The sequence below is a fragment of the Lemur catta genome, chromosome 11, assembly GCF_020740605.2.
Source record: "Lemur catta isolate mLemCat1 chromosome 11, mLemCat1.pri, whole genome shotgun sequence".
NCBI lineage: Eukaryota > Metazoa > Chordata > Mammalia > Primates > Lemuridae > Lemur > Lemur catta.
This window is the reverse complement of record NC_059138.1, coordinates 1,251,472-1,539,829: the sequence shown is the minus strand read 5'-3', so window position 1 is coordinate 1,539,829 and position 288,358 is coordinate 1,251,472. Positions and strand designations below refer to the sequence as shown.

Here is a 288,358-nt window from a genome sequence, read left to right as displayed (position 1 = left end):
CCACGGCTGTGGAGCGCAGGGCAGTAACTGGCACCGAGAATTAGTGGATTTCTTTCCTACCCTCTTGTTCATCCAAGGACCAGATTTTCCTGGAATTCCTTTTGAAAGTTATATAAAATACCTTTTAGGATCATTTAGGTCTCCACTCTCAATCAAGCTGACGGGTCTCCAGGCCGCGTGAGTGGAGGCGTTAATGGGTAATTAATGGTTCATAAATTGCAGGTCTTGCCCTTGGGTTACGTCACTGAGCCTTGTGCTGTGGCATGTTATTAATTAAAAGCATCAAATTATATGTTTAGTAAATTAATCTTTAAAGCAATATTATAATCACAAGAATGTCTAATCAAATAGATGGGCCACGTTAAACGCCCGTGAACTTGGAAACACGAGGTAACTGTGAGTGATGACGAACACATAAACTCCGGCGGGGAGTCGGCTTTCTGCAGAGCCAACAATCAACGATGACAGAACACGTGAGACAAACTGAAACCACCAGGTGCCCCAAGGTATAAAATGAAAATATATGAAAAAGACCAAATTTCTTAATAAAAAATAAAGTTGACCACCACACCAAAGTGGTAGATGATACTTTTTTAATTGATAATGCGGTTGATACTTAAAGAATTCCCAGAGAACATTCTGATATTTTTAATGCTTTCTGATACCATTACATTGGGAAATTTTAAAAAAAACAATCAGGAGAGTCTGGTAAGTAACAAGATAAATAAACTTGATTCAACGATGGCTACTGCTGTGAGTGACCCACGTACACACCACACGGATGCTTGTGCGCATGTTCTTCCTTGAGCCACTGTTGAAATTTGTTTAAAATGCTCTTTTGAATTGTCCTTCTGAAGTTCATTTGATTCGATAGTTTCGAAGATGTCAAACCTCTTTCCATGCAGGGTTTATTTTCATGTGGGACTGGCCAGAAACCCCACAGCAGCAGGTGGAGTGGATGCGGAGGCTTAAGAGCAAAGGGTGTGTTTCTAACCATCAACAGCCAGCGAAGGATAAGGCTGATGCCATTTCTATCAGTTACTTTGCTTACCTGTGCCCTCAAGTAACAGAAAACTCCTGCACATCGGCCTAAATGATAAGAAAATGTGTTGCCTCATCTAAGAGCAAGCCCAGAGTCGTCTGGGCCTCCATGGCTAATCTGGCAGCAGCAGCAGCACAAACCCACACCATGTCCTTACCTCCAGCGTCCAGGGTCTGTCCTTACCTTCACTCTATAGCTGCTCTTCTAAGGCTGCAAGAAGGGTCCCAACCATGACCTTGGCTCCACGCCTCTTCATGTCACAGAAGGAGGAGAAGTTTTCCACGCCTCTCTCTAAAAGGTGAGGAAGAGCTTGTCTTAAAGCCCCAGCAAACTTCTCCTAAGTTTCACTGGGCACAGTTGGGCCACATTCTCATTCTGAAGCCAATCAGTGGAAAGGCTTCTAGAACTACTCTTAGGTCAGATCCACACCCAGGTGTGCGTGCTCAGTGGGGTACGGCACTCACGGGCTCGCAGCTTTGAGCCACAGTGCAATGAGCCAAGACAGACGAGGCTCAAAGCACAGGAGTGTGGTCACCAGTCAGCGCCCACATCCGCAGGAGAGCGGGCACCAGCACCAAGTCCTACCTAGGGACGCTTCATTAGTGAGACGATCATAATTTCTTACCAGAATAACGCCTATGGATTTGAGGACTTATTTGCATACAGTTAGTTGCCCACTCACCTAGCAAGATTTGGCTCAACCATTTGATTCCATCAGGAACTATAACTAATTATTAAGTTATAGTTCAAGGTCACAGCCTCATCATCATGGGATAATTATCTTTGTTGTGTAAATCACATCATTTTGATGAAATATAAAAGTTACATGGCAAACAAACATGTAATTACATGACAAGTTCAATGTAATTATTATTAAGCAATCTATCAGATATAAAATCACTACTCAATGCGGTTATTATGATCAGCCTTGTTAGTGCCAAAAATTTCACTTCTTACGTCTTGTAAAATAAACACTTCTAAAAATAACACAGAGCATTAAAAAAAAAAAAAAAAGACTTTTCTGTTTGCTGTTTGCTTGCTTTTGTTTTTGTCTTTACCAAATGGAACCCAACCCTACTGTCTTTTCACGAGGGTTCTACTCTAAGCACTTCAGAACACCAAATAAATAAGTAAATAAATAGTAATACAGTGTAAGAAAAAAACAATGAAAGAACATGAAGCAAAAACAGAAATAAACAAAATCTTCCCAAATTTCACATGCTCTCAGACTTTTTTCAGAAGCCCGGCCTCCAGAAGGCTCTGTGATAACCGTGAGGGGTGAGGGGTGAGGGGTCCAGGGAAAGACCTGCCGCTCACACTGGCGAAGACTTTTCTGTTCCCGCCCAGGGGGGAACAGATTGTCACAAGATCGCCACCCTCCTCTTTTTATCAAAGTCATTTACAAAGGAAAGCTCAACGTTCACTATTGCTACGTTACAAGGAAGAAAACATATGTCCTTTTCACCGTGGATTTATTCTTCCATGAAGTAAGAATAAAACAGTTTCACAAAAAAATAACATATGACCAATTTGCAGATATTCATGCCCATGTGGACAAAAAAGAGCTAAAATCGATAAGTCTGTTCCGACTACCTGCCTGTAGATGCTCCCTTATGTTGTAAATACTTTTTTCTATTCCTCATCACTTTTTGCAAGTTACTTTCTCTTCTTATTTCTCTAACTCTACAAATACTATACATACTAGTTTTCACAGACTTTGGGTCTAGAAGTTTTCTATCTTTGCCACACATTTGAAAGCCTTTATTTATGATCTCTTCCATGAAAGGCGCCACTGTCCACAGAAGAGTTAGATTCGAACTGTAAGTCCACCAAGACCAAGAAAACAGGGGCGCTTGGGAGTCTGTCCAGAGTGAGGGGAGGAAGTGATGGGGGGCCGTCAGAGCCGGGGAGCCGGGGGTGATGTGAGCTGCCAGGAGAGAGGCAGCGCCGGCCACCCTCAGCCCTGCCACCCTCGGGCCCAGCCCTCGGGAGCAGGCCCAGCACCTGCCAGCCCCGGGGGTCCTGCCTCGGGCCCTCTGCCTTCCTCTGTCCCCGAGAGTGAACCTCTGACTCTACTTCCCCACTTCTCTCTGGAGAGGGCAAGCTCTGCCCCACGGAGGAGAGGAGACTGGCTGGCCCAGACACCCGGGGCTGTCGTGGGTCCCCCAATACCGAGCATCCAGATCTGCGTGGATCAGGCCGCGCCTACTCGCCTGCCATGTTCCTTCTCCTTGTCGCCCCATCTTTCCCTACATGCAAGGCCTGTTTCATCTGCAGGTCATCAGAGGCTCAGGTGGTGATGAAGGGCCCGTTCCCTCATTCCTGCTCTGCCACTGGCTTCCTGCCATGGCGCCCTGTGCCGTGGGAAGCTGGCCTCCTCCTGCAAGTGTGTCCCAGGCCCCTGCCTCCCCACACCAGCCACCACCTCCGCTCCCTTGGAAGTTCTCAGTTACCTTTTCCTTTCTGAGTCCAATCCCCACATCTCAGTCTTCACTCTGACACCCCTCCTTCCCAAACCTCCCTGCCTGTTTGCACACCCCTGCATCTTCCCACTCTGCCTCCTGCCACTCCCTGCTGACCCTAGCTCAGCTCAGGGGTGTCCAAACCACCGTCCCCCATCCCCCCAGACCTTCCCACCTCCCTCCGGGCCCAGGACCCCGGTGGCCTGCTCACCCCTCGGAAGCACGTGGGCTCCTCCCGTGTAGCCAGTTCCTGCCGGGGCTCTCCTGTCCTTCCGTCCCTCCCTCTCGGGGTCCCACGCCAGCCCCCACACGCAGACCTGCAGCCACTCCCTACCCACACATTCCACATATGCACAGTTATGGAACTCCAGCACTCAAGAAAACCCCCCCCCCCAAAAGTCCTCATTATCTAAGATTAAATTCATACACTTATGGCTATACACAATTTCTTCATCCGTTCACCCAACCTTCAATTTCCTCATCAATTCTTACCTTTTCCGTGAAACTTCCTCTGACCATGATGGTGCACGTGGACACCTCTGAAATCTGTTAAACGTACTGTTGCCTTCGTATATTTGGTATTTAATTAAGTATAAACTTGTATTGTGATAGAACTTTTTTAACTTTAAATTTAATTTGCTTTGTTTTAAAGTTAATTTAAATGTTTTGTTCTTTGTCTCTTCCAATGAAATGGTTAACTCCTTCAGGGAAAGCCCATGGCTAAGATGACTTTCGTTGAATAAGACCATCGTACTGCTGAACAGACAGCAGGTACTGAATAGTTATTTATTCACTCAGCAAGTACCCACAGAGACCGGCCAGGCTGCTGCGACTGTGGCAGGCTCTGCGGTGTGACGGCGGACGAGACACACGACTCCCGCCCTGAGCGGGGCAGTCCCAGGAGCGGTCGAGCACAGACAGCGCCTGGGCAAATGCTGGGCCAGGCGGAGCGCGCGTGCCAGCCTAGAGGAGGGAAAGCCTGGACGTGGGAAGACCAGAGGCAAACCTGCTAATCACACCCACGGCCTGATCTTTCTCACCACCCCTGGACCCACGAGCCCCCTGCCTCCCCACTGCGACTCCTCTCGCATCTGCGGCCTCCCGTCTCCATGGCCTTACTCTCGGGAGCTGTTGCTGTGGTCACGGTGAAGTTTCAAGTTTCAAAACATGCATGCAATAGTGTGTGGAACCACCTGCTTCTGTCCATGTACACTTTGTTTTCCTTAAAAGAACAGTAAATACATACTGTGTCACCCCTACAGGGGTATTACTCAGACTTTGACAATTAATTATCTGTAACGTTCAATCGCCATGAGCAAATCCCTTGGCTTCATTTTATTTTACCCCTCTCAGGATGACATCTTTGTCTCAATATCCTCTGTTCAGTCTTCATTATTGGCCCTCTCTCACTTAGTCCTTGAATTGACAAGGTCCAGGTTCAAGTTCGGCCACCCTAATTATTCTAGTGTAGACTTTCTGGGAGTAGTCCCCTGTGATTGTCAGGCACCCACCTGCAAAGAATGCCAGCATCCAACCCACTTCACAGAAGTGCTCACCTTCGTTATACCTTGCAGAATTGGCGTAAAAAGCAAAGTTAGATGACAATGCTTATAAAATGTTTATGAAGTATACAACATTGAGAATTGTCAGTTTTAAAGGTTAAGAGCTAGAAAGGACCTTGCAGACTGGCCACGCCTCGGAGGCCAAAGCAAGCGCTCTCACAGACGCCCGTGGGGCAAACCAGCACGTGCCTGAAAGAGCAAAGACCAGAAATTCCATTGCCAGCGTTTCCTAGTAGCAAACACGGTCGCTGGTGTACAAAACCCAAAAGGTTAATGGCCAAAACGTACAGAGGTAAAATTAACATTCATGCACTGATCCACAAACTTGAAAATAGTTAATATAATCAAGTAAAATGTCATGATTATCTCTTGCTTTTTCAAAGCCTCTAGATCCACATTATTTCAATCTGGAGTGTTTGCAGTAAAACACAAACCCCAACAAGAACAGGAGCAAACTGCGGCATCACAACCACGCTCGACAATGCCAAGGGCACGTCCCAGTGCTCTGCTTCTCAGGGATTACTTACTGGGAGGATATTTTTCTGGAAGGGTGAAATGGAACTCAACCACCCAACCCCTCATAACACTGACAGAAGCTACACTGCGCTGGCAGCACATTTCTGGTAGCGAACAAGACGACAATCAAATGTTCCGGCGATACCTCAGGGTACCCAGGGCGGGCGGGGACAGGGACCGAATGCCGGGTGGTGAGGAGAGAGGTTTGTCCCTGAAGGGTGTCGCCACGTGCTGGCCAGGTGAGCCAGCTGAGAGAGAGTAGAAAATCGTGCCCCACACAAGCAGACGCCTCCTCAGACAGTCGTCCTAGGTGAACGATGAACGCTGTGGTGGACTGTGTGTATCGTGAACATTGCAAACAGCACCTTCCTTCTCAGTGTCTGCCCCAGCTCTAATTAAAAGTGATTGTACAGTTTTCCAAGTGATGTCCGTCTCCTCTGCTGCGATCTAAGGCCCACGGAGGTGACGGCCATTTCTTCCTCATTCAGCCTTTTACTGCCCAGGGCCCAGCGCACAGATCTTTGCTGAGTGTGCCAAGTTCCACAGGGGCTGGGAGGACATCACAGACGTCTAACAGACACCCCCGTCTGACAGGCGGCAGCTCCCACACCCAGGTGGCTGGGGAGGACATCGCAGACAAGAGAAAACTGACTGAATAGATTAAGCATAAGATAAATGATGAATGATTTAGACAATAATTTCAACAGACATCCTATACACGTCACTACTATACACATCTTTGTGCATAAGGCCTTACTGTGTAGAATTGTGTTCTTAAATGATACTCCCAGAATTGGAATGATTTGATAGTATTTTATAGAAAAATAACATGAACATCCTTTTTTACAAAAAATTACTTTTAAAATGGTAACATCTGGGATAGCTACACAAAGTTCCTAAAGTATTATAAAATGTTTTTAAATTATTTAAACGTATGAAAAGCCAACAATGATGAGGAACTGATTATAAAACAAATCCTGACCACTTTGTACCTGCTATTACTCTATCGTGCAAAGAGCTAGAAGTTGTCCCTCCTGTCTTTACAACAAGAAAAACGCTGAACAAACTGAAAATCAAGGACCTTCCTCGGATCCGTGGAAGAACTGAGGTCACAGGGCAAGGCGCTGCCCTGGAAACTGTAGAGAGAAAGGCAACCAGGGCACCTGCAGCAGAGGGGCAGCAGCCACCAGCAGGAGAAAATCCCAGACGGTGATTTTGATGAACCGCGGGAGGCTGCATGTGGACTCACCTGAGTGTGAGAAATTCCTGGGGCCACAATCTTGGGGGCTACACTTTCATGGCTTTAGTTCCAGGAACCCCACCAGGTTCTCAATAAAGGGCCCAAAAAAATCCCCCTGTGTCTTGGGCAGGGAGAAGGGAAAAGTAACGATTTTAAAAGACACCCAAAGCATCTCCATCGCAAAGGCCAACCCTGCAGGGAAAGACTTCAGCAGGGCCCCCCAGCTCCACTCACAGGGAGGACAGCTGCCAGCCCCAGCCCCTCCGACCTCCTTCCTCACCTAAGGACAACGATGAAGGCAGAAGCGCTGATCTACCTAAAGAAATAGAGAGTATCAAAGAAAGAATAAATGAAGGCAAAATAAAATGTTTTTCTTATCCTTTTATTATCTTTAATCTTTTCTTACCCTTAACTGTTTTTTCAAAATAACCTTAGTAACAATGTATTGGGTGGTAAGTGAAATGAATGACAGCAAAATCATCAAGGATGTGCAGGAGAGACTGGGCATACTGTGTCATAAGGTACCTGTGAATTTAGCTTAGCTGTAAATGTATATTGTAGACTGTAGGGTACTCGCTAAGAAAAAATAAGAAATAAGTATAACTGATACGCTAAGAGAAGAGAGAAAATGGGTTCATAAACCAGAGAAGTCAGAAAAAGAGGGGAAGGAAAAGAACAAGTTCAACAAATATTCATAGAAAATAGTTACAAACGTGGTAGGTATTAATCTGGCTGTATCAATAATCACTTTAAATGTGAACAGTCTAAAAACACCAATTAAAGGACAGAGATCATCAGAGTGGATAAAAATATAAGACTCAAGTAAATGCTATCTACAAATACCTAGCATGCTCTCTGCTTTCCTCCCTGGCCACAGTACTCCTGCCAAACTTCAAGCTTTGCAAAGACGAAACCTAATTTGTTTCAGCATGTCTCAGTATAGGGGTAGCTTTTATTTTTATTTCATTTGTATTACTATAAAAATAATGGTAATAATAATATCCACTATCAATTAAGCATCTACTATATGTTAGGCATTGTGATCTCAGTATACAGGAGGTCCTTGATGATAATCTGATGAGTGGATGGATAATTTAATAAACCAACTAACTAATGAAAACTCCAAGCATGCTGAATTTTGTCTGCATGGAAATCTGTGCCCAGCTTTCTCAGTGAGTGCCTGCCACAGGCCAGATCTGAGTGGTATCAGCTATGAAGGGAGAGGAGCGAGCATAGTTTTTAATCTAACACTAAGTTCACCATGAAGAAATCATCTCTAGAATCTGTTAACTCTTCATCTTTTGCTGCCTTGACTTTCACCAATGCTTCTAAGAACTGGTCTCTCTGTTTTCCTGTCCTTGTCCATAGTGATAAAGACATGAAAAAAAATAGATAAAATTTAAAAGGCTGGAACCCCCCAAACACTCTCAGCCTTGAGAGACACGGGGCTGTGATCTGAGTCACATACAGTTACAACTTCTGTTTCTTAGATTCCAGATTAACTTGCTTTCTTATTTTTCTTGTTCTGTACAATGAGCAGGGAGAATTAAAGCCAGGGACAAAAATCTCCTGCCTTAATTAACGAACCTCATTATAGATTAATTTCCCCTTTGTTGTCCTTCTTTACTTAGACCAGATGACAGATAATCCACAACTACTGCACCCTCTGAAAAAGGTGTTAAATGATCCCATCCCCAAAAGAAACACTGCCTGTCACCAACCAAACTGCCGTAACTGCAGGGCCCTTGCATGAGAAACGCTGCGATCCTGCTAGAACTCCTCTGGCTCTGCCTCTCTGAGTGAACCTCAGCTTCTCCACTGCTGAACACCGGCTCCGTTCTCTGGAGTTGGTGTTTCCGGGTGGGCTCTCTTCAAACTCCACACTTGAATAAAGTCTCTTTAAATTAGATTCTGACCCTGCTGATTATTTTAGGCTGACAGAGAACAAGAAATGAATAGAAGCACACAGCCCAATCGCTTCAAAAGTTGGGTTATCACTCTCTGACAGGGAACTGTATGCCCCAGGAGTAGAAGTCCTAAAAGTGATAATCCTATCACCAGGGATCCAATCTTCCCTTCCCAAACTCATGACATACACAGCCTGGGCGACCGACACCCAGTCTGCAGACAGACCTGAATATCTGGAACCAGACCCACCTGTAAGCCCAGCACGTAACGGTCACCAGGCAAAGGCAGCGCCACAGGGACATTGGCCTGAATGCCAAGAAATCCAGGTCGCAGGTCCGAGCTACCACTGATTAGTGAGTAACTAGTGTGTGCAAGTCACTTCACGTCTCTGGCCTCGCGTCTATAACGTGAGCAGAGATACTCTAAATAATCTCTCATATCCTCTCCAAGTTCACAATTCTATAATTCTAAATGGATGAAAACAATATATTAAGTCTACATAAAACTACTGTGCAGTTCTGAACCATATGTGAGCATGTACACAGAGACATATAAATATATAAGACATATAATACAATAAAATATAGTAAGTTCCTGTTGCCTCCAACATCGTTTTATACTTCGAAAGCCAAATGGTAAGTATTTTTTATCAAATATAAACACAACGTACATAAAAACAGCCCCATTCTATACTTTGTTTATTACATCTCCTCACTCCTAAACTTAAAGTTTAATTAACACCATTGTTTCCTGACAACGAGCCAACGTTCAAACCTCTTCACTCATTTATCCTGAATTCCCAACTCTTGATTTTCTGTTTTAAAGCCAAGAATCCTCCCACATCACAATAATACTAATAGTAATAAACACCATTTATTGTCCATCGAATGCATGTTAGGCAGTACGCACGATGGTAAACGTGATTTCATTTCACCCTCATTACAGGTCTACAAAGTAGGTATTACCCATATTTAATCCATAAAGAAATCGAGTCTCAGAGTGGTTAGGTAACGACCCATGTCATAAGTCTAGAAAGTTTTATAACCAAAATTTAAACTCAAATCATTCTGAGGACATATCCATATTCTTGCCACTTTATCAGCTTTCAAACATCTGACAGCAGAACTTTTTTGAAGAAAAAAATGTACATGAAACCTCAATATACAAAATAAAAGTGAAGTATATAATGTATAAATACATTTATATCTTATTATAACATAAAGGAAACCAATGCAAATACTAATGAATTCTGATGAACACCTGGATTCAGGACTTACTAGTCACCTCTGCAACATTAGCCTCTGTGTCCAATCACTTCGGTATTTTGTTTCAGTTGCACGTCACCCAGCATAGTTGAAAACGGCAGTGGGTTTTTAACATTCCACCTTGCTGTCTCAGCCTACTCTTCAAGCAAATTGATCGAGATGTTTGAAAGAAAATGAGTAGGAAAGTATAAACATAAGAAAAGAAGTCCCAGACTCAACAGTATACAGTTACTTAAAAAAGAGGAGGACGACGCCAGATGCGCATCCACTTGTTACTATGCAAGCGACTGGTCGGCAGCCCCAGCGCAGTTGCCAAGGACACATTCCCGAGCCGCCGCAGTGAGCCAGTTACTGTTATAATGCTACATAAACAGATACATATAAACACATAGTTATACGTACATGCTCCGGTAGCACCCTCTTTTATAGCATTTGATGTGAGTGGGAATCACAAGCCTAAATTCCAAAAAAAAATTATTGAGCTAAAGTTTTTAAATTAATGATGGAGTTACAGTTATAAGAAGTTCAAATATGTGCCCCCAAATGGCAGGATCATCTTTGTTTTACAATCTTCCCAAAAGAAATTAATATAGAATCACAAATTAATGTCTTAATGGTTTGGTATTTTCCAGTGTGTTAAAATATAGACTATACTGCAACTTGAGAATGCTATCTTTACCAGTACTTTTACAAATAGTTTACATTCTATATGAATATATGCATTCATACATTCTGTACTAATGCACACTGCCGTGGTACTGCAGCGGTTAGTCCTGGGTTAGTCTCCTCTGCAGAGGAGAATTATCTAATACACAACGCCCAGAAGGACTATCAGAATGAAACAAGTTCTCCAAACGAAGCCAATAACCTTACTTTAGTGGTTGCCCTCCTTACGGGGAAGATACCACAGCAATACTGCATTGGATATTTTTTAAGTGCCCCATTTGAGATGCAGCATTAAATTGATGTTTTGTGGGCTAGCAACATTCTGCCAAGTGTCAAGAGTAAAACAGCAGACTGATTGGTTTCAAGAACTTTCTTAAATAATGTATTATTTTGGTGCTGAGTAGTTTATTAACAAAACTATTAATGCTTGAAATGTTTTTGTCAAGTTTTGCAAAAATGGCATAAATGTTTAAGATGCCATCCACACAGGGTAACTGCCAGGAAAAAGCAAACCCATTACCTAGGACTTTATGGAATATTTATAAGATCCAATTTAGAACAGATCCAGGCAGTCAGCCAAAGTGCAAGATAGATGCTCTGCTTTTATAATTTAAGTTTTTAATGAAATTCAACAAAACAAAAAGGAAATCAAATAATTTTAGATGCCCCAATATTTTTCTTGAGATTGTTCAATATACCCACAGATATATTTTTATGCAATTATCCATTTCTCCCCAGAGAATTCCTGAGATGTCTTCAAAATTTAGTTATGCTTCAAAAAAAAAAATTGGTCCTTAATGGTTTTTCAGGTTAATCGACTTATTAAAGAAAGCGGCAGGACTGCATGAAAGAGCAACAGACTGAAAAAGGGTCCCTGGACACTGGGGTTGGAACTGCTGGGCAGTTACAGCGGGCAAAACCCACAACCATGAAACCCCGACGGCCCCTGGCAGAGGAGATCTGCAGCAGCCTGGCGTTCCAGCCTCCCTCCTCAGGTGGGGCGGGTGCCCCGCGCGGGAGATGGTCCGTCCCTCAGCGGCAGCTCATGCTTCTAAGAGCAGAAAAGAAGGCTAATGCCAAGAATTTTGCCACAGTCCAACATTTCACTGGGAAAAAGCATAATTGAATGAATTGTATAAACTAATTTTTTTAATGTGCAGACTCACTCATTCCAGGCCAGTTAAAGGGGTGTCATTTACTTAATAAAACAAAAATTGTGCTCAAACATCGCCCTGGTGAGATGGAATATTGTGGCCTATTTCCAAGAATCTGGGGGCCCGGACTGATGCACACAGTGGCCTCTCCCACTATGGTCACATAGAAAAGCTAATTTAAAATAAACATTTAAAAAAAACACACAGCTACACTCAACAGAAAGAACAGAAAACCCCAGAGGCCAAGAGAGAAAGGAGAAGCAGCTGAGGCTGGGCGCACCGCGCACGCCCGAGGCAGGGAGCAGGCCTGAGCCTGTGGGTCAGGTTGGGGTTAGGATGCGAACCCAACGGCCTCTGTCAGCAGGCGGGCTGGGCCAAGAGGCTCACTGTCTCTCTCCGGCTTGCGGAGGCAGAGCCTCGCCAGTAAGGTCCAGAATCTCCGAGTCCACAGTACAAGAAGGGTACAGAGTCCACGCACGGCCTGAGGAGAGCAGGAACTCCCAGCAAAGAAATTACCCTGAAACTCAGACCGGACCACTAAAGCCTGCACAGGCCGAATGAGGCAAAAATGGGAGCACCCCAAGTGGAGAATTCCAAACCGAGACAGATGGAAACGTGGCTCACGTGCACACACCACAATACACACCTTATTTTTCCCATTTTGGAACTGAGGAAACTGAGTCACAGAGGAATTATGTAAGTTACCCACTGTCAAAGAGCTGATTAGTGACAGAGCTGGCGTTTCAGCCCAGGCAGTTGGCTACAGGGTCCAGTTTTTAAAATATGATGCTTAAATCCAACATTTCTTCCCTACATTGCTGCCCCCACACAGCTGAATGAGATACGGCCCTGCCAACTGATGTCACTTTGCAGGGAAATCACAGATTTAGACCATAGTGATAATGAAGGCACTATATATCAAAAATTTGGAGAAATAGCTCTCAGGGTACCAAAGGAGAAATATTTAGCTTTATATGCATGTTTGAGAAAAAAATTAAAAATGAATGCGCTAAGAGTACAATGCAAGTTTGCAGGTCCTAAGACAAGAAGGGGAAGGTGACCTGGACGGAAAGTTTGTGTGCCCCCAAACTCACATGTTGACCCCCGCCCCCGTGTGGATGTATTTGGAGATGGGGCCTCTATGGAAGTAATTAAGGTTAAATGAGGCCATAAGGGTATGGCCCTGATCCCACCGGAGTAGTGTCCTTCTAAAAAGAGACACCACTAAGGAGAGCCACATGTGGACATGGACGGGGACGTCTGCAACCGAAGGGACAGGGTGGGAGATGTCCCCAGAACCCGCTGTGCTGGCACCTAGATCTTGGACCTCCAGCCCCTAGAACCACAACAAAATGTTCTGCTGTTTAAGCCAGTGGGCAGCATTTTCTCATGGACACCCACGCTAATATAGACAGAAATAAGGACAGAGCAGGATAACAAGGAAAATAAGAGATGGGACGATGTGTTTTATGACACATGGGCTTCATAAACGTCTTTTAATAAAACAACCATTTTAATCTGTGATAACTTTGGGGGTTTACAAAATGGCTCATCCTCCAACTATTTTCTTCTTCAAAACTGCCTTTGCTAATCTTGGTCCTTTTTATTTTCACATAAATTTTAGAAGCAGTCTATTAATTTCCATAAAATATTGCTGGGATTTCGATTGGAATTGCATTGAATCTACAGGTGTCTTTGGAAATAATGACATTTTTACAATCATGTGTCTTCCGGTTCACAGGTACAGCAAGTCTGTCCGTATATCAAGCTCTTGTTTCATTTATTTCCACAATGTTTTGTAATTTTCAGTTCAGAGATCTCCTCATCTCTCACTACATTTATACCTGGGTATTTCATGTCCGCGATGCTAGTGGTAATTTATTAAAATTTTATTTTTAATTGTTTAGTGACTGCATATAGAAATGCAATTATTATTAACCTCATATCCTGCAACCTTTACCTATTAATGCTGATAGCTTATCTGCGATGCTTTTGGATTTTCTATGTAAACTATTCAGCCCAATACCTGAATACATTAAATCTAATATCTGAACTATTTTCTGTTTGCTGTCTGATCTCCTCAGTTGCATTTCTGACGCTATGTTTTAAAGGCATATATGGGAATTGTGCTTCCGGCAGACTTCACTTAGGTGACAGGACGCCAGAGTCTCTGTGCCCTGACTTTCAGCCCAGGCTGAGCTCCGACAGCACCGTGTGCCCCCATCTCTCTTTCTGACATGGTCTGTGTGTGAGACAAGGCCCACCCGCGTCAATTTACATCCCTAATGCCCGTTGGAAGATAATAAGCTCTCGATAAATATCTATAGAGCTGAAGAACTAAAGTACAGTAACAGCCAGGGCGTTCACTATGTGTTCTTATTCAGTCCTCATGAAAATCTATGGGGCAAGAAGAGCAGATATAATTCATAACTAGGTTACAGGACACTATAGGTCACAACGGTAATTAAGCAGGAACTGTCCACAGTATGAACCTGGCAGCAGATCTGGAGCCAGGAACTCACACTCTTCCCCTTGTGATGTGACTGAGACTCTGGGTCATTTTTCGTAAACTACTCACATAGAAAGAATATGCTTTGGTTGAGGTCATTATTGATTCATGTGTGTGTTCTGGCATCCAAGGCTTCAGGAATCCAAGAGCCATTGTGTTTTTGTAGCAAGAGTCTCCTGCCCTATTTAAAACTGATCCTAACTACATGGCTCAAATCTATAGATCATCATATTCAAGACGGGCTGTTCTGGACTGAATGGAGTTCCCCTCCCCCAAAATTCACATGTTGAAGTTCTAACCCCTAAATGTGGCTGTATTTGGAGAAGGGTCTTTAAAGAGGTGATTAAGGTAAAGTGAGGTCCCTGGGGTGGGCCTGATCCAATCTGACTGGCGTCCCCATAAGAGGAGACTGGGACACAGACACGCCCAGAGGGACAGCATGTGAGGATGCAGGGAAGCCTCCATCTACAAGCCAAGGAGACAGAGAGGCCTCAGGAGGTGCCGGCCCTGCCGACACCCTGATCTTGGGCTTCCAGTCTCCAGAGCTGTGAGAAAACGAGTTTCTATTCTTTAAGCCCCCAGCCTGTGGTATCTGTCACAGCAGCCCAAGCTGACTAAGACACAGACACTAAGCAAAGCTGTGAGGGCTCTCAGATGCATGTGCACCTCCAGGCTTGTCTCACACCTCCTCTCCGGCCCCCCACTCACCTCCAAGCACTCGGGGAAACTCCAGACAGTGCTGCCCGCTCACACTTGCCCTCCAGTGCCCTGTGTCAGCCCTTTCCCCACCCTTGGTCCCCAAATGAGTCACAGGTGGCCAGTCTGAAGTTCTTAGTCTGGGCCATGAGGGTTAAGAAGTGAGGACATGGAGATTCATAACCGGCCAAGTGTGGTTTGCCACTAAAAATCCAGGAGTTAGGCCAGGGCCGGGGCGAGAGCAAAAAGGCACAGCCCTCGAGCAAGTTTCTGACTTCTCCGATCATGCCAGAGGGAATGGGCTGTCTCCAACGAGCCCCACAAAGTCCTAGGCTGTAGGCTGTGTGTTGCACACTCACAACCAGCCTGAGAATGCGGTTCTGGCACGCTAACGTCAGCACTGAGGAACCTGAGGTTAGAAAGTCCCTGAATCCACAAAAGAACAAGACATAGTCCCTGTTTTCCAGGCCCTCACTCTAGTTAGGGAACGACATGTGTGAACTGAGCACACAAACTGGATGCCCGGGCGCCAAGGCCTGCAAACCTTCTGCGTCCACTCCCAGCACCCATGCCTCTGACTAGCACACGGCCTGAGGGGCCTCAGGGAAGCTGAGACCACAAGGTCGCCCTGCAGACTCCGTAGCTTTGACCTGGAGGCTCGGCGCCACTGCAACCCTGTCTTACCTGCTCAGTACCTCTGTGGGTCAAAGACCTCTGGGATTCTCCACCAGAATGTCTCACCAAGGGATGGCAGGCACCCCCTTTGGAGGACTCCTAAAAGAAATGTCAACACCACGTTTGAAAACTGTGCCCCAGGACACCCACCTCCTTATCAGCACATCCAACTTTCCCTGGGGAAACCCCAGCCTTGAACAACAAATACAAATCTAACTTCACTTAGTTACTGGAAGTAACTATTCCTTAAAAAACAAATGAGAAAACACCCCATTGAATGAAAAAGAAACCCAGAGCCCAGCCTTGAAGTTCAGTCCTGGCTCTTTCGCGTTCTCTGACATGTGCGGCTTAAACCCAATGCTCAGATTCTGCGGACTAAGACAACGGAAAGGATGAGGTGCCCACCTCCCCCAGGAGGGGCTGTCTAGCCTTCCTGGGGCTCCAGGCGGTTCTCCTCCCTTAGAATTCCTTTGGGCTTCGCATTCCCTTCGTAGAACCAAAAGATTCCCAACAAAGTCCCCTGAAAACCTACTATCCTTTCTTTCTTTTTCTAACGAGTGAAGGCCAGAGCTCCTGACTCGAGGACAGCCCGCCCACACCCCGCCACGAATGCTGCACCAGCGCGCTGGTCCGGCTGTGCTGACGGTGAGATCAATCGTCCTCCACGGGCTTGTTCATCACAAGAGCTAAGAACCTTGAAAGGAACACACTTGCCTGAGTATTTGTTCCTAGGCTAATTTGATTTTGGGAAAACCAGGTTTCCCTCCCAAGAAAGGCAAGTGAGAGAAAGAAGAGCAAGCTTCGACAAAATAAACAGAAGGAAGAATCTAATTTCATTTTTCCAACCTCACAGACCCTTTCCGATTTAATCTCTGCCTTTCCGTTAGGGAGTTAGGGGCTCTGCTCCTTCCGTGTTTGCCTCGGCACTGAAGACAAATCCACCTAGCAAGGACAAAGCACTTTCTTTGTCCTCGCCACCAGTTAATTTAAAGGGGACATGTTTACCAACAGCTTAATCTAGTTAGCGCAAATACTCTCTTACAATCCTTTCCCCCACCAAAAACAAAACCACAAAACCTTCCCAAAAATCACATGGAAATTCTAAAGTCGCAAGTTGGCCTGCGCAGCATCATGACAGCCTCACACGCTCAGCGGCACAGCCGTCCCTGTCAGTCCCTTAGTCCTCCCCGTGAACAAGAGGCCGTGGCAGTGACAACTCTGCCCCGCGCCAGCAGGAAAGCAGCAGCGAAGCTCTTTCACCCAGGGGAGAATCAGCTAAAAGCAAATCGACTTCTATGTGTCACCAAAAAATTGACAACAAACTTAATTAGACTTGGTTTTAATAAGCAAACAACTGCTCATCACCTCACAGACAGAATGAGCAGGTTCGCTTTTCTTCAGTTCCATGCAGTTACGTCACCAAACATTTGTTTCTACTAACATAATCACTTGCACGGAAGTTTTAACATCGGATTTGCCTGAGAAGTAGAGTATAATGTTCATACTGTACTTGCTTATATTTTATTTTAAATACAGAGTAATATTTTAAATTGAATTTAACTATAAAACTTCCATAAAATAAAAATGCATGATCTCATAAAATCAAATCAGTCTTTAATTGTAATAATAAAAATTACATTTAAGTAATGGTGTCTCTGAGTTAATAGTGCCGTAAAACAGCAGCTGAAAAGCCAATCTTTGCTACCTGAGTGACTATTTCTTCAGCATTCTGTAACTAAAGATGAGGTTCTGAGACAGACTCACAACGCACGGCGCTGGCAGTGCTCCTGTTAGGAGTGAATTTCCAGCAGGGTCACCAGTCAGTGGCGGATGGAATGTGACACACCTAAGAGCATCACTGGATCTCAGAGAGGTTATTGATACATTTTAACTATAAGCCACAGAAAAAGTGGCAACATTAAACCAGGAAATGTTTTAGAAAATTCTGCCATCATCATAGTTACCCATCTAGAGATGGAAATGATTTTTTGCTGTTTTTTTCACTGCACACCAGGAATAATATTTTCCCACTGTTATATGCCTCTACTGTTAACTTGTGGATTAAGGGATTTGAAAGTATAATGTCCATTTTTTTAGTGCATCTTGAAGTAGGCAGGAGAGAAGATTCTATTTTACAAATGCATTTTATTTCCAAGAGAGGCTTCTGTTCATTTACATCTTCTCCTAACACCCAAGCACAGCCTTTGTATGTTTCTGTGGATTCTATATGGTCAACCTCCCTGACGAGCTGCAAGCCCCCTCCAGACAGGACCTGCGTTTTTATTACCTATTTGCCAAGACTGAGTCTTCCACAGCCCAGAGGTGTGAGCCCCAGAGTTTAAATGCCATAGAACCTGGAGTTCTGATGTCCAAGAGCAGGAGAACAAGAGCTTCTGGCTCTGGGAGAGGACAAGAATCCACCCTTCCTCTGCCTGTTCCTTCCCCAGCTAACTGGATGGTGCCGCCCACCTTGGGGGTGGAACTTCCCCCACTCAGCCCACTGACTCCCAGGCCCACCCGCTCTGGAAACCCCTCACAGACACGACCAGGCAGCCCGGCATTCTAGTCAAATGCCAAATCACCTGGGCTTCCCTTTCAGCAGAAGCAGAACAGGCCCAGTGCCTGCTGAATCGTGAGAACACATACCTGGGCATCCCTTAATCTAGTCACGTTGCCACCCCACATCCACCATCACAAGTTCATCCCTTGGCCACGTGGCACCCACGTGCATCTCTTTAAGCTGCACTTACTCTCTAAGAAACCACAATAATGAGGTCATAGTTCTGCCCAGCACTACCAATGCATTGGTGTATTAAGAGGGGTCTGGGGCCGGGCGCGGTGGCTCACGCCTGTAATCCTAGCACTCTGGGAGGCCAAGGCAGGCGGATCCTTTGAGCTCAGGAGTTCGAGACCAGCCTGAGCAAGACTGAGACCCTGTCTCCACTAAAAAAATAGAAAGAAATTAGCTGGACAACTAAAAATATATAGAAAAAAATTAGCCGGGCATGGTGGCACATGCCTGTAGTCCCAGCTACTGGGGAGGCTGAGGCAGGAGGATCGCTTGATCCCAGGAGTTTGAGGATGCTGTGAGCTAGGCTGACGCCACAGCACTCTAGCCCCAGCAATAGAGTGAGACTGTGTCTCAAAAAAAAAAAAAAAAAAAGAGAGGTCTGTAAGAGGTGATTGCCAGGGGGGTCCTCCCTCATGGGTGGGGATCAGAGGCCTTTGTAAAGGAGCTTGATGGCGGGAGCTGGTCCCTCCTGCCCTCCCACCACGTGAGGAAGCAGCAGAAGGCCCTCACCAGGTGCCGGCAGCTTGACCTTGGACTTGCAGCCTCCAGAACTGTGAGAGAACAGGTTTCTGTTCTTTAGAAATGACCCATCTCAGGTACGCTGTTACAGCAGCACAAACAGACCAGGACCCCTGTAAAGAGAGTGTTGGAATGCAAGAACATTGCTGAGGCAAAATCTGTACCACTCAATGACAAGAAACATGGCGTACTGCTTACTTTGGCGAGCACCTGCTGGTTTTAATTCATCCATAGACTCCTCATATATGTGATTTGGATATATTTTTTAAAACTTCAGATTTCTTAATTCTACCTTTGCCCCATTTCTCCTCTTTTCCTTATTTGTCCCATGAAATGGATGCTGTCTGATCCACAAAGTCATAGCAGCTCCCCGACCCCAAGCTGAAGTGACAAATACTAGACCAGCCGCAGGGAGATCCTGAAGGCACACTGCGTGAGCACACATCTCATGTCCCAGTAGCATCCCCTCTGCCGTGTTGCATCCTCTCTCTCAGCCACCCCTGCGGCCTCAGGGAGAGAACCCATCTCCAGCTGACTGAGGAAGAAAAAGTTCAGGCCTGATTTATAGACAGTTGTACTCAATATGCTGGTACCACCCAAAAATGGGCAGCCAGGGCACTGCAGCCCCATGCACATGGCTCTGAAGGACAGTGGTTAGGGAGCTCTCCCTGTGGACAGAACTTCAAGCAAAGCACCTGGTTGTTCATCTTGCTTAGAAGAAAATACGGCTAAGATATCATGAGTAGCTATCAGTGTGGATGGATGGCCAGGGACTTGGAAGGAATCCAGCTTGGCAGGTAATGTGTGGATGGGATCCTACGGACACAGAGTGTGAATGTATTTGTGTGACATGGGAACGCTCACCAAAAGGCAACTTCAGCAGAGAAGGACCAGAAGATTGTCTGTGACTGTCAGACAGCCTCTCTCCCCAGCCACCGTGGCCTTGCCCAGCGCACTCTGAGACAGGGTGGCTACAAGGAGGGAGGCTCGACACCATGAATTTCCACTCCCTAAGGCCGATGTGGCCATGCCTGAGCCCCTGAACTGCCAACATCAGGAACCAACACTGAGCTCTCCGCGTGCTGCTGGTCCCAGGGAGACCAGACGCCCTGTGACGGCAGGCAGGCTGCGTCTCTGTCCTGGGAGAGGCAGAGTGGACAAGTTCTCTCACCATGGATTTGCTTTCCCTGAGCACAATGCCTTTGCCAAAATCACCATCCAGGGAATTACAAAATACTTTCTCCGTCATCAGATAGCCCACATAACCCTGCTCTGACCAGGGAGCTCATCTCACGGCAGGCCAAGTGTGGCGGCTGGCTCGCACCCATGCAAGCTCACGGGTCTCCACAGCCACCATCGCCCCAAAGCAGCCGGCTGCCAGAGTGGCAGAACAGCCTTCTCATGTCCAGCTACATCAGCAGGTATGTGGCAGTTCCTTGCGGGGTAGGGGGATGTCCTCCAGACGTGGTATATGCTCTGAATCAGTAATCAGTATGAGGTCAAAGTTCAGCTCAGGTACATATTCCAGCAAACCTCTCCTGACTTGACCTCCCCAAATGCACACACACTCAGCTCAGTTGGGGCCCTTGTTACCACATTATATACCATTATCATATCATTACTATACATCACTAAAATTACCTGCCTATATATTTTTTTCCCTCCTCTAAAATTTAAAATGCTCAGGGGCAAGGAACACGTTTAATTCATTTTTGTAAATCAAGAAGTTAGCATGGTGCCTGTCACACATACAACATTCAACAAATATTTGTTAAACTGATTGCATGTTCATAATGTTTATACCTTAACAAACTGACTTATAGGCAGCTGTGTAGCAGTCACAAACAGATTATAAACACCAAGAAAATACGTTAGCTTTAATACCTCACCTTGCTACCTCACTCAACCAAAACAGAGTAGTTGACAGGCTCTCGTCCTGGCCACTAAATTGCTCTGCATCAGAGCCATTTACTCCACCAAAGTGCTTACTGGCTGACAGGCCACAGGTTCCACCTCCCCTCCATCCTATGCTGATCATAGACAAAGACAGAAAATATTCACCTACAGAGATTTCAGCAGCATACAGGTAACGGTAGTAGTAAAAGAATCATAAAGTATCAAATCTGTAGAATTCAGCCAAAGCAACAATTAATGGAAAAATCTATAATTTCAAATGTACGCACAGTCATGCATCACTTAACGACAGGATACATGTGTCCGCAGGCAATTTCGTCATTGCTGTGGAGTGAACATCACAGGCTGCACTTGCACAGACCTAGACGGCAGAGCCTACCGCACACCTCAGCTGCGTGGTGCCGCCCGCGGCTCCAGGGCCACACACCTGCACAGCACGCTACTGTGCCAAATACTGTGGGCAACTGGAACATGATGCTAAGTGTCTGTGTATCTAAACATGTCTAAACATACAAAAAGTGCAGCAAAAGTACGGTATAAAGACAAAAAACGGTACATCTGCACAGGGCAGCTCTACCATAACACCACGGGACCGCCGTCGTATATGCGGTCTGCCACTGACCAGAAAGCCATTGTGCAGAGCACGGCTGCATTAGAAAAGAAAGCTGGAAATAAAGCAGCTAAGCATCCATCCCAAAAGGGAAGAAAAAAATTTTAAATAAACCAAAGAAAACAGAAGACAAAAATCATAAAGAGCAGAAATCAGTAAAACAAAAACAAACATTCAGTAATGAGGATCAAAGGCCAGAAGTTTGTTCTTTGAAGTGATTAATGACGTTGACACGTTTCTGATGCTAATCAAGAACTTAAAGAGAAGGCACCTACCACCAATGTTCCAAGTTAAAAGAGGGACATCACTGCAGACACTTCAGGAACCACAGAGATAATATTTACAAACAACTTTACACCTGGGAATTTAAAAATTTGAAACAAATCAAAAAAAATCCAGAAAAAATATAACTAATCAAACTGACTCAAAAAATAATACAAAGCCTAAAAGGACCTATAATTAAAGAAATTGAATCAGTAGTTTTTCCCATTTGGAAAAACATCATACCCAGGTGGCTTTATAAGTGACTTTCCTCACACACCCAGGGAACAGATCACTAATCCATTAACAAGGTAGACAAGAGGGCAATGCTTCACCTGATGAGGAATGTCTACCAAAATCCACCTCAGCTGTCACTTACGGTGACACACTAGAGGCATCCCCTCAACATTCCGAAACAAAACAATGACGCCCTCTCTCTTCTAGTCAACAATGGGCAGAAGGGACAGCTTGCAGGATAAGAAAAGAAAAAGAAAGTAAAAGCGTAAGAATTGGAAAGGAAAAAATGTTCATTATTTATAGATGACATAACTGTCCAGAAAACCCAAAAGAATATCCAGATGAATTATTAAAAATAATCAGAGTTTATCAAACTGGTTTCAATATCACTTCTTCATCAGTCACAGAAAAAAATCTTTTAAACACCATTCAAATAACAACAGACACATCAGATAACTGTGTAAGTCTGACGTAAGATGGGCAAAACCTGAATGGAGACATTTTATAAAGTTTTACTGAAAGATACCAAAGAACTGAAAAACAAATAGAGATACCATGTTTATGCACAAAAACACCATCTTCAATGAGTTTTCCCCCAGAGGATATAGATTCAATGTAATCACAAAATTCCAACAGGGCTTTTTATGGAACACAACAGGCTGATTTTAAAATTTATATAAAACAGCAAAGAGCCAATAATAGACAAGACACTCTTACCGAAGGTGACAATGGGGAGATGGGCCCTACCATACAGCGAGAAGCATCACACAGCTTGTTCTTAGGTATGCAGCCTAGGAACACTCCTGCATCTGCACACCAGGAAACAACTAGCCCTAAGTCTTCTACTAACTAAGGAAAACCACAATGTCCAAGACTGGAGAATCGATGAACAGATTAAGGCATAAGCTTCACAGAGCAGAAAATGATGTAGCAGTAAAAAATAAATGACCTATAACTCTAGGCAACAACATGATAAATCCTAAAAACATAACATTAAATGAAAAAAACGTCCTAAAAGATGATATTCACTGATACCATTTTGTATAATGCTGAAAGATACAGGGAAAATGCAAATATATTATTGAGGAATATTCAGAATGAAACTACATAAACAAAAGCAAAGAAATGACAAGCACCAAATTCAGAATGGTGGTTACTTCTGTAGGAGAAGCCCTGTTATGGAGCAGGAAGGAGCAGAGTGGACACGAGGTGCCGGTGATCTTCTAGTCCCCACCTGGGGATCGTAGGTTCAAGGACGGTTTTTTAAGCAAACTTTCACATATGCAATATATATGTATATTATTCTTTTCTTGTACTATATTTGTCTAGCTTTGGTATCAGGGTAAGGTAGGGGACAGTTCCTTATTATATATATGAGGAGAGAGAGAAAATATATTAAATATATAACATATATTACATATGTATAAGAGGAAAGAAGCCACACACCAATATGCCTCATGTACATAGATGCAAAAATCCTCAGCCAAATACTAACAAACTGACTCTAACAATACACAAAAAGAACACACCATTATCAGGGAGGGCTTATCCTGGGAACACAGGGCTGCTCCAACATTCAAAAATCAATCACTGTATTTATCGTATAAACAGACAAAAGAAGAAAACCGCAAGATCATATGAATTGGTGAATAAAAAGCACTTAAAATTCCACATCAACTCTTAATAAAATACACAACAAACGGGAATAAGAGGACACGTCCTCAATCTGATAAGGGCATCTGCAAAACCACCTGGAGCCAACCTTGCCCTTAATGACCAAAGACCAGACGCTTTCCCTTAAGACAAGGGAGCCACGCTCGCCACTCCTGCTGAACCTCATACTGGAGGTCCCAGCCAGTCTAATGTGGCAAGAAAGAAAGGAAAGTCACACAGAAATAAAACTTCCCCTGTTCTCAGATGTCACGATAACAGAAATTCCCAAAGAGCATACAAAATAAGCTTCTAAAACTAATAAGTGAATCTATCAAATTTGTAGGATAGGTCAACCCACAAAATAATTCAAAATAAAAAATTAAAAATAATACAATTTATGATAGCTCTAAAAATAAAGTATGTAGATATAAACATAACAAAATATTTTCTGAAAAATCTAAAACCCTGATGAAAGCAAACAAGGAACCTAACCAGATGGAGAGACATACAACAATCGTGGCTTTAAAGATTCTCCCCAAACCAACATACAGATTTCATGCAATTCTGATCAAAACCCTGGCAAAACTTTTGTATACACGTTCAAGCTGATTCCAAAATTAATATGGAAAGGCAATGGATCTAAAGTAGTCAAACAATTGTGAAAAAGAAGAGCAAAGTTGGAAAACTCCCACTATTCAATTTTAATAGTTTCCATACAGCTACAGCTGGCTGGTATTAGCAAAGAGACAGAAGAAACATGTATCAATGGAGCAGAATGGAGTTCAGAAATAGACTCACATAAAGATGGCCATTTGGTCTTTGACAAAGATGCAAAGGCAATTCAAGAAAAAAGGATGGTCTTTTCAGCAAATGCTGCTGGAATAATTGGATATCCATATGCAAAAAATTTAAACTCGATCAAAATCTCACACCTTATATAAAAATTTAATTCAAAATACACCATAAATCTAAATGTAAAATGTTAATCTATAAACCTTTCAGAAGAATCATGGGAGAAATCTTTGCGACCTAAAGTTAGGTAAGAATTTCTTGGATATGCCACTGAAAACATAATCCATAAAAACAAAAATTGATAAACTGGACTTCATCAAAATTAGAAATGTTTGCTCTGTAAAAGATACTGTTAAGGAAACAAAAGATATGCTACAGACTAGAGGAAAATATTTGCAAATCACTTATCCAACAAAGGATTTGTATCCAGAAAATATAATGAATTCAAACAACCCAATTAAAAAGGGGGGACAAACTTTAACAAGGAGAACACACGGATGGCAAAGCAGCACCTGAAAAGATGCTCAGGGTCATCTCCATTGGCGAGATTTGAACCACAGTGGGCAGCACCGCAGGCAGCACTAGGGTAGCTAGAAGTGGGGAGGGGGGCAGGGAAACTGGCAATACCACGTGCAGTGAGGATGAGGAGCCACTGGAACCCGCAGCCTCAGCTCCAGTCCAGCAGCAGGGTCTTAAACACACCGTATGACCCAACAATCCCAAATAGTCATCTGAGAAAAATGAAAACATGCTCACACAAAAACTAGTACATGAATGTTGACAGTTGGATGCTGACTTCATAGTTGTCCAAAACTGGAAACCACCCAAATATTCATCAACCAGTAAATGGCCAAACAAACCCAAGTACGTTCACCTAATGGAATATGCCTCAGTGTTCCGTAACAAAAAGGAACTATGATACATACAACAACATGAATGATTCTCAAATGCATCCTGCCAAGGGGAAAAGCCAGGTCCAAAAGGTTGTATGTGGTCTGGTTCTACATACATGACGTTCCAGAACAGGCAGAACCACAGGGCAGCAGACTGGCAGTTGCCGGGCGGGGGGAGGGCAGGGACTGACTACAAATGGACACAAGGAAAGTTTTTGTGATGGTGCATATGTTGTAAATCTTGATCCTGGTGGTGGTTACATGACCGTTTCCATTTGTCAAAATTCATAGAACTATAAAATTTAAAAGGTGTATGTATTTTTTACCTCAATATACTTGAACTTAAAAATATAGTAGGTATATGAATATAAATTGACAGGAGTGTTACAACTGCAAAACAGGAAACTAGGGAACGCTAATAAATAAGAGAATGCTTGAATAATTTGTTACAGCCATACCATGTATTATCTTTCAACTATTAAGCTTGTATATTTTTTATATTTAATATATTTTTTAACATACAAGCTTAAAATTCCTACTAATACACTCTATAAATAGATTGAACAGAATAACTAAGTTCCTTCTGCACACGACAACCTAGAGGAGTGCGGATTCAGGCATGCACCAGTGTTCTACATCCCAGACAGCCCTGTTTTCCCTTTTCATCGATCTGGGCCGTTGTTGTTAAAAACCAGAAAGGAAATGGAGGTACAAAAGCAATCCTAGGGAACAACTAATTTATCTCACAAAATAATCAACTGTAGTGTAATGAAAAGAATCTGAGACCAAATGTTCAGATTAAGATTATATGCTTTTGTTTTCCATCCAGTTTTTATGGTGTTTAAACAAGGATTTTTTTAAAGCCTTGACTTTTAAAAGGTCATATTGTGCAACATTTTTCTAAATCTTTGTCTGGTCTCACAACAAGGTGAATTTCCTTAATGCTGCCACAAATTGGGTAAAAGGCACGCCAAGGTGAAAGTTAAATAAAAAGCTATCTCAAATAGCATTTTTAAAAGGCAAACATCAACCTTGTAAGTATTAAAGCACGTTCTAAAACCCAGTCTGATGACAGTTTAAGAAAGCCCCTTTATGTGCGCAGAGCCCCAGCTCCGCAAGGTCTTTTAAAGGCGAGTGTTTACCTAAAACTGCAGGCAAGGACCAGAATCTGGCCTTGGAAAGGTGCCTTTTGACTGCACACAGTGAACCCGATCTTTAATAAATTGTCCCACACCTTTGTCTCTCCCGAGAAAGGCAGAGGTCTGCTCTCTCACAAGAACGTACAAGCCTCTTTAAAGTAAGATGGCTTTTCACTCCACCTCACTATACTTGTTGATTTAGAGTCTCTGTGAGTGACAATGCACATCACTGGGCTGTTTTTTCTTTTAAACTCTGTCATCTGTGCTACTGAGTGTACTTTGACTGAGATCAAAGTTGAAAGCTTCTAGAAAGATACACAAACCACTATGTGACAAATAGCATGCTGTGTTTGACACAGCAAACAATAAATTACTTTCATCAATCCAGATAAAGAATCCCATGTTTTCAATGCTAATTCTGATGTCTGAAATGATAGAACTTTACTACATTCTGAAAGAATGAGGAGCTTTAAATAGTAAGAAAAAGACATAAATAAAACTCACATGCCACAAGTTCTGAAATTCCCATTGTTCAAAAACTGTGGTTTCAGTTTGCTGTTGTCTGAAACTGATTGCGAAGTTTAAACTGAATAATATAGGTGCAAATAAAACATGTTAGTTTGCCTCTATTTTCTTAGTTTAAGAATAATTTGTGGTATATCAGTAACCAATCAGACTGTGTCAAAACAAGGCTCAATATGACCCAACAATATTACAACCTACTTCTTTCCTGTGTAAACTTTTACCACAAGGCACCCGTTAATAAGGAATGGCATTGAATAAAGTTGGAACAGAAACATTAATTTTGCCTCGGGTGTCTGTAACCACTGCTAACAGCAAAGACTGCTACCATTACTGAGCACTTGGTGTTCGCTGGGCACTAAGTGCTTTACATTTATCGTCTAACTTAATCCCTACAGAAATCCCATGAGGCAGATGTTATCACTCCCAATTTCCCAAGAGCACACATACCTAGTCAGTGACAGAGCCAAGATCTGAACCCAAGTGTTTTAACTTCTAAAACCCAAACATATTACCCTATGGTGAGAACATTTTATTCTAATTAATATGAGTTACTACAATGGCTTAAAAACTGGTGCATTGATCTTTTACTTTAGAATCTTTCCTCAAAGAGAAAAAAAAATCCTCCTATTTTAGGTCTTAAGGAGTAGGTAACTTTACTTCCACCACGGAGATTATGACCTGAACAAGTGCCCCTTGGGTGCCCAGATGCACCGGGCACTGTGCTCCATGCTGCGGATGAACAGTTAAGGAAACACGCCAAAGTTATTTTGGATTCTATGAGAATTGTGTTTTTAATTTATACAAAAATATGGGTTTTTTGATTCAGATATCCTGATAGCACCTAAAAGTTCAAAATGGAACTCAACAGTCAACATTCCATACTCACTAATCCTTATCCCCTGTACCATGGTAGCTTTCACAACCCAGAATAATTAGGAACCACATTTGCACAATTTGGACTGAAATTTATGATCATAGAACTAAAACAGGGAAATAGCAAACGTCGAGATCAAAGCCTCTGCTGCGTCCGTGGCTCACCACAAGCGAGAAAGGACCGGAGTGTGGCAGCCGCTAGTGACGGCGGTGGCAGTGACAGCAGAGCTAAATGCACTCAGCTGGACTTGCTTAGTGATGCGTACATTATATATATATATTTTATATAAGACATATGTTTAAAGGTTATTATTGAAATTCCTGCAAAAAAGCATTTTTATATTAGGAATATAAAACTCTTTTCTCCACCGGAACTATTTTTTTAATAAGAGTGTTGATCATTTGGGCAACCTGAGAACGCACGGGCTCCGTCCAACAGAACATCTTTCTTTCCAAGTCACCCTTGAAACCCTGAGGCCCTCCTTCCAGTGCACTCTGGGGGCCACACTGGTCCCCACCCAAAATCAGGCACACAGCACTTCCTAGCAGGGCCCCTGCGCCTGCCAAAGGTCGGTCTTCTGACAGCAGGCAGTGCCCAGGGTTCTCCCTGCGCTATCCGAGCACGCTCAGAGTTCCCAGTCCCCACCAGACACACTCGCAGAACTCTGCTCACCCGCAGCTGCCACCGCTCTTTGCAAACTTGCCCCCCCTTCTCCCACCCTGTTCCACGGTCCGACCTGTTCTCTTGAGGTCCGGGAACACACCCTCGACCTGCATACCTTTCCTACTCCTTCAAGAACCCGTTTTCTCCCCTTTTTCCATGTCCAGAACTTTTTTCTCTCATTGCCTTCCCTCCACCCAGCCTGCTCTGATTCTGCACCCTCACCTCCAGGCCAGACGTCATCTCTGTGCCCCCACCCTTCTCTGGGGAGGGCCAGCTCTTTCCACACCAATTTTACCTCTTCATACACTCACCTTTCTTTTCCTTCTAAATTATAATCTCGGTGAGGGCAGAGCTCTTAATTGATTTAACCTTTTTGTCTCTACAGTTTCTGGCATAGTGCTTTCACACAATGGGCATTGAATAAATCCTGGCCTAATGAATAAATGACACGTGCATTTAAGACATGACCACCAACTCTCCAAAACTGGTTATGCTGTGAATAACACAAAAATACCCATAAAAATACTCCAAAACCAAATGATGTAGAAGATTATAATAAAACAATCTTAGAAACAGAACTAATGTTTTTGTGTATTATTCTTTCAGTTTTTTGTATTTCTACATGCATAAACTACGACTTTTTCTATTAACGACATTTAAACTCACTAAAAAGGTTTTAACACTAACATTTGTTTATTCCCTATTTAAATGCTCTAAGAGTGTTAAAGCACCTCAGGACAATCACAATAGGGTGCTGTCACAGCCAGGGCAGCTGGACCCCTTCAGTATTCAACTGCATGTGTTACTGTGCACACAAAGTGTGATGATAATCTTTAAAAACTCACACACCTGCTGAACCTAAATACAGTCTCAACTCAATTTCTGTATGATTCCTTTTAAGGGTAATAAAGAGATAGTGACAGTTATTGTAACAGGATTTAATATGAATGGAAATATAATCTATCAGCAAAACTGTTACTATCTAAAGGCTTATAACTAAGAAACAGTCCAATCAAATGAAATGAATAAATATTTCACTGCAGGAACTCCTAAAGGATTTAAATGAATACTGTACAAATTAATGCAACTGTAACACCTAAAATTTCCACAAAAAAATTTACTTCCAAATTATCTTTGTGCTGCTGAAAAACAACTTATGTAATCGCCCCTCTCCTGATTAGTCCTTTTTTCTTTAAAAGCTCAAAATTCTCTTTTGTTCTCTAGAGCACCTCCCAAGGTAACTTGGAAGAGCTTCCCAGGCTGCAATCACTTAAATTGGGCTCAAATAAATTTTTGGTGTTTCGGCCATGCCTCGGTTTCTCTCCAGGTCCACAGCAGCCAGCTTCGGCATGTTTTGTCCTGCTTACAAACTAGGACCAATCAGAGAAAGCTAAGTATGTTCCCCAAATCACTCGCATCAGATGCCTACTTCCCTCCAGCTTCCTGTGCCAGCAACCAGAAGCTTCCCTTTCTCCACTCGAAAGCTTTCCCACTCCCCCAGCTGCCTCTGAGCCCTGCTTAATCCAAGTGAAGGAGCCGATTTCCTCGGTAGAGTGAGCTCTAAGTGAATGGCCTGTTTGTTCTCCTTCAGCTGATCTTTGTTTCCACAACGTGAAGGGAGTGGAGAATTGTGGACTTGACTACAAACTACGACCACCAACCAGGAGGCAAACGGTTGGATCATAGGATATGATTATGGTCAATATGAATGAATAGTGCCAGACAAAAAAAACTACATTGTAACTCTCATTACCTTCAACTTTGACTTCCATTTTATTGCAAATCATTCAAGAGAGTCTTCAATGCATTTCCAAGACCTTCCTTAATCCTTCAATATGTAAATCTTTTCTCTTTCGAAGCTCTTTCCCGGCCATCATCTGTGTCATTTTCTCTTTTAAAATTATTACCTGGTCTAATTCTGCCAGATCTTCAATAAGTAATGGCTTTTCCTATGAGCATACAACATCATTTTCATCAGCCACATTAAATCCTGAATCTTTCACAGGATTTGTAATTTTGGCTTTGCAATCTATTTGCCTTGTACCCTTAGATGTTCACAGTGACCTCAGTCTGTGGTGGCAATGTAAATTATTAGATTACTAAGTATGAAACGTCCAATTTCCTGAAGTACTAAGTTTGACAAGTTGCTATCTCTGACATTTCACTTTGAGACTTGTTTTATTTTTATTATGAAGGTACATCCTCCATCTTGCAAATGCAAATTTTGGCTTGTAATTATTTGTCAAATTTTTTAGAGTAATTTTTGTGAAACCACAGATAAATCAAAAAATTCATGTTATTTTCGAATATGAGTTCTGTCATGGCACCAATGCAGCACAGATAGCTAGAAATATCTATGAAGTGTTCACGAAGGATGTGGCTAGTGAATGTACAGTATGTCAGTGGTTTGAGAAGTTCTGTTCTGGTGATTTTAATCTTGAAAATGAGCCACATAGGTGACCTGAGACAAAGTTGGATAATGATGAGCTGAAAGCTGTAGTGGAAGCAAATCCATCTCAACCTATGCATGAATTATTAGGTCTGACGTTACTATTCCAAAAATATTGGACCACTTGAAACAAATGGGCAAGGTAAAGAAGCTGGATAGATGGGTTCCACATGAATTAAATGATCGTCAGAAGAGAAATCGTCTTGAAGCTTGCCTTTTTTTGCTGTCATAACATAAAGGTAAGCCATTTCTACATCATATTATCATGTGTGATGAAAAGTGGATTCTTTTTGATAACTGCAAGCATTGAGCACAATGGTTGGATAAAGGTGAAGTGCCGAAACGTGGTCCAAAACTGAATAGTCATCAAAAAATGCTAATGGTGTCTGTCTGGTGGTCCAGTGCTGGTATTATCCACTACGGCTTCATGAAACCTGGTCAATCAATTACAGCGGATGTCTACTGCAACCAATGGACAAAATGATAAGGATGCTTGCAATCAAGAAGCTGAGACTGGTCAACAGAGACAGGCTAATCCTCTTGCAAGCCAACACTCCACCACATCACACAAACAATGCTGCTCAAACTGCAGAGGCTGGACTTGCAAACTCTGTCATCCACCACATTCACCAGACCTTGCATCAAGTGACTACCACTTCTTCCAGGCTTTGGACCACTTCATGCAAAGAAAAATATTCCATTCTCAACAAGCTGTGAAAAACACCTCTCGAGATTTCATTGCCACTCACTCTCCAGGCTTCTTTGCTGCTGGCATACACAAGCTACGGTTAAGATGGCAAAACTGCGCCGATAGTTTAGGTGTACACTTTGATTGTATTGCTTCTTGTTTGAGACATTGTAAACTCCACTTTTGATTCAAAATTAGACATTTCGTATTTAATGACCTAACTAGTACAGCCATTATGACAAACAATATGGAGGTTTGTCAAAAAACTAAAAACACTATTACCAAATGATCCCGCTTGTGGACATAAACACCCCAAAAATAAATTAGTATGTTGAAGAGGTATCTGCACACTCGTGTTCATTTCAGCATTATTCACAATAGCCAACATGTTGAATCAACCTGTGTCCATCAACATATGAATAAAGAAAATGTGGTATATATACACAATGGAATACTATTCCACCTTTAAAAAGAAGCAAATCCTGCCATTTGCAACAACATGAATGAACCTGGAGGACATTATGTTAAATGAAGTAAGTCAGACACAGAAAGACAAATATCACTAATCTCACTGATATAGGGAATCTAAAAAAGTTGATCTTATGGAAATAGTAGAATGGTGGTTACTTATGGGCTGGGGGGCGGTTGGAGAGATGTTGATCAAAAGATGTAAAATTTCAGTTCATTAGGAGACATAAGTTCAAGAGATCTGTTGTGCAACTAGATAACTATAAAGCAATGTACTATACCCTTGACCATTGTTGATATTTAAATGTTCTTACCATAAAATAACATGAGGTAATGTATGAGCTCAATTACTATTCCACAACACATACATATTTCAAAACATGCACATGATAAATATATACAATTTTTGTCAATTAAAAATTTTTAAACAAAAGCTGTAAGGGAAAATACTTTTTATTTGTAAATAATAACATATATATTGTGATACCCCTTTTCTCAAATTGATTTACATAATCTATCCATCTATCTGAATACAGACAGTCCCTGACTTATGATGGTTCCACTTAACATTTTTTAGGATGATGCAAAAGTGATCCACTTTCAACAGAAATGCATTTAAGGTAAGCGAAGCTAAGCTATATTTGGTAGTTTAGGTAAATTAAACACATTTTCAACTTATGATATTTCCAACTTACAATGTGTTTACCAGGACATAACCTCATCATTATGCATCTGTATATGCATTAGAAATATGGCTAAACGTTCATCAAATGTTCCTAATTAATTCTTGGTGGTGGACTTTGAAATGTGCACACAAATGTATGTTTACTTTCTTTTTCAGAGTTCTATATTGTTAGAAATTTTATAATAAGACTATCATTTTATAAAAACAGTAATTTTTTTAAAAAGCTCAAGATGAAAATATACAATATCTAAATTAAATCATTCAATAACATTAAAAATTTATGAAAGTAAAAATAAAAGGGAACATTTTAGAAAACATATATAAACTAAATAAATAGTAGATGCTAGAGAGCAAAAGGAATTAGTAAAAAAATCCTAGGATCATTATAAAAGATAAAAAAACTAAAAGGAGAGATAATAAGAAATAAAATATATCCAAAGAATGGGAATAAAAAGAAATAATAAAACCAGAGAACAGTTAAAGACAAAAACAAAACAAAGCCAAAGAAACAAAGAGCCTATCTGGAGTCACAAATTCTGGTTTTTACCAGGGCATATGAAGAACTTGCAGTCATCACTCCTATCTCCTAACAAGAAAAACGCTGAAGAAACTGAAAATCAACAATACTTCTTAGAATGACCAGAGAACTGAGGTCACAAGGCAAACCTCCACCTGGAAGACTGTGGAAAGATGTGAACACAGAACTCAGAAAAGCACAGCTTCAGGAGCTGCAAGACAGCCACTGCTGGAGTCAGCAAACGTTAGGTACACTCACATGGCCATTAGCGAATTCCTGGATACCCAGTGTGGACCGGCTTGAGAGTTGAAAACCACTGGGGCCCACTCTTAAAGCACTCCCACACTTTCATGGATTTTATCTACAGAAGCCTTACCAGGTTCTCATGGTGAATATCACAGAAAAATCCCCTACTGTTTGTGGCAGGCAGTAAGAGGGGAAAGTCACCATTTTGAAATACACCAAGAGCTTTCTCTTTTTCATGGCAGGGACCTGCCCTCAGGGGCAACCGTCCTGTGAGAGCCTTGTCTGACCTGGAGAAAAACTGGATGTCCTCAGTTTCCCCTGGTCTTCCTGTCACACAGAGGGTGGGGGGCAGGAAGGCCAAGGAACTCTGCTGCAGGTCACAGCTAAGGGACTTTGGCCCACTAAAAAAGTGGAGATTTAATTATAAGATTATAGGATGTGGAGCAGCAGGAACTCTCAGTCTTTGCTAGTGGGGATTCAAAACAGTACAGCTATTTTGCAGCAGTTTGGCAGTGTCTTACGAAAGTAAACATACTCTCACCATATGATCCAGCAATTGTGCTGGATCTATCCAAATGAGTTGAAAATTTACGTCCACACAAAAACCTGCACACAAATGTTCACAGCAACTTTATTCATAATTACCCAACACTGGAAGCAACCCAGATGTCCCCCAGTAGGTGAGCGGGTAAATGCCACGGTACATCAGGTATCATTCAGCAACAAAGACAGGAGTGAGCACGGCACGAGGCACAGAGGAACCATAAATGTTTACTGCCACATGAAAGAAGCCAACCTGAAAGGCTACCTGCTGTAGGATCCCAACTATAGGACATTCTGGGAAAGGCAAAACCATGGAGACTGCAAAAATTAGTGGTTGCCAGGGGTCGGGGGAGGGAGGAATAAGAAAGTGGAGCTATTCCGAATGATAAGCTAATGGTGGGTATGTGACATTATTCATTGGTCAAAACCCTTAGAACTAAATGAAGAGTGATTCCTAACATAATCCTTATTGATACATAAGAATGTGTCCATATTGGTTCGTCGATTGTTTAACAAACAGATGTTAATAAGGGGAAACTTCTAAGGAGAGGGAGTATGTGGCAGCTCTACTATTTGCCCCACTTATCTGTAAAACTTATTAAATAAATAAAATCTATTAATTTAAAAAACTTACCTGGAATTAATCAGGAAACAGCCTCTCTCTGGATATCTTGAACATACCAGAGCATCAACTGATTCAATTTTTAGAGAAATTCCACTATAGCCGAAGTGGTTAGAAACCAGTATTGTTTATTTCCCACGTTACTTTACAGCTTGTACCAGTAACCTCACATGTATAATGCTTTTACACACCTGTCTAAACTTTCGATGGGGACAGAAAAATCACAAATGTCAGAACAGAGTCCATACTCCTTTGATACAATGAGTACACACAATCGCTTTTGGCAACATTTTGTAAATGCCTGGTACATGGTGATCAGTGTGGTGAGTGTGAGTATTGTCATCACATCAGATGGGAGGTCCCAGCAGGACACTGTTCCTTACCAAAGTGATAAAGTACTTCTAAATATATTGGATCCAACAAAGAACGAATTTTCCCCATTTTCTATTCAGAAAACAATTTTTTTTTTTTGAGACAGAGTCTCGCTTTGTCGCCCAGGCTAGAGTGAGTGCCGTGGCATCAGCCTAGCTCACAGCTACCTCAAACTCCTGGGCTTAAGCGATCCTACTGCCTCAGCCTCCCGAGTAGCTGGGACTACAGGCATGTGCCACCATGCCCGGCTAATTTTTTCTATATAGATTTTTAGCTGTCCAAATCATTTCTTTCTATTTTTGGTAGAGACGGGGTCTCACTCTTGCTCAGGCTGGTCTCGAACTCCTGACCTCGAGCGATCCACCCGCCTCGGCCTCCCAGAGTGCTAGGATTACAGGCGTGAGCCACCGCGCCTGGCCCAGAAAACAATTTTTTAAAGGAGCTCATTTGTTATACCCGTGACTGTGTGTTACAGACCAGAAACTGGACTGAGGCGATTCTGCCCTCCGCCCCAGTGCAGGAGTGTTTTCCTCAGTGTTACTCTACCACCGCTTCAATGTGACAGGAATAATGTCATCACAGTGTGTCTGTCGAGAAATAGGAAAAAAAACACACATTTTTCCAGAAGAGTTGAAACAAAATCATCCTGAGCCCTTCATTTATTAAATACAAAATTACAGGATAATCTCTAGGGAAGAAGACACTCGAGAGAGCCCCAGTGGTGCCCGTGAGTCCTTACTGCTGCGGACACTGGGAGAGGCTGGCAAACCTCCAGTGACTGCCGGGCCTCACACACTGCAAAGCATGGGAAAGGCCTTGGAGTTATCTGGAAAAAGAATCTGGGTGGAAGGAAGCAAGTTTAGGAATAGAAATTGACAATAAATATAAAAGTGTTAGTAGAAAGTTAAAGGTAACACTAAAGATTAAGAAAAGTTAAATTGAAGAAAAGCTAGTTTTGGTGAAGGTTAAAACTGAGAGCTAAATTAAAGATGGATCCGATGCCACTGACTTCTGCTCCTTGGGTTTGTTTCTATTGTCAAGGGCTGTGCTGAGAGGGGAGAGCAGAATACAAACTGAAGAGGACTGAGAACATTTAGTAGATAACAGGAGAGATGTGAGGGTATTAAGATATTAGATATGTGAGAAGGAGGATGCTGAACTAAGAAGAACGATTCTGACCTAGGCTTCCCCCAGGGCAGCATTCAGAGACCACGCACGTGGGCAAACTTGAATTCTATGGGTGGGATACATGAAGAATCCACACGATGCCAACACTTATCTCTAGTGTAGTAGTTTAAAAAACTTCATCCTTACCCAGGAGATAAACCCCAACTTCCAATTCTAGTATTTGAACACTTTCCCTGAATTGCCTTCTACACAGACAAGACACAGGGTAAGATTTTCCCCCCATAGCAATGTTTTCCACTTAAATGGCCAGCCCCTGCCATCCTGGGCCACCCCTCCATGGACATGCACAGGCAACATCACCCTTGTCCCAGTGTTGGTACAGCAGATCTTAAATACAGTACCACACACACAGCTTTCTTCTTCAGCACAGCGGAGCACAGAAGAGCTTCTCAATCATTCTAAAGCACATGTCCCTTCCTGTGACCAAGCACAGCAACCAAACATCTTATCTTCCACACATACCTTTAATATTCTCTTCCGTCTGTCTCCACCGTTCCTAGGACATCCAATTAATGTTTCTGATGGTCTAAAATAAATTAATCATGTGAGTGTTTAAACAAAGGGCACTGAACAGTACCATGGAGAATATACTCAACAGGGGTTTTCAGAAGATGCAAATGTGCTCTGCACACATGGAGTTTCTTAGATCTTTTTTTTTTATTTCAGCATATTATGGGGGTACAAATATTTAGGTTACGTATATTGCCTCCCCTTCCCCACCCAGTCAGTGCACATCGCACTCATGATGTATGTATACACCCATCCCCTCCTCCCCCCTGCCATCTGCCCGACACCCGATTAATGTTATTCCTAAATGTGCACTTAGGTGTTGATCAGTGAAACCAATTTGATGGTGAGTACATGTGGTGCTTGTTTTTCCATTCTTGGGATACTTCACTTAGTAGAATGGGTTCCAGCTCTATCCAGGAGAATACAAGAGGTGCCATATCACCATTGTTTCTTATAGCTGAATAGTACTCCATGGTGTACATATACTACATTTTATTAATCCACTCATGTATTGATGGGCACTTGGGTTGTTTCCACAGGTCTATCTTTTTTTAAAAAAAGCTAAAGGCATAAAGTTAAAATATAAGTCATTGACAACACGGTTTTGGGAGCAAGACAGGTGGGTTATATATGTTAATTAACCGTATCCAAAAATGTTGTATCTGAGCATCTAATGTAATTCAACAGAACACCCTATCTTGAAGAAGAATGAATAATGTGTTCCTCACATTATCTTCAATTATCAACCATGTCATCCCTGCTCTTGTCAAGAATTACAAAGTAATAATTATCAAAGTAAATTTTCAATCAAAAGCCTATATAGTTGACATTGATGGACTATACATTTCAAAATAGCTAGAAATAATTCAAATCTTCCTAGTGTAAATAAAAAATATTCAAGGTGATGCATATCCCAATCACCCTGATCTGATTATAATAAATGTATCAAATTATACGTACCCCCAAAATAGGTCCATCTAATACATATCAATAAAAATAAATAAATTCGCTGAGTATGGTGGCAGGCACCTGTAATCCCAGCTACCCAGCTTCTCGAGGGGTTGAGGCGGGAGGTTCACTTAAGCCCAGGAGTTCAAGACCAGCCTGGGCAACATAGTGAGACCTTGTCTCTTTTAAATAAAAATAAATAAAAATATTCTTTATGGCTAACTGAAGAATGATCAACTTATTTTAGTAGAAAACATGCAGATAGAGAAACTGTCGTGAAAATTTAAACACTTGAATGGAGGATAGGAATTTAAAAATGAAAAATTTTCTTAGAACTTTATGAAGTCCAAGAATCCTTAAAACTGATATAGACAACAGCAGTCACTGTACAAGCAGTGCACACACAATATCATGTTTTAAATGCACCAAAGCCTTAAGGCTATACTATATACTATACACTATACTAAAGTCATAGTATACCTATTTATCACTCAATTTCTTGCTATTGCAAGCAGCAGAAAACCAGCCCTGAACTGGCTGAAGCCAGCAAGTGAAAAGGATAAGAGTAGGGCTCAAACTCATCATCTGGACTCCACTCTGTCCCGCTCTCAGCACTGCCACTTCCTGTATAGTCCTCCTTCTCAAGTTCATGGGTGGCTCCCAACAGCTTCAGGCTCTCACCTTGTGATGATGAAGACAGCCCACAGATGCAACTGTTTGTCTGTTCTCGTTTGCACATTCAGCAGGGAGAGTTAAAGTTTTCCAATAGCTCCCACAAAAATACTGAGTCCCCTGGTTGGCCCACCTGGGACACAGGGCCACCCCTGATTAAGTCACTGTGTCCAGGGTCCTGGACTTTCTGACTAGCTGAGGCTGGTCATGTTCCATCCCAGGACTCCAGAGATGCCAGGGCTATGGCTGGAGAGTGGCTGCAGAGTACGGAGAGGAGAAGTATTGTAACAAGTTCCCCTTCACAAATAAGGAACCCATAGTTTGGGAAGATAAACTACCAAAAATCAAACCTTAGAAAGTAAATCTAGATTTGCAGTTGGGTCTACTATCTGAATCCAAATTATCCATTTACCACTAAGCTATACCAACACCCATGTCACAGAATGAATCTTCAGACTGTAAAAAAGGCCCCTTACCTGTCTTCTAGGCTCATCACCAATTGGAACATAAATCAAGGTTACCATATTTGTTGGAAAACTTTGAAATACTATGTGAAAAATTAATAACGCAAGATTAACTTCATTATGAATTTAATCTGGCTCACTCAAAAATTTTACCCTGTTTGTGGTCTGTTTCTACAAACTTCCAAACAGGAGTGGCCAGTTTAGAAAATTCATTTCCACTAAGGAAAACTTAGAATCTTAAGCGGAGTTTAAAATGATGTTTCACAGATGCATCCTTTATTCCAAATTTATGTTAATTTTTAGGTCCTTAACGATCCGTGATTGATTTGCGGTCACTCATTGGTAACTTTAGACCTTTCTTTCAGCTTGCCTTTGTATGTTTCCTTTGTACTTTCAACCTAGTTTATTCTAATAAAAGTACAACGTAAGTTTAATACACTAAGGGCATCGCCTTTTTCAAAAAAGAGGAAAAAAACCCTCTGACTTCCGGCCAGGATGGAGGCGGGACCAGACACAGGCTCTTACCTCAAAGAACTAAAACACTCAACCGATGGAAACAGCGGGTCCCGGCGGTACGGGATCCGCGGGCGACGGGGACACGCAGGGAGGCGTCCGGGCGCGACCCGCTCAGGCCCCGGTGCGCGCGGAGAACGCGGAGGGACGACAACGACCTCGACCTCGACCTCGCAGCGCGGGGGGGGGGGGCCTCCGGGCCGCGGCGGGCAGAGGTCGGGGCAGAGGTCACGGGCCGGCCGGCGGGCGAGGAGCCGCCAAGGCCGGCCGGAGCACCGGGCGCGGCCTGGAGACGGGCCACGTGGGAGTCACGAGCTCGGGCGCGCATCGACGACCACCAGGCCACGAAGCGAAAGCGCGAACGGCGACGGAAGACCCGCGCCTCGGCGGGGCCCGGCCAGGCGCGACCGGCGCGCAGCTGAGGCGCGAGGCCCGCACCCCGTCACGCCGCCCCTTTCGCGCCCGGCTCCCGCGCGGGCCTCGGCGGCGGCGCAGCAGCGTGGGGACGCGGCGCCGCGCGCGGCGGGCCGGTGAGCATGCGCGCTGTGGCCGAACGGCCGCCGGCGTCGGGGCGGGCCGGGGCCGAGGAGCATGCGCGCTGGGAGCGAGCGCGGAGGCGGGGGTTGCTACGGCAACGGTGAGAGGCGTCCGTAGCGGTGGAGACCGCAGCTGAGTGGGCGTTCGGACGTTAGGGGCAGAGCCGGGCCGGAGGGACCTTGTCCTGCCCGGGCGGGGAGGGGGCCGCGCGCAACGCCGTCTCTCAGCTGCGGGTCCCCGCTCTGCCACGGGAGACCGGTGTCTAGCCCGGCCCGTGTTTGAGTGAGCGGGGGCTCCCGTGGGAACCTGCCCCGGCGGGTCAGCGGGGGCTCCCGTGGGGATTCTGCTGCCTGGGGTCAGCGGGGGGCTCCCGTGGGAACCTGCCCCAGGGGCCAGTGGGGGAGTCCCGTGATAACCTGCTCCGTGGGGCTGGGGTCGTGGCACATGGGGAACCCGCCCCAGGGGGTCAGCGAGGGGCTCCCGTGGGGAACCTGCCTCGGGGGATTAGCGGGGAGCTCCCATGGGAACCTGCTCCGTGGGGCTGGGGTCGTGACACGTGAGAGGGTTCCGTGCATACCCAGTGAGGGCTCAGCATTGTCAAAGGTACTCCTGGTTAACTTGTGGCAGTTTCTTCTACATATGTGGTGCAAATTAATGATGGCCCAAAAACTCCCATTACAAGAAGGGGACCCAAGTCCAAAGATGGTTTAAGTTTTCAAGTGATTTCTAGCAATGTAACTTTTTGTATATTTGTGTGCTTCTGGCCATCACAGGTAGAACCTCATAAAAAGATGTTTAAAGAGAGAATTCAAAAGTTAGGCGATGATAAGGCACTACGTAGAATTGTATTTTTTAAATTGTATGTTTGTGTCTTATGCATTTTTATTTGGCAAGTTTATTAATTACCTTATGGTCATTCAGACAAATTGGTGACTGTTACCTTGGCACCACAATGGTGGTTTTTGCTACCAAGCCCTACCCTTTTGAACTAGTTTTTGATACTGAGATTTACAAAGATGGCATGTGTCACTATAAATTTTAGCTTTTAATACTGGACAAGGATTAAGTTTCTCACCCCACCATTGCTGCAGACAAATTATGTATTCTTGAAGGAGTCACCTAAGGTTTGGATATGTTTTCTCATTTATGAAATGGAGTTGGACTAGATATTTGAAAAGTTTCCAATACCTTTATCTCCTAAATTTTAAATTCTAAAATTTACTGAGACTGTAGAACTTTGGTTTTTAAAAGCTCTTACCTTGATATTAATCACAGCAGCCTACAGTGCAGAAATTTGAGATAAACTATAGAGTGTAGATGGCCAGATATGATTATATTACACGGTTTTTGGTGTGATGCAAACTATCTTCTGCCAGGATGTAAGCATTTTGGAAGTAGAAAAATCTGGTAGCGATCTTTCAGTATTTTTAATACCTTATACCATTTCCAACCTAAATTGTCTTGATGAAATATTGCATAAAAATGTCTTTCAAATATCTTTCAATGCCAGAATTGAAAGGGAACAGGAAAGGTTACAGTAGAAACTATCATCTAAGTTTCCAAAGGATTTTAGCACCTATTAATCTTTTTATTCCTAAACTCTGGATAGCTCATCAATTTGTTTCCACCGTCCATCCTTTTCTCTGTCTACACACACTCCTTAGTGAGTTTATTCTTTCAGTTGAACTAATTTAATACAGGCATTGGTCCTTAGAAATATATTTTTGGATTAATTCCTTTCTATTCTTACAGTTAGGCCCTCAGTACAGTAAGTCCTCACTTAAGCTCATTCCAGTTCCTGGAAACTGCAACTTTAATCAAAACAATGTATAGTGAAACCACTTTTATTGTAGGCTAATTGATATAAACAAGAGTTAAGTTCCTACAGCATATTTCTGGTCTTAAAAACATCACCAAATTTCTAAGTAAAGACCAAAACGCTTCTAATGTTAAACATTGAAATAAATGTGAGCTATACATACATCTAAGAAAGATCAAAACCCAACTTTACAGTGAGTGGCGGTGGTCTTCGTGTGGTGGGTTAAATCTGGGATAAACGTTTGCAAAGCAAAAATTCAGGAGCACCTGCTCCCACCACGCAGGTCCACAACAAAGTGCCCACTGAGCACTCTCGTACTGCATCGTTTATTGTGTATCTGTATGGTTATTGTACACTTACTGGATTATTTGACAATAATTTTGTATTCATTCATTCATTTTCCAACCTGCTTATTCCAGTTCAGGGTCACAGGTGGCCACAGCCCATCCTGGCAGCTCAGCACACGGCAGGAACTGACCCCGGACGTGATGGCCTCCCATCGCAGGGCACATTCAGACACCCGCTCACTCAGACAGGGACAGTCTAGACACGCCAGTGAACCTAGTGTGCACGGCTCTGGGGTGTGGGAGGAAACCCGAGTGCCCAGAGAGAACCCACGCAGACGTGGGGAGAATGTGCAGACCCCACTTGGACAGTGACCTCAGCTGCCAATGTACTTTTTTTTTTCCATCGATGTTATAACGAAACGATGTTGAAAGAAGCAATGTTATTTGAGGATCTGCTGTACTATTTCGCTAGACTACTTGAATAACTTTCTGTTTCTACCCTTTACAGTACATTTTGTACTTTTTTTGTCTTCACAAAATACACCCTTGTCCAAAAACAAAAAGGGCCAGTTCCAAATTCTTCACCAGCTGTGAAGGGAATTGGAATAACTGGAGTACCTTCTGGGTAGAAAGATCCCTGTTAGATACTTTACAAAGGTTGTCTTATTTAACCCCTACGGGAACCTTGCCGAGTCAGTGCCGTACTTGCTTTGCAGATGAGGAAACTGAGATGCCGCTGCGTTGAGTATCTTGCCCAGCAAAGTGGTGCAGCAAGATTAGAACCCAAGTTTGTCCCCTATGCTGTCCCTCTGTGTCTGGGCAGACTGCAGTTAGCAACTTCCTCTGCATTCCAGTTTCTTCATTGTTCCCTTTTTCCCCCAAGTAACAGGCAGGCATAGCATGCTGATATCCTAAGTGCCTTTGCTTTCCACGTAATGTAACATGTTCATTTCCCTCTGTCTACTCTTCAAGTTCCAGTTTAACTGTTACCTCTTTAGGAGATTTTTTTGTTTACAATCTCTGATCTTTTTAGTCTCCGATGTTAGTTTGAAATTTTGTTGTTAGCTTATGTGTAATGTTATATTTAGCAATGGATCATTCTCATTTATACTAACATGTTCTCTGTGAGTCGGTGGTGAGCTGTTTGAGGACAGGGCTGGAGCAAGCTGCAACTGGCTGGAATCCTGCTCCTCCCGAATCAGACTCATGGCTCAGTGCTGCGCTGCAGTGGGCATTTGCGTCGCTTCATCATCAGACTCTTAACACGTGTCTTCCGCGCAAACATCCTGAGAGTTTTATGTACGCTCTGACTTTGACTTTCTGTTGATTATGTTTTCACAGCGGAAGAACAAAGGACTGTGATACACTGTGATGATAGGGTTTGTGAGAGCCAAGCAACTTTTCCTGATTCAGCATGTTAAAAAATAAGGTACACCATCCTTTTTAAAAATGTACACATTATTTTACTTGTGAAATGTATTTTAATTTAGCCATTTGAGAGTATTAAAAATAGCTTGCAAATGTTGCTTCAACCAGGAACTGTCAGCAGGAATGGGAGATGCCCAGTGTGGTGCGGGGGCAGCGGACAGGCAGGTGAGAAAAGCAGTCTTCTGTAGTGCTCACTGCAGGCACCTCCAAGCTGTTTAGCAGTTTTTATTCTGCATAGGAAATGCATTACATTTTCACCAAAAAAGCATACGATGTGCTTAAATGCAAGATGATCCTCAGTATTTGCCTGGAGTCTTAATTATAGTGAAGCAGTGTGGATTTGTTTGGGCATACACAGGTATATAGGTCATAATGAGTTTATTCACATTATAATTAAAGCTTTAGTAATTCAGTGAATATATCTTCCTATGTTTTCAACATAAATGCAAGCGGGTTTGGGCCAACTTAAGTGACAACTGGTCAAGCATTCTAAGTGACAATTGGTCAAGCATTCATTACTAGGAGATTTAGTCTAATGTGCCATCAAGGTTGAGTATTAAAGCCTCAGTTCTCTTCTAAATGATATATTACATAATATTCCTATAAATATGACTTTTTTCCTACTTTTTAGAGTCATTCATCTAAAAAAGATAACTTAGCAGTCACCGCAGTTGCTTTACAAGATCACATTTTACATGATCTTCAACTTCAAAATCTTTCAGTAGCAGATCATTCTCAGACAAAAGTACAAAAGACAGAGAACAGATCCAAAGCTCTAAAAAGAGACGCAAAAGCAATAATAGACACAGGACTTAAGAAAACTACGCAGGGCCCCAGAGTGGAAGATCCAGAAAGAGAGTATGTTCTTGATCCAAAACCACCACCGTTAACTTTAGGTAAGCTAATCTGGTAATTCGACTTCTGGTTTATCACAGCTAATGAATCTGTTGAAATTAATAGTATAATTTTTTATGGTACAGAAATAATTTGTCTTAACTTATAATTATACAAAAAGGTATGTATACACTGAAGTTTAAAAATGATAGGGGACCATTTGAGCTAGAAAATGAAGATAGTAATGATAAGTTAGAACAAGTAAAAACAGAATGAAAGAACTGTCTGTTAATTCACACCAATAGATATAATTGAATAAAGAAATGATGGAAAAGAAAAAACCTTTTAGTAGAATGACAACTAATAAATATATTAGGGTAACAGAAAATCAGCATTTGGCAGACAGCACAGTAATATTCACAATTATTACTGAAGCTGGTCATGGAAAAAGTTGTGGCTTTTGAGGCAGAATATTGATGTGGTCTCACAGTCTCTGCCCACAGGTAGGCATCCTCTGCAGGTACAGTGGTAACACTTGGCAAACAGCACTTCAGCCAGTAGTCCAAGCTATGTCACCAATGATGGCACGTGCCAGCATCATACATCTCCTGGTAAAATGTCCTACATCACCTCTGTAGCATTGTTGCCAAAAACACATTCTGAATTTAATCATGCAGAAACCTCAGACAAACCTGAATGGAAAGACATTTTAGGCTGGGCGCCATGACTCACACCTGTAATCCCAGCACTCTGGGAGGCCGAAGCAGGAGGGTCGCTTGAGGTCAGAAGTTCTGGACCAGCCTCTGCAAGAGTGAGACCCCGTCTCTACTAAAAATAGAAAGAAATTAGCTGGGCATGGTGGTGCACGCCTGTAGTCACAGCTACTGGGGAGGCTGAGGCAGGAGGATCACTTGAGCCCAGAAGTTTGAGGTTGCTGTGAGCTAGGCTGACACCATGGCACTCTAGCCCAGGTGACAGAGTGAGACTCTGTCTCAAAAAAAAAGACATTTTACAGAATTCCTGACTAGTAATCTTCAAAAGTATCAAGTCAAGCAAATCAAAACCTAGAAAATGCCCCAGATTCTAATAGTCATGAGGACATAAGAAGTGTAGACTTAACTGAATGATGCTGGGCTAGATCTCAGTCTGGAAAGAAGGACGCACATGCACCAAAGAACCAAATTCGAATAAATTGTATAGATTGACTGACAGATTACATCAACATTAATTTCCTGGTTTTGATCTTTATACTAGAGTTATGAAAAATGTTAACATTTGGGGTTAAGGGTATATGAGAATTCTTTATACTGTTTTTACAACCTTTTGTACGTCTGAAATTATTTTAAACTGAGAAGTTAAAAATAAAGATTTTTAAATGATGATGGACATGGAGAACAGGTTTGGTGGGGGACGTGTCCTAGTGCCTTAAGTCACACAAGGCAGAGGGGACCTACTCCCACAGCAATGCCCAGGGGCGATGTTTTATATTATTTGCCTCTTAACTTCTGCTGACAACACTAGTTGTCTAGAAAGTGGCGTGGCTCGAGAACATGCTGAGGCTTGGAATAATGTTACACAGACACTTAGTGAGTATCTTCTATTGTGCATATATAGTTTATGTAGATGATCAAATAGCTTCATCATAATCAATCTTAAAAATTGTATCAGGAAAGATTTAAATTTGACATCAGGAAGAACATCCTAATTTGAAAAATAAGTGAGGTTATTAAGGAGAGTAAATGACCTCTTTATCAAAAAAATCTTTATAATGCATATTATTTACTAATGAGGTTGAACCATATACTCTTATCTATACATAATATTCCACTTGGATTTTCTGTCTTTTCTTGCTGATTTACTAGAGTTCTTTGTGTGTTATACATGTTAATCTTTTGTGGATTTAGCCACTGAAAATACCTTTTGTCCTGTCATCATCTTTTAACTTTTATCCGTCATTTTATATTGAATAAAATTTTCATTCTGATTAATGTTAAATCCATTGGTTTTTCACTTTATTGCTGTATTTTGGGAGATTGAAGAAATCTTTCACCAATCTGAGATTGCAAAGATTTTCCTACATTTTCTTTATTTACCTTTATACTCTACTTTTCACATTTAGATCTCACACAGTTTACTTTGCTTATGACATTGGGAAAATTGATGGGTACAGAAGTTGTTAGATTCTTCCTTTGGGGACTTCTGCTTCTATGTCAGTATCTCACTGTTTTACTTAGTATGGTTTTGTAGTGTGTCTTAACGGCTGGTAGGAAAAGACCCTTTTCTCCTTTTTTCCCCTAAAATTCCTTTACTTTCTACATAAAATTCTGATGGAAACTTTTTTAATTGTATTTATAGATTAGAGTAAATAACATTTGCAGTGTTAATCTGACCCACAGAAATGGTGGTATCTCATGCCATTCAGGTCTCCTCTTCTCCAACTCTTAGAGATTTTCTAAGTAAGTCATTCGCTCTCTGCAGTGATCATTACTGACTCTTCCCTTCCATTTTTATGTCCCTTCTTTTTTCCCCCTTTGTCTTTTCTGATCTCCTGAACTGTGGTGAATACAAGTAGTATCACCGGGCACTTCTGTCGTGGTATTGAGCCTAACACTTACCATTTCTCCAGTTATATGATGTTTGCTCTTTATTGTTCTGTTCTGTTTTGCTTGTTTGTTGGCCTTTACCTAATTACGGAATTTCCCATTTAACAAGTTTCCAGAGTTTTTTAAAATCCGAAATAGTACTAATTAGATGCTTTTTTTCCTTGCAGCTGTTGAGATGGTCGTGCTTGTGTTTCTCCTTGGCTTATCTGTGCAGTGAGTGACAGGGCAGCCTCTCTGACGCTGTAGCTTCCTCATACACCTTCAACAAACTGCCTCGATCATGGGGTTTTTCAAATCCATTGTTGGGTTTGACAACTAAACTTGCTCAGGACGTTACACCTTTAGCCACAGCTCTGGTCCGTGCTTGTGCTTCTACCGTCCTTGTCTGGTTTTATTACCAAGGTCATATGAGCTTCAGAAAATAATTCGGGCAGCTTTCCCCCTTTTTTCAATATTCTGGATAGCATAGAAAAAAGGCTAATATGTTCCTTAAAAGTCTAGGATAACGCACTTGTAAAATCCTCTGGGCCTGAGGCTCCTTTTTTGTTTTAAGTGAGGCGAGGAAAGGTGACCGGTGTAGCTGCGCTTGGCTGCGCATCGAGAGCAATCCACTTACGGTTAAGCGATGTAAACCTTAAAGACATGTGTTGTTTGTCACAGTTCTGCTTCAGCAGCTTGTCAGTGCTGCCAGGACCAGCCTCTCTGCAGCTCTGCTATCCTGAGGTGATGGCACCATGTGTGGAAACAGGAGGGCTGCGCAGTTCCAGGTTCAGGTCCCCAACGACAAGGGACAAACTGGAAAGGCAGGGGAGGAAGTTTTTACAGACGCTCCCCAACAGACTTTTCCTTACATTCCACCTGAAATGGGTCACATGCCCCTTGATAGTCTAAACATTGGCAAAGGATAACAGGATTGCCGTGAGTGACATCCTAGATCAGTCAGGATTCGTCCTCGGCCTGGGCCGCTTCTGCCCAGCACAGCGAGGAAGGAGGGCTGTGGCTCCCACCAGCGCTGGAGGGCAATTCAGGTTTTCTGTTTCTTCTTGTGACAGTTTCAATATTTGTATATTTTCTCAGAAGTATATTAATCTCATCTAGATTTCCAGATGTATTTTGAATGTATTCATAGTTATAAACATTGTATAATTTTAAATTTTTATTTATGATTATTTCTTTTTGTTCTATATTTTGTTTACATTTTCCTTTTTATCTTGACCAGTTTTGTCAAAAATGTCTCTTTTGAGAAAAACTAATGTTGGTGCCTATCTGGTGTTGGTTTTGGTTTCCTTTTTGCTTCTATTTTCTTGATATTTCTGCCCTGATCTTTGTTATTTCCTTTTTGTTTCTTTAGATTTGCTGTTTTTTCTCTTTTTCTAGTGTCTTGAGTTAAACACTTAGTTCATTTGTGTCTAGGCTTCCTTGTTTTCTGATAGCTGTGTCCAGAGCTGTACGTTGCCCACAAACTGCCGTCTCAGCTGTCCCACAGATTGGCCTTGACAGCCACTCAGCTCATGGTACCGTACTTCTTGGTTTTCTTTTTGGTTTTTTATTTAACCTAAGTTATTAAGCCATGATATTTTACTTTTCAGGGACAGGTTGTTGTTTGGGAGTTACTTTTAAAGTTTTGCTTTTGTTATTGCTATTTTAAAATACATTTTTTATCTTGAAATAATTTTAGATTTACAGAAAAGTTACAAAGGTAGTACAGAGTTCTTGTATACCATTTCCCATAATGTTCACATTTTACATCAGCGTGGTATTCTTTTCAAAATTAGAAACGAACATTGGTACATTACTGTTAACTCACTAGACTCCAGACGTCGTTTGGATTCCACTTTTCCCACTTACCGCCCTTCTATTCCAAAAGCCGATGCAGGGTAACGTTGCCCATGGCTGTCATCTTTCCTCTGGCCTGTGACAGTTTCTCAGTCCTTCCTTGTTTTCACAGCCTAGACCATTTTGAGGCACGCTGGCCAGGTATTCATAGACTGTCCTTCAGTTTGGGTTTGCCTGATGTCTTTGTCACGATGGGGCTGGGATCACGGGTTGATGGGAGGAGCGCCGTGCCCTGCCCATCCGCCTACCAGGGTGCATGAGGGCACCGCGTCTGTCGCTGCCGACGGCTTGGTTAAGGGCGTGTCTGCCAGCTTTCTCCACTGAAAAGTATAAATTTCCCTTTCCAGACTCTGTTCTTTGGAAGTGAGGCACTAAATCTAGCCCACATTCAGGCAATGGGGTGGGAGGATTGAGTTCCACCTCCGGGATGGGGGTTAATATCTACGTACATCACACACAGAATTATTCTATAAGGAAACTCTTCTCCCCATTTATCTAATGTATTCGATCATCTATATCAGCACAACTCATGTACGTTTATCTTATACTTTGGCGTATGGCTCGGTACTGCTGCTCCCCTTGTCACATCTTTGGCCACAGACTCTTTGAGGTTGGTCCTCGTCCTTTGCATTTTTTAGGACTTCCTTCCTTTGTGCTACCACAAGACACTGGACACTTATCCTGTGTCTTCCCTAACCCAGCCCCAGAATCAGCCATTTCTCCGAGGAGCCCTGTTCCTTTCACTGAAGACTAGGATTTGGAAACCAAGATCTGGGGCTAGGTGTGCTGTTGATTTTAAACACTGTTGCATGTGGTCGGAAGGCACAGCAGTTTGGTGAGACCTGTCGGTAGAATTATTTATCTCTTGTCCTTCCAGTTCTCGGGTCTCCATTACTTATAAACATGCTCCAGTCCGGGTGTGCATGACGGGAGGTGTGGATGCCTCAGACTGAAGCAGAGCCGGGCTGTGTTGCCAGCACCCAGGAAGCCACCCGAGTCTCGGGGCAGAGTGGCACCCGCCACCTCACTCCTGGCCAGGCTGGCTGCTCCCGCCCGCGCCTGCGCTGCCTCTGCAGCCTGTCTGCCCTCCACGTGCTCTGTCCCCCGGCCGCGGTCACACCTCGCCCTCCTCTTCCCCAGCTGATCTCTCCTCCCTTCAGGGCACATCTCACCTCTGACGCAGCCTTCCCTCAGGGGTCATCTCCTCACGACATTCCCCCAAGTGGTGACTGTTCCTGTCAGAGTGATGCACGTGCACAGTTTTAGAAGAGAAAGGGCTCTACGAGGACTGAACAAAAACACAGCGTGCCTGCCCCTTCCGTGTCATTGCTCTGAGGCAGCCATTTTCAGATCCTTTAGTTCTTTCTCTGGTACCATCCTTCATATTTCTAAATAACACGCTCGTGCCGTTGTTTTACTTTTCAGCTCTGGACATTATCTTTTTGGCTTCTCGCTGTGGAAGGTGAAGACTCAGCATTTGATATTTTCACCCACATACCATTTTCCCACCCCCACCCCCAAACGTTCCATCATCATCTTCATAACTTGTGGTTAGATTAATAATATTTGGTGTTTACGCCGTTATAAGTATGTGAATGTCATTCACAGCCAAGCAATGTGGTGTTCTATAGTACAGTTTCCTTCTCATAATTTTTTAAGTTTTCCCTGCAGTCGTCTTACTTGTGCGTGTGTGTGTTTTGTCATCCCTCGTCACTAACCCACCCGTGAGACCTCCAGGAGCACGTCCTCTCCACACGTTAAAATGCATTTGGTGTATTTTATCAGTGTCTTCCCGGGGACAGTCCTAGAGTCCTCCCTGCTCTGCTGCCCCGCAGGGCTGATGCAGCCCCTTCCAGCACCTCCCGGGTTCCCTCTGACCCTCCTTCCCTCCCTCCCGGCCCCCGGGGCACCTGCCTTCTCCGTTTACTCCCTCACCGTGGGAAGGTCCTCCTCCGGCGGCTTCCTGAGAGAGCGTGCACGGAGATCACCGCAGCTCATACACAGAAAGATATTCATATTCTATTCTCATATTTGATTGATAGCTAATAAGAAATTTCAATATGGAAATCTTTTTTTCCTCAGAATTCTGTAAGAATTATATTTTCGTGTCTGTATTGCTACAGATAAGTCTAATGCTGTTCTGATTCCTGGTCCTTTGTTGAGACCTGTGTTTTTAGGATCTGCCTTTTGCCTCTGAAATTTTCACAATGACGGGGCCTGGTGTGACTCTCATATTCTGGGGACTTGCTGGACCCTCTTAAACCAGAAACTCATGTCCTTTGCTTTGGGAGATGTTTTAGACTATTTTTAAAAAAATTTTTACTCACCATTTTCTTTCTCTGTTTTCTTTCTGGAATGCCTGTTTTTCAGATGTCATACTCCCTTACATTTTCTTATTTTCTGTCTCCTGCTATATCTGTTTTTTCTACTTTCTAAGAGATAATATAGTCATGAACCACATAGCCACGTTTTGGTCAACGATGGACCACATATACCACAGTGATCCTGTAAGATTGTAGTGGAGCTGAAAAATTCCTGTCACCTAGTGACATCTCAATGGTCTTGACCCTGTGCAGGCGTGGGCTGATCTGCGTGTGTCTTAGTGTTTTGTTTTATTTTTTGAGACAGGGTCTTACTCTGCCACCTGGGCTAGTGTGCAGTGGCATCATCATAGCTCTCTGCAACCTCAAACTCCTGGGCTCAGGCGATCCTCCTGCCTCAGCCTCCCGAGTAGCTGGGACTACAGGCAGGCACCACAATGCCCAGCTAATTTTTCGGGTTTTTGTAGAGATGGGGTCTCACTATTTTGCTCAGGCTCGTCTCAAACTCCTGGCTCAAGCAGTCTTCCCACCTCAGCCTCCCAAAGTGCTGGGATTACAGGCATGAGCCACTGTGCCCAGCCTGTGTCTTAGTTTTTAATTAAAAAAAAAAGTTTAAAAAGTAAAAGAAAAAAATGTTTTTAAATAGAAAAAAGCTTACAGAATAAGGACATAAAGAAAGAATATATTTTGTATAGCTGTATAACATGTTTGTGTCTTAAGCTAAGTGTTGTTACAAAGGAGTCAAAAAGTTTAAAAAAATTAAAAAGTTTACAAAGTCAGAAAGTTAAATAAGCTAAGGTTAATTTATTCTTGAAGAAAGAAAAAAACTTTTTGTAAATTTAGTGTAGTCTAAGTGTCCAATGTTTATAAACCGTGCAGTGGTGGACAGTGATGTCCTCCTAGTCCCTCACACTCACTCACCACCCACTGACTCACCCAGAGCAACTTCCCATCCTGTGAGCTCCATTCATGGTAAGCGCCTGCACAGGTATACCATTATTTATCTTTTATATTATCTTTTTACTGTACCTTGTCTGAGTTTAGATACACAAATACCACCGTGTTACTGTTGCCTGACAGTGTGGTAATACGGTGCGCAGGTCTGTAGCGGGGAGCTTTGGTGTGTAGTTGGCTAACCGCAGGTGTGTGAAGTGTGCTGTAGGACGTTCGCCCGACAACAGACACCCGTACATGCATTTCTCAGAACACGCCCTGTCACTAAGCAACACGTGACTATTTTAGCTTTCTCTTCCAGCCTTTCAGTTGACATCCACATTTCTGCTATAAAATTTTCTACTCCCAAGAGCCCTTTCTACTACACCATTTTATGTAAGGGACTTATGCATCTATGATTTCGGTATCTGAGAGGGGTCCTGGAGCCTATTCCTGGTAGATACCAAGGGACGACTTACATTATGAAATAAAGTGGGTGACATAAATGTATTGCTTTAATATTTGTTTGCAATAATGTCATTAAAATTATAGGTGGGCACCACATTCTAAAATACGTCCTAACCCACACTCTGCGTCGTCTTACCTTCAGCACAGAAGCTGGGCCTCTTTGAGCCTCCCCCATTGCCACTGTCCTCAGACGGGTGGGAGAAAGTGAAGCAGAGGTCCGTCCTGCAAGGAGATTCCATGCAGCCATGCCCGATATGTAAAGAAGAGTTTCGCCTCCGTCCCCAGGTGCGGAGCTGGAGGGTTGGAGAGAGCCCGGTGGGGCTGTTTCCTGGTAACGAGACAGTGGGTTGGAGCTTAAGATGCCAGGCTTCCTTTTTGCAGTTTCAGCCGCCTCTGTGAGCCTCAAATACTAACATTTTCTTTTCCATTAAATTAAGTATGTGTGTGAGAAGGAGCTAAACACTCTCATTAAACAGTTTTGTTTATTTACTGAATGATAGTAATTCTCAAGTGCTAATGCGTTTATACAGAGGAATGCTTCCATTCCACTGGTCCTGTGCAGCTGAAAGCCAGTGGATGGGAGGATGCTGTGCAGAAAGGATGAAAGCAAAAGGAATTTTTAAGTTGTTTTGTGAATTGAGTCATAAAAGAAAAGAAAAAACTGTGCTTGAATATCTCCAGAGAATTCGTGGGAGAATCTTTAAGAAAACTAAAATCTTTTAATCTTTATTCATGAAACTTTACCAGAGTAAGATTGATATTACCCTGGGTTTACAGATGATATGTAATCTATAGCATAGGTTTTCGCTGTGCATATTTTGTCTGCCTAACTAAACTGTTATCTCCTGGAAGTTCGGGACACTTATATTCCCAGAGTTTTGTGTGTGAGAGATAATGGTTCCCGACAGCGATCTCCCGTGATACATAGCACGATGCTTCCTACACAGTGGCACTCAGAGACGAGCTGAGAAAACACAGGAAATATAGTTAAACCCAGGCTTGAATTCATAGTTTAGGAACCCCGGCTTTCCTTCCTACCCTGGTACGTGAATTCTAAAACCCAATTTGTTTCAGTAAGTTTCATCATCAAAAAGTTCACAATATTTAAACTTTTGTTCTTTGCAGTTTGAATTCACAATTTATTTTAACACATTGACTGCCACACCAGAAAAAAAATATTTTTTCCGTGGGGCCACAGTGTTTTATTACGAAAATAGACTAAAAACTTTGAAAACAAAACAGTCCTTTCTAATTTAATGAAAAATTTGTTATTTTTTATTGTTTTCTGTGCATGAGTTATATACAACTTGAAAAATAGTTCACTCAGCTCCCAAGATGAAGAGACCTGTGAGTTACATATGCTTCACGAGGCCCAGGGCTCAAAACTAGTGTGAGTTAAATACAACTCATGTGGCAGTTAATGTGTTAATCATACTTGCTATATTCCAGTTCTGTATCAGGACCTGTCTTACATATGTGAAAGTTGGATATTTTGGAAAAGATTTTAGCCCTTAAACCATAGAATTACCACTTAGGATAATTTAGTACTTTGGTGTAGCAAAAGTATTAATAGAGCCACAAGGAATCTTTCTGGCCTCAGCAACCTATTTCTTAATTACACTTTACATATTTAGCCTGATGGTTTGTGTGAAGAATGAAAACTTGGAGTTGAATATCTTGGGCAATCAGGGTGCATCCTGCCCAGTATTTCTTTCATTCTGTTTTTTATAAATTTCTCACTAAATTCTATTATTTTTTGTTTTTTTATAGATATAGATACTATTCTATTTATTTTGCATTTCTAGTTATTTCCATAATTAGATTTTTCCTTAGTCATAAACAATAATAGGCATTTCCCCAGCATTTAATGATTTCAGAGGGCCTTCAGTTAATTTCACATCTCTGAGGCAGGATTATACCTATTTAACAGATGAGGAAATAAGCAAACATTCAAGTGATCCATAGTAGGTCAACTCAGAAATTATGGCAGAGTCTAGTTGGAATTAATCTGAACTTCTGTGACATTTTTAGTGTATTTACCACCACTTAATCATTTATTTTTGTTATATCAAGGAGTATTTGCCAATAAATATTTATGAACATTTAAAAGTAAAATATTTTAAATATACAGAAGTATAATGTGGTTCAATATAGACTGAATATCTGTAGATGAAACACTTTGAAAGATTATAAAGAGTAAATAATTAAGCACACAATGTTGCTGTTAGATTGAATGGTGATAACAGAAAAGGATCCATATTACTGAGTTTATCCAATTTAGATTTATTGTTGGCAAGTTTCAAGAAAAGGTTTTAGAACTGAGTCCTATTCCAATTATTTCTTCCTTTATTTCCATTTAAGAAGAAGAGTATAGACAGAATGAAGGCAGGTGAGTTGGTCACTCTAAAAACTGGAAAGTTTTCCCCAAATCAGGCAGCCTAGTGGTCTGTGATTGAAATCTCACTTAACTTCTCTTGCTGAGGAAAAGCCCTGCTGCTGCAAGCCCCCTTCAGTGGGGCGTGGGGCTCAGGGCGTGGTGGGACTCTGAGTGTCCAGCCCAGGGTGGGAGCCCTGGCCCCACCCCTTCCTGGCCTCCTGTTACCTGCCAGCCACCTGTTTCTGGCTTCAGTCTAAGCTGCTCTCCTTTGCTTCTGTCTTTTGTCATGGCCTGGGGAGTTTGGATCACAGAAAGGTGACATTTTCTTGTGCGGATACTTTCCTTGTATCTGGAAAAGAAAAAATGACTCATATCTCCATGATTTCTCACTGTCTAAATCTAAGACTGTCAAAATCATATCTCAATAAAGCTGTGATTTTAAAAAAATTAGGAGTGTCATTTAGTTGAACAAAGACCTTACAAAAACGGTATTTACTTAGCATTTCTCTGCTCCTTCTCCCACCAGCCCACACGGTACGGGACCGATCCTCCCCCTTGCTCACCCCCTGTGGCTTGCATGCTCTCTAAGATCTACTGGGAAATACAACTCTGTCATAATTATTTGACTTTTACATTCACACTCATTTTAATAGCTTAATATCAAACTTCATGTGTGTGTCTGATGTTTCAGATTGTTGTTAATTTTTCTTGTGCTATGCTAAACTTAAAGACTAAATAGTATAAATATCAAAGTTATTAAGTTGCTTTTTTAATTTTTCAAATAATACAGCTTACCTTTTAAGCATTCAGAATTTTTCTTTTAATTAATACATTTATGCTGCTTCTCTTTTATTAAACTTCAAACATCCTTCTGTTTACTTGTGAACAGGTGCTGCTTTCATGTTCCCATGTGTTTCACAGAGTGAGTAAATCCTGCCCCCTCCCATGATCAAGTGCGCAGTGTATCATTCTTGTAGCTCGGAGAAACCGTACTCATTTTAAAGTCTCCTAAAAAGAGCCATTTGTTTTATTCATAATCACCATTTATAGTTAGAAACATGACTGTAGGCTATAGTACAATTCATCCTGTTTTGAAAATCATGAATTTTATGTGACAAAAGAACCACAAATGTTTGTATAACAGATTGTTGTTAGTGCACATCAAAGGGAGTGATAGCTTAATTCATATGCGCTATCTTTGTGTTGGTCTTACACACAAGCATGACTTACCTTTACACTAGTTGATTTTCAAAAGTTTTTGATGTCTGTGCATGTATATTCTTGTAAAAAAATCATTTTTAGAACAGGTTTCATGAGGAAGGTGTTAACATCTGATGAAACTTCTTCACTTTATAATCTAAATTGGATTAAGTCTCAGAATTATGAGAGGAAAGAACACTATAATTACATTAGAAGTAAAAATGTTTAAAAGTAATTACTAGTAAAATTTTAAGTGAAATGTTTTTCCTCAGGCATGCCTTCAGGCCTTTGAAAAGTTCGCAAATAAGAAAACCTGTCCTCTCTGCAGGAAGAGCCAGTATCAGACCCGAGTGATACGCGACGGGGCCCACCTGTTCCGAATAAAGTGCGCAACGAGGTGCGAAGGGGCCCAGTCCCCCCGGGATGCCAGCGCCCGTGCCGCGTGAGGTGGACCTGTGGCCACCACGCCCGCTAACTAACTGGGGAAGATACAGGGATTCTCCCTTTTCTAGGCCACTGTCATCTCCCCGGGGCCTCAGACAGCACAGGGCTCACAGCATGTACAGAAATATTTGTCCACCTGGAGTCATCCAGAGTGAATCCTTGTCAAACCTGTGTTTCAGAATCCAAGCCCACTGGAGAGGGCACGTCGTTCGAAAGTGGTACAGAAACCTGAGGAAAACAGTACCTCCCAGCGATGCCAAACTACGGAAAAAATTCTATGAAAAAAAGGTAGGTGTAGAACATTAATTCTTCAGATACAGTCTCTACATGCAGGGGACTCATTTGGGGTCGACAGGGCTGACAGAGGCACTAAAACTTCAGAGTTTCACTTTGAAGACTTACTTCATTTTTAGGCCTTTTTTTTTAGTGGTTGAGATGCTGCTAAAAATCCTCTTCAGTTTAAACTGGTTTTCCAACCTAGATGGTAAAATACTTCTAGATTTTCTTCTCTAGTTAAATCACAAAATTTATAAAATTAGAATAGGTTAAATTCAAAGCAACTTTTGCTTGGCCATTTCATGCCAGTTGTTTAAATAAACCAATCTCTTCACATGAAACAACGGAAACAAGCTAAGTGTCCCACACCCCAGACCTGCACGTAAGCGAAGAGAGCAGGCGTGCCGCGTGGCGCTGGTGGAAGTGGAAGCAAACGGCAGAAACACAAGGCTGCCCCACACCGCGTTCCCCGGGCCTCGTGGGATCCTGCTGTAGAAACAAAGAACTTCCATTTGTGTGCTTTCCTTTAACCACTTTTTGTCTTCTATTTTTACTTTTTTGGGCTTATTTGACAGTTCTCCAGTCCTGTACCCCATAAAAAAAAGGACAGGCATGGTGGAGTGGGAGGAGCAGCCAGGCCAGGGTGGGTCCCAGTTCTGTCCCCACCAGCCTTGAGGCTGCAGGTAGATGGCAGGGGCCATTGCTCCGAGGCCTGTCCCCTCAGCATCATCCCTACCTTGCAGAGCCGGTCTAAGAATAGATGTAGCATTTATAAAGGCCTAGCACACAGTAGGCACTGGCAAATTTACATATATAGTAAATATTAATACATCGTTCCAGTTCATCTTTATGTAAATTGTTACAGACTTAGTGATACTCTGTGTTTTGTGTGTGTGTGTTTATAACAGCACTGTGGTGTCCTGACGCAATGTTAGCTTCAGATCACTAAGAGAAAACTCCTCAGTCACAGTGTCCTGTGACCATATTTTTAGAAGCATTATTTATGTAATTATTTAGATCTTTTCTAAACTTGGTTGTTTTAGCCTGCCCTCCCATTTGGAATAGTGAGTGAGAGAAAGTTACCCTTCACAGTGTAAAGTCAGCCCCACTCTGCTCTGTGGACGCAGGGTTCTGCTCACCACGGCCACGGGGCTGCCGCGGCGCCGATCTCTGCCCTCACGGGTGCCCACTCACCTTTGCCACCTGCACGCGCCTGGGGAGAGGAGACTTCTGTACAGTGTCCCAGAACTCCCCAGGAGCCCTAAAAGGAAATGGTTTGGGGCTTGACTATAAAGCAGTATGATTTTTTTTCCTAACAACCCTTCTTGTCCCAAGTAGTGTAGTTATAAGTATGTGCAAAAGAAACAACAGTGCTTACTGTGATGTCACTATGCCTCAGATTTAATCAAGAGAATATATTTGATTTGCTTCCAGAAGTAGGACAACTTTAACTGCAATATCAATATGTGAGCAAAGGACCTTTGTCTCAGAGACAAACAAGTTGAACCAGTGGGGTGGAGAGTACGAATTGCCGCTGTGGCTTGGGAAGCCAGCAGTGCTGTCCCTGCCCTGGCGTGGGAGTGGCACCCTCTGGTGGGGAGCAGGGGGAGGCTACAGGCCGGGGAGAGTTCTCTGCGTCACTCATGTTCCTTGGAATTGGGGAGCATAGGACAGTCAGGGAGAGGGGACAGAGCCGTGGCAGAAGACACCCTCCTGTTTCTGCGTACAGGTGGTCCTGTGGAAACCACCTCTCAGCGCTGCCCATTGATTCTTCTCCAAACACCCCCATATTAAAGAAGAAACAACAATCAGCTAAAAGTCCTGATAGTTTACTGGATAAAAAGAATATATGCCACCTTCCTTTTTCCTTGGACAGGACCCATTCCTCTTTTACCGTTTAGAGAGCAGTGTGCTGACTTCCTTTCCAGCTCTCTGCTCGCCGTGTTTGTTATCTAGTCCTTACTCCTGGGCAAGTAACAGCGTCAGCCTAGCTGGTCCTCACGCTCCCTCCAGTAAACACGCCGCTCCGCCAGGTTATCCTGTTCTAACAAAGTCAGAGATGGATAAGCGCTGGTGCTGTAGTTCCTTCTCATTTCAGTAAATGACTGTCGTCCACCATTGTTTTCATTCTCCTTTTATATTCTTTCCATGCTTTTTATGTTCAGTAGTGTAACATCAGTCTTACTCTCTGAGCTATTCTTAGTAACTTCTAATATTTAGTAATAGTGTATTGGCTCTCAAATCAGAAATCATTGTTTTCTCTTAAAATTTTTTAATGACAGATTTAATAGTCATTTCACCTCATGTGCATAAATATTTTTTTCATGAGCACACATCGTCTCATAATGCTATGCTTTGCTTTCACATAAAGCAGTCAGGAGACGCATTTGATTGCTTGGCTACACTATCATCTGCGATTCTGTGGCACACGAGAGGTTCTCTCACATACTGGTTTTCTACTCTGTAAAAGATCCAATATTGACAGGATTATTTTGAGAACCCAGAAATGTTACAGACTAGGAAGGTTTTGAGTCTGCAGGCAGCAGCTGAGAGCGCTGTGGTGTCTCGGGCTGTCCTGGGCCGGAGGTGCCATAAGTGGGGCTGCTCCAAGTCTCAGAATGGTTTTCAGTGAAGAACAGGGGCTGTAGCTTTACTTGCCAAGAGGTAACTGTGTAGTAATTCTCCCTAGAGCTTTATAACCTCTGCAAATAAATCCTCCCAACTAAGAATATATTTTCAGTTTCTTTAAGAAAGATAAAGAAAACCACACCCAGCTGGCAGGTGAGCAGTGGGGGCTCTCCTCCTCCCCATCCCTCTCACCCCTGCACTGGGAATGGCCTCATCACTGCCCCTGCACAGAGGGCTGGGGCCCCTGGGGAGTCCTCGTCACCCCTGGTGCTCCCAGGACTTGCCTTGCGAGTTGAATCTCTCCCACAACTTCACTTACCACTTCTGTGAGGAGGGTTATCACAGCGATAGCTCTGTTCCCATCCCATATCCAGCTCTGTAGCTCTGTTCCCATCCTGGACCAGCCTCTATTGAAATGTACCCACTTTTCAAACCCCAGCTTAAGCTTTCATTGGTTAAACCTCTGTTGTCTGTAGAAACAATACTACTCAAGAGATAGAGAAAGAATGGAAGTGTAAATTATATTTGAGCTTATATGCTACAAATTTGCTTTTTCCTTTGGGGCCTTTGAAGATGGTACCAGAAAATCTGGATAGCTAATTCACTTAAGCTGAATATCTAAGAAGAAATTGATAAGCAGATCAGAATTTTTTTTTGCAGGGGTGTTGGGGAAGGTGGGTATTGAGAACAAACTCTACAAGTTCTGTAGAGCAGTGGCCTTCAGACATTGCCTCAACCCACAATAAGAAATATGTTCTATACAATGACCCAGCATATACATACATTTCACAGAAATAAAACTTTCACAAAACAAAACTAACTCTTACCACGTGCACCACACTGTGATAATTTCTGTTCTATTTTATTTCCAAACTGCTTGACCCACTAAATTAATGTTACAAGTCATGATGGGTTGTATATATTAGCACCTCTTTACATATAAATAACTGCCACATTAAATACTAGTAACTTTCTTATCTGCCGAAGGTAATCTTGCCTCATTTAGTTTCATGTATGGGGGTGGGGAGAGGCAGGATATACATAAACTCAGATCATAGGTAATACTCATAATTTGTTACATAAATAGGCATCATACAATTTTCTCTGCTTTCAATTCTTATTAATTCTGAAATTCAAGAATTCCCAGATCTCTTCTAGTTTCCGAAATCTTCTCTGCAGTTCCTTCATACCTCACTCTTGCTCACTTATCCCATTTGGCCATAAACATTTGAAATCTATAAACTCAAACTTCATCTTAAATGAAGAGTGAGTTTCTTGCAAGATAGTGTATTAGCAGTAGGCATACTCTCCTCCTTGTCTGTATGGGCACACGCCTTACATGTGTATATGCTATGCTGTATTAAGACAACTCAAAGGCTGTCCTTTATGATACAGAACACACCTTAGTCATTTATCGAATGAGTCTTAAATTTGATAATTTTTTTCTACCTTTCCAACTTGATAAAACTCATTTTCTTAGCTATAGGAATGCTCTAGGAAATGTTATTCTATAATTTCAATCTACAGCTTTAAAATGCCAACGTGTTTAATAAATCTGAAAGACTATTGAACTAGGTTATTGAATTTAACATTACCTAGGTGGGATGGTTAATTTCTGTGTCAACTCGACTGGGCGAAGGAAGGGATGCTCAGATTATCTGGTTACACATGATTTCCGGGTATGTCTCTGGGGGGTGTTTCCAGATAAGATCAGTATTTGAATCAGCAGACTCAGCTCCCCAGTGTGGGTGGGCAAGATCCAACACTTTGAGAGCCTAGAAAGAATAAACAGGCTGAGGAAGGGGATTCACTCACTCTCTCCCTCCCTTTCTCTCTGCCTGCCTTGAGCTGTGACATTGGTCTTCTGCAGATATGCAGAAATGGAGGTGTTCCCATATAAATGGAACTCATTTTTAAATTATACAAGAATGTTATATACAACTTGATGCCATTAAATCTGAAAATATAATTAAAATTATTTCCTGTTAAAATAGCAAACATGGAAAGAAATTTAAAGTATAAAATGAGAAAAATTATATGAGTATCTTAATTTTTACTGAAAAGATATTAAATAAAATTTAATAGCAATTCCTAATAATGACAGTTGGCAAACTAGAACTAGACTGAAATATCCTTGTCATAATAAAGACTATGTATCAGAAACTAAAAACAGATGGTTTTAGAAAATGAAACCCTAAAAATGCAAAACTAGGCTACTCAACTGTCATCACACTTTGGCCAATCCTTGCCAATGCAATAACACAAGAAAACAAAATATATATAACACACAAAAATATATATTATATAAACCCATATGTTTTATATATGGATTTAAAGTGCATAAAATCATTTGAAAAATTATTAGAAGTAAACTATTAGAAGATGTTCAAATTTAAGATAAAAATGCAATAGTCACTTTCTGTATAGCAATAATAATCTGATATAAAATATGATGGGAAATGATCACTTTCATAATAGTTAATACCTAAAAGCAAATTTAACAAGGAATGTGCAAGATACTGATAAGAAAACATGTTTTTCTGATGAAATAAAAAACTTGAATAAAATAGTTGACATTTTATGTTGGATATGAGTAAAAAATATCCATTTTCCTCATATAAATTTAATGTAGTTTCGAATTCCCAAAGAACATGCATTTGGAGTTTTCAGGTTAATTCTAAAGTTTATTTAAAGAAGTATGAAGAGCTAATAATTTTTTTAAAAGGAAGGTCAACGAGGTAGAACAGCTTTGTTAGATATCAAAATATATAAATTTGTCAGCTAAGATGCTTGTGAAATAACAGACAAATGATTGATGAAACAGTAGCAATCACACATCTCGGCATATGGGAATTCTTAGCATACAGTCGGGGATATTTCCCATCAGCGGAGAAAAAATTATTTGAGGAAAATCAGTTAAATTGGGAAACTTAGTCCATTCACGTGGAGGGGGAATAAAGAGCATTACTTTATACCACATGGCCAAAAAAGTTCCCCATGGATTAAACATTTCAATATTTTTTAAGTGAAATGAAGAGAGTCAGGCCGACAACTTCCTGCCCGCACTCATGCAGGGGAGCCGCGGGGCAGCCTGGGAGCCCGGCTTCCTTCCCGTGGGACCCTGCGGGAGTGAGGCTGCAGTGGCTGTCACTCATTTCTAAAGGCCGGTCTGCAGAACTATGTGGCAAGAACACACTAGGTGGTCATTTGTGTTGTTAACAAGGCAAAGTGATCATCTTTATTTGAATTTCTGGTAAACGTGGAATATTTGCATATATGTAACACATATTAGCATTTAGGGGTTGCAGTCACTTTCCTGTGCCTTTTAAAAGATATAATCATGTAAGTAGAATAAAGGTTTTACAGTTCAAAACTAGAATAGGTTAATAACAAACAAACGTGAAACGTACAGCCACACACCCTGTGCTAGTAAAGAAAGTAGCCACGCCCCACGGAGTGCCTTCATACACGACTCTGTCATCTAGTTTAACAGTACTCACTGCTTTACAAAAATAACTAAATATCATTTTTTCTAACTATAGAAACAGAATTTATTATTTTAATCAAGAAACAAACACTTCAGTAAAAAAAAGTTTGAATTGTTTTTCTTTAAATACCTATAAAAATATTTTGTTTAACATAAGGTTGTAAGTAGAATGAGGCTATGTATGCCTCTAGAAGTCTATAAATCACAGATTAAGATATTTAAAATAAAAATGTAACTGTTGGTCTTGCATTCTCAACTCAGGCTTCAGTTTCTTATTATATTCATCCTTATTTTTTCATCTTTTTTTCTTTTTTTTTTTTTTTTTGAGACAGTCTCACTCTGTTGCCCCGGCTACAGTGAGTGCCGTGGCGTCAGCCTAGCTCACAGCAACCTCAAACTCCTGGACTTAAGCGATACTGCCTCAGCCTCCCGAGTAGCTGGGACTACAGGCATGCACCACCATGCCCGGCTAATTTTTTTCTATATATATTTTTAGTTGGCCAGATGATTTCTATTTTAGTAGAGACGGGGGTCTCACTATTGCTCAGGCTGGTCTCGAACTCCTGACCTCGAGCGATTCACCCACCTCAGCCTCCCAGAGTGCTAGGATTACAGGTGTGAGCCACCGCGCCCGGCCCTCATCTTTTTTTTATTTATTTACATTTTCTCATTCTTACTTTATACTTCTGAAAGTTCTTCAGAGCTAAAAATATGTACTAAAATAAAGACCAGCTTCAGATGAATCAATGTCTATAGGTTTCCTAGTAATATATCCATTAAAAATAAATAAATTCCAAAGCCAAAATGAACAATGACTTTATCAAGGCTCCTGTGAGTGAAAGACTAGCTTTGTAATATAGTCAGCAACATTCCAGAAATGCTAGGTTTTTCTACATAGTATGGGAAGCCACCTACGTGTATGTCCACACAGACCTCATCACCCGCCCCAGACTTAAATGTGCATGGAACTGTACATCAGTGAACTATTATCGAGCTCTAATGTTTGAATCTTAGAAACTGAAAATTTTTCAAAGCAAAATGTGTAATAATTAACAACATCCAATATGGTAAACTCATAATTGTCTATGGAACAACAATAGTTTTTAATTCTGGGAGTAACATACAAAATCTCCAGCTACATTTCTAAGCTGCATCTCCATACAGACTATTGGTAAATGTTAAATTAATGCAAATTCATTTTACTTTTAATCTAAAAAAATGAAATTGCAAATTACTAGGAGAAATAAGTCATGTGACATGCTCCTAAGTTAAAGACAGATCAATATTGGATCCACTACCTCCATTAGTCAATACAATCAAGAAGTTGTAACTGATTCTCCCTTCTCTCCCCAATAACCCATTTCAAATTCTGTGTTCACTGGGTTTCAGACTTTTCGAGTCTGCAGAACTGCAAGAGAAATCTGGGGCTCCAACAAAGTCATTGCCAACTTTTAAAACTTTTTATTTTACTAAGAGTTTGAGAAAACACCACTACCCTATACCATCAGAACCATTTCATAAAAGAAAGACTATTTTAGCACCAGGAAAGTAGAAAGTACCTGACCACACACTAAAGGATATCCCTTTACACTGCAGACATTTAGCTTTTCAAAATCTCACTCGGCTGACTTGACTTTCTTTTCCTTTGCTGGCAGATAAGTGAAAACTTCTTTGCCACACTTGGGAACCACTGGTTTAGGTCAAAGATAAGTTACCTCAGGGAAAAAAGAAGTCTAATCATTAGAAAGAAAGGCAGCGAGGGATCGCAGTCAATTTAATGTTTTTAGACATGATTTATTAGGAAGTGTTTGTTTCGTTTATGTTTTAAGATCTCACCAGGACGGATATGTTTTTAATACTCTAGATTAGCTCAGGCCATTCTATTTTTATAAATTAAGCTATTTTACTTATAAAGGAATTGTGGTCTTGTATTTTCACTCCTCTATTACAGGAGGAGTTCATGAAGTTTTTTCTTTAGTTTTCATGCATCCTATTGGGTGTTAATAAAATGCAGGGATCATCTTTCTACAAATAGGAATGCTTACATACACGGAGAATTTTTCACAAATTTTCCTTGCTTTAAAATATCATTGACACATTCCTAACAAAACTGGATCACAGCAGTGATGTAGTGCCACAATGTATGTTCTTTTAACTATATTGCAGTCTTCTGGTAAGAATTGAAAAGGTCAAATGTTGAGTTTTGTACCCTTAAGTAAGTGTTAGAGAATTAAAATTCGGTAAGAAATGCCTTTGTCAGAGAGGGTATTTGAGTTGTCTGGGGATAATACAGTAGTCCTCGTACACTTATTCATTCAAGTTTTGACAAACTCAGATCAAAGAGGCCTGGAAAGGTCACTAAAGCTGTTATGCTAATACCTACCACCAGTGTGTACCCAAAGCCCAAAGTGTTGCCCAGAATGCAGTGATTGGTCCTTGAATGCCTTTGATCCTTATCTAGAAATGCTGCTAGCATATGTCATATAATTGAGGTATGGTCTTTTATTGCTGCAATTAAAACTTTTCAAATGCATTATATTATCTCCACCCAGCTAAAAGTCCTAACCATTGTTTAAAAAGTGGGGTTAGTGATTTGTCAGATGCTGGGGTTGACTTTAGGGGCTGCCCGCTCCCACACCCTCCAGCAGGAGATTTCTCTGACTTTTTTCATTTACATCTCACCAAACAGCATAATGGTCTTAAAGTTTGTTTAGTCCTTTGACTTCCTTTATCACATAGAGATGGCAAACATTCTGTTGCTAACTTCAAGTGGCTCCAAGCAGCAAGACTGGAAGGATATTAAACCAGTAAAAGCTTATCAACTGATTCATTGATATGCTGTAAATTCCAGGCTTTTCATTTTGCTTTTGAGGGTGGCCATAAGTCAACACATTAGTAAGCAATTTGCTGACATCAAGATGGATCACTTAAAAAGGCCTCTTGGGTAGACAAAGTTCACCTGGGTACTTTTGTTGGTATATATTTTTTTAATGTTTAGCCAGTATGTTACTAGTAAATGACCAGTAATTGCCTTACATATCAATAACTTGAACTCTTAGTTACTTAATTTATCCAAGTTATCTATCAGAAATATGAGGCTGAAAAGGAAAAAATATTTTAAGACTTTTTTCCTAAAATTAAAGAATTTTATATATTTTGTCTGTTTCTGTAGAATTCATAATATTAACCATCCATTAGTTTAAAAGCTAGAACTCAGTTGTCAGTTTTTTTCTGCCAGTTTTCACCGTTTCAGTTGCTCAGGTCATCAGCCCACGTGACCAGTAAGGGAGTAAATAAGAGAAGAAAGACACTGAACAAATTCAACGTTTCAAAATATTTGATAGTAGCTGCACTTCGGATATTACTTTGAATTGACTACAATAGCTAGTCAATAAATGTTGATTTGACTTTTAAAAATATCACCTTGCTAACTTAGAATAAAAATAAGAAGTCATATCATTTCACTTTTAGAAATTTGCCCTAAGTGTATACTGAACAATTTTCAGTATATTTACTAATAAGCTAACGTCAATATTATGATTATAAGCTAAATGTTGATGTTTTATTGAATTTTGACACCAGAAGTAACTTCAAAATCATTCTAGACAGGCATTGTCCTTTTTGTTTTTTGTTTTCTTTTTCTTTTGTCTTTTTTTGTTTGTTTGTTTTTGATCGCCTCAAATAGATTTCTGTTGCACTCCTTTAGAATAGGTACATTTGGGACACGTATTTGTCCTCATTTCTAATCTATTGCAACCCTAAAGTCAAAACTTTTTATTGACGCTAAGGGCCTTACAAAGATGAATCAGTGCTTCCCTGAATCTAAGGAACTCATTCAGGAGATAAGAAATGCACACAGGAAAAAGATAACACTTGCCAGCCAGTGATACTTGTCAAATGAAGGAGGGCCAGAAGTGCACTATGAGAGTTCAGAGAAGAGAGGAATCACTTCCAGCCCAAGTACACGGGGATGCACGTGCAGAATTTCCAGCAGTCATTCATATGAATGAAGTCAAGGGATCAAAAAAATATAAGCATTGCTCATTGAGCTGAATAAACAAGTTTGGCCAGATCATAAAATTCATGTAGGAAAGCAGTGACAAGAAAGGGTGGTACCTATAGATAGTTGAGAGGCCATCGGAAGTTCGTGGTGAAGTGTCTGAGAGGGCACACACACCAACGCTGCTATGGTCCTCAGGGACATGTGTGCCACCCCCCTTGCCTGTGCACTCCTTTCTTCCCTGTGCACGCTCATCGCCTCTCCCACTCCTTCCTTCCCCAGGTCTCCCAACTCCCTGCCCCCTCTGCCCAGAGTCCCTTCCAGTGCAACTTCCTGAGAAGCCTGTCAAATTCCACCCCTTCCTTATTGCTCCCTTTGTCTCTTATAGTCCTCTGCTACAGCAGGCAGCATCTTAGATTGTCAACATTGTTTTTTCCTGCTTAATTGGGAGACAGATCCTTGTTAAAGGGACAAGTGTTTGTCATCTGTGATCCTCAGGCTAGCACAGTGCCCTTGAAATAGTAGCTAGGCAATTCCCAAACTATTTTAAAACACAGCCCCTTTGGAAATTTTCATCCTTTTTGTCATTCACTGTGCAAAACCTGTAAGTGGTAAATTAAAGTTAAAATTACTTAGTTTAGGCTGAGTACAGTGGCTTACACCTGTAATCCTAGCACCTTGGAGGCCAAGGCAGGAGGATCACTTGAGCCCAGGAGTTTGAGGTTGCAGTGAGCTATGATGATGTCACTGTACTCTAGCCTGGGTGACAGAGCAAGATTCTGTCTCAAAAAAAAATTTTTTTTTTAAATAAATTTAGTTTAGATGAATAAAATCTATTTTAACAGTCTTTTACCACCATTGCTTGTAAAGGGAATTGTTCTCATTCAAGAAATGCTTTTAATTTCTTTTAAATTAAGGAAGAAAAAAGTAGTAATTGCTAATAAGTGTGAAAATGATATTTTGTTAGGCAAATGAATATTGAAATATAACTTAGCCTTAACTGTGGGAAACAGCATTACGGGTCCATGTAAACTGCTCTCCTGGACTGGCACTTTGCAAAAAGTTTTTGTACTTTGCAAAACTTCATTTCCAGTAAGGCCTGACAAGGAGTTGAGCGGCTACTCACCAGCTCTTCTCCGCCGGCCTCGGCCGCCCTCGTTCACTCCAGGTTGCTGGTTCCTGCTGCCAGGGCACCCTGCCTTCGGGGGGCGGGGGCAATAAATAAAACATTTTGTTAAAACTTTCAAGAAGTAATTAAGTGCCAGGAAGAAAAATATGAAGAGAGGAAGGAGATAGAGAGTCAAGTGGAGAGTGAAGTGTTTTAAATCAGGTGGCGACTGCTGAGGAGGAGAAATCGGAACAGAAACCAAACCGGAGGGAGCGCGCCCGGCCCCGTAGGGCTGTCGGCTGCGGAGCGGGGATTGCGGGGCGGGCCGGGCTGGTGGGTACTTGGGAGCAAGACACCTGTGCCCTGCGGGGTCTGGTCCGCAGCCTCCGGGGCTCTTGCAGGGCAGCAGGCGGAGTGGGCCTGCGCCGGGAGCTGGGCAGGGGCAGAGCCAGCCGTGCACCCCCGAGGGCGCCGTGGAGGCGCGGTGTCCACCGGGGGTGTTTAGAAGCGACCCACAGCACTTGCCGATGAGTCACATCTGGGGTTTGCGGGACAGAGAGGGCCAAAGGTCGCCTGCCAAGATTTGGGCCTAAGCTAGCAAACCGGCCCTGGACCAGGAAGGGAGGACGGCAGCGAGGGGCAGTCCCGGGGCTGGCAGGGTCTGTCCAGGCGGGTCTGAAAGGTGCACACAGGGGGCAGGGGAGGTGTGCAGCCCCGCACGGGATTTCAGGGGTCCGGGTCTCAGCTGATGGGGTGTCCAGCCACGGGGGGTGTGAGGTCAGCGGAGAAAGGGAATAGAGGAGGAAGAGGGGGTTTGATGGAGGAGACCGAAGCTGGGGGGCAGGAGGGAGCATTTCCAGAGGCAGCGGCGGCAGTTTTGATAAAGGTGTGAGAAGTGGGGGCTGCAGGAACCCTGTGCCTCGGCACCCCCCACACAGGGCCCCTGCAGGGGACTCCCCACAGAGGGGGCGCCGGCTGGCTCTGCTGCAGGGGGAAGGTCTAGAACAGCTGCCAGCCGCTGAGCTGAGGGCAGCTGGCGCTGGGGCAGACCTAGGGGTCGACTGCCTTGTTCCGGGTGATGGGAAGGAAGAGCAACGCCCAGTGCCATGAAAATGAAAAAACAGACCATGCCTAAAAAAATAGGAAAAGTACCATTAAAGGTACTAAAACTATAAAACTGTCCTTTCTCCTGTGGCCTCTCTTTCCAGTTAGCATGTTATTTTTTATTTGCTATTTCATATTATTATAAGCAAAGAAAAAAATTATTAGCATGAATTTTACCATTCATCCTGATATACTATATGATACCTGTTTTAAGTGCAAATATAAGAGCATTTAATGCATACGTGGAATCACCAGAGTTACAGTTTGTGTTTCCTACTTCATGGCACGCACGCATTGCATTCTTACCGGAACAGCTGGAATGCGGAACAGGCCCTGCTGTTTCCCTTCACTTTTGTCACACGTTCTGCTGCGAGCCCAACCTGCAGCTCACTGATGAGAAAGGCCTCCAGGGAAGGAACTCTCGGCTGCCCTCTATTTCCCGTCCTTCTGGGCCATCGTTTTCAGCGTAGGTGGTTCTGTGAAGTGACATTCCTAAAAAAAGGACTTGGCAGGGTTCTGTGGAGTTGCTGGGATTCAGAGGGGAGCAGAACGTGTGGGACGGAGGCAATGGCTTAAAGCGGAGAGGCTCTGTGAACTCCATTGTGATTAAGATTAGGAAAGGACACTTCTCAGTGATCTTAGAAGCCGGAGAACAAGGATAGACGATGTCCAAGGAGCAACACTGGGACCAGGTGGATTTTGGGAGCAGCAGGAGCAGGGAGACCAGGAATGACCCCTCAGCATCCAGGAAGACACCCAGCCGTCAGCCTGGAACTCTGCGTGCCACATGAAACTGCGCTCAACAACAGAGGCGAAAGGACAATTTCATACAGACAAAAGGAGTTTGCCACTAGAATGTCTTCATTAAAGGAAATTCTAAAGGATGTATTTCATGCAGAAAGAAAATGGCCCCAGATGGGAAGTCTGAGGTGTAAGCGGTAAAAATGTGGGTATATCTAATAGACACTGAGTTTGCCAAACAAGAATAATAATGTCTCACAGGTTAAAAGAGCTTAAATACGTGACAAAGTAACACAAATCAGGAGAGGAAAATTGAAGTACCCTAAGATCCTTATATTGTTTCAGGGGATAAAAGTACAATTAATTTAGACTTTCATATGCATTTCTAGAATTATGACTAAAAGAATAAAAATACAGTTTTAACTTTCAAAGTAGTAAAGAGAAAAAATAGAAATTTTTAATTGAAAAGAAATAGAAAATTTTAATTGAAAAACAGAAATAAAACAAAAACCAAGGTAGGACAGATAGAAAACCCAAATAAGATGAATGCATAGTTTATACTGTGTCAGTAATTACACGAATTGGACTCCAGTAAAAAAATAAAATCAAATTATGTGTGTTACTTGGAACAAATGTATGAAAACATAAGAATTGTGTATATATAATATATATATAAACTCTCTACAGAAGAAATCTGCTGTATTGATATCAGACAAAATAGATTCTAAAGCAAAGGCATTATTAGAGATAATGACATAGAATACCACACCAGCAAGTGTAGTGCACATACTCTTTCCTAGTATATGCACTACATGCACTTTTATGTACTATAAAAATTGACCATAATGCAAATTTCATCATAGTTTATGAAACGTAAGACATGTAGACTATGACCATATTGCATTTAAGCTAGAAATAAAAATTAAAAAAAAAAAAAAACAAGACCAAGCACAGTGGCTCATGCCTGTAATCCCAGCACTTTGAGAGGCTGAGGCTGGAGGATCCCTTAATCCCAGGAGTTGGAGTTTACAGTGAGTTGTGATCGAGCCACTGCACTTCAGCTGGGGTGAGACAGACCTTGCCTCTAAAAGTTTTTTAAATAAAAAAACTAGAAATACCTCCCATGTTTGGCAACTAAGAAACAGTTCTAAATAACCTATTGGTCAAAGAAAAAATTATAATGGAAGTTAGAAAAATTTGTTTTGTATTGAGTTAATAGTAAAAATACATAACAAAACCTGTGCAATGTGACCAAAGGAATATCAGTCTGCTATACTAGGTTATCATTTACAGAATCAAAGTCTGAGTATAGAATCCTTATATAACATATCCTAAGCATTTGTTTGCTTTTTGGCTACATTACACCAATTACCATTAAGACTGGAGTATTAAGCACTGAGGTCTACCCTCCCCCAGCTTTATTTGGTATTTGTATTTGCAACACCAACAAGTCTATTTTCAACAACCACCTACCGCCCAAGCATGTACTAAGCTCTTGAGAGGATCTGAAGGTGCAATGTGATGACAGATAGGAAAACCCTTAAAAACAGAGTGTATTGTCAGTGTTAACAACAACACTCCTGGCCCCAGGAACCAACACACTAATGAAGGAAATAGAATGTGCATGCTACAGCGGCACTTTAAGGCAGAAGGAGGCACACCTGGGTAAGACAACGTTCAACACTGGCCCTCAGGGTCTTAGTCATCAATAGGGCCACTTGTGAGTCACCCAGCACAGTTGTTCAGAGCCTATCAGCTCTCCTCCATCTAAGGCATTTGATGGAGAAAGTACTTTAAACAGTCCTGTGTGATGCTGTCTTTGAAAGTTTTATCTCAAGCTGCAAGTGTTCATTCTTGTAACATCAGGACAGTTGGGATTCTTCTGTCATCCTGGGGATACATGTATATTGTACACACACACAGATACAGGGGGAAATATACATACATAAATTATTTGTGGCTTTTACATTGATTCTATTGCTCTCCAAATGACGAGTGAAAGCTTGCATTCCTGATAAGCCATCAGGAATGTGTGTTCCCCATTCACACATATCAATGTCTGTAAGTGTCTGATGGGCCTAATGCATTTCACTATTTTCCTTTTGTATCCAGACCAATTCCGTGAAACAGATTTAACCACTGAATCAGGATCCTTCTAACTCCTGAATCAAATAACCCCCAAATTTCAACGACTGCAAACAGGCGGGGCCTCTCCCATGGCAGTGCAGGTGCTCCCGCCTGCGAGCAGCGTGCTGACGTACGGGGCGTCTGCCCTGCCACCCACTGGGCCTCAGAGACCTGTGTGTCCACCCAGAAGACCCCAGCCATTTCCATTTGGACGAACTATTTCTCGTGGCCCCACCTAGACTCAAGGGGGAATGGGAAACGTAATTTCTGGGGGAGACACCAACTTCTGGAGCCAGCTCTGTGCTGAGGAAAGACAGCCAAGAGAGCAAGAAGGTCAGGTGATGATCATCACTGTCACAACCCAGTCATTCATTTTTTTTTTTAAGAAGCTATTGGTGTGGCTCTGAATGAGCTGCCTCTTCATGCCTCGGACACCATCAGTGGTCACTCTTTAATGACACAGACTGGCCGGGCACAATGGCTCACTCCTGTAATCCTAGCACCCTGGGAGGCTTAGGCAGGATGATCGCTTGGGGTCATGAGTTAGAGACCAGCCTGAGCAAGAGCAAGACCCTGTCTCTACTAAAATAGAAAAATTAGCCGGGCATGGTGGCGCATGCCTGTAGTCCCAGCTACTCGGGAGGCTGAGGCAGGAGGATCGCTTGAGCCCAGGAGTTTGAGGTTGCTGTGAGCTAGGCTGATGCCACGGCACTCTAGCCCGGGCAACGGAGTCAGACTCTGTCTCAAAAAAAATAAAAAATAAAAATAACGATACAGACCTTCACAGTGTGTGTCCTCCTGAGACATCAGAGCCCTGCTATCCACACAGGTCACCACAAGCCACAAGTCCTGGAAATGAAGCCAGTCCAAATTAAGAAGTGTTCTAAGTTCTAAGTATACAAAACACAATGGATTTCAAAGACTTAATAGGGGAAGAGGATATTAAATATCTCATTAATAGTTTATTCAGTTGATAAATGTTCAAATGACAATATTTTGGGTATTTGGTCAAATAAAATATTAAAATTCACCTTTTAAGAAACTTAATGTGACTACTAGAAATTTTAAAATCACATCTGTGGTTCACACTGTATTTTTCCTGGACTGTGCTGATCTAGAGTGTCCCCTAAGGCTTACCCTTTAGAAAATTCTCAAGACAATTTTATTATGCAAAAGTTTTTTAATAAGTATGTCATATACCCCTTTGAGAAGATCAGGAAGAGAAAAATAATAAAATCAAATATAGTCCTTATCCTAGAACTCTAGAATAAAAATTATTCACTCTGCTCCCACCCATGCTCTAAAGTTTTCAGTCTTTTCTCATATGAATTCTTTTCCTCCTAAATCTGATAAATCCAGATCTTTACAACTTAATTGAAACCCATGAAACTATTCATCCTTCTCAGCCTATCCAAAGAGAGTGACTTCTAGACTTTTAAAATTGTAACCATGATCTCAATTATCTATCTAAGCATTTCTGCTAATGTGTATGTTCCTAAAAAGTCATGCAAGACTTATGGGAAATTGGTTGGAGCAAACAATATAAAACCTGTACACTCTATAAGCAAAACATTAACAAAAACAATCACTATCTTAACAAACACCCTACTAAAGTTTAAGACACATTACATTTCTAATAAGTAATACAATAAATACAAGACTTTACCTTTTTAGGAAAGGGATGATGCCATCTTGAAGGAAGGGCTTATATATAGAAAGCTTGAACGTTCCTAATTACGGAGGTTAAAATTTTAAAATTCACAGAGATAAGAGTGAATCACATACTAAACATTTCCAAATTGTAGTCTGTGGCCAGACTTAGTCAAGAGGAAGAAAACAGGCTGAAGAGTATCATGTTATGCTACATTGCAGTTAGCAACTCTTACTTTTTAATGGCACAAAAATGAAGATAGTGGGGGGAAAAAATCTCTGTAATTTTTACATTACATAGGCACAGTCCATTTTACTAATCACATGTGAACTAAATCACACTACAGATACATGCATCGTGGCAGAAAAGTCTTCATTTTGCCTCATCCTAACAACTCCTGTTTATGCCATCAGGAGGCGATAGATAGCATGCCCTCCGACAACCAACCAGTGATCTTCCAGTTAGTTCATTTGTCATAAAATCATTGTGCTTTTCTCAATCTTTTTGTATCAAAAATATATTACTTTATAATAATCAACAGAGTAAACAGACAACCTACAGAAAAAGAACTCAAATCAGCAAGAAAAAAGGAACCACCTCATTAAAATGTGGGCAAAAGTTTTTCAAAAGAAGATAGATAAATGGTGAACAAACATTTACAAATGCTCAACATCACTAATCATCAAGAAAATGCAAATTAAAACCACGATGAGATATACCACCTTACCCCTGCCAGAATGGCCGTTAATGAAAAGTCAAAACAATAGATGCTGGTGTGGATGCAGAGAGAAAGGAACTCTTATACACTGTGGGTGGGATTGCAAATTAGTACAACCTCTGTGGAAAACAGTATGGAGATTCCTCAAAGAAATAAATGTAGACCCACCATTTGATCCCACAATCCCACTACCCAAAGGAAAAGAAGCCATTTTATCAAAAAGACACCTGTACTCAAATGTTTATCCCAACACAATTCACAATTGCAAAGATGTGGAATCAACCTAAGTGCCCATCAATTTATGATTAAGAAAATGTACCAGCCTGAGCAAGAGCGAGACCCCCGTCTCTACTAAAAAAAAAGAAAGAAATTATCTGGCCAACTAAAATATATATATAAAAAAAAATTAGCCGGGCATGGTGGCACATGCCTGTAGTCCCAGCTACTCGGGAGGCTGAGGCAGTAGGATTGCTTAAGCCCAGGAGTTTGAGGTTGCTGTGAGCTAGGCTGACGCCACGGCACTCACTCTAGCCCGGGCAACAAAGTGAGACTCTGTCTCAAAAAGAAATAAATAAAATGTGATATGTGCGCGTGTGTGTGTGTGTGTGTGTGTGTGTGTGTGTGTGTGTATAGACACACACACACACACACGTACACCATGGAGTACTACTCAGGCATAAAAAGGAATGAAATAATGTCTTTTGCAGCAACTTGGGTGGAACTGGAGACCATTATCCTAAGTGAAGTATCTCAGGAATGGAAAAGCAAATACTACATGTTCTCACTAATAATTGGGAGCTAAATGATGGTCACATACGGGCACAAAGAGACGTAAAGGACATTGGAAACCAAGAAGCAGGTGGTTGGGAGGGGTGAGGGGTAAAACCTTACCTATGATGTATAAGGAACACTATTCTGGTGATGGGCACACTAAAAGCCCCAACTTAAGCATTATACAAGGTATCTATATAACAAAAACATTTGTACCCCCCTGAATTAAAAAAATGTATATATACATATGTATAACTTTATAAAAAGAACTGAGTTTGGAGGAACATTAGAGACTATATTTAAAGACAATACTTTTAGAGCAAACTTTTCATATATTTGAGATAAAATGTAATATGCTGTCTCCGTATCTATGCTAGCTGTGAAATCAGAATTTTAAGATAAGTCTTAAAGATCTGTTCTGTACCTAGGGAACCTACAGCCATAAATTTATTGCATCTGCTTAAGTAAAGAGACTGGTAAGGTCCTCAGGCAATCGGGATCTTCAAATTATGATTTTAGAGCTCAGTGAGAAAAGCAGAGTGAGTGAGTTAAAAGCAATAATTCTCTGGAATTTTCCTTTTTTATGGTCATGCTATAATAATTCACAATCTGCAGCCACAGTAGGAAGGCACTAGCAAGCAAAAAGCTAGGAGCCAACTCTGGTTCCCAAACGCCTGGTGGTAGCACTGGGAGACTGTGGCGTATGCAACGACAGTTCTTCCTGAAAGTCAGAATAAACGGTGCCAGAGCAGGATGACAGTGTAGCTAATTTTGCAAAATTCTAATTCTTCTCTCCTCTCAGTTTTTAATTTCAAATGCATTCCCTGCTAACACTCAAGGCTTACATCCAAGTAAACCACAGGGAAGGAAAACGTATGTCTTTTTCCCCTACCCTTCTAAATTCTCAGCTGCAGCCCTGGGTATTATACTAATACAAAACAGATTAACAAGAAAAAAGTATACAAATTTATTTAATGTAAGTCTTGCGTGACACAAAGCCTTCATAAGGAAACGAAGACCTAAAGAAACAGTTAAAGCTGAGCATTATGTTATGCTAGGTTTGACGAGGACACCTTGGTCGAAGGCAGTGAGCTACAGGTAGTCAAAGGCCTGCTCGTTCAGATGCCCCTGGGCCCTTCCACCACCACCCCCACCCCGCCCGGTACAGGGAAGGCAGCCCCAGCTCGCACACAGGTCTCGTGGCCTGCCTCAGGGGAGGAGGGCCAGTGAGGGGAGCTCAGACCATCCTTCCTGCACCTGCCATGTCTCAGATCCCTTTAGGAAGGTACATTCCTTCCGTAAAATACTCAGTATGCCAGGGTGCCTTATTCTGAAGCCCCCCAGATAGGGGTTCTTTTGATAATCTGTCCTGGTAGATTATTCGGGTTTATAGTTTTAAGTAAAATAGCAATATGTTTATTTCCCTGATAAGTAATTACTGAAAGATGGAGACTTGAGGAAAGTTAGCGAAGTAGATGGTCAGGCTCAAGACAGTGCTTCCCTCCCACCTGCACCGAGAATCCCCAGCTCAGCATGTGAGCCTGACCCTCTGTCCTCTTCAGTTCACAGAAATCAGTCACCGCATACTGTGCTCCTACGACACCAACATAGAAGAGCTCTTTTCAGAAATCGATCGCTGCCTGGCCATAAATCGAAGTGTTCTTCAGCAGTTGGAAGAAAAGTGTGGCCGTGAGATCACAGAAGAGGACTGGCAGAAAATCCAAATGCAGGTAGGCTGTGGACTGGCTGCCTGGTCAGTAAATGGAACCAGCCACAGCCACCAGAGTGTGCGAGGGAGGGTGTGCGAGGGAGGGAGGGTAGCAGCTTCTCCAGGACTGGTTCGGGGGGAGCCTGCACCAGCGGGGGGGGGGGGCCCTGGGCCTTCGTTCTGAGCTCTGGGATGACTGCCAAGGTCCCTTCAGTTGGAAATTCTGGTTGGCCGATGCCACTCTGTGAACAGTGAAAACACCAAAGGGAAAGACTACCATGCACACCCCCTTCCCAGAAAGTGCTCCTGTAAGTTCCAGCCTGCCCTCTTGCATCTGTAGTAGCCAAGGAAGAAAAGAAGACTCTGAGATGACTGAAAAGCCAGGACAGAGGGAAAACTTACTTGAAAAGATCATGAAATTAGGAAAAATTTAAAAGTTTAGTAGTTACATAGAGTCAAGTATTTGAAAAGTGCTACTACTGATGGCTTAATTAAAAGAACATATATATCATGAATGTTCAGCATTAGAACGTATTTTTGTTTTAAAATTGCTTACCACAGGTGGATTAGTGTCCTTTCCACGTTTCACAAGAGTAACAGAGTATAGACTGCATGTGATTGATGTTATTTCAACATAGAATGAACCTCCTTCAGTTTTAGAAGACTCATGTCTCCTGGAACATAATTCTCATTTAATAGCTTTCTATCCTGGTGACACAATAACCACACGTCACAGTCACTTCTCTGTGTTGCAGGCTCTTCACCGGGAGACCTGCGAGTGTTCCATCTGCCTCACCCCTCTCTCCCTCGGCAGCGACGGTCAGCCTGCAGCCGTGGGGAGGCACCAGCGTCCCCGAGAGACGGTTCTCTTGTCCTGCTCACACATGTTCCACCACACGTGTCTTCTTGCTTTAGAGGAGTTCTCCTTGGGAGACAGTTCTCCTTTCCATACTTGTCCTCTCTGCCGCTCTAGTTACCAGAAAAAAATTCTTGAATGTTGACTTTATATTCAGGAAAAGTTATACAATTCTAAGAAAAAAAGTTTACCTTTATTTTGGATTAACTGCATGAGTTTTGGGTTAAATATTACAATGTAATCTGTTCTCCAGTGAAATAAACTCTTAGTAACTGTACATAGGAAATCTGTATTTTAAAAGCTGACAACCAACTAGCTTTAGTCTTTAGTTTATAAAAAGTAAATATCAAAAAAAAAGTAACTATCAAATTCATGAGTTTAATCACTCGATATAAATGAGGAATGGCAAAAGAATGAGCTTACTTAAATTACTTTAAAAAATTAAGGTTACTTAAAATATAGCTACTGTCTGACTCACAAGCTACTCTTTAAACACTCTTTAAATAAGTTCCAAATGTTTTCCATTAATACTTTAACTGTCTTAAACCTTCTGCTATTCCTAATACTTGTTTTGTAATAATTGCTGTTTCTATGTAATAAATTACTGTTGTAGTTGAGCACTTTTAATGTTGAATATGTAAACCAAAAATATAAAAATAAAATATTCAGTGGTATTCAACGTGAGAAAATGTTAAATCGAATTTTAATGACTTAGAGCAATCTAGACTGTTTTAGTTTATACATAAAGAAAACCATGAAAATTCTTTGATGAGAACTGTTTTTGTCACTGATTTACTATTATTGGGAGTGTGGTTATTTACAATAACCACTTACAGTTGTATCGGTTAGGATGCCCCTACTTGCTGTAACAGATAAAAAACCCAAATCTCAGTGGCTCACCCAAGAGGAATGTTATTAAGTCGACTGATCGTTGCCAGCAGCGGGGTGAGCTGGGGTGAGCCGTCTGCCCTACGTGGCCCGTCAAGCCCCCTGGCTCTTTCTGCCTTGTATCTCAATGTCTCCTTTGTCCCCAGAGTCCCCTAGTGAACGCTCTCATCTGCAAGTGGAAGAGCAGGAGATTGTTAGGGACCAGGCTGGAAGGGGTGCGCATGCCTCCAGCCACAGGTAATTACAGGGGGCAAGGACAGCGCAAGGCCTGGGTCCACGAGGACGAGGACAAGCACGTCATCAGGCAGGTGCACACGTGCCAAAGGTTCAGAATGATCCACCGTGTAATGTGGGAAGAAATATTAAAACTTATTTCTATTTATTTTGTATCTCATCATTTTAAAATAGTACTCTGGTATGTTTTACGGTTTATACAATGCATAGCTGTGTAGGTATATATAATTTATGATATGTTGGGGTGTGCTCAAACACTTCTTAAGGATGGAGTATGCCATTACAAAATCTGGAGACTAATTTGGAGAATGCTTTAAACAATGAGTAAACACTTTTATTGTAAGACAGCAGAGGGAAGCTGCATCGCAGAACCTCACTTTTCCATTCAGAAGGCCCGAGAGGCAGACACTTCTCTCCCCGAGCCCTGACAGGCAGAGCACAAGCATGTGTCCAAGGCCTGCGCAGTCTGATTCCACTACCCCAGCCTTTGACTCTGGAGGGAGAGTCCCAGAGACGCATGTTATTCCGCAAAGCCCACACCGGTGGCTGCATCCCAACACTGATCCTCCTGGGCTTTCTCACTGTGAGCCGTCGCTTACCCTTCCTGCAGACTCCTCTCCTGCTCAAGCTGGTACAGTCCACCACTGTTCTTTTCAACCAAGCACGGTACTTTACTATATAGGAATTAGTGGTTCGTTGTACTCAGGAAAATCGGTGGGAATGAGAGTCTGGGACTGGTCATCAAACTTCACTGAAGATGAAGGCAGTGAAAATCCCAAAAGTATTCAGGGATGTCTCAGGCAGCTTGTTAATAGCAAATCTAAATAATGGCTTGAGATTACTATGTCCAAGCCTTTCCCCAAAGCACAGAATGTAAGACCACTAGAAACCTGTAAGGCTCATAGCTGTGACAACTAAGTAGAATCATTATCTTCAAGAACTTTTTCAAAACCATTTTTCTTTCCTTCAAAGCAATCAAGCCACATTCTTAAAGTTCAAAAAAATCACAAATGTTCTCTAACTAGTTCACTGTCCTCATCAGGCACCACTTAAGACAGAGGTAATGATTTTAAAACAAGTTTTAGGTCTTTTGATACGTTTCTTTGATTCCCAAAGGAACTGAAGATATTTTGTTCTTAGACAGGGTTCTACCTCTATTCACACAGAGGGGCGCCTGTAGGAAAATAGGTGCTTTCTTCTTATAGGCTGAAATTAATAAGTAAAATAAACCTGAGAAGCAATATATTAATATGTAAAGTGGTTAAGGGCAGGGACTTGGAAGCCAGTTGGCATAGGTTCCTGAGCATGTTACTTAACCCTGCTGTGCTTTAGCTTCTTCATCTGCAAAGTGGGAATAACAGCACCCACTCCCCAGAGTTGTCATGAGGGTTCAGTAAGGTTAGCTACACACACACACACACACACACACACACACACACACACACACACACACACGCAATGCTCGGAACATGCCTGCACAGCACCGTTTAAGTGCTGGCTATTATTATTGCTGCAGTTGTTATTTGAAAGCATTCCCTTTTACAAGCCATATATGCAAAATTCATCTCATTTTAGAATCACATCTTAGGTATCTACTTATTTATCTGAATTAAATGTTTAGCTGCATTTAAACAAGAAAGATATAAGTTTACCTGAGTTTATAATAAGGCCTAGAGACAGGAAAGCTGGGGCTGTGCACACTTTCTCCAGCCCCATCAGCACAGAAGACAGCAGGAGGAGAAGTAGTGTTCAAGCACTTGATTATATTTTGCAATGAATGATTCGTTATTCGGTGTTGGAAAACTCTGACCAAGCCAGTGGGAGTTACTAAGAAACCAAAAACCTGAAACAAGGAAGAGGTGAGACTGGGCTGTGCTGGCCTGTGCTCACATGCAGTCTGTCCACTCACTAGCAGCACTACTCGGGCCAGCGTCTCCGGCTGCCTGAGTCCCATTCCTTACCTGCAAGACGGAGGTCTGTTATCTTCTCTGTCACAGGGCGGTCTGAGGGCTGACCACGTGTGAGGACAGCACTCCCTCCCTCTCCCTTCCCCTGTACCCCTCTCACCACCCGGCTTTGAGGTCTTTGATGAGATTCCATAGTGAGGACTAAGAGAAAGAAAAGGAAAAGTGGATCACTCTTCAGACTAAACTGAAACTAGCTACAGGAGGCAGCAAGGGGAAACTCCAAGCGGGGAGGGGGAGGCAGGGAGGCCCCTCTGGGCATCGGCAGGACTCTGTTCATCATTTAACTCTCTGGGTCTGCTGTGGAGTCCACACAGAAAAACTGGACAACGACAAGATGCTGAGAAAGAAAAAGTGCAGAGTCAATATAAACAGCTAGAGTAGTGTCAAATATCCTTGATGCTAAAGTGTCCCTGTTTGTACGTGGCACCATTCACTTAATAACATCACGAGAGTCACAAAATATTTTTAGTAACTGATAAGATTTTCATCCTCAGATCACAGCCTACGTTTCAATCTCCACCTCCTCGTGTTCAGACTCCAAACACCCTTCCGCATCACTCTGTCCCCAGCAGTCATTCCCAACGTCAGGTGCTGCCCTGCTTTCCATAATCCATACTCGTGAACTTGACTTCTTCGGTACCTTTAGAAGAGCATGACACCAAAGTCCTATCTGAGAATAACTGGGTTTTGTCTGAATTTCCTATTTGATTATATTAATAGCTAACCTTGAAAAAACTTTTTCCTAATTGAATGACATAGAATTGGAAAATTAAATAACTTCTCTTGAAAGGTTAGCTGTTCATTGCCTAATACTCCTTCAAGACATACCAGTCAATCACCTGGTTTTGAAATTTTATAACTCATATCTGTGAGTTTTAACAATTTCTACTGAATTTAGCTACATTTCCTGCAGTACAAGTAATTTGCATACACTATACTTTTGCTTTCAGTGGCAGCAATAAAAGTCAATAAAACCCCCCAAAAGGTCTCTGTATCAGTTCTTCTTTCAAACCAGATTCTAAAGTTAAATGTTTTTCAAACTGAAGCTTATCATCCATGAAGAGGTCGGAAAATAACTTAGTGGCCTATGTGTAGTATTTTAAAAAATAACAATAAAAAAATAGAAAATGTCAGCATATATCACACAAAGGAAAAGCAGGAACTGTCCTGTTAAATTTTCGCTTATATAAGACAGAGTGTTTGTGTGTGTGTGTGTGTGTGTGTGTGTGTGTTTACTGAGTTACAAAATAAAATGTATATCTCACTGTGGTCAAAACGTTTGAAAGCCACTGGTGTATAGGTTTCTGTCAGGGAATTAACCAGATGCTAATAGCACTTACTCTCCCAAGAACTCTGGACTAAGCTGCCCAGACCACAAGTAGGTGCTGCTCGGTCTTCCTATAGAAGAAATTAGAGAAATCAAACTAATGTAAATAACTCAAATAATTAAATTAGATAAAATACATGCTTCCAATTATTGATGCTACATTTTGAGTTGCAACAAACTGATCTACTCATAACTCCACAACAAAGAGAAAGAAAATACCCACTTCTTCCTTAATTCAACATTTCACCAGAATAATTATTGTCCTTTATAAAATTGACATGGAAGTAGCCTATAAATACTATTAAGTTTTAGCCAGGAGGACAATTTAAGGTTGAAAAAACAAAAACAAAAAAAAACCCCACATATAAGTGCTTATAAACCAAATATGAAATCACTTTTCATAAAACTTTAATATCTGAGACATTTTAAAAGTCACACTAAAAGTATCTCATAGAAACAAACGAGACCAACAGACAATATGTAAACAAAACAATCTGTAAACAAAAATAATTTACCAGTGTGTCCAAACGTTATTTTTAAAAGTAGCATTATACCAGTTTTCTAAAGTTTAAAATGTCAGTTATGCATTTATGTTCACATTTAAGAGAAAAACATAGTAATTCTGCCTTTATGCATTACATACTGTGCTAACAATAAGGCAAGCACATAAGGGCTTACAAACAATGGAAACCTGTGTCGCTGGCAGATTGATTCATTCCTGAAGCTGCAGGGACAGCCTAATGGCACCAGCAAAGTGAGGCAGAGGCTGTGCTGCTGAGAGCAGGTGCATGAACACCTGTATGCATCTGAGCGGCAAACCAGTGTGGAAGGCGTCATTACCTACTAACCAGCACCTCAGTGTAGCGATTTAAGGAGCTAACATTAGCATATGTGTGTTCAATTTTCATGTAACATCTCATATTTAGAGGTCGATTTTTACACAGAATGTATCATAAAGCTATGTAAATAGTAAATCTAAGAAACATCTTGGAAAATCGGTAAAAATGAATACAAATGTCATAATCTGAAAAATTTTGAGTTATGAAATAATTTAAATATTGTAGAACCAATTAACAACAATCTACTCAGTGTCCTCAAGAACCTCGGTAACTATAGTGCTCAATGCCCTTTTAAAATAGACTCAAGGTGAGAGAGAATAAAAGGACTGCTTGATTTAAGGCAGTCACTGGTGCACCGCCATCCATCAGAAATGAAATGGCAGCTCCAGAATTTAGCTGACTGTGAGCATTTGGAGCTGTCTCCCAGGTCTGTCTGCCTTTCACTAGCACACGACAGCTGCAGTAAAATGAAGATCCCTCAGCGTGACTGTCCTTACCAGTACTCAGAATGTTTGGCCTCAGTATTCGACCACCCATTTCTGTGATTTGTGTCTACAAAGCAGCCTCCAGCATACGTCAAACAGAAGCACCTGCATGTGGAGCAAATCTCTCACTCAGGAGGAAGATCCCTGCGCTTGGGGTCAGGAGTAGAACCTGCGGGTGGTCGTGCAGCAGACCGAGTACGGAACAACCTGCGTTTGTTATGAAGGCACCCGAGGCCCGGGGTGGGCAACTGTCCTTCCACAGAATGCTCACCTTCTGTTTCAACAGCAATGAAGGACCATCCAGCAAAGGTTTTAAAACTTTATAATTCACTTTACAAAGCTTACTGATCCAAACCCAGCTCAAGTCCTCAGAGGGAAAGAAACTTTCAAATGAACAAAAAGTTGAGAGACACTGGAAAGTTTAATATTTTGCTAAAAAACTTTCAGATGTTTTACAAATACCTAGAAACTCTTTCTTTGGATGTGCCCTGAAAATGGTGTAAGTTAAAAGTGGTATTAATATGCTTTATTTCTGTTCTCCCTGGACTTGGTCTGCTGAAAGTACAGATTCCAAGTTTCACTAAAAATAAAAACTTGCAATTGATGCTTACATAAGTATAATTAATAGTGAAATTATTAATAGAAAGCAGCTGACATATTGATTTTCTAGATATGGAGATTCTATGTTTAGAAATTCATTGATACTAGACTGGTAGTCACTGTTCACTGAGTGTTGCATAGAATCCCAAAATGAATGTTCTTTAAAACCAAGCCGCATTTTTAAAAGATGTAAAGCTCACAAGGAAATGCAGAGGTATAAATAAAGACAAAGTATACTCAGTGAAATTTATAAATATACAGGTCAAATTTTCTTATTATTTTGATTCTAAGTGAAAATTTTTTACGTCAAATAGATAGTCTGTTTTTCATAAATTTCTCAAAAAAAACTTTAAATTCAACAATTTGAGAGAATGTTGTCTACTTCTGTCTGAGCACAGACGATCTATTGCCTACACACAGTGCATGTGAACATGCACATTTACGCATATGAATTATGTGCAAATGGGCCCATCTTACATCTCTGCACACACAATTTTCAGTATTCTACCCTAGTGGGTGGTAACACAGAGTGGATGTTCATAGTTTTTATTCAGTGGACTTAAAGCCAAGAAACCATCCCAACAATTATTTACAATTTAACAACTGAATGATTATCAGATCATGTTACACTGCAAAACTATTCTTCCATCATGAATGATGATGCTGTGAGTTCTGAGGGTTAAACTGGTAACTTTTATAAGTCAGAGGGTTGAAATGGCATATACAAAAGTAACCAAAACCTAAAGAATATGAGGGAGGAAGAGTTTTCTACCTCTCACCACTAATATTTTTCATAAGCATCACAGAAGCACAGAGAATTAAGTGATCTTTGAAAAAAATGCTTTAGAAAAACTGAGCATACATATAGCCTATAAGGCAAAATCTAAGTTACAAGTGTATTCAACACTGGCAACCATGTTATGAGAGGTAATATGGAATTCTATATACATAAACTGTCCTTAAACTATGATTACATAATACTTCCTACCATAGCTTATTATACTGTACAATAGAAGATATTCCTGTGGTTTTCTACCAAGGCTCAAGGTTTAAAAGAATTTAGTGCATTTCCCTGGGCTCAAAGTCTAATCAATATCATTCTATAACATAAATCAGAAACTATGCTTTTGGTTTTTTTAAAAAAAAATAAAAAATATAATTTGCAACCATTAAGTTTCAATGCACCCACTGCAATAATAATGTCTACAAGCGGTTTCTACTGCATTTGAAAACTGCATTTTCTAGAAAACCTTCACATAGTACCAAGGATGCCTTTCAGGTAGGCTTCTACATTCGGAATAAAATATATAATGGGATTTAAGTGAATCTTTAGAAAGTCCTAAAGTTTGCCTTTTCTAACATTTTCATATCAGTTGAAAAAATTTTCATATGGATGGTTCTATTTACTGATGTGACTGAATGTGTCTACAAAGAATGTGCTGTTCTATACATCTCTAAGGAATCTGCATTAAACTGGAAACTACAGGATTGAACAGAAAGTTAAATTTTATAAAACAAGATCAGCACTAGCCAAGTTCTTAGTAGATTATGGAAAAAAATTAACACCGATAGGCCTAGGTCCTAAACATGAGCCAAGGTCAGTCTGAAAACGCTTCTACGTCTGACAGGAATGTCATGAGTTTGGAGTTCTCGGGTCTCTTGATTGCAGAATGTACCAGCTGTGTGTCTCACAGTGCTTTCTGATGCCCATTTACAGAAGGCTTGGTTGTTTCTGAATCCCTTGAAGTATTTGATAAGTGAAGTTTGTGAAGCCCTGCAGAAAAATCAAGAAAACGGTGAGAAATGACGTATTGTTGAGTGGCTGGGCAAAGGGCTGCCATAGCGGAAGAAGAGATTTACAAAGCAGAATGTAAAGTTGTATCGTAGAAGCTGCGATGTGCTACCCAGAGCCTCTTGACGAATGGAGGATCTCTTCCTCCCACTGGCAAGCTCCCTGGGGATGGCCTGAGTGGAAGACAGCTGCGCAGCAGAAATGCCCCCTTCCAGGACAGCCTGCCTCCGATGACAGACAGACATGTGCATGTGTCTAAAGGCCTGTTCCCTTCTCCTCAGTTCAGTGCAGCTCTGAAGGGTCATCTGTAGTCATAACATCCCAGAGGGCCGCTGGGGCTGCTGCTGTAAGTGCACCGAGTGCAATTCCTCCATCTGCACAGTCCTTCCTTTCCCCTTTCCCCACCCCCTCTAAATAAACCTCTGTTGGGCAAGCTTATTCCCATCTAAAGTACGCTTCCCAGGGAACCTAACCTGAGACAGATATGTTCCCATTTTTGTTTTAAAATACACACGTACATATGCACATGCAGGAAAATGTAGGAAAAGACACACTAAAATATTAATATATAATTAAAAAGAAAAAAAATGAAAAAATTACCAAAACAGAAAAAAATGACAAAAGAACAAATTGATCACAAATAATATTTCACTATTCAAAGGTATTTTGAAGTATCTTTTAAATTCACATTTCCCTCCGTATCATATAGCAACTATTTATGTAACATACCTGATATACAGAACAATATTGTACCCTCACAGGAAGAAAAGGTGGAAGAAAATTTAAGAGTTCATGCAGTACTAAAGCTTCAAGCATTTAATAAAAATGAAATACAACGACACGTCAGGATACAGTCATATTGAGGAACGATGGGGATACCTTCTGAGAAATTTGTCATTAGGCGATTTTGTCATGCAAACATGATACTGTACTTACACAAACCTGGATGGCATAGCCTACCATACCATACCATACTATACCATACGAGCCCAGAGTACCATACCAGGCTGGATGGTATAGCCCACTGCTCCTAGGCTACAACCCTGTACAGCATGCTGCGGTACCGAATACTACAGGCAGCCATAACACAGGGGTAAATATCTGGGTGTCTGAGCATATTAAACATAGAAAAGGTAATGCATTGCACTATGATGTCACAGTGGCTACAACGTCACTAAGCAACAGGAATTTTTCAGCTCTATTATAACCTCACAGGACCACTGCAGGTCACCATTGACAAAAGATTGTTATGTAGCACGTGACTGTACATAAGTAGCACATCTATAGGAAAGATTTTGAGAAAATAATTTTCATAAGGCTCGGACCTCCCTAACACCTCAAACACTTACTTTGAAAAGATTTTTCCCCTAAAATTCCAGGTGATAATCTACCTATTAGGCAGTTTTTATATCACTCTTAAGCCAACATAGCACTCTAAATTTTAACATTTCTGTCACCTGCATCTTAGTGAAATAAATGGCAAAATTGAGCCTCTTTACGATGTTTGAATGGGAAAGAAAAAATAAATCAATTCAACACGAAAGACGGTTCTGGTCCCAGGAATGACCAAACCGCTGAGTGACAACAGGAACCTACAGCTACTGGAGGTGGGAAGTGTGCTAAAACAAAGCTTGTCAGAAAGGGACTGAGGGAAGAGAGGATCAATGAGGAATTCATTGACTGAACCAGAATGGAATCACCCTTTTAAGATAGATGATTGGGTTCACTACTAAAACATAGGTATATTCTGAAAAATTACAATGTCTTTCTTCTGCAGACAACTCCAGAAACAATCACCTTCATTACCATCATAGCTAAATTTTGAGTGTTTATTAGGTGCCAGATATTCTCTGAGATGGATACTATTATTATCAATGGACATAGTAGCAAAGGGAAAAAAGCCTACAAAAAAGAAAAAAAAAAAGAAAGCAGATAGTTACATCTTATAATCAAATTATAACTCTCAGTGAAATCATACTTAAGATCTTAGCTCATTCAAACATTACATATACTCAATGAGAATCTTTTTCTAGGTAAAAATTGCTCCCTTAGCACATCCCAAAGAATAATAAAAAACATTTGGGGAAAAAAGTAAATCTATTAGAATCTAGTTTTATATAACTCTGGATAATTCCACTGTCTCTTATGGTCAAAGAACTGATACATTTAAGACATTTTACTTCCATTTAAGTTATTTTTTACTATTTAGCAAAATGATATCCAGAATACCTAACTCAAACAATAAACTTACCACAATTCATTTGCAACCATCTCATTTAAATGGGAATTTATCTGAGATTATGACTAACTAATTTTGCTCATATTACAACAGGCTTAAAAATTAAGTTTTGACTCTAGACAGTTGACTGAAAGGACTCTTTGACCCTCATTTCACCTGGCAGTTTTAAATTTAGCCAACTTTATGAAATCTAAGCATTCAAATCTACAGATTACCTGGTGCTCCAGCTGAAATGAGATGTAACTTTTTCCTTTCAGGACAATACTTCATCAGCTACCTCCTCACAGGGCATATTCAAAGTAAAATACACACGGATAGATGATCCGCAATCTTTCTTCCTACCAAAAGTCACCCTTTCCACATTGAGGTTGGAAAGCTTGGTGAGGTGAGGGGCTTTACGGCTGCTCACATAGTTTGTTATCTGAAAACTGCACCTTAACAAATCAATCAATACGTAGCCTTTTGCAATAACTAAATGCCACAAGGAATATGGCACATAGCACTCAAATGGTGTCAACTCAGGTAAACGAGCTAATGTCAGGATTTTCTACATATAATTTTCTACAATAAGTCACAGCCCTTCCCTTCTTGTATCATAAAATGATACACCCCCAAACCCAAGATAGTTTATACTGTCCTGGTTTCTCAAAGTATAAAACCTGAAATATGTTTAGCGCTAATGGGGAGATAAGCATAAAAAATACATTCATAGATTATATTAGTACTCTTTATATAAACCCGCCAGTTTTTTAACAGTGTTACAATGCATGTGACTCATGGAACACATGACAAAAAATGCTGTCTCTCCTATCAATGCCAAAAATGCTAACATTTTTTATCCTGAATTATTATTTGGCTTACTGAAAGGAATTACAGCCTGATACTTGTAAAATCTAAGCCTCAAAAGAGGCTTTAAGTAAATGGAATCATTACCAAAAAATAAGCCTTTAACACAGCATCACCATGACCACTACCACCGTAACAGTAAAGGAGCTAATGTAAATTGAGTTCTTATGACGTGCCAGGTACTATACTGAGGTGCTACAGAAATTATTACAGTTGATATTGATCATAATCATAAAAAGAAGAAGATATTGTCACTGTTTTACAGATGAGTGAGGAAGCTGAGGCTTAATGAAATGAAAATCAAAATCACTTAGTAGTGGATCAAGAATTTGACCTCAAAGGTTTTACACATTTGGAAAACTAAATAGCTTAAGATTTAAAATTAACTCAAATGTCAAAATTATTAATTAGTAGAAAGAGAAAAAAATACCCATGAAATTTAGGATTACCTAGGGCCTTGAAAAGTTCTTCTCGTACGGCAGAGGTGAATTTTCTGACCAGACACAATGTTGTCACAATAGCAAAAAGCAAATTGTAGGATAATACAATATAGAAATTTCCCAGCCAATTAAACCTTCCAAAGTCTCCAAGTAGATCAAATCTAGTGATTCCTGTTAAAAATAAATAAAACAGCCCTTAATAAAATCAGGTAAAATATTTTGCAAAATATTTTACAAAATAAAATACAAATCAGATCAAATTTCATGGACTTTCTCATTTCTGTTATGTGAGATGCTCTAATGAATGAATCCTAGTTTAAAATATAAAACTGTTACATAGTGGGACAACCTCAACCCAGCCCTAACCTACTTCCCACACATGCCACAGTCACTTGTAAGTGATGAGCAATGAGGTCAGAATGAAATGCCGCTTGTCAGTCGACGGAATTTGGGCTTACATTAGAAATGAACCTACTGCGCTGCTCACAGGGAAAGGATGGGCGAATGCATGCTCTGCTGAGACGGGATGGCTAGAACCAACAACAGGAAACAAGAGCCCTGATGAAAAAGACGTCTGAGCAAATCCTCACACCTCCCCACGGCTGCCCCTCTGGGGAACTGCCTCTCCTTTCCCTTTCTTCATTCAGGTCTCTGCTTAAACGTAACCTCCTTGGAGATGAAACCTCTGATTCTTCTACTTAGAACAGCTGGACCCTCCATGGTCCTCTATTCTAATTATGATTCTTCATAGTACATATTACCTGGCTTATTTATTGCCTGTTTTTCCCACGAGAACTTTGTTTCACTCCTATAATCCCAATGCCCAGAATAATGCCTTACACATACTTAATATTTGTTACATAAGTGAATAAATAAATAGGATAATTTCCTTCCATTAAAAAAAATGATAATTTGAATGTAATACTATAGGCTTGTAGAGTAAAAGGACAAAGCTGGAAATGCAGTGGGAGGATATTATCTATGCATTTAAGTTACTTAAATTCACCTACACACAATTTTTAAGGTCTTATTTAAAAAACAGCTTAAATAGTCATTCTATTTAATGAATATGTGTCCCAGGTCCAATACTTATTGGAAAAAACATATGAATGGTAGGGTTTTCTGACATTGAGAGATAAGTAAGTCACATCATTCAGGTGGTCAGTCAGGAGACAATGGGATCATCAACATTCTTCAGAGAAGAGACTGAAGGGCCACTTGAGGGTTATATAAAATTTAAACTACAAAGAGTTAGAAGAAATAATAACAACTGCCTATAGGACTGTATAAACAAAGTTCTGTAACTCGTTTTATGGGTGATTTAAGGATCTTATGGGTGATTTCAAGAATAACTCTTATTAAACTCAATTTCACATTATCAACTGACTTTTGAACTTAACTGTCATCCCCACTCCAAAGCAATTCCATCATCTACTACGGATGGCCTCTACAAGAACAGCTTATAGAGACAGCAGAAAAGTCTTCATACAGAAACAGTATAACAAAAACAGGGGATTTCTAAAGTAGCTCTTCTGTACTCACTTCTATCCAGGGCCAATGTGTTTGAATTTGAAAGACTACAATATACCAAAATATTTTTAAAAGACAGAAGATTAATGAAAACATACAATAAAACACCTTTGTAAAAAGGCTAAAACCCAGCTATCAGGAGATCACGCAGCACGTGCCATGCATTGCCATGAGGTGATGACAACAATCGGGACTGCAGTTCCTCAGTTAAAGTCTTACATAACTTCATTTTGTTAAAAGGAATACATATCTAATTACACATCTTATTTTTCAGAGAAGATGCTATTTAATTTAACCTAGAAAGTTATCTGTAAATAAGATATAGTCCTACCAAACCAAGCTTCAGTGGTTTCAGCCCAGAGATCCCAGAGAAGTAGTTTATTTGATTTTTGGGGCCAAAGACTCCTTTGAGAATCTGGTGAGAGCTATGGATCTTCTCACAAGAAACACACTCATATGTAAACACACACACAATCTTGCATACCACGAAGCTCATTTATGGAGGAACTGATAGATCCTCGAATAAAAATCTTTGCCCAAATGCTCCATAAGTCTTACCTGCTCCACAAATTTTTTGTTCATATACCACCATTAGTAGAAACAAAATTTGAGCACATATGTCCAATATACATGTATTTATTTATAAACTATATATGTACTATCTACTGATATATACATTATACACAGACAAAACAAAGATGTTAATGATTATAACAATAAATATAAACACAAATTCTAATATTTTCTTCACACAGTCTGATGATTTTGTGAATCCATGGGAGCACACAAATTCCACTTTGAAAACCACTGGTATATGGCATGTGGTGATTCATCCACCCCTGAACATGACCTAGATCCTGTGGTGTGACAGCACTACTACATGATGAGCATGAAGACAGGAGGCCAAATGCATTATCACAATAGAAACGGAAGGTATGTTACAAACAATGGGATAGTGTTTTCACTAGACCTTCTTAGTGCACTCAAATTGGTACCTTGAGAGTCAGGGTCAAGACCAAATATGAAACACCCAGACATGAGACAAAGAACAGCATCTATCATTACATGTTTTGGTTCCCAGGATATTTCAGGTTGACTTCATAAACAGCAATCCAGGATACTACTGCTACAGTGCACTGAGGAACTAGACAAAATATTAGCTCATAGGGACTAGTACTAAAGACATTGTTGTTTTAAATTTAATTTAGTATTTGTAAAAATCTAACTGACATTGACTGACTAAAGGATTACTCTTGCCAACATACAGTTCTTCAATTCTGAAAATATTCTATAAAGACTGGACAGCAAGAAACTTTAAACAATGACTTCGCTAAAATTCTGCCTGACAGGTTTTTGTCCTACTTTAGTTCCACCCCACCCAGATCTCTGAGAAGACTGACATAGCTGAGACATCTGGAGATAACTAGAAACAGGTAAGTGGTGGTACCACTGCAGTCACCAGCAGCCTGCTACAAGGAAGACCACAGCAGATTTTGCCTCTGAGGAAACCAACAGCCACTGTAGTCACTGCAAATGCTTTTGGCACCAACGGTCCCACAATTTTTGCCTATGTGGGCCCAGCTGACTAACGCACCACTGCCCCCCAAGGCTGGACCTGCTCCAACCATCACCAGTGAAGGCATTCCAGTGCCAAGACCTAGCATGACCAGTGTGCACGTTCAGAATTAGCCCTGGATCCCGCCAGAGGCCTTGACTCCCACTGCAGCACATCTGCTGCTGGCCAGCCCTAGCCCACAAAGCTAGCCTCCAGTGCTGCGTGTGAACATACCCATGGCTGGCTCTGAACCCCTTCCTACTCAACTGTGCTTGCTGCTGAACTCAGAGGTACCCTGAAGACCCCAACAGCCCTTATAGGCACAAAGGCCCCTCTTGCAGATTTCATCACTGAGAAACACAGCTGCCTAAGCCACCACACCACTGGTCCCAATCCCTGGACCCACATACCCTCACACTTGGCACTCTGCATGCCACTATACCTGGTGCAACATCATGCTCCCACAGGACCCCCAAGTCAGTAACCCATGCCCCCCAACCCTGCAGGTGAGGTCTTTCATTACTGAAGATAGTCCATAAAGTCTAGAAGAGAAGACTGCTTCTTGCTTTCTCAAATGAACAGATGCCAACAAAAGAATGCAAAAACCAGGAAAAATCAGGGATACATGACACCATGAAGGGAACATAATAAATTTCCAACAACCCCCCCACACACACCAAAGAAATAGAGACCCACATGCTGCCTGACAAATAATTCAAAATAATTACTTTAAAGAACTTCATCAAACTACAAGAAATCACACATAAACAATTTAACAAAATCTGGCAAACAACACAAGAACAAAATGAGAAGTGCAACGAAGAGATAAAAAATTTTAAAAGAATCGAAAGAAATTCTGGAGCTAAAGAATACAATGACTAAACTAAAAAATTCAACAGAGGGCTCCCACAGCAGACTTGATCAAGCAGAAGAAAGATTCCTTGAACTTGAAGATGGTCATTTGAAATTATGCAGTTGGAGAAGAAAAAAGAAAAAAAAAATGAAGAAGAGTAAAAAAAAAGCCTACATAACTGTATAGGACACCATCAGGCAAACGAATATACGCATTATAAGTGTCCCAAAAGGAGAAGAGAAAGAGATAGGGACAGAAAGCTTATTTAAATAAATAAATAAATGAAAATGTCCCAAATCTGGGGAGGAAAATAGACATACAGACTCAAGAAGCCCATAGATTCCCAAACAGTTGAAAATAAAAGAGGTCTACACTGAGACAAATTACAAATAAAATGTTAAAAATCAAAGATAAAGAGAGGACTTTGAAAATAGCAAGAAAAGAGTGATTCATCTCATACAAATGAACACCTATAAGACTATCAGTGGATTTCTCAGCAAAAACTTTGAAAACCAGGATAAAGTGGGATGATGTATTCAAAGTACTAAAAGAAAAAAAAAACTGATAATGAAGATACTATATACTCTGCAAAGCTATCCTTAAAAATGAAAAGGAGATAAATTCTTTCCCAGACAAACAAAAACCAAGTGAGTCTGTCACCATTAGACCAGTCTTATGAGAAATCTTTAAGGGAGTTCTTCATATGGAATCAAAAAGAGGCCAACCAGAAACATGAAAGCATATGAAAATATAAATCTCACTGGTAAAAATAAATATACAGTCAAATACAGAATAAGATGATGCTGTAATGGTGATGCTCAAATTACCTGTAACCATAATATAAAAATCAAAGAACAAAAGTACTAAGAATAACTGTAACCACAAAAACTTGCTACCTGAATCACAGTACAAAAAAGAAGTAAACTCTGACTTTAAGAACATGAAGTTGTGGGGAAGGAGTAAATGTGTATAGTTTTTCTATGTGATTGAATATAAGTTGTTATCAAATTAAAACAAACAGTTATAACTACAAGATATAAGTATCATGGTAAGCACAAATGCAATACGTATAGTAGATATAAAAAGACAAGGAGAAAAGAATCAAACCATACCACTACAAGAAATAATCATATAATAAAAGAAGACAGCAAGAGATAAAAAGAGGAACAAAAGAACTTCAAAACACAGAGAAAAACAACAAAATGGAAATAGTATGTCCTTACCTATTAATAATTACTTTAAATGTAAATGAATTAAACTCCTAATCAAAAGGCATAGAGGAGCTGAATAGATTAAAAACAAAAAAGATCCTGCAACGGGCAGTCTAAGAGACTCATTTTATATGTAAAAACATACATAGGTTGAAAGTAAAAGGATGGAAAAAGATATTTTATGCAAATGGTACCCAACAAAGAACAGGGCTAGCAATAGTTACATTAGACAAAACAGACAGTAAAAAAATGTCACAAGAGATAAAGAAGGTCATTATATAATGATTAAAAGTTCAAATCAAAAGGAAGATATAACAATTATAAATATATTTATACACCCAACATCAAAGTACTTAAATATGTAACACAAATATTAACAGATCTTAACGGAGAAATCGACAGCAATATAATAACATTAAGAGATATCAATACCCACTTTGAGAAATGGATAGAATATCCAGATAGAAAATCAATAAGGAAACTACTGACTTGAACACTGTAGAATAAATGGACTCAACAGATACATACAGAACTTTCCACACAACAGCAGCTGAATAAACATTCTTCTCAAGTGTACATAGAACATTCTGCAGAACAGATCACAGGCTGAGGCAGGAGGATCACTTGAGCCCAAGAGTTTGAGGTTGCAGTGAGCTAAGATGATGCCACTGCACTCTAGCCCAGGCAATAGGGTCAGAACCTGCCTCAAAACATGAAAATAAAAATAAAAAAACACAAAGGCTGGTAGGGAAGAAATGGAAGTATACTGCTGTAAGGTTCTCATACTAAGTGGTATAATATCCCTTCAAGGTAGACTGTGATAAACTATACTACAAACCTTACCATACTATAAACTCTTTTAGATAACACAGTAAAGAGTTACAGCAAAACACCTGCTTAGAATCTACTTCATGAACACTCTTCTCACAATAGAATATTAAAATAAAATCATATACTCAGTTCTCTGCTTTTGATGTTATATAAGTCTGACTCTTTTCACTTTTTTAAAAGGACAATGGGAAGGAAGAGGTAGATGTGAGATATATTAACAAGATGATACTGAGTACTGCTGCTAGGTATTGCTGCTAGAAGGCAAAGGCATCTACCGTAACTCTCAAGTTTCTGGTTTGGCCTGTTGGTTAGAAAGTGTCCCAAAGACTGAAAGGGAAACTAGAGAGAGAGAGAATATGAAAGGTTCTGTTTTAGAAACGCCCAGTGTGAGATGGCAGTAAGACACCCATAGGTAGCACAGAGCTAGATTTCTCCGTTTTTAGCTTAGGACGAGAGGTGGGCTAGAGGTTTGGATTTGGGGGCAAGTGAATGGGTGGTAGTTGAGAAGTAGTAAAAGAAACAGCTAAGGAATGGCCAGAGAAGGAGGAGAAAAAAAGAGAGAGCAGTGATTGATCAGAAATGAAAAAAGAAGAGATTTTTTTTGGCGGGGGGGATTACAAACAGTAAATGCCACAGAGCACTTAAGATAAAAACAGAGTCCATAGGATTAGGCAGCTAGGAGGGTCATTGATGACCTGTACACAAAGAGACAATTAAGAGTTTTCGTATGAAATTCATTTTGGAGGACTGAGTTCTGATAGAGGAAATGATTTCAAAACCTTTTCTTCTTTTAACTCTCGCTGGGCAGCACACCAAGTTAAGAGTCATCAGAAGGAACAAGAATGCTAACAAAAGAATTAGGAAAAAAGTAATATTCAGGTGAGAGTTTAAACATTTACTAGACTATACACAAACACAAACACACACACACATGTGCACAGAAAAAGATTTCAAAAGCTATAAACCAAAGAGGTTTCTGGAAACTTGGAAGAAGGGACTGGGATTAAAAATGGTGGTCACAAGCAACTTTAGCCTGATCTCTAATTTTAGTATTCCTTATAAGGACAATTTATTCATGTGCTTGCTTATATAATTAAAAATTAATTTAAAAACAATCCAACAAATGAGATAATCTGTTCATCTATCTCAGAGTTGATTGTACATGTATACTATTATATTAAAAACCCTCAGCTAGGTTAGGGGGCTTTATTCTTCTTAGTATAAAGTAGACCTTTATTATCACTGTCTAGTTTTAATTGTACCATTTTAATTATAACATTTAAAAAATTACCTCTTAAGGTTCTTTCCAGCCAAATGATCCTATAATTATAACAAAATAAATTTAAGGTATTTATATATCAACATATGGCTGAGTTTAAATATCTGTAAGCAATGTGACATTTTCTGAGATAGGGTCACATGCCCTGAAACAAGCGCAGCACCAGGAAAACACAGCAAGTACACACTGGGAATATGAGTTTTTAAAGTGTTATTATTAGTTGCTCTCTTAACTGTTTGGACAGTTTGACATAGAACACTTTCAAGAATTTTTATTCTTAAAAATCCTAAGTAGATATACAAATTTACTGTTCAGATATAAGAACATTAGTAATCAACCAAAAGTTAATTAGTACCACTCATTTATCGTTTTCTGTAATATCTTAACATAAGTCATATATAATTTTTTGGTGAGAAATTTTCAATATGAGGTTTGAAATTATATCGATGTCACAATTAAGGGCATATATTATAATTATACTTCTGTTTCACATTTGTCATTGCTAAGCATCTGTGAACGCATCTTTTATTTCTATTTCACAATGAAAAGTAAAGAGGGAAAGCCCAGGGCAAAGGTTAATTGTATATCTGCAAAACCCCAAATAAAGACCTCTCCAAAAAAGACCAGTTTTTAAACAAGGTCCCTTCATCAAGGAACAAAAGAGAATAACCTACTTTCTCTCCTGCAAGATGACAGACTATATGGGACCCAGATAAGAAATACATGAAAATATTGAAAATAAGTTCAAATTAATTTCAAAGGGCAAGTGTTTTTGTTTTAATCCCATAAGTATTTAATATATATACATATACATGTATATATTTTTTAAATCTGCATTTAGGCCTTACATAACTTGCAAGTTACAGAAAGAACTCCCAGGATGAAAAAATGGCTACAAAAAGAATTTTAAAATAGAAATTAGGAAAAGTATTCCAAAGACTGTTGTTTGCATTTGAGAAAAATTTTGCGTTTTGGTTAAAGGCAATTTCAAATTAAGAATAACACAAAAAATGTCAGCCTCTCAGTTGTTTCTTGACTAAGCATAATAAAGAGCATATCAGCAATCATACAAAAATCTACTTTTACAAAATTCATTGAAACATTTAAAATATTTTATGACAAAAAAGTTTAGGCATCTATAGATAGTTTGACCCTATTCTATTTTTTGTTTACAAATACCTCCTCTAATCCCTTTGAGAGTCTATTAAACTACATAGTAAATTGTTTACTAAAAATATGGACAACAAACTCCTAAAAAATTTTGGATTCTTTAAAACTGAAGTGTAAACAGGCAGCAAAAACAATGTTCTGAAAATTGTATCCCCTGGCATGGCACTATTTTTAAAGGGCTTCAAAGGGTTCTAATAAAAAATTTTAAGTACAGATTCTTAGTGTTTCCTATGGACAACAAAACTATCATCAATATTAATTACATTTGACTAAAAATACATGGTCGGTATTTTCCTCACAACTTAATTCTCTGCAGCAAGTGATATGCTTATAAAATTTACATAGTAGTGATTTCCCATTTAGTATGATATTTTCCATATTCCAATGTAACAAGCTATTTAAAAGGAATTCTTTAATAAATATCATACCATGCAATGCACTTAAACCTAAATCCTGGGATACATCAACAATAGGAGTTGGCAAATTTTAAAAAAGAAAAAAACCCATAGAACCCTTTCATTTTTGAAGCAAAATATAATCAAATTAATTATTTTATACTAGATTCAATGTATTTTCAATTTACAATTAAAATTATACTCTTCATTAAAAAGCTGTTGAAATAAGAGAAAAACTGCACATATGCAGGTAAATTATGATTTTCTTGTTACTGCATTTCTCATTTCACTGTAGGTGATGGGATGTTGTCAGGGGATCTCACAGGAGCAAATGAGACCGCACCAAGGTCAGGATTTCGTTGTGAGAGGCAATGAGAAAGAGTGAAAAATGTCACAGCTTGGAATTTGGTTCTTAAATACAACCTCTATTCTAGTCTTATAAGCTTTTCAGCTAGTAAATCAAAATCCTGTTATACACTAAGATAATATTCATGACAATTCTCTATATTTTATCTTCTTAAAATCAAAGACTCAATTCTAAAGGGTTAATAGAGGAATTACAAAGTAACTCTCTAGTTTGCATTTCCCATAATACTAAAATAAAGCTTTTTCTTTTAGTCTAGAAATTTGCTTTTTTAATACTGTGAAAAGCCTCTATGAATCTGTTTAACGTATTTATTTCTTTTCATCTATTCAGTGTCACTGGGCATAACATGTAATGCAGTGCGTGTTGATATTTTGCAAAGCACCACATGACTCACTGTACCCTAATGCACTCCATTAATCCTGTTTGGACAGCTGGGACCAGGAATTTGTTAGCTGCATTTTAATTGTTCCATCTTTCTTTTTTTTTCTTTTTATTTATCTCTATGGCAAACTACTCTGGAATTTAATTTGTAGGTCTTCAGAAAGTAAATTTTACCATTAATTTGTTTTCTTTGTATTAAAACCATACTCAGCATGTAATTTTCTTCTATAAAATCAGTATATATGAACAGTTATCAATTAATCTTAAATAACAGACATAGTAAATGAGTTTCATAAATGTTAAAATGGTAGAGTGGCTGTACTATCACAGAAATTATTTGATGGACAATCATAATACAAATGATAACATTTAGCTTCAAATCCTATTACTAAAGTACATATTATTGGCATTTTTAAGATTCACACATGATAAGCAGATGTCAGAACAGTAACAAGTCCTATAAAGCAAATGCAGAAGAAATAAGACTGTTAAATAAGTAAGTTTCATATTAGCCTGTGGAACAGTAGTCCCTGTTACATTTGCACTTTAATTTCACTTTCTATCAAAACATGAGATTCTCTGTAGGAATTATGAAGATAATTATAAAGTGTATATTTTCTTGGCACACCACCTGCATCCCTGATGTCTATGCATCTTGAATAAATAATGGAAACCATATGAGAGCTAAAGCAAAAGCAACTCAAAGTTACCAGCAATTTGTGTTATAAGCAAGCAGCTAAAGCTTAATCATTGAATTTTTCTAATCATTTGTGGACCCCTCAAATCAAAACCTAAATCTAGCGAATCCGACAGAACTGATTAATGGAAATGTTTGTCCAAAATAATATTTAGCCAAGAACTGAGAATACAGTCTACAATAGCATTTTATAAAAGACTGAAGGCCAAATGAAGACTTTGTCAACTATTTCAATGATTAAGTGGAAACCTGTCTTACTAGTAAAAGATGATCAAAGTTCTCTGCAAACTGAAAACTTAAGAGAACAACATGAATGAATGACAGGCAAGTAGAAGCTAAAGGACTAAAGAGTGTCCTTTGAATCAGCGTGCCCTCAGAGATCACACAGCTCTCAACGATTTGGTGGACACAAAGCAGCTTAAAATAAGTTTACAAATTTTCAGTTTTTTTAAACCACACTAAACTGTAAATTTAAGAAATATATATATAAGAAAAATTGGCTTAACATTTTCAGCATTAAATATTTTCATTTAAAAAAATTATAGTTTCCTCACTAGAGGACTCAAAAGCCTAACTTGTGAAAGTAAAAAAAAAAAAACAAAAACAAAACAAAAACCAGTCAGTTCATTGTTTGGAGAAGGAATGTTTTTAAGTGTTTAAAAAATAAGTGATCTTTATTTGATAAAAGTACTTGCCGTGGTATGGCCCTATACATAAATGAAGTATAAAAGTATAAAAGTAAAGGTATAATATGATGTGGGAAGAAACATTATAGTTCAAAGGTGATCTTTTTGAAAAAGTTTAGAAACTGAAAATTAATGAATGAGTTTAGTAAAGATATCTTTAAAAAAAATGGATTTTAAGTGAAAATTTCTCTTTCACGCTTACCCAGTGTTCTTGACATCACAGGCAGAGCAGAGCTCAAGACCAAGATTGACACACAATTCCCAATGATCTGTTACGAGAAATCAGGAAGAATATTGGGCAAACAGCAGGAGACAATAAAACCTAGTAACATTTTGGGAAATTACTGTACATTGTAGTTACCTATTGTACTCTGCTAACTTTTCAATGATATTTACTATTCAATATAGAATTTTAAAAGAATAATAAACTTTTTCTACAAATATTTAAAGTTATATCTGTAGGCTCTAGAAGATATTTACAGTACTTGGCACAAATATAAAGTTATAGAACACTTAACTTACTTTATACCTAGATAACACATTTTATATTATTGATTGTGGTTGCCAATTTCAAAAAGCTTTGCCTGTCAAGTAAAAAAGAAGTGACACATTTAATACTTCTGAATATATTTTTAAAGTCAGATTATTACTCAAGATCTCTTATATACTATCTACTTCTAATATCTTTAACTATTATGAGATTTAATTTAAAAAGTGTCAAATATCCAAAACATCTAGTAATTCATTTTCAATGTATTCTACACTCATTCTTTCATATCAAATAAGAGGAGTTGAAAATACTGTTAAAGTTTATGATCACTTAAACTAGATACTAAATATCTCAACTACTTACTGACTTTAAAGAAGTCATATCAATATATATATGTGTGTGTATATAAATATATATATGAAATAAATTTTCCCCTTTAAATAGGCTAAAGATATAGAATATATAATAAAAAGAAAACAAGCCAGCAGTTCTTATTAGTTATTCCTCTTTGTCAGCCTATGGGAATATTTTACAAAAGGTTCAGTCACTATATAAGGCAACAGCCTTTATTATTCTGAAGCCAATGACATATTGTAGAAAGTCAAATTAACCTCAGGCTACAAAATGTTTCTGAATAGAACTCTTCTGTCTTACTTTAATTATTCAAATTTTAAATACTTTGTCTCCACTACTTGTAGCAACTAAGTTCTTCAGATTTCAAACAAGCTCCTTGAAGTACAGTGAGCACAATCAAAGTTACTCATTAGCAACACGTTTTCTTTAGAGGAAAAAGAGTCCTTTCAGGAGCCCTTCTATAGCTGGTTAACAAGCTCTGCATTTCTATGCATTTACAAGTGAATGGACGACATCCAAATTAAACAGAACACATCCTTTTCCCACTCACTCAGCATTTGGAAAATCTACCAGTTTGTGTTTATGCAACTTACAAACAAATACCTATCACTGCAAAGGAACCATTCAGGGCAATTACTAAATAAAACAGTCCATTTGTCTTGGGAGGCAAAAGAGAGGCCATAGTCACCTAAGAATCTATCTTACCTTTGTCATAGTTGTATCATCCTTCTTGGGAGTAAAGTTTCCAAAAAATCGAAGACTATAGAAACCAACAACAGAGGACACCATCAGATAGCTGTGAGAATCAAGGAAAAAAACTCTCCAAAAGAATGCAAGTTTCCTTAAGTTCTCAGCAGTCTCCAGAAAGTCTTAAGGCCCACAGGAAAAACAATACAAAAAGCCACTTTAAGTGCTCAAGGAAGACTAACCTGTTGTTTTTTCTTCTAGACAAGTGTCTTAGTAAATTACCACTGTCCCAGAAAACTAGACAGAAAACTTTTTCACAGACAGACCGGTCCATTAAAGAAAGGATACAAAATCAAAATGATTTCAAGTGCAGCTCCCACAAAACCAAAAGTAGAAAGAGAGGCATTTCCTATTCCAGGGCCCTGGGGCGGGGGGGAAACACTTTTCAGAACTCAATGGCATCATTATATTTGTTTTCCCTAAAATTGTTGTTTCATAAATATAAGACAGTTGAAATTAGGAATGTTTAATACCTGGAAATAACATCAAGACTTTCAAAGCCCAACAAAATATGACATTAGACTGATTTCATCAACAAATTCAGCCACCATGTTAACAATTTTAACAAGCTAAAAAAAATCCAATTCATCTCAAATGTAATTTAAGTTACTTGTCATAATGATATAATTAATTAGTAATCTTTGAAAATATTGTTCCTACGTCAATAGGGAAGGATTTTTTGCCTATCTCACTATATTCATTATAAAAGTATTTCTTTCTTTGGTATTTTTTCTATTCTAGGTAAAGTTAGGTTTTGAGATAGGTATAATCATTACGCTTACTTTTATAAAAAATGGGACAATTTGCTACTTGAGAAAAAAATCCTGAATATTCTTGGAAGAGAATTTTTTTAAAATACAACAGTACAATAGGAATAGAGTTTATAACTATCTGAACACTGAGGCAACAATACAAAAATTATACAATTGAAGTGTGTTAAAATTAAGCTAAGCACAGAAAGAAGGTGAATAAGCATATCCTGTTTCTTCAGTTCAAAGTTTCCTCAAATCTTCCTTGGGAATTCAGAGTTATAAAAGACACACCTGTTAACACAGATTTTTTAAAAGTAATGCTACAAATTTTTTTCTAAACATTATACCTATCTCAAAACCTATCTTTACCTAGAATGTAAAAAATGCCAAAGAAAATAATAATTTTATAATGAATACAGTGAGATATGCAAAAAATCATTCCCTACTAAAGTGGGAACAATATTTTCAAAGATTACTAATTAAAAGAACTATCTGAATATGAGTTACTATTTTGTGGGTCAGCTTAAATTACATCTAATAGAAACTGCCATGTGAGTTGTATTTAACTCACACTAGTTTTGAGCCCAGGGCCTCATGAAGCATATATAATTCACATGTCTCTACCTTGGAAGCTGTGTGAACTATTTTTCAAGTTGCATATAACTTACACACAGAAAACAATAAAAATAACAAATTTTCATTAAATTAGAAAGGATTATTTTGTTTTTGAAGTTTGTATTCTATTTTTGTAATAAATCACTGTGGCCCCAAGGAAAAAAAATTTTTTGTGGCAGTCAGTGTGTTAAGAATGTATAGTCAGCCTAATAAAAAATAACTCTTTGTCAATATTTTGAAGAAGAAATGAACAACACTAATAGAAAGTGATAGGGTTCAGGACACACTACCATAAAATATGGCACTTTGGTGTTTCAGAAAACCTAGAAAGGTCACTCTCTGACCTCCTGCCTTTCTCCTCTGAAGTAGGTCATAAGACCCTCATTGGAGGAATGCCCTCCCTATACCTAGAGGAAAGAAATATCCTCATCTCTGAAGACACTGGGACATATAAAAGAATCTGAACAAAGAGGCCTTGTTAGGTTCTCCCTAGTTTATAACCATTAGATCATATCCCCTTTGTCCAATCATACTTCCCCATGACTGTTCACTGTTTATCAAACTTAAACATAAAAGCACACAGGTTTTCCTGGTTCTTTGGTCTTCATTTCTGAAGTTTCCTATGACATGTACAACTTATCTAAATAAATTTGTCTGCTTTTCTCTTGTTAATCTGTCTTTTGTTATAGGGGGCTCAGCCATGAACCTTGCAATGGGTGAGGAAAACATATTACTTTTTCTCCCCTACAAAAAGCTTATTGACCAAGATGGAAAATATTCTGGGAGTATTCCTTGTCTCAAGAGAAGGCCTATAGGCAGGAGTAAGATGATCTGATTTATTTGCACAGTCACAAAGGGAGCTCCTACAAAGTGAAAGTCATCCTCTACTATGCACTGAGGATGATGGTACAAAAATGCACCATAAGGTTTGGGACTTTCCTTGTTTTGCTGGTATATTAAAATGTGTTAAAAAGCAAATAAGAAGTCAATACAGTAAATGACTTACTGCTCTATCAGTGGGTTTGGGCGTAAACAAACAAACAAAAGGACAAAGTGGTAGATGGAGGAGGGCAGTTTATTATCACTTGTTTGTCTGTAGGAAGAGGCACCTGGGGCATGTTGGTAGGCCTACACTCATGGAGAAGAGGCTGTCCCCAAATGTGACAATGCCAATAACAGGTGGCACAAGGTCCTGCAAAGGCTGGGTGGGAGGATCCCAATCAAGAATGAGGTCAAAGGAATTATCTTTTGAAAAAAACAGGGTATCTTTGTCTCAGACTGGAGGGAAGGAATTAAGATAGATATTGACTTTTCTTCATGAGAGAGAAAGACATATCTGGTTCAGAGAGAAATCAGTGACATCAAAAGTCTGGAAGAGTTTCAAAGTCACTGCAATGGCGAACGGAAAAGCTGCTAAATGTGGAAAATATAATAAAATGTCAAAATTTAAATGCCACATTAAGTATCCAAAACTTTATAGGAACACCTAGAAAAACTATGTCAAATATGAACATTTAGTGGTAACTACCTTCCAAATGAAGAATATATTCAAATAGGTTAACTGACAAAAATGTCATAAAATCATCAATTTTTAAACAAGAGAACAGTTAAATCATGAAAAGGAATATACCTCTCTTCCAGTAATTGTACATTTTGATGCAGTTTCATAAACCATGTGACACTTTTGAACTCTTATACTTGAAAAAAGGCCCTGATAATCCAAAGTAAAAAATTAGAAACAAAAATCGTAGTTTATAAACAGTTTATAAAGGCTATTTGCATAGGAAAATTCACACAACTTGAAGTATACACATGCAGAAAGGTGAATGTTTTCATTTACTTATTGAAACTCAGGGTACATACACAGAATACTTTTGCAAAAGAAAGACACTGAAACCATTTTACTTTACCCTTGTTCCCTTTGGCATTGCTGTTTCATCAACCAGTAGACAAAGAATATTGCAAGCCACCAAGAGGACGGAGATGGACTACAATACAAAAGGTAGGCTGTCAGCTCTCAAGTTCAGAAATTTTTTGCCAATACACAAATATTAAAATCGTAGTAACCAAATGTATGTTTCAGAATAAAGGGAAAGCAGTCAAGACCAAAATTCTACATGTAACCACTAAAGCAATCAGACTACATACAAAACTCCTCAAGAAATCCTAAAGATCCTGCAAATTATTATAATTTTAGAGCTTGTGACACAAGCTAATAATATAGATCCTTTTACTAAGTGATCTCACCAGTTGGAAACACACAACTCTACAGACTTCAAAAGTGGTAAAATATTATCAAAACTAATTTCATAATGAAATTTTCATATTCTATCATAGAGTTTGAAGTAGGGTATCTGCAACAGCTTGTGTTTTCTTAATTTTCAAATAAACAAAATACTGAATTTGCTAATTTCATGAGGACACAATCTTGAGATGTTTTAAATTGCCATTAATTTCCATTTTGCTCTATTGCATTTTTACAAATAAAGGCATAGATGGATTTTAATCCTATTGATAGAAAACCAGCTTACTAGAAACCATTTAGCTGAGGGAGTCACCATACTCGAATGATGAAGTAAATAAAGTATAATTTGCTTTTACTTAGGCAAATAAATTCTTACTGTCTCAATAAGAAGGAGAACCATAACAGCAGGATATACCAAATTTCTTTCCCATGCTGAAGCCTTTTTTCTCCTCTCTATTAGAAGAAAAAATAAAACAATAGATTTCAGTAATTTCCAAAAATTCTCTTCAGATTCACATTTTCATTCCATATATGATAAGTATGCAGTACTTTTACATAAATAATTTCTTTTTTGAAAAATATAAATTACATTTAATTTTTCTTCACAAACTATAAAAATCAGAGTATTAAAACCCATTTGCTACAGTATTAACAGCTCAATCCTGTGATGTTTAAATTTCAGCTCTGGAAAGACATCTCAGTTGCTAAGGAAATATTAATATATTGTCAACATACAGCTTACTTTGAAGATATAGAAACATAGTAAGCCCTCCATATCCACGGTTCTGCAATGGCAGTTTTCAATCATCCATGGATTTTTCTATCTGCAGGAAGTTCTAGAACTGTCCCCCACGGATACAGAGGACCAACTGTATTGTATTTGATATAGACCTCCATATTGATATAAATATATGTGAATGAATAAAGTAACATGAATAAAAATCCCTTCTGTTCTCATATGCTAAAGACAAACATTTTCAGTTTTCTAAAGGCTGGAAGCAAACTTCCACTTATAGCTACAAAAGACTATCTTATATCACACTAATCCTCATGTTTAGAACTAGTGGAAGAGATGTATCAAACTTTACAAAAAAAGGAAATCTGTATGAACATATCAGAGACCTACTAAGACAATGAAAATTGAGGGGCCAATATTCTGTGAAGTAAATTGGGGTGAGTCCTCCAATTTGCACTACTGTTCCCTGCAAGGCAATTTCCAACATGTAATTGGCATGGCCCCTGGAGCTGAGAAATCAATGGGTAACAGGCAACAGCACTAAAGCAAAGCTTTCAGCAGTGTCCACAGAGCCAGGGAGAGAAACACTGGAGCTTGGGGCTATCAAGGTAGCCGGAATTAGAGAAGCTATGATCACAGAAAAAACGAAAGAGCAAAGAAGCGAGCCTGGCATGTGATGCCACATTCCCCTCAAGGCACCCATGGCTGAGAAGAACAACAAAAAGATGCAGCTAAAAGATGGGGAAGCAAAGCAAAGCTTCTGTCAGGCTCATGTTTCTTTCAAGGTTAACAACTATAGTTCATTAAGAAGATAGTGTCATAGTCAAAAACAAAACAACCAGGCTGTCAATTAAGATCAATAAAAAACTATACGCCAGGATAAACGCCAAGCTAGAAACAGACCAAGCCTTGTAAAGACCAAAATCCAGCCTTGAATGATCTCAAGCCCAGATGGATTAAATTGGTATGTCCCTATTCTATTTGTCTACCATAAGCAAAAGTAAATCCTCTCAAAAAAAAAAATATCATCCAGAGTTTTAATTTTGTACAGGAAATGTCTAACATTCAATTAAACATTACCAGGAGATACAAAGAGGGCAAAAAAGACAATGGAAACAGACCCTCAGTTAATCCACATATTGGATTTATCAGAAAGATGCCTTAAAATAAATGATTGATATGTTCAACAAAATAAGTGACAAAATGGCAAATTTCATAAGTAAATTTGAATCTATAAAAAATAATCAAATGGAAATTCTAGAACTGAAAAATACTGTAACTAAAATGAAGAATTCAATAGATAGTTTTCACAATAATTATAACATAGCTGAAAAGACAGTGAAATGAAAAACAGACCAGTAGAAAATATCACAGACTAGAAATATCACAGGCATGGAAATTAAAAAAGGAGGGAAATACAGAAAAGAATGTAAGAGTAAAAAAGTCTAGCATATCTGAGGAAATAAGAGTCAGCAGTCTGAGGAAATACAAGAGAATGAGGCAAAAGCAATATCTGATTAAGATAATGGCTAATAATTTTCCCAAATGGATGAAAGGCATCAAGTCACAGAGTCATGCAGTGACACAGATTTCAAGAAAGAAAAATACAAAGAAAACACATCTAAGCACATCAGAGTAAAACTGCTAAACAAAGACAAAAAGAAAATCTATAAAGCCTTTCAAAAGAGCAACAGTATGACTTTTAACCAGAAATCAGAAGACGATGGAATATCTTTTTACAGTTGAAAATTACCAAATAAGAATTTTAAATTTTGTTGAAAAGAACAAGCCCTACAAATGAGAAAACAAAGTAAATATGTTTTCAGACAAACAAAAATGGAGAGAATCTAGGGCCAGCAAACCTGCATTAAATGAAATACTAATGGGTGTTTCTCAAGCAGAAGCTAGATGAGCACTAGAAACAAAAATAGAACCACAAATCAGGAACATAAAATTAGAACACCAATGAAACACCATTTCACACCCACTAAATAGGTAAAAGATTTTAAAGTTCAACATTGTCAAGTGTTGGCAAGGCCCTGGAGCAAGACGGAATCGTGCTCATGTCTAGCAGAAAGCAAAATAATACAACTACCTGGGCAAACAGTCCAGCATTATCTACAAAAGTGGTACAGGCACAGATACAATGACCTTGTAATTCCATTTCTAGTATGTACCCTATAAAATGTATGCCAAGAGATATGTACAAGAATGTTCATAGTAACATTATTCATAATAGGAAAAAGCTGGAAACACATCTAATATCCACCAACGGCAGGATAACTGAAGTACCGTTATGCAATGTGATGCTACTAACAGAAATGAAAATGAATGAATGACATTTGACTTTCAAAAACAATACTGGACTTCCAGTTCTAAGGATGGAACAATAACAGGGACCAGATTTACCATCCAGCTTGAAACAATTAGGAAACCAAAAAATACATATATATGAAACAACAGTTTTCAAGACATTGGACGTTGGATCGTGGAGGAATAGTCATCTCCGAGAGACGGGGAACAGTGCCGTGTTCGGCACAGCTTACCACCTGGAGAAAATGTCTAGGCCTTGGTGCAAGGAGGAGAAACCCAAGCTGAGCCCAGCTCATTTCTTGAGTTCAGGACATGAAATGGGAGTCTGGGGAGACTAAGGCAGCTGGAGTTTGCAAAGCAAAGTAGCAGAGAGGAGACTGCAGCACAGAAAAAGAACTACGAGGATCTGCAGGGGTCACCCTAGAGTGCTCTGCAGAGTAATGGCTGGCTCAGGCGTGTGAGGAAACAATCCACTGGTGAAGAAAGAACCACCCAAAAACAGGAGAGCAAACAGTACTCGACAATCATAAAGGGCCAAGATAGTGCCTGCTCCCACGAGAGAGTACAAAACCTCATAAACCACAGGACGCTGGATAGAAGTCATAGAAGGGTCTGGCCTCATAAGTGGGGAATAATTGGCCATAGATGCAATGATGCTCTGATCGAGTCTCACAAGTCTTCAAAGCAAGACAAAAATAATCAAACTGTCTCCAAGTAACTTAACTGCATCCCAGAACAAAGTTCCTCACTTACAGGAATACTATAAGTGAGGCCCCCAACAAGGTAAAATCATACCCAACAAGGCAAAATTCACAAGGTCTGTTTACTAATCAAAAATTGCCAGTCATGCAAAGCAGCACAAAAATACAACTAATGATGAGGAAAAAAATCAGTCAATCAAAACTTACCAAGAACTAACACAAATGTTAGAATTAGCAGGCAAAAACATTAAAAGTGTTGTCATAGCTGTATTCCATATTTTCAAAAAGTGGAGGACACAGATTGAACATGTGAAAATTAGAGACATAAAAGATATAAAACAGGTCCAAAAAGACTTTCCAGAGATGAAAACTGCAGTGTCTGAGTGGGGGAAAAAAAAACCCACCAGGTAGAATTAAAGGTAGATTAGACATGCAGTCAAAGTGAAAATATAGCAATAGAAACTATACAGAATGAAGTACACAAAGAAAAAAGACTAAAAACTAAAAGAACATTCTCTAACTATGGCCTAACAGACATGTCCTGAAAAGGTAGGCACAGAGGGGAAAAGAAAAACTATTTGGAGAAGTAATGGTTGTAAAAAAAAAAAAAAAAATACTGATGCAAAATAGCAAAGCACAGCATAGTAAGCAGCATGTTAAAAGGATTATATACCAAAAGAAAAGGTTTCCAAATTAGATGAAAACTATAAATTCCTAGATCTAAGAGACTCAATGAACCAAAAGAACAAGAAACATGAAGAAAACTACTCAGGCATATCACAATCAAATTGCTCAAAATCAATGATAAAGGGGACATCTTAAAAGCAGATATAGAAAAAAGCACATAAAAAGATAAGTGTGACAGATTACTTGTCAGAAATAATGCAAGTAAAAAGACAGTGGAGCAACATCTTTAAGTATCAACATCTTTTAAAAGTCATTTTATATATATACAAAACAAAAAAAGACAAATAAATACATACTTATTCTTTCCCCAAACTAAAAGACAGTCTTTTTCAATGAGGTTAGACAGACTGAAAGCTTTTAACATAAATTAAAGATTTCCTAAATTTTCAGATATTTTAGACTGCAGTAAAGTCTTAATAAGAAACCAAGACCAATAGACAAGTCAACAAAAAAAAGTACAATACCTAATTTTGTCTTAAGAGTCTTTACATTTTCAAGCTCTTGTTCCAATTCCATTATGTTGTATTCCACTGATGAAGACAGCCCTATCCAAAACAAAAATATTCAGAAGTATAACAACAGAATCCCTAACACTATAGAACAGGTAGCCCTTTAATTAAAATATAAAATATCACATGGCAAACCCTGATAATTGGAAATAAAAACAAACATGGCTGTGATCCATAGAAAAGTACATCCATATCTGTACCACTTAAAACCACAACATTCTTGCTGATTAAATATTACATGTTTCCTAGATAATGTATTACCGCGGTAAAATTTTTATTTGATCAATTACTAATCTTCATCGCAAAAGCCTCATGTGCTTACCGTAGAAAGTGAAAAAATCAAGACCTTCTTTTCTCCCTCTCAACTCCTGAAGGTGACAGTTGTTAACAGCCTGGTTGATGCTTCCATACCTTTCTTCATATTCATAAACATTCATAGATACTTATCATATATACAGTTTTCATTATGTTTTTCATACAAATGGGGTCAAATCAGACACATTACTTTGCCATTTGCTTTCCTAGTCAATAATATGTTCCAGTTGATAGACAGTATCAACTCTCTAATAGCTGGATAAGACTACATATGGATGCACTACAGTTTTATTCAGAACTATTCCATTTATCAATATTCAGGTTTTCTTCAAATTTTTGCCAATGCAATGTTGCAATAAACATTCTCATATGTACATCCAGTACATTTTGATTCTAATTATTTCTATAAGACAGATTCCCAAAATTCAGATTACTGAGTCAAAGGGTATGATGAGCATTTATAGTTTGAAGATGTATTTAAAGGTTACTTCCTCAAAATATTGTAATAATTTACATTTCTATCAATGGCTTTGAAAGTACCTATTTTCCAATATCTTCTTCAGCAGTAGATATTATAACTCTTGAATTTTTGCCAATTTGATAGATTAAAAATATTTTCTTATTGTTACTTTAACATGCATGTCCCTAAATGTGGTTCAGCATATTTTCATGTCAATAAATGTGGATTTTCCCTATTCATATTTTCTGCTTCTTTCTCTAATGGATTGTATATTTCCATATTCTATTTTATCTGTTAAATTCTGCCACAGTTTGGATAATTGACCCTCCAAACCTCATGTTGAAATCTGATACCCAATGTTGGAGGTGGGACTGAGTAGGAAGTGTTTGGGTCATGGGGTGCACCCCTTATGAACGGCTTGGTTTTCCACTCTGTTAGTTCTAGTTATTAAAAAGAGCCTGCCATTTCCCTCCTCTCTCCTCCACTCTCACCACATGATCTCTGCACATCCTGGCCCCCCTTCCCCTTCTGTCATGAGTAGAAGTTCCCTGAAGCCCACACCAAAAGCAGATGCTGGTGCCATGCTTCCTGTACAGCCTGCAGAACTCTGAGCCAAATCAGAGTTCTTTATAAACTACTCAGCCTCGGGTGTTCCTTTATAGCAACACGAATGGACTAAGGCAAATTCTGAAACAGATAAATTAAAATCCCCTACCACAACTGCACTTTGATTAGGTTCTCTCAGCTTTTAAGATTTTTTTTTCACTATGCATTTGGGTTTGGCTGCTGAGTTTTGGGGGGAGGGTTTGTATTTTTTTGATCCTCATAAGGCTGTTACAGCTTCCTTATAAATCATATCTTTTATTATTTGATAATGACCCGGTTTGTCTTTAATGCTTTTTAACTTAAATTCTGTTCTGTGGCCTTTGTACGTTCTACTGTCTTTGTGTTCTTACCTGTCTTGCCTGCCTGCCTGCCTGCTTGCTTACACACATGTACACCCCTTTAATCCTAACCTTGCTTCTGCTCTTATCCAGCTGAAACTTATTTGAGGTTTAACCTATATCAGTTAGAGTTCATTGGTTATAAGCAACTGATATTGACTCACTAGTTAAAAGAGAAAAGGAATTCATGAGCTAGAACCAGTAGGAAAAGCTTCCAGTAAAGAAAGCAGAGGAAACAAGGCAGTCAGCAGCTCCAGGTGGCAGGAACAGACCCGTAGTCCTCCTCACATGGTACTAGCTGGGATGATTCAGTCCCAACTACTTTCAGTCTTTATGTCACCACGATCAAGAATAAAAGTCTAGGGAGTAAGTGTTCTAATGACATGGCTTAGAGTCACATGGCAGCTCCTTAGAAAGGCAGAGAACTTTGACAAGCAGTTCCATGGATCTTATCTAACAGCAAATCCAAGTCAGGTGCTTTACTAGAAGAAAGGGGAACAGGTGCTTGTAGCAAAAATGATAAATATGGGTTGAATAAGCCAACCCAATAGGCTCTGTTTTTTAACAGTCAAATGTAGTCCATTTATATTTAACAAAATATAGCACCTGCATTATTACATGTAATCTAGTATAACAGCTGATAACTTCATTTTCTACTTCTCATACTACTGACCTTAATTTTAGGTGATCTTTAAAAGTTTCATCTTTATCAACTTGAAGCATGCACAGAGCTCCAAGTGTCAAACACTTGCACAGATCTGTTTTCATGCCCTCCTCCCTCCTAGTTCCCCAAAGACAGTTGCTTAGCTTATTCTTTTGGCATTTGTCTTCCTTTCGCTATTTCTTTTTTTCCAGCGTTAGGCGTTCCCTGTTGCCTTCCCACTGTGGCAGATGAGAATACAAGTGTCTGACCTGCACACCTCTTTATTCCTCCCTTTCTACCAATATGACCATATCGGTAATTTTGGCTAGATCGATATTCAATGTCTACATTATAACAACAGAAACGGTATCCACTGCTTACCCACATAGTAAACTACGACCAGCTTTCTTTCCTTCCTTAATGTTCTTCCCACTCCCAAAATTAGCAAATTCTATTTTTTTTTTTTTTTTTTGAGACAGAGTCTTGCTCTGTCGCCCTGGCTAGCATCATCATAGCTCACAGCAACCTCAAACTCCTGGGCTCAAGTGATCCTCCTTCCTCAGCCTTCCCAGTAGTCAGGACTAAGGGTACAGGTGCCATGACACCCGGCTAATCTTTCTATTTTTAGTAGAGACAGGGTCTCACTCTTGCTCAGGCTGGTCTCGAACTCCCGAGCTGAAGCAATCCTCCCGCCTTAGCCTCCCAGAGTACTAGAATTACAGGCGTAAGCCACAGTGCTCGGCCATTTCTTTTTCATTTGCTTGATTTTCTATGTACTTAACATTAATTCAAAGCCAAACTTTCCTACCAAATGTCTTTATTTTCTCTTGGTTTCCATATTCCTCAGTTATGCTATGAATTTCACTTTCTTGAAGACATCTCTACTCCAGTCTTTACAGCTGCCCACTCTAGACTGGCTGCCCTCCGTGCACACTGTCACCCTGGGACCAGCCTCCCTTGTCTCCTATGGAGCGTCTCATAGTTCCTATGTAGCCTCTCTTCTTGATTTACTCCCTTGTTCAGGTGGTGCATACCCTCCAGTGGCCTGCTAAGAAAATATGAATGGGGGGTAAATTCTTGGAGACTATGCAAATCTGAGTATTTTATCTTTGCTCTTATAGTTTGGTTAAACATAAAAATCTAGGTCAAAACTAATTCTCCTTCAGAGAGAACCCTTCAGAATTCTGAAGTCGTTACTTTATTGTCTTCCAACTTCTAATGTTGCTTTTGAGAAATCTGCCACTATTCTTATACCTTTGAATGTCAATGGCTTTTCTTTTCCCTTTCAAACCATGTAGGGTCTTTGTCCCCAGGTTCTTGCTGTGAGTCCATTTTTATGTGTTGGGCACTAAGTAAGCCCTTTCAATCTCCAAATTCATGTCCTTTAGAGCTGAGAAATCTTGATTTTGTCATTTCCTCCACCACATTCTCTCTCCTCTGCTTGGAATTCCCATTAGCTGGATGTTGGATCTCCTGCACTGGTTCTCTAATATTCACTCTTCTCTCCTATTTTCCCCATTTTTGTCATTTTGACCTATTTTCTGGAAGAGTTCTTTATCTTCCAATCTTTTAGATACATTATTATTTCTAAATTTCAAGAATCCCTTTCTGCTCACTAGATATCCCATTTTTATGGAATCCTGGTCTTTCTCACGAATGCAGCCTCCGTCTTTCTCAGGATATTGATGGATTTATTTTCAGACTTTTTCTCCTGTGCATATTCTATCTCCCCCAAGTGATCCTATTTGTTTGTTTATTTCATACGGGAAGGTTTCCCAGATGTCTGGTGAGCCTCAGTTTGTTTGCTCATATTTAAGAATGAAGCATTAAAAATGCTGATTTGAAACCCAAGACTGTGTTGGTAGGACTTGACAACAGTGATATTTCCTGTAGACTAATCTAGCTGGGTTTTTCATTGAGGACACCTTATTGCTAAACCCTCTCATCCTCTCAGGCTGGATGAAGTCCCCAGCTAAGACCATTCTTACCTCTTTCTTGGAGAATTAAACCTAGCTATCCAAGTGAAGGAAGATGGAAACCTAGGCATTTAGTCAAACACTCGCTGAATCCTCTGCTTCTACCCGTACCTGTACCCAGGCCAGAGACTCTCTGTTTTACACTCTCTGGAGAATAACCCTCACTCTTCTGCTGGGGTGGGAAAGAGGCAGTTGCCTGGTACCTTGCATGGAGGGAAAAGACGTAGGGGTCAAATCATCTCATAAATAGGATTTTCAATCAATCCTGATGAAGTGGCTAACTCCACTTCATTTGATAGTGCCACTTTTGGAGACTCTGGGGGACTCTGGGGTATAAATCAAGCACAGATGGCATAGAATTCAGCTTTCTTGGGTGGCTAAATTGGTTACTTCCAAAATTTTTCCAGGTCTGCTAAATTCCAAAATTTTATTGTGGTATTCTCCTCTCAACTTCTCATCCTTTTAGGTTTATGCTTCTCTGAACCTCAGTGTTCTCAGCTGCAAAAGGAAGTGTATCTATTAGGATGCTTTCCACTGAATCAGGAACTCAACTCAAATTAGCTTAAAAACAAGTAAATAATTTCATATAATTTAGACACAGAGTGAACTTCAGAGTAGATTTTTCCAGTAGCTCAACAGTGACATCAAGGGACTAAATTCTGCCATCCATAAGTTGACTTAATAGGAAGACTTGTGCTCTTTTCCTTTCATGTAATTTTCTAACTTCTTGTTATTTTATTTTGCTCTTTATTTCTTCATTTTCTTCTCTACCCAGCTAGTGAAACTTTTGTTTATTCATTTCCCCATGTTAATCTGGCACTTCAGTGGTTACTTTCCCATTCTTAATATTCATATTTTTCATTATATTATCAACATACCACAGTCTTAATGCTGCAAGGATGTTTTTCTTGGTAATTTACCCTATGCCAAAATGAAACTCTCAGACACTTTCATTCTTTCATATTCTTTCACTGATTCCTACCCATCCCCTCAACTCCTGGATCTTGCTGAGATTGTTTTAAAAATATTTAGTTCAAGACTATTACTAAATTTTTCCTTCAGTATGGAAGTTAGTGCCTGGCACAAATCAGATACTCAACATACAGGCGTAAAATGAATGAACTGATGAACAAATGAATGGATGCCTTTTTCTTTCCCCTAATAGCTACATGACATCTTTGGGAACATATAAGTTTTGTTTTTGTTTTTGTTCTTAGAGACAGGGTCTCACTCTATTGCCTAGGCTACAGTGCAGTGGCATCATCATAGCTCACTGTAACCTCAGTCTCCTGGGCTCAAGTGATCCTCCTGCCTCAGCCTCCCGAGTAGCAGGGACTACTGGCATGCACCCCCACGCCCAGCTAATTTGCCATCTTTATTCTCTCTTTACAACTATAGATATTATTCTGTAATGCTGAGCATGGGAAACTTGATGTTGATCTCTTTCTTCTTTGTAAGGAATTTTTCTATGTGAAGACTTACAAGGTTTTTTTTCCCTGTGATTCTTGGAATTCAGGAATCTTATAAGATAAATCCAGATCTTTTAAATTTCCTGTTTAATAATCTTGCCTAGGACTCTGTGTTCTTTTAATCTACACTCAAGTCTCTTCAAATCCTTGAAATTTTCTTCTATTACTTACTTACCTACTTTTTCTATTTGTTCTTTTTTCTCCTTCTAGATGTCTATTATTTACATTAGGTATCTTAGCTCTCTAGTCCATCTCTATTATTTCTTTTTCCTTAATTTTATGATTATTATTCTTTATTTCAGAATATTATGGGGGTACAAACACTTTGATTACATACATTGCCTTTGCACTGTCCGAGTCAGAGCAACAAGCGTGCCCATCCTCCAAATAGTGCAGACCACATCCATTAGGTGTGAATTCACCCATCCCATCCTCTTCCCTCCCACCTGCCTAACACCCTATGAATGCTTCTTCCCATATGTGCACATTAATGTTTATTGATTAGTACCAATTTAATGGTGAGTACATGTGGTGTTTGTTTTTCCATTCTTGTGATACTTCACTTAGAAGAATGGGCTCCAGCTCCCTCCAGGATGACACAATAGGTAGTTCACCATTTTTTTATGGCTGAGTAGTACTCCATGGTATACATATACCACATTTTATCAATCCACTTATGTATTGATGGGCACTTGGGTTGTTTCCACATCTTTGCAATTGTGAATTGTGCTGCTATAAATATTTGAGTGCGGGTGTCTTTTTTATAGAAAGTCTTTTTTTCTTTTGGGTAAATATCCAGTAGTGGGATTGCTGGGTCAAATGGTAGGTCTACTTTTAGTTCTTTGAGGCATCTCCATACTACTTTCCATAGAGGTTGTGCTAGTTTGCAGTCCCACCAGCAGTGTATGAGCATTCCTGTCTTTCCGCATCCACCTCAACATCTGTTGTTTCAAGACTTTTTGATAAAAGCCATTCTCATTGGAGTTAAGTGATATCTCATTGTGGTTTTGATTTGCATTTCCTTCATGATAAGAGATGATGAGGATTTTTTCATGTTTCTTGGCCATAAGTCGATCTTCTTTTGAAAAGTTTCTGTTCATGTCCTTTGCCCACTTTTTAATGGGGTTGTTTTTTCTTGCTGATTTTCCTGAGTTCTATATAGATTCCAGTTATCAGCCCTTTATGAGATGTATAGCATGCAAATATTTTCTCCCATTCTGTAAGGTTGTCTATTCACTCTAGTGATAGTTTTCTTGACTGTGCAGAAGCTTTTTAATTTGATTGGGTCCCAATTATTTATTTTTGTTGTTGCTGTGATTGCTTTTGGGGTCTTCTTCATAAATTCTTTGCCTAGGCTAATGTCTATAAGTTTTCCCAACATTTCCTTCTAGAATTCTTATGGTTTCATGCCTTAGGTTTAAGTCTGTTATCCATCATGAGTTGATTTTTGTGAGAGGTGAGAGGTGTGGATCCTGTTTCAGTCTTCTACATGTGACTATCCAATTTTCCCAGTACCATTTATTGAATAGGGGTTCTTTTCCCCAGTGTATGTTTTTGCTTCCTTAGTCAAAGATCAGATGGCTATTCGAGAATGGTTTTATATCTGGGTTCTCAGTCCTGTACCATTGGTCTATATTTCTGTTCTTGTGCCAGTACAATGCTGTTTTGGTTACTATAGCCTTGTAGGATAGCTTGAAGTCTGACAGATTTATGCCTCCCAATTTGTTCTTTTTGTTTAAGATTGTTTTGGCTATATGGGGTCTTCTCTGGTTCCATACAAAGCGTAGAATTATTTTTCCTAGATCTGCAAAAAAAATGATATTGGTATTTTAATAGGGATTGCATTGAATCTGTAGGTCACTTTGGGTATTATAGACATTTTAATAATGTTGATTCTGCTGACCCATGAGCATGGTATGGTTTTCCATCTGTTTACATGCTCTGCTATTTCCTTCTTCAGTGTTTCATAGTTCTCCCTGTAGAGGTCTTTTACCTCCTTAGTTAAATATATTCCTAGGTATTTTATCTTCTTTGTTGCTATTGTGAAAGATATTCAGTCTTTCATTTGGTTCTCAGTTTGACTGTTGTTGATGTATATGAAAGCTACTGATTTGTGTACATTGATTTTGTAACCTGAGACTTTGCTGAATTTATTTATCAATCCCAGGAGTCTCTTGGCAGAATCTTTGGGATTTTCTAGATATAAGATCGTATCATCAGCAAAGAGTGATAGTTTGGCCTCTTCTGCCCCCATTTGGATGCCCTTGATTTCCTTCTCTTGTCTGATTGCTCTGGCTAGGATTGGCACTGTGTTGAATAGAAGTGATGATAGAGGGCAACCTTGTCTAGTTCCAGTTCTAAGCGGGAATGCTTTCAATTTTTCCCCTTTCAGTATGATGTTGGCTGTAAAAATATGGAACACTTCACAAATTTGGTGTCATCCTTGCGCAGGGGCCATGCTAATCTTCTCTGTATCATTCCAAATTTAGTATATGTGCTGCCAAATTGAGCACCATGTCTATTATTTCATTAATGATTTCCTTCTCTTTGTACTTTTGATCTGTGACATGAAATAGTTCTTCCATTTGATTCTAGCAGATGATTAATTAAATTTTCAGAAGGACTGTATTAATTTCCTATTGCGCTGTAACAAATTACCATGAGGTTTTTGGGTTAAAACAACACGTATTTATTATTTTACAGTTCTGAAAGTGAGAAGTGCTAAAATTCAGATGTCAGCAGGACTGTGTTTCTTCTGGAGACTCTCAGGGAGAAAGCATTTCCTTGTTTCATCCAGCTCTGAAAGGCCACCTGCACTCCTTGGCTCCTGGCCCCCTCCTCAAATCACTCCAACCTCTGCTTGCACTGTCATGTCTCCTTTTCTGACCCTCCTGACTCAATCTTTCACTTAGAACAACTCTCATGATGACACTGGGCCCACCAGATAACCCAGGATAATCTCAAGGCCTTTAACTTTATCACATCCGCAAAATCCCTTCTGCCATGCCAGGTAACATATTCGCAGGTTCTGGGCATCAGGACTTTGACATCTTGGAGGATCATTATTTTGTCAAACCATAAGGACTATCTCATCTTTTGTTTGCCTATTAAGCTTTCAATTTTTTTTTTTAAGTTCTAGGCAGTTTTTTTCTGTTCTAATTACATCTCCTTGAAAGTTCTTATTACTTTTGGGGTTTAAGTACAAATTTTTATTTGTCTCTCCAATTATTTGTTAACTTAAGTGGGAACCACTTGTTCTAGATATTACTCCTGGTCTTCTTCACTCAGCCTAAAACAAGTAGTAATTTTTCTCTATCTGCTGCTGTTGTTCCCTTCACACCTAATCTGGTCAGACAGTCCCTCAAACAATGACAAACCAGCGAGAAGGCTCAGCAAGTCCTGAGCCTTGCCTAGTTCTTGGGAACTAGGGACCAACTGGCCAGAAAAACTGATTCAGGAGAAAGAAGCCTCACTAGGTGCAACAGTGGTCCTTTCTCAAAGGAAGAGGCTGATAGGAGGATTCTGCTCAGTCAGCAGGGCCAGACCAACCCTCAGAGAAGGGGGCAAATGCAATCTCTCTAAGGAATTCAGAGGCCTCCAGTACTAAGCCCCCCTGCGGAATCACAACATCTCAGTCTTATCCCAGGCTTCCAGGAGAAGTAAATCCTGTCCTCTTTGTGTCTCCATGTTCACTTCTGCCCATTGCTGAAGAGCAAGCACCTAATACTCTTTCCTTAAAGAACCTGCACTGAAGTGTTATATAGCATTTCCAGAGCTCATCAGTTTGACCATTTTACTTGTTAATATGTAACTGACATACTTGTAAGAGAGTAAGGATAAAGACAGTACAGAAGTATTGAAGTACTGTGATGCAAAGCTACTTAACTTTTGACTATAAATTTAGTTTTTAGATTCTGGCAGCCAAAGCAATTAAGTTACAGAATTAATGAACATTTCCATATAATGAGGAGATTTACAATAAGATAGCATAGCTTTGTAAGATTTTTCAAGTGCCTTTGAATCAAAACTCAACCTATATAATAATCTCAGTAATGAGTATATTTTACCTTTTATCCTAACTCTTTATAAATTAAATGGTGTGTATCTGTAATTAAAGCTCATTTAACTTCTGTATCTCATTAATTAGAAATACAATTCCAAACTACATTTCATTCCCTATGCTTTTAAAGAAATATTATTTCAGTAATCAGTTTAAGACTAGAAAAAACAATCTGATGAGTATTCAGAATTTTGAAAGGGAATGGATATCAGAATAGACAGTATTCCTGCTGCCAATCTGAAATTAAGTGAAAAGACATAAATGCCTACTTTGTGGGAATGTCGACAAAGCTCAATACAAATGTCTAGACTAATCAATGTATGATTTTTCAAAGGAAAATAACTAAGGTGGCATTTCTGGAAATGCTGTGCTTTTCTCTTCAGGTGACACAATACTAGGCACGTAATAGGTAATTAATAAATACTGACTTGCATACACAATTCAAGAATACATTCTTATTGTCCTCAAAGAAATCACACTTTTATTAAGTGACTAGATTCATCTGGAATAACACAATATTCAAGGACATTACCATCCTTTATTATATGGTAACATATCCATGCCTACGTGGAAAAGTAAGCTTTTTTTGGCAGAATGTTTCACCAGAAGGAAAGGATGGCTATTGAAAGAAATTATGACACACTGCAAATGTGGATTTAAGTTGCATCAAAAAATTAAAATATCCTGAAGAACTGTATTATCACTACTTTATTTCAAAATGAATCTAAAATGTTTAATGTCAGCATTGTCTAGTCAATAAGTCAAATTGGTAGACAAAACCTGTTTGGACAAGTCATAAAAAATAAAAAGGGATTCTCCAAGAAAACCACAAAGCAGCTCATTTAAGGTCAATTTAACGGTATTATTCTGTTTTTCTTCCAGCCCTGACATAAGATTTCACTACCTCAAAGGAGACTGTAAGAGTATCTATTTGCATTCCCCTTAGGTGACTGGCAGTTCAACACCAATTAGTTCAAAATTACACTGTTACTAGCATGCAATAAAAACAACATCTTTCATCTTTCTTACATAGGTAAGAATACCTTCAGAGCCAATAACTTTGATCAAATAAGTATTTTGATCCTGCCCCACCCGTCTCTTCAGATTCAGGAAAACTAATAGCTGAAGGCAACTCTTCCCAGCTTTATTTTTAGGCTGAGAAACTAGTGTAGTATTGAAAATGTTTTGCTTCCAAGATAACAGAATTTCCCAAAGTCCAGCATTTCTTCAATAACTAAGCTGTTCTTGTACCTTTTCATAATACGTAGATATCCTTAACTTAATATATAAAATAGCCTTCATATATTAAAGAGGACATACTAATGATTTAATTTAAAATATATAATGTATTTCTAAAAATAAATATAAATTTCCAAATTAGGTATGTACACAATTCAAATGACTTGAAGTAATAAAATTATCTCCTTAGACAATTCAGCACCCTAAACAATTCAGTGTTCTAACCTTAGTATCACAATGAATATTATTTGGAAGTAGATAACTTTAGTATTAATATAAACAGATTATTTTTACATTTAACCTTTTCATTTAGAATATAACCCAAAAAAGCTTGATTAGAAAATCTTATTAGAATAACTCTTTAAAAATGTGATGGTACTTACTTTAAGTGTGACCAGCGTTCTCTATCACTAAGAATGTGAGGGCACTCTAATGCTGCTTATTATTTCTAATCACTTATGCAAGCAACTTTATTGTTAAAGCCCAAGACTCCTAATAATTCACAGAGCAAAGAGTTTCCATCTCCCTGAGTAAACAGCACTTACTGTACACCACAGAGCCAAAGCTGACAAGGCAGACTCTGGAAACCACGTGGAAACTGAGGCCTGGGCACTCAAGTCTCTGACGTGTCTGTTTCAACACTGTTGCTCTCTACAGAGAAGACAGCTCATACACTCAGAAACTCTCCTTCTATGTCTATTCCATTTGCAATGCTAGTGTTTATTAAAATAATAATTTCTGTTTACTTCTGACATCTCCACAAAAATATAGACCCAGTAATGTGAGACTTTTCATATTCAATACACTGAAAATGCAAATATACTTTATTAATGACTACAAACACGATAGAAAATTTTAAACAATCAGCTTTAGGCACATTATATAATAATATGTACAATTAAAATAAAGGTTTGGCTTTTTTCTACTTTAGATATAAGCTACCAGTAGATAAGATGCCAAGATCATGTTTTAACCTTCATATTTATACATGCTACTACTGGGAATACCATCTTCCACAAAAGTTGTAGTTGAAAAAGCAGCTCATATACCTTAAGTTCATCTTCTGTTCAACAAATCAAATCTGGATCATTTTTATAGAACGTCTCTCTCTAAATTTCATAGGATACATGATACTTAACTCATATTATTCTATCTAATTTATTATTCGAAAGCATTCCTCATCTACTGATAGCATGTAAGCTTATATCTCTTGCAGTCACCTCATTTCTCTTGCAAAAATAATTTGTTGGGGCCACACTTAATTGTTACGAATGTGACAAAAGGGCCAAGAAGCCGACAAGGCATCTCTGACTATTTCAGACCCTTGGACACAAATGTTTTTTGATCATTTTCAGGCTGTCGAAGTCCAGACATTTCTCAAAGTGGCCTAGAGTCTGATAAATTCAAGATATTCTCACTTCATTGACATAGCCAACAGCAAATAGTACCTTAGAATGGCCACTGGCAGAAGCTAGAAGAATGCCTGGAGAAAGCTGAGATGAAAGTAATTCAGAGGACAGAGGATAAAATCTGATGTGAGCTCCCTTGTACCATCAAATGTGTTACATGAAAGACATCAGATAAGTAATGACCAAATTAGGAAATCATCTTGCCAATGATAATGGGAAATGCCTCTAACAGGATGCTACTACTCTAAAGGAACCATAAATACCATCCTAAACCTTGGCACCTTCATAAAATTCCCTGGCAAACTCAACTTAGTTATAAATAGCAAGATTCAAGGACTGATGATGACACTAAGTGCTTTTGACAGGTCACTAAGTTCCATGAAAAGGTCATATAAGACATGTCTTGTGTTTTTCAATCCCTTTATTTTTCAGGATACAAAGGTACTGCAACCTGACACTCAGCAAAAATGAAACAACTACATCATCTGTGTTCTTAAGAAGAATTAATGCAAGCTTCAGTGGAAAGGACTTTTTAAAAAGATTACAATCAAGGAGGAAAGTATTAATAATTGCTACAAAAAGTGATACACTAATAACTTTTTATCACGAAGATGAAAATAGTATCTGACAAAATTGAATTGAATTATTAAGTTCAAAGGCTACAATATTTTCTTAATAAATTACATTAAAAGAACTGTGGAGGTTTTGAACTTAACAAAAAATAATTTTTATTCATTATGGTACTACTTCTAAAGTTACCCAGTACACCCATGGGCTATATACACGCACAAAAGCTAATTATTTCAATTAATGCTGTTGCATTACTTAAACATTTAAACATGTTAATGATATATGCATCTTCTTAATGCTGGGAAGAAATTACAAACAATTTTCTACCACAATTAATATAATGGGAATTTCTGTCAGGCTACTCTTCCGGGGTCTTACAGTAGAAACAGCTCTGACTGCTCGCATTGCACGGCCAGAACAGCAGGGGAAGCACCTTACTTCTGCTTCTTCACTGGCACTGCGCTGCACACGGTCCTCCTGCCCCCCAACCAGGGCATGTCCTCAGCAGTCCCCACTCTGGGCCTTCCTAAATACTCTCTCCAAGTGATTCTGTCTGATCCTGTCACCAAATTTTACTTTCCCTTCCTTCTTCACTTCTATGCCATGTGTGTTTTCCATCTATTCATTTACCCACGGGATAAATATTTACTACATACTCACCATGTGTCTAGCAGAATTATAGGATCAGGGTACAGACAGGACAAAAACTAACAAAATCCCTGCCCCTGTGGAGTTTATGTTCTAGTGTGAAGAGACAGGCAATATACAAAAAGCAAAAGAGTTAGTATGTCAGGGAGTGGAAAGTGCTATAGAAAAAAATAAAGCAGGAAAGGGAGTGGAGGTGGGGCATGGTGATATCAAACAGATACCCACAAGGCTCACTCCAGAGTGGGAAAGCCCGACACTTAGGGACAGACCCAAAGAGAAAAGGCAGAAGGGAGTACAGATGCCCTGAGGGGGAGGGGCCTCAGTGAGGGAACAGCAAGGAGACAGAAGGAGGTGGCCTCAGGGGGTTCAAGGGCAGGAGGCACCAGGCTCGTTCTTACTCAGAAGGAGAAAGGAAGGCATCTGAGGTCTTTGAGCAAATAAGTGAGAAGCTCTGACTTACATTTGCAAAGACTCTATCTGACTCACAAGGCCAAAGACAGATGCCTAGAGGCCAACTAGGAAGCTAACTGCAAAAATCTCTAAAAGGAGCAATCATTGCTCAAATCAGGCGGGTAGCAGAATAGGTGGTGAGACACAGTCAGATTCTGGAGCTATTTTGAAGCTAAAGACAACAGCTTTGCTGAAGGAATCCATGTGGGAATTAAGAGAAAGGACCCTAAGGATGCAAAGAATGATTTGCCACTTGCAGAGATGAGCTGACTATAACACAAGCAGAATTTAAGATAAGATCTTAAGTTAATCTTGGACATGATATATTTAAGATGTAGGCCAGGCACAGTGGCAAATGCCTGTAATCCTAATACTCTGGGAAGCCAAGGCAAGAGGATCACTTGAAGTCAGGAGTTTAAGACCAGCCTGAGCAAGAGCAAGACCCCATCTCTATAAAGAATAGAAAAATTAGCTGGGTGTGGTGGCGCATGCCTGTAGTCCAAGCTACTCGGGAGGCCAAAGCAGAAGGATCGCTTGAACCCCAAGTGTTTGAGGTTGTAGTGAGCTATAATGATGCCACTGAATGCCAGCCCAGGTAACAGAGCGAGACTGTGTCTCAAAAAGCAAACAAACAAAAAAATGCCTATTAGACATCCAAATGGAAATGTCTACCAGACAGTTGGATCTTTAGGTTCAAAGGTCAGAGAAGAGGTTAGCAGCTTACAGATGGTATTTAAAGCCATAAGATCAGATCAGATAACAAGGAAGTAAAACCACATAGAGAAGAGAAGTTTAAGGAATGAGGCCTAAGGCACTCCAGACAAAGAAGTTATGGACACAGAGAAAAACCAGCAAAGTAGATTAAGAAAATACAGCCCATTTAATAAAAGGAACAGAAAAATGTGATGAACTGAAAACCAAGTGGAATGAAAAATATTTCAAGCAGGAAAGAGAGTTAGAGGAGGACTGTGAAGTCACAGACCAACATGATGACAGCATCTCCTAGCATAGTAGAAGCAAGAGTGAGTTCACAACAAAGCATCAAGCACGGAACAGAAACCCATGAGCACACAACTCTAGTGAGCTTTGCCATAAAGAAGAGCAAAGCAATGAGGTGGTGAGCTAGTGGGGAGAGGAGGTCAACACAGATGCCTTCTCTCTCTCTCTCTCTCTCTCTTTCCTTCTGGAAAAATTACAGCATATCTCTAGGCTGATGGGAGGGATCCAGCTGAGGAAGAACTGATCACAAGGTGTGGAGGGAAGAATTGCTAGAGTGGTGTCCTTGAGTCAGAGTGAAGGGACAAAACCCAGGGCGGCAGAGAAGCTGGCCTTAGCCAGGAGCACAGACAATTCAGCCACGTCACCAGGAAAAGAGACCACGAATGTGAGAACTGCAGGAAGGTGAGCTGGTATGGAGGACAAGGCTTGTGAAAATCCTCTCAGGATTGCTTCTGTTTTCTCAAGAAAACAGAAAACAGGATCATCAGTTGAGACTCAGGATGGTGAAGAAGAAATGAGGAAAGACAAGACATAAAAAAGTCATCCAGGAGCATGTAAAGTAAATGTAAGATACTGGCCATGCATTTAAAGGAAGGCCAGGCATCTGGCTGGGCTGTCAGCTACCAGGAGTGAATGCAGACAGCAGGGACAGCTGAAGAGCCCTCGTGCAATACAGCGGGACAGGGAAAGGGAGCGGAGAGTGTGTACAACGGACTGGTTCTAACAATGGCCCAGGAATTTAAACCACATAAGGAAGTAGCTGTGTGGGGGAAATAGGGACTAGGGGCTAAGGAAAAGTTACCAGGATAAGTGGTATGTTAAGTCTCTATACCGAAGAATCATAGGCAATGGAGTACTAGATGTGAACTGGGAAAATAAGAGGTGGTAGCTCGAGAGAGGGATGCTTGACTGTGAGATTACGCAAGGAGTTGAGGTACTGCTGACGGCAGGGCATGGGTTACGCCCGGCCATGAGGGGCTGAGGCAGACGATCCGAAAGGAGAGAGCACTAGTTTGCAGGTGGGCAGGGAGGAGCGGTTGGGTATATTCACACCTAATGGGTGCGGTACGCACCATCTGGGGGATGGACATGCTTATAGCTCTGACTTGGGCAGGGCAAAGGTAATATATGTAACCTAAACATTTGTACCCTGTTAACATGCCAAAATAAAAAAAAAAAAAGGAGAGGGCAAGGAGTTTCCCAGAGTGTCAGAAAGGCCACGTGCCTGGACACTGAAATCACCATGAACAGGGCAGGCACAGAACACCCTATCACAGAGAATGATGAGGAACAAGGTGCTAACATCATCCAGGAAGGAGCAGGAATGGCCTGCGAGGTGAAGAGAGGACGAGAAGAGGTCACAGTCTGATGACACAAGGTTCAAAGTGTCGGAGAGCACCAAAGGAGAACAAGAGGGCACCTACCCAGACTATGGGGGTGTGGGGAAGAACAGAGCCACTAAGTGAGAGCATCGCAGGAGAAGCAACGTGTGCTGGGGAGAGCCAAGTTTCTTTGAACAAGAAGGTGAAGGTTCAAGACACAGGTGTTTTTTGATGGTTTAACTCTCCATTCCAAATGGTACAAGCAGAAAGTTTCAGGAGCTAGGGGAAAGTAGAAAATCAGGTCAGAAATGGGACGTAGAGAGACATGTGGGCAAAGAGTCCAGCATGCAAGGAACCTGGAAGTTCTGGGCCCCTTATACTGTTCATCATGAAGAGAGGCGAAGGGCACAATGGACCCACTAGTCCTGAGGGTCTCAAGGCACACAGTAGAAGAGGGGCTGTGTGCTGAGGGACAGGAAGGGTGGGTGTCCTGCCAAGGTCATGGTGAGTTATGTGGACATCTCTCTGCTCCTGCCATGATAATGGGGACATGGGAGAGGGGCTGTCTTAGCCAAATGACAGGAGCTCTGGGGTCCCTCCTGCTCTAGTAACACACAGAACTCCTTCCTTTCTTTCTTTTTTGCAAACTGTTTAAACACTAGATAAAAATCTATAAAGTCTTACCCTTTTGGTCCCCTTTTCTTCGGTTGACTAGCCTATAATCTTGGCACTTAGAGACGTAATTCACCTGCACCATGTCTGGTGCTTAGGACGTGCAATAAGCAAAGAGGGGAAGGAGGAGGAGTAGCGAGCAGACTGGACGGGACGGCTTCCTCAGGCTGCTGATCGACATTCTAATAGTGCACAGCTTTGCTTCATTTTGCTAACACATTTTATGAAATCATGACACTATAACAAGAATAAAACCTCCCAAAAGCATTAAACCTATAGCATCATCAAGCGTCAAATAAGAACAATGGAGAAGTCACAATCAGGCACTCCATCCTAAAGCTACACTGATTTGTTATTTTTTGAGACAAGGTCTCGCTCTGTCACCCAGGCTGGAGTGCAGCGGTGCAATCACAGCTCACTGTAGCTTCAAACTCCTGAACTCAAGAAATCCTCCCATCTCAGCCTTCCAAAATGCTGGGGTTTCATACTGGTATTTTATAAACTGGGCATGAAAATTCAACTCCAATAATATAATGACTACCGAAAGTAGTCAAGAAAAAAATGTACCTTCAAGAAAAAAACTGTTATTACTACCATAAGCACTTCTTGATATTGTTTAAGTAGCACGTTTGCTAAGATAACTGTAAAGCCGAGCTCCGAGTGAGCCGTGCAGATGTCCCAGCATCCTGTGATGCGCCTCACACAGCCAGCGCGGGCTAAGAAAAGCATACTCAGTGCACCATTGGAAAAACGCCACCATGAATTAAGGGATAAATCAATGCTGTCATCTGTATTTTTTGAAAGTCTTTGTACTCTCATTATTCTGCAGTCCTTTTTAATACTAAGAGTAAAAAAACTAAAACTTTACTTTTGTTTTATAATTTAAAATATAAAATAATTGTTACAACAAAACACATTTGACATAATATACTAGGTTAAATAAAATAAAAATAAGATTTAAAAACTTTAGCTTACTAACTTCCTATTTCTATACTTTCTTTAAAAATGGCTTTAATTTCTTCCCAGCTTTACTGGATTCAAATTTCTGACCTCCACAATTATGAGATAATAAATATATTTTATTTTAAAAGATCAAAAAAAAATGGCAAAGCATGATTTTTTTTATCTTGTCTTTTTCCTCTGCACATTTTGATAAATATACTCTACTGAAGCTCACAATTCTTAATCTGTATTAGTCAAAATGTCCATTTTGCCATAGAACTATCTATGGTATAAACATAAATCATTTAGCCTGTTATTTACCACCTGAAATAGTCCACAGTGGCTAACCAGAAGCAAACCACAAAATCATAATAATTATCCTAACATATCATTAATGAGTTTCACGGAAAATATTTTAGACAGCTTACCAAACAGTCATACACAGTGCACGGCCCACCAAAATGGTACGTAATAAAATTGTCCTTAGCATTGGCTATCACATCATTCCTCATCCTCTCCAAAACCAGTCCATCTCTTCTCTACAACATGTCTATGCTTGTTGGGGTGTTTTATTTATTTTGACTTGGCTTTACTTTATAATACATTTAGCCTTCTAGCAAGAATCTCCTTTTAAACTTCTTTGATATAACAAACTATTTTTGAATTTGAGGAGAAAAAAGATTTAGAGAGATTCTGGAAAGACCTTTTTTCCCCTGCTGTGGAAGAGGAAATTGAGAAAAGCCTGTATTTTTGTTTTGATCAGATTTAATTTAAATTCTTTAATTCACAGAGAAGTATATTTTACCTTTCCTGGATCTTAGCCCCCGATCTGTAAGATAAAAATAGCATATACCTGAGGCTGAAACATAATCCCACATTGCAGGAGGCAGTTTGACATGTATTCTTTACAACTCCGACACGTTTATTACATAGTAGCATGATTATCTAAATAAGACAAATTTATTACAATATTACTGGCTTTAATTAAATTTTATAAAGCTGATGTTGATTGAAGTTTATCATTTGGAAATTAAGTGGGCTTAAATGTTAAAGTAGCTTTAATGAATTTAGAAGAATAAAAGATATATATAGTTCCAGTCTAAAAGTTTATCTGTTTCAAGTTATATAACGTTACTGACAAGAACCCTCCAGATTAGACACAAACTGAAATTCTTGGATCTAAGAACAAAACTCTAAATATTATCAACAGTTTGGGGTTGATGATTTAAATTCACTGTTTATAACTGAAGAAAGTAGGTTTATTTCATCCTATCTCTCAATATTTCATATTTAAAGTAATCTTCCATTTTATACCCACCCTCAAATTATGATTCTGAAATATAGTTAGCTGTTAATAATCTCATCTTGGTAGAAGATGGGTGGTTTCAACATTTTTTAAATTTTTTTTACTTTAAGAGATTTAGAGGATACAAGTTGAATTCTGTTACATTTATATATTGTATAGTGGTGGAGCCTGGGCTTTCGGTGTACCCATCACCCATGCAGTGTATGTTGTACTTCATAGGTAATTACAACTTTTGTTTGAAAAGCCATGTAGGAGCAAAGAGTGCAGGGTGAAGATCACTTGAGTAAAAATAAAGAAAATTTACCTAACTATGTCATTTCTCTGTTAAACTATACAATTACTCCTTTCTTCATTAATTCATCTGAAGCCAAAAATGATCAGTAATTAAAAATTAAACTTTAAAATCTTGGACATGCCCACGTCATTAGCAGCTGATAATTAACACTATTCTCAAATAACAACAAAGTAAGTAAAACTTTGAGAGTCAAATTTGGTACCTTAGTATCAAAGAAACACACTACTTTTTATCTTAAAGATTTCAACGAAGGGGAAATGAAACGGGGATATTACAGTCACCAAAACAACATACAAATCTGCATTCCCTTAGCAACTGTAGGTCATATACTTAAAGCGTATGAGGAGTTGGTAGTAGAGGGATGCCTAGGTCCCCAGTGGCCAACGTGTCGGAATGCAACGGGCCTCACCAGCTCACAGCCAAGCCCTGCAGCAAACTTTCTTCACCAGAGAAGTTCCCTTATTACTCTTAAGCCTTCACCCCTCACAACAGCATAAAATACCGAGAGGTTTCCTTTTTTTCCCCCTTCAATTATCTGTCTTTTTTTAAGTAAACAGTTTTTTATTCTGGTCTAAATAAGTAATATATACATACCATTTAGACGTCTCTGGAGTGATTCTTCCTCTAAGGTAATAATATAAATTTGTTCATCCAGGTCTTCAAGAATCTAAATTTAAAGATAAAACTATTCAATAGTGCAACAAAAAACTAGTGTTTATGAAGACATTTAGGCTATTTTATCTATTATTTTGATAATGTATTCATTCAGATTACTAAGCACCCAAATTAAAAATGCTCAAACTATTTTATTTACAAATTAAGTATATTTTCATATATAACACATCAAACGTTGATTATCGCAAAACCTACATACATTTAAATTGGATATTTTTAAAGTTTGAAAGATTAAACTAAATAACTCTGCTGCTTTCTCAATGGCAAACAAATGTATGAATTTTAAACAGCCAAAAAGCTAAATACAGTAAATATCTCCTTATACCTGAGCCAATGTTTTAGAGCTAGATTTGTTTTTTCATTTATGATTACCTACATAATGTCTAAAACAAGGAATCCATAAGCTACATCAGTAACATGCAACACTTTCCATTTATGTCATCTTTATGTACTAAAAACATTCCATAAATACTGAAGATTGCTATTATCAAAATCATCCAGTAGAATCCTAGAGAAGTGGTATGTTTACACATAAACCACTCAACACCAAGCCAGACAATACTAATTCAAAAAAAAAAAAAACAACACTAATCAGTTACCAATTGTACGGGATATTATCTGCAAAGTCTTCAAAATTGATAAAACCTAAAATTGGTTTAATTCTAGTTTTGTTAACACAACCATCCTTCTATGAAAGGATCTTAACTATCTTCCCTAGCTCTGGGGAAAATCTGAAAGCCCAGAGCTGATATCAATGTTCCATATCATTCAAACCCAAGCTACTTATTCTCAGCAAAAAAATAAATTATGAGAAGTTTATGGACAAAACAACAGGATGGAAACTACATATATATATATGTTTTATATATACAAATAAAATATATATATGTATACACATACACATATATATGTGTGTGTGTATGTGTGTATATACATATATAAACCTTTCAGCTGCCCAGGTATTTTCAGAAAACAAATTCTCGAATCATGCAGTCCCTATCAGGTATCAAATTTATACAGTGTATGTGAAATTTATTTAAAGCGATTCAATAATTCTCAGTCTTTCAACAAATATCTATGGTCCTCTGTGGCCTGAGCTAATCACTGGATACACATACTCTCTACCCTTGGGAGCCTAAACTTGGGAGGGGAGAAAAAAATAAATAATAAAATAAGAATAATAATAAACAAACAAACATACAAATAATGACAAAGAAAGACCACTCGTGAGGGATAAAGGGGTGGGAAGGAAGGCGAAGGGGAGCCCTAAACAGGCCAGCCAGGGAGGCCTCTCCAAGGAGACGACACGTAAGCCGAGACGAGTAGCACATGCCAGGATGTGTGACAGTCCTGAGGGAGACAGCGTGGTACATTGAAAGGACCAGCTGGATGCAGTGAGCTGGGGGGAGTGACCCCAGATGGAACTGGGGTTTACATGAGTAGACAGGCACCATATATCTCTGGGGGCCATGACCCGAGGTTTCTTTCCCATCGGTGCTTCACCTCACTTTCTACTGTTTACATCAGAATTGACAATTTTACTTTTCTTAAGGTCTAACCAATAAAAGGATTTTTACCTTACTGTGCAAATTGTCCAATAATTACTCACCACCAGAGGTATGCCTTAGTATGACAATGAGTAGCACATGGATATTTCTGGTAAGTGCTACAAGCATTATCCCCTTGATTTCTGCAACCCCATGAGGAACAGACTGTCACCATTCCCTTGTTATCTTGTAAGAAACCAAGGTTGAGCAAAGAAAGTTGTGTGCCTGTGAAGCCTATCCTCATAACTACTATGAGATAATGGGCTTAAATATGAGTAAGACATAGTCCTTGACCTCAAACAGATTATATTCTAGTGTAGCAGAAGAGGTGAGATGAATTTTTTAAAATTATAAGATTAAAACAAATGTCATAACTGAAATTTAAATTAAATGTTACAAAACTTCAAAGAAGAAAGATTACTTCCAGTTGGGAAGAAAAGGTTTTGGCCACTGTTTGTTTATTTTTTTTCTATAAGAGATCAGGTCCACTATGTTGCCCAGGCTGATCTGAAACTCCTGGCCTCAAGAAATCCTCCTGCCTTAGCCCCCTGAGTAGCTGGGATTACAGGCATGAGCCACTGTACCTGGCTTGGGCAGTATTTTTGATGGTAGTAGCATCTTACCTGATAGCTTCATTACCAAAAGGAGGAAAGACATTTCAAACAGAGGAAACTATAAGCAAAACACAGAGGAGGCGAGGTACGAAGTCCACTCAGCAAGAAGGCAGTTCTGTTACTCTGGAGCTTATGGCAGAATAGAACAGTGGTCCAAAGCCTGTGCTCGAACCCTGCTCCATATCATAGATCTATGATCTTGTACAAACTACTTAATCTCCCTGCACTGACATTAATTCAGCCATAAAACAAGAATACCACTACTTATCTTATGGGTGTGTCATATGGATGACATAAAATTATGTGTGTAAAGCATAGTGCTTATCACTAGAATGTAGTATATACTCAATTACTCAATAAATAGCCTTTATTATTACATGCTAGGAACAAGAAAATAGGCAAAGATAACTAAGGCTTTGAGGATATTGTAATAAGAGACAAGTCTGGGAGAAAAATTAGTTTGGGAAGCAGAGTTTTCAGCTCTACGGGGCATTCAGTTGCAGCACTTACAAGGCAATGCAATTTGTTGCCATTGTCTGTTGCTCATTAGCACCAGGCATTTAGAAGTGCTGTGCAGAGAGATGGTCAGTCACTCAGAGCAGAGCACTAACAGAATTTCAGAGCAAGGACAGAAATTTAAACATTTGTCTATATTTACAGAGCGAGAAATAGAAATGGAGCAAGAGATCAAAAAACACCCCAGAGAAGTAAGAAGACACTAAATGAATGCAGTGTCATAAGACCTCTCTAAGAGGAAAGTGAACTTTAAGATTTGACAGCAAGGGTGTTGCACTTGAGTGTGTATACTTTTATATATTTTTCAAAAAATATATTTATGTATTTTTTATAAATTAAATTTTACTTTTAAAAGAAGATATGAAGTGATATGACTTTCAAAATTAAGCATTTACTAAAAGAATATCCACTCTAACATTTCCTCAGTGTTTTCCCTTAACGAATCATGACAGAGAAGACAAACACATGACCATAACGATTGAGTATTACTAGTGAGATACAAACAAAGGGGAATATGAGAAATGCAGAGGAAGGAGTTTAATTATTTTTACTTAAAGAAGTGAGGCAAGGTTCAAAGATACGTAGTGAGTAGAGCTGCTATTTGAGCTGGGCCTTCGGGAGGCCGCTGGGTGGCTGGAGTAGGTGAGAGGCGCTGGAGGGCAGAGACAAGCCTGGAGAAGGAGCCAGGGAGCCTGACCAGAGCAGCCCTGCCGGCTGGGGAGTGAGCAGGAGAGGAATGAGGGACACGAATCGCACAGGATGTAAGAGGCCTTGTAACATGTAAATAGTTTAGACTTGATGTTGTAGGCAATGAGGATCCATGAAAATAAATTAAGTGACAAATTCCCTAGGTACAGATAAGAAATTATTTTTATATTATTAAATATCTGATAGAAACCAAAGAATCTTAGCGATAAATCATTAGAATTGCTACCAGTAGAAAATCATTTTTAAGTGAATATGCAGTATTTCTGAGATTAAAGGCAAAGTATAATTCAATTAATCAAGATATATGCAGACAAATTTTCAGAAACATAACTGCTTTGTAAATCAAAGCATACATGTGCTAAATTTTGAAACATAATAAAGGTACTGTTTGATATAAGGCAACAAACATCTAAAATACCTACAAATATATGTGAAAATTTTGCTTTAAATTTTGCTAGAAAAATTTTTACCTGCGTGCCTATAGTTAGTATTTTAAAAGCAAAACCAAAATTGATTTCCAAAGACGAAAAAGATTTTAAAAAACCAATTTGAGTGATAAACCTATAAACATATTCTTGTTTCTAAATGCTAGTCACAATCTAAAAGATACTGAAATATAAATGCATTTATTTAATAAACAGAATTATTTATAATAGAATACTTACTGTTGGCTTCACCAGCAACTGACCCATCACTGTGAACATACGGGAAAGGCCAACTGGTGTACACACTGCAGAAATGAGATCACAACAGAGAGAAACTGCATTTCAGAGCTAGGACAGATAAACAATTAGCCCACAAAAAATAGAGCCAGGTCAAAGATTATTATTTTAAGAATGTTCTTGTCTCCAATTTAGATTCTCAGAGGATTGTCAGAGGATTATTCAGCTTCATCAATAAAAAGCTAGAGGGGCATTACTACAGCTAATGAAAGAGATAAGGCAGAAGAAGATTTAGGATATTCAGGATTCTAGCAGTTGAATAGTAATAAACACTTTTGCTTAAAAGAAGCTAAAGAAAACCAAGCAAAGAACAGATTAAATTTCAAGTATTAAGAACTGAGAACCAGACAAGAATATCTAAAAGCAACAACTATAGTCTTAAGTCTTTTGAACTACATTTACCTAAGACAGGCTGTGGTGCTACAAGTAAAACAAAACAAATTTCGAAGTAAAAACCACAACTTCATCATATAGAATTCTACCATTTCCATTTAAAAGCAGCATCTAGGCTGGGTACGATGGTTCATGATCATAATCCCAGCACTTTGGAAGGCCAAGGCAGGATGATCACTTGAGCCCAGGAGTTAGAGACCAGCCTGGGCAACATAGCAAGACCCTGTCTCTACAAAAAACAAGCAAACAAAAATTAGCCAGGTGTGGTAGAGCACACGTGTAGTCTCAGCTACTCAGGAGGCTGAGGTAGGAGGATCACTTGAGCCCAGGAATTTGAGGCTGCAGTGAGCTATGATTGTGCCACTGCATGCTAGCCTGGGCAACAGAGCAAGACTCTGTCTCTAATTAATTAATTGATTGATTAATGCAGAATCAAGCATTGTGATGGGGTGGGGGGAGGAGCAGGGCATGTGTGTGTGATGTGTGTCACTGTGTGTGTGTGTGTGTGTGAGAGTGTATGTGTCTCTCTATATATAATCCAGTGAATAAGGCCCTCCTTAGAGAACAACAAAAGTATCTTATTATTTCAAAGTTTCTGTTTATCAAAATTTATTTTGAACAAAATAAAAGTTAGGGCCCACTCAAAAAAATCTCCAAGTTGTTAAAGTATCTCATGATTAAACTTTATTTTTTTTTTTTTTTTTAGACAGTCTCACTCTGTTGCCCGGGCTAGAGTGAGTGCTGTGGCGTCTGCCTGGCTCACAGCAACCTCAAACTCCTGGGCTTAAGCAATCCTCCTGCCTCAGCCTCCCGAGTAGCTGGGACTACAGGCATGCACCACCATGCCTGGCTAATTTTTTCTATATATATTTTTAGTTGGCCAGATAATTTCTTTCTATTTTTTAGTAGAGACAGGGTCTCGCTCTTGCTCAGGCTAGTCTCGAACTCCTGACCTTGAGCGATCCACCTGCCTCGGCCTCCCAGAGTGCTAGGATTACAGGCGTGAGCCACCGCGCCCAGCTAAACTTTCCCTTAGATTTTCCAGAATACAGGACAATTCTACTTTCCTATCAATATTAAGTCAGAATAATACTTACAGAGAAGTAACAAACATCCCATCAATGATATACAGGAATATAAATAGGGTAGATAGAACTCCCAGAGATCTATAAAAAAAGTAAATATATTTTAATCAATCCAAAATACTGCACATTAAGATATAGTTAGTCTGTATTAAGATAAGACATAGGCTGACTATATCTTAATACATAGTAAATATCATAATTGTGTATTTGAGTCTACTAAACCATATAATTTCTAAATTGTATAATAAAAAGATCTAAAATAGAAGAACAGGAAATAACCCTTTTGTAAAACCTGTTTGGAGGGAGGAAAAAAAAAAGCCTCCATGGAATTTAAAAACAGAAACCAATTAACCAAAAAAAAAAAAATCTGAAAAGTTGCTTAATCATTGTGCATACATGAAATGAACATTCATTTCTTTTTGTAAACATATCGAAAAATGTCTTAATTCTGTAAACATGAAGAGTTAACTTAAACAGAGTCATTAAAATATTTTTTAAATTGAATGTGTAATTATATCCCAAACTATAGTTTTCATTATAGAAACTGGTTAAAATAAGTAAATTCATACCATATAAGGATTCCATACTGGCAGCATCATTGTCAATGAGCGCTGAGGCTACCCACACTATCCCAAGAATCAATAATGCAAGAAGAACCAGCATGACCAGAGTTTCTAAAATGCGGGCTCGGATTCCCTGAAAAATATAATAAGAGATACTATTTTAGCATGTTATTTCATCTCATGAACAATAAGCTTTTTGCCCATATGAAAGCATAAAATAATCCTTTGGAAAGGGGGAAAATTTGTATTTATTAACAGGAAAAAAACCACTAAATGCTTACAATTTATAATGTTTAGACTGACTTTTCTTTTCAAAATTACTATTAAGCTCGGAATAAAATACAAAAAAAAAAATCCTTCATAAAAACATGTGCAGAACCATTTTTAACGACTACTTTCCTAACACTTTCCACTAACAAAGTAGATTAATGAATTTCTATCTGTGATTCAAATCAAGAGAATATAAGGCTAATTATGGCATACAGCCAAACAGTTTAGTGAACATTAAACTTGGTGAAAGCACAATGTCCCAATTTACTGGAGAACGTCATTTTCCATTAGCATGAATTCCAAGTGGCTCCTCACAGCCTCCGGAGCCCCCTAGTGTGCCGCTGAAGAACTGTGGATTGTAATCCAGTATTGTAAACTATATAGGCATTATTTTTATCAATTACATGTAATTCCTTTCTTCACATCATATGGAATTTTCATTAATCCATGAGGCTAGAATATAATGAGGAATCACTATGCACAATTTTTCTTTAAATGTAAAACAAATTCTGCCTCAGGGACAAACTAAAGGCCAGAGTTAAATGTGAAAACTGTAGGAAGAGGCAAAAAAAAAAAAAAAACCTTCTTTATACTCCTGAAAAGTCACCAAATGACTGAATCTGTACCTAAAGTTAAAGATTCATATTGATATTTTGTATTGTAATGCACTAACCTACAATATCTAACGTAACAAAGTTATAAGTATACCCATGTTTCTATAAATTATGTAATCTTTCATTTCACATTAAAAACCGTTTAAAGATATGACTTATAAAGATCCAAAACACACTTGTTTCAGTTTTGTCCTAAATATTCTTTTCTAATTTCTGAGCTGCAGGAATAGATTGCACTTAAATCATAGCACCCCAGTTCCTCAAATTCAAGAAATAGGAAAGGAAAAGTCCCAAAACCACAGAGAAGTGTTCCAGACCTACATGACAACCTCAGAGTGGAAGTGGCTTTTCCCTCCGGGCCCTTCAGAAGCATCACAGACTTGCCACGGGGCATCCCGTTTGAAATACTTCCTCAGAACCCAGAGCCGGCTCACCCTCAGCGTTCACAGTCAGGGAGGGCAGCGAACCAGAATGAATTAGGCTTGTATTTGAACACGGGAGATCTCACGGCAAGTAGCTATGACTAGAGTGAGATGGAACAGGAACAGTCACAAAAGCCACTACTAAAAAATACACTATGACAAAACATACTACTACTTTACTGAAGTAATTACTTCTTAACAATTAAATCTGTTTTCTTCAAATATTAATATGTTCCTATGTGTTAACAGACAATGCTCCGTGGGTCTCTCACATTTCTGTGCATCTCATGAGCGAGGGCAGTGCTTGTTCCAGACTGTCTTCTCAAGGATACTTGTACAGCAGACAGCCTTGGAAGCTATAGACACTGTGTCTCTCTGAAGCAGAGGACAGGTTTGTTTACTGTCTAGTATGATAATGTTCACCTCCAAGCAAAGGTCAGACAGATTTGCTTGCCAATCGGTGGGTTTCCTAAGCTCAGAGTTCCTCAGCTGTGCCACAAGCCCACTGTGGGGGCTGCTCTGTGCCACCCTTGTGGGGCTCAAGGTCAAAGGGAACAGGCACCAAGAGGAAGCTTGTGCACTTGCTGTTCTACACATAACAAAGTCCTTGGTCTCTGACCCAGGAATCTCATGTCTACCACCAACCCTGAAACTGGCAGGCTAACTTGTTGGCTTGCAAGCAGGATAAAATCTCAGATCCTTCATAGTTCTTGACTGCCAACAGTTTTTGGCAACAAGGACAGGAGGCTAACAGACACCTGGCTTTCTAGAAAAGAAAAAACAAAGGCTCACACAGGTTGGGTTAAGGGATATGAGAAGACTCCCAGGATCTAGTAGGGAATGCTTTCACCCAAGTGGTAGGCAAGCGGAAAAGCAAGAATCCCAAACAGAACTACCTACTGTATGGCTGGAGGCCGAGATGCGTAGGGGTATGAGGCTGAACCCACTAAGGGCTTGGTTGTTGTCCCCTCTCCTTTAAGTGGAAGCAGGAAGGGATGTTACCATGGCAATGTAACAGCAAGCCCTGCAACACCAGCTAAAAGGTCCCAAGGGTACAGCTGCTGAATCAAGGAGTTCTGAAGCTGAATGCGTGGTGTCAGAAATGAGGATGGAGAGCTTTGCATAAATCAAAGACATTACAAGTTTGGTTGCACCATGAGTGGCCACTCAAAATGAAAGATGCCCTGCTTAATGGTGTGGGCCGTTCATTTTCTCCATGTTCCCTCACCCCTGCTTTCCCCACTCTGACCTCCAGATGCTCGAAGAGAAAAGATGACTGGGGTAGAGTTCTCCCTGTCCTCGGGAGGAATGAAAGCCACACATACCCATTTGAGTGTGCAGGAGGACTTCAGAGAAGAGAGAGACTCAAACTTTTATGGCTCTGTTGGGTACGAGAGCCAAGACCATCCTACCTAGTCTTTCTCAAAGGACTGTGGAATGACTCCACAGAACTGCTGGTAAACAATGACAATTTTTTTAAAAAATAGAGACAAATGTAAATAGTGACATATATGATTACAAACTAAAATACAATGCCAAAAAACATTTTTGAAAAAGAAGTCATTTAATGATAACAATTCTAGATTATTTTATGAAGAAACAGATATTTAGATGGAAGAAAAGAAAGAACTAAAGAAAAATTCATTTTGAATAGGAGTCATTTAAAATAATGTTTCCCCTTTTGATAGTAGAGAAATTAAAGTTAAATAATACTATTAAAAATTACAGGTTACCACTAATCTTACTAGCATCAAAGTAATAATACTAGTAACAGTAATAGTAACTAGTATCAAAAGTAATATTACTTTCATTAACAGTGTCATGCTAACATCCCTTCCACCTTCCACAAGAGGGGAGTGAATGACAGCCAAAAAGAGAAAAGAAAAAAAAAAAAGAAATAATACAGTAAAAGAAAACATGCTTAGCAAGATATTAACATAACAAAATATATAAAAATACAAACAGATAAAAAGATAAAACCAAATATATCTACAACCATATATGCAAATTAGGTCAAAAAACAAAATTCAACTATATGACATATCTAAAATAAAGTGATACTAAAAAATAAGAGTGAAATGAGATGATTAAAAGATTATTAAGTTAAATTTTTAAAAAAGGTAACAGGAGTATCTGATTTAATATAGAAAAATACCTTAAATGGGACATAGTAGGACATTTTATATTGATAAAATTTACTACACACTATAATACTATATACTGTTTCTTTAAATGGTGAGTACATGGCCCTTCATTTTTATTATTCTTTATATTATATTTAAACAAAATTTTTATTCTTTTTTTTTTACATATGTTTATGTATATGATATTAAGCAAAAATTCATTCAAAATTTTAAAAAATAAAAAATTCACAAATATAAGAGCCCATTTTTATGGGCAGCCACTGCTCAGTGGGTACGGTCAGCTTCTCATGCAGCTGAACACCAGGCGCCCAGCCGGACACGCGGGGACCTCTGGGCGTGAGGGCCTCCCTGGGTGGCGTGGGGGTCTTGGCTGCAGCAGTGGAGCTGGGGACAGAGTTTCCCCCAAGAGGTAATTGCTACTTTTTCACCTGAAACCTTGATGTCAGGCAGGCTGAGCTCTAGAATAGAACATTCCTATTTGGCCAGGAGCCCTGTGAAGGCCCTTCCATGTCACTGGTCATAGCATCTAAGTTGCTCCACCCCAAAGTAGGGACATCTGGCTAGATAGTCCCATGGCGTCCACAGGCTGGGCAATCCATTTCAAAAAGAGCTGAGTGGCGGGTTAACAGCTGCCCTTTCTTAGGAGTCTACTTACAGGCTGTGTCAGGCAGGAGTGTGTCTGCTACATTAGGAAACGGCCTGAGTACTTGGGAGTTACGAAGTCTCTCATTAAAGCTTCTCCTCTTAGGATCCAATATTGTTTTTGTTGGTCCAAAGGGAGGGGACAGTCCCTGTGGCCAAGCATGCACAAGCATGTAAAGCATCAATACCAGTTATATATTAGGCAGTGCAAGCCACACACTAGTATACTGAATCAGCCCAAAGGGCCCTACCCAAAAGTCACCTGAACTGTGAGTCCTGCCCATACCCTATCAGTTGAATTCAGTGTTTTTCCCACTCTGGGAACACTGACCAAGGAGTGCCACATGTGCCTGACTCAGGGTCTACAGCAACAGTTCAACAGTTGCCAGGGATATCTCTCACTGGGAGTGTGAGGAGCACAGCAGAAAGGGAGAACACTGGGGAGGGGCTGGCTGGGACAACAGATAGGTGCTTTTCCTCTTTGGTCCCCTACTCCAAGGTCGGCAGAGGAGCACCCAAGCTACTTCTTCTGCCACGTACCTGCTGGCGTCCAGTCAGCACCCTGGACTGCGGACCTGCTCTTTCTGCATATGCAGACTACCACTCTCTGCCCAGAAGTTCTGCTTCCCTCAGCCACTGCTCCACCCACGGCCTCATCCTCCTTGCCGTGCAGAGTGTGCACACACTGCTACTGCGCAAGGCTTTGCAGTCATTTTTGCTTTGAGGGCCACACACCAAGACTCACCAAATGAATGTCTCATGTTTGTGCTCCACTCCAATCTCTGCACTGCAGAGGAGGGCCCTCACTGCGGACACCGTTCAGGTTTGGGATTCCTTGCTTGACTCAGTAGCCACACCACAATGTCTTCGCACTGGGACTGGAAGCTTGCTGCCCCAGTGTCATGCCAACACCAGTCCCTCCTCTCACAGCAGGGGAATGAGCAACAGCCAAAGCACCATTCAGCCCCATTACACGTAGGACAGGGCACGCTTCCTCCCCCTACTCCCTCTCATCACTGAGTTGGGCACATTCACAATCAGATCTGAAGAGTCTTTTCTTTCTTTCCTTTTTTTTATTTTTTTGAGACAGGGTCTCACTCTGTCTCCTGGGGCTAGAATGCAGTGGCATCATCATAGCACACCACAACCTCAAACTCCTGGGCTCAAGCAATCCTCCTGCCTCGGCCTCATGAGTAACTAAGACTACAAGCACATGCCACCATGCCCAGCTAATTTTTCTTTTATTTTTACTTTTTAGAGACAGGGTCTTGCTCTTGCTCAGGCTTATCTCAAACTCTGGACCTCAAGTAATCCTCCCACCTCAGCCTCCCAGAGTGCTAGGATTACAAGCATAAGCCATCACGTCTGGCCTGAAGAGTCTTTTCATATCACCAAACCTGGCCTGCAGGGCCCCTGTCCTTCCTCCTCATCCAATTTCATTGCCAAAATTGTCAGGTCTGGGGTCTGGTTCTATATTTACAAGCTACTAAGGTAGCCTGTTATTGTTACATGGATGCAGGCAAAAGACACAAGACTCCCTTGAGAAATAAAGGACTTTATTACTCAAGCCACAGCAAGCAGCATGAGCATCAGAATGTCACTGCCCCTTGCTCCCAAGTCTCACGGGTGATGTCCTCAGCCCAGGTGGATGTTCCACACACAGTGGATTTGTGTAGCAGCTGAAGGACGGTCGTGAGGAATCCACTGCTTCTACAGCACATAGTAATAAGTAAGGCTGCTCTGTGGCCCAGAAGCAGCCATCGTTTCATCCCTCAAGGTTGCCCAGCACAAGCACAACCCTAACAAATGGCCCAGGCAAAGAGCAGTTGGGACCTCACAGTCTTGGCACACTCAGCAAGAACAGTTTTTTTGTTTTTGTTTTTGTTTTGCAACAGAGTCTCCTTCTGTTGCCCACCCTAGAGTGTAGTGGCGACATCATAGCTCATTGCAACCTCAAACTCCTGGGCTCAAGCGATCCTCCTGCCTCAGCCTCCCCAGTAGCTGGGACTAAAGGCATCCACCACCATGCCCAGCTAATTTTTTCTATTTTTAGTTGCCCGACTAATTTTTTTCTATTTTTAGTAGAGACAGGGTCTCGCTCTTGCTCAGGCTGGTCTTGAACTCCTGACCTCAGGCAATCCTCACGCCTCACCCTCCCAGAGTGCTAGGATATAGGCATTAGCGACTGTGCTTGGCCAAGAACAGTTATTAATATTAAGTGTCTTACTAAACCTGTGATATAGTTTCTCCTCCTGGGATCCGGTACTGTCTTTGTTGGGCCAAAGGGAAGGGACAGTCCCTGTGGTCAAGGATGTACAGTACAAGCATGTAAAGCATCAATACCAGTTATTTATTATGCAGTGCAAGCCACACAATAGTAAACTGAATCAGCCCAAAGGACCCTGCCCAAAAAAAAGGCAGGAAAGCTCAGGACCCAGGTAAAGTGTCTCTTCTAACACACCTCTCTATCAGTATGTGACTGGTCAAGAAGGGAAGAATATCAAAAAGGATATACAGAATCAGAAAAATAATTAACAAGGTTGGTTTAATAAATTTAATAAAGTAATCCCCTATAGAGAATATACTTCCATTTCAATTACTCAAGGAAAATTTACAAAATGAATTGGAAATTAAGCTATAAAAAATGTCAAATTCTAAAACATGAATTTCCTTATCTGAATATGTATTAATAATAAAGTTTAAATTAAAATATGCTAATGCAATTATAGACCTTCTAAAAAGTAACAAGAGTATCAAAACTTATAGGGTGCAGCAAAATCTGTATTCAGATACTCAAATGAGTTTTATTATTAAAGAAGTGATAAAAAATAAAGCACTCAACTCAAGAATTTGTAAAGTGAACAAGGCATAATAAAAGAGGAATTTAAGATAAATGCTATAATTAATGGGAAAAAAGAGCAAAAGAGTAGGAAAAAAAAACTAAATCCAAGAGGTGGTTCTTTGAAAAGAATTGAGATAAATGTCTGCCCAGAACAATCAAGAAAAATAAAAGAGCAAAAACACATGAGGAATAAGAAAGAGCATAATCAAGATGTGGAATACATTTGACAAAGAATACCAAGTACAACTCTCTGTCAATAAATTTAAGAACACAATGAATAGGGTAGGGCACATTTCTAGGAAAATATATTTTTCTAAAATTGACTAAAGCAGAAGACAGAAAATGAAAAGAAAAAAACCCTTTGAAGAAATTAAAAATATGGATAAGGAACTTCCCTCAGTGAAAGCCCTTGGGGGAGGGGCAAGATGGCAGAATAGAAACCTCCAGCAATCATCCGTCCCCACAAACACATTCAATAACAATCCACACAAACAAGCACCTTCAGAAGAACTAAAAATCAGGTGAGCAATCATACCACCTGGTTTTAATGTTGTATGAGGCAAGAGGCACTGAAGAGGGCAGGAAAGACAGTCTTGCACTGCCTACGCCACCCCTCCCCCCGCAGTGTGGGCTGGCACCAAGCAGAGAGAGAATCTGTGTGCCCAGGGAGGGAGGGTGAAGTGATTCTGGGACTTTGCATTGAAACCCAGGGCCGCCATGGCACAGGGCAGAATTCTGCTCACGCCCATGCAGGGCGCATTTAGGCCAGCCTGGTCAGAGGGAAGTCCTCTGCCCTGAAACTTGAGTTCCGGCACCCCACCACCAGCTGATACAAAGCAGCCTGGGGCCTGGACTAAATGCCTAAGGCAGGGGGGCACAAAGGCTGCAGTCCCTGGGCAATTCCTATGGCTGGGCTGGCTCAGAGCAAGTGAACTTGGGGTGCATGTGACCCAGTGAGACACCACCTGTGGCAGCCAAGCCAGTGCCTGTGTCAGCCCCTCCCCCAACTACAGGCGGTGCGGCTCAGGAAGAGTCTTCTTCCACTTGGGAAAGGAAAGGGAAGAGTTCAGAGGACTTTGCTTTGCAACTTGGGTACCAGCTCAGCCACGGTGAGATAAAGCACCAAGCAGATGCCTGAGGCCCCCGAGTCCAGGCCTTGGTTCCGGGACGGCATTTCTGGACCCACCCTGGGCCAGAAGGAATCACGCTGCCCTGAAAGAGAAGGAGCCGGTCCTGGCAGGATTTGTCACCTGCTGACTAAAGAGCCCCTGGGCTTTGAATAAACATCAGAGGTAGCCAGGTAGTGGTCACCACGCACTTTGGGTGAGACTGGGCTGGCTTCAGGTGTGACTGGCACAGTCCCAGCTGGTGGCCACAAGACACTGCCCACATCACCCCTCCCCCAACTCCAGCAGCCCAGCACAGAGTGAGGGGGGAGAGTGAGAGACTTTACCTGGTAATCCAGGGAATTCTCCTGTGTCTTACCCAAGGCAGCATCACCAGGAGTCTGCAAGAGTCACGGCACTACTGGGCTCGGGGCACTCCCAGTGCTGCTATGGATGCAGTGACCAGAGACTGAGATCACAGCACTTAGTTCCCTTTGAAGATCTGGAAAGCCTTCTCAAGAAAGACAGGTTCAAACACCCTGGACTGAGAAGATTAAAATAAATACCTAACTCTTCCATGCCCAGACCTAAGTGTCAAAAACATTCAAAAAGACATGACCTCACCAAATGAACTACATGCAGTACTGTGACCAATCCTGGAGTGATGGAGACAGGTGACCTGAAAGAGAAAGAATCCAAAAGAGCTGTCCTGAAGAAGCTCAGTGAACTTCAAGACAACACAGAAAAGGAATTCAGAAGTCTATCAGAGAAATTTACCAAAGAGACTGAAATAATTAAAAAAAAAAAATAAGTAGAAATTCTGGAGCTGAAGAATTCAATTGGCAAACTGAGAAATGCATCAGTCTCTCAACAGCAGAATTGACCGAACAGAAGAATGAATTAGTGAGCTTGAAGACAGGCTATTTGAAAACACATGGTCAGAAGAGAAAGAAGAAAAAAGAATTTTAAAAAATGAAGCACACCTACAAGATCTAGAAAATAGCCTCAAAAGGGCAAATCTAAGCATTATTAGCCTTAAAGAGGAGGTAGAGAGAGAGATTGAGGTAGAAAGTTTATTAAAAGAAATAATAACATAGAACTCTCTAAACCTGGAGAAAGATCTCAATATTCAGGTACAATAAGGTCATAGAACACCAAGCAGATTTAACCCCAACAAGACCACCTCAAGGCATTTAATAATCAAGCTCCCAAGGATCACGAATAAAGAAAAGTTCCTAAGGAAAGCAAAAAAAAAAGAAAAACAATAATGTACAAAGGACCTCCACTATGTCTGGCAGCAGACTGCTCAGTGCAAACCTTACAGGCCAGGGGACAGAGGCGTGACATATTCAAAGTGCTGAAGGAAAAAACCTTAACCCTAGAATATTATATCCTACAAAAATATCCTTCAAACATGAAGGAGAAATAAAAACTTTCCCAAACAAAAGCTGAGGGATTTCATCAACACCAGACCTGTCCTACAAGAAATGCTAAAAGGAGTTTTTCAGTCTGAAAGAAAATGATGTTAATAAACAATAAGAAATCATCTGAAGGTATACAACTCTCTGGTAATAGTAAGTACATAAACACAGAATACTCTATTGCTGTAATTGCAGTATATTGACAACTTATATCTTGAGTAGGAAGACTAAAAGACAAACCTATCAAAAATAACTACAACTACTTTTTGAGAGATAGATAATATAAAAAGATATGGAAGGGAATAACAAAAAGTTAAAAAGTAGTGGGGGGAAGGAGTTAAAGGTAGAATTTCTGTTAGATTTCCCTTTGCTTGTTTGTAAGCAGAGGTATCATATGTTTAAAATAATTGGTTATAAAATGTTTGTTGCAACCCTCATGTTAACATAACTACAAAAAGTAAAAAGCAAGAAATTAAAACACACTACCTGAGAAAATCACTTTTTTTTTCTTTTTTGAGACAGAGTCTCGCTCTGTCACCCCAGCTAGAGTACAGTGGCGTCATCATTGCTCACTGCAACTTCAAACTCCTGGGCTCAAGCATTCCTCCTGCCTCAGTCTCCTGAGTAGCTAGGACTACAGGCACGCACCACCACACCCAGCTAATTTTCTCTATTTTAAGTAGAGACAGGGTCTCACTCTTGCTCAGACTGGTAATGAAAGAAAATCACTTTTAACAAAGCAAGGAAGAGAGGAAGGCAAGGGGAGGGAAGGAAGGCCACAAAACAATCGGAAATCAAATAACAACATGGCAGGAATAAGTCCTTACCTATGAATAATAACACTGAATGTGAAGGGACTAAACTCTCCAATCAAAAAACATAGAGTAGCTAAATGTATAAAAAAAAAAAAAGAGCCAACTACATGTTGTCTGCAAGAAACCCACTTCCCCTATAAAGACACACATAGACTGAAAATAAAGGGATGGAAAAAGATATTCTATGCAAATGGAAACCAAAAAAGAGCAGGAGCAGCTATGCTTCTATCAAATAAAATAGATTTCAAGACAAAAACTGTAAAAAGAGACAAATCCCATTATATAATGATAAAGGGGTCAATTTAGTAAGAGGATATAACAATTCTAAATATATATGCACCCAACACTGAAGCACCCACATATATAAAACAAATATTATCAGAGCTAAAGAGAGAGATAGACCCCAATACAATAATTCCTCTAAGATCTGGAACAAGACAAGGATGCCACTTTCACCACTGTTATGCAACATAGTACTGGAAGTTCTAGCTAGAGCAATCGGGCAAGAGAAATAAATAAAGTGCATCCAAACTGGAAAGGAAGAAGTCTAATTACCCTTGTTTGCAGACGATATGATCTTGTATCTAGAGAAACTTAAAGACTCCACAAAAAACTATTAGAACCGATAAACAAATTCAGTTAAGTTTCAGGATACAAAATCAACATACAAAAATCAGTAGCATTTCTATATGCCAACAGCAAACAATCTCAAAAACAAATGAAGAAAGCAATCCTATTTACAATAGCTACAAATAAAATACCCAGAAATACATTTAACCAAAGAAGTGAAATATTTCTATAATTAAAACTATAAAACATTGATGAAAGAAATTCAAGAGGATACAAAAAAAGTAAAGATATTCCATGCTCATGGATTGGAAGAATCAATATTGTTAAAATGTCCATACTACCCAAAGCAATCTACAGATTCAATGCAATTCTCATCAAAATACCAATGAAATTCTTCACAGAAATAGAAAAAATAATCCTAAAAGTTACATAGAACCACAAAAGACACAAAATAGCCAAAAAAAAAAACCCTCTGTAGTCAAATCATATAAGCTTTTCAAAAATTTATTTCAAATTGGTCAATATTTCTTTTGAAAGACAATAAATAACTCACAAAGAGAAATCTGCTCATGTCCAGTTATCAATCTACATAAAAAAGAATTGTCAATATTGTACTTATAGAAAAAGCTGTACCAATATAGCCATCGAAATTATTTAATATGACTATGCCTGTCCTATGAAATACTGAAGATAATTGACACAGTCAGAAATAACTGTTATTCTGCCTTAATCCACTAGCAGGCTAGGACAGTTATGTTTTCCTTTTGTTAATTTGATTTTCTTTTTGTGAGTAAATGAGACAAAATCAGCCCAACTTGAAATCAATTAAATACCACATTCATGAGCTTTAGACAAAATGATAGAAAACGATAAATTCATTCACTAAATGCAATGCAGCAGATTTTTTACCTTCAAAAACTTTAGGCTAGGCCAGGTGCGGTGGCTCACGCCTGTAATCTTAGCCCTCTGGGAGGCCGAGGCGGGTGGATCGCCCAAGGTCAGGAGTTCGAGGCCAGCCTGAGCGAGACCCCATCTCTACTAAAAATAGAAATAAATTATCTGGACAACTAAAAATATATATAGAAAAAAAAAAAAATTAGCCGGGCATGGTGGCGCATGCCTGTAGTCCCAGCTACTTGGGAGGCTGAGGCAGGAGGATCGCTTAAGCCCAGGAGTTTGAGGTTGCTGTGAGCTAGGCTGACGCCATGGCACTCACTCTAGCCAGGGCAACAAAGTGAGACTCTGTCTCAAAAAAAAAAAAAAAAAACTTTAGGCTAGAGAGAAGAGTGGTGATGGGACTATATATAATCAGAGATTTCACCTGTTAAATTCAGCATCGGCTTGTTAATACAAGTACCAAAAATCTATAAACTGTTATCACTATCTTTCTTGAGATCATAAAAATATTACAAAGCCTAAAGAGTACAGGCTTTGTGGCATGTAATATGTAGATTTTTAGACTTTTGAGCGTGATTCTGTCTGCAAAGTAATAAAAAGCATTGTGAGCACTTTTATCTCTACCATTAATCACCAGCAGGACAGCATATAAGCAAAAAATATGCCTACTGCTCATTTTTCCATTAAGAGTCAGAATCAGGAGCTAGAAAGCCCCAAGGGGAAACTTCCTATCAACTTCATTCTTGCATATACTGAGCTAAAAGATGTACCAGATGTCAGAATAACTTATTAAAATACCCTTCAAACAACAAAGTGGCAAAACACTGTCAACAAGGAAGAAGGTCTCCATTGTTCCTCGTAAAAAAATGAGAAAAGTCTCCTGAATATAATATCAAGACTATAAGACTTCTATTTTATTATCAATAGTTGCACTTCCTTGAGATAATTTTGAACGCTTAGACTATATCATATAGTACTAGGATTGCATGAACTTCACAATATTTTTATTCCCAGTGTGAATAATTATCCTAATCTAACCCCCCCTCCAAATCTCATAAATTTGAATTATTTTAATGTAACTCTTTCCCTTTTATTAAAATCATAGTGTAATAAGCACTCAGTGTATTAGTTAAAAACATAATTGATGCCATCACATTGATGAGAGTAAAAAATTAAAAATAAAACATGACTGAAACAAACTACTTTCTGTCAATAAAACACCATATTGTTTTTAAGGAAAGCTACATAATTAATTATATTAATTTCATATCAGTATTATTTCTGAAACTACAACTACCTCAATGATATAATATTTTAAATTATATGAGATAGGCTCGTAAAGACTAAACACATGTAGATACATAGATTTCATTTAGATTTAAATAAGTACTGAATGGATGATCTAAAACACTAAAATGGTTATGATATAATTGCTTCTTGGAACTTTTGGGCTGGTCAGTAACACATTTAATTGCTCTGTACTGAACATCAATGAAGTGAAAATTACAATGTACTTTCAAAAGCTCTACCAAGGAGTTGATATGTTTCTATGGTGATGAACATTTAAACAAGGTTTTGCCTGGATATCTTGCCCCCCTGTAAGGGATGTAAACATTGCCTCATACACTATGTCTCCACCTATTAGGAAAGCCTGAGAAAACGTCTACAATCACGGAACTTTTAAAATAAACATCAAACCACTGTTTTCATTTAACAAAAAGGGTCTCTTAGTAACATTAATATAAGGTTTACTCGGCATAGCATCAAGACCCCACCAAACATACGTGCAGTCATGAGGGAAGACTCATAGAAGCACTAGTAAGAGAAAATAAAGGCAGGTATTAATTATTTTAAACCATAAAAAAATACAAACAAGCATCTCCAGAGAGTGTTAAACATTTCCCCCTTTGCTCTCAAAGTAATTATTAAGAGTATACACAAAAAGAACTTTAGTCCCACGTCAAAGAAAACAGCTTTGTGAAAAGCTTTATTAAGTTCTATAGTGAAATAGTTGAATGTTTATGAATATTAATATGCTATGCAGTCTATTTTACATACATATATAGTTATTTAATGTGGTCCATACAAGATGAAAAAATTGAAACTATAAGATGCTTAAGCTACTAAAACTCAGTAAAAAGAAACTATTTTAGATAAGTCAAAATAAAAACATTAACATTGCCAGTTCATTGAACTAAGATGTTCATTGTATTAAAATTTCTGGGCAGAAATTTCCCATGATATTAGACAAACAAAATTCCTCCAAATTATAAGTAAATAAATTAATACAATAAGTTTTCAACATATAAATGAAAGACTCAATTATAAAAAGGCTGCAGGAACTACATATCAAAAATTTTAAACATAATTCTAAATTTGGGAAAAAATATTTCTTAGTACACAACATTGCACTAAAATAATTTACTGGTTAGCCAGTTAAGCTCTTCTGTTCTAATGATTCTTCAGTTAGAAATTTCATGGAAAAGAAGAAATGGGAACTAATATTTGCAGAGCTCCTACTAGTTGCTTTATATGTGCTTACTGAATCTTCACAATATATTAGAAGGTAAATTTTATTATACATGAGGAAGTCACACTATAAGGCTAATTTGCCTATGGTCACAATGTTCAGTACATACCAGAACTCACTTTAAATTCAGGTCTGTCAGCCTTCAGGCTCTGTGCTTCCCATTTCCCCATGTGACAGAAATAAGACACAAAAGAAAAAATGACATGGAAACAGTGAAGTAGGGGGAACCGCTTAAAACATACTTAAGGACCTAAAGCAAAGTATATAAAAGCTTCTTTTACCAGAACATTAATTTTCAATTCTATAACAGTAAGCTCATACTGAGGTCCAATGCTCAGTCCTGTAAGAAACTTTTAATACAACAGAACATCTCAGCCAATATCTTACTATTCATTTTATAAAACACCCAGACACAAACTCCAATAAAGACAAAATAATAGAAAGATCATTAGGGTTATTATTTATTATAGTATTACAGTGAAACATAAAAGACATTAAGGTTTAGAATGTAATATAAAGCCATGCCACATGACAATTTAAATAATAATGTCATATTGCTTATGTAGCAAAGAATACATTTAAACAAAAAGCACTAGAAATTCCAAAATACCACAGAGCACCTCTCCTTCATGACATGAACAGAAAACACGCACTTAAAAGCTTAAGGCTGCCTGCTCTCGCTGTAGACAAGCCCTACCTTCTTTGGGCACATCCTCCTAGATTGCCACATTTCCTGCCTCTCTCAATGTACAACAGCTATGCGCACGCACACACGCGAGTATTTTATATTTTTCTATTGAAAATCAATAAATTGGCACTTGATTTTATGCTTCAGCCTCTGTTTAGTTAATGTGAGCCCATCACCAAGAAAAAAAAATCATCTTTTCTCCTATTTTTAAATAATAAAAGTTTAGTTTATATATCTATTAAATACCCATAGATATACTACTCACATTAAAATAACATTTCCAGGACCACTGCAGCACCCATGTGACCCTCCCAACCACATCAACATTCTGCACCAACCTGCCCAAAGGTAACCACAAAACACTGCCATGTTTATCATCTATTTACCTTTTAGATTGTGGTAAAATATACATAAAATTTACCATTTTAACCATTAAGGGCATAGATCCATCTCCAGAACTCGTTTCATCTTCACCAACTGAAACTCTGTACCCATTAAACAGTAACTCCCCAATCTCCCTGGTAACCACCATTCTACTTTCTGTTCCTATGAATTTGACCACTTTAGGTACCTCATATAAGTAGAATCACACAGAATTTGTCACTTTGTAACTGCTCTATTTCACTTAACATGTCTTGAAGGTTCATCCAAGTTGTAGCATGTGTCAGAATGTCCTTTCTTAAGGCTGATTAATATTCCATTTATGGATATACCACATGTTTATCTATTCATCCATCAATGGACATTTGGTGGCTTGCACCCTTTGGCTATTGTGAATAGTGCTGCTATTAACATGGATGTACACATATCTGTTGGAGTCCCTGCCTTCAATTCCTTTTGATATATCCCCAGAAGTGAAACTGCTGGGTCATATTGTAATTCTATTTTTTATTTTTTGAGGAACCACAATATTGAGCAGCTACAACATTTAACATTCCCATCCACAGTGCACAAGAATTCTAGTTTCTCCACATTCTTGCCAACACTTGTTATTTTCTTGGGTGTTTTGCTAGTACCCAATTTACTAGCTAGTGTGAAGTGGTATCTCACTGTAGTTTTGATCTGCATTTCTCTAGTGATCAGTGATGTTGAGTATCTTTTCATGTACTTATTGGCCATTTGTATCTTCTTTGGATGGACTTTGAATGTCTATTCAAGTTATTTGCTCATTTTTTAAATATTTGATCCATCAACTTATTCTTCAAAATTGCTTTGGCTATTCTTTGCTTTCTGCTCTTCCATTAAATTTTTACTATCTGTTTGTCACATTCCATAAGAAAACTTAGAAGTTTTATTATGATTGCAATGACACTAAAAATCATGAACATAGAGCATCTATTTATTTAGGTCTTCTTTTACATCTTTAAGTAAGACTTTTTGTTTCTATATCTTATTTCCATAAAAGCTTTAAGCATCATTCCTTAAATTTACTTCAATATACCTTAGGCTATCTTGCTATTATAAAAGGTATTTTTAATTAGAGTTTTCTGTTTGTTGCTGGTATTTATTGATTTTTTATATATTAATACTACATCTTCCTTGTTAAATTTCTTATTTAAGTTAACAATTTATCTTTAGATCCTATAGGAATTTCTCAATAGACAATATCATCTGTTAATGGTGGTTTCTTTTTTCTTTTTCTTTTAGATATTGTTCTATGTGCTTTACGTGTATTAACTCTTCTATTTTGGTGGTTCCTTTAAATTTTTCCTTTTCGTGTCTTAGTGTACTAGTAAAGAGCCCTAATAACAGTATTGATTATTAGAAATGAAAATATTTTAAATCGGCATCCCAATTTAAAAGTAAATACTTTTAGCATTTTACCATTAAGCACAATGTCAATTGTAGGCTTAGGGTAGATATCCACTTACAGGCTAAGAAAATTCTCCTTTGTTTCCTACTTTGCTTTTTAATCATGAATGAATATTGATATTATTGAACGTGTTTTGTCTCTTTCAAGGTGTTCACTTGATTTTTTTCTCATTTACTCTCCTCAGATGAATTATAGTCATAAGCTTTCTAATGTTAAATGATGTTCTTGTGTACCTGAAATATTTTTTTCATAATGACCTTTTGTGTATGTGGCTAGATTTAGCTTAATATTTTCTGATTCACAAGTATTCATGAATACGCCTGTAGTGTTCCTCTCTCATACTACACTTGTCTGCCTTCAGTATCAAGATTAACTAGTCCTGCTCTTTTTGCCCTTCCTTTTGCCTGCCCTGCTGCGACAATGGGTCCGGTCATCATCTGTGGCGTATGTATCATGCTCTGTAAACCTGTATCTTGCTCTTGTCCTATAATTCTATCTTTCTCTCTTCAATAAACCTCATTTTCGTGCTTGCCTAAAAAAAAAAAAAAAAAAAGATTAACTAATCCTTTAAAATAAAACTGTAAGTGTTCCATCTTTAAATCTCTAGACAAATTTATATAAAATCAGAGTTATCTGTTCTTTGAAATCTGGTAGAAATGTCTTGAAAATTGTGTAAAGTTGGTTTTTCACATTGTGGGAAAACTTTTAAATTCTGACTCAATGTCAATAACACTTGTAGACATATTCAGACTTTATACTTGAATCCATTTTGGTAAGTTATTCTAGAAATCTGTCCATTTTATCAAAATTTTCACCTGTGAATAAACTTGATTAGAATTTTAATCAAGCTAATATAATGTCCTTGGGTTAAAACCAATTAAGTAAATGAGTATCTTTTATTTAATGACAGTTTTTAAATCTTTCATAACTCAAATGTTTCAATTTATCTCAATCATTTTTAAAATGTGGTTAAAAAAACACAAAATTTGCCATCTTTTTTTTTTTGAGACAGAGTGTCACTTTGTTGCCCGGGCTAGAGTGAGTGCCGTGGCATCAGCCTAGCTCACAGCAACCTCAGACTCCTGGGCTTAAGCGATCCTACTGCCTCAGCCTCCCTGGTAGCTGGGACTACAGGCATGAGCCACCATGCCCGGCTAATTTTTTTGTATATATATTTTTTAGTTGGCCAGATAATTTCTTTCTATTTTTAGTAGAGACGGGGTCTCACTCTTGCTCAGGCTGGTCTCGAACTCCTGACCTCGAGCGATCCACCCGCCTCGGCCTCCCAGAGCTAGGATTACAGGCGTGAGCCACCGCGCCCGGCCAAAATTTGCCATCTTAACCATTTTTAAGTGTACAGTTCAGTAGTGTTAACTATAGTCACATCCTTGTGCAACAGATCTTGAAAACTTTTTCATCTTGTAAAACTGAAACTCTGTACCTACCGAACAACTCCCCATTTTCTCCTCCCTCCTACCTTATATAAGTAGAAGCATACAGTATTTTGTGACTGCATATTTTTCACAAGTATATTTCTAAACTTATGAAGGTATTTTTAACATTGACTTCACATAACACACACACACACACACACACACACACACACACACACACCAGACTTTCAATTAAGCTTTACTTTCCAGTTTTATTTACTAATATATAGTTTCATTAGAACACTTGCAGGTAGTACATGAAAATATTTCTATTCCCTCCAGACACCAGCTCTTACCCATGACAGGGAAGAGCAAAACCGGCTCCTTTGGGAAGGTCAATGGTCAGTGGTGTAAGATATCAGGCCATGGCAGAGCTCATCAACTTCATCATCAAAAACATGTTTATGTGTAGAATTAGCTTCAGGAATGAAAATCTTTTTCACCAAGTAATACCTTTGAAATTATTGCTCATTTTTTTTTATTTTGTTTACTTGCTATTATTTTGTTATTTTACAGTATCACACTGTAATACTTGTTTTGCTTCTGAAAGTGGTAACTTCAGTTCTGCATTATTTAAAACGACTCAGTAGGGCTTCCATTTCTGGCAATATTAAGGACTAGATATCCTTGAGTTCTCTGTCAAAAAACATCTCAAATGCTAGATAAAATATTAAAAGTCTCCTTGAAACCTTCTCTGTGTCTCCTTATTCCTTGGTGCCTTTATCATTGGCTTTTCTCAAATATTTTGGTCATCTTTTTGAGTCTCTTCTCATCTCTGTATTTAAGAATTCTCACCCTGCTAGTTGTCTCCCTCTTTTCCTGCTCCGATGCCAGTGGTTTAAGTGAGTGGATCTAGACAGTGGATGCAGACAGCAGGATCGGGTTCTGGTGGGATGTCTTGCACCCTGGTGGACGGTTGCAAGTACTGACCCGACTCACACCACCAGGACCCACATTCAGTACTGCAGCCCAAAGCAAGCATTACTGCGGCTTCCTGACTGCAAAGGCCCTCTGAGCACCCTGGTCCTGTCTGTTTCTTATATCACTCAGCAGCAGAGACACGTGGTTTTAATTTTTGTTAAAACCAGGTCAAGGAGAACCTGGGGAGCACAGATATATACACATAATCAGAAACGCTAAAAAATCAATTTGCAAAATTAGACAATATTCTACGGGATAATAAAATGAAATGTGTGGGGTTATCTTTAGATAGAGCAAAAATCAATTGTATCTCTACCAGACAAAATTTATTAGCTTTACTCTCCATTTCCTACAAGTGAGCTCTAACTTTACAGAGATTCAGAACACCCAGTCAGTAGAAAGTCAGCCAAAGGTGAAGACCCCTATGGGTCAAACAATCTCCAGGACCCACTACACATGCCCAGGACTCCACTGACAGGACATCTGGATCTCTTTTGCCCATTTCCAAGTCTCAGACAATTTTTCCTGGCACCAGAAAATATATGTACACAAAATGAATTATTAAAGCAACAAGGACAAAGAAATATATATCCACACTAATTACAATCACACAATAATCTAAGTACAAATGTTGAAAGGTATTTTGCAATGCTATAAAACACAATTTGGGATTAACTGGTGTTCTATAAATTAAAATTAAAATATTAATGAAAAACTGATAAAAGCCAAAATGCACAGGAGAATTAAGCAAAAGCATCAGTGTAGTAAGTATGCCCCATGCAGGCCAAATAAGACACAGGAAAAGTAAACATCAAGAATTCTGAAATACAGATGCATTCAGGAATGACTTGTAGATTTGTAGAAATCATCTTGAAACCCTGAGAAGGAATTTTTGAATATTAGCTTGGAAAAGATCTTCCTTAAACACAAGATTAAGGTCAGGAGATACCAAATAGCTACAAAGCTAAAGAGGAAAGGACAAAAGAAAAGACTGGGCCCCATACTTGTAGAAGAAATCTGAGCAGATGCAAGCAGAGACTGTGAATCTTCCCAGAGCTGGAAACAAAGCAGAGAATGTAAAAAGTTGACAAAGAACTGAATTGCTAGTATATTCCAGATAAAGGGCCAGTAAAGCTAAGAGGTAGAAAGAGGAGTCAGAGACATTGGTTTGAGATGATAGGTCACACACACACTTTTTACCACAAAAGACAGGAAAAATATATATAAGTAAATAACCAATCAATCTGTACTGTCCCTAGCATCAACAACAGTACCTTGCACATGATAAGCAGTCAATCTGCATGAAGTGAATATTTTAATTATACAAGAAGACAAGAGCACCACCAGCAGGCTAGTAATGTTGAGAAACCCCTAAAAGATAGAAAACAGATGGGATCAAATCTATGGAGAAATGTCCAGGGGAAATTATAGACTATAATTGTTTTTTAAAAATAAGAAAAATAAGAAAAGGGTTAGCAGTGATTCCAGGCACTACAAGCTTATAGTCACAAAGCCCAAAAATATGGCTCATTATAGATAAGAATTTAATACAATAGTAAGAGATAAGGATAATAGGTAAGGATCATATTGTTGTATAAATTATTTTAGAATAACTGAACAGAAATACCAAGAAAAATTATTTTAGATTTTCTCCTTTCAACCACCTCACAAAATTAGCTACAGATAGATTAAAACATTAGATCTTTGCAAAAACTCAAGGAAAAAGTAGTTAAAATAGAACAGACTATATTATTCATCTCAGCTCTAAAGGGATGATAACACTTTAAGAGATAAATCAACTATCAATTTACTAAGAGTTTAAGTGTAAAAATGGAGAAAAGCAGGAGAAAATGAAATCATGTTTTGTTTGAGCCTGCTTATATAATGCTTATTGTCAAGTCCTGCGTTTTTTCACACAATTAATTTAAAGGAAATTAAACAGTATTATCATAGTTAAATAGGACCAAATCAAATGTATATGTATTATATTATAAATCATAAATTATATTAAATCAGCTTTATAGAACTAGCCTTAGTTATACATTTATACAAACCATTGTTAATCAAAATTTACTTAAAAGTGTCATGTATTAGTTTAAAATGATAAAATGATAGACAATACCTTTAAACAACCTCTATGCTAATTTCTTGGCTTGGGGTTTTCCAACAATACAGGTACCATAGCAAAGACTGAGCCCTGGACCCTTGGGAGGTAAAAGCCTATGGACGAGCACAGGGAGACTTTCTTCTGCCCAGAGCTAAGGCTGACAGTTTCCTCTATCAGTGTGTGAGGTGTGTGTGTTTTATTTTAAAGTTTGGCTGAGTGCTTTCCACAGGGACTTCAGTTCTGACTCCTAGCCTCGGTGTGCCTACGGTGTCATTTTTTGAAAACTGAAGGTCCCACATTCCCTTGTAACGACCTCCCTGCCATGAGGAGGGAAACCACAGCATCACTTATTCACCTACTGTTCTGATTTTGTTGTTCTCTAAACCCTTAGAGATTTTTCTTGCTTTCTTGAGAGCTTATCTATGCACTTAATAATACAGGCTGCTTGCTTGTTATACAGTTAAATTTTTGATGTGGTCCTCTTTAACAATGGAACGTGCTATTTAAATTCCTTTAAACTAACTATGTAAAAACCTCGAGTTGACAACAAACATTGTATAATCAACCCCAAACAAAGCCTGATGTATAAAATAGAAAGACCAAAACTTCTCTTTGTATTATAACTTAAAATATTTTTGGAACTCTAACCTTTTGAACTTTTAAAAACCTAATTTACTTTTTATAATTTTCATATTTATTTCTACATGCTGAAATAAGAGAAGATTTCAGAGAGTTAACTGTAAATATTTCTCAGTAAATAATATTCGAGGGCCAAGTTAACTATTTTCAATAAATAAAGTCAAATTGCATATAATTAGTACTCTATTTTCTCTGTTTAGTCTTAATTTTGAAGGTCTAGAGCCAACCTGATGTGCTGTATAAAAGTTTTGACCAGCCGGATATAGGATAGTGATCTATGAAGATCAACTTGGGTGCATCTGCAGAATTATTATGTACACCATTACTAGTAGCATGGTCTTCTTCATTACCTTGTATTTAAACACCAGTGTACCTTATATTTTTGATATTTAACCAATCATCCATTACAGGTATTAGTTAAGCAATATATGACTAAAAATTTTTCAAAATAGAAAACACATAATGCTCAAAACCACTACTGTGGTTTGTGGGCTTCAACTGAGTAATCTCGTATTGGAATCATGAGATGCTTCCCTGACCTCTGCTAATACCTGGTATAATCACCAAATACACATTTACAGGCTCTCAATATATTGTGTTTTAACGGAAAAAATATGTTATATAATATTCACAAATATATATCATACTTATTGATTTTTTTTTTTTTTTTTTTTTTTTTTTTTTTGAGACAGAGTCTCACTTTGTTGCCTGGGCTAGAGTGAGTGCCGTGGTGTCAACCTAGCTCACAGCAACCTCAGACTCCTGGGCTTAAGCGATCCTACTGCCTCAGCCTCCCGAGTAGCTGGGACTACAGGCATGCGCCACCATGCCCAGCTAACTTTTTTATATATACATATATATATTTTTAGCTGTTCAGATAATTTATTTCTATTTTTAGTAGAGACGGGGTCTCACTCAGGCTGGTCTCGAACTCCTGACCTCGGGCAATCCACCCGCCTCAGCCTCCCAGAGGGCTAGGATTACAGGCGTGAGCCACCGCGCCTGGCCTGATTTTTTTTAAAAAGTAGAAATAGTATGAGGTATCTTTATAGAATTAAACTGCAGGAACTCTTCTGTAATTTCTAGGAGAGTTGAGAATATTTGGTGTAAATATTAACACAGAAAAAAAGACTCTTTGGGGTCTACTACTAGCTCTGCCACTGAGTTTGTACCCTGGAAGTTTCATGAGAAAACTGAAACTTCAAGACATTATCTACAAAATACGTACAATAAAACATGCCTTGGTTACCTCTCAGATATTTAAAATATCAAATAAAATAAAATACATGAAAATACTTCAGAAACAAAATAGTAAACAAACATAAGTCTTCAATAATACCTGGATGCAGGGGAAAAAAAAAGATGCTAGTCCCATTTTACATAAAAATTGGATTTGGAGTCGGGCTCGGTGGTTCACTTCCTGCCTCGAGGGCTGAGGCAGGAAGATCGCTTCAGCCCAGGAGTTTGAGGTTGCAGTGAGCTGTGATGACACCATTGCACTCTAGTCCAGGCAACAGAGTGAGATGCTACCTCAAAAAAAAAAAAAAATAGAAAAAAAAATCTTATATTTGGCATATAACCTAGTATGCCAAATCTTATATTTGGCATACTAGGTTAACAATATTAACAGTACTTTCAAAGTTTACTTTACCTTTTCACCAAATTATATAATAAAAACTACCAGCTAACATCATAGCTTAGAGGAACCCCAGCCCATGAGGCCTGCTAGACCTCAGTTAACAGACTAGTGGGGACAAAATGAAGCTGGAAAAATGAAGCGTCATCAACAGAAGAAACAGGCCCCTGAGGGAGTAGAAGAGGAAAACGGTAAGATAAAGGAAGGTAGTCAAAGACTAGCTAAGAAGGCTGCTGTCAGGCTGAGCTCCACCACAGCGAGGGAACTGGCGTTACCAGTCCCATCAACTGGGCAAAGGTGTTAGGAATCATGGGAAACAGCATGCCCAGTGACTCATTCCAGACACCTGAAATCCCAGAACTAAACAGCTAGCTGAAAAACCAGGGTTGGGGCTGGAGAGAGGTCTGGTCCTGTAAACAAAACTAAAGATGGTCAGAATTCTGTAAAGGTTCAGATCTAACAGCCTAGGCTGCACCAAAATACGTGAAGTCTTAGTGTCTTCTTCTGTGTTGAGGTTCTAAAGAAGTTCTAAAAATATCACATCCTGAAAGATACCAGTGCAGGAACCCATGCCGTACTGAAGCACTTTTAAATCCTCCCCTATGACAAGTCAGCAGGACCTAAGAGCACTTAAACTTAGCTTTCCTGCTTCACTTTCCCTGTGCACGACCTTGTCTGCAGCACGGTAAGTACAGTCATGCGTCACAGATGGTACAACCTACTATCCACCCAGGTTATATGGTACAGCCTATTGTTCTAGGCTACAAACCTGTACAGCCTCTTACTATACTAATTACTGCAGTGAATTTTAACATAGCAATAAGCATTTGTGTATCTAAACATAGCTAAACAAAGAAAAGGCACAGTAAAAATATGGTATTGTAATCTTATGGGACCACCATCGTAGCAGCCCATCACTGACCAAAACATTTTGTGGCACATGACTGTATACGTGTTTGGGAATACCAAGGTAAATAAGAGAAAAAGACATGTCAACAAACAATCATAATATAATTATAATCACTACTGTGGGAAGAAGCAGCAGGTTGCAATTAAAGAAGGCCCACTGGAGAGACAGTACGGATCACCCTAGAGATAACACTTAAGAACTGGATTTTGCCAGGCAGGGAGGGAAGGGGAAGATGCCTTGGCAGAGGGAGCAACATACATGAAGACGTGGAGCTGTGAGAGAACATGGGGTGTTCTGGGTAACAGTGAGGAGCTCAGTGGGGACACACAGCATGTAGCAAGTAGGGAAGACGATGGCTTAAAAGACAGATGGGGCCGGGCGCGGTGGCTCACGCCTGTAATCCTAGCACTCTGGGAGGCCGAGGCGGGCGGATCGTTTGAGCTCAGGAGTTCAAGACCAGCCTGAGCGAGACCCCGTCTCTACTAAAAATAGAAAGAAATTACCTGGCCAACTAAAATATATATAGAAAAAATTAGCCAGGCATGGTGGCACATGCCTGTAGTCCCAGCTACCCAGGAGGCTGAGGCAGTAGGATCGCTTAAGCCCCGGAGTTTGAGGTTGCTGTGAGCTAGGCTGACGCCACGGCACTCACTCTAGCCCGGGCAACAAAGTGAGACTCTGTCTCAAAAAAAAAAAAAAAAAGACAGTTGGGAGCCAAATTTTCAGAGGCTTTATTTTGTTGGCAATTAGAAGCCACCAAAGATTTTTATGGAGGTGAGTTACATAAATAACTGTATTTTTAAGAAAGCAATGCTGGAAGTCAGTATTGGAGATTACATGGTATGAGAATGAGATTAGAACCAGAAAAAACAGTCAGATAGTGGTTTAAATCATCCAAGTAAGAAATTATGAAGCCTGAACTAAGATACTGGCAGAAATGGAAATATTAATATTATTCTGAATACTAATCAAAATATTTTAAGCATCTAATGTAATAAGTTCTTATCACAACATAAGTCACTTTATTGAATCTTTTCTTTAAAAATTACATCAGAAGTATAACATAAGTCTAGGTATTTAAAAAAGATACAAAAGTCATTAAGAGACAGATAAGTCTTTCTATACCTCAAAAAAAGGTTTATTGTCAGCCCTTCACAAGTCTGTTTTAAAAACCAACTGCTTATAAAAACTAATGCTCATCAATTAATGTGTAAAGAAAACATTAAATATCAAATAATCCCAACTAAAATAATAAAGTATAAAAATATTTAAATCATTATAAAAAAACTTGAAATTTCTTCTTTGTCTTTGCTCCAAAAATAATAGGAAATGTCTCCTGTAAAACTGATCATTTCAATACATTTAATCCTAATTTTTTATACTGTTGTGTCCTCATTTTTTCAGTTTTTACCTAATAATCTTATTTTTAATCAATAACAGAATATAAATTTACATATTATTTTAACATTTCAGCTGCTTTAAAATTCATTCACTCCAGTACAATACCACCTTGCCTTTCTAGGTGAGAATTTCCTTTAACAGAAAGCATACAAACCAATAAATTTTTTAGTATCATGTTAGTAACTTAAGTTTTAAAGAAAAGTAGCTATATCATAACCTAAAGTATAACCTAACAGCAAACTATCAAACAATTATACTGCCTTTGATGTGTCTGAATACACAACTTCTATTTCTGGTATACCACTGACAAACGGACAAAGGGATTGTACTAATAAATTAATGTAGCAAGTTTCAGCTATACATTGGCAAACATTTCACAGATCAAAGATTAACATTGTGACATGCTGAATAAATGATTCTATAGACAAATAATATGAGCTTAAATGCCAAATAAACATAAGATTTTAATACTCCAAACTTTAGCTTCTTGGGGGAGCTCTTATCCTACAGGCCTGTGGTATCAGAATTGCTTAAGAAACTTGCTAGTAGCACTAAATCTGATATCTAATTTTACTTTCAAATAAAGTTCATTCCAACCAAAGGTGAGGAGTCTTCAATTCCCCAAAAAAACTTTTGGAAAAGATACTCTAATTAACAACGATTATTTCTACAAAACTGTTTTCACGACGAGTATTAGAAGTATTGGGGCCAGTTTAATTAAAAGTATAATTACTTTAAAATCTGTACCTGGTGACTTTTTATTTCCTCCCTACCAAAGCTTTTCTTCATTTAACACAGAAGCCTGAACTATGAAACATTATGAGACATTAGTTAGTAATTTAATCATCATATAAAATAAAGTTTGAAGTTTAGTTACCTATTAAACATAATACTTATTTTTTACAAGCTATACTGTTCTAAGACAAAACAGATCCTATTTCCAAAAATAAATACAGAAAAGCTGTGTCAGTGCCAGTGTAACTTCTTTTATCATTTTGCTATTTATAAAAAGTAATCCTACACCAATTTTCCTGATGTTTCATTATCAACTTTCACATAGTTGATACATTTAAATACCTAATAATAACTACTACTTATAATGTGTCTTGGGTACTTTACAAACACATTAAGTGAGACTGCTAAGTCCCTCTGCAACTCTAGTAGGTAGGTACTAGTAGACCCGTGTTATAAATGTGGACACGAAGAAACGTGCCAAAAGTTAGAGTTAGTATGGAGAAGAATCAAGATTTAAGTCTAGGCATTCTGAACACCAAAGCTCAGGTTTTTTGCCACTATTAATGTAAATAAAGAGACAATCTAGCCTTAAATGTAGAAATCTCTCATTTTTTGATAAACGGAAAGAAAGATGAAAGTGCTATATAATGGTCCAATTCAAAGTATCATACCATCACAATCTATACATGGAAACTGAGTGCTGTTTAAAAAAGTAAAACAGGCCTGGCGCGGTGGCTCACGCCTGTAATCCTAGCACTCTGGGAGGCCGAGGCGGGTGGATCGCTCAAGGTCAGGAGTTCGAGACCAGCCTGAACAAGAGCAAGACCCCATCTCTACTAAAAAAAAAAACACAGAAAGAAATTATCTGGCCAACTAAAATGTATATAGAAAAAATTAGCCGGGCATGGTGGCACATGCCTGTTGTCCCAGCTACTCGGGAGGCTGAGGCAGTAGGATCACTGAAGCCCAGGAGTTTGAGGATGCTGTGAGCTAGGCTGACGCCACGGCACTCACTCTAGCCCGGGCAACAAAGCGAGACTCTGTCTCAAAAAAAATAAAAATAAAAATAAAAAAATAAAACAGCTGCTATTTAACAATAACAGATACTGTAATTGAAGCTATAATTTAGTTTCCTCCCACATGCAATTGTACTAAGAACAGTGACAAAATTAATGTCATTTCCTGAGCTAAGTGATTTTTAATACAAAATCTTCATAACCTTAAATAATTTTTAAATGAAATAAATGTATTTATTCTCTCCCTCAAAATAGTAGTGTTGCATTTTTTTCTCTGAGATCACTGTACGACAAGATTTGATGTTTCAAATGCTCACATTACATTGTTATAATGCCTTTTACAGTAGAATAACAATTCCAAAAGGATGCTTAAGTGTTATAGCACTATCAGAATAGAATGTTTTAAAAATAATAATTCTTAACCATATTATTTCCAAGATAAAAACTAATGGTCCCTATTTGGGGGAGGGTAGCAGATTTCTATAAATAAATTACTCTATGATTTTTTTCTTGAAGGTGTTGGGAAAATCAAATTAACACATAACAATAGTTAGTGAGATATGACTTCATTTTCTGTAATAAACACCAAGATCAAAACATGACCCAAGTTAAATTTCCTTGCAAGGTTCCCAGCAGGGGCTTTCCTTTTGCCTGTGATTTCCTCTCACCCACCAGAACCATGCCAAATATGCGCATGTGCCACTAACACTAAGCAGCACTTCCTTAATCACTCATTTCCAACAATTTATGGATCATCAGTGGCAAAAAACGAGCAAAAATAATGAAAGAATGCAATGAAAGCTCACGGAGACAGAGGCTGGACTTCCTCCTCACTGTGTCTCCTTAAGATGGAGGCCTGACACAAATTAGCCACTGGGGGGAAAGTCATCTGGTCATAAAATACAGTACAAGGTCACTTTTATGTAAGTTTGCCAAAAGGGACATAAACCAGGACAATTTCAAACTGTGACACAGGATAGAAACATATTAAAAAAATCTTTGTTCCTCCTCTATTGTGCTGTCACGTTGCTCAGCTTTATAGACATTCCAAGCACCGGCACAGAGCTCTTCGCTTCCACCTGGGCAGTCTAATTAGTTAAGAAAGGAAGTTACCTCAAATTTTGTACTTTTTGCTTTTATTATCAAGCACTTTGTTTGAAGTTATAGGAATTAACCTCTTAATCCTACAGACCGTGTGCTATGTTCTGGACATTTCGGGATGTCTGGATGGTTTGGATAATTGGTCAGGATGTTGCTGTTACTTATGTTAAGTTTTATGCCATGACTTCAAATCAAAGATAGGCATTAAGTCAAGTATAATATAAATTTACTCCCAGAAAAATCTTGGGTATATGAATTAATCTGTCATTAAACTTATGTAACAATTATATGGAGAAAATTTTTTTCCCACTTTCACTAAGTCATTGGATTTTTTTCCTCATAATATCTCAATGCAAAATAAGATGTTAAGCTATAATATAAAACAAATATATTCCTAACTCCCATTTAAACAATGGCCGAAGCTTACACCTTCAGAGTTCACTATGCAATCAGAAAACATCTTCTGACATTAATCTGGATGATCTAGAGGCCTTTTCTGAGGCAGAGGAGGAAGAGAAAATTGTACAGCTGACCTGAGGTGTGGTAAGAACAGCCGTGATGTCTGCCCTAAGAGGCTCCCTGAGCCCCTGGATCCATACACTCTAGTAGACGACTGAGTGACCAAGATCAAAAACGGCAGAAAAAGCACATCTACCACAAAGCAGAACAAAAACCAACAGATACACCTTTTTCATCAGAGTTGAAAAATTAAGATGTAAACACACAATACAGTACATACAGATGACAGCAAAATAATCCAAATTTGATAAACATTTAACTGCTAACAGAAAGTTTAAATTCCAAGACAAAAGTTAGCTTCTCACTAAAAAAAGAAAAAAAATTTACTTTGCCAAAACCATGTATAGTCTTTTGCACTTGAGAATTATAAAGAAAGGGAATAGCAAGGAGATGGTCCTAATAAAACAGAAACACACGCCACAGTAAGAAGAAAGAAGAAAAGCTATTTAAGGCCCTTAAAAGGACATAGTCAACCCCCCAGGCCTAAAATGTCCTGTTTGAATTAACATAGTGGTTTAATTAAAAACTAAGTAGAAAATTCTGCTTAATTTGATTTTCAATTCAAGCTCTGCATCCGCCCATGGCCAGTGGCCAATTTCCGCCTCTTGGGGCAATATGCAAGGAGCTGTTTTAACCGCGACTGCCCAGGGGAATCCATGGGAGTACACTGGGGCCATATGCCATTTAGGGAATACACCAGACTTAGACATAGTAAAACAGCACCAGGAGGGTGGCCACAGGAAAAAAAAAGGAAACTTAACCGTATTATAAGTTTGTCATTACTCAAATTATTGTGCTGCATCTGCCAATTAGAAACGTTTCTAAGCTCTTTTCAGCATCACTTCAGAAACTAGATGTGTCAAATGTAACCAATGAGCAAATAGCTTTAAAGGAATATATATAAATATATATACTTGTTAGCCAAGTATGTTAAACATTTTAAGACCAGGGTCAATAATAACATTAAATTCAACAAAGTAACAAAGTTAATAATTCTAATATAATCTATAGTACTGTGTAAAGAACTAAATATCTTAAGAAATATTACTTAGAAACTACACAAGTAAATAACAAGTGATTCTATATTACAGAAAGACACAACATTGAAGGGCTAAAATGTATACTTCATACATTTAGACTTAACTATACAATGCTAATTACCCTTGCAACTTTCATGTAATTGATTTTGAAACTGAAAAATATGAATATTTTAAAATAACATGCCTTGATTAGCTCAATTTTAAAGCTTTCTGGGACATTTCTAGTAGGGTCTAAAAGGCACCTGGTCTTCAAACAGGTTTGTTTCAAAGTATGCTACCTTTAATGTTCAAACTGAGCATTACAAAATGGTACATGCCATTTCAAAATGGGAAAAGTAATTTGGAATTTTAAAACTGTCTGAGATAATAATATGTGAATAATTAAAAGCTGACTGTACTGTATTCAATTGCTCTCTGAATCCCACATAACACTGACATTTTCTACAATATAAGTATTAATCAAATGCATTTATAGACTACCTCCAGGCAGAGCAGGAAGAGAAAATTTAACAGCAGTTAACATTTACTGAGTGAAGTCCTGGACTATATCCTTTACATGAATAATCACTTCTCATTCAATCATCAGAATATTACAATAAGACAAATATCATTATTACATTCATTTTACAGAAAGAAAACCTGAGGTTTCTTTCTGAAGTAACCTGCCCAGACAGTATGATCTAAAGCCACCCTTTCTCACCTTTGTACCTTCAAACTCTCTTCCCTGGCCCCTTCTCCTCAGCATACCAGTACTGTCAGACTCTCCTACTTTAAAAGAATTTTACCTTCTCTACCTTCAAGCTACAACCCCTTCTCCCTCCTTCCTTTAATGGCATTAAAAACCAAATTCAAACCCTGGGCAACAGAGTGAAATCCTGTGTTTAAAAATAAATAATTAAAAAAAAATAAAAATAAATAATTTTTAAATAAAATAATCTATTTAACTAATAAGTAGATTTTTATAAAAAGTATAAACTAGGTAGATACCCCTGTAATACCAAATATGAAAATACATTTAACACAGCTTTACCAGTTGTTTTTTGTATTTGGTAATATTACAGAGGAGCCGTGTTAGAAAGAGGGAGGAATTTCGCATATTTAAAGCAAACATCAACCTGTCAATTTTAGCAACATATGCTGTAACATCCTGTTTAACAGAGCTAGGTGCATAGCTGACTCAGTATGGTGACATAGCTACAAAACAGTGTTTCTCATTACGTGGAGTATGTACTCCTTTCCTTATGACATGTGTAGAAACTCTACAACATGTTTATGTCTAAATATATTTAAATGAAATGGTAGATGCAAAAATTCTTTCCAGAAAATCCTTTGCTAGCTCCCTGTTGTCTACAGCACACAATACACACTCGTTGGCAGAGAGGACTCCAGGCCCCCTGGGTTTGACCCTGATGAGCCACGTGTGCACCCTCATCTCTCACCATTCTCCAGTATACTCCTAAACACCAGCCATCCCTCAGTTCTGTAGGAACTCCAGGCCTGTGCCCAAGCCTGGAAGGCCACACTCTCACAAAGACCTGCTCATCCTTCAAGTCCTAGCCCAAGTCTAGGCTGACTTCTTGTGATACCTGCCCAATTCCCAGGCAAATCAAGACGTCCATTCCTTTCAGTGTTTCCCACAGCACCTTATTACATAAAAGTGCATCAAAATCTATCTTATTTGTTTGCATCTCTCATTGCTCCCACTGTCTGTCCTTTGAAGGTAGGAGCCCCATCTTTTCATCTGTGTCCCCAGTAAGCTCCTATAATAGCATAATATTAATAACTATCACTAGGAATTACTTAATAAAACTCTGTTGAATGAATGACTGACTATCCATCAAAAGTTTTGGCTCCAAAATTCTACAGAAATCTTCTCAAGAGTCTCCCAATGACTTCTTTTCTTCTCACTGTTCGTTCTTGTCAGCCCCTCTTTAACTGTGAATATTTCACATTCCATTCTCCTAAAAATTCTCCATCCTTTGGCTTCCAGGAGATGGCTCTCCTTTTTCTTTTTTTCACACTATCTGACAACACCTGCTCAGAATTCCTCCCTGCTCCTTTCCTGTGCTAGCGTTCCACAGCCCTCTTGCCTTCTCCCTCCTCATTTTATCCCGAGCCATCTCTTCTTCCTTGCTGGCTTCAGTTGGGCTTTCCATAATGTTGATATGTGAAGGATACCAACACTTTGGAAGGTCAGAAGCAACTCTGAGTTTCGGTTCTAGTTCTGCTATTTTGCATGTGTGGTTCTTAGACAATTTAATACCACTTAATATCTTTGGACCTTAGTTTTCTCCTTATAAAAGGACAGTTTAAACTAATCCCTTTCAGCAATAGTACTTTCTATAATTTCTTCAATAAATTATAGTCAAATAGCTCCTTAAACTGAAACTATATAATTCTTTCACATTACATAGATGACTTAATTTTAATTGCCAGTCTTAAGAATACATCATGATAAAAAGCAATTCCAACATATAAAAGCCAGTTTTCTCAATGTCAGGTTTGACTGCCTAATATAATCACTCATTCTGACCTTGGTACACTTACTAACTATGAAACCAGCTGTTAGTGTTCAGCTGTAGACTGCTGCTGTACAGAATACCAGCTAGAAAATAGGAAGGTGAGCCCACAGAAACAACACTCAAACCATAATTTCTCAGTGACACTTTCACTGCACCCTTGAATATACAGATTTTAAATGTGTGACACCTAAGATTTAAAATCAGAAGAGCTGCTAAAGTGTTAAACACTTTCATTCCTAAGGTCCTATATAAAGTTATAGGAAATAAAAAGTAACAATAATTCATATACAGTTTATAACTTCCCAGGCCAAATTTATTTAACTGGCATCATAAGATTATTCAATCTTAAGATACATAGGTATTCCAAATATTTACAACACCAACAGAACTAAAAATTTAAAATGTGCAGTGTCTAATCTGTAACACTAGAACTCACTCTTTCAAGTTTAAGTCACTCAAAATGGATTAATTACTTAAGTCTTTGCATTATATTCCAAAATTTTATGGTAAAAATATGCATAGGCTATAAATGGAAACTTTGTTTCTTTAACTTTAAAATGCTATATTTAAAAATAGATTAAGTTATTACCAGTTGGAAGTCTTGGTTAATTTTGTAAATGCTCTTGCCAGGTCTCCCGGTGTGCCCACTTCTACACCTTCCACATTCACACAAGATCAGTTACTGTCAGTATCTTGGGAGTGTGACCATTTAATGTTTGATTTTTTAACATGCTAATAGCCTGAAAATATTGGCTATGAAATAACTTTTACATTAAGATACATTTTAAGATTTTTAGAATTTTATGCCATGCTTTAAACTAAGTGAGTTTAGTTTAGCAAAGAATAGAAAAGAATCCCAAGAAAAGAATAACAGCTATTATATCAGGTTTATCCATTCCACAAAAGAATACTCCACTAAGTTTACGCATACTATAAAATTATGCACAGGTACTAAAAGATGACTATTCCCCATGGACATGCAAAATAATTCAATGTGTGCTATTATTAATGTTATTGTATGTTAATATTATTACTTAACTGAACTTTTTATATTCCATTCAAATGATTTAACCTAACTTTTTCTAGTTCAACATGAATGATATTTAGTTCCTCATTTAACAAATTTAACTCCAAAAGTAGATTCACTCACCTTTTTCAAACCAGCAAAACCTTCTGATTCCAGAAAGAAAAAGGCAAAGGGCATCAACACAAATAAACAAAGGTTGGAAAAAAGAGAAGCAAGATTCCACAGACCTACAAAGAAGATAACAAGAAAAGAAGAAAACAGGTTAGATATTGACAGGCCTTTACAAAGTTCCCTAAACTGTGATATTAATCAAGATCTCTACTTTTTAATAGTAAAAATAAACACAAATTGAATAACAAATGACCTAAATTAGAAATCAGAAAATAATTACAGTATGCATTTATTTAACATTTTTTAAACTTTGTAACTTATACCTACTGGGAAAAGCTAACATAAAAACTAATAGTTTTTCCCTCATGCCCTAAAATAAATTCACTAAAGATATGATATGTGCAGAGATCCAAAGACACAGCTTGTTTAGATATAGAGGCACTGGAATATTTAAAGTAGAACCACTAGTATTGATTGAACACTTAATAAATGCCAGATACTCTACTAAACATTTTACATGCATAATCCCATTTAATTTAGGCCTCATAAAAACCCTAAAAATAATAATTAGCATTTATTGAGCCTTTATGTGCCAACCACTATTCTAAGTGATTTACAAATATTATATGAACCCATTTACTCACCATAGCAACTGCAAGAGGCAGGTAACATGATGGCCCCAGTATGACAGAGGCACAGGCTGTGTAATCTGCCAAGGTTCTGACTCTAATTCCCAGGATTTTATTAATAAAAAAACCACTACAACACAGAAGTTCTAGTAAACAATTCATAGTGGGAAAGAAAAAGTAACAGAGGCAGCCAGGCATGTTTACATGATCTTTTACCCATTTGGATCATTCTGCACACTTCTATAAAACCACAATAAATGGCAACTAAAATAATAAGAACAAATTTAGTTAAAAGTTAGAGCCCTTAAGGTATGTCATTGGGAGGGTATCCAGCCCAACATCTCTTTTTTTTTTTTTTTTTTTTGAGACAGAGTCTCACTCTGTTGCCCGGGCTAGAGTGCTGGGGCGTCAGCCTAACTCACAGCAACCTCAAATTCCTGGGCTCAAGCAATCCTACTGCCTCAGCCTCCCAAGTAGCTGGGACTAGAGGCATGTGCCACCATGCCCGGCTAATTTTTTCTATATATATTTTTTTGGCCAGATAATTTCTTTCTATTTTTTTAGTAAAGACGGGGTCTCACTCTTGCTCAGGCTGGTCTCGAACTCCTGACCTCGAGTGATCCTCCTGCCTCGGCCTCCCAGAGTGCTGGGATTATAGGCGTGAGCCACCGCACTTGGCCCGCTCATATTTTGTATGGGTAAAATACTAAAATTTGAAACTGAGTTTCAAAATGATAGCTATAATCTTTGCAAAAGTTTATAAAATTGAGAGTCAATGATAAAAATTATGCTAAGTATAAATTCAATGTACTGCATGCAATTATAATTCCATGTTTTTGAAAATGGGCAACTGATGTTTCAACACCTTTATTTGCAGTGTTAAAAGCACTGGAAATACATTAAGGCACAAACACAGCACCTTCGCCCTCATTGCACTCACGTTGCAAACATGTGAAGACCACCTGAAGAGAGTGAGCCAAGATAAGCTATTCTCCAACTACTTTGGTTGCAAATTAGCTTATATGTTATATGTTTCATAAGTGCCCTAATTCTCTTTGCAATAGCATGAAACAAAAAGAATTAATTCAGCACCTGTCCAGGTTAGCTAGAGAGCTTCATTTCCTTTAGTAGATAAGGTAATATAATTAATACATTCAGTTTCTTACTCAAAAATCTACATAGATTTAACAAATTTATCTTTGCAAGAAATAAAATGTTTCACAAAATTTTTTAGACAAAATGTCTTAGCATGTTTTTGTGGAAAAACTACAATTTGAACTATTTAAAATAAAAATTATTTTAAAATACTTTTATACTTTCTAGGCTTTATAAAAAGCTAAAGATTTTAACCCTTTTCTTTATTCAAAAAGATTATGATTAGAGTCAATTATTTCACTGTGCTAATAAGTGGAAGGGCACAAAGAATGATGGATAAATGCACACATTTTGAGTTTCAGACAAACCTGTGTTCATGTCCTGTGTGCACTTCCATGTGACAATCTTGCTAAGTCACAGGTTCCTCATCTATGAGGCTAATGATGTGTATATAGCTGTTAAGTACTAAATGAAATAATGCATATATAACAATTGGCACAATGCCTGTCATAAAATAAATATTTAATGATTTTTTGGTTTTATTAACAGTTACATCCACCAGAGGCTACACAGTGCTACCAGCTCCACACCAAGCCACCATCCTTTCTGAGACTCTAGGCTCACTTTCGAGTTTTCCCTTTCATCTCCCCATCTGCTAGGTCCATCAGCTCCTGTCTTTGGTTACTAGCAATTTGCATGTGTCCAGAAACTCTCTCTCCCTCCCCCAATAGGCTACGAGCACAGGAACCACATACACAACTTTTAAAGAATTGTATTAATATCTAGAGTAAGAATAACCAGGCCTGGATCAAAGCTGTGCCCTTCAGGTCCAGTTCACAAACCACAGTGCATGGTCTTTGGCCTCTATTTTGACTACTCAAAAGAATTTTATCTTTTTTATGGTCTCCAAGTAACTTACTTTGAGATATGTGAGGTATAACAATAATTAGTATTATGTAAGTTATTACATAATAAATTATTATTCTTTAGTAGACTAGAGAAACATGATTATTAATATGTTGCTTTGTTTAGGCATGGTAGAAAAAAGAGAAATGCCCGTTTTAAAATCATTTGTGTTATAAAAGATGAAAGTCAATGTGTCAAGGATTGTACTCAATTTACATAAGACAGTTTTAACCCAATTAAATATCTCACAGTCCTTTCACAAAACTATAAAAACGACTCCCTACTGCAGGCGCCTGCAGGGCTCCTTGTGCTTCGCCTCACTGTTGCTCCCCAGACGTTGCATTTCACAAATGGAAGGTCCGCGGCAACTCTGCCTCGAGCAGATCTATCATTTTTCCAACAGCATGTGCTCACCTCATGTCTCTGTGTCTTATACTGGTAATTTTCATAATATTTCAAACATTTTCATTATTATTATATCTGTTATGGTGATCCACGACGACTGGTTTTTGGTGTTACTATTGCAATTTCTTTGGGGCGCCACAAATCATGCCCGTAAAAAAAGCAAACTTGATAAATGCTGTGTGTGTTCTGCTGCACTGACCAGCTGTTGCCCCATCTTTCTCCATCTTGCTCCTCCTCCTTGGGCCTCTCTATTCCCTGAGACACAAGAATATTGAAATTAAGCCAATCGATAACCCTACAGTGGGCTCTCAGTATTCAACTGAAAGGAAGAGTGACATGTCTCTCACTTTAAATCAAAAGCTAGAAATGATAGAGCTTAGTGAGGAAGGCGTGTCAAAAGCTAGGCCTCTTGCACCAAAGTTAGCCAAGTTGAGAATGCGAAGAAAAAGTTCTCGAAGGAAATTAAAAGTGCTCCTCCAGTGAACACGCTAATGTTAAGAAGCAAAACAGCCTTATTGTCGATATGGAGTTGTTTTAGTGCTCTGGATAGATTAAATTAGCTACAACATTCCCTTCAGCCAGCAGTCTCCAACCTTTTTGGCACCAGCGACCAGTTTCAGGGAAGACAATTTTTCCACAGACATGAGGGGGCATGGTTTCAGGATGATGCAAGTGCATTACATTTATTGTGCAGTCAGACCTCTCTGCTAATGACAGTCTGTGTTTGCAGCTGCTCCCCAGCACTAGCATCACCACCTCAGCTCCACCTGAGATCATCAGGCATTGGATTCTCATAAATGCGCAACCTAAATCCCTCGCATGCGCAATTTACAGCAGGGTCCGCACTATGAGAATCTAATGCAACTGCTGATGTAACAGGAGGTGGAGCTCAGGCGATGATGCAAGCAATGGGGAGCAGCTGTAAATACAGATGAAGCTTCCCTCACTTGCCCCCCACTCACCTCCTGCTGTGTGGCCTGGTTCCTAACAGGCCACAGATCAGTACCCATCCTGGTCCGTGCATGGCCTGGGGGCTGGGGATCACAACCTTAAACCAAAGCCTAATCCACAGCAAACACCTAACTCCCTTCAATTCTATGAAGGCTGAGAGAGGTGAGGAAGCTGCATAAGAAAACTTGGAAGCTAACAGAGCTTGGGTCACAAGATTTAAGGAAAGAAGTCTTCATAACGGAAAAGTGCAAAGTGAAGCACCAAATGCTAATATACAAGCTGCAGCAAGTTACCTGGAAGATCTAACCAAGCTCATTGATGAAGGTGGCTACACTGAACAGATTTTCAATATAGACAAAATGGCCTTATCTTGAGAGAAGATGCCACCTAGGACTTTCATAGCTAGAGAGAAGTCAATGCCCAGCTTCAAAGCTTCAAAGACAAGCTGACTTGCTTATTAGGGGCTCATGCAGCTGGTGACTTTAAGTTGAAGCAAGATGCTCATTTACCATTCCAAAAATCCTAAAGCCCTTAAAAATTATACTAAATCTTCTCTTCCTGTGCTCATAAATGGAACAACAAAGCCTGGATGACAGCATTTGTTTACAGCATGGTTTACTGACTAGTTTAAGCCCACTGTTGAGACCTACTGCTCAGAAAAAAAGACTCCTTTCATGCTATCAAATAGCAGTGCATGCTACAGAGAACGTGGCAAACTTCACTGCTGTCTTATTTTAAGAAATTTCCACAGCCACCCCAGCCCTCAGCAACCACTACCCTGATCAGTTGGCAGCCATCAACATCAAGGCAATTTCCATATTCACTTTACCGAGGTGGTCTGGAACCAAACCTGCATCATTTCCAAGGTGTGCCTGTATTTGTTAAGTATCTAACGTAGCAGACATTGTTCTGGATACTTTAGGGTACTACCCTAATCCTTTATGACAAGGTAGGTCCTCCATATTACAGATGGCCTTCAAGTTCAGAAACATGCCCTTGTCTCAGAGCTAGACAATCCTAAGCCACTCTTTCTAATATACTGTTAATGATTTTAGGCAACACAAATCCCATCATATCCCAAACTTCTCATATTCTTTACAGATGCCTGCAATTTTATCATTATAAATCTCTAGATCTAAATTGCATGAAGCATGTATATGTTTCTCTTCCTCATTTTGATTCTCCAATGCCTGTTTCAGTGCTGAGGAATCACCAAATATGAACTGCATGAACCAATAATATTACATTCTATATAGCTAAGTGTTAACAAGGAAACATCCTCTCAGGAAAAGGTCACGGGCCAAACTAAAGAAGTAGTTTTAGAATTAATCCTCAATTGTCAGCACAAAATGAACAAAATCACAACATATACAAAAAATTTTAAATATTAATTTTTAAGTTTTACCAGGCTGTAACTGACATAAAATAAACTATACATAAGGTGTACAAGTTGGTGAGTTTTGACATGAAGCACCAGTGATACCATCACACTTGAGCTAATGAACATACATATCCATCACCCCGAGGTTTCTCGTACCCTTCCCTCCTGTCACTCCCACCTCAGCCCCAGCCTCAGCCCCCCACTGACTGCACTGAAGACAAGACTATGTTTTCTAGAACTCTGTATGAAGGGTCACATGGTACCTATCCTTGTTTTGGCTGGCTGTGGTTCTCTATCACAATTACCTGGGGATTTTCAACACTGTGATGTGTACCAGTAGCACAGATCAGACTGAATTGTTATTGGATTGTATCCATTCACCTGCAAACAAGTCTCTGTTCTGTTCCCAATTTGCAGCTACTAAAAATAAAGCTGTCATAAACACTCATGTACAAATCTCTGTATGGACATAAGCAATCATTTATTCTGGGTAAACATGTGGGCATGGAATGGCTGGGTCACATTGTAGGTATGTGTTTTAACATCTTAAGAAAATGCCCAAATGTTTACCATAGTCGTCGTATTTCACAATCCCGCCAGCAGAGTTCAAGTTCATCCATGTTCTCACCAAACATCATATGGGCAGTCTTTTTTTAGTTTTAGCCATTCTAACAGGTATGTAGTGGTGTCTTATTGCTGTTTTAAGTTGCATTTCCCTAATTATGATGTGAACATCTGCTCATGAGCTTATTTGCCGTCCATTTGTCTTTTTTAGAAAAGCGTCTCTTCAAATCTGTTGCTAAGTTTTTCATTGGGTTGTTTTTTTATTGTTATTACTGAGTTGGGCAAGTTTGTTTTTTTTTTTTAACTCCCCCTTGAGCTAGCTGAGATGGCAAGTTCTTTATATACTCCGAGTACAAGTCCTTTATCAAGTACGTAATTTGTAGATATTCTCTCCTAATCTGTGGCATCTCTTTTCATTCTCTTAATAGTACTTTTCAAAGAACAAAATGTCTTAAAGTCTAATTTATCAATGTTTTCTTTTACAGATTGTGCTTTTGATATCTTACCCAAAAAATTATGGCCTAGCTCAATGTCACAAAGATTTTCACCTGTGTTTTTTTCTGTAAGTTTTATACCTTTAGGATTTGCATTTAAGTCTATGATGCTTTGGGTGACTTTTTGATTATGGTGCCAAGTATGGACTGAAGTTCACTTTTTACCTATAATGAATTAATTGTTCCAGCACCAATTGTTGAAAGGAATATCCTTTCTCCACTAAATTCCCTTAGCTCCTTTGTCAAAAATCAATCCACAATATATGTATGAATCTATTCTACTGAGTTGGTATGTTTGTTTATCTCTTTGCTGATATCACACGGTCTTGATTACTGTACCCTTAAAATAACCGTTAAGTCAGATATACCTAAATCCTCCAACTTTGGTCTCTTTCAAAGTTGCTTAGGCTACACTAAGTCCATTACATTCTCATCTGAATTTTAGATGAGCTTGTCAATTTCTACCAAAAATAAAAAGCCTGCTGGGATTTTGACTGGCATTGTGTTGAATCCATAGATCAACTGGGGGAGAACTGACATTGTTGAATCCGTAGATCAACTGGGGGAGAACTGACATCGTAACAATATTGTTGTTACAATGATTTTGTGCCCCCCCCCCAAATTCATAAATTGAAACCCTAATCCCCAATGTGATAGTATTTGGAGATGGAGCCTTTGGAAAGCTCTGTTGCCCAGGCTGGAGTGCAGTGGCATGATCATGGGTCACTGCAACCTCAAACTCTTGGACTCAAGTGATCCCCCTCTCTCAGCCTCTTAAGTAGCTGGAAATACAGGTGTGCACCACCACACCTAGCTTTTTTTTTTTTTAGAGACAGGGTCTCGCTATGTTGCCCAGGTTGGTCTCAAACTCCTGGCCTCAAGCAATCCTCCTACATTAGCCTCCCAAAGTGCTGGGATTATAGGCGTGAGCCATCATACCCAGCCATAATATTCCAATTTTGGCCTCTCTTTTCACATGGTCTTCATCCCTGTGTGCCTATGTCTCTGTTTTATCTTTTTATAAAAACACGCATCACTGGATTAGGGCCCTCCCTAATCCAGTATGACCTCATCTTAACTAATTATGTCTGCAAAAACCTTATTTTCAAATAAGGTCACATTCTGAGGTCCTGAGTGGACTGAATTTTGGGGGAACACTATTCAACTCAGTAAATATGGCAAAAAGGACTTTGCAGGAGAACTTGACCCACCTTTGCTAAAGAGAGTCACATGGGAAACATGAGAAAAGAGGCAAGCAGTCTCTAGGAGCAAAGACTCTCAGTCCTACAACCACAAAGAACCAAATTCAGCCACCAATCTGAATGAGCCTGGAAGCAAATTCTCCCCCAGAGCCTCCAATAAGGAATGCAACCCTGAGAACACCTTGAATTCAGCCTGTGAGACCACACAGAGGGCCTTTGCTGGCCACAAGAGAACATCAGTTTAATAAGATTTTACTAAGGGAAATGTTTGAACTGAGAATATGATATCCCATTAATTCCATCCATCAGTGTAAAATAATGCTTCTCCATGCACTCTCTCTCCAGTACTCTGCCTGGCAAACTCTAGCCTACTTGGCCTCCCTGAATCCCCATCTTTTCTCCTCAACCCAGAACACCACTGAGCTCCACCTGGGTTCCCTGTCTCCGCACTGACCTGGACACTCTCTCCAGGCAACTATTGTCTCCCATCTCTCGAGGATTATCCTTCATTGCCTATAGCTTCTTGAAGACCAGGTTGTTTCAGGTGGCAGGGTAATCCAGTCCCTCTTACTCCATATCAGCCAGACTATATTTAGTTTTTGAAGTGTTTCTCTACCAACACTTGAATATTGGTCTTTGTCATTTTTCCTACTCCATGTCTGAGCCATAGTACTTGATAAAACAATACAGGAAAAGCTCTAGGCATAAAACATCGCAGCAGAGTGCTTATTCTTTACTACCTACCTATGCTAATGGATTTGTTTATCATTAAAAAAATGTTTCTTAACCTATAGTTACCTACTCTATTTCAAGTTGACCTCCCCCAAATACTCACTGATATCCCTGGCCCTTTTTAAAAATTCTTTAAATGTACAACTCAACAACAAAATAAAGTCTCTGTTTATTATAAAAAGAACAAATATCAACTTGTATGTCTTAGTTTTCTTTTACTAGATGGAAATATTGTGACATATCCATTCTCTTTATTCTCTTGCCCTAAATTCCTAAAATTTAACTGTTCCAATATGCACTTCTACAATGGGACTCCAAGATACTTCACAAATACTATCAAGCTTATTCTTTTCTCTCCATTTTCCAAAACCTTTCCTTTATGTTCTTTGATATATTCAGAAAGTGCTATCTACTCAAATGATGGTATGCTAGAAATATTTTAAACATAATTATGAAATAATTGCAAAGCCTCACTTGGGTTATGCTGTTCAATACCTGCTTTTAATTCACATACAGAAAAACATCACTGCTTAGGAAAAAAAGGTACTAGTTTTGTATCTTCTCCAGACAAAGAATTGCTTTAGATTGAAAGGACCTCTCTTTCTGTTTCTGGACTAAAAGATCTTTATTTAAATAAAATATTTAACTAGCATAAATATAATATTTGTTAAGAACCTGAACTTAGGCCAGGCGCAGTGGCTCATGCCTGTAATCCTAGCACTCTGGGAGGCTGAGGCGGGAGGATCGCTCGAGGTCAGGAGTTCGAGACCAGCCTGAACAAGAGCTAGATCTCATCTCTACTAAAAAAAAAAATAGAAAGAAATGATCTGGACAGCTAAAAATATATATATAGAAAAAAATTAGCCAGGCATGGTGGCACATGCCTGTAGTCCCAGCTACTTGGGAGGCTGAGGCAGAAGGATCGCTTAAGCCCAGGAGTTTGAGGTTGCTGTGAGCTAGGCTGACGCCACAGCACTCTAGCCTGGGCAACAGACCGAGACTCTGTCTCAAAAAAAAAAAAAAGAACCTGAACTTAAGAATTGTTCAAAATAAACAAAAGTTTACTTTTATTTTAGTGCACCAAAAATTCTGTAGAAACATAGAAACTTGGAACAGAAAAGAATCTAAGATCCCCTTCTGTAACTCACTCATAAACTGAACTCTTTTCAAAAAGAGAATCAGTAAATTCCCCACAAATTCCATAACTTACAAATGATAGGCCTGGGCTTAGATTCCAGATCTCTTGCTCTTTCTTCATTACTATATGATATCTCACACTTAACATTCTGGGTGAAAAAGGCACAATACTTTGAATTTTGTAAATATTATCTGCCAAAAAGAACATATCACTTTAACAAGATTTTACTAAGGGGAATAATGAATATGCTATCCCATTAATTCTATCCAAACATGTAAAACAAAAGGCTTCGCTGAGCCTGTGATCAGTTTGTAAGACGGTAAAACAGAACAACACACTTCTACATCTGTTTTCTCAGTGGTTTATGTGTGGGTTACATATGAACACTCAAGCCTTCTTAAAACACCAAAACACTTTCAACTACAGAAAAGCTTTTTAAAAATCTAGTTTCAATAAAACATTGAATGTACTCTATGTACTTAGCATACTATAATGTGCTCTAACAAAACCAAGGTATTCACATTATTTGTGATTTAAAAAACCTCCACAGTCATCATGGCAGATGTCTGGGTGAGTGGCACTCTATGTCTACACGCCTGGTTTGCATTAATACCTATCAGCTCTCTACGACACTGAAAGGGGACTGCAACTCTGTCACTCAGTTTCCTCATACATGTACAACAGGCTACAACTCAGAGGGCTCTGATGAAAAGCGGAAGAGAAGTAACACCTAAAATGTTAAGAAAATGTCTGTGCCTCTTCCTTGCCCTGTCTTAAAATGAAATCAATGCTACCAAAGAACTGAAAATTTCTGAGGTACACCAGCATTTAGACTACACAAAGACAAGAAAATGATGTGAGTTATAGCTAAAATTAGCTCTCAAACATTTCCTTAAAGAATTATTCTGATTAATTTCACCAAAAAAAGGCTTCTACAACAAAAACTTGCATACATATGACTTTTTTTTTTTTTTTTTTTTGAGACAGAATCTCACTTTGTTGCCCGGGCTAGAGTGAGTGCCCTGGCGTCAGCCTAGCTCACAGCAACCTCAAACTCCTGGGCTCAAGCGATCCTCCTGCCTCAGCCTCCCGAGTAGCTGGGACTACAGGCATGCGCCACCACGCCCGGCTAATTTTTTCTATATATTTTTTTAGTTGTCCAGATAATTTATTTCTATTTTTAGTAGAGACGGGGTCTCGCTCAGGCTGGTCTCGAAATCCCGACCTCGAGCGATCCACCCGCCTCGGCCTCCCAGAGGGCTAGGATTACAGGCGTGAGCCACCACACCCAGCCACATATGACTTTAAAAATACATAAAAATGACAATGACAAAAAAGTAGGCATAAAAAATAAATTGGAAATCAATATACCAATTTGCTAACGATATGAATGTAGCAGAATTTGGATCATTTTTTTCTCCCCACTTTCCTGCATATTCTAAGTCTTCTATAAGGAGCCCATAAAGTCCTCTAAAAATCACAAGGCATATATTTAAACACCTTTATGAAACTCAAAGTTCTCCATATCCCCGTATCATATAACTTCCTCCATAAAACGCATTAAAAGGACAGAAAACAACAAAGCTGAATGGAGATGGGAATGCCGGGCCGGCTCACACAGCTGCGGGGCTCACTTCATGCACCAGCCTCACCGAGCACACAAGTCAAATTTTAGCCTCACAAAAATTACAAATTACCACATGTCAAGGAGCCTCAAAGATTGCTCTCAAACAGTTATAACCATGAACATAAATCCTTAAATGTTAAGGCTCTACTATACTTCTATATTCAGAAGGAAAAAAAAGAACTATCATTTGCAGCACAAAAGGAAGCTTGTCTTGTTGCTGACCTATAAATGTACATGCTTCCAGAATTTACCTTTCTATCATATACATCCCTTTTATACAGTAAAAAGTACAAATTCACATTCTTCTCTGGAAGTCAAAAGTTAAAAATAAAACTTTGGGCCAGGCGTGGTGGCTCACGCCTGTAATCCTAGCACTCTGGGAGGCCGAGGCGGGTGGATCGCTCAAGGTCAGGAGTTCAAGACCAGCCTGAGCGAGACCTCGTCTCTACTAAAAATAGAAATAAAAATTATCTGGACAACTAAAAATATATATAGAAAAAAAATTAACCGGGCATGGTGGCGCATGCCTGTAGTCCCAGCTACTCGGGAGGCTGAGGCAGTAGGATCGCTTAAGCCCAGGAGTTTGAGGTTGCTGTGAGCTAGGATGATGCCAGGGCACTCACTCTAGCCCGGGCAACAAAGTGAGACTCTGTCTCAAAAAATAAATAAATAAATAAATAAATAAAACTTTGCCTTAGGTGAAAGTTCACAAAAAAAAAAGAAGTATCTACTCTGACTAACCAATACACTTACAAAAGTAAAACAGTTATCAAAAGCTAATTAAAGAAATCTTTATCAACAGATCATAACAAGCAGCAATGTCTACTGGACAACTAAGAAAATGGTTCAGAATCCTGAATCCAGAATTTTGAATCCAGAAAGGTTCTAAATACCAACTACTTTAGTTTGTCATGAAATTACATGCCTTTTATTATATATTGATTGATCAGCTTTTCTCAATCTAATTAAATACAAAAAATTAAGTTTATCAACCAGAATAAATGTGAAAGTTTCAGACTTAGCTTATGCTAATCTAATTATAAATTTTGCAACATATAAGTTACTATGAGAAAAATATCTAATATACAGATATAATAATGTATCTGTTATACATTGCTAAGTAGTAATTATATTTGCAGCAACTTTGCAAAGCTTAATAAGTTTCTAGCATTTTACAAACATACATACATAAATATCCCTTAACTGTATTCTATAATTTTAATAAATCATTCTTAAATTAAAAATTACTGTTAGGGTCAATACACATACTTATATTATTTCATATTAACTTGTAAAATAAGTATTAGTCAAACTGCTCTACTTCAGAAAGCTAAAATTACATGATTCCATATAGCAGTAGGACTCTCAAAATTCAAAAACATTGTAGTTTGTCTAAATAAGTATCAGTGGCAACCTATTTGAAAGATATCCAATGCCCATCCCCAAAAAAGGTATTTACATTTAAAGGTTATTTAATAATCCCAGAATATTCAGTTTAAAAGAAAACAAAACAAGACTGAATTGCCAGATCACCATAGGATGCATTAACTTCTAGCTCCACCTGCTGGAGTCACAAAATATTTTAAAAATCCAATATGCAATACTATGGAGCAAATAATTCATCACTTTTCCTCAAATAGACCAAAAAAACTTCATGAATTTAAGTTAGAAAATTAATCAAAGTTCAACCATATTCAATTGTTTCCAAAATGACAAAACTAAGTTAAAAACAATACTTTAGTAGAATTGAAGATCTAACTAATCCAATCGTCAAAAAGTGACTACACAATATTGTAAAATTCTACTAAGAAAGCATAAGTGTTAGAGAAAAGACTACAAGTGTGCTTTCAAATAGTGTGAAAACTTCAGAATTAGACTAGCCTCTGCTTATTTACTTAGAAGAAAAAATGAGTTTTAGCAATGAGTTGTGAAAACTTTTACCTTAACTTTTTTCTTATAATAAAAAAGCAATATATGTCCATCGTATAAATATTATACAATGTAAATACCAAAACAATTATATCATATAATCCTACTACCTTGAGAAAAACAGTTATATCCTTTGTAATTACCCTTCAAGATATTTTTCTGTGCACCTACATACACATGTACTTTATTTTCTTTTTACAAAAGAGGTATCTGTAAATATGCTTGTTTCCAATATCTTTATATATCAACAAATGCTCCTCTACATCATTGTCTATAATGGCCAAAAAAGCATTCTACTGTTTGGATCTACCAAAATATAATTAAGTTAATTTCCTACTCCAAACAATTAGATTTTTTATTTTTAATATTATAGAAAATACCTCAATATACAGTAACTATCTTGATGCACATTATAGTAAATGACAGAACTATTGAGACCAATTAGTTAGTAACATTTAACTAATAATGGTACATTAAAAATTATTAAAGGTTTATTTTTGATGTAATATCTATTCATAAGTAAATACAATACTTTTATGTTTGCTTATAATATAAAAGTTTGGGTTTTTTTGAGCTTCTATAAAACTTAATATATTTTTTAAAAGAAGGAATTTGCACTATTCCTTCATGACATTCAAAAGAGCATGTCATCTCTTCCTGATGACAAACCAAAATAAGCACACGGTTCTTGCAGAGCCTAGACAGATTCACTGTGGTTACCTTTTAAAAGAATGAATCTCAAACCAGGCAACCATGTTATAAATGTATGTCTCTGTCTGTGGTCAGAAGGGAGAGGACAGGTTAGTAAAAATTGGGCCCCACTGGGGAAAAATACCTCAAAAACTGAATCGTCTCCTGACTTTATTTAAAGCTACAACTTAATTTCATCATTTTCTTTTTTCCCAAAATTTTATTCTTATTTGTTTTTTATTGTAAACTCACACTGCATAAAATTAGTCATTTTAAAGTGAATAATTCAGTGGCATTTAGTGTATTTGCAATGTTCTGCAACCACCATCTTTATCTAGTTCCAAAACATTTTCATCATCCCAAAAGGAAAGCCTAGTAAGCAGTTGTATCACTGCTTTTCGATTTACGGAACTGAAGGGTTTCATATTTTTCTACTAATTTTTTAACAGTATACAAGGTACATAAAATGTATACAAATGGGTACTTTATTTTTTCTATTTTGTACCCTTGTTCCTAACTTAATTATAACAACATAAATTTTCACTACCATCTTCATGTGTCATCTCTACCCTCTTTGTTCCATCCCGTAATAAATTATAGTTGCTGGAATGTCATGACCCAGCTCACACTGGGCGAATGATGGGACACACCTCACAGCACCAGGCTGACGAGTGGCGGTGACCCAGGAGAAGCTCAATGCCCAGAGCATCCCCATCAGTTCTGTCTCCCTCCAGTGTTCCAATGTCATTTTTGTATATCACATTTTTCAAGCTGTTTTCACATCATAGACAGAGGTACATCCTGTCACACGATATAAACTTTTAGAACTAAGGCTAATATTTTATTTATTTATGTTATAAAATTCTGGTGCAGAGAAGTTAATCAGCATTCCAAGGTAGTATAGTTAAAATGTAACATCTCAAACCTATGTGTCCAAACATTTTATTTAAACCAAATTAAATACGTTTACATATACAAAAGCATTCTCAACACATACTTAGCCTCTAATCTGTATGTGATTTACACATTAAAGGAAGAATCGATCAAAAACACCCATATTGATAATTTTATAAGATAAGTCATTACATTTCTTTTCAAATTAAATTCATTTTTACCAAAGTATTCCTAATGTTACAATTAATAACCTTCATTCCTTCAATCAATAAATATTTATTAAGCATTTCAGTGTGAAAGTACTAGAACAGATGCTCCATGGGAGATTAAAGGAACTTCAGAAATTCTCTGAGTCCTCAAAGAATCCCGTAAATGTCACAAAACAGTAAATGACTGATTGACAAGTGAATGTGGATAATAAAACTGTGCTTTGAGGAAAAGGAAATAATCAGACCTTTCAGGAACTGCTGGACACTGGCTATGAGCTGACACTGATTCCAGGAGACCCTCACTGTGGCCACCAGTAGGAGTAGGGACTTGTAGAGGTCAGGTGATCAACTGAGTTTTAGCTCAAGTTCCACTCATAGTGAGTCCCCACACCCATCTTGTGGTCACGTGCCCAGGTCCAGAATGCATAATTTAAATGGACACACTCAGCAGCTGGCACAATGCCCACACTGACCTGTGGAGCAAGGGCTATTATGGTGGGAAAGGCCACACAGATGTCACCAGAACTGAGTCCACCTAGGAAAACAGTCAACCAAAGCAACACCCATTCTTGGAGGGACTGTGAGATTAGTGCCACCATCAAGGACTTGGAAGACACAGGGGAGGTGACTCCCACCACAGCCCCATTCTACTCTCTGATTTGGCCTATGCAGAAGGCATATAGATGTTGGAGAAAGAGGATTATCGTTAAACTTAACTACATGGTGACTCCAACTACAGCTTCTGTACCAGATGTGGTTTCATCGTTTGATCAAATTAACACATCCCCTGGTAACTGGTATGCAGTTACTGGTATTTTTTTCTCTGTACCTGTCAGTAAAGACCACCAAGAGCAGTTGACTTTCAGCTGGCCAGCAATATACCTCCACTGTCCTATGTCAGGCATGCACCAACTCTCCAGCCCAGTGTCATAATTTAGTTTGCAAGGACCCTGATCACCTTTCCCTCCCATAAGACATCACACTGGTTCACTACCTTGATGATATTCTGCTGACTGGACATAGTGAGCGAGAAGTAGCAACTACTCTAAACTTATTGGTAAGACATGTGTGTGTCTGAGAATGAGAAATAAATCCAATAAAAATTCAGGGGCCTTTTATCTGAATAAAATTTCTGGAGGTCCAGTGATGTGGAGCATACCAAGATATCCCTTCTAAAGTGAAGAATAAATTGTTGAATCCAGCTCTTCCTATACCAAAAAAGAGGTACAATACCTGGCAGGTCTCTTTGGATTTTTGAGGCAACACATTTCTCTTTTGGGTGTGTTACTCCAGCCCATTTACTGAGTGACCTGAAAAGCTGCTAGTTTTGAGTGGGGCCCAGAACAAAAGAAGGCTCTACAACAGGCCCAAGCTGCTGTGCAATATGCTCTGCCACTGGGCCACATGATCCAGAAGATCCAATGGTACTTGCCATGGCAGTGGCAGACAGGGATGCTGTTTGGAGCCTTTAGCAAGTTCCTATAAGTGAATTACAGCCCAGCCCTTAAAATTTTGAAGCAATTCTCTGCTATCATCTGTGGACAACTACTCTTCTTTTGAGAAACAGCTCTTGGCCTGCTACTGGGCTTTAGTAGAGATTAAGTGCTTAACCATGCGCCACCAAGTTACCATGTGACCCAAGCTGCCCATCATTAAATGAGTGTTTCCTGGCCCACCAAGCCATAAAGGTGGGCATGCACAGCAGCAATGCATCATCAAATCGAAGTGGTGTATATGTGATTGGGCCCAAGTGGGCCCTAAAGGCATAAGTTACATAAAGAAGTGGCCCAAATACCCATGGCCCCCATTCCCACTATACTGCCTCCTCTCCCCCAGCCTGCACCTAACGTTTCATGGGGAGTTCCCTGAATCAGCTGACAGAGGAAGACCTGGGCCTAGTCTACAGATGTTTACAACTTTATATAATATGCAGGCAACACTCATAGGGTGACAGCTGCAGCACTACAGCCCCTCTCTGACACATCCTGAAGGGCACAGGTCAAAGGAAAGCCTCCTAGTGGGCAGAACTGTGGGCAGTGCATCTGGTCGTTTACTTTGCTTGGAATGAGAAGTAAGTAAACGTGATTATATACCAATTAATGGGCTGTGGCCAATGGTTTGGCTGGATGGTCAGGGATTTGGAAGAAACTTAATTGGAAAAATGGTGACAAGGAAATTGGGGATAGAGGAAAACGAACAGACTTCTCTGAATGGGAAAAAAAGGATATCTGTGTCCCATGTGAATGCTCACCAAAGGGTGACCTCGGCAGAGGAGGACTTTTATAATCAGGTGAATAGGATGACCCGTTCTATGAATACCAGTCAGCCTCCTTCCCCAGCCACACCAATAGGCTCGTGAACAAAGCAGCCCTGGTGGCAGGGAGGGTGGTTACACATGGGCTCAGCAACGTGGACTTCCACTCACCAAGGCCAACCTGGCTATGGCCACTGCTGAGGACCCAATCTGCTAGCTGTGATTATTGTTTTCCACACCAAATATGTGTTTCTTTAAACACACGTGAACATATACATATACATATATTTATCTGTGTTAGGGCCTTACGTGTAACAGGCAACTAAAGAATTAAAAAATTTTTCCATAGCATTGTCATATCCCATATTGCATAAAATGTATGCCTTTGCTTATGAAAACCTTCACAAAATGCATCAACTTTCAAAAACCTAGCAGGACCAAAGTGTTACAACTACAGTCTTTAACACAATGCAGCACTAGCATAGGAATAGACAGAAAACCAGGGGCTGGAAGTAAAGCCTTTTTCTTGCTTACTTGGAACAGACAGTAGATTAGGTACTTTAAAATATATACATATTCCATTTAGTCCACATAATAATTCTATCAACTAGACCTTAATATGTCCATTTTATAGATAAAAGACTGAGACTAAGAAAGCTTAAGCAATTTGCTTGAGGTTGCTGCCAGTTAAAGACAGACCTGAAATTCAAACCAGGTCTAGCTGGCTCCAAAACATGTGCACCTGAGCCAGAAAACAAACTCTCATGTAATAATTTACCATACCAAAAATGGAGCATAAAAAATCAGTAGAGAAAAGAAGAAATATTCAATTAATGATACGGAGACAACTAGCTAACTTTGGGAAAAGAGTTAGAGAAAAGGTAGTTAACCATCTGTATAAACCATCTGGATTAAACAATTAGGGGTAAACAAAACCATTTTATAAAAAAACAAGAAAAAAATTGAATATTTGTCACATCTCAAGATGGGAAAAAGATCTTCTAAACCTAAAACAATCAGAGAAATCAAAGGAAGAGAAAGACCAACCTAAAAATATAACCATTCTGGAAATCAAAATAGCAAATGAAATTAAAAAGCAAAATAACAGGCCGGGCGTGGTGGCTCACGCCTGTAATCCTAGCACTCTGGGAGGCCGAGGCGGGTGGATCGCTTGAGGTCAGGAGTTCGAGACCAGCCTGAGCAAGAGCAAGACCCCATCTCTACTAAAAATAGAAAGAAATTATCTGGACAACTAAAAATATATATAGAAAAAATTAGCTGGGCATGGTGGCGCATGCCTGTAGTCCTAGCTACTCGGGAGGCTGAGGCAGAAGGATTGCTTGAGCCCAAGAGTTTGAGGTTGCTGTGAGCTAGGCTGACGCCACGGCACTCACTCTAGCCCGGGCAACAAAGCGAGACTCTGTCTCAAAAAAAAAAAAAGAAAACCATTTATAAAAATTGGATAAAAGGCTGATGTTTTCACATAAAAAGAGATCATAAATTCAATATGAAAAGAAAACAACCAAAGCAAAGGACATGAAACAAATAAAATGACGTAAGTATTATATGTTTTTATATATTTTATAAATTAAAATTAAAATGTCCTACCTCACTAAAAATTCTTAAAAATTCAAATTACAATAATGAGAAACCCACTTTCTATCCATGAAATTGGAAAAGATTTTAAGGATACTAATATTCAAAGTGCCTGACTTTGTGGTTAAAAACAAGAGGCTCCTTCATGCTCTATCGGAGAATATAAACAAGTAATTCTAGAAAAAAGTTTGGCAATAATGTTTGTTAGCCTAATAATTTTCATTCTAATTATCATCTAAGGAAGTTGTAAGAAACCCAAATAATAATTAAAATTTGAAAATCCTCTAAATGCTCAACAAAGGAGACTGGTTAAATAAAATGTTCCACAAAAAGGCAGGTTCAGCACCTAGGGAACAAATCAGCTGTTGTTTATTTCAAATCTGAGAAAAACCAATGTAGTAACTCATTAGAGGAATAAATAGTTCCACCCTTAAAAACAACAAAATAACCTTTGAAAACCACTAGGTTAATATATTGTTATATACATGACTCATGTTACAGCCACTGCAAATGTTTTCAAAGAACATCAATTGCCAGAGAAAACAGTCACAATATTAAATGGTTCAAAAAATGTAAACTGTATATGCTATAACATACACACACATACAGTGAAAAAAGTGAATTTTTCTCTTTTGCACACTTCGGTATTTTCCACATTGTGTGTAGTAAGCACATATTACTTTTATGATCAGGAAATAAATAAGGAAGTGGTTGATATTGCTGCTGCTGTTCTTAACACACAGGGCACAGTGTTAGCAACAGCCTAAGACATGGCCAAAATAACATCACCTACAAAAAGTATACTCTGTACTTTCTCAGCCAACAAGAGACAGGGAATTTACTCTTGTCATACAAATAAAATTGATAATCTCTTAAATTTTAATTTGTTCTTTTCTTCTGTTGGATTATACCACCAAGAATATGATAGCACTTGAAAAGAGAAGTTACATCAGTCTAACGCAGTAAAGCTTTTTACAGCACCTGTAGTAATCATGCATCACACAGTAACGTTTTCCAAATGTAAAATGCCAAAAATAAAAACCAAAGCATAGTTAATTGTGATAATACTACACAGGCAAATCATTCCTTTTTTTTTTTTTTTTTTTTTTTTTTCCTTTTTTTAGATAGGGCCTTGCTCTGTTGCCTGGGCTAGAGTGGCTAATTTTATTATTTTTTTGTAGAAATGGGGTCTCACTATGTTGCTTGGCTGGTCTCAAACTCCTGGCCTTAAGTGATCCTCCCTGCCTCAGCCTCCCAAAGTGCTGGGATTCCAGGCTCAAGCCACTGCACCCAGCCCTTACTTCTTTATGCTAACTTCCAGAAATTATAGATTCACTGACCTACACTACACAGTTAATGGAAATAAGTGATCTCTGATACACTTTTTCTAGGTCAAATGGCAAGTTAGCTTAAGTATTGTTAAAGGAGGATATTTTATTTTAACTCATAAGAAGGTTCTTTAGTAATAAAAAAATACTATCAGAAATCTTTTATCTTAAAAAATGAGATGAAGAAATTCAAACACAGTAAATTCTTGTCACTGACTATTCTTCTAGATACTGTTTCACAAAAAGAGTATCTTCACTAATTATAAAATTTCTCTTCATTGCCATGGGGAGAAAAGATTTGGGTCCATATGAAAATTCATCTGGAAATAAGGTGTCCCAATTTTGTCATCTGCCTTTGCTGTTCAAAAACAATGTATGTGACCCACTATAACCTAATAAAATAACTATTAACACTTTAATAAAATAATAACTAACAACACTTATAGTAACTAGTAACACAAATTAACAATACTTTTTTTTTCTTTTTCCCTTCTTTCACTCATGCACTTTGACTTTAAACAACACTCTTAAAATGAGGGCAGGGTATGAGCAGGACAGAAATCAGCATCTCTAAGCTCCATAACCAATTCTAACAGATAATTATAAAATTTTAAGAACCCTCAAGAAAGAATTATGCTAGTACCTTCTATGTGAGAAAAAAGTTCAGTGTACTTACACTAAACTGATATGTTAAAAACAGGAGGATTCTTCATAAAGAATAAAGAAAGAAAAAACACATTTCACAGCCTAAACTGCCATCATAATAGATAGCTACTACCTGGTAAGTGCCTATTAAGAGAGTTATTTTAAATACATCATTCCTATTCCTAAAAACAAGCCTGCAAAGTGGGTTTTATTTATCATCCCAATCAAGATAAAAGAAAACTGCAGTCAGAGAATAGTGACTTGCCCAAAGTCTGCTAGGAAATGGCAAAGCTAAGTTTGGAATGCAGGTCTATTTGCTGTCAAAGCAATATATTAATACCATGTTACCTATAATGTCAGTCACAATTTTTTTAAATCACATTAAAGTTTATACTTGACAGAGAGTGTTTTCCCCTTACATCATCTATTTTGAAATAACTAAAGAAACTAATTACAAATAAATAAAATAGAAACTATAGCTGATGTTTTTTAGGTCTTGAATGGAGGTTAAATTTTTCTGACATATTCAGATAAACCAAAATTCCTTGCTAAATATTTAGAGGAATATCTGTTTATCAAAATCACAGTAAGCATACAAACAATTTACTGATTAAGTAAAAGAAAAAAGTCTTTCACAAGTGACTAAAAATAGAAGTGACAAGTAAAATCTGGTTTTCTGACTTTATTAAGGACCCAAATGGTTCACTGGAGGAAATCACAAATTATGAATGAAACTAAGAAAAATCTAAAAATACAGTGCAATAAAAAATTAAAATATTAATTGTGATTATATAAAGCAATATATACTAACCATGAATCAGGGAGCCGTTTAGCCACTGAATGTAGTAGTTCTGAGGAAAAGAAAGCAGGATTTCATTGCTGATTATTGAGAAGGGTAAAAGCAAAACAGCTCCAGCTGAAACTGCTAAAGTGAACGTGCTCAAAAACAACCTGGAAGAGAGAAGAGTCATCATCACTAGTGATCTGAAAACGCAATGAATATGGAAGTAATCAAAAAGAATACAAACTCTTCAATATTTTAATCAAAAAGGTATTATATAAGAATTTCATTAAATATATGTAGTTGGGAAACAAATGATATAAGTATGATCCTAGAAGTTAAACTAAACGAACTCTAAAAATCCTTAATAGGTCATTAAGTCTAATGGACTAAAAAGATATATATTTATACATACATATGTACACACACACACATATATAAGAGTACTTCACACATTTTACAAAGAATAAATTATACATCATTCCTCTTTTAAATATAAGTATTTGTTTCACAATTGCATTTAATTAACAACTGACAATATATGCTAACAGCAATGCAACAACTATTTCAGGTGAAAAAATACTTCTGAAAGCAATATTAAAAAACAAATTAATTTAAAATGGTTATTTCAGAGGAACAAAAACTAACAAAGCCATTGGCCTGGTATCTCTTGAATGGATAAAGGTTAAATAAAATATAGCAATAAATAGTACAAAACTGTTAAACGATATTATTCTATTAAACAATATTTAAAACACTATTCTCTCATTTTTAAAAAGATATCTATGATATGTATTGATATGGAAAAATATCTAAAATAAATTAAGTCAACAAAAACAAACTGAAGAAAAGCATGGACAGTAAATCTAAAACATTCTCTCTGCTCACTCCCCCCAAAATACATATATACAATCAGGAAAATAGAGGTATAAAAAAATCCAGCATGCTATATAACAGTCCCATAGGAGAGAGGGATTATAAGGCGCTTTCACCTTCTCAGCTAACACATTTCTGAAATGTTTTACATTTTTACAACAAATACCTAATTTTTAAAAGATTTTTAAAAGAATAAAATGGCCAAAAAAAGGGAACTTCACAAACATTAGCAATAGAACCTTAATTTAATATCCATTCCATTAAAGTTGATATTGGAATATAAAAATAAATCTAAGAAAATATTAAGTATTTTTAAAAGCAGGAAAAAAAAAATCATACTAAATGCCAAAAAAAACACATCTAATGGGCTGGGCGCGGTAGCTCACGCCTGTAATCCTAGCAATCTGGGAGGCCGAGGCGGGCGGATCGCTTGAGGTCAGGAGTTCGAGACCAGCCTGAGCAAGAGCGAGACCCCTGTCTCTACTACTGGCCAACTAAAAATATATATAGAAAAAAATTAGCCGGGCATGGTGGTGCATGCCTGTATTCCCAGCTACTCGGGAGGCTGAGGCAGTAGGATCGCTTGAGCCCAGGAGTTTGAGGTTGCTGTGAGCTAGGCTGACGCCACGGCACTCACTTTAGCCCGGGCAACAGAGCGAGACTCTGTCGCAAAAAAAAAAAAAAAAAAAAAAAAAAAAAAAAAAAAAAAAAAAAACCAAAACCACATCTAATGGAGTAACTGTGAGGCCAATGCCATCTTGTGGCAAACAACAGAAGTGTATTCCTACTTAAAAGCCAAAAATAACAAGGAAACCTCCTCTGTTCAGTAAATCTGTGATAAATTTTTAAATGTAGACCATATCATATATACCAAAAATATAATTCAAATACGACATAGAGGAACTTTTATGAATTGGCTTTGCTGACTAGACATTTCCTGAGAAAGCACTCAGTCCTCACGTCGGGGTCCACAGGCAGCTCTGGCAGTGACCAGCCAGCAAGTGATCTCGAGCAAGCTGCTCTAGTCAGGTGAGGAAGTTATCCTGATCGCTGTCATTCCTTCTGACTCTACAATCGAGATCAAATCCAAAATCTCACCATTCCAGGTCCTTCACAGATATGCCAATGTAATTTTCCAGGCTTTCTCTCACAGTGACCCATTCCAACAAACACTTAGGCTCACCTAACTTCCTCATTTCCCAAACATCCAATGGATTTTTAGGGTTCCCTACCCCTCCGCACAATCTGCTCTCTTCCTAGGGTATCCTTCTGTACTACGCATGACAAATTCATATGTAAATTTAAAGACAGACCTCAAATATCATTTGGCCTGTGAGGCATTCCTTGCCTTCTCCCTCCTCTCTCCTCTAGGCTCGCATATACTTTGAGTACATAGTTCGCAATGAGGGTCAGTCATAGTTCCCAAATCAAAAACTAGAAGCCATGACCTGACAAAAGGAGTAAGCTTATGGGGGCAAACAGATAAAGTATTTAAAGGCACAAGTGACCCAGAAAATCCTGAATATACCAGAACCTATTACACTTAGGGTATTGTAATTGGTTCTAGAGATACAAAAAACACAACATCATCCCTGACTGTACTTGAGTGGCTCTAAAGAGAGCCACTCATAAAGGGCTGTGATGGAGCCAGAGGCTGGCAGAGATCCCTGAAAGTAAGGCCCTGAGCTGAAAAAGCACAGTAGTGGTCATTGCTCATGTAACCACAGAAAAGTGCCCGTACAGAATGGAGGGATAGTTTCAGAAATGTTACCTTCTGAAAAGGAGTAATATTTTTAAAAAGTACATCTTCAGAGTAATGCATCTTTTGCAATTACGGTAGTAGTAAGACAAGAGTGTTTCCCTGAATATCTGACACTTGTGACTCCTTCCTTAACCCAACCAGGAAGGCAGAACCTCTCCTTGTCTAAATAAGGTGATGAGGGCACACACTTGGACATTGAATATACCTAGTGTAACAAAGCCGTATCTATAGGTCATATTGTAAAGTGTCTTTGCAAGGTGATGATGAATTAAAACAGTAAGACTACCTTGAATCTCTTTAACACTCCACAAAGCTTTCACATACCTTCAGTCAGCAAACAGGAGCCAGGATCCTCGACTCTTGAGTCTCTAATGCCCTGTTCTTAACCACCATCATCAGGCTCTTCCCAAGCTCTGTACCATGTCCCTGCTGCCCCTCATTCAAACAAATGACCGAGTCTCCTATTTCAGAGTGGAAAAAGAGGGGTATACTCCCTCCACACTTACCACCTCATAGAGCTATCAACAGACACAATATTCTCCTGTCTCTCAAGGGAGGACGTCTTCTTCCTTCTGCCCATGTGCACTGATCTCTAACTCTGCCGTCTCCAAGGGCCTTGCTTTACTGGTCACCCCACTCTTAACCTTCAGCCTCATCCTCCCTCTACCTGCTGGCCCACCAAGGATAAACATCCTCAGGTGTTTCTGCTCTTATAGAAAGCTTAAGAGGATTTTACATGTCATATCTTTACTTCTACATCTTCAATTTCTTCCTTAATGAACTGCAGTAGGATTTCTATTCCTCACCATAGTACTGAAAAGGTTTTCCTTGTGGTCAAATCCATCAGATACTTTCTAGTTGCAATCTGACCTTCTATGATATTTCAAATTGATAAGCATCATCTCCTCCTTGAAATTCTTTCCACCACTTCTGCAATGTTCACCCTTTCTACTTTTTCATTCTCAGGCTCTACTCATCTGTAAAATGTTGGTGTGCCAGTATTCCATCTTAAGTCTTCAGCTAAGCTAATCAATAAATGGCTGATGTGTGAATCAGGCTTCCTAATACCTCACTAACCAGCAGTACCATCAGGAGCACCCAGGGGGCTCTTGTTAAAGCACACATCAGAGACTAACTCACTGAGTGTTTTTGGTGGGGCTCATTCACTAGACAAATATTTAGAGTGCTCACTGCCAGGGCTGTTCCAGGCACTTTAGAACAGTGAACATAACACCAAACATTCTTGTCCTATAAGGGCTTCCATTGAAGTGGGGAGAGTCAGACAATAAATGATAAATTAAGTATGCAAATGTGTAAATATTAAGGAGGGTAAGTGCTACAGAAAAATGAAGCAAGGTAAGGAGAATTGGAAGTGGGGAGGAGAAAACACAGGTTTCAGTATTTTTTTTTTCTTGTTTCAGGAATTTGCAACTTTAATAAAATTACAGAAAGTTAAAGACCCGATACCCTCATTTGGGAAGATATGCAGTGTGATTGTGATTAAACTCTTCCAGTTGGACGGAAAATGCAGCTTTTTTTTCATGGAGTTTAAGTCAAATCTAGGTAGAGCTTTTTCACCTATAAGTAAAGGACAAGCTCCTGAATCCAACACATTCCAGCTGAAACGGATCCCAGGACGGACTGCTGGAGAGCGCTGGGCATTCCAGTTACAAGGTGGGGAGGGCAGCCCTACAGCTCAGTTGTCAGCAAACACTTCTGCTTCCAGGCAGCTTCTTCGGCCGAAGTGGGAACAGAGCTGGTCACAGCATCTACCAAGAATGGCACTGGGGAAGAGATCAGCGAGATTCCATCTTTGTTACCACGTCCCTCCTTCCCCGCCAGGAGCGTTTCACATCCTCCAAGTCCATTAGAAATGGCTCCACTCTGTGGAACAATCCACCGAGGTGTAATCGTGGATGTTGAAGACACCTGAGGTGTGACTGTGTGGTCAATTAGATTCTCAGTTAGAGATGCGAGCAAAGCATCCAATTCATCTGTAGCTTCCTTTAGAACAGAACCACTGTCTGCAGATGTGGTATGTGTCAGAGCAAGAGACTCTCTGGAGAGGGGCACATTACTCTCACTTAACACAGCACTGTTTGTGGCAGCATCCTGAACATTGGAGTTTTTATGACTATGGCACTCAAGGTAAGCCTCACTGAAAAGTGGAGATTTAGGGAAAAAACAAAGCAAAACCAAACTGACAGGGATGAGAGAATTAACTCAGTGGGATATCTGATAAAAAGGAATTTTTGGCAGACAAAACAGGTCAAAAGCATTAAGGTGCAGGTAACACTGACTTCACACCTATTGTGCATCAAGCACCCTACTCTAGATTTTTTCTTGTGTATGTTATTTAATCCACACAACAGTACTACGAAGTAAGTGGGAGCTCTATTTTACATATGGAGAAAATGAATGTTTATCAATCTCTGCCGAACATGAATTAATCTTGAGTTCCGAATTTGAACCCAGATCAGCCTAACTGGTCAGTGCTCACTCACTCCATCACAGTGAAGGACAAAGACACTAACGGGGGGCCGTGAGGGGCAGCCCAGGTCAGACTCCTCCTCTCGGATTACCCTCTCCCCAAACCCCCCCAACTTTATTGTAACTTTACATAAACCCACCGACCCTTGGGAAGAAGATGTCTGTACACACCACCAGGATACAGAAACCCCCACCGTACTGGGAAAACTCAACCCCTCAGACAGGCTATGCCAGCTGCTCCTGAGAATTGTCACAAGGAAACAGTGTGTGACCACATTTTCATTCAAAACACTTCTAGGAGTAAGAGACAAAGTGATGTGTTCTTTTCTGTTTATAAATGATTGACCTCTAAGAACATTTAAGTAGACTTACCACCCCAAGTGGTACACAGACTACACAGGAGAGAGACACACATCTCCCTTGTCCTTCACACCCAGAGGATTTCACAAGGAAAGAATATCTACCCTTTATTCAGTCTGTGATTCACTGTAGCTTTTTTGAGCTGAGTGACCTTTTACTGAAGCAGTAATTTAAACAGAAAAAATGACAATTCACTGAAGAACTTCCACAAATGTCACAGTGTTAGGAATAAAATTAAGACCCCTAATCCTATACATTTAAAACATCAAGTTTTGGGCCTAAGTTTTAAACTCAGAGTGTAAAAATTGCCAGTATGAAGTTACAGTTGTTTTTATTTATCTAACTTCCCCCAAGGCATTTAAAATAAATTCCCAAATCTAGTAAAAATCAGCGTTTATTTCTATTCATTTTTCAGTCATGAATCAAATCATTCCTATTCAAGTCATTTATTAGCTGAAAGTATTTATTTTTTTTACTGAGGCAAAATGTACATTACATCAAATTTATCATTTTAAGGTGAATAACTTGGTGTCATTTAGTTCATTCACTATGTTGTGCAGCCACCACCTATGTCAAGTTCAAAAACATTTCCATCACCCCAAAATACACCGCCACACTCACAGCAGCTGTTCTCCATTCCCCTCTCCCTTGGGCTCTTGCACCCAATCTGCTCTTGATGGATTTATCTATTCTGGATATTTCTTATAGATAGAATCATACACTATGTGACCTTTTGAGTCTGGCTTCTTTCACTTAGCATGTTTCTGAGGTTCACCCACATTGCAACATGTATCAGTACTTAATGTCTTTTTATGGCTGAATACTATTCCATTGTATGTGAAAGCATTTAATAATATTGATATTTGCATGTGTGTATAAGTGTACGTGAGCACATGTAATCTCTTTCTCTCCCTCCTCCCCTTTTCTCATCTCCTCTTCCTCCTTCCTTTTTCTCACCTCTTCTCCTCACTTCCTTCAGCAAAAGATGCTTAATTTTATATCAATTACAAGAAAAGTCAGACAAAACCAAATAACTAGACCGTAATCTTCAAAAGTATCAAGGTCAGGAAGGCCAAGGGAATACTGAAGAAATGTTTCCGTGTAGGCCGGGCGCGGTGGCTCACGCCTGTAATCCTAGCACTCTGGGAGGCCGAGGCAGGTGGATCGCTCCAGGTCAGGAGTTCGAGACCAGCCTGAGCGAGACCTCATCTCTACTAAAAATAGAAAGAAATTATCTGGACAACTAAAAATATATATAGAAAAAATTAGCCGGGCATGGTGGTGCATGCCTGTAGTCCCAGCTACTCGGGAGGCTGAGGCAGTAGGATCGCTTAAGCCCAGGAGTCTGAGGTTGCTGTGAGCTAGGCTGACGCCACGGCACTCACTCTAGCCCGGGCGACAAAGCGACACTCTGTCTCAAAAAAAAAAAAAAAAGAAATGTTTCAGTGTGAAGGAGGCTAAAGGCACATGACAACCAAATGCAATGTGCGACTCTGAACTGCTGGATCCTTTTACTATAAAGGGCATTCCTGGGACAATGGGTAAGTTTGAATGGGGTACGAGTGGTACTGTGCCAGTTATTATTTTGATGGTTGTATGGTAGATCCATAGGAGAATGCACTGTTTATAGGAATATATATCTAAGTATCTTGAGGAAATGGAACATCAAGTTAGCAACTTCTCAAATAGTTCAGGGGTGGAGCATGGGGGGAGAAGGCTCTTTGTACTCTACTTCTAACTTTTCTATAAATTTAAGATTACTTCAAAAGAATTCTGAATTATCAATTTAAAAATCCTGGAATATAGAACTCTTCTATGTGGGTACACCTGTATAATTTCACATTTTAGTCAAGCAAAAATAGAAAGGAATTCACTGCTTTCCATCCACTTTGATACTTCAAAAAAATTAAGGACATCTCTATCATAGCTCACCAGGGTACATAAGGAACCTAAAGGACAATCTGGGCCCACCTCCTTGCTCACAGCTGGTAGAGTTTCAATTAACCAAAGGAGGTGTCTGCAGCCTGGTTCAAGATCAAACAGCCAAGAGTTTTCTTTCTTATGGCCCTGAATTTTCCCAAAGTTAGGCCCATTCCCTCATTAAATCCTCTGAAGATAAAATCTGTCAGCTCTTAAATAAGCAAATTTTAACAGGAGATAATCAATCCTAAATTATCCCCATATATTTGCTTACATGTGCTTCCCAAGAATAGAATATTGATAAATGCATTGAAATGCTTTAAGTGAATTTTTTCCATATTTCTGTCAAAAAATTAGAATTGAGTTTTGAGAATTTATGACTTCAGAATTAGAAACAGAACAAATAAACTTTAAAATACATACGAAATCCTGTTGACTATGGCATCTTCATCTTCTTGTTCATCTGCAAAAATGTTTAAGGTATTAATATGCCTTCATTTCCCAACAAAATGTTTCATTAATTTATTAAAAATATAAACTTTAAAAAGCAATTCTTGAATAGAAATTATTTTCAAAGAGCACTGTGTTTATTTCAGCACAGATCAAAATTTAAATCTCATTAAGTCAGGTAGGATAGTATATGGTTAGAGAATGGAATGTTTTGATTAATCAAAATTCCTTATTAACAACATTACCATATGTAAATTGAAATTTCCCATATATCTAGTGCTCAAAAAAATAAAACTTAATAGAACCTTAGGACCACTAGAAGTGTACTGCTCTACAGTGTTAAGTGAAACTGCTAATGAATAAAATTTTCTAGTTAATAATAGCCAATGAAAGTTTTTTCTATAAAATTAAAATCTAGAATCTTTGAACTCATCTAATGTTCTATGATTTGAGTTGATTATTAGTAATGGTAATGATGAGGATTCTCTTGGACCATCAAAATAACCTTGTATACCACTGCCTCAACAATTCACAATTACTGTTCGAGTTACAGACACAACCGTATCAAGTTTTCTGTATCTTTTTAAAGTATCGGCCAGCTTTCACTCCAATACTCACTTACCTTCCCCTCTGCCTCTCTCATGCCTATCAGCCATCTCTTGTCCTCTCATTAAACTTCCCAGCTAAAGAGACCAAACTCCATTACAAGAACATTACAGAAGATTCCTGGCCCCTCCTCATATATGTAATGTCCTCAAATTCTCTCTCCTTAGGTCTCTGGAATTCTGAGCACCCACCTGGTTCAATGTCAATGGTATATGTGGGCCATTCTATTAGTTCAATCTCCATGCTTAATTACAGGATGCCCAAAATAGCTTTACAACCAAAAAGACTACAAAATAACATAGTCACAATTAATTTTTATACTGTTGTGCCCACATCCAACCAATCATCAAGTCTTATAGAATGTTTTAATATTTCCATATTCATTTCAATCCTATTTCCAGCACACTACTAACTATGTCCAGGGTCCTCAACACTCTCCTACCACTCCTGGATTATTCTAAACGTCATCTAATAAATCTCTAATTTTCCTACTGTCAACCCCTAATTTCCCTTAAAACAATGCATTTATATTAATTAATTCTCTCTCCCCCTCCTTCTGTGCACATATGCCATGAAATCAGGCCAAAATGTCTTTTAAAATAGCTAAGATATTATCTTGGATCTGCAGGGCTTCAAAACTTTGAGAGATTACAGAATCCCAGTAGTATTTCAGTGCAGTCACAAAGCCAAGTAACAGTACGAGAGTAATACACTAGAGCAAGCACTATATCCTTATTTCTCTCAAAAGTCTAACAAGTTTAAATTAATAACACAATGTCAAGAAATCCTTAAGTATTCATATAGCACCTACTACTAGCCCAGTGTCACAGGCAGAGAGATAATCCTGTGATATTTAGAAAACAGCTGAGATTTAACAAAAAAATTAATTGTGTATAAAAATTAATTGTGACTATGTTATTTTGTAGTCTTTTTGGTTGTAAAGCTATTTTGGGCATCCTGTAATTAAGCATGGAGATTGAACTAATAGAATGGCCCACATATACCATTGACATTGAACCAGGTGGGTGCTCAGAATTCCAGAGACCTAAGGAGAGAGAAGGCAATTGTTTAGGTACTTGTAAAACCCTGACCTAAAAATCTAAATTAAGGAGTACAAAGTTCGTTAAAAAAAAAAGAATAAAGATATGGTAGTCCCTCTGGCCTGATAAAGATATATATGAAATAATAAAAGGATAATACAAAATACTATGTAATTCAATACTAACTAATTTTTTGGAGACTCTAAATTCTACACCACTTTAGAGAAACAAAAGATATTCTAGTTGACAGAAAAGGGATGGGGTACAGGTGAATAGAATGCTTAAAGTCAGAGCTGGTCCCAAGGAACCGACTACTCTCATAAACTCTGGAATTTCCCAGATACTAAATAGCCCAGCACTATCTTTAGTTGGACATAAGAATTGTAATAAACAAGGACTCTGGTCTAAGAGAATGATCCTAAGAGCAGTCAGATTCCCTGGAGGTTATTTTTAGTGCTCTCAGTACCAGGCAACTGCTTACTTCAATCACTGGCATACTCAGTACACTACCACCCTGGAGTTTACTGATACGCCTCACAGACTATGCCTAGACCGCTTGGCATCATAATAAAAGTTTTAATGAAAATGTTTCTACTTGCCTGATTTTCTCTTGTATCTAAGGATGATGAAGTAGGAAACAATGTAGAGAACAGCAAAAAGAAGGAAACATATCTGAAATAAAACAAATTTAACAGATCATTTACATTTTTTGCATATCTTTTTTAAATAATAGAAGACATCTTTGATATTTATAGGAAAAAGGATTTGAACTATTAAAAAGTTAAAATTTTGAACATTTTGATAATATAAAGATTTGGTAAAAATATTAATTTATGTGAACTAGTCAATTATCCCAGTTTAAAAACATTCCAGAAAAAAAAAAAAAAAAAACCCAGTGGAGATTTTTCTTTCCAGAACTTGACCAAACGTTTTTCAAAATCATGGGGAAGTATAACAAACCAGACCATCACTGACAATTCTGAAAAATAAAGTCAATGAGAGTACTATCCCTGCCAAATATTAAAATGTATCAAAAGCTTCAATACATTTAAAGCATGTGCTGGCACCAAAAGTTAACAGATGAATGAAACAGATTCCATTATATAAAAATTAACATTTGAGAGGCATCAAAAATCATTATGGGTGGGAAATAATTATTCAATAAATAGACCATATATCAAAATAAATAGAAGTTGAATGAGAGACTTCTTTAAAATATTAAAATTAAATTCCATTTTTAAATTTTTCTTTTTTAATTGACAAATAAAAATTATATATATTATGTAAAACATGATGGTTTGAAATATACATATATTATGGAATGGCTCAATCAAGCTAATTAACATATGTATTACCTCACATATTTATAAATTTTTGTGATGAGAACACTTAAAATCTACTCTCGGTGATTTTCAAAATACAATACATTGTTATTTACTATAGTCACCATGTTGTACAATAGATCTCAAAATTACCGCTCCTATCTTTGTATCCTTTGACCAACATTTCCCTGCCCCTAGCCCCTAGCAACCACTATTCTACTCTCTACTTCTATGGTTCAACATTTTTAGATTCTACATGAAAGTGAGGTCATGCAGTATTTGTCTTTCTGTGCCTGGCTTATTTCACTTAACATAAAGTCCTCCAGGTTCATTTACGTTGTCATAAATGACAAGATTTCTTTCTTTTTAAAGGCTGAATAGTATTTCATTATGTATATACCACATTTTCTTTATCCATTCATCTGCCAGCACTTAGGTTGATTCAACATCTTAGCTATTGTGAATAATGCTGATATGAACGTGGGAGTGCAGACTATCTCTTCAACATACTAATTTCACTTCATTTGGATATATGCATAGCAGCAGGATTGCTAGGTCATATGATAGATTTATTTTTAATTTTTTGAGGAACCTCCATATTGTTTTTCATAATGGCTGCACTAATTTACATTCCCACCAACAGCATGCAAGGGTTCCCTTCCCCACATCCTCACCAACACTTGGTATCTTCTGTTTTTTTAAATAGCCATTCTAACAGATGTGAGATGATATCTCATTATGGTTTTTTCTTTCTTTTTTTTGAGACAGAGTCTCACTTTGCTGCCCATGCTAGAGTGAGTGCCATGGCGTCAGCCTAGCTCACAGCAACCTGAAACTCCTGGATTTAAGCAATCCTTCTGCCTCAGCCTCCCAAGTAGCTGGGACTACAGGCATGTGCCACCATGCCTGGCTAATATTTTCTATATATTTTTAGTTGTCCAGCTAATTGCTTTCTATTTTTAGTAGAGACGGGGGTCTCGCTCTTGTTCAGGCTGGTCTCGAACTCCTGACCTCGAGCGATCTTCCCACCTCAGCCTCCTAGAGTGCTAGGATTACAGGCGTGAGCCACCGCACCTGGCCCTCATTATGGTTTTGATTTGCATTTCCCTGATGATTAGGTAATGCTGAACATTTTTTCATATACCTGTTGGCCATTTGTATTTCTTGAGAAATGTCTGTTCAGATTCTTTGCCCATTTTTTAATTGTTATTTGTTTCAATTCAATTTAATTTCTGTCAGAGCTGGGGAGTAACAGACTGTCAAAAAAGGATGAGTCAAAGAACAGATCTCATTACAATGTCTAACCTTGCTACAAATAAAGGTTTACTATAGTTTGTTATGGAATATAAAAAAAAAAAACCTGAAGACTCTGAAATGAAACCACTCCGGTGATGATCTGGGAACATCTAGGGAACACCCCATCCTAGAGAACACCCCATCTTAGAGAACACCCCATTCATAGATTTCCGAAGAAGAATCGGTGGTTGTATGATTGAGTATGACTTTGGATTGAGGTGGTGTCAGAGGTGGACATTTGTACAATGACATGGTCTAGAAATGACACACTGAGAATGAAGAGGAGGACTATGCCCACGTGTCAAAGTCCTCCCAATACACATGGGAGACAGAAGACAGTACTGACAGTGATCAAAAGGAGCAAAGAGCCAAGAGCATCAAAGATCACCTGTTGCTGGAAGCCTAAGGACCTGTTAGAAAATATTAACAGGATTACCGCCTCCTCCCAAAATCCTCAGGAGCACAGGAGATAGGTCAAAAAGGAAAAACAGTTCCTAGTTAAGAAATGTAAATGGAGGGGTTCTTCTAAGAAGTTGAGAATAAGGGAAAAATTATTGACAGTGGAATGAAAGTCTGAGTAGGGTGAGAAGAACAGTGGAAAGAGTGGGCAGAAACACACGGAATGATGAGGTTCAAGTCAGAGGGATTAGATGGCCAAGGGAGTGAATATTTGTGACAGAGGTTGACTGAAATTCATTCATTCAACAATTGCTTATTGTGCACTTACTATAAACCAGACACTCTTCTAAGAACTGAGGACACAGCAGTGAACAAAGTTGTTGCCCTCACAGAGCTTATATTCCACTGGGAGAAACAGACAATAAATAAATAATGTCAGAGATGATCAGTGCAAGTTTAGGGGACTAGGGAGCGCCAGCAGGGGTGGGGCATGCCTCAGTAACAGAGTTGTGGGAGAAGGGAAGGCAAGAAATGCAGATATTTCGTGGGGCAGAGAGAATAGTAGTCAAGGGTCTGAGCCAGGAGAGGCTCTGGTGTGCTCACACAAGGAGGGGGAGGAAGTAAGAGACGAGGTCAGAGAGTACCAGGAGCTCAGGTCACACAGCACTCCACACCAGATGTCGGCTTTAACCCTGCATGAGATGGGAACCTACGGTGTGATTCTGAGCAGAGGCAGACAGGATCTGACACAGCACAAAAACCTTGCTCAAGGTGCTATTACAAAATAAACCAGAAGGGGCCGGGGCAGAGCAGGGAGCCCAGACAAGCAGGCACTGCAGTGATCCTCAGACAGTGCAGCGAGGGTACCAAGAAGTGATCGAATTCTGGGTATGTTCTGAAAGCAGACCTGACAGGACTAGCAGGAATAAATACTACATTCTTGGCCTGAGAAACTGGAAAGACTGAATTGCCATTGCCTGAGCCAGGAAAGATTACAAGGGAGTAGTTTTAAGGGAGAAATAAGTACAATTTATACCACTGAATCTGAAATACATACTCACTCAGGTCGAGAGGTTGAACAGGCAGTTGGATAAAAATCTGTATAGGTCAGAGGAAAGGGCCAGGTTGGGGAATTTTTTTTTTAATTACAATCATCAGCAGATGGTATTTAAAGTCCTAAAACTGATGAGACTTCCATCTTACGCGTGAGAATAGCCAGAGAAGAGAAGTCTGAGGACAGAGCTCTGGAGCTCTCAAATACTGAGGGGTCAGCCTAACAGAAGGAGCTTGCCCGCGCTGACAGAGAAGCACCAGTCAGCAGGAGCAGGCACACCAGAGACTGGACATGCTGAAGCCAAGCGAAGAAAGTTTATTTAGGAAAAGGGAATTATCAAGAGTGTCGAATGCTGCTGACAGGCCAAGAAAGATGAGGACTGAGGACAACTGGATTTGGCACCATAGAGGTCACTGGTGACCTTGATGACAGTTGTTTTTCTGGAGTAGTGGAGGCAAAACCCTGACTGAAGTAGATTAAAAGAGGAGACGAATTGGAAACAGAAATGGGAGGATAGTTCTTTCTAGTTTTATTATAAAAGGGACCAAAGGAAATGTGAAGGGGAATGTGAAGTCAAGCTTTTGTGTTTTTTTTTTAAGATGAAAAAAGTTACAGATGGCTGTATGAATAATCCAGTAGAGAGAAAAATTACTGATGCAAGAGAAAAAAGGGAGAATTGCTTAAGTAATGTGCTCAAGTTGAGGAAGTAATACAAAACTTAGTCACAGTAAAAAGGAGGAGGAAGAAGAGGAGGAGACACAATATCTGAGTTTAGTTTAGGCAAACATATGTGTGGTGGAAGCATAAAGACATTATTACACTTTTTGATGGCTTCTATTTGCTTAGTGCAATAGAAGCAAGTTTATCAGAGTTACATATGGAGAGTGGGGAGAGAGAAAATATGTAAATCATATGCTATAATAAATGAATTAGAGAAATATAACAGAAACGAGAGGCAAGGTGAGACTAAATGGCCTTTAAAGTTCAATGCAAACCCAATCTAAAACTCTCAGCAATGCTAGCAGCCTGATGCTATAAAACATGATAGCCTGATTCTCAGATGCTGAGGCAAAGGCAGAGTCCCCAAGAAATATCAGAGGCTTAAAGATTCTAACAGATATCCTAGTCTCTCTCCTCTCTTGACAGCTAAGCTCTTCAAAATAATAGCCTGTACTTGCAGACTTCCACCTGTTCACCACTCATTCTTCCAACCACTCATCTAACTTCATGCCCATCAACCAACTCAAAGTGCCCTGGCAGTGCTCATTAATGACCTAGCAGCCAAATTACACTTTATGATTTTACTTGACCTCTAAGCAGCAACTGCTGTCAGCAATCCTTCTCCTTCTCTGATTGTTTTCCCAGGCTCCCTCACTAGCTTCCCTTTTCCCACCTACCTTTAAACATTATTCTCTATGACTGCGGGGCTGGGTACCCCTCTGTTCTCATTCCACAAGCTCTTCAAAAGTACTATCTGTTCCCAGGGTTTTAACCACCAACCCCCAGGAAGCCCTTAACCACAGCATGAGAAACATTGGTTTAGGGTATTAGCAAGAGTGAGTGGACAATTGGCCATGAAATCCAAGTAGACTGGGAAAAAGTAAAACCAAGTGCAGGCTGACACACTGGAGCAAAGACATCAATGAACTAAGGTTCACCGTAGAGAAGCAGCTGCAAGAAAAGTGCTCAACTGAGGAAGTCAGGAGAATAGAAGGTTGTGATCAAAGGACAGTCTATAATTTTTAAATTAGTGTTTAAAGGCAAAGGAGAGTAGTTTCAGAAATTCAATGTACACACATCAAGTTAGTGCAGAAGTCGTACATGAGAAAGCATGAAAGATTATAGACAAAAGGAAATCAAGGAACCACAATGCATGGAAGGAAGACTAATGGAAAACAATTCATTCAAGAGTAAAAGGCTAACACTTATCAAAACAATGTATTATTAATTTTGAAATGAAAGATACTCATATGAAAATAAAAAATATAACTATAACAGACTAGAACAAAAATCACAGAACTGGTTAGAGTATTCTTCTAATTCCAAAGGTAGGACTAAGAGCAGGTTCTTCTCCCAAATGTGTGAGTCTTCCAGAGAGACAGACTCAGAGGGACTGAGTGAAATGAAAGAGAGTTGAGCTGGGCACAGCGGCTCACGCCTATAATCCTAGCACTCTGGGAGGCTGAGGCAGGAAGATCGTTTGAGTCCAGGAGTTTGAGGGTGCTGTGAGCTAGGCTGATGCCACGGCACTCTAGCCCAGGAGAGAAAGCGACACTGTCTCAAAAAACAAAAAGAAAGAAAGAAAGCTGTAATGGTGCCTCCTATTCTCCCTATATCCACTGGGGACAAAAGGAAATTCCTAACCAAAAAAAAAAAAAGAGAAAATCATTCCAGGTCCTCACCACTAAAGGTGAGGTACACCTGATAAGAAAGAAGATGGGGCCAGGCACAGTGGCTCACACCTGTAATCCTAGCACTTTGGGAAGCTGAGGCATGAGGATCACTTGAGGCCAGGAGTTCAAGACCAGCCTAGCAAGACCCTGTCTCTACAAAAAATTAAAAATTAACCAGGCGTGGTGGTGCATGTTACAGTCCTAGCTACTTGGGAGGCTGAGACAGGAGGATCCGCTTGAGCCCAGGAGTTTGAGGTTGCAGAGAGCTATGATGATGCCATTGTATTCCAGCCTGGGAGACAGGGCAAGATTCTGTCTCAAAAAAGAAAAGAAAAGAAAGAAGACGGGTTTTGTTCTAGCATCTTGTGCTACTCTGGAGTGACCGAGCTTTTCTCCTCTGATGAGGGAAGGAATAGCCATGCTAACAGAGCTCATAGCAGAAACACACTGGGTACATGTCCTACTGTGCCAACTAGCCCAGAGAGAAGGCAACTTGACCTGGGGAATGGGGAGATATGACTTTAATCCTGCTTCTGATCAAGAATGGCTAAGCATTTGAAAGCTGAGTGACCCAGTCACAAGTAATGGAATAATACATTTAATATATATTGTTAAAAGCTAGTATTTTTAAATTCCAGGTATAACATCTGAACCTAAATTTAAACTGGTGCATTATAATCAAATTGTACTATCCAGGTTTTCATTTGAGGCCTATGGGTTTCAACTAATTACAGTGACTAAAAGGAGTATCACAAAGGAGTGACAGGTACAAAGTGGGCTCACGGACTGCTACCACCAACACATCCTAACGAAATCCCTGATGGACACCCCAATTACCCTTATTTGATTATATGAATGTATCAAATTATCAATGTGCCCCCAAAATACGTGCATCTGATATGTATCATAAAAAAAATTTAAATTAAAAATAACAAAATCCTGGAAGAGAAAACAAGTGAACTAAAATTGAGCTGATAATCTTATCTTCCACAGCAGAGAGCCCATAGATACTGGTTTACTTTAAAATTGTTACATCAAAAAACAAAGATGTAAGTATCCTTTAAAGTTAAAAGCTAATCATTAAAATAGCTAAAATTAAAATTGTACTTCTTTGAAATTACCCTAAGAGCCAGGAAAAGAAAAAGAAAAATCCAGACTATGCAGTAAGAAACAAGAAGATACATTTATAAAGATAATATAATAAAAGATGAGACATATTTAATTCAATAATTGTAAATGTGCTGACAGTATGATCTTATATCTAGAAAACCCCAAAGACTCCACCAAGAGACTCCTGGAATTGATAAATAAATTCAGAAAGTCTCAGTTTACAAAATCAATGTACACACATCAATAGCATTCCTACACACCAATAACATACCATTCACAATAGCCATGAAGAAAATAAAATTCCTAGGAATATATTTAACAAAGGAGGCGAAAGATCTCTACAAAAAGAACTATGAAACACTGAGGAAAGAAATCACAGATGACGCAAATGGAAAAACATGGATCGGTAGAATCAACATTGTTAAAATGTCCATACTCCCCAAAGCGATTACAAATTCAACACAATCCTCATTAAAATACCAATGTCATATTTCACAGATCTAGAAAAAATAATTTTATGCTTCGTTTGGAACCAGAAAAGAACCCAAATAGCCAAAGCAATCTTAAGCAAAAAGAACAAATCTGGAGGCATCACATTACCACACTTCAAACTATACTATAACACTGTAGTAACCCAAACAGCAGGGTATTAGCACAAAAATAGAGACCTAGACCAATGGAGCAGAACAGAGAACCCACATATAAAACCATCCACATACAGCCAACTGATCTTTGACAAAGCAGACAACAATATACTCCGGAGAAAAGAATCTCTGTTCAACAAATGGTGCTGGGAGAATTGGATAGCCGCATGCAGAAGAATTAAACAGGATCTATATCTCTCATCACTCAAAAAAATTAATTCAAGATGGATAAAAGACTTACATGTAAGGCATGAAACCATAAGAATACTAGAAGAAAATGTTGGAAAAGCTCTTCTAAATATCAGCCTAGGCAAACAATTTATGAAGAAGACCCCAATGGCAATCATGACAACAACAAAAATAAATAAATGGGACTTGATTAAATTAACAAGCTTCTGCACAGATAAGGAAATAATCAACATAGCAAATAGACAACCTACACAATGGGAGAAAATATTCACAAGCTATACATCCAACAAAGGACTAATAACCAGAATCAACAAAGAACTCAAACAAATCTTCCAGAAAAAGACAAACAACCCCATTGAAAAGTGGGCAAAAGACATGAACAGAAGCTTTTCAAAAGATGATAAACAAATGGCCAACAGACATATGAGAAAATGCTCAATGTCACTAATATCAGGGAAATGCAAATTAAAAACACAATGATTCCATGGAAGAGCTGGGAAGAAATAAAAAAGAAAGAAGAAACAATGAGATATCACTTTACCCCAGTTAGAATGACTTTTATTAAAAAGTCCAAAAACAATAGATGCTGGTGTGGGTGCAGAGAGAAAGGAACACTTACACACTGCTGGTGGGACTGCAAATTAGTACAACCTCTATGGAAAACAGTATGGGGATTCCTCAAAGAACTAAAGGCAGACCTACCATTTGATCCTGCAATCCCACTACTGGGTATTTACCCAAAGGAAAAGAAGTCATTTTATCAAAAAGACATCTCCGCTTGAATGTTTATTGCAGCACAATTCATAACTGCAAAGATGTGGAATCAACCCCTAACTGCCCATCAATTCATGAGTGGATTAACAAAATGTGGTATATGTATACTACAGAATACTACCCAGCCATGAAAAAGGATGACTTAATAATGCCTTATGACAATTTGGATGGAACTGGAGACCATTATCCTAAGTGAAGTATCTAAAGAATGGAAAAGCAAACACAACATATACTCGATATTAAATTGGAACTAACCGATGAGCATGTGCATAGAGGGAAGTAAAACTCAGTGGAAATCAAGCAGCAGGGAGGGAGGAGAAGGGGATGGGCGAAAACCTACCTAACGGGTACAATGAACACTATCTGGGTGATGGGCACACTTATAACCCTGACTCAAACATAACGAAAGCAATCCATGTAACCAAAAACATTCGTATCCCCAAATCAAAGAATGCCTATCATCATTATTACTGGACATTCTTTTCAAGGTTTTGGGGAATACAAAAGGATAAAAAATTAATATTGGTTATAATTATTGGAAAAGTAGAAAATTATTTCTTTTAACTAGCAATATGATTGCATAACTAAAAAAAAAATTACTCTCAAATTAGCAGGGAGTTTGGCAAACTGCTAAGAAACAATCTAAGTACACACAAGCCAAGAGCTCTTTCTCTATGCCACAAATCAAATTAGGAAAACTATTTCATTCACATTAGCAACAAAAACTATAAAACAGGACTAAGCAAGAAAGGATAAGGACTATATGTAGAAAACCATGAAAATCTTATTGAAGGACATGAAACATGATTTAACAAACAAAAAGATATTCCACATTCCTAGAAGGAAAGATAAAATATCGTGAAAATAATCAACTCTTCCAAAATTGACTGTAATTCTGTAATTCTAATTGCAATTGCATTAAGTGTTAAGAGTTTTGTATGGAATTGAATAAAAATTATCCTCAAGTTCATCTGGAGGAATTAATGTCTGAATTTCTGCCTCAGAAAAAGGGGATGGGGCATGAGACAAACCTATAAAATTATGAAAAATGAAACCCACAAAGACAGACTTGCCTTACCAAAGAGCAAATACACTGTGGAATCATTTTTATTAAAAGTACATGTCATTGTTACCAGAATTGACAGAGAACAAAGAAACATAACAAAGACTCAAAAATATGTCCTAGTGTACTTGAGGATTTAATATACAATAGCACTATTTTCAGTGGGAAAAGATGTTTTAATAAATTGTGTTGGCCTACCACTCACCATTCTGTTAGAAAATATGAAATTAAACCCCTATATGACATATATAAAAATAAGTTCCAGATGGATTAGAGACTTAAATGAAAAAGAAAAGAAAAGAAAGAAGCAAAAATATTTAAAAGACCTAGCCGTATACAGCCAATTACTCATGCTGTAGAATACTTTGGAGCCAGTAACAAGAATGGAAGGCAGACTGCTCTTCCTACTGGTTTCCTGAGATGGTAAAGTTGGGGGAAGGAGGAAGAGGGTATAAAGAAAGCATAACTGTAAGCCAAAAACAACACAGATAGAAAAACCTGAAGATACTTCTACCTAAAAACAGTAAATATATAATGTAACTAACATAAAATTATTTAAGTTGTGTAGATATAAAGAGAGAGAAGTATAAAACAATGTACTTATTTCAGAGTGGTGGAATTTCAGATATTTTTACCCTTTTACTGTCTTCCTTATATTTCAAATAAATTCAATTTCTAACAGTAAGGATTTTTATTTACATAATTAGGAAAAAGAATAATACTATTTTCAATATGAATAAAATAAAATAAAATTTATTCTAATAATGCTGCTGGAAAGCAATACGACAGCATATTTATACACTCTGATTCCATACTCTTACTCCTGGGAAATTATATAACAATAATTGTAAGACGAAAGCTACATGCATTAAGATTTTCACTGTACCATTATCTTAACCAATGAAAATAAAAAGAGCCATTCCTCTACTGTTACATAATTAGGCTACCATTTCTATTACTAACAATAATAATAATAACAGCAGCTGCCACTCAAGAATTTAAGAGCAGAAAATATCCGTCAGTCACAGGAAAAACCATAAAACAGTAAAACAGATCAGTGGTTGCCAGGATTTGGGGGAAAAGAGAGAAGGATGAATAGGTAGACCACAGGGTATCTTTAGGGCAGTAGAACTATTCTGTATGATCCTGAAATAGTGGATACACAATACGCTTGTGTCAAAACCCATAGAACTGTACAACAGAGTGAATCTTAATGTAAACTCTGGATTTTAGTTAATATCAATGTATCAATATTGGTTCATCAATTGTAATAAATGGACTACACTGATGTAGTATGTTAATAATAGGAGAAACTTTGCCAGGAGAACTCTGTACTTTATGCTCAATTTTTCTATAAATCTAAAACTGCTATAAAAAATAAAACCTATTATTTTTAAAAAATATAATATAGAAAAATATCTTCATACTATTTTAAATTTTAAAAGACTGACATCTATTTTAAAATTAAGAACTGCTGATCAAAAGATATTATTTAAAAAATGAAAGAACAAACCATAGAATGGCAGAAGATATGTGCAATATACTGTAGATGAACAGAAACTTGTATCAAAATATTAGGAAGAATTCCTATCAGTTAATTTTTAAAGAGATAAGCCAATAGAAAAATGAACAGAAGACTTAAGCAACTTCAAAAAAAGGAGCTATCCAAATGGCCAACTGACATTTGAAAATGTGCACAGCTTCATTATCTATCAGGAAAATGCAAAATGAAGCCCACATTGCCATGTTCATGAATTGAAAGATTCAGTATAATAAAGACATCAATTCCACCAAAATTGACTTACAGATTCGATATAATACTACCAAAAATCATAACAGGTGTTTTGTTCCTCCCTTGGTAAAAAATTTGTACACTAAAAACTACAATATTAACAACAAGGTAGAATGGGACAAGAATTTGCAAGTAGAAAAAATAAAAGGTTTAAGTAAACAAAATTAAAAAGTAAAAACTACAAAACATTGATAAAAGAAATTAAAGAAGGCGGCCAGGAGTGGTAGCCCATGCCTGTAATCCTAGCACTCTGGGAGGCCTAGGCAGGCGGATTGTTTGAGCTCAGGAGTTCGAGACCAGCCTGAGCAAGAGCGAGACCCCGTCTCTACTAAAAATAGAAAGAAATTATATGGACAGCTAAAAATATATATAGAAAAAATTAACCGGGCATGGTGGCGCATGCCTGTAGTCCCAGCTACTTGGGAGGCTGAGGCAGAAGGATTGCTTGAGTCCAGGAGTTTGAGGTTGCTGTGAGCTTGATGCCATGGCACTCACTCTAGCCCAGGCAACAGAGCGAGACTCTGTCTCAAAAAAAAAAAAAAAGAAAGAAAAAAAATTAAAGAAGGCACAAACAAATGGAAAGACATGTGCATGGACTGGAAGACTTAATACTGTTAAAGTGTCTATACTACCCAAAGCAATTGACAGATTCAATTTTTTTTACAGAAATAGAAAAAACAGGCCAGATCACATCTGTAATCTCAGCCCTTTGGGAGGCCAGGCAGGAGGATTGCTTGAGGCAGGAGGATTGCTTGAATCCACGGCACTCACTCTAGGCTGGGCAACATAGTGAGATCCTGTCTCTACAAAACATAAAAAAATTAGCAGGTCATGGTGATGCATACCTGTAGTCCTAGCTACTTGGGAGGCTGAAGCAGGAGGATTGCTTGAGGTTAGGAATTCAAGGCTGCAGTGGGCTATGATGGGACCACTGCACTCCAGCCTGAGTGACAGAGCAAGAGCCTGTCTCAAAATAAAAAAAAAAAAAAAGAAAATACCTTCTTAAGTTCATACAGAATAACAAAAGATCATGAATAGCCAAATCAATCTCAAAAAAGAAGAACAAAGCTGGAGGCATCACACTTTCTGATTTCAAAACATATTACAAACCTACAGTAATCAAAACAGTATGGTACTGGCTGGCCATGGTGGCTCATGCCTGTAATCCTAGCACTCTGGGAGGCCAAGTGGGGAGGACTGCTTGAGCTCAAGAGTTTGAGACCAGCCTGAGCTATGTCTACTAAAAACAGAAAAATTAGCTGGGCATCATGGAGTGCACCTGTAGTCCCAGCTACTTGGGAGGCTGAGGCAGGAGGATCATTTGAGCCCAGGAGTTGGTGGTTGCAGTGAGCTATGATGATGCCACTGCACTCTACCCAGGGCAAAGACTCTGTCTCAAGAAAATAATAATAATAATAAAATAAATAGGATGGTACTGGCATAAGATATGATACATAAAACACTGGAACAGAATAGAGAGCCAAGAAATAAATCCACTCATATACAGTCAACTGATCTTAAGAAAGTAAAGAATACCCAGTGCAGAAAGAATAATGTCTTCCATAAATGGTGCTAGGAAACTGGATATCCACATGCAAAAGGATGAAACTAGACCCTTTTCTTACACCATTCACAAAAATCAACCCACAATAGATTAAAGACTTAACTGTAAGACCTGAAACTATAAAACTCCTAGAGGAAAACATAGGGGAAAACCTTCATGACATTGGTATTGGCAACGATTTCATAAGTTAATACCAAAAGCATAGGCAATAAATACCAAAATAAATAAGTGGGACTATATAAAACTAAAAATCTTCTGCACAGCAAAGTGGACAATCAAAAGAGTGATGGGAATGGGAGAAAATAGCAACAACTCATGTATCTGATAAGGGGTTAATATCCAAAATATATAAGAAACTCCTATAACTCAAAGTAAAAACAACTAATAACACAATTAAAAAAATGGGCTAAGAGCCTGTAATCCCAACACTTCAGGAGGCTGAGGTAGGAGGATCACCGGAGTCCAAGAGTTTGAGACCAGGCTGGGCAACATAGTGAGACCCCATCTATAAAAAAAAAATTTTTAAAAACAGACTAAGGACTTGAATAGACATTTCTCCAAAGAAAACATACAATATGTACAAGAAAAAATGTTCAACGTCACTAATCATCAGGTCAATTTAAATCAAAATCACAATGAGATATCACCTCACACCTGTTAGGATGGCTATTACCAAAAACAAAACAAAATAAAAGACAAGTAGTGTTGATGAGGATGTGGAGAAACTGGAACCCATGCACACTGTTGATGAGAAAGCAAAATGATGCAGTTCCTATGGAAAACAGTATATAGATTTCTCAAAAATTTAAAAACAGAACTACCATATAATCCAGCAATCCCACTTCATGGTACTTATCCTAAAGAATAATAATCACAATCTCAAAGAGATATCAGCACTCGTATATCCACTGCCGCACAATAGCCAAGATGTGGAAACAACCTAAATGTGCATCACAGATAGATGAAGAAAGTGTGGTAAATACATACGATGAAATACTATTCAGCTTTTAAGAAGAAAGAAAGCCTTCAATATGTGACAATGTGGATTAATCTTGAGGACATTAAGCTAAGTGAAATAAGACAGTCCCAGAAAGACAAATACTGCATAACTCCACTTATATGAGGTATCTAAAATAGTCAATTCATCGACAAAGAGTGGAATGATGGTTGTCAGGGGCTGCAGAGAGAAGAAAATGCAGAGTTAGTAATCAATGAGCATGAAGCTTCAGTCAAGCAAGATAAACAAGCCCTAGAGATCTGCTGTACAACATTGTATCTATAGTAATGATAATGTATTATACAGTCAGAAACTTGTTAAAAGGGTAGATCTAATGCTAAGTATTCCTCCCACAATAAAATCAAGAAAAAAAAGGAGAAGGAAGAAGGGAGGAAAGGAAGGAAGGGAGCAAACGGAGGAGGAGGAGAAAGAGGAGGAGGACGAACAGAAGGAAGAGGAGAAAGAGGAGGAAGAAGAGGAGGAGAAAGGAGAAAGAAGAAAAAAGAAATAGGAAGTTAGGAAAAACATCTCAAGTGTAATTAACAATGTCCCAGTTTCCTTTAATCTCAAGTACAGAACTAGGGAGTGGTAAAACATACAAGAATAGTGAAAGCCAAAGCCTCCTAACGAGGGAGTATGAACCTTCCGTGGCTGCTACAACCAAGTACCACAAACTTAGTAACTTAACACAAATTCACTGGGTTTCACTGGCCTGAAACCAAGTATCAGCTGGGTTGTTATCTTCTGGAGACTCTAGGGCAGAATCCATTTCCATTTCCTTGACTTTTCCACCTTCTAGAGGCCACCCACACTCCTCGACTTGTGGCCTCTCCTCCAACTTTAAAGTGCATCACTCCAACTCTGCTTTTGTCATCACATCTCCTTCTCTGACTCTGACCCTCCTGCCTCTCCTATAAGGACCCCTGTGATTACATCGTACTCACCCAGATAATCCAGGATGATCTCTCCCTTAACATACTCACATCTGCAAAGTCCCTTTTGCCATGTAAAGTAACATATTTTCCAGCTCTAGGGATTATTGTGTGGGATTATTATCTTTAGGGGCCATTGTATCACCACAGAGGGCAAGTTGATGTAACCCAGTTTAGCAAAGTGTAATACAAATGAAACCTCTATAATTCTATAACTCTATCCCATACTTTCTTACTCATCTATTAGTATGTTACAAAATCACTTCAACATATGTTGGCTATAGGATTTGTATCTAATACCTCATTCCACTAAAGGATTTTACAACCATGATGAGAAAAAGAAAAGCAGCCCCTGACATCTGGGAGCTGGCCTAGTACTACTGTCAGCTAGTCTTTGGTGTTGCTACAAAGTGGCTGGCAGCTCAGAGCAAGGCACACAGGTAGACCTTGATGACTGATTCTCCTGTTGGACGTAACTTCAGAGAACACCATCAGACAAGGCTACTCTAAGAATACAATGCATACAGACTAAATAAAACTACTCTGTAATCACACCTGAACACAAGCAAAAAACATGAACATTGTCCAAATCACAAAAATGACCAAACATCTCTCTATCCTGGCTAATATGCATGACTGTTGCTTCTTTACCAATCATAACTTTGGCCTTATTCCAGTCTTCATTCCTCCTAGATAAGATTATATAAGATACCCAATCACAGAATTATCCCTGCCTCCTAACAGCATCCCACACAGATCAATGCCTCACTTCCTTAAACTCCTCCCAAATCTCTTAGCATGAGCCCAAATCCTATTTTAAAAGTTCCTTTTGAATACTCCCTTACTGAAATACCCCATAGCTCTTCATGGGATACATTTTCCCTCACTGCAACACACAATAAACCCAATTTGTCCAACTACAGGTGTGTTCCTGATGGTCTCTGGCTGGAGGACAAATGACAAGGATAAAGACTGTAGAGCCAACAACATATGAAAAAGTGCTCAACATCACTAATGATTAGGGAAATGCAAATTAAAACCTCAATGAGATACCACCTTATCCCTGTCAGAATGATCATTATTAAAAAGTCAAAAAACAATAGATGCTGGCACAGATGCAGTGAAAAGGGAATGCTTATACACTGTTGGTGGGAATGTAAATGAGTACAACCTCTATGGAAAACAAATGGAGATTTCTTGAAGAACTAAAAGTATACCTACCATTTGATCCAGCAATCCCACTGCTAAGGATCTACCCACAGGAAAAGAGGTCATTTTATAAAAAAGACACCTGAACCCGTATGTTTATTGCAGCACAATTCACAATTGCAAAGATATTGAACCAACCTAAGTGCTCACCAACCGAAGACTGCATAAAGAAAATGTGGTATTTATATATACAAATACACACACACACACACACACACACACACACACACACACACACACCGTGGAATACTATTCAGCCATCAAAAAGAATGAAATAATGTCTTTTATAGCAACTTGGATGGAACTGGAAGCCATTATTCTAAGTGAAGTAACCCAGGAACAAAGAACCAAATACCACATGTTCTCACTTATAAGTGAGAGCTAAGTAAGGGGTACGCATGGTCACACGGAGTGACTTAATGGACACTGGAGACTCAACGGGGAGAGGTGGAAGGAGCTCCAGTATGAAAAATTACCTATTGGGTACAATGTACACTATTCAGGTGACAGGTATATTAAAAGCCTAGATTTCACTATGCAACTCAGCCACATTAACAAAAAACCACCTGTACCTCCTAAATCTATTTAAATTAAATTAAATTAAATTAAGAAAAAAAAACAGAAAACAACATGTATTAGTGAACATGTGAAGAAATTAGAACTCTGGCTCATTGCTAGTGGGAATGTAAAATGGTATAACCTCTACGGAAAATGGTATGACAGTTTCTCAAAAAATTAAACATAGAATTACCATACAATCTAGCAATTCCAGTTCTAGGTACACACACAAAATAATTGAAAGGAAGGACTCCAACAAATATTTGTATACACATGGTCATAGCAGCATTAGTCACAATAGCCAAAAGGTAGAAACAACCCAAGTATCCAATGACAGATAAATAGATAAGCACAATATGGTATACACAAAAACAGAATATTATTCAGCCTTAAGGGAGGAAATTCTGACACACACTACAACACAGATGAACCTTTAAGGCATTACGCTAAGTGAAATAAGCCAGACACAAAAGAACCGATGTTACATGATTCAACTTATATGAGGAACCTGGAATAGTCAGATTCATAGTGACAGAACCAGCAGCTGGAGGAAGCGGGAAATGGAGAGTTACTATTTAATGGGTATAGAGTTTCAGTTTGGGGTGAGGAAAACATTTTGGAGATAGTGGTGATGGTTGCACGACAATGTGAATGTACTTAATGCCACTGAACTGTACATTTTAAAACAGTAAGTTGTGTGTTATGTATATTATAACAAAAATGTTAAACAGAAATTATAGCATTATACAGCAAAATCAAGGAGTTGAATAATTTTTAAAACTGGCAACAAGTCCCACAGAAAAAGCAAATGCTTATATTCACTCTAAATATGAATAATTTGAGGGAGAAATGCCAAAGACTGGAAACCCACCGAGCTTGGTCACTGTCTGCAATGGTTCTGAAGATGAAGGGATGCCCCACCCAAGGGCACTACGTTCAGGAAAACAGGGTGAGGAGGAACAGAATTAAGGAACTCTATAATCAGTGTCAAAACTGGGCGGTTTGTAAGGTATAGACAAAGGTAATAAAGTTCTGGACTACAATAACATGGGTCCCTTTCTTAATCTAAATTACAGAATATCTAATTAATTAAAAATAAAACCAAAGATAAACCAATGAAACAGCACAGAGTCCAAAATTAAACACCACAAATAGTTACCTAATTTGTGACAACAGTCATAAATGGTGCTAAAGCAACTGGACATTCATGTCGGGGGGAAAAAAATGACTCATACCTCACACTATACTCAAATAAATAAATTCCAGATGGATGCAAATTTAAATGGGAAGAGTGATTTCATAAAGCATAAGCGAACATCATAATCTTGTAATAACCAAAGGTTTCTCAATCAGGATATAAAAAGTACTCAAAAGAGAGATTTTTCATAAATTGACCTATATTAAAATTAATAATTTCTGTTCAACAGAAAGTATCATTAAGAGAGTGAAAGGCATCCACAGAGTAGGGAAAAAAATATTTGCAACATGTATATATAACAAACAAATATATCCAGAATACATGAAGATCTTGCAAATCAATATTAAAAAGATGAACTTTATTTAAAAATAGGGGGAAAAATCTGACACTTCACAAAAGATTTCCAAAAGGCCAGTAAACATAAAGACAGGTGCTCAGATTCATTTGTCACCAGGAAAATGCAAATTAAAATCCTTTGTACAAGAAATATTATAACACACTTGCTAGAATGGCTAAAATTAAAAAGGATCGGAAATACCAAGTGTTGGTAAAGATGGGAAGCAACCACAACTCTGATACTCTCAGTGCTGGCGGGAGTATAAATTGGTACAACCACTTTGGAAAACTGTTGAAAAGTAACTAAAGATGAACAAATGCACACCCTCTAACGTAGTGATTGCGTTTCCAGGTCTATATCCAACAGAAATGCACACATATATTCACACAAAAACATGTACAAAAATATTCATAGCCAAATCCTAGAAACTACTGAAGTGCCCATCAACAGTAAAATGGAAAAATAAAAATCAATTGTGCCATAGTCACACAACTACAGCACTGAGAATGAATTATAATCATATACAATATGGAGAAATTCACAAATCGTAGAGCATAAGAAATTAGACACAAAAGAGTGCATACTGTAAGATTCCATTTACATAAAGTTCAAAACTAAGCAAAAACTTCTCTATGTTGTTAGAAGCCAGGGCAGTGGTCACCCTTGGTGGACTGGAGAGTAACTGGAAGGGGGAATGGGCCTCTGGGGCGCTAGTGGAATCCTGTTTCTTAACTGGATTCAGGAGTACACAGGTATGTTTATCATGAAATGCTTTAAAGGGTACATATAATTACATGTACTTCTGCGTATTTTACCTTCAATAAAACAATTAAAATAAAACTAAATATGCTGTACCAAATTCTACTAGCTCAAAATTCCACTAGCCCAGACTTTATATCTCTTTATTCCAAGGTATGACTTGGCAAAATGATTCTCAATTTTAAAGATCAATAACTACACAAATTAGACAATTCTAAACCAGAATTTTTTCACGTCGAACCAAGAGTGTGACTGAATCCTGAGAGAAGTGTTACAAGAGGCGAGCGGTAAATATTACAAATACTTATTAATAAAATTCATCCATTTTACACAGTTGTTAAAACACAGATAAACACAACTATAATGTATTCTAGCGCATCATGAAAAGGTAAAAATATCAAAATAGACCTTCCAAGGTCGAGTCCTCCCTGATCCCCGCCAACAGCACAGATGAAACATGGGCCAAAAATGGTGACTTCCCAAAGCGACTTCCAGAGCAAAATGGACTTTTGCTCAGGTCCTCATTCCCATCAATAACCAGTCTTCTCACCCCAAACAGGAAGGTTTGGAACTCAGTCCACACGGGGACTGGAGGGAGACGACGGCGGGAGGGCACGGGGAGGGCGGAGGTGCTGACTGGGACAAGGTAACTAACTGGCCTCGACCACTGGGCTCTCCGGCGGGGACGCGGGAGAGGCCGGCAGGCTCGGCACGGAGACCACGAGAAAGCCGGGAGGGGTCGGGGAGCGCGAGTGGGCCCTGCAGCCCTCCCCCGGGAGAAGGGCAGGTGGCACGACGAGGCCACCTGGGGCACCCAGGTGGGGGACTGGGGGCGGGAGCCGGCGCAGGTGACCTGGGCGGGAGGTGGCGATGGGGAGGCCGCCACTGGGGGGAGGGCGAGGAAAGGGGGGCGAAGGGGAGTGAGAGGACACAGGAGGGGGCAGGGCTCGGGGGCAGAGAGCGGATCCCGAGAGGAGGAAGACGGAGGGGCGGCGGCTGGAGCCGGGGAGGGGGCCGGGCCCGGGAGCTCAGAGGGGGCCAGGACCAGGGAGAGCGCCCGGGGGCGGGGAGTGGGGCCAGGACCCCGGGGGGGAGTCAGGACCCCGGAGGGCGGGCGGGGACGGGAGAGCGCCCGGGGACCGGGGAGGGGGCGAGGACCCCGAGGGCGCCCGGGGGCGGCGGCGGAAGGACCCGGGGCCGGGGCGCAGGCTGTCACTGGCGGCCCCGTCCCCACGCACCGTGGACTCCCGCACTTGGCTGTGGAAGTGCTGCTCCCGCGCCGACACTTCGTCCTGCCCTTCCATCCTCCTTCATGCCCGCCGCCGCGCCGCCCTCGTCCGCGCGCTCCGCCGCACCATCGCCCGCCGGCCGCAGGGGCTCGGACGGCCGCGCCGAGGACCGAGGCGGGAGCGGGCCGGAGAGCTGCAGCTGCAGTAGGGAGCGAGCCGCCAACGCGGGCCGCCGCCTCAGTCGCCTCAGGCTAAGCAGCTCCGGCTGAAGGAGGGCGGGCGCCGCGCGGCCGGGGGCGGGGCCGGGGGCGGGGCCTGAACGTCAGACGGAATGCGCCGGCGCGTCCGAGAAGTGCGTCATAGAAGCGCGCCGGCCGTCTGCCGGGCCGTGGAGCTCTGGGCCCGGAGGCGGCGGGAGGCGGGGCTGGCCGCCGCGGGGCGGGACTCCGGGTGACCGCGGCGTCCGCTCGTTCCCTCCACGGTGCTCGGCCCCCGGAGCCCGCGAGCGCGACGTCTTCGCGGGAGCGCTGCTCCGCCCAGGCACGCGAGGTCGGGGCTCGTGGCTTGAGGACAGAACTGGGGCGGAAACCATTTCGATAAGGGGCTCGGCCGCGCCGCCTGGAAGACGCAGATAGATGTCCCCCGGGCGTTTGCGGGTCTGGGTCGGTCTGTGACCCTCTGAGACACCTAGCAGCACCTCATTTGGGACGCCGCCAGACAAGCCAAACACGGTAATGCCGCTTATCTTTGCTTTTGTCATAAAGTTGAACTTAAGGGAATATTTATAATTTTGCATTTGTTTGGCTTTTGGGAAGTCTTTTAAAAAATTGCTATTGGCTGTGATTTTTTTTGGCATCGCTGAGAATTCTTAGGAAGTGTGAAGATCTGTTATACAAATTGCTTTCCAATGTCATGTAGATTTTTATGAATCTAAATTTAACAGTTAGTGAGGTTGGCATAATGTTCTTCAAAAACATTTAATTATATATTAATTTAGATTTTCCAGTTTCTTTTTACGGTTTTGGGTTAAACTTTTTCACGACTCAAACTTTTTGTATTGTCCTTGGAGAACCAGGAGGCCCCCACACGCCGCGTCTATGATTCATTATACCCAAAAATGGTGGCGGTGGGAGAACTTCGAGAAGCTGAGGCTCATTCTGCGCATGTGCCCTTCTGACTTACATAGGCTGATAATAAACCAGGAACTCCCAACTTGTTAAATTCAATGTTCACCTTTATTTTTTAAAAATATTTCACAGCCCTGAAGAACCAGGCACAGGCACAGCAGTATCTGAGTCTGTTTTTTTCTGGGCACCCACGTTCTGAGAGATGGATTAAATACCTGTCTTAGCTGACCTGACCTGGACAATTTCTGGGTTAATCTCTCCAAATCAGAGGGCAAGCAGATCAGATCTTAAAGTGGGTGGCATTTAGACACGGATTCCCAAAAGTGGATGCATGCAGTATTTCTCATCTTTCTAACCCACCACTCCAACCACCTAGACCTTTTGATTTTCTTCTATGCAGTCATCTATAGAGGTTTACCCACCATTTATCTTAGTTGCTTCCGTGTCTTTGGTACTTGTAATACTTAATCCAGGGTAGTAGACTTAAAAAATGGCCACAATCTCACCCTTCTCTACACACACACCTCTCTGCCATCTGGCTTTGTCCTTCCTCCTATCAGGAAGTGGAGTTGGTTTTCCAGACCTTGAATCTGGGCCCTGCTAGGTAACCCACTTTGGACAGTGGGACATTAGAAAATCCAAAGCTATCAGAAAGTGCTTGTGCATTGGTGCTTGCCTTTGTCTTATAGCCCCTGGGAACCCACCATTAGCCTCTGTGTAAGTAAGCCCCAGCCATGCTGCAGATGGGTGGCCCAGTCACCACCCTCTTCCTAGCCAACACCCTCTTTTCCACATCCCTTATCTCTCCTGTGAGGTGGTGTAGGCCGTTGTAAGGGCTTTGCCTTCTACTCTGGGAGAGGCTACCAGCTACCACAGGTTGTGAACAGTGGTGACATGATTGCCTACCTGCTGCAGGGGATGGTAAAGCAGAGAGACGGATTGCAGAAATTCAGAGCCTGGTGGCCTGCACCAGGCTGAAGGCAGCAGTGGTGGGAGGTGGTCTGATTCTGGGTACCCTTCGAAAGGAGAGCCAACAGGATTTCCTATCACATGGGATGTGAACGGGAAGAGCAAGAGTGGGGAGAGCTTCCCAGTGTGCAGCCTTAGCAACTGGGAGGACCATTGCGTTACCTGAGAGGGGGAAGCTTCAGTTAGAGTAAGTCTGGGGGGGAAAGACCCAGAGTTCCTAAGATACGATGATGGCACCTCCTGGCCACCGAAATATACTTTATAGATAATAAGTTTCATTTCATATCAGAAGAGTATGACTGGCAATAAACATTTTAAAAGATGTTGCATCTCATTAATACTCAAGGCATGCAAACTGAAACCTAAATGAAGTACCTTTTCATATCCATCAGGTGGGCAAAACTTTTCAAGTCTGACAATTTCTAATGTTGGCAAGAATGTGAAGCAGTAGAAATTGTATGCTGCTGGCAGGAGTGTGAACTGATACAATGTCTCGGAAAATGACGTGGCATTACCTGGTAAAGCTGAAGATAAACAACCGACAATCGCATTCCTACCCAGACAGCCTAGAGAAGCCCCCCAGCACGTACACCAACAGATGTGAGCAGGAATCTCCAGAACTGCCCTCATGAACAAGCGAGAGTCTACAAACATCCAGCACTCCATCCACAGTGGGATGGATAAGCTGTTACGCTCATGCAATAGAATGTTATTCTGGGATGAAAGTTGAATGAACAATAGCTACAAGCAACAATATGGATGAATCTCTAAAACAAAGTGTTCAGCAAAAGAACGACACAGAAGAAGGCACACAGTATGATTCCATTTATATAAAGTTCAAAACCATGCATAACAAAACAACATTTTTAGGGATGCAGGTGTGCAGTAGAACTATACAGAAAAGTGAGGGAGTGAGAAAACTCTAAGACAAGAGGTCAGAGAAGGGATTGGTGAGCAGCACTGGGGGCTGCAAAGAGAATGACAATGCCCCTGACTCTTAAATGGGGGTGGGGAAAGGCTCACAACTGTTTCTTGTATTGTTATTTATACCTTATACATTACTATGTATAAACAGTATCTATTGACATTTAATAAGGCAATTGTTTTAAGAAACACCACTGTCTGGTAGCCTAAACAGGGTTCTCCATCTCAACTTGACCCATTGCTAAAGGGAGCATGTCAAAGTGTAATAAACACGAAGCAAGGATTCTGTAAACCAGGTGCCAGTTCTGCCATGAATTGACTGGGCCCCTGTTAAATTAATCATGCCTAAGGTTCCTTCCAGCACTTATGTTCTGTTTGTGGTCTTAAAAATTAATCTGGAAACTGTCCATGCAAACCCATGTTTCTGTTGCAGTTCTCACAGATTAGAAGGGAAGAAGAATGGGCATCAGTTGCTTAGCACCAAATCCAAGAGTCGCCCTGAATTCCACACTTGCCCTAATATCCCACACCCGATCCATCAGCACATATTTTTAACTCCACCACCAAAACATGCCTTAAATCCAGCCACTCCTAAGCACCTCCTCTGCTACTCTCCAGTCCAAGTGACCTCATCCCTCTGGGGCCTCTGGGCTGGTCTCCTGCATCCACTTCTCCTGACCCCTCACCTTCTCCTGAGTCATCCATCCTGAGTGATAAGCGTGTAAATCAGATGTGCCCCAAATCCCCCTAGCATCTTCCCATCTCACTTAGACTCAAGCTATAATAGGACCAGCCTCTGCTGCCTTCTCCAAGAGAATCTCCCGATACGCCCCACACTGCTTTTGTTCTGGCTGTACCCTCTGCCCAGGGCTGTCTGTTGGGTCACAGCTGCCTCCCTCTCCTTCCTTACTCACATCTCAGCATGAAGGTTAACACTGTAGAGAGGCCATGGTCGACTCTAAAGTAGCTAAAGTAGCCCCTGAACCCAACCCAGCTATGCCCACTCCACCTTGTGTTTTCTTCAAAACAAGACCATAAAAATGACTGATGCATGGGTTTGTTTCTGTCTGCCCAGTCTAGATATGGCAAGGACTTTATCTTGTTTACTATTTTTCCAACACTGAGCACAGTGCCTGGTACATGATAGGAATTTAATAAGTCTTTGCTGGATAAAGAAAGAACTACTATGTGGATGAGGGAGATGGGGTAGTGGGGAGCTAACTTTTGTGGAATGGCTGCTATATTCCAGACTGTTCACATGCATTATTTAACTGTCACAGTAAGCCTGTGAAGGAAATACTGTCAGCTCCATATTACCCCTGAAGACACCGCAGCTCAGAGAGGCTGAGCAACCTGGTTTACACAATCAAGACTTGAACCTAGATCATTAACACCTGTTCTTCTCACAGTTCCATTGCTTCCTGCTGTGCAGTAAAACCAAAAATTTGCATCACCATTCGTGACACATGGTAAAACCTCCAGGTTCCTCCGTTGGACATTCTGCCCTAACCATCCACTTCCCTCTCCCCCCTACATTCTTCTGTGCTCATTAGTATACTTGAGTATGTCTGAGTTGAGTATGTGCTCAAGCATGGGAATGAGTACAAACTCCCTGCCTGCCCCTCGAGTGCCAGGGATGGTGTATTAGGGCTTTCCAGGGAAACAGAGCCAATAGGCTGTGTGGGGGTGTGGGGGTGTACGTACGTATGTATGTATGTATGTATGTATGTATGTATGTATGTATGTGTAGAGAGAGTGAATGAGATTCATTATAAGAAATTGGCTCACATGATTATGGAGCTGAGAAGTCCTAAAAGCTGCAGTTGGCAAGCTGGAGACCCAGAAGAGCCAGTGGTGTAAGCTCCAGTCCAAAAGCCAGCAGTCTCAAGACCCAAGAAGAGCCGATATTTCAGTTTGAGGCCAAAGGCAGGAAAAGGCCAGTGCACCAGCTCAAGCAGTCAGGCAGGAGGAGTTACCCCTTACTTATGGGAGGGGCAGCCTTTTCATTCTATTCAGGCTTTCAGCCAATTGGATGAGGCCCACCACATGGGGAAGGCCATCTACTCTTCTCAGTCCACCAGTTAAAATGTTAATCTCATCCAAAAACACCTCACAGATTCATCTAGAATAATGTTTTGACAGCTATCTGGGCATCCGTGGCCCAGTCAAGTTGAAACATAAAACCAACCATCATGAGTAGGGACCTCTGTTTTCCCTCCACTCCTCTTCGTAATAGGCGTGGGGGGAAACTGGCTTCCGACCCATCAGCCAGGGTTTGTGGAAGTTACAACCCACTCATCCTCACTTAGGACATTGTATTGTGCCTTCCAAGCAATTATACCAGGTACTTCTTGGGCTGCAGTGAACCAAGAGACAGGTTAGCACAGTTTCTAAAGGTAATATCATAAATAGACATTAAATTTACTGCAGGCTTATTTCAGTCATTTTTGTTGGCACATAGCAAAGTCATACATCATCTTCCTAGGTTTTAGTTACCCATCTTGACTCTTTGTTTTCTTCCAACTTTAACACACACAATTTAGGAGGAAAATGAGTCAAAGTTGGGAAAGAAAGGAATAATCAGACAAACCTCCTTGTGCCATCCCGAGAGAGGAATAATGTCCGTGGACTGCCAGAGGGACCACAGGTGTAAAGCCAAAAGCATATCAGAGATCTTCCAGCCTGCTCGCAACCAAGACCCAGAGACTCGGGGCTTTCCTACAGACACACAAGCCAGTGACCAGGATAGCCCGGATTTCTGACTTCAGCCCTTCATTCTTCCCACCATACCCCATTCCCACTGGAGGAAAATTTAGCACCTTCCCAGCCTCTCCTTCAACTGGGTCCCTTCACTGTCCTGGATTCTCTCTCCACCGGAGACACATTCAAAGCTACCCTTCCACACAGGGTCACCGCCCCTCCTGGTCCTGAGGAAAGGGCTTGAGCTGCAACTTCTGTGTGTCATGCCCCAGCTTAGAGTCACGCCTGCTTTCATTTCTCACATGTCTCTCACCTAACTTTGCTTTTGTTTTACCACCATTTTTAAGGCCTCCCTGCTTTTCAAACTTTCATTTTTTAGTTAAAATAGCAAATATTTTTGAGCAAATATTGCCAGGCACTGTTTTAATTGTCTTTCAGATATCATCCAAGTTATTATTCACCATTATTCTATGTGTAGTTACTTATTATCCCCACTCTACAATTTAAAAAACTCAAGCACAGCAAAGTCAGCAACGTGCTCAAAGTCACATACATAGGAAGTAGATGAAAGTGCTGGAATTGAAACCCAGGCTGTGTATGCCAATACTCCTAACCACTGTGGTTACTTCACACTAATCCGAAGCTCTTGCTAGTCATTTGTACATTGGTTGATTTTTGGTAGATGAGATGTCAACTGATTATCCCCTATTACAGGAGAAGGCTGTGTGTGGGGACAGGTGCAGGGAGGAGGATGGATGTGGTGATGGCAGTGTAGGAGTCTGCTTGGGCTTCCTCAACAGAGTGCAACAGACTGGCAGTTTAACAACAGAAGTTTATTCTCTCACAGTCCTGGAGGCTGGAAGTCCAAGGTCTAGGTGTCAGCAGGGTTGGTTTCTGCTGAGGCCTCTCCCCTTGGCTTGCAGGTGCTGTCTTCCCCCTCTGTCCTTACAAGGTCATCCCTCTGTGTGTGTCTGTGTCCTAATCTCCTCCTCTTCTTATAAGGACACCAGCCTTATGGGATTAGGGCCCACCCATATGACCTCATTTTAACTTGATTACTCCTATAGAGACTCTGTCTCCCATCAAGATCACATTTTCAGGTCCTGGGGACTTGGAGGGACACAACTCCACTTGTGACAGAGAGCGTGTGAAAGTTCTCTTCTGGTTGCCACTCTTCTCAGGGAAGTGAACAGCAAGGTTGGCCACAAGAGGGAAGAAGGCAGGGGAGGGTTAGCAGCTCCAGGAGAGAAAAAGTAAGAGTAGCCTTCCTGGGGCGTGGGAGCTGAAGTGGGCGAGGGAAATGCACCAGGATTTCCAGACAGCACAAAAATCCCATGTGTTAACCAGTCGCAGCTACAGCACAGACAACAGCGCCACCTGCTCAGTAAGTCCTTCGGCCAAGCCCAGAGCAGCATTGTGTTGTGCCGGATGTTTGGCCTGGCATCTTATAAACATTATTAGATGAACTGATACTTTGATAATTAGAATAATGGTTAATAACAGGGTCTTGGAAATCAGAGTACTGGGTTTGAATTCAAGCTTCACCATTTCTCAGTTGCATGACCTTGAGCAAGTGACTTATCTGCTCTGTGCCTCTTGTTTTCTCATCTGTAAAATGAGAATAACAGAGCTACCAATCTGGTTATTGTAATTGAATGACATAAGCCATGGACTACAATGGCACCGTGACAGTTGGCTGTTGCTATTATTATTGCCATTGGCTCCTCCTCCTCCTTTAGAACAGCAGGATCTAAGCATGGCGTGTGCTGAGGTTTACACTTTGGGTTATAGAGCCATAAAAGGCTCACCAATTTCTAAGAAACGTGTGGCAAATTTGTAACTTTCACACAGGGGACTAAAGACTAAAAGGATGCTGAAAATGGAAGTGAGGACTTTATTTTTGCCGCTGGAGCATCCATAAGAGTGGAGATTCGCAAGAACTAATCAGAGGAAATGAATGGATGTGGGACTGAAGTTAGCTAGATCCACACATAAAAACAGTACCCTCCTCAACCTTCCAACCTCTCAACCTGTCACCACTTCAACCCCTGGTGTCAGACTCTGAGTTCGACAAGATTTTATAGTATAAGTTTGGTGCAAATTTCACCTGTCCCTGACTAGCTCTCCTTGAAGTATAAAGACACAGGTGATCAAGACTCTGCAGCAGAAAGAAAAGGAGAAAAGAGACAGGACAGGTCATGTGTAACCAGAATTGGGGTTTATGAGCCTGATGTGTCAGGGGCCTAGATTAGTGTAGACTGTAGATCCCAAGTCCCTCAGGTTACACAGTAAGGTATCAAATGGCCTCAGGAGAGCAAGACCCCACTAAATTCCAAGGTAAGAGACTTACGGAGAAACCATTTAAAGTTCTTCCCCCTTGGCAGTATAGACACAAACATTCCTTATCTGGTGTGATGCGGATCCAACTGCTGGGAAGGCTTACTTTGTAACACTGAATGGCAGGAAGCAAAACAATGGCAGGAGGGACAGCCTGGCCACCTCGGCTAGAGATCAAGGAGGAAAAAGGACATGCTGAGCCAGAAGTGGGTGAGTCTGAAAGAGAAGAGGATGTCCCGTGTGTACTGCAGACATGGGTTTGTCGTGAACACTTCGCAGGCTGGTGTCTGCGAGCCCCCGCAGACGCATGTCCTGGCGCGGCTCTGCCCACAGGGCTCTGTGTGGGCCTTGGCAACTCCGGTCCACAGCCACGGTCCGGAAACCATCTGACTGCGAAAATATTCTGACTGGACAACGGCTCATAAACTGCTCTAGGAAAGGCAATCAAGAGCTTTAAAAATGGTTGTTGAACTTACACTTTTTACACTGGCTTTTTTTTGATGCTTTCTAGGGGAGAAAAAGGCGTATGTAGGAAGTTGATCTTTCTCCCTCCCCCTCAGATCTGTTCTCTGGATGCAACCAGGAGGGAAGGTTTTCTAGCCATTCTTCTAGAATTTTCTACACCTGTATAAGCTTTTTTTAAAATCACACAATTGAGATCTGTTTTGCCACTTGACATTTTTACCAAACAATATATTTTGGCTATTTTACCATATCATCATGTACACATCTATTTTGTTCTTTTTAATGCATGATTAGTACGTAGTCCATGACTAGTACATGTTGCATTTATTTAACCAGTCTTATGTGAACAGGCATTCAGATTGTTAACAGTTTTGTTCTGCTTTGTACTCCTATTTGAACAATGCTGTAACATATTTCCTTACACATATTCTTTGTGTGCTTGTACAAGTCTTGGAGGGGGTCGGGCAGTTGGGATAAGGTTGAAGCAGCCCAGACGCTTTTGGATCAGGCTCTGCAGTACCAGCCATCACAGCATCCCAGGGTTCCTCCTTAGTAGAGGGCCCCGAGGACCTGCTAGGGCAGAGTTGGAACTGGTTTCTCTTGCCATCCGGCCTGTAGGGGAGAGGTGGTGCCTGTAGGAACTTCAGGGAACCCACCCAGGAGCACACACGCCTCATCCAGGCCTCCCCTGGGGCTGCCAACGCAGAACCAAGCCTTAGGAGGGCCCACTGAGCATAAGTCCTGGGAGGAATGGGGCTAGCAGGGCATCTTCCCTAGCCCTAGGCACAGTGGCCTCAGGCCCCCACAACTTTAGGAAACAGAGTTAACTCCTGAGAGCCCAGGCCCCTTGCTGGGCTGCCCAGGGGTTCCAGGCCTGAGAACTGGGCCCAGAAGTGAGCAGGCAGATGTGGAAAAGGCAGTGGCTGGGTTGGGGACAAGTCCATTGAGTGTCCCCTTGTCCCCAGGCTCAGAGTTTCCTGATTATTCCCAAATATTTACTTTTCCATATGAATTTTTATATAATATGTCACTACCTTACCCCTCACCCCCAAATCCTCTTGGTGTTTAATTGAAGTTGAGTTAGGGAGAATTGACACTTTTACATTTGAGTCTTCCTATCCAAAACAAGGAATATCTTTATTTAAGCTAACATCTGTTTTTTTGTTTGTTTGTTTGTTTGTTTGTTTTTAAGACAGAGTCTCACTCTGTTCCCCGGGCTAGAGTGCCATGGCATCAGCCTACCTCACAGCAACCTCAGACTCCTAGGCTTAATTGATTGTCCTGCCTCAACCTCCCGAGTAGCTGGAACTACAGGCATGTGCCACCATGCCCAGCTAATTTTTTTCTATATATATTTTTTAGCTGTCTAGATCATTTCTTTCTATTTTAGAGACGGTGGGGGGGGGTGGGTCTCGCTCTTGCTCAGGCTGGTCTCGAACTCCTGAGCTTAAACGATCCACCGCCTTGGCCTCCCATAGTGCTAGGATTACAGGTGTGAGCCACCGCACCTGGCCTAACTAACATCTTTTTTATCAGCTCTTGGCTCTTGGGTTACAAGCCAAGCCAGTGGACAAAAACATATGAAGAATGGCTCTAGGCATAGGTGTGAGCCTCCAAGGTCCCCTCTCCATGGGCAGGTCACACCTGCAGTCACTCCTCCACACGACCCAGGCTCACTGGCAGGGCAAAAGGCCGTCGTAAGAGAACCAGCTCCCAGCTGTTGGCCATCTCCGCACAGGCATGAAGCAGGTGCCTCTGCCACGTGTTATTTAAAGAGCTGGGAAGGCCCATGTCGGTAGCTTGTAAACCTGTACAGAAATATTTTGGTCACCTCTATGCACCCTTGAGTTGTGGCATTCCTAAACATCCTGCTGCTAATGTTCCTCTTTTACAGCATTTTTAAACCAATTTTCAAGTGAGTGTCATAAAATCACTCTATACAGGAAGCCAGCTCAATAATCCCCGTGACATACACTTTAAAGCAAGGTGTGAAACGCTGCTGGATGTCCTGACAGGCTTTCAGACTGTGCTCATTTGTAAATTTATTAGCAAATCATTAGGACATAAAAATCCACACCAAGGCCCTGCACTGAAGAACTGCTTCCCAGTGGCAGTCAGGGCAGGGTTAAGTTGTGTGAGCTGGGAGGATGCAGAAAAATCATCCAGTCTGTGCAGGGCTTGCTGATCTCACGTGAGTTTATTTTCTGGGAAGGTTTCTATGATTCTTTAAAACATCAAGACAAACAAACACACAAACCAACAAAGCAGTAGCCTAAGACCCTTGTGTTGCTTTTTGGTTTTATGTGATATATGACAGAGTAGGAAGTTCTTATCATTGTTTATCTTTTTGTATATATATCTTGTCTTTCTTAGTATGAATTCTCCGTAGGCACAGACCATGTCCTGTAATTTCTTCTACCCAGGACTGAACATAGTTCTCACATTGGTTCTCAGGAAAAATGTTTTGTAGACAATGATTGGAGGCAACAGACAGTAACAGACTCTTGGAAATGGCTTATGTGTTTACCTCATCAAGAAATCTGAAAATGAAGCAAAACACCTTCCATACTATACACCTAAAACTTAAATGCAAGAACTACCCATACAAGCACTTGCTTAGAAAATGTAGCTTGTGAAAAAGGCTTTAGTAACTCAGCATTTGCCTAGTGTGAGCGGTGTGCACCTGGCCTTGCAATGTTACAAACATTAACAGAAGACTGGAGTCTCTCTCCCCGAGACAAAGCCTGATGTGTTGGCTGAAGTTTTACTCTGCTCCTCCCTCTGTAAGTAGTCTCCCTCCATCTGTCCTCAAGTTTATTCTACTTACGAAAGGGGGCAGAGCCTTCCTTTGTGCTCCTCGAGGCAGTGACGATGCGTTCTGAGCCCTGAGCAGAGCTAGGGGGCACTGAGGCTACATGAAAAACAGCAACCCAGCACGGCTGGCCACGCGGGGTCCTTACAGATGGAGACACGGCCCATGATTCGCTCACTCCTGCTCTCCAAGGCCTCGGAGCAATCTCTCTTTTCTCAAAAGGGCTCCAGATTTAGGGGAGAAGTGCCATCATGAATTAGAGCAGGGAATATTTTGGACCAAAGGTGATGTTATTTATCCTTACACTCAATTCTTCTTTAACTCTAGACTTCTTTGAACGTGAAATGGATCTTACGCTGTCTTTTAATGTCATCAGGTGACAGGATTGTAGATGAGAACAGGGAGGCTCGGGAAGGGTGAGGGCTCAGCACAGGTGCACGCGTGGCCTCGCCCGAGCTGGAGGCCAGTGGACTCCTTGCCCCTCCTTTGTGTCCCACAGATTCTCCCAACGTGTTTCTTATGCTACAAATTACTGTCGTTCTCTGGGGAATGTGCTTAAAAGGAGAATTTATCCTAATTTATTATTACCCAAACTGGACCTAAAAAATTTATCACTAACCATGTTGGACTTTTTTATGGTATTTTGTAGCTCACAAAGCACATCATCCACTATTTAAATTCACAATAACCCAACAAGATAAGCAAAGATTATCATCCCTATTTAGCAGATGAAGAAATGGAAATATAATGAGGTTAAATAACATACCGAGGTTGCACAGCTGGTAAGTGGTAGAGCCAGCTCTAAACTTCAGATCTCTGCTCCAAGTCCAGAGCTCTCTCTTCTACTGCATGTGGCCACCCCAGAAAAGAGAGAAAGTTACACATAGTGGTGTGGGTATGGGTATGGATATAGTTACAGATACGGATACAATATTGGTATAGATATGGATAAGTTATAGATAGGTGAGATACTGATATAATTATAGATATGGGTATAGATATTATAGATGTATTTAGATAATTATTGATATGTATATGGAGTATGGTTATAGATATAGATATGTAAATAGTTACAGGTAGATGAGATACAGATATACAGAGGTGGATGTAGATACAGACACAAATACAGAGACAGATTAAAAAATCCAATATACACTGGAATGCACCTGTCCACACACCCCAGCTCCTGACTGGCCCCTTCAGTCTACAGAAGATGTGGTTTAAGGGAGACAATGGTCTGAGCCTAGACATGGTCTCTGCAAAGCTGGAGACTTCTGTGATTGCCGCTTCATATACGGGAGGTATGATAAAACTTCCTTTTCTCTTGTTCATCAAAATCAGCTTTTTATATTACTAGAAAATATTGGGGCTTCCTGGGACAGTCCGGGATATTAATTTATAAACAGCCCTGCTTTGTTTTTGTATACACGAGGATAAAAGGTAAAACTCAAGGAAAACAATTAGGAGTAAAAATGTTTATGTTTTTTACTTTTATAAAATTAAATTATAATTTGAGAGCACCAAGACATTTCTAACTCTGGTAGATTTTAAGGTAATTAAGTGTCTTTTCAGTAATGTATTTGCTATCAACTTACTGCATAAAAGGCTTGCTTGTGAATTCAAGATTATTTGTAGATTTATAGCCCTTCAAGTGAAAAGGGGGTTTTTCAGTACTTCCGATTTCCAACATCTGGTGACTCTTCCATTTGCCATTAATAATGCCACCTGCAGAAGTCTCTTTCCTATAAATCCAGCCTGACATTCCTATAATGCACAGCTCCAAAGAGTGTGCTGAGGGCAAGAAGTAATGTCCGTGTGAGTTATGTCAGGCCAGCACGTGGAGAAACATTCATCCTGCAATTTATGAATTGAGAAATGCTCCCAGAACATATTTTGGTATTCTAAATAGATGTGGGTGTTTTTATATTACATGGCTGTCTTGATAAATGTTTATTGTGGGTGCTGTGAAAACTGCTGATTTGAAAAAATATTTTTGTAATCATTTTTTTGGTCTTCCTCTAATTTTTACTGCTCACATTATCGAAATTGTATGTCTCCATCCCTGCAAAGGTGTTTTGTAGTTTATTTTCAATGTAGACTGTTAATGGCATCAATTGTGACCTCAAAGTTTGACTTACCCTGTAACTGTGCTCAGCCCCTCGGTGACGGTGTACCTCTTGCCTACTGCCTGGCTTCAGACTGCTTAGAAAGATTTGGAAAGGACCTGGATGGGTAGCAGAAATCCAGTTACAAATAGTATATTATATGACATTATAATGTTATGTTGTGTTACTTCATGTTACCTTGTGTTACATTACTCTATATCAATCACTTTATGTTGTATATTGTTCTGTTGTGTTGCATTATGTTGTATTATGTTACATTATTATGTTATATTATACTATCTGACACCACAGACCTATAATAATTGTGTCTGAATTATGCTGTAGATGACCGAGGATGGAGTAAATATTTGTGCTGAATGATACATATTGTCTACACTGTCTAAACTCGCTGGATCATTGTCATTCTCTCAGTTTCTACCTTATGACTTTATCATTAAAACGTGGGTTTTTATTTTTCATTTGGTTGTTTTAAAATTTTAAGGCTGAGACCTCAAAACCTACCCAGCCTCCTGCCTTCAGGGGTGTGTGTGTGTGTGTGTGTGTTCTGATAGACCTCAGGAAACAGAGATTCTACAGCCTGTCTTAGGAACAGTCCTAACGTCTCAGCTCCTGGCATCATCAGCCTCTATTAATACAATTGTTAAAGTTGGTGATGCTCTTACTTCCTCTCTTAAATAGTATATTTAATTCTTCTAACAATGATATCTGTGTAGCTTTGCTCCTGGTATGAGTCTGGGGGTGGAATTTAATCTGAAATTTAAATAACAATTACAAGGAAAAGCATGCAAATAAACATATAGCATTAAATGAGGAATCATTTTTGAAGTCACTGAGTCAATTTCTACAGTTAGGTAATTTAAAAGAAACCATACACCATTCTTTTTCTGAAAGATTTGTTTCAGAAACATTAGAAAGATTAAGTCAGGTTAATTTCAGATTAGCAGAGATAAGCTTTCTTCTGAAATCATGAGTATTCCATTCTAATGAAAATCAAATGTGATTAATTCCCCTTAGGCATGCTATGATAACAAATAGTAGGGAAGGTGAATATCCTTGATCCTTGTCAATAATTAAGTTGGTTGGCTTGTAAAGTGTAGTGTCTAACATTGTAAAATTCCCAATCTTCTCCTTCTTTCTCATTAGCAAAAATAAATAGACTCGTGTTAGGCACACAAACTAGTAAAGGAATTCAGTGCTGTTCAAGGACAGGCCAAAGGAGGTTCCAGGCTCTTGTTGATTGGCAATTATTTATTTAGCACGGTTTTCCTCTTCCCAGAAAGAGAGTGAGAGGGCCGGGCGCGGTGGCCCACGCCTGTAATCCTAGCACTCTGGGAGGCCAAGGTGGGAGGATAGCTTGAGGTCAGGAGTTCGAGACCAGCCTGAGTAAGAGCAAGACCCCCATCTCTACTAAAAATGGAAAGAAATTATATGGACAGCTAAAAATACATATAGAAAAATTAGCCGGGCATGGTGGCGCATGCCTGTAGTCCCAGCTACTCGGGAGGCTGAGGCAGGAGGATCGCTGGAGCCCAGGAGTTTGAGGTTGCTGTGAGCTAGGCTGACGCCACGGCACTGTAGCCTGGGCAACAGAGTGAGACTCTGTCTCAAAAAAAAAAAAGAGAGAGTGAGAAAAAGTGATGAGACTAGCAGCTCCACACAGTTGCACAACTGGGTGACCCGGTCCTTCACTGAGGGGCACAGACAGGAGTCGGCTCCCTGGAGTGCTGCCAGCCTGGCAAAGGGCTTCCTCCCGCTTCCCTGCAGGTGGACAGGGCCAGTCGGGGGTGGCGGCTGTCAGTGTAGTGTGGGCTGTGACCCCAGCCAGGCCCAAGCTCACCCCTCCCAGTGCTTCTGGGCAAAGGCCGGGCATAAACCCCGCAGCCTGCCCCTCACACTCTCTCCCTTGTATTTACGGAGTCGAAGTGGACATTCCCCCATCTGCTGAGGATGGCCCACTTCTACCCCTGCAGGACAGGAGAGTCAAGTCGGCACTGTGAGTGACAGTCGCACTCACCTGGCCTGCCCTAGGAAGTTGCTCTGAACTTGTTCTTTCTTCATACACTGAATAGGGCGACCAAGAGTCTTGTTTGGGGTGAAGAAGACGTCCACGTTCACTCCCTTTCTTCCTTTCTGGCTTTCATCCTCTCATTTAGCTTACTAGGATTGACTTTATCTAGGAACTGAGACCATATACGTAAATAAAGCTTGTAAGTAAATACTGACATAAACACATAAATACAGAGCAATTCTTACAGATTTTAGCTGTCTTATGCTTATACTTTAGGAGGAGAGACAAATATAATTAGCTAATTAGTTAAAATGCCAGGTACTTGACAAATGCTACATAGATAATTAAACAGGACAGTGCGATAAAGAGCAGGTTGGCACCAAGCAGGACCCGCAGGGGAACTCTGCCAGCAGAGGGAGGACAGCGCGCTGGTCAGGGAGCCCCAACCGGCAGCACAGGTGACCCCGGCCCGGTGTCTCCTGGCCCACACCTTCAACAGGGGGTGTCCCAGGTGAGCTCACTCCTCCCTCAGATCAAACAGCAATTCTCCCAACAATACCGGGCAAGGCCGGCAGTGCTGGCAAGGGACTGACTGGGCGCTCGGTGACACTAAGTGGCCAGGGCATCACACTGCCCTCTCCCACCGGGAGGAACAGAGCCACAGGAGGCTGCAGTAGGAGGGGAACCCAGCGCAACACGCACCCGGCCCAGGAAGTACCCAGGCCTGTCCCACTTAGAGTGCCAGGTGGCCTGGCCTTAGGAAGCTCCTTGTGCCCCTCAGGTAGCACCAGTGGGGACCGGTGGGTACCCCAGCAGCACCAGACAGAACAGGCAGACCCCAAATAGTTGCATGAAGGCTCCAGTAGGACTCATGTGCCCCGACCCCTGAACCCCTTTCCTGGCCTGTCTTGGTCATCTGCTTCCGAGTGCTGCCTCTCCAGTGCCACCTGGCACTTGGATCCTGGCGCTCTGCAGAGTCTACAAGAGCTGCTGCCACCCACGGTCCTGGCATCTTGCCGTGAAAGGAAGAAACCTGACCAGCGAGACAGACGCCTTTAAGTGTCAGCGTCCTGGACAGTCACGTCCGATTGGCTGCGCTGCAGTTAGGTGCCCACTCTCCAGCTGCGCAGGTGGGAAGAGGGAATGCGTATCTGCCCTTTCGCCTCCCGAGTGGGAGTGAGGCCCTGCCCTCCACCCTCGTTGGGATCAGGCAACCGTCACAACAAACATACACTTCAGACGCCCTGGGAGGCGCCTCTCAGACACGGGTGCCTTCACCTTTCCTCAGGATAGTCTTGTCCCTGGAGCCAGCCTGAAACCTCTAAGCAGAGCAGAATCCGTGCACCACCCCCAGAAAAACTGGATTTAATGGCGTCCAAAGGAGAAGAGGGTCAATCGCATTCCCTCCCAACGCGCCCCTGCCCTTTTGCTTTTCTTCCTGCTTCCTCTAGAATAAGAGAGATTCTGCAAGAGATTTTTGTAAGGTATTAGCCAATTTTAAGCCCTTAAAACTCTATTTGTAAACCTTGAGAACATTATTCTAAGTGAAACAAGCCAGACGCAAGAGGACAAATAACTGCCTGATTCCAGTTATATGAGGTCTCCAGGATAACCAGATTCACAGAGATGGGAAGTGGAGTGGTGGTTGCCAGGGGCTGGGGAGGTAAAGGGGGGAGCCACTGTTTGATGGGAACAGAGTTTCAGCTGGAGAAGATGAAAAGCGTTCGAGATTGGCATGGTGGTGACAGCTGCACAACAGTAAGAATGTACTTAATGCCACTGAACAGTATGCTTAAAAATGGCTAAAATGGCAAATTTTATGTTATGTATATTACCACAATAAAAAAAAAAATTGCAGGCCAGGCACGGTAGCTCACACCTATAATCCCAGCACTCTGGGAGGCCACGGTAGGAGGATCACTTAAGCTCAGGACTTTGAGACCATCCTGAACAAGAGCGAGATCCTGTCTCTACAAAAAATATAAAAAATTAGCCGGGCACGGTGGCGCATGCCTGTAGTCCCAGCTACTCAGGAGGCTGAGGCAGGAGGATCGTTTGAGCCCTGGAGTTGGAGGTTGCAGTGAGCTATGATGACACCACTGCACTCTAGCCGAGGTGACAGAGTGAGACTCTGTCTCCAAAGACTATACATATATTGCAAAAACATCTTTCTGTAACATACAGAACTAATTCTATCACCCAACCAATTGGAAAGGAGATATGGAAACGAGCTGAACTATTCCTGAACTGGCAGGTTAAAAGCCAGCCTGTTCTGTCTCGGGCAAGAGGGCTGAGACCCAGAAGGAGCCACCACAGAGGACCCAGCATGGGCCTTCCTTCCTCCCCTGGCCTTCAGCGTTAGTGAGGGTGTAGGTGCGTGGGGTGGAGGAGTCTGTGTGTGTCTGTGCTGAACGTATGTCTGCTGGTGGGCCCTTCTGGTTTGCGTTACCTAGGGCAGGCTGAGGAGACGAAGGAGACTTCTGGAACATGTAACCATAAACTAATTGAATATATTAACATGTCTAAATAATCAATGGGTTAATCCCCAAAGGGGTTCGTGGCCCACGAAGGCTTAGGATAAGCCGTCCGCGCGCTGGCCAGTGCTGGCAGGCTCACCCAGGGATGTCAGGTCCTACTCAGAGCCCCCATCGTGTCCGTCTCACTGGGACAGGCATGTGGAAGGCTGCAGCTGGTAGACGTAAGTGCTGCGGGGACACTGGCAGGACCATGTCTCCTTGATACATCAAGCTATCTAGGCATCTTGCCATCAAGCACACGCACACCCTTCCCGTGGGCTCGTGCCCTCCGGGCAGCCCCTTGATGGCAGTTAGCGTCCCAGAGAGACCTGCACACGGGAAAACGGGCTGGTCTTGAATGAGACCCAACCACCCTGGCTCTGTGATCATTTCATCGTGCGTTAGATAAACTAGAATTCTGTGTTCCTCACCACTTCTATGAACTTGGCTACTATGTGTCTGTCCCCGAACTTAATTGCTTTAAGTCTTCACTGAAAGCCAGTTTCTGAACCTGTGAAGCGAAGGGCAAGAGCCTGAATCGTGAAAATTTTACCAAGCTTATAAGTCTGACCCTGGGAGGCTCCCCAGTCCAACCCACTGGCCCTAACCTAGGCAGAGGCAGGCCCGGACCCAGCACCTGAGCCTGCAAGGAGCTGGCACTCAGCAGGTGGCCTGTCGAAGGAACAGCAGCAGGGCTCCAAGGAAGACACCTGGCGTGGGTTTCCTCTGCCTCCCCTAGATAACTCTGGGGACATGAGCAACATGCCTTGGATTTCCACAGCCCCTGGCCCGCTGCGGGCCTCCCCTCAGGCCATCCTGGTGGAATCTACCAGCATTCAGGGCCCAGCCTGTCCCCCCTACCTACCCACACCCTTGTTTCCAGTTTTTTTGCTAAAGCTCAATGTCATAATGTCATACTGTATGTGGCTCTCATTGTCTTTACTTGCACAGAGGTAATGCCACAAATAAAACCCTAAACAGTAGAGTTTCAGAGAGAAAAATAGCATCCAGAATATTCCAAGCCGTGTAAATCTTCTGGAAAAGCGGAAGAGACAATCATGGAAGTGTTATTATTAATATTGAATTTAGACCACATTTTAAAATGTCAAGTTTGTATGTGATTGTGAGATGTATATGAACTGAGGAATTATTATAATTCTGTCATAATTTACTACTTTACCAAAATAAACTGATAAGATAAATATTGCTAGCTTATGCCCAATTGACTAATATGACCCAAATAGAAATAAAATATTGGATGAGCTTGAGATGCCAAGATTAAACTAGATTAGTGACAGAATCTCAGTGTTCTGTTTCGATATAATTAAAGTGATGATTTAATGTGTTTTTAGCTCAGAATCATTGTAAGAGGTTTTTTTGTAATAACGTAGAAATGAATACACACTTGTCCAAGCTGCAGAGGAATAAAAGGTTGTAATATTTTTGAGTTCTCTTGGCAGGGCAATCCATTCTCATCAATCTCACACTGCAGGAGAACATAAGGATGTTTTTCTTCCAGTCATTCACAGTCATTATTTAATGTAGGGTAACAGCCACAGTCTTCATTAATATATTAACCTATGGCTCAAAAAGGCCTTGCAGTAAACCAATGGACAACTCCTCATGACAGGTTTATATCACAGGGCGTGGAGATCTTAGCCATCTGAAACACTGTCCTCTGGGATGAGCCTGATGTTAATACCCAACATAAGAAGTCGAGCCAGCAGAGAAAGAGGAATTCAAGCACCCCAGCTCATGGAAACGACTTACTGCTATTCAAGAGGAAATGGTTAAAAATACATATGATATGACCATATAATGGAATCTTTCACAACTTCACAAAGAATTAGGTAGATCTATATGTTGCAAAATGGAACAAATGCTAATATATAGAAAAAAATTGGAGAGTCTATGTAATAAGTTTTTATATTTGCTCAGCATTCTGGCGTTAAGGGGTCCCCAGAGAAACAGCTGACTCCTGGCCTGATCACCCCAAAGCAAAACCCACCCGAAGCTCAGAGTAAACACAGAGCACAGCTTCTTATTGTCCCCAGCTTTGAGTCATAGACTCTCGTAAAAATGTAACTAGCTTGTAAAGCATGTGTCTGTGGATTCTATTTCTTTATTTCCAAATAACTCATAGTGCAAGGCATTTCACATTATAAGCCTGGAATAAATGTTTGTTGGCAATGAAACCAGTTCTAAGAGGTCACTGAGTTCATTCCCATGCATCGGAGCAGATGCCACCTTAGACATGGGCAGTCACCTGAGCAGGGCTGTGGGGGACGTGGCCACCGGCTCACAGGTGCTCTATGTTCTTGTTTAAGCACCAGAGGGTAAGAGCATCCACAGTCCTCCTTCGGTGCTTCTGCAAACCTCACGCTCAGGAGTGGCTCTCTAGGGCCAGCCTACATCCTGTCACTCGAGTCCACTCTTGCTGCTCTTTACACAGTAAGCATGAAGGCACGTGAGCACGTGAAGCGCTCCCCACGATAAGAACCTAGTGTAGTTTCTGCTTTCGTGGGTGACGGGGGAGCTGCACGCCCCCATCCAGTTACGCTTGCATCAGGGCTGGTCTGCATCCTCCTGGGGACACAGGACAGTGTGGCTGTCAGGGATGGGCGACGGGGCCCTGGGAATGGACCGGAGCCACAGCCGGACACTTCCTCCTCCACTGACAGCTCCGCTCTGGGAACATGGGCAAAGGGCCAGCGTCCCACCTGCTCCATGGCACAGTGACGCCCACTGCATGCATGGGTTGTTGAGAGGAGTAAATAAGAAAGTCATTGAGAACACTCATCCCTGCCTGGCACACAGAATGCTCAGTAAATAGTAGCTGCCACTGCTATTGTTGCTATTTCAAAGAGAAGAAAGAAATTCTGCAAAGCTGAGCCCTCTAAGCATGGTTTCCGGCCACTCCTCCTCAGCCACTGGTTCCTCCTCAGCCGGTGACCTCCAACACCCCGTGCCTCAGGGCTCACCCCAGGCGGGTTTTCCACCTGCACGCCCCCTCAGAGACAGCCATCTCCACTCGGGGGTTAAATGTCACCCACCAGCTGATGACTTCTGCCCGAACCACTCCCCTGAAACCCAGACTTTATCCCACTGTTCATCTGACATCTGAACTCGAATGTTTGATTAACACCTGGGGGCCTTGAACAGGACTGTCCCCAGGAGACCCAGGGACTCATATTCCAATTTCTAGAGCAGGAACCGGCAGGGCTGGGGCCGTCTTCCTGCCCCTCACCCAGGGGAAAGGGCTGCACTCCAACCCAACTTCCCAGCAGACCTGTGGCTCTGTCTCCCTGCCAAGGCTGTACCTGGCAAGATGCTTTCTTGGCTTCCGTCATCAGTCATCGATGGGGCTGGGTAGATGGTCTTCCCAGACAGTCCCTGCAAACTGCCGGCCCAAGTCCTGATGGTGTGGGGCCAAACTGGCCTGACTGCTTTCTCCTGAGGGGCCCTCCTCACCTCTGCCCGGCGCTGGGAGGCAGGTCCGTGCCCACGCACCTGGCCCTCGAAGTGTGTTCAGCAGGCCAGCGCGGAACTGGGAACTTCCTGGGAATGTAGGTTCTCAAGCCCCACCCAAACAGCATTCTGACAAGGTCCCCAGGGACTCACCTGCACATCAGACTTTGAGAAGAGCTGGTCTAGAAGGTGGACCCCACTGGGTGCAGCCAAAAGTCTCCAGTGTCCCTGCCTCCGTGGGACAAGGGAAGCCTGCAACTGGCCTCTGCTTCCTCTGCCCCGCGCTGGGAAGCTGCATGGCCCTGGGGAGTCCTCCCGAGTCAGGACAGCACCTCGGTCTAAGGATGCCCCAGACTGTGCCCTGCTCCTCACCTTGTCCCCTCAAGGTGCGCAGCAGCCGCCCCGCCCCATGGATGTGCGGCCTGCTGTGAGGCAGGAGGATTGCTTGAGCCCAAGAGTTTGAGGTCGCTATGAGCTATGATGATGCCACTGCACCTAACTGGGGTGACAGGAGTGAGACCTGGTCTCAAAAAAATAAATATATGGGCCGGGCGTGGTGGCTCACGCCTGTAATCCTAGCACTCTGGGAGGCCGAGGCGGGTGGATCGCTCGAGGTTAGGAGTTCGAGACCAGCAAGAGCGAGACCCCGTCTCTACTAAAAATAGAAAGAAATTATCTGGCCAACTAAAATATATAGAAAAAAAAATTAGCCGGGCATGGTGGCACATGCCTGTAGTCCCAGCTACTCGGGAGGCTGAGGCAGGAGGATCGCTTAAGCCCAGGAGTTTGAGGTTGCTGTGAGCTAGGCTGACGCCACGGCACTCACTCTAGCCTGGCAACAGAGTGAGACTCTGTCTCAATAAATAAATAAATGTAAAAATAAAACTTGATGATGGAAGAAAAAGAAGGGAGTGGAGGTGAGGCAGTCAGTAAGGGTGCAGATGTTCTCATCCAGCAAGGTCGGGGGAATGAAAACCCGTGTCTCTCACTGAGGGAACAAAGAGTGAAATGGAACCCGTGCCCTCTACACATACGAGGCCCACCGGCGGGGGTCTGAACATAGCCACGTGTCTACACAGGGAGGAGGAAGAGTAGGAGGGGCACAGAGGGCTTGGTTCTCGTCTCACACAGCAGAAAGTCAACAGATGGAGTCGACTGCTCTTCACTGCAAGTACCAGGGTACAGTTTCATTGTCTCAAATCACATACTTGCACTATCTTGATAAAAATAAAAATATACTTGAAAAAGTAAAGCCACATATGTCATTCAAATTCCATTCCTTTTTAAGCATTTATAAATAGGCATAAGTTCTAACTTTTGGTCATATTTTCCAAGTTTTTATTATTTTAGCTATTCTAAAATAATAAACACATTTTTAAGTTTTGTTTTTAAAAGATCATACAGTTAAAAATGACTTTTTAAGGTAACAGTTCTATGAATCTTAACACCCGTACATATTTGTGGGACCACCACCACTACCAGAGCAGTTGCACCCTGCAAAAAGACTTCCTCATGCAATCCCTTTGTAGTTACTCTTTCCTTGTACCCCAAAACCACTCCACCAGTAAGGTTTTGTCTTTTTTGAGGATGTCCTATACATGGACTCATACCATATATCATTTCTTTTTTCCCCATACATTTCAGTGTTTATTTACATATTGCGTATGTTGAAAAGTTGGCAGGGGCAGTGAAGTTTCAACCAGAAGTCAGCAAATGCTCACACCCTGCCCATCCCTAGCACGCGGTGGGAAAGGATGCTCAGAGTCTAGATGGCAAAACACCAAATGTTCCAACCACCGCCAGGGAAATGACACACCGGCTCTTCCTCATGTCCTCCTCATTCAGCAAAGATTACGGTGATTCAGCAAATGATCTCATTCCTCTGGAGTACAGCAGAGGAACAATCACACGCTGCATGTTTGTGTAATGGATAGCCTCTCCATCACACTTCTTCATGAGCAATGCTGTCTAAGATCCATGAGTAGATTTAATAACTTCAAGAGTAAAAGTCCTGGTTTTGAATTCTCCTTTAAAAGCAAACTGCTTTCTGTTTTCCATCTTGAATCCTCTAAAGTCTAAACCAATTGGGTGTAGCATCTAAGTAACCTGGTTTGTACTTGTTGACATAACCAATGTCATGAGTTAACTTGCTAAACAGGCTTGCTCAGTATTACCAATGTAGATGCCAGAGTTAGTCTGACCAGAACTATTCTGATGTTGGCACAACCGATACCTTGCTGTTTCTCTTGACAATAGTTGGCTGGTAAGTTTAGTTGCTTCTTGAAGCCTTTGGGGAACACGACAGTAGTCCCGTATTACCAAGCTGGAGGAAGAAAGGCTCTCCTGGTTATGTAATTTTACAGGGCATGTGACCACATTGGCTCAGAACTATTTCACAATCTTTAGGTGTAAGAACTATGCACAACAGAACCATCTTAACATAATTAAATGTGGAATTTGATGTCAGAAGACCATTCCTGCCCATTTGCTAGGTGATGCTATGATAAAGGTGAAAGGTCGATTAAAAGCTTTGGATCTATATAGAGGTCGTAAAATCTCAGCCCTAGACAGTTCCTGTCAAGGGATTCATGTGCCAGACACAGATCAGTAAATGCTGTGGAAAGTTCTGCAATACAGTGTTCCCAACCAACCGCTCTGCAGAGCACCAGTGAGCGCTTGCTGGGTGAAAAGTATTTTCATAATTTCAGTATTAAGCATACAATTTACTCAAATAGAATAAATTTTTAGGATTAACTGAGAAATGACGTATTAGACTTGCCTTATTTTCCAGGATAAAATCCTTATAATAACTAGTGTTCTATAACCAACCCCAGTTAGGTAAATGCTGGAGACTTTCACTACTGAGCTGTCAGGGTGAAAATGTCACAGCTAGTGGGGGCACAGCGTTTGCAACCAGAGAAATGTCTTCATCATGGCAAAATCCAGCTCTTTCCAGCTCACCAGAAAGAAGACAAAATAAGCACATGTGTCTTGGTAGATGTTTACTCTTTGAAAACCAATAAACATTGCGCTTTGCAAGACAGAGCAGCATGCATGTTCCGTGGTCCTCAGACAGGCAGCAGACAGCTGGATCAGGAGTCATGCTAGGACTGTCCCCAAGGTGAGGGAACTTGCAGCTCCACACTCAGTCTCTCCACCAGGAAGGATCACTTTCCTGGCCGCAGAAAGATTAATCATACATTTCACAAAGGAGATACGAAGTTCAGTACTGTGAGACCTTGATTTACAATGGTCTTCTGATTTACTCCTGTGTATTTTTAAATCATATTATTTAAAACAGTTCATTTCAAAGGCACTGTTTGTTGCTAAAGACCTACTCAATGCTAACAAGAAAAATACTTCTACATCTTCCCAGGCCTCATGACAGGTCCAACCTCTAATAAAATTGTCTGTCAGATGATAAATATTGCTTTTCTTCCTGATAGTTATTATTTCTTTGTCTTTTTTGTTTGTTTCTGATGCAGTTTAAATGTTACCGAGGCCCACATAAGAACAATACTTGGCTGGGTGCTGTGGTTCATGGATGTAATCTCGGCACTTTGGGAGGCTAAGGTGAGAGGATTGCTTGAGGCCAGAAGTTCAAAACCAGCCTGGGCAAAATAGCCAGACCTAGTTACTTGCGAGGCAGAGGCAGGAGGACCGTTTGAATCCAGGAGTTTGAGTTCAAGGTTACAGTGAGCTGTTATGGTGCCATTGCACTCCAGTCTGGACAACACAGTGAGACTCTGTCTCAAAAAAAAAAAAAAAAAAACCCAAAAAGCAAAAAGAACGATACTTAATAGTAACAGCTTTTGCTGAGTGAATACAATTTTTTTTAACTTTTTCTTTTTTTAAGAGACAGGGTCTTGCTTTGTTGCCCCAGCTGGAGAGCAGCGGTACAGTCATGCCTCAGTGCAGCCTCAAACTCCTGGCCCCAGGGCATCTCCTGCCTCAGTCACTGGGACTGCAGGCTGAGCCACCACCCCTGGCTTAAATGACAAGTATTTTTAAAAAGGCCCTTTCCCACCCGCATATCTAACACCATTTGGGTAGCCTTTTATCTTTCAGGAAGCACCTGCAAATGGCTCAATTAAGTCCTAGGGTACCCGGAAAGGCAGGCAATACAGCCAACACCCGCACTTCATGGGCGAGGAAACTGACTTGTCCCAAACCACACAATATAGTGAGGTGGGGACTCCTGTGTGGGCTTTTGTCACACTGTGTTCTTGGTTACGTGGGTATCTACCGAGCCCACTGTTCTACTTCTATGCCATACCCGCGGCTGCCTCCTAGGATTTGGGGGGCATTTGGATTTTTTTAAAAAGCTTAGAACAGTGCCTGGCTCATAGTAAACACACAATAAATGTTCTTCCTTATTATTTGACACAGAATAATTAATTCTGTCCAAGTTCACTATATGCTAAATATGGTTAGTACAAGACAAAATACAAGACCATATAACACTAAATTTGGTAGTACAAGCAAATAATATTTTAAAGGACCTGTTAAACTTTTCTAAAGAATTTACGATGTTGTACTATGAATAATTAAAATAATCAGAATATGCACACAATTTCGCATATGAACCTTGACATCCAAATAACTAGACCAGGAATTCCCAACTTTGGGAATTTTTGTAAAAAGTTAAAATATCTCTAGTTTAATCAACCAACAAAGACATGTTTTCTAAAGGCCTTTATGTCAGGCCCTCAGGATGCAGTTGTGAGTGTGGGAGGAGCGAGAACAGGGAAGGAGAGGCTCGGGGCAGTTCAGAAGCGAGGTCAGGTGCGTGGGGCTGGCGGGAGGCGTGTGCTGAGCATGTGACGGGCGAGAGCCTGCTGGCAGCCGGGTCGGCACTAAGTGGGTGGCGTCTTGGGGGACAAGGAGCAGATGCAGTGCTGGATGTCCAGGGGGCTGAGGGGAAGAGAACGAGCCACATGACACAGGTAACAGTGCCACCTGCCACCATTCCTGCCCCTCCTTCTGGGGAATTCCTCTCTCTGCTTTCCGGGCACAATTTCTGCTTCCCCGACCCCACAAGCCAGGGACCCTCCCCAAGTTGCCATCTTCACAATCGACCTTCCCTCCTGGGCACAGGCAGGGCTTCAGGAAAACAGAAAGAATGGCGTCGAAGTCAAAATAAAAATGTCGATTCAAATCTCTAAATTTAATGTTGTATTTGAGAAGAATTGCAATTCAGGGTATACATGCAGACCAAGTGGTCTTTGGTATGTCTGAAAAACAAAGAGAAGGTTGGAGGTTTTAGCAAAAGGAGAAATGTTACGTATTGCTCTTTGAGAAAGTTCCTTGGTGCTAGTAAGGCTCTGGGGGGCTGGCAAGTTCCCACTGGTGGGCGACAGCAGTGGAGAAAATCAGCACTAGAGTTGCGGCCAGTTGTCTCAGCAGCTGCCACTGGTCCCGGGTCACAGCGGCAGTTTCCGCAGCCTGACTCAGAGAACCGCACTCTTATAGCAGAGTTTGCGTCCTGCGTGCTTTCCCCCGGCTTCTAGACTCTGACTTAATCGAATGTGACAGGAATGACCCAATTCCTATGATCAGCTCTCGCAATGGAATACGATTCCTCCACTCCCTTTTTTTCCCCAAAACTGTGTGTGTGTAAGAAAGAATCTTACACTGAGGAAGGAGGAAATCAAGTTTGGGTTTAGAAAGACAGAGGCTACGTTGGTTACTTCTGGATAGATGCTTGATTGCTATTATTAGAGTTTGGTTTTTTTCTTTTTCAGTTGCTGTGTGAAGTTGGATTCTTCCATGTATCAATACAAAGATTTTTACCCAAGCTGTCTAGTTGAGTCGGTCCTAGGAAGCCCTGTAGGGCAGGGGGAGTTGACACAGGGAAGGCAAACTTTCCAGTTAGGATCTGGAAAAACAGCTTCCCCTCCGTGGGCGGCTGGGACTCAGGGAACATGCAGGACAGTTGTGAGAGTGAGCCCGGTGGAGGGGAAGAGGCTAGAATGTCATCACCCAAGGCCTAGGCATGCTGGGCTGCCGCTGCACCCAAGGGTTACCGGGCTGGCCCTGCTGCCTTGGGTGGGCCACCAATGCCGGGTGGGACCCCAGTGCCAGAGACAAGGGAGGCACTGACAGAAGTGTCTTCTACAGCCTTCTTTTTCAAACTTCATCATGGTCTGAAATTTTTATTTTGAACTTCTTATAATTTAAAAAATTCAGAAAAAATAAAATGCACCTGGGTATGATCATATTGCCAGGATTTCTGAATGAAGAAGACCATGTTTGGATTTCATCTCTGATCCGAGTAATAGTAAAGGGGTGGTGACTTTAGCTAGTGACAATACTAAGTAGCATTTTAGGCAATTTGAAAGAGCTGCATTCAAATTCTATTAGTTTGCTCTATGCTTGAGTAAGGTAGCCATCTAGAAGGACAGAGTTTTACAGGTCCGATAAAAGCAGCAGACACCCATGGTCCAATGTTGGCTGGACGACAGCAAACACAACGTACTGGGGCAGATCGTCTCAAGCAAGAATGTGAGCAGGAAACGGGCGGCATGTAAGATTGCCCCGCATGGATGCAAAAGTGCCTGACAATACAGCCTTGTGCAGAGACAACAAAATGATGAGAAATCTCATATAACTAATGAAATAGGCGTAACCATTATCAAGAAGGTAGAGTGTACACATGTCAAAGAGGCAGCTATCCTTAATTCAAGGGCATTTAGGTAATTGTTGCTGCACAGAGGGGAAGCATCTCTGGATAATAGAAAAATACACTAAAAACGAGGGAAAGCGTATAGAAATAACAGGAAGAGCTCATGAAAATTAATGACGTGTCTGAAATACAGCCAGAATTGGATGTAACTTGATGTTAGTCAAACGCACAAGAACTGACCAATGGGGCCTGGCCGGGGAACAAAGGTTTGGCGAGGATGTGGTAACGGAGGGTGAGACTGATCACGGCAGTGAAAGCGCGACATTAATAATACCAGGATCACGGACACAGACCAATACATTCGCAGACCATTGCCTCAACCGGAGCCTGCAAGGGCCCAGATGTATCACTGCTCTCAAATTTATTTATAGATCAATGTCCTAATGTGATAAACAGTTGGCTTGTAAACTAAAAATACTGCAAATCACAACATATAACTGTGACTTTTCTTCCTTTCCTTTGCTGTGCAAGAGACGTCAGCACAGGTCGCCGGTCCGGGACAACTCCTTACTCATCTGATGAATGGTATGAGCGGTGTCAAAGGATGCGCTTACCCCACAGCTGCCTCCTGATGAGCCACCGCTCCAGACTCTGTCCACAAGCTCAGCTAAGACTCCAGGGCTGCACTTGCCCACAGAGTGTCCTTCTCCAACTCTGATGGGACCACAGCGCTGCAGCTTGGGGCTGCCCACGCTCCGTGGAGAGAAAACCTGAACTTTTCGGCTCTCGGCTCAGCCATCCCATAGATAATTAATGCTCCAAAAAGAAAAGGCTGAGGGTGTGGAGGCCTCTGAAAGTTCATTTTCACCCCAAGATGATCTGCCTTGGGTGCTCTCAGGAGTTTACTCATTCATTCATCCATTCATTTGTCCATTCACCCAGCAAATGTTTGAGTGCTTCCTGGGTGCCAGCAATTGAAGTAGGCCTTGAGGTGGGGAATGTGTACGCCAATAAGTTGAAGAAGAATTGGAGCTCTTCCCTCGAAGACTCAAAGTCTAGCATAGTACGCAGAGGTCAGCACAGAGAAGTCCAGTATTATGAGCAAGGGTTCCCCATCGCAGAGGACGGATGAGGCCCAACTGCCTTGGGGAGGCAAAGTAGAGGCAGAAGAGGGGAGAGTGCCCTAGCCAGAGGGTATATAGGAATTGAGCACGCGCACGCGCGCGTGTGTGTGTGTGTGTGTGTGTGTGTGTGTGTGTGTGCCCCCTTGTGAATAGAGGTTCCTGCATTCCAGGCAGGGCTTTGCCCGTGGCTCTGCAGGAGCCAAGTGAAAGGCTGAGGCAGCGGGGTGAGGAGGGAAGGCCTGGGCTTAGAGAGCCCCGGTGCAGAGTGGCCGGGAGGACTGCAGCCAGGACGGCCAGACCAATCTCTGAGAGGAAGGAGACAGCAGCGCCCTGGGTCTGACTGAATGTTCCCCCTCGGGTGGAGCTGAAGGAATATGGGGCGCCCGCAGGTTCTGGCTTGGGGGCTGCGGGTGAGGGATGTTGGAGGAAGGGAGGTTTGGGACAGTGGGGTCACCCTCTCCCCTCTCCTGGAGGCTGATCTCAGGCCAGAGGGCAAAGATGGAAACACTTGAGACTACTCAGTGTGGGGAGGGCTGGGGGTGCTCATACTCTCCCTGCGAGTGCAAATGGGCACAGCTTTGGGGTTGGGAATTTGACATTATCTGTTAAGTTTAAAAATAATATTCATATACTTTCCCTAACCCATTTCCAGGATGAAATCTGTGAAACATTTACACAACCCTGCAAAGACAAACACAAACACACAGGGATGTTTCCTGCAGCATTTTTAATAATACAAAAAATGTATATATATATATATTTTTTTTTTTTTTTTGAGACAGAGTCTCACTCTGTTGCCCAGGCTAGAGTGCCATGGCGTCAGCCTAGCTCACAACAACCTCAAACTCCTGGGCTCAAGCAATCCTCCTGCCTCAGCCTCCCGAGTAGCTGGGACTACAGGTGTGCACCACCATGCCTGACTAATTTTTTTTTTCTATATACTTTTAGTTGTCCAGCTAATTTCTTTCTATTTTTTTAGTAGAGATGGAGTCTTGCTCTTGCTCAGGCTGGAAAAAAATGTATATATTTTTAAAAGGAAACAAGTATTCACCGTTAGCAGATGAGTTACGTAGATTATGCCCACAAAGCCATTGAAAAGAGCAAGAGATCGAGACTCTCTGACCCTAACGTGCAGAGGAATCATTCAGGGAGGTTAACATGCGGACCTTGCCCTGGGGGGGTCAGGGAGGCTGTGATTTGCGCAGCCAGGACCCAGATAACTAAGAGCAAACAGGAAAATGAAAAACCACATGTCGTATTTTGGTTTAAAAAAATCATAATGCACATTAATGTATGCCTTAAATATCCAGAAAGAATCTGTATTTCTGGAAGGAAGAGCTTATGGTAGACTTGCCCATCTACACTTTATACACATAACTAGAACATCTCAATCTATATAATGAGCATGAATTTTTTTGCATCAAAAAAATCAATATTTTAAGGTAATCAATCAATAAATTGATATATGGAAACAAAAAAAGTTTGTGGGCCTGAGTTAAAAGTTACACTTTAAATTACATATCATATTACTTTAAATAGGGCATTTGGACTATTATTTCTAAAGGGCTGTCCCAGGCAGAGCCCCAACTAGCAATTTCTTTCCAGGGTGGGGGACAATTGTCCGCTGCCACAGTCTTCTGTCCACCCACATGCACTCTGAGCCCCAGGAGTCCTGCAGGCAGCAGGCCATCTTTTCAAAATGCAAACGCATTGCTGTCCTCTCTCATACCTCACCCATGCCCCATCCAAAACTCCAGTGGCTCCCCATTGCTCCCCTGCCCTGCACAGCCTGTCTCTTGCATGTCCCCTGGAGACAGCACTCTGGCCGCCTCTGGGCCCCTGGCACTTGCCAGCTGGCCCCCTGCCCCCAGGCACACAAATCAGCCCCTGCGTCATTGCTGGACTGTTCCAAACTTGCTCTCCTCATCTCCCCAACCTCATGGTAAGTCTGCTTCCCCAGCCAAGCCCCTTAGCCAGGTCATGGAGCCATGACTTCTTCCCCACGTGGCTGCCTGAACGGCTGAGGACAGAGGTGGTGGCCTGCAGGTGTGGAGACGCGGGGGTCTTCCAGGTGGGAAGCAGCTGAGATGACCGCTGGAGGCCTCCCGAGCATTAGGATCCTGGAGTTGAAAACGCTCCAGAGTCTTAGAATTCCTGTCTTCGGAGCAAAGCAACCTCCACCCTGAGGAAGCCTGGCTGCCCTCGCCCAGGCCTCAGGGAACGTGAGCAGACAGAAAATTCACCAAAGTCGGCAGATTGGGGAGTTCACTAACATTTTTCTCAGCAATTACTGGTGGGCCAGATCCAGCTCTGAGCACTGTGGGTAAGTGACTGGATTTAATTTATTTGGTTCCTAACAAAGTAGGGCAGAAGCAAGGGGCGAGGTCATCGGTTCCCTCGCCCAGCAGTGCCACAGAAGCCACTGAAGGAGAGAGGGTGTGAGGCTGCACCTGCCCGTGGGGCTGGGAGGGGGAGCCTTGAGGCAGGCTTTGGGGGTGAGACAGGTGGAGAAGCTCTGTCCCTCCCGCCCCACCCACCTCCTGCCAGGGCCAGGGACCACAGTCAGACACCGTCCCTGCTGCACGCTCCTCCCCGGGATTGAGTGACAGGACCCGATGGGCAAGTGGCTGAGGACGCCTGGTGCATCTTTACTGGAGTGTTTATCACAGGGACAGGCTCAGACCATCAGCCTTTGAAACACTCCTTCCGGACAAACCAGTTGGTCCTCAGGAAAACGAGCCTTCACAGAGCCCAGCCAGCGGGTATCTGAGGAGTACGACTGTCCCAACGAAAGATAACAAAGAGGACAAGTGACACGCGATGGAGACAGGGAGAGGGAGACCAGGAGCTTAAACCAAGCACAATAAACCATTCAGAGAGAATAAGAAAAGAGGACTGGTTTACGTTCCAACATGAAACAAAAGTAAGAAAAAAATAACCCTATAGGATAGGCACCATCGTCATCCCATTTTACAGACGTGGAAACCGGGACTCGGCAAGGTTAAGAGAGGCCACACGGCTAGTCATCGGTGAGATCAGGATTCCAACCCAAGCCCGAGAGCCCCCACTGTCACACACCGAGTTATGGATGTGCATTTGGTTGTTGCTCGGGTCCTTCCTGAAGGGTTCTGTTCTCTTCCCCACCTTCCTGTCACAAACTCCTCCAGGGCGCGGCCCTGTGCAGTGCTAGAAAGTCCCCACACAGCCCAGCGCCTGCAGTTAATGGGGACCAAGCCTTGCTACTTTGTTCCGCCAGAGACACTCCTGGGCCCCCAGCCACACGGTTTGTGAGAGCGGGAGAGGAGTGGGAGAGCCTGGAGGGCAGCTCAGAGGAGGCGACAGCCAGGGAAGGGGAGCGGGACTGGCCGGCATTTACGATGATGACTCAGTCTAAGAAGAGTGACTAAATTCTGTGTCATGCACGTGCCGTTCTTAAACAAAGAAGCGCAGAGGTTGTGCGGGCCGGCCTCTGCTGCTGAAACATTCACTCCTGGGCAGCAGGTCCCCTGACGTGCTGGATGCCGGGGAGGGGGTGCCAACATATTTCATTTTTACACACAACAAAAAGTGGGGCTCTTGACCCAGGAGATCAAAATGTTTTCAATGAGAAGATGCCGGGCTGCATGGGGCCTGGGAGTCTAAAGCAGAAGAGAAGATGCCTGAAAGTTTTCAGCAGAAAGATTTTACCCGGAATTTTGAATGGCATCCATGTGTCGGGTGCGAGTGGGAAGCATGTTTATTTCACTTTTGAAATTTCTGCGCCAGAGCTTCCCGCTTCTAGGCCACACCCCAGATATATCTTGCACCTTTTCTAGCCACTTTGAGCATCAGAACACCTCATTTGCAGAGCTTTTTAAACGTCCAGCTAGATTTAAATCAAAATTTCATCTCTCCACCAGTTCAGACCTAGCCCCCGTTCAGAAATCCGCTGGGAGAAGCGGGCGCCGGTTTCTTCACCTATGGGGGTGGGCTGGGGAGTTAGATGCCATCCTGCCCCTGACAGCCCCCCCTGGACGCGCCCCCCCAACTGAAAGGGGATGAGCAGGGCACAGCATGGCCTCAAAGCCGTGCCCACCGGCTCCCGGCCCCTGCGGGCAGGTGAGCGGCTGCACCGCCCGGGCTCGCAGCACCTGCGGGCAGGTGAGCAGGTGCACCCACCGCCCGCGCGTCCCGCCCAGCGCCAGTCTCCGCGAAGGGGCTGGGCCCGGTGCGCTCACGCCGCGCCCGGCTCCGGTCACTTCTGGGGCAGGCCGCGGAGAGGGCTCCCCACCGAAATCCGTGGGGGTTGCACATCGTCCGAGAACGTGGTTGTGTCTCATCGCGAACTTCCATTTCTCTCAGCGTCCACGCGGCGGGCCCCACCTGCCGCCGCCGCCGCCCTCCGGCCAGCAGGGGGCGCCGCCCGCCCGCAAGTCCCGCCCCGGCCGGAAGTCGTGCGGCCACGCGTCCGGGAGGATGGCGGCGCCCACGAGCGCGGGAGCGGCGGGCCGGGGCGGCTGCCGGGGACCCGTGGCCCGCATGAAGCGCAGAGGCGGGCGCAGGCCGCGCCGGGGTCCTGGGGGCGGCGGCGGCGGCGGGCCCCTGAAGCGGCTCAAGCTAGCGGTGGAAGAGTTCGTGCAGGCGGCCTCGGAGGGCGAGGGGCCCGGCGCCCCGGGGGGCTTCCGCCCGGGCGGGAGGAAGAGCCGCAAGGAGCTGAGGAAGGAGAAGCGGCACCTGAGGAAAGTGCGCCGGCTGCAGAGGACGGCGGGCCCCGGCCCGGGAGGCCGCGGCGGAGCCGAAGGAGCGAGCGGTCCCCGGTGGGACGAGGAGGAGGAGAGCGCCCGCCCAGCCCCGCGCCGGGACCCCCAGCCTCGCAGGGAGCCGCGGGCGCCCCGCGCCAGGGCCCAGGCTGCCCCCGGGAAGACCAGGGCCCCCGCGGCCGCCACCGCCCGGAAACGGGCACTTCTAGCGGCCAACGAGGAGGAGGACCGGGAGATCCGAAAGCTGGAGCGTTGCCTCGGCCTGAACAAGCGCAAAAAGAAGGGCGAAGGAGGCTCCGTGCCGCTCAGCTTTGCACGCGACGGGCTGGACTATATTCTGGGAGCCCTGGAGTCCGGGGCAAACAGCGGCGTGTACGAAAGCAGTGGGGAGGAGGAGGAGGAGGCCGCAGAGACACTCCCCGAAAGTGATTTAGAGAGTGAGGAGGAGGATGAAAGTGAGGAGGAGGACGAAAGTGAGGAGGAGGACGTAGAAAAGGAAGAGAAAGCGCAGGGAACTGAAGAGGGAGCGCAGAGTGAGGAGGAGGAGGAGGAGGATGTAGAGCAGGAAAAGGAGGGGAGAGCGGAAGGGACAGCGCAGGAGGAAAAGGGCAAAAAAAGAGTCCGTTTTGCAGAAGACGAAGAAAAGAGTGAAAATTCTTCGGAGGATGGTGACACAAGTCAGGTACAGTGAGAATTTTCTAGGATTTTCTTCAGAATAACGGGGTGGGGCGCAGAGCGCGGGACAGAGATGACACAATTGACCCATTGACAGTTGTTTAAACTGAGTGTGGGTAAACAAACCGGGTTTGTTGCTTTGTTCTGCCTACTTTTATGTTTTTGAATTTTCGTAATGAAAAATTAAGGGAAAAAACATCTAGAGACCTTTTATTCTTTCCCCAGAGAGGGACTTAAGGACATAAGGACATCATTTCCACCTGATGTCCTAAGGCAACATCATTCTTTGTTTACTGCCCCGGGTTTCCTGACTGGTCCCTCCTCCCGCTTTGTTCAGGCATCTTTCCTGTATCCTGGGACCATGGGGATGACTTCCTTCTGTATTCACCGTAGCTCCTTTGCTGTCCAACTGCTACTAGAGTGAATTTCCTAAAACAGTTAATTTACAGCACGCCCATGGGTAGTCTCACACTGAATTGAGGATAAAGTTCAGAATCCATGAAATTGCAATCAAGGCCTTCATGGGCTGTCCCCGTCCTATTTCGTTCTTTTACGTGCACGTTGAAGGTTGAAGGCAGCCTGTGGAATTGCCTGCTTTTCCCCCTCATCATCTCCCAGTTTGAGCATTCTGCCTCTGAATAGATTATTCCTTCTGGCTGCAGGGCCTTTCCTCATTTTCTCACTGTTTAACTGTTTACCTGTTTTTTTGGTTTGTTTGTTTTAGAGATAGGGTCTTGCTCTGTTACCCAGGTGAGGTAGCACGATGGCAATCATAGCTCATTGTAACCTCAAACTCCTGGGTTCAAGGGATCCTCCCACCTCAGCCTCAGTCTGTAGCTAGGACCACCATACCAGGTTGGTTTTTTTGTTTGTTTGTTTTGTGGTTTTTTTTTTAAGAGATGGGGGTCTCAGTATGTTGCCCAGGCTGGTCTGAAACTACTGGTCTCAAGCAATCCTCCTGCCTCAGTCTCCCAAAGCACGGGGATTACAGGCGTGAGACACTGCACCTGGCCACTGTTTATTAATATCAAGTATCTTTGGGACTCTTTTTCCCATCTTAAGCATATGAACTGTCTTTAATTTCTATCTCTGGCGCCTTAGCGCCTGGCATCTTGTGGGCAATCTCTAAGTGCTATCAGTTCCTCTCTTAGAATATTATTTTCTAACTTCCTAAGTTTTCGTTCACAGTCTAATAAGGTGTAATTGACACACAACCTGAAGTATTGTGTGTTTCAAATAGCTTCTATGTATATAAATACTTTTTCTCCAACTAAGTTTAAACTCCCTTAGGCTGGGCACAGTGGCTCACACCTGTAATCCTAGCACTTTCGGAGGCTAAGGCAGGAGGATCGCTTGAGGCCATGAGTTTGAGACTGTCTTCACCAAAAATAGAAAAATTGGCCAGGCATGGTGGCATGTGCCTGTAGTCCCAGCTGCTGTGGAGGCTGAGGCAGGAGGATCACTTGAGCCCAGGAGGTTGAAATTGCAGTGAGCTATGACGACACCACTGCACTCTAGCCTGGGCAACAGAACAAGGCTCTTGTCTCAAAAATAAATAAACTTCCTAAGAGGAAGGATCATGTCTTACAAATGTTTGTCCTCTTAAGGCCTGTCTCATAAGTGACCAGGGTCAGTGATGTCATTTGTAACTCCTCCCTGCTCCAGTTGATAATCTAGGAAAAGGTGAGCCATGGGTTGATTTTTGGTTTTAATCATATAAATTTAGATACTAGTTTGAAATTAATTTTAGGACACTTTTCTTCCAAAACTGGCGGTACATTTAACTTAGGGGGTCTGTGTACTGCCGCGCCTGCTGTAAATGGAGCCTGAGCAAAAGTGCAGTAAATGGGACTCCGCTGGGCAGGTATCAGGATGCACAGCCAGGCCTGAAGGACCACACGGGGAAGACCGTGGTGAGATGTGTGGGCGTTAGTGTAAATAAGGGTGTGCACGCCTGGTGAGTGGCGTGCTTATCCACAACTATGCTGGGCACTCAGTAAACATCAGTAAATCCAGTGTTTATTAAGTAGCAATGGGCAGTAGTAACAGCTTGGGAATTCCCAGTTCTTGGGATTTAATGTTTAAATATGCATATAGCAAAGATAAAAATGAGGTTTGATCAGTGTAATATTTTGTAATTTATCTCTTTTCAAACAGAGTCTTTGTGAAAGTGGCAAAAAGTACATCCCGCCTCACGTGGGGCGAACTGGGGGGACAGTGAGCACCCAGAAAAAGGAAGAACTGGAACGGCTGAAGAAACATGTGAAAGGCCTGATTAACAGGTAACCTTGCAAAATTGTCACATTGTATCACTTAAAGAGGTTGTCTGTTTTCTGAAAATATCCTAGAACTATCCCAAGAATTAAAATAGAAGCGATTGAAGCAGGTGCAGGGGCTGTCACTGTTGATTGGGTCCTTTTTGGTCCTGTTCTGATGTACCCAGACCCAGACCCAGACTTGAAAGGGGGAGGACGCCCAGCTGCCTGAGTCTTTGAACCCCTCCATGTTTTGAAAGCAGCCAGGTGCTCCCTGTTGTTGTTTTGAGCTGATTGGAAACACTAGCAGAGGGACTTGTGAGTTACCCCTGTCGCCTCCGCTCTCTGGTTTTGAAGAGTTGAAATTTCCCATCCCTTACACCCCTTCTCCTGTCCTCCCAGTACCTCACCCAGAAGCCCCCTCAGGCCCCTCCTCCAAGCCCTCTCTAAAGGGGACCTCTTTAGTGCTTCTGACACCTTATCTAGTTTTGCTAGGTTTCAAATATGTATTGCTTTTTTGTTGTTTAACTTTTTATTTAGAATCACAGATTCACAGGTAGTTGCCAAGACTGTATAGTGAGGCCCATCACACCGTTCGTCAGGTTTTCCCCAAAGGCAACCTCTTGTGTGGCCAGGGCACAGTTTAAAAAACAGCAGGAAACTGATATCAGTGCAACCTATAGAGTTCATTCGCGTCTCACCATTTTCACGTGTGCCTGTGTGTGTGTGTGTAGTTCTGCCCACCTTTACCACATGAAGGTTTGTGTACCTCACCACAGGCTTTCACACTGCCCCTCTGTGGTCTCACCTATCCTCTGCTCCCTTGAATTGCTTTTTATTTACTTCTTTTTAATTAAAACCCAGACACCTTTTCTAGGAAGTATCCTGGAATTTTACCAAAACCTGGTGTTTAATGTTGGGTCCAGTATTAGCACCAGTGCACAATGACTAACCTTCTGTGTATATATAGTCTTCCCTCCCCTCCCGTTCAAATGGCAAACTTTTTTCAGTGTTAGTAAAATAATTCCAAATTTGAAACAACATTGCTCTCTGCAGGCTGAGTGAGCCGAACATGGCGTCCATAAGTGGACAGCTGGAGGAGCTGTACATGGCCCACAGCAGGAAGGACATGAATGACACCCTGACGGCCGCCCTTTTGGATGCCTGCGTCACTGCCTCGGCCATGCCCAGCCGCCTGATGATGGAGCACGTTCTCTTGGTCAGCATCCTTCACCACACAGTTGGCGCTGAGGTACGGTTGTACCTCTCCACACTGTTAATAGTGTCTAAACGGTGATGATTTTAACGATGGGCTTGATAAATGCTTAATTTTGTGGGGGTAGGTTGTTTTCGTGTGTTGATTCCTGCTTTAACACTGACTTTCCAGATGTTGGAAAGGTGGTGGTTGGCGTGGTCTTACTGCTGAGGGGTCTGTTGGTGGGAGGTGTGTGGGAGCGCCGGGGCGTGGAGCTGCCTGGCCACGGCTAGCAAGGCCCTTTCCGTGTTCCTCTGCTCCGCTGTGCAGCGGGCTCCAGCAGCCCTCCCGTGGGCCCTGTGGACAGTGTGCCCGCAGCGTCTAGCACACTGCCGGCGCCTGGCAGGTGCCGAGTCTGCATTTGCCCCGCTCCCTGCCCTTTTGTGCCCTTCCTCCCGGCTCAGTGGCCTCTGGGGGCTAAGTCAGGGGGGCTCTGTGGCAGTGACCCTGGTCCCACAGCCACTGCCCTCTTCCAGCCCTATCTCTCCTAATCGAATACAGGAAAGTCATGCCCTTCCTGTGAGTGTTCCAGTTCCCTCGACGTAGCTGGTTTCAAGTGTGCTGAAGGAAATCCATCTGATTGAAGGAGTTTATACGGAGGCAGGGGCACGAGCTGACGATGAAGTGAACGAGGCTTGCTTTTCCTGGGCAATAGTGTTCACATTCAGAAGAATTTGTTGGCCCGTTTGGATCTTTATGTGATACCGTCTCTTTTGACGGTGGTTTTCATAGTAGTTTTGCCTTCTGATAGCCCTACTCCCACAGTAGGCCGTGGCAGCAAAGCATCCCCCAAAGTCAGATTCCCTGGTGTCTGTCCACACCCTTCACAGCAGCCCAGGGAGGTGACATTTACTGAGCCCACACTTTGCAAGTGCAGCAGACAAAGCCACTGAAGAGCTGTGATGTTCCCGAGATCTCAAGGCTTGTTAAGAGCACACAGAGCTTGTTTTCTGCACTCCTAAGCCGGCCTACTTCCTACTGCAATGCTAGTCACAGTGTTTTCATTTTTATATTATTTTCTCTCAATTATAGTCTTAAAAATTATTTGGAGTCTTACAGAGTGGGACAGTCCAGGCCTTACTTTAAAATGCACAAACTTGTCAAAATGAATTAACCTTCCTGTCGTGAGGGCTTGGTGGTAAAGGCAGTGCAGTGTGGTGGAGACACCGCCCCGGTGCAGAACACTCCGCCACCCCCCGGCTGGGTCACCTAGGTGATCTCATGCCCTTGTGTCCTCCTCTGAGGAATTGTTACGGGTAGCAAGTCAGTACAGGTAGCGGGCACAGAAGAGGGTGGCCGTAGTCAGTGCTCCGTAGAGGTTAGTTATTAACTCGTTTGTGGCACGGGAGGAGATTTCCATGCTGAAATTCTGCCCTTCCTCCCGCTGTCTCCCAGACGGCTTTCCTGCCGTTGCAGGTCTCCGTGCTATTCCCAGGTAATCTTTAGAACCACGTTTTCCCTTCTCTGGCAGTGGGCACATGGTGCCGGTTTTTTCAAAGATGGTGATTTCAAGGCCTACAGGGCGTCAGGAAGCCGAGCGCAGGAGAACATGGCACAGACCTGCGTTGTTGCCACGGGACTCTCTTCTCAGCTGCACACATCACCTCTGTTGTGAAAATCTGCACCAACTGCTTGGGAATTGTTCTTTTGAAGTAGTTTTCTTTTATTTCTGAGAGGGATACTCATTTTCACGTGTGAATGTGAGTCCATTTTCTTGCCATTACAAAGTGTAATGGAATCGCTGGACGCCGTTCCCAGGGCCCTGTGATTACCGTAATTCAGGGCCATTCTGGGTTCTCTTAGTACATCCCCATCCTGCTGGGTCACACTGGCGCGCTTCAGCACGCTTAGTCGCCAGAATGGTTTTGGTGTGCCGGGGTGGCGGGGGGGCATGGCGCCCCCCAGGAATTCACTTGCTCATCGTCCTGCTTCTCATTTAACTTTTGCTAATAGCGTGAAGGACAATGAAATGACCTGTTCCAAGGGGAAGTCATTATCGTACTTCAGCTAATGACTCCACTAAAACTTCTGCCACAGTGTGATGAGCTCTCAGGATGCCGGTCCCATTAAATTTTTAGTGCTATACTGAGAAAAACAGCCTTGCAGGAATTCATGGGAGGAAAAAAATGTGCTAAAAACCATGGTGTCAGCTGTTGAATTGCTTCTGTAAGTCATTTAAAAATCAAAATCATCCTAGAGTATTCTGATTTAAGAAAATCAGATCTATGTAAGTTTGTGTTACAGTTTCCACATCAGAATCAATGTGTGCTTAAAAAACTTTCCCAACATGAAATTTACTTCTTGGGGGGCCTGTCACCCAGGCTAGAGTGTAGCTCACCACAACCTCAGATGGCTGGGCTCAAGTGATCGCCCTAGCTCAGCTTCCCGGGTAGCTGGGACTACAGGTACACGCAACCACACCTTCCTAATTTTTATTATTATTTTTTTTTTTTGTACAGACAGGGTCTCTCTATGTTGCTCAGGGTGGTCTTGAACTCCTAGTCTCAAGTGATCCTCCTGCGTTGGCTTCTCAAAGTGCCACTGCACCCAGCCCTTACATTTTTAAGTGTTATACTGTTATACTTTATTTTGAAGACATTAAATGCAATTTGAAATTCAAAATTTTCACAAATTGTGATGTGATTAAATAATTTGTCTGATTGAAAATATACCTGGATGGGCATGGGGGCTCATGCCTATAATCCCAGCACTTACAAAGGGTGAGGCCTGAAGATCACTTGAGGCCAAGAATTCAAGACCAGCCTGGGCAACATAGTGAGATCCCTTCTCTACAAAAAATTTTAAAAATTAGCTGGGCATGGTGGCATGCACCTGTAGTCTCAGCTACTCAGGCTGAGGCAGTAGGATGGCTTGAGCCTAGATATTTGAGGCTACAGTGAGCTATGATCACGCTACTGTACTCCAGCCTGGGCAGCAGAGTGAGATGAGACCCTGTCTCAAAAGAGAAAATGTATCTGAATATATTTTGTACCTGAATTTTTCTTGATGTCTGCAGAATTCTAATTTCCGTTTTTAAAGTTGTATTTAAATATAATATGGTGATCTTAATAGGAGAATATATTCTTCAGGTTTATCTTCAGTGAACGGGCTTGAATTGGGAGTTACAAGTTGAATGATTAAGTCTCAGGTCTTTAAACACCGAAGGGCATGCCCAGTCCATCAGCACTGGCCTCCCTGGAGCCACGGGAGCCTCCTGCCACCCGCTGCCTTTCTCTGCATCCTTCTCGCAGTGGATTTTTTGTAGTCCAGCAATCGTATGTGCTACTGTGCTGTTACTTGTCTGTGGGTCTCATCCTCCCCTGTGACTTCCACTGCTACTCATACATCTTCATTCACTTCTACCTGGATGTCCCCTAGTTTTGCGGTCCCCAGTCCCCCGGGGCCAAGGCCTGTTTAGGGACTGGGCCACAGAGCTCCGCTGCCCCCGCCCCCCAGGGTCCATGGCAAAATTGTCTTCTGTGAAAGTTAGGAATGTTGTGGGGGCCACACGGCAGGACGTGAGTGGCAGGTGAGTGAGTGAAGCTTCATCAGTACTTACAGCTGCTCCCCATGGCTCACATCACTGCCTGAGCTCCGCCACCCCCACCCCCACTGCCCAGTCCATGGAAGAATTTTCTTCTGTGAAACCAGTTCCTAGTGCCAAAATGGTTGGACACTGCTGCCCTAGTTGAAGTCTGTGAGTCCCAACCTGGTTTTATACAGCCCCACTCACCTGCTCCTCACGTACATCCTGGTTACCTAAGCAGAAACCTGGGAGTCCAGACCCTTAGCCTTTCTCATCCTGTGCCGGGGGTGCCCCGGTGCCCAGCCCTCCCTTCCCTGGTCCAGCGCAGCTGCGTCATTCTGGCCATCAGCTCCCAGCTGGGCTGTTGGCATCACCCCCTGTTAACACCATGTCCCATCTCCCTCCAGTCTCAGCTTGAGATGAGATTTCAGAGAAAACAATGACGTGATAATGATACCAGCAAAATTGAAAACTGCCATTTCTGCCTTCAAATTTCATTGTCCCAGTTTTACAGAGTGAAAAAACAGAGAGGTTTAAGGTCTTGCTTAAGACCCTACAGATTAAAATACAGGTCTTCCTCATTCTGCAGTACATGCATATGGAATTTGGAATCGAATGTACCAGACTGGCAAAAAGAAAACACTGTTAGTCACCTTGCTTGGGTCCACCAAGCCACAGGCAGTTCCTGGGCCCAGTGCTGCCCCCAGAGAGGTAGCGGCTGGTTTATCTGCTGGCCCCGTTAGAGCCTGGGCCCCGAGGACTGCCGACTGAGCTGGGTGGGCGTGTTCGCCAGTGGCCTTTGAAACCGGAGATTCAACCCTGGGAAAGGGGGGCCTCGAGTTTATTGCCCCCAGGTCCCTCACTGTGACCAGTGGGCACCTGTGTGCTGCACAGCCTTCGGTAGCACTTCAGGATGTAGTGTTTTTATTTTTCTACTTTAGATGTCACTTATATTGTTCCTCATAAGAAATTAACTTAGAGTCAAAATCTGGGAAAAGTCTTTCAAGAAATAAGTACTATGAGGTAGTAGAACATTTTTAGAGATACAGATGTGTTTTTAACATTTTTAACAATTTCATTTTTCTGAGAAGTCAGGATAGCTGCTGGCCAAAAAATACCACTTTGTTGTTGATTTTGAAGAAAAGAAAGTATCATTGCAGTAAAGGTTTGAGAACAGAGGCCAGGTGCTCTGTGTTGTCAAGTTCATGCCCCATTGGGACACCTGCCTGGACATGTTTTGTGTGTTAATTTAAAAAATACTTTTTAAATTAGTTTGTGGCAGGAGGAAAAGGATGCCTGGGAATGGTGCTACGACACCTTCTCTGGTTTCTCCTTTCAGGTGGGTGCTCACTTTCTGGAGGCCGTGGTGAGGAGGTTTGACGGCGCCTACAGAAGGGAAGGCGGGGGGAAGGAGCGCGACAACTTGTTCACCATCATCGCCCATCTGTACAACTTCCGCGTGGTGCAGTCCCACCTCATCTTCGACGTTTTGAAGAAGCTTGTTGGAACTTTCACAGAAAAAGATATTGAACTGATCTTGTTAATGCTAAAAAATGTGGGCTTTTCCCTGAGGAAAGATGATGCCATGTCACTTAAGGAGCTGATCGGTGAAACCCAGACCAAGGCCAGCGGGGCCAGCGGCGAGTTCCAGGACCAGACCAGGGTACGAGTGCCTCACTTGACCTGCTTCCTGAGGGCCCACAGCTCACACGCTGACCAGAACTTTAAAAATAAGTATTTGGGGTAAATATTACACTACATTTCTTCCCAGTGTAGCGTGTCTGTGACGCGGGGAGGACAGGATCGGAACAGTGAGTTCAATGATGGTTTAAAACAAAAGAGACAGAAAGTAGATGGGCGGCTGCCTGGGGCCAGGGGAGCTGGGGGAAGTGGGGATTGACCATTAATGGGCTTGGAGTTTTGGGGATGATGAGAAAGTTCTAAAATTATGGTAATTGTTGCATAGATCTGAATGTACTGAAAACCACCTAATTGTACACTGTAAATGGGTGAATTTTATGTTATGTGAGTTATAACTCATTAAAAAGTTAACATTTGGGGAAATCTCAGAGGAGGGTATGTGGGAATTCTCTCTATTCTTGCAACTTTTCTGTAAGTATGACATTATTTCCAATTTAAACGTAAAAAGAAATTAAAAGGCCAGTGGTGGGGAGAGGCTGAAAATACAGGACAGAGGGGATCCGAGAGCACAGGCGAAAGGAGTGGGGTTGGGGTTGCTGGGGAGGCGAGAGCTGGAGCCCCTGGGGGTGAGAAGCACGTTCTCTGGGGGGTGGTCAGGGTCCCACTTGAGGTCGGGGGACACATTTCTGTTTTAAAATACTACATAGCCCTGAATAAGAGGCTGAAGTTAGTACAGACTATCTTTACCTAAAGAATATTCTGGTTTTTTTATTATTAGCAGTGATGACCATGTGCATCATGTAGTACTTTTCTTGCCAAGCTGAATGATCAGTTGTTCAGACTATTCGAAATAACAAACTTGTTGTTTTTTTGTTTTTCTTGAAGATTCGGTTTATGCTAGAGACGATGTTGGCACTGAAGAACAATGACATGCGCAAAATTCCAGGCTATGATCCCGAGCCTGTGGAGAAACTGAGGAAATTACAAAGAGCTTTGGTGAGTAACTTCTGTGTTCTGAGCTTCCGTGTCGACGTGAACTCATCACGAAAACCAAGAGTTGGACCTGCGAGTCAGGGGCCACGTCTGGTAAATCAGAGTGTCAGGGACAAAGAGTGGAAGCTACTCTTTCCTCGGGAGCTCTCCCGGTGCCCTGGGAGCCCTCCCGGTGCCCTGGGTGCCCTCCCAGTGCCCTGGGTGCCCTGGGTGCCGTCACACAGAATGTCCCTGTGCAGCCAAGCCCAGGTTAGCACCTCCTGCACCTCACCCCGAGGTGCTAAACTTGGGCTGCACAACAGAATCATCTGATGCTTTCAGAGAAGGCCAGGGCCCCCACTGGGTGTGGGGGGCACACCAGGGTGGGTAGGGCTCGCATGCAGCCTGGGCCGAGACCTGGCAGCTCCCCGGTCAGGGTGAGTCTTTCAGCCCCGGCTGTCACTGACCCTGGCAAAGCCGCGCTGCTCCTGGTCATGTTCTCGCCTTTCGCTGAGTCTGGGGCAGCTCAGTCCCTCCCCCCTTTTGGAACAGCTTTCTGAAGACAGCATATTTAGGGCGATAGACCTCAAACAAAACACTGAATTTATGGCGAGTTTGCATGATTCCAAACAGGTTAAGCACCCTGACTGCTAGTGAGTCATCACAGTATTCGTGCAGCAGAAATGCCGTTTTCAAAAAATGAAAAAGCTGAGTGTGATGGAGGTATGGAATATGAGCCGATTGAAAGCATGTCATTAAATCTTCTCTTTTGATCAGGTGCGCAACGCCGGCTTGGGTTCGGAGACTCAGCTTCGTGTTTCCTGGGACAGCATCTTGAATGCCGAACAGACGGGTCGCTGGTGGATCGTGGGGTCCGCCTGGACTGGGGCCCCAATGATTGACGATGGGCGTCGTTCGCAGCCACAGAAGCAGCTTTCAGGGACGGTATGAGACCCGTGCTCAGAGCTGCCGGAGCAGGTGCCCACCCAGTGTCTGGGCACGGCTTACCTGGAGCAGCTCTTTATTCATGAGTGGGTGTTGAAAGGCACTGTGTAGGCTTATTTGAAGGCCTTACAGAAATTGCTACTGTGTTATGATATGACTCAATTCAGTTTCTGTTATTTGTTTTTGTAGGATTTTTATAAGTCCCTAAACACATAGCACAAAAGATCTAAAGCTTGAACAGCATGAGGGGATGTAGGAGAATCAGAACCCTCATCTGGCAGGTGCCTGTTCTTGAGGCTTGACGCGTGCTGTTTCCCAGGAGATGTGGGTTCCAGCCATTGGCCATGGGTTTCAAATCATGAAAATTCTTTGCACTTCTTTGTGTTTGTTATTGACTGATGTTCGTACTTTATCCAGATTTCCTTCATTTCTGTTGAATGTCCTTCCTCATTCCGGGGTCCCATGTCACACTTGGTGTTCACAGCCATCTGGGCTCTGGCAGCGACCACTTACCTGTGTTTGTTTCATGGCTACTTGCACTGAGGTCGCACCGCTGCTGAGAAGCCTCCCAAATGGAGCGGTTTTCCCCCCCGGTGGCTGGCTTGGTCTCTTACTGTTTTTCCCCTGCAGGGGGTTGGCCAAGAGTAAAGACCTAGCACTTACATACATATTTTCACATGCAATTTACAGTTATGTTCAGGTTAAACCGATAGTATTTCTCAGGAAACAACCCTCATTGAAAGATTTGTGTGACCTGTGCATTAATCGTTCTTTCAGGTTGGCTCAGAGATCCTAGAATTCGCCCGAAAGCAGCGGATGAACACTGACATCAGGAGAAACGTCTTCTGTACAATAATGACGAGCGAAGATTTTTTGGATGCTTTTGAAAAGCTTCTGAAGTGAGCATTTTGACCTATTTAATTAGATGTTGTAAGAGAAAGAAGTTGACTTGAATTTGAGTTTAGGCGGTTGCGTCTGAGCTGAGGGCTTCTCTCCTTGCTCTCCTCTCGCCCCGTTGGGGTCCGTGCGCCCTGTGTTATCCATCTCGTTCGTCCTGATTTGCCACTGGCAGTTCCTCGTTGGGACGTTTCATGGAGTGTGAAGAAGGGAGGGTTTTGACTGGAAGGGTCGGAAAACCAGCTGGTAATTCTCAGTGGCTGTTGGTTTTCATGAATTGCTTAGAAATACATAAATCTTCGTAATAAAGTTATCCTTTTAATTCTTAATTTAAAGCTTTTGGTATAGTTTCTGTAATTAGTTGTAATATTTTTAAAGTACCTGTGTACTTCTATAAAGTACTTCTAGATAATTTAATGTTAATTCATTTTCCTTTATTTGCTTCAAACTCAGGATGAAATATAGGGAAGACGCAGTTCATTTTAGGATTCTGATGGTTTTCTAAGCTGGGTGCCTTGTTGAAGTGGAAACCCCACGCTTTCTTTTCCTGTTTGTCTAGTACGTCCGTGTGTCCCGGTTGTACTTAGTTTCTGAAAGGGCCTCATTCGAGGAGCACTCGCATCATCCACTCAGGGCCCAGCTTCTCCTTGTGCTGTGAAGGATTCCCTTTATTTTTCCTCTGGTTGACTTCATGTTTTAAAAAATTTAGTTTATCAAACTATGTTTATAAAACAATAATTTTTTCCCATTGTTATTCATCAGAATTATTAGCTGCTATTCTGAACTTTTTTTAATCCACATGAATTGATATAAATGCAGTGCAGCCAAAAATAAATGGGGCGTTTGAGTTGCCTGTATACCCTTAGGTTGAGTTATGTCTCGTTTCTGTTGAGTTTTGGTTGAATTTTGTTTGTTTGTTGGGGTTTTTGCAATAGAGCTGAAGTTCCTGTCCTCACAGTAGAGTGTCTGCCTTTGTATAGAGGCAGCAGCTTTGACCGCTGGAAACAACCCACGTGTCCGTCAGCTGGGGAACGGGTCCGCGCGGTGGAATACTTACCCACCGGGCGTTGCAGAGGGACGCGCTACCCAGACCCACGTGCACAGACGAATCTCCGCATATTCGGCCGAGGGCAGGAAGCCAGACTCGCACGGCCGCCTGCTCGGACTCTGTGCACGTCCTGGCAGAGGCGAAGCTGGAGAGACAGAAAACTGATGGGCAGTGGCCTGTGGGTTGAGGGAAGCATTGCTCAGGGGTCTAGGGGCTGATGGAACTTTCTGTGTCGGTTCTAGTCCACACTCCCAGGATTGTACACTGAAAGGATGGAGTTTGCCTTGTGTACCTTACACCTTTAAGTTTTAAAAATGGAAACATCATTGCCATTGCGAAAACCTGGCTTTAAGGGTACACACAGCTGAGTCTGGCACGATCACAGGCCTTTGTAGCTGGCAGAGAACACACAGAGGATGTTGTCTCCTCCCGTCCTTTGCCACTTTGTTGGAAACTGGGGCCAGGCAGGGCCCAGGGCTGGTGTCTGTGCTGGCTCCCTGTGACCAGACTTCCAGACGGCAATGTGTCCTCTGAAAGAGTTCAGCTGTTAAGATGGGTTGTTGAGTGACATCCTGGTCATCGTTGTTTCTGCTTTATAGGCTTGGACTTAAGGATCAGCAGGAGCGAGAAATAGTTCATGTTCTCATGGATTGCTGCCTTCAAGAGAAAACTTACAATCCCTTCTATGCGTTCTTGGCTGGCAAGTTTTGTGACTATGACAGGAGATTCCAGGTGACTTAGGACACTGGTTACATGTGCTCTACTGTCTTTGTTTCTTTGTTTCAAAATATTAAGGGAGTACAAATGTTTTTGTTACATGGATACCTTTTATAATCCTTATGTCGGGTTTTAGTGTGCCTGTCACCCAGTAGTGTTCACTGTACCCGATAGGTAAGTTTTTACCTCTCCCACCTCCATTTTTCTAAACATTCTGTCTGGCTCGACCCACCTAAAAATGAGTTCCCTGAGTCAGGAGGCCCCGCAGGTCCCATTCCCATGGTCCACGCCGGCTGCAAGGCTCATCTTCACTGCGGAAGGGGGGTGGGACAACCAGAGGGGGGTGACAAGGGTCCACAGTGTCCTTTTGTCACCTTTTCCTGCCACTATGGCAGGGAGTGTGGCCAGGCTCACTGGAGCCCCTCTTCAGTTTGTAACACACCTGTCCCTTCTAGTGTCACTTATCGACCACCTTTCTTTAAAGCCGTACGTTGGTCTTTGCTGATTTGAGGGGAAAAAACTCAACAGAAAGGGATTATTGTGACGCTATTTCAAACTACTCTCTTTAGGAAAGGACAGTGTAATTGCCCCTAAAAGTCTTGATTTTTAGAATATTAAAAATAAATAAGAAATAGAATGCCTTTAGGTTATATCCTTAGGATTATATAAATATTTAATAATTTGTTACAATTTAACTTTTTCCTTCTTTTTAACTATAATATTAGATGACTTTCCAGTTCAGCATATGGGACAAATTTCGGGACTTAGAAAATTTGCCAGCTACTAATTTCTCTAACTTGGTTCATCTGGTGGCCCATCTGTTGAAGACAAAATCACTTTCGCTTTCCATCTTAAAGGTTTGTACAATGTGTAAAATTATTTAAAGCAGTGAAAATGATGTGCAATTGCTTGTATCTGGTACTTTTTAACATTAGATTCTGATTTACCTGAAACGTGTTTTCATTATCATAGCCATCACAGAAAATGGCCAAATTTTAACATAGTATAAATCTACTAAATTTATAGTATAGTATAAACTTAGCAAATTAAGGCCCGGTTAGTTTGTTGCTACTCTGAGGGAATCTGTTTTGGGGTTTGAGGTTAATGTGCTGGTCCTATTATGAGACCCTGAACTGGTCACCACTACACTGGACAAAGGATGAAGCGAAAGAGGAGGCTGGTCTCCGGAGAGGCCAGGTGTGTTCGCTCCGCTGGCTTGGGAATAAGAGCCATAGGCTCCCCTCCCCCCATGTTTGGGGACTTCACAGCCAATGAAGTGCAGCTGTTCCCCCAGAGTGGCCAGTGAAACCTAGACGGAGAGGAAGGGATTCAAGGTGGGCCAGTAAGTCTTGGATGGTAGGACAAACCGGACCTGAATATCCTTAAAAAATCTTAAACTTTTGGACAGCCGGAGGGTCAACAGGAAGTGCACAACAAAGACTGTCGGGCGTTGGCCTGTGCCCTGCTGTGGTGGCCCTGGTCTGCAAGACAGCCTGTGGCTGCCACTTCCCACTCATGTTTCTGTGTCCTTTCGTGCCATTCGTGGGCGCGTCTGCTGTGCTCACCATGAAGCCCTGATGTGTGGTGGCAGCGTTTGTCCACTGTGCCAGAAACCAGGACACTGGCTCTTATCCAGACTAGGGTACCTGGGAACGTGAAAGGTGCCTTGTTGCCTTCTCATTGGGCCAGATCTTGCCCTTTGGTCACTCGGGCATTGAGCTCAGCGTGGACTAGGGCGTGGCACTGCCTGGCTGAGCAGGAAAGGCGCTGTGAGGCTCACGTTCCGATGTAGAACTTGAGACGGCCTGGAAGCTGCTCCTGGGCCCCGGCCTTCCCAGAGGGGCTGCTCTTTAATTTGGCATTTCTCCTTGTTCTGTGCCTGTGTATCTACAAACAGTACATAATATTTTTCTATTTTCTTTTTTCTTTTTTTTTTTCTCAGACAGAGTCTTACTCTGTCACCTGGGCTAGAGTACAGTGGCATCCTCACAGCTCACTGCAGCCTCTAATTCCTGGGCTCAAGCCATCTTCTCACCTTAGCCTCCTGAGTAGCTGGGACCACAGGTGTGCACCATAACGCCCAGCTAATTTTTTTTTCTTGGTAGAGATGGAGTCTGGCTATGTTACCCAGGCTGGTCTCGAACTCCTTTGCTCAAGTGATCCTCCTGCCTCAGCCTCTCAAGGTGCTGGGATTACAGGCGTGAGCCACTGAGCCCAACCAGTACATAATCTTGTTTGCATGTTTTTACCCTCCCTGTGGACAGTACTGTGTTGTCAGCAGGCTCTTAGCGTCCTCCTACAGGTCGTTTTTAAATTCAGTTTCAGTTTGCAGTTTATCCGTGTTGATACCTATAATTCTATTCTATGTAGTATTCTATCTTATACTACAATTTGTATATTCATTCATAAATGTTTAGATTGTTTCTGATTTTTGATAGCTTTCTAGGAGATATATATGAATTAGTCTCTTCTAGATCTAAATTTTGTATATATATAGTTTTGAGTAGAAGATGATTACTTTAGGGAATAGAGAAAATACGTGTTTCAATTCTGGAAATCAAATTCCTGATTCATAAAGTGTGCACCCTGTGAGCTTCACTCACTGCCACGCAGTGGGGTGCGCCCCTGCTGGCAGTGTGTGAGAACCCCCGTCTCCACGCCCCTGCCGGCAGCTCCTCAGTTCTTAAAACTGGAAATAGCCCCTTAAGTCAGAGATGGATTAGGGGGTGGAGAGGGGTTGATTTTTACTCTAACTATATTTGCAAATTTTTGAAAATGTTGGCTAAATTGATGTAACCTTATTTTTTTCTATACTCTATTAGGTAGTTGAATTCAGTGAATTGGACAAACCCAGAGTCCACTTTTTACGAAAAGTATTAAATATATTATTAATGGAAACAGAAGTTGAAGACCTTGGTTTAATTTTTGCAAGGTATGTTCACAGTTTGTTCTCATAAGACAGAAGAGAGAAGAGGAGATGGTTTTCACTTGTGTTGGTTTATAAAAGAAAGGTTGTTGCACTGTGTGTGTACTTAATAAATCATTTCAGTTTTTGTTTTAAGCTAATATCTCATGCATTAGATTTGAGGAATATGAACTTACCTAATAGCAAACTAATAATGATTTATAACAAATAAAATATGTTAAGGAGTTCTTACTTTAGAATTCAATTTTCAAAAGAAACTGGGTTATATCTCACTATTCAAGATACCCAGAATTGAGATGTAGGAGAGGCTGGCTCACCCCTGACATGTGTTTGTACGATTCCTTTGCAGAGTGTCTGACATCCCAAAGCTGGGGATGCTACGAGAAGGTTTGAAGCTTTTCATTAGCCACTTCTTGCTAAAGAACGCACGGGCCCACAAAAGTGCCGCCGAAGCCAACACGCTGAGAGAGAGAGCCGACCTTGTGACAAAGTCTCTGCAAGGAAAAGCGTCCCTGAGAATGTAGGCAGGGACAGCAGTGGAGGGTGGTCCTTTGATGGTAGAATGTCCTTGTAAACCCAAAGGCCTACTCTGTTGTCTGTGTGTAAAAGCTTGGTGGAGCTATACCTCTGTCTGTTGTTTCAAAATATTTTATTTTGTGATGATTTTTTGATCCAAGGTCGTATTGTTTGGGTTTTGAACCATTTTCAAATAACTGTATGTACATTGAGGGTGGGAAAGGAAGGGGGCAGACACTGGACAGTGTTCTCCAAGCTTTGAGGCTGGTGTGTGTGATGTCTGAATTGTTTTAATAGGTAAAATCAGCCACTAGAGGGTGCAGTTATCATAAAGAAATTGATGCATTTTTATCTTCTTTTACTTTGGTTAAAAGTTCAAAAACCATCAGTTAAATGTGATGCTTGATATTTAATTAATTATTTTTAAGTATTTGGAAAAGTCAGTTGACCTAAGCCCTGTGAATATCATCTTATGTATGATATAGTGCAGATTGATGTTTTTCTTTAAAAAATACATATATGTATATAGCTGGGTGTCACCATGCCCAGCTAATTTTTCTGTTTTTTGTAGAGACAAGGTCTTGCTTTGTTGCCCAGGCTGGTCTCGAACTCCTGGCCTCAAGCAATCCTTCCACCTCGGCCTCCCAAAGTGTAGGATTACAGGCGTGAGCCACGGAGCCTGGCCTGCATAGGTGTTTTCACCATTCCCCATCTAACGTTTTGATACAGTGGAGGACATCCTTTACTTTTCTTATATATTTCTTCTGCCCATCAATTCCAAATTACAAGTGTACTTTCTTAACTGTGAAGTCACCAAATAGATATTAGACACTCAATGAGTGCTGCTTGCTGGCTAGGTTCTTGGAGGTGTAAACATGTCAAAAATATAATTACCTGCAAGGAATTAACATTTGTCTAGTGAAAGAGACAAATACACCCTACTTACTAAGTACAGAAAACTGATCTACAAGGAAGTAGAAACTTCCTTGGATAGCCAGCATCTGCTACAGATACCCAACTGTTTGTTGTTTTTCCTGCCCTTAAAATTTGCTTCTTTCTCTCTCAAATGCTACAGACTTGATTTAAATTTCACCTTCAGTTGTTGGAAAAAGTCACTAAGATGTGAGTCCAGTTGCGAAACCCTCATGGCCCCCATGGGCAGATGGGCACAGGCTCTGGCAATGTCATTCCTGTGTAGACACCCCCATCACACTTTCATGTCGTGCCCTAATGTGGCCCTATAGGGTATGTGTGCAGACACCATGTGTGAGGTCATCAGTGTCTCCATGCATGTCCCTGAACTAATGCAGCATGAAAAACGGTTAGTGCTGAGAGTAACCGCAGAAACCACGCAGAACCTGGTCTTTCACATGCCTGTTAGCCCTGCATTCAGAAACTTCATTTGACCTAAGGCCAAATTAAAACCCGATGTCTTCTGGTAGATTTTGAATTTACATGACAAAGAAGATGGTAGGTATTAAGAGTAAAGTGAGGCCGGGGTGTCGTGGCTCACGCCTGTAATCCTAGCACTCTGGGAGGCTGAGGCGGGTGGATCGTTTGAGCTCAGGAGTTCGAGACCAGCCTGAGCAAGAGCGAGACCCCGTCTCTACTAAAAATAGAAAGAAATTAGCTGGACAACTAAAAATATATAGAAAAAATTACCCGGGCATGGTGGCGCATGCCTGTAGTCCCAGCTACTCGGGAGGCTGAGGCAGTAGGATTGTTTAAGCCCAGGAGTTTGAGGTTGCTGTGGGCTGATGCCACGGCACTCTAGTCCAGGCAGCAGAGCAAGACTGTCTCAAAAAAAAAAAAAAGTAAAGTGAAAGCCTTCACTTTGTTAAGAGGCTTTTTAACAGCAGTGCTTTTGCTGGGTGGTGATTGGGGTGTAACATTGGTTCTACTGGAAGTGTCGTCCACCGTGAGATTAAAGAGCTTGAGCTAGAATGTGAATCACCCCACTGCTTCCTTCCTTATGAAGAAAAGAATATCAGTTGAACTACTAAACAGTGTGCTTAATGACACAGGTGACTGACATTCTGATGCAAGCGTCTGGTCTATGGACCACATTTGAGTAGCACCAACGTGACTGACATGAATAAGAATTAATTATCGGTGCAGCTGCTGAGATTAGGAAAAAATACTGTAGTGGTACCATCTAACTTCATTGTGTAACAGGTGCTGTAAACCCTGTTTGGGGCATAGATAAGTTCAAGCTGATTTTTCTGCAGAAGATAAATTTCTGTAAACAATTTCATTTTTATATTGTCTTTTATTATTAAGACAAAAATGTCTTTCTCTTTGCCATAGACTATACTTGTGACTTAATTTATTACCTGAGCTTTGCGTTTATTATATGGCAGGTCACACATAAATCTGTGCAGGTTTTAAAAGCAAAACATGGATTATCACATGTTACTAGTCATACTTTAGTATAAATAGTAAGTAAATACATCTTGACCAAAAGTTACTATGAATTCATACAGGTTTTTAAAATTTACCTATGTTTGAAAAATACTACAAGATGCTTAGACAGTCAATGCTTGCTGTTATATATGAATTGTGGACTTTTTGCAATGCAGGTTGAAAACTCCTGATGGATAGAATTACTAAAAAGCTGTCTTCTAGGGAATTTCATCTGAAAAATACAGGTATAAGGAACAAACTTTTTAATGTATTAAAATGTGTAAATAAAATTTATTTTTTACATTTTGCTTAGAGTACTGGTGAGTGTTTATTTTGAAAGAAGAGCTTTGCTAATACACTAAGGGGGTCTGTACCTTTTCTTCACATGTTTAAGAAGTCTCCTTAGCTGTGTGATTTAAGGGGTAAAGGGATTCATTCTCTCCACACCCCCAGAGTGATATAAAGCAAATGAGGCAAAGTGTTAACTGTTGGAGACTTTGGGTGAAGTTTATACAGGAGAAATATACTCTTTGTAAGTTTATAATTATTTCAAAAGAGTTTTTTTTAAAGCATTCATAATTCAGAACTCATTCTTCAAAGATCTAAAATATTCTGTTCTTTCACAAAAATAATTAAACAGACTAATTCTAATCACCTTTACCTCCTTTGTTAAAAAAAAAAAAAAAATTTAGGCCTTACTGTAAAACTGTAAGATTTAGCTTAACTTTAAGATAAGTTTGGTTTCCTTCAGCTTGGTCAGCTGACAGCCTCAGTTCCCTCCCACTCTACCTATGTTGGCAGGTGACAGGAAAAGCCGCAGAGAGGAAGGAGGGGAGGTCCTGTCATTAGCTGTGCTCGGGAGCTTCTGTATCAAGAACTGCACTAGCGGGCTTGGTGTCAGGGTGCATCCAAATTACCCGAGCACTTCGGAGGTACGTAGGCTGCCAGCCACCCCGCATCCCCGTCAGGGGCTGAATCAGAGTTTCTGTGTGAGCTGGAAGATGCCAGCACCCTTCCCACCTTTGGCAGGTGTCCTAGGAGCCAGGTCAGATCATCATTCTCTCGGTAAGTCCAGATTTTTTTTCTTAAACACTTGGGAGTTACATTGCCAAGTCCCTAAATGCTTGTGTGTGTATCTCCTAAGGACATGAACATTTACTTCTGAACCCCTAGTATAACTTACATTGACAGAATACTAACAGAATGCCCCTTAATTTGGGTTTCCTGCTGTTTCCTGATAATTTAGGTTGTACCTTTGTTAGGTTCTCAGTGCATCTACAGGAGGCTCATGCTGGCTGTTTGTCCCATTCTCATCAGTTAATACTTTGGTTGCTGGTTGAGGTCTGCTAGGGTTTTCCAATCAATGGTTAATATTTTCCCTTTATAATTAATAACTAGTGTGTAGGGAACATATTAATCTATTAGTACATATCAAGTCACCCACAACTTAATTGTTTAGGACAATAATTTATTCAGTTTTTGTGCTGATATTCAAGAACCCTTCTGGGCAGTTCTGGATCAGGGTTGTCATGAGGCTGCAGTGATGTCAGCCAGGCCCCTGTTGTCTGAAGCTTGGTTGAGGCTGGAGAAGCCACTTGCAAGGTGGCCTCCCTGTCATGGCTGGGCGAGGCAACCGCTGGCCATGGCGGGTCCAGAGTGGGCTCTGTGGGGCTGGTTGAGCCATCCTCACAGCATGGCTGCCAGCTGCCTCCAAAACAGGGAATCCTCACTCAACGCCTTTATGACATAGTGCAGGGGGGTCACACACTGGTGCCTCCACGGTACTCTTGGCACAGAGGTTGGCCTTATTCCATGTGGGAGGGGACTATATAATGGCAGGAATAGCAGGAGGGGAGGATCGCCTCAGCTATCCAAGAAACTGGCTTCCAGAGGACTCATGTTGAGATTTGACTAAATACCCTGTTCTTCACCAAACTTTGACACACACACACCCCGCCCCCCGTTTTAGTATCCCTGATGATTCTTGCTTGAATTAATTACTGTAGTGGTTGAGAAGTAGTGATTTCTAACTCCATCATTCCTTCTCTGTTTATTCGTTAGCATTCAAAAATAAAAAGAAGTATTTCCCTCCCCATTTATCATCACCATGGACTCATGGATTCTTGTTTTGTTCAGTGGATTATAATTTAGTGGTAAGATTTTTTAAGTCACTTTATTGAGGTGTGACTGACATGTAAACGGCTGCGTGTGCTTCATGTGCACAACTTAGGGATAAGCATGCACTAGTGAAACCATCAACACCAAGGCTATAAACACTCCTACCACCTCCCAAAGTTTCCTACCACTCCCTTTATTATTATCATTGCTGCTGTTATTTGTGTGGGGGCGGGGTGTGGTGTGAATATTTAACATAAGATCTAACCTCTTAGCAAATTTTAAGTACACGATACAGCATTGTTAGCTGTAGGACCCATGCTGTATATTAGACCACCAGAATTTATTCATCCTGCATAACTGAAACTTTGTATCACTTGACCGACATCTCCCCCCCCAGCCCCTGGTAACCCCCACCCTACTCTCGGCTTGAGTTTGACGATTGGACATCCCGTTTAAGTGAGATCATACAGGATTTGTCCTTCCGTGCCTGGGTATCTCACTTAACATCAAGTCTTCCGGGCTCATCCACGTTGTTGCAAAGGGCAAGATTTCCCTCCTTTAAAGGCTGAATAGTATTCCATTGTGTGTATGTGTGTGTGTGTGTGTGTGTGTGTGTGTGTCTGTGTGTGTCTTGGCTATTGTGAATAATATGCAGTGAATTTGGGAGTGCAGGTATCTCTTCAAGGTACTAATTTCAGTTCCTTTGGGTATGTACCCGGTAGTGGATTGCTGGATCATGTGGCATTTCTATTTTTAGTTTTTTCAAGGAACGTTCCTACTGTTTTCCTTAAGGGGTCTACCCATTTACATTCCCGCCGACAGTGTGCAGGGGCTCCCTTCTCTCCACACCCCTGCCAGCACTTGTTCCTCTGGGTTTCTTCACTAGCCATTCCAGCAGGTGTGAGATGGTGTCTCAGTGTGGAGTTGACTGCGTTTCCCTGGTGCTTAGTGGTGCTGCGCACCGTTTCATGTCACTGTTGGCTGTGTGTGTCTTTGGAGAAATGGTTATTCAGGTCCTTTGCCCAATTTTCTTCAGCCTTTTGGTGTGGTTTTTCTTTTTTTCTTTGCTATTCACTTGTGTGAGTAAGCTCCTTGTATATTTTGGGTATTAACTCCTTACCAGATATATGGCATGCAAATATTTTTTCTTCATTCCACAGGTTGCCTTTTTATTTTGTTTCCTTTCCTCTGCTGAAGCTTTTTGGTTTGATGTGATCCCACGTGTTAGTTTTTGCTTTTGCTGCCTGTGCTTTTGGGTTCATAGCCAAGAAGTCGTTTGCCCAGACCAGTGTCCAGGAGCTTTGTCTCTATGTTTTCTTCTAGGAGTTTTATGGTTTCAGCGCTTACGTTTAAGTTTTTAATCCGTTTTGAGTTGATTTTTGTATGTGGTGTAAGAAAAGGGTCCAGTTTCGTTCTTTTCCTTGTGGCTATCCAGTTTTCCCGGCACCGTGTGAAGACACTCGTTTCCTGATTGTGTGTACTTGGTCCCTTGTCACATAGTTAACTGTGGGGGTGGGGGGTTATTTCTGGGCACTTTATTCTGTTCCATTGGTCTTGGTATCTGTTTTTATGCCAGTACCATACTGCCTTGATTATTACACCTTTGTATTAATAATGTACAGTCACACGCCACATAATGACATTTTGGACCACATATATGACAGTGGTCCTATACGATTATAATGGAGCTGAAAATTCCTTTTCTGTGTTAGATACACAAATACCACTGTGTTCCAGTTGCCGACAGGATTCAGTACAGTAACATGCACAGGTTGTAGCCTGGGTATAGCAGGCCACCCCGCCTAGGTTTGTGCAAGTGCACACCGTGATGTTCTCACAGTGACACAGTCACCTGATGATGACTGCTCAGAACTTACCCTCCCTGTTAAGTGACACATGACTGTAGTTGAAATCAGGTGTGATACCTGCAGCTTTGTTCTGTTTTCTCGAGGTTGCTTTGGCTCTTCAGGGTCTTTTGAAGTTCCATATGAATTTTAGGATTATTTTTTCTATTTATGTGAAAAATACCATTGTAATTTTGATAGGAATTGCATTCAATCTATAGATCACTCAGGGTAGTGTGGACATTTTAACAATATTCTTTTGATTCATGAACGTGAGATACCTTTCTTTATTTGGGTCTACTTTATTCATTCTTTTATATAGTTTTCAGTACACAGACCTTTCACCTCCTCGGTTAAATTTTTACTTTAGAATTTTGTTCTTTTTGATGCTGTTGTAAATGGAATTGTTTTCTTAATTTCTTTTTCAGATAGTTATACTTACCGTACAGAGACTGTGGTGTTATTTATACCCACACATATATGTGTGTGTGCATGTGTGTGTTTTCTTCCACAGTTCCCGGCTCATAACTCCCATGGCCCTTGTTACAGTAACATGGGACGTGTGAGGCCTCAGGAGCAGCCTTGGGAAACAGTCTCTCTGATCTTCACCTGCCCCAAGGCAGAACTCTAATCTTCCCCTCCTTTCTGACTGTGGGTCATAAGACCCTTACTCCAGAGAGGGTCCTGCCCCATACCCTGAAGGCTAATCACATTTTGACATGGTTGTCTGTAAAAACCCAAAACAATAGTGTTCAGGGAGCTTCCAGGTAGAGGTTCCTGGAGGATAGCACCCAGGGAGGGAATGGGAGCTCCATGCCCTGTCCCCCATCCCTCACCCAAAGCATCTCTTCATCTGTGTTCTTTGTAATATCCTGTATAATAAACCAGTAAACATAAGTGCTTCCCTCAGACCTGTGAGCCACTGCAGCAAACTGATTGAACCCAAAGCGGGAGTGGTAGGAACCCCAACTTGAAACTGATCAGTCAGAAGTATCCGAAGCAGGGGGAAAGTTTTGGGGACTGAGCCCTCACCCTGTGGGATGTGACACTATCTCCAGGTAAAGTATGGCAACTGAATCAGAGGATACCCAGCTGGTGCCTGCTGCTGGTGTGGGGTGGGGGAAACCCCCACATTTGGTCACAGAAGTCTTCTGTGTTGGTGATTGTTGTGGTGTGAGAGCAGAGGGAAAACTTTGGAGTTTTTCCCAAAGCAGAAATGTAACTAATTTTTGTATGTTGATTTTGTATCCTGTAACTATACTTAATTTGTTTATTAGTTCTAACAGGTTTTTGGTGGAGTCTTTAGGATTTTTTAGATACAAAATCATGTCATCTGCAAACAGAAAACCTCACTTCTTCCTTTCCTATTTGGATGAAGTTTTATTTCTTTTTCTTGCCTACTCACTCTAGCTGGGGCTTACTGATTTGCTGTCTGGATAATCTGTTGTCGAAAATGGGATAACGAAGCCCCTACTATGATTGTATTGCTGTCACTTCTCCGTTCTGTTCTGTTAGTGTTTGCTAACACTAACGTGTAAGGCAGGTGTAGTGGTGATGAACTCCCTTAGTTTTTGTAATCTGGGAAGGTCTTCATCTCCCCCTTCATTTCTGAAGGATAACTTTGCCAGGATAGTATTCTTGGTTGGCAGGTTTTTTTTCTTTCAGCACTTTCCCTATATCATCCCACTCTCTCCTAGTCTGCAAGGTTTCTGCTGAGAAATATGCTGATAGTCTTATGCCAGGGTAGAGGGCTCTTTGTATGTGATGAATTGCTTTTCTCTTGGTGCATTCAAAAGTCTATCTTTGTTTTTGGACAGTTTGATTATAATTTATCTTGGTGAAGACCTCTTTATGCTCAATCTATTTGGGGTTATTTGGGTCTCAGAGATCTAGATGTTCAACTCCATTTCCAGTTTTGGGAAGTTTTCTGTCATTATTTCTTTAAATAATTTTTTTTTTTTTTTTGAGACAGAGTGTCGCTTTGTTGCCTGGGCTAGAGTGAGTGCCGTGGCATCAGCCTAGCTCACAGCAACCTCAAACTCCTGGGCTTAAGCGATCCTACTGCCTCAGCCTCCCGAGTAGCTGGGACTACAGGCATGCGCCACCACGCCCGGCTAATTTTTTCTGTATATATTTTTAGTTGTCCAGATAATTTCTTTCTATTTTTAGTAGAGACGGGGTCTCACTCTTGCTCAGGCTGGTCTCGAACTCCTGACCTTGAGCGATCCACCCGCCTCGGCCTCCCAGAGTGCTAGGATTACAGGCGTGAGCCACCGCACCCAGCCAATAATTTTTTTATCCTCTTTTTCTTTCACTCCTTCATCTGGAACTCCCATAATGCCTATATTGGTTTACTTGATGACATCCCAAATTCCCATAGGCTTTCTTCACTCTTTTTCATGTTTTCTTTTCTTTTCTTCCTCTGCTTAGATAATTTCAAATGATCTATCTTTGAATTCACTAATTCTTCTGATTGATTAAATCTGCTCTTGAAGCTCTCTATTGAGTTTTTCAGTTTGGACATTGGATTCTTCAGCTTCAAGATTTCTGTTTGGTTCTCTTTTGTGGTTTCTATCTCTTTATAACTTCTCATTTTGTTCTTGTGTTGTTTTCCTGATTTTTAGTTTAAGTCTCTTCTCCTGAAGCTCACTGAGCTTCTTTAAGGTGATTATTTTGAATTCTTTGTCAGGCAATTGGTAAATCACCATTTCTTTGGGGTCAGCCACGAGAGCTTTATTTTGTTCCTTTGATGGTGTCATATTTCCTTGATTCTTCATGTTCTTTGAAGACTTAGATTGTTGTCTTTGCATTTGAAGAAGCAGTCACCTCCTCTGGTCTTTACTGACCAGCTTTGGGAGAGAAAGACTTTCACCAGTCATTCCAGCTAGGGATTCAGCGGGTCTCTCAGACCTTTTCTATGGATGCATCCACACTACTCTTGTTACCTCTTGGCCAGGGAGAGGGAAGTCTTAGGACTGTAAGGCTTTTCTCCATCCTGCAAAGCCAGGACTGATCCTGAGTGCCTCCCATTTTCCCTAATGCAGTGCCCTGAAGTGTCCAAGATTGTGCACCTTCTCTCAGTCCAGCACAGTCAAGCTGGCTGTTGAGCTCTGAGTACTGTCTGTGGGGGTGTGGGGCACTGTACGGGGGAGGTTCATGGGGTGCTTGGGGCATGGCTTGCTTGGTTGAGAGGGATCCACAGGCAAGTTGTCCTGTGGGGTTCATGGGAGGGCCTCTTGGTAGAATCTTCAAGCTGGTTAGCAGGATCCATGGCCAGCTGTTGAGAACCAGACATCAGTTCTGGGCACTCCTTCCCTTTTTCCTGCTTCAGATGACTCAGCTATGCCAACCCCTCAGTGTTCTGGGGTGAGACAGAAGGGGGCCACCTGGGCAGCATCCCATGAGGCTGGGGAAGCCATTGCTCACTTTAGTTCTCATTTTCCACTGTGGGAGAAATCACAGGCTAAAGGGGCCTCTTTGGAGGAGAGGTGACACAGGTAAAGTGAACCTTCTTACCTTCAATGTGTCCACTCTTGGATTTTTTATTCCATGGAGTGGTAGAACTTCTCTGCTTCAGGGCTTCCATAAAGATACTCTTGCCCATGGGTAATTGCCAAAATCAGTGTTTCAGGCGGGGAGTCGGGGATAAGGACTGGAATCTCCTATTCTGCTGTCTTACTGACCTCTTCCTATGGTTATTCTTGTTCTTAAATTGCCCCAGATTTGGCCAGTGAGGGACCCTTCAAGTTGGCTCCTCCTGCCTTTGACATGTCCCGAATGTTCGGCATTTCCTTATTTCCTGGCATTGGATACTCTAGGCTCAGCCTGTACCTCTCTGCTGTGCCCTACTTCCAGGGCAGAGCAAAGTACAGACCTAGAATTTCTCCAAAGAGCTGTTCTTTTTAGTGGAGAAGGAATGGTATTTAGAAGCCAGGAAATGGACTTTAGGTGCACCAGTTGTTTCTGGGGTGCTGCTGCTTCTAGGCCCCTTCAGAGGACACTGCCAAGAAGGAAGCTGTGTGTGTATCGTACACTCACACCCACATCCACGCACGCATGCATCTTTATATTAAACACACGTCCACACACACATGGGTCTTTATGTTAAACACACGCAGCACACCCGCGTCCACACACGAGTGTGTCTTTATATTAAAGACTAAGTTCAGACTATGACTCCAGCTCCAATCCAACACAGAGTCTGCTGCCAGCCACTCCGGTTCCGTATTCGTACCTCCCTCTCCCAGTGATGAGAAACGTGCCTTTCAGCATGATTAACACGCTTGCTTATTTGCACAGTCCTAAAGTACACATAAAATAGTTTTAGAATTGCTAACTGTGCAACTGTGGAAAACACGCGTGATTAGTTCAAGATGTGTTTGTAATTGTCCTTGTGTTGGCGTGAGGGGCTGCCGGGAAAGCACAGCCTGTTCAGAGGCTCCAGAGTCCCTGTTTTTCTCCCTCCTCTGAAATGCAGGTCGCGGCCTTTGTTTCTGTTTGCGTTCCGTTTGGGTCCTCCCTCCATCCTTTTGATTTATAAATTATAAATTATTTTTGACACTCCATTGTATTTATGAAGTTTTACTGTGTGCTGCTGGTGAAAATTTTGCTTCTTCCGACACAAGCCAGAACAACTAACCTTTTAAACTCAAATTATTCCTGTTTAACAGTAAACCAGATGAGGGTCTCCTGTCTGTCACGGCTTTGGGAAGTGTGGTTTATGACCGATGGAAGGGGTTGCGTGGCTTTTTATGGTTTTAATTACACAGGCAGTAACAAGCGGAGGTGTTGTGTGCCAGGTGCTGCTGACCGGGCCGGCTAACGTGCGACGGCTCCGGGACTGCAGTGCACACCCCGCACAGCTGTGCGCGTCTCGCCCGTTTCAGAGGGGCTTTGCTGAGATCCAGTGAGGTGCAAATGCTCTGAAAACCTCAGTCCTACAGAATAACAGTGATTATTAATATACTGGTTTTCTTATACGTAACATTATATAGACTTACATGTCTTACAGTTCTTATTACTAATATGCTGGTGTTAATACACAGTGTTCTCTTGGCTTTTATTGTAAGGGGTCACGTTAACAAGCAGCCTGGCATACCGGGGCCAGGATCCTAATACCTCCAACCACTTCCCGCTCCTCCCCACTATGCAAGTGCCTGCAGGGACACTGCCTGCCCCCAAGGAGCCGCGACGTCTCCCACCCTCGCTGCCCTCACGCGGGCAGCAGGCTTCCTGTCCTCCAGCCGGGCCACGGCCCCACAGCACCCCAGTACAGGAGCTCCATCCAACAGTGGCGTCCAGAGGGGCTGGGACCTCCTAGAGCCGGTCAGATGCTCTCTCTGGATGGGAGTGTGGGAAAGGGCCGCGTGGCAGGGCAGAGGCGGGAGCCACAGGCTGGAGGTGAAGAGAAGGTGGACACAGGACGCCTGCACCCGTGGCAGCTGGGCAGTAGAGGTGGGGACTCTATGGCAGCAGAGCCCTGGCGTGGGAGCAGCAGACACCTCGGCCATGGGGCCTCCGTCCCACCCTCCTGGCCTCCTGCCTCTGCTGCTGGGGCAGCACCACTGCGAGCTCCGCGTCTCAGGCTCCGTGCAGGAGGGCTCCCGCCGTGATGCCAGCGCGAGTGAGGCACATGCGTAGGCAGATCTGGAAGGTGAGCGGCGCACGCTGTCTCCCCACCTGGCATCAGGGCTGTGGGCCTGCAGAGTTCATTCCTCTGTAGCGGGTCTGGGTCCAGCTCCGGCTCGCTGGAGAGGCAGACGGGGTGCGGGGGCCCTCACGTGCAGACTGGATTCCTCAGCTCAGCTCAGCCAGGCCCAGTGGTTGGAGCTTCCCACAGACTGTCCCTCAGGTCAGGCCTGGAGCCTGATGTGGGGCTGCCCCAGCCCCCATGACTCTTGTCAGCCGCTAATTCACCAGTCTGCAATTGTCGAGAGTCGTTCTGCTTCTGTAGGAACACTGAGGGCTCGGGGAGGGCTGGCAAGTCACGGTGGTCACCGGGGCGCAGGGCACCCCACTGGTGCTCCAGCTCCCTGGAGGTGCCTAAATAACTTTGCTGCTGCTTCCTCTGGCTGCCATCTTTGTGGTCAAGTCCTGCCGGGACAAGTGGCATCAGAATGAAAGATCTTGCAACAAAGGGTGCTGGGTGTTGGAATCCAACAACTGACATCCTTCTGGACTCTCACCCTTTCTGCAGTTCACTTTCAGCTGCAGTAAATACTGTGCAGTGTGTGCCCGCTGGTGAGGTCGCGGCCTCTCCAAGTCGCATCAGCTCAGGCCTCCTTAAGGGCGCCAGGTATCAGTGGAAAGCCACGCGTGCCCCCACAGAGTTCCGCCCTGGAAGGAGGGGTGTCGACCTCTGCTTGAAGGGGTCAGAAGCGCAATTTCAGTTGGACAGGACAGGTCCTGCAGTAAAAGTGCCAAAAGTGGACAGGAGCAGCCGGCTCTTCCCGCTGGGGCAGGGATCGGAGCCACAGGAAAGGCTTTTCCAAAGGAGGTGACATTTGGACTGGCTCTAACGGGGGTGGGGGAGGGCTGTGGCGGCTGTGGAAGCCAGGACGCCTGTGGCAGAGGGGACTGCGTGTGGGTAGCCTGGGACGGCCTGCTGGGCCTCCCCGTAAACATCTTGAGGCCTGTGGAGGACTTCTCACCACCCCCTGAGGAGTGAGGGGACCCTCTTGTCCACACTAGGAGGCCATCAAAGGGTTATCGGCAAGGGGGTTAAACAGTCCAAGCTGTGCTAAAAATACTGCCAGACAGGTGGTGGCTGGGCCAGGTCCGGGGACGTTAGCGACTCTGCCCTTCCGGCCTCCCAGGCATGAAGGAGCCGGCAGGAAGGCAGCAGGTGTGAGGACGGAGGGTTCAAGAGACATCACCAAGGTGCTCATGCATCCGCGCCCCTAAGGGAGGAGGCTGGGGGGGGCATCCAGGAGGGCTTGTGGCTCTTCCATAGCAGATCTTGGAGGCCGATGACTTGGGCTGCAGGCACACGGCGCGTTTGGAATCCCGCAAGGAGAGGAGGGCCGTGAGAGGAAGAGGGTGGAGAGGAGGAGAGGGCTGTGACCCAAGGGGAGGCAGCCCTGGCGACACCCAGATCCAGTCAGAGACGCACCTGGGCCGTAGTTGTGTAACAGTGGCGTCACCTTCACTGGGGGTCACCCGTGAACTTCACACCGTGGGCTTCCCGCAGCTTTGGCTCCCGAGCGTGAAGGTTCAGGGTGTGCGTGTGGACGCTCATGTGCACACAGCGTCGTTAAAGGTCTGTGAAACTTAGGTCTTCCCGTGGAAGCAATGCCGGCCGGGGCACTGGGAGCTTCTGCCAGCCGTGCGTTCTGTAGCGCAGGCCACATTGATCGAGCTGGCGGGGAACTGGCTACTCAGAGGGAGAGTTCACAAGAAGGGGACATTTGTCTGGAGCAGAGCTGGATAATGATGAAAAATGGTGTTTGCACGATAAGATGATGAAAGGCAAACTCAGGGCCAGCTGAAACGTTCCAAGGGCGCAGAGTGATCCCAGGAACTCTGCGGCTGTGTGTCTGGGAAACAATGCCTCGTGTGTGTCCCGCAGGCCGAGCGGTGCTGACCTTGAGGTGTCCGGCTGGGGGTGTGGCCGCTGGCCTTCTCGGGGGAGCGAGCCCACGCTTCCCACTGCCCTCAGCGTGCGGTGATGTTCCTGAAGGTGCCTGTCCCGCCCGGGGACCAGCCTGGAGCTCCTGCTCATACCACGGGTGCGGCCCAGCCACCCTCACAGGCAGCGCCCCCCAGAGGGAGGAAAATGGTTAGGGCCAGCTTTGAAGGTATTCCCTATAGAAGATAATTTAGAAGGAATTGTTCATCTCATTTTACTTTCTTGGAGGTGTTCCCAAAGATACAGGGCAAATTCTTCCTCCTTTATTTTTTTGGTTCACCAGTTGTTACCATTTTGCCACATTTGCCTTTTCTCTCCTTTTTAAGTATGCATGTCCCTACATTTGTATACATACACGTTTACACGCACACA

At 40.8% G+C, this 288,358-nt stretch overlaps 3 protein-coding genes, 4 long non-coding RNA genes and 1 other non-coding gene across 15 annotated transcripts; 2 read left to right on the top strand and 6 right to left on the bottom strand.

Annotated features, from left to right (window-relative positions):
- Window positions 1–35,522: 35,522 nt before the first annotated feature.
- Window positions 35,523–39,632, bottom strand: LOC123647278. Of its 2 annotated transcripts, none has more exons than XR_006738181.1 (3): window positions 39,464–39,632; window positions 36,807–36,870; window positions 35,523–35,743 (listed from the first exon to the last, which is right to left on the bottom strand). It is a non-coding gene; the product is annotated as an uncharacterized LOC123647278 (long non-coding RNA). The 2 variants fall into 2 exon arrangements; XR_006738182.1 differs by lacking the exon at window positions 39,464–39,632 and adding an exon at window positions 38,484–39,436.
- A 392-nt stretch (window positions 39,633–40,024) lies between these two features.
- RNF32 (ring finger protein 32) lies at window positions 40,025–78,114 on the top strand. Of its 2 annotated transcripts, XM_045564606.1 has the most exons (9): window positions 40,025–40,088; window positions 43,436–43,523; window positions 44,154–44,418; window positions 52,660–52,802; window positions 55,784–55,816; window positions 56,367–56,491; window positions 56,718–56,826; window positions 76,712–76,879; window positions 77,613–78,114. In XM_045564606.1, the coding sequence occupies exons 2-9, from the start codon at window positions 43,509–43,511 to the stop codon at window positions 77,856–77,858; spliced, it is 1,104 nt and encodes a 367-aa protein (XP_045420562.1). In that variant the 5' UTR covers window positions 40,025–40,088; window positions 43,436–43,508; the 3' UTR covers window positions 77,859–78,114. The 2 variants fall into 2 exon arrangements, with proteins under 2 accessions (XP_045420562.1, XP_045420563.1); XM_045564607.1 differs by lacking the exons at window positions 76,712–76,879; window positions 77,613–78,114 and adding an exon at window positions 57,169–57,609.
- Window positions 41,817–55,674, bottom strand: LOC123647275. Its single transcript, XR_006738176.1, has 3 exons — window positions 55,120–55,674; window positions 52,654–52,845; window positions 41,817–43,752 (listed from the first exon to the last, which is right to left on the bottom strand). It is a non-coding gene; the product is annotated as an uncharacterized LOC123647275 (long non-coding RNA).
- Window positions 55,707–58,750, bottom strand: LOC123647276. 2 transcript variants are annotated; one of them, XR_006738177.1, is made up of 3 exons: window positions 58,709–58,750; window positions 56,125–57,300; window positions 55,707–55,902 (listed from the first exon to the last, which is right to left on the bottom strand). It is a non-coding gene; the product is annotated as an uncharacterized LOC123647276 (long non-coding RNA). The 2 variants fall into 2 exon arrangements; XR_006738178.1 differs by lacking the exon at window positions 58,709–58,750 and having other exon boundaries at window positions 56,125–56,813; window positions 56,941–57,837.
- On the bottom strand, window positions 60,225–72,851 carry LOC123647277. 2 transcript variants are annotated; one of them, XR_006738180.1, is made up of 4 exons: window positions 72,789–72,851; window positions 69,448–69,633; window positions 68,056–68,128; window positions 60,225–61,217 (listed from the first exon to the last, which is right to left on the bottom strand). It is a non-coding gene; the product is annotated as an uncharacterized LOC123647277 (long non-coding RNA). The 2 variants fall into 2 exon arrangements; XR_006738179.1 differs by lacking the exon at window positions 72,789–72,851 and having other exon boundaries at window positions 69,448–69,896.
- A 4,406-nt stretch (window positions 78,115–82,520) lies between the features above and the next one.
- On the bottom strand, window positions 82,521–222,811 carry LMBR1 (limb development membrane protein 1). Of its 4 annotated transcripts, XM_045564605.1 has the most exons (17): window positions 222,691–222,811; window positions 202,462–202,534; window positions 200,190–200,229; window positions 192,389–192,528; window positions 170,921–171,024; window positions 137,023–137,149; window positions 136,466–136,534; window positions 134,919–134,983; window positions 130,788–130,860; window positions 110,430–110,510; window positions 105,905–105,981; window positions 105,194–105,271; window positions 102,205–102,278; window positions 101,875–101,965; window positions 100,528–100,594; window positions 89,380–89,541; window positions 82,521–85,827 (listed from the first exon to the last, which is right to left on the bottom strand). In XM_045564605.1, the coding sequence occupies exons 1-17, from the start codon at window positions 222,754–222,756 to the stop codon at window positions 85,742–85,744; spliced, it is 1,473 nt and encodes a 490-aa protein (XP_045420561.1). In that variant the 5' UTR covers window positions 222,757–222,811; the 3' UTR covers window positions 82,521–85,741. The 4 variants fall into 4 exon arrangements, with proteins under 4 accessions (XP_045420561.1, XP_045420558.1, XP_045420560.1 ...); XM_045564602.1 differs by lacking the exons at window positions 192,389–192,528; window positions 200,190–200,229; window positions 202,462–202,534; window positions 222,691–222,811 and adding exons at window positions 104,914–104,994; window positions 129,398–129,421 and having other exon boundaries at window positions 170,921–171,018; XM_045564604.1 differs by lacking the exons at window positions 192,389–192,528; window positions 200,190–200,229; window positions 202,462–202,534; window positions 222,691–222,811 and adding exons at window positions 104,914–104,994; window positions 129,398–129,421 and having other exon boundaries at window positions 105,944–105,981; window positions 170,921–170,987.
- LOC123647804 lies at window positions 118,689–118,794 on the bottom strand. Its single transcript, XR_006738344.1, has one exon. It is a non-coding gene; the product is annotated as a U6 spliceosomal RNA (small nuclear RNA).
- A 33,526-nt stretch (window positions 222,812–256,337) lies between the features above and the next one.
- NOM1 (nucleolar protein with MIF4G domain 1) lies at window positions 256,338–274,222 on the top strand. Its single transcript, XM_045564601.1, has 11 exons — window positions 256,338–257,303; window positions 259,454–259,578; window positions 260,608–260,803; window positions 265,672–265,995; window positions 266,859–266,969; window positions 267,723–267,890; window positions 268,668–268,789; window positions 270,435–270,567; window positions 271,278–271,409; window positions 273,375–273,484; window positions 273,828–274,222. The coding sequence occupies exons 1-11, from the start codon at window positions 256,338–256,340 to the stop codon at window positions 274,000–274,002; spliced, it is 2,562 nt and encodes an 853-aa protein (XP_045420557.1). The 3' UTR covers window positions 274,003–274,222.
- The last annotated feature ends 14,136 nt before the right edge of the window (window positions 274,223–288,358 follow it).

Coding starts and splice junctions, on each gene's coding strand:
- RNF32 (XM_045564606.1), top strand. Junction 44,419..52,659: donor ACCACCACCGTTAACTTTAG/GTAAGCTAATCT, acceptor TCTTACCTTCAG/CACAGAAGCTGGGCCTCTTT. Junction 55,817..56,366: donor GTTCCCATGTGTTTCACAGA/GTGAGTAAATCC, acceptor GTTTTTCCTCAG/GCATGCCTTCAGGCCTTTGA.
- LMBR1 (XM_045564605.1), bottom strand. CDS start 222,756: ATGGAAGGGCAGGACGAAGTGTCGGCGCGGGAGCAGCACTTCCACAGC. Junction 134,984..136,465: donor GGGATGTTTGTTACTTCTCT/GTAAGTATTATT, acceptor TCATTTCTGCAG/TGTGTACACCAGTTGGCCTT. Junction 101,966..102,204: donor CTTGAAATCATTTTGATTTT/GTATCCTTTCTT, acceptor TGATTCTCACAG/CTATCTGATGGTGTCCTCTG.
- NOM1 (XM_045564601.1), top strand. CDS start 256,338: ATGGCGGCGCCCACGAGCGCGGGAGCGGCGGGCCGGGGCGGCTGCCGG. Junction 259,579..260,607: donor GTGAAAGGCCTGATTAACAG/GTAACCTTGCAA, acceptor TGCTCTCTGCAG/GCTGAGTGAGCCGAACATGG. Junction 267,891..268,667: donor AGAAGCAGCTTTCAGGGACG/GTATGAGACCCG, acceptor TCGTTCTTTCAG/GTTGGCTCAGAGATCCTAGA.